Source organism: Podarcis bocagei (genome assembly GCF_964188305.1).
Source record: "Podarcis bocagei genome assembly, chromosome: 1".
In the NCBI taxonomy this organism is placed as follows: Eukaryota; Metazoa; Chordata; class Lepidosauria; order Squamata; family Lacertidae; genus Podarcis; species Podarcis bocagei.
Window position 1 is genome coordinate 22,777,628 of NC_138125.1, and position 288,358 is coordinate 23,065,985.

The following is a 288,358-nucleotide window of genomic DNA, read 5'->3' on the forward strand; positions in this document are numbered from 1 at the left end:
ACTGGAGAAGATGCCTGGACCAGATGGCCCTCATGGTCCCTTCTAACTATTCAATTGTATAAATCTATGGCTAGATGGACCTTTGGCCTCATCCAGAAGCCCTCTCCTTATGTTCTCTGTTCTTAACAGAGCCAGTGTGGTGTAGTGGTTAAGAGCGGTAGTCTCGTAATCTGGGGAACCGGGGTCGCTTCCCCACTCCTCCACATGCAGCTGCTGGATGACCTTGGGCCAGTCACACTTCTTTGAAGTCTCTCAGCCCCACTCACCTCACAAAGTGTATGTTGTGGGGGAGGAAGGGAAAGGAGAATGTTAGCCGCTTTGAGACTCCTTAAAGGGAGTGAAAGGCGGGATATCAAATCCAAACTCTTCTTCTTCTTCTCATCCAAACACACCACCTGATACCTTCCACCCTGGCTCACCACACTCTCTTATCAAGGCAATACCTCTGGCACAGAAGAATCAAGAACTAAACATCTGGACTTTGATATGAAGAGCAGTAGACACACACACACACACACACACACACACACACCGACTCTCCCCAGAAATGAGAAAACAAGTATAAGGTTCTGAAACATTGAATGCAATTATATTATTCCCACCACCACCACCTCATCTCTTTACAAGCTAATGCTGCCCCTACCTTGCGCCTCACAGCAGGTTTTTAAAATTAACACAGCAGGATGATTTCACGGGAGAGAGAGAGAGAAAGTGCATCACAAAACAAAACAGCGAATCCAAGCAAGATCACTCGAGGACAGTACGTCTAGTGCTGCCTGCCTCATGTAAATTCCATTATTTACAAGGCCCGGCGAGTGATTGATTCTAAGGGAAAGCAAGATCCCGTGGATAAAGCGTTGTTATTACATAAGTGCTGATAAACTGACGCCTTCAACCCGTCTGGGGAAGGGCGCTTCTGTTGTTTGTGTAATAAAAAGATTTGGAGGGCAAAGAGTCAGGGTAAGACTCTTAAGCTGAAGACAAAAAGGGCTGCCATTGAAGGACTGTAAGAATGTGGAAATCCCCAACAGGCAGTAAAGAATCCTTTACTGAAAGGAAAATTCCCTGGGGAGATCCAAACCAGGCGCATTCTGCATGTGACGGCCATCACCCAGTCACTGACTCAGCAAAACACAGCTGCTTGCCTCCTTTGAGGGTGGCGGGGAGAGAGACAGCAGAACACAAGTTATTCAGCTTATTCCCCGTCATCTTCACTGGCTTAAGGAAGTGCTAGAATGCTGAAACGAACTTCTTCACCATTTCAGACGCTCTGTGTTTGGTGCAGTCCATCCTGCCACCTAGAATTCAACCTCGTCAGTGGTATTCCCTATGCGTTCCCTTGAAATGGTGCCATCCATTCTATCATTTCAGCATTTTCATTCTAGCAGAAACAAGTTTAGGGGATCCAATAACGTGGTTCTGCTTTTAACGCTTACAATGTTCATCATTGCCAAAAGATCAAACTCTACAGCGTCATCTGGTGTCACAGTGTTATAACACATTTATAACACTTCTTTGTTTTTTGTATTTTTACTAATGTAGCTGAGTCCCAAGTTTCTATCCTTTCATATCACTGAATGGTTAGTGACTGAAACGTCAGCTTATGTTCCGAAGCTTTTGCATGCTTTCCATTAAAACCTTCCTAAATTAATTAATGACTTCCTAAAATTATCCCTTATCCTCTTCAAGTACCTTACCAAGCCAGATAGCATCCTGCATTGTGTTTGTCTCTCGGATTTGGGCAACAAAGTTAAAGATGCTCCAGGGAACTAAAAAATACATATCCGTCCTGGGAGATTTAATTGCTCCATTGACAACCATATTTTAACCTTGAGGGGGGAGGAAGTACTTTCCATTTTACCCACTGCTGCTCCTTCCGATCAGAATCTCTTCCCTCAACATGAGGGCTTTTAACAAAAACCCATTCTTTTCTGCCACAGGACATTCTGCCACTGTCTTTCCCAATGAATCTAATCAACCTGCTGCAGGGAGCTAAATTGTTACAAATGTGAGGCTGATTGAAATTAGCGCATCTTAACTCTTGATCCCAGTGTGAGAAAATGTGGCTTTGCATACTTAAATACCAGGCAATCTCAATAAGTCAAAGGGAAGGGGGGGGGGAATAGCCTGAAGATGAGAGAGGAGTTACGCTGATCGTGTTGGAGGGATTAATAAAATACTTAGTAAATCAAAGTAGTGGGGGAAACTTTGTGTGCAAGCAAGCGGGGAGCGATTCTATTTTTAGCAGCCGTGCTCCTTAGATATGAAATAGTTATAGAGATTGTGTTCATATCTCATTGCAGAGGATGTTCAGAAGTGAGATTCAAAAGGAGATTTCAAACTGTTGAAGATGTTTGGGAGTCTATATGAACTTCATAACCACAGCTAGTGGTATAGCAGAGCAATGATGCCATCTTCTAGAACTATATTGGCCATCATCATCATCATCATCATCATCATCATCATTATTATTAATTGAATTTATATACCATCCTATACCCGCAGCTCACAGAACAAAATAAAAATATAAAACCACAAAATACATAATCAGAATAAAAGCAACAACCCAATAACACCCCCCCAAAAAAACCACATTTTAAAAGGGCATAGACTGTCAATCAAATCAGCCAAAGGCCTGGTTAAAAAGGAATGTCTTTGCCTGGTGCCTAAAGGCGTATAATGAAGGCGCCAGGCAAACTTCCCCGGGGAGAGCATTCCACAGATGGGGAGCCACTGCAGAGAAGGCCCATTCTCATGTTGTTGTTGTTTATTAAATTTATTAACTGTTGCAGGTTTGGGGATGGGAGTTCTGAGGGCAAGTCTGATCTGGTTCCTCATCCTTTTTTTAAGTAGGCTAGACAGTAACTGGTCCAAGGTCAGCAGTGATGATATGGGGTGAAGGTGGATGGTAGGAGAGGGGGGAGCTGCCAAAAATTGGATGTGGATCTTCCAATAAGTTGACTTAAGGAAGTTCATGGAGATAGAGTTCCTCTTCCCTCCTTCACCTTTGTGCAGCCCATCCCACATTATTTAGGAAGACTCCCATATCATCTACAGAGGCTTTTCAGGTTCCCCAGTACTACATACAAACACACACATTTCTCTCTTTTCTTAAATTGATGTCCCACAACTTCCTCCAGAGGAGCCCAGGGCAGAATGCGCATCAATAGTAGAAAAACAAGATAATTAAAATGTCTAAAAACAACCTTCTGGAAACAGTTGAAAGCAACCTTCTAAAAACAGTTATAAACTCCTAAAAATATATTTCTGAATACCATTTGCTGGAAACTGCAAGAGGGGAGAATGTTCTTGTGTTCTGCTTCTGCTTATGGGTTTCCCCACAGACATTTGGTTGGCAACTGTGAGAACAGGATGCTGGGCAAAATTGGCCAATCAGTCAAATATTCTTATGTTCATATACAGGGTTCCTAGGGACAGAACTTTCAGCCAACAAATGGAAGGGATAGGACCAGAGAGGGAGGGATTTAGGCCAGATCCTAAACTCAGTCATGTAACCAGGCAACCTGTCATGGAATTTTATTTTAAAGGCTTGTTTTCCCTCTGCCAGATTTAGGGAGAGCAGCAGCAGCAGCCCCACTGCTGAAAAGGGTTTGGATCTGGTGCAACTTTAAGCCAGCTCAATTTACACCCGCTTGCAAGCAAGCAAGCAATAGACTATACAAAAGCCTTGAAAAAGGGTCATCTTGCATTCTCAGAGGACGCATTTGCAGCAATACTTTAATCGTCAACGTGTGTCCCAAAATCCAGGGTCCTTCTTCCAAGCATGTTGGAATCAGAGCAGTAATCCTTCTGACGTCCCAATAATAATCTAACTGACCTATAGCCAGAAAAGCTTTTAAAAAGAAAATAGTTGTAAGAAGGCTTGCATGCCTTCTCTCAGGCTACTTCTATGTATGCTGGAAGGTTATTCCATTCCCAGCACAAAGTATATGAGCTTGATGTACTGTTCATATTTATATAAACTTGCAAATCAAGTTTAAATCATGAATCCTAATCGATGAAAGAGACAACAAGAAAACATTCTTGGGTTAGGGGAAAATACCTCCGGGAAGGTGAACAGAGTTTCCGTCAGTAATTTGCCAGGCAGTGGTCATGCTTCAAAAACTTAAGTCTTCCTAATTTTAATTAGAATGGGGAGACGAGAAAAACAATATAGGATTTTGCTTCTGTTTTCACAGGCGCATCCATCTCAAACCTGCCGTTAAAGGCAGAAACTACTATACCCTCCTTCCAAAATATTTAATGGTGCAAAACAGAAAAGCATTGCAAGAGAGGGAACTGACTCAGCAGTTCTGTCCTATATTTTGTCTTCCGAGAAGCAGATGACTTGAAGCTGTTGTGTGTGTTGTTGTTGGGGTTTTTTGGTACTTCAGGCTTGATTACGCTCTGATTCTTACCTATAACAAGCAGTCCTGCAGTAGCTGAAATTGCCATTGTTCCTTTAAAAAGCCAAGGGAGTCCACTTCATGGTGGGCAGGAAAGGGGAGGTGGGTAATGTTGCCTCTGTGCAATCAGAGCTGAAGTTATTTGCTGCTGCCTCTGAATGTCAGAGAAGGAAAGGGAAAAGACTAGAGAAACAGAAGTACAAAGGGGGTTTGAAGCTCTACAGGTCGCTTAGAGGGGCAGGGACTCTGAGCAGCTACAACATAAGTACAGATAGCTTAATATATTTAGAGTTATTTATCTGCTACGGATGCGGGTGGCGCTGTGGGTTAAACCACAGAGCCTAGGACTTGCCGATCAGAAGGTCGGTGGTTCGAATCCCCGCAACGGGGTGAGCTCTGTTGCTCAGTCCCTGCTCCTGACAACCTAGCAGTTCGAAAGCACGTCAAAATGCAAGTAGATAAATAGGTACCGCTCTGGCAGGAAGGTAAACGGCGTTTCCGTGCACTGTTCTGGTTCGCCAGAAGTGGCTTAGTCATGCTGGCCACATGACCTGGAAGCTGTACGCCAGCTCCCTCAGCCAATAAAGCGAGATGAGCGCCGCAACCCCAGAGTCGGCCATGACTGGACCTAATGGTCAGGGGTCCCTTTATCTTTACCTTAGGAGCTGTGTCTCCACTTGCCAACCTCACGCACCACCCCACCACTCCTTATCAAATGCCATACCTAGACTTTGTGAAACCCCATAGACCCCATGGGTGGGGAAACTTTTTTGGCTCCAACCAAGCAGGCCAACTTTGACAGATGGGTGGGACAACGCACCTGTCAACCACAAGGTGACATTATGACAGTGCATGAACTACAAGTAGGTGGTCCTGGGAACCAAGCCTGATGAGGAATGGTTGGAGGAGCTGGGTATGTTTAGCCTGAGGAAGAGGAGACTGAGAGAAGATATGATAGCCATCTTCAAATATCTCAAGGGCTGTCACATGGAAGATGGAGCAAGCTGGTTTTCTCCTGCTCTGGGAGAGTAGGACTTCAATCAATGGCTTCAAGTTACAAGAAAGGAGATTCCAGCTAAACATCAGGAAGAGCTTTCCCACAGTAAGAGCTGTTGGGCACTGGAACAGACTTCATTGGGAGGTGGTGGAAGGATCCTTGGAGGTGTTTAAGCTGAGGTTGGATGCCCATCGGTTTGGATGCTTAAGTTGAGATTCCTGCATTGCAGGGGTTGGACCAGATGATGCTTAGGGTCCTGTCAAAATCATTTGTGGGGTTAACATGCAGGGTTCCTGTTTGCTTCCCACAGTAGTGGTGGCAATAGAGGCATCCCCCTGCTTTCAACCTCTTTCAACCTGCATGCAAGGGGCATGCAGAAAAGGACTTTGCAATACAGTGGTACCTCGGGTTACAGACGCTTCAGGTTACAGACGCTTCAGGTTACAGACTCCGCTAACCCGGAAATAGTACCTTGGGTTAAGAACTTTGTTTCAGGTTGAGAACAGCAATCGTGTGGCGGTGGCACGGCGGCAGCGGGAGGCCCCATTAGCTAAAGTGGTACCTCAAGTTAAAAACAGTTTCAGGTTAAGAACAGAACTCCAGAACGAATTAAATTCTTAACCCAAGGTACCACTGTACTCACAAGCACTACTTGTTTAAACTTTCAATGTTGAGATGAAAAGGAGAAGGAGGTACACTCACAATGGGCTCCTTGGCACCTCCAAGGTTGGAGAAGAAGAATGGGGAGGCTTTGAAAGCTTTTTGTGATTCCCTCCACAGCCTGACATCTGGGGTGCAAAGAAGAAAGGCGGAGGATGACAAAGGGCTTTCAAAGTCTCTCTGTGCAGCTAAGTTCCCTCATGCATGTCAGAGGTGGAAAGGAGCTCTGCAGAATGGTTTCGAAGAGCAGTCGGGGAGGAAGAAACGGAAAGTGTTCATCCCTCTTTGAGCAAAGGGCACTCCTAAGACCTTCCCTTTCCCACTTCAGCCAAATGGGGTGAAAAATCAGCCCAACAGGCGGAGGAACACAGGATCGAGGGCAGAAGAAGATCTTCTGCTGAAAATCACGGTCTTAATTAACCACAATAGCAGAAGCACCAGGATCCCAAGCTTGTCAGGGAGGAGCAAAGTGGTAAGCAGCACTAAGTATTAGTGCTGTCAAGCCCAGGCCCTGGCTACTTGGAGCTGGGGCCCCAGGGCTGACCGATAGAGAAGCTAGTTCAGCTGCAGGGCTGCTGCATTCTGCTCTGGCTGTCCCTCTGTGGCTCACCTGGGCTGCCTATTCACCACCTTTTGTTGTGCTGCAGTTTGCAGCTCCACCTATCTGTAGACAAGCAAACTGCAGTCTAACGACACCCTTATATTTTTATTATATAGAATCATAGAATCATAGAATCATAGAGTTGGAAGAGACCACAAGGGCCATCGAGTCCAACCCCCTGCCAAGCAGGAAACACCATCAGAGCACTCCTGACATATGGTTGTCAAGCCTCTGCTTAAAGACCTCCAAAGTAGGAGACTCCACCACACTCCTTGGCAGCAAATTCCACTGTCGAACAGCTCTTACTGTCAGGAAGTTCTATGCGCAATATATTTTGGGAAGTTAAGGACAAGAAGGGCCTGCTGGATTAGGTCAGCGGCCCATCTAGTCCAGCATCCTGTTCCCACAGTGGCCAACCAGATGCCTATGAGAAGAAAGACCTGAGTGCAAGAACTTCTCCTCACCTACAGCTTCCAGCAACTGGAATTCAGAAGCATACTGTCTCCAACCGTTGCGTGAGAGCATAGCCATTGTGGCTAGTAGCCATTGATAGCCTTATCATTCATGAATTTGTCCAATTCTCTTTTAAAGCCACCCAATATGACATTTTCATTGATGCCCACCCCCTGCCTATGTTTGGAATGTTCTTTCCTAGGAAAATCCTTACCCACAGTTGTTGCCTTTTTGGCAACAGGTTCATACGCTTCTGCTCTCCTTGGTTTTTTTAAAGAGCTGTTTTGAAAGTCTCTGTAGTATGGCTAGTGGTTTTAATATATGCCTCTGACGGCTCACTTTCGTCACAGTTGTATTTTACTGTGCTGGTTTGGCATTTGGGATTTTTACGGCCGGCTGTCTCTCAAGTTTATTGTGCTTTTATTGTGGCATAGTTTTCTTGTTTAGGGGTTTGTTTTCTTTTTATTTGCACAACACCGAGATAATTTGTATTGTCAGGCGTCTCATAAATCTCATGAAATAACAAATAAATAATAAATAACTGGGACAGAGGGATCCTGGTTACAAGTCTGCTCTCCCACATGCCAGTGTCTCTGCGCTTGATCAGATCCAAATAAAAGCCAACAGAATGAGCAGAGTCATTGCCAGTTGGGGCTATTTGGATGAGCTGGATGAAGAACAGGGAAATGCAACCTTAGCTAAGTATATCTCCGTTAATGCAATTAATTTGCAGATGGGTATTATTAGGCAAACCCAATTTTGTTTCAGTGAGCAAGGTATTAAGATCCCACTCATAAAGCCAATAAGCATCATCCCCGAGAAGATTGGGAGAAAATGAATTAGCATATGTACGCTTCCAGGATACTTAATGGTAACATCCTGATCCAGAAAATGCTTCATTTTATAAGTGAAAGTTGGAAAGGCTTGCACACCGTCCAGCAAATATACTGCTCGCTCTCTCCGTTTTAATCTCATTAAGCCGAACGAAGGGACATTATCTTAACGTCTCTGAGTGTCATTAGAAAATTCAGTTGGCCCAGCAAGGAGATTGCCTCCTCTCTGGGGTTGGCAAGAAAGGCTTTAGAAAGGTATCTCAAGTGCTTGGATTAAGTGATTTGCAGCCCAAGGCCTGCTGTGCCAGCACAGCAGAGCTTAGAGCAGCCCACTCCAAAAACACAACACCACAAATGGGGCCACCACTGTTTTGCTGGACAGAGCTCAGGTGGAGTTTTTCCTGTTGCTCCAGCTCCCCATTGGGGAAAGCTACACATCTTTGATTTCTGTCTCATGAAGCTGCTGAAGGCACAGTAACATAAATATATGCAGGGAAGTTGTGCTTATGCAAACATTTATATAAAGGTAAAGGTAAAGGACCCCTGACAGTTAAGTCCAGTCACAAAAGACTCTGGGGTTGCAGCACTCATCTCACTTTACTGGCCGAGGGAGCCAACGTTTGTCCACAGACAGTTTTTCTGGGTATTGTAGCCAGCATGACTAAGCCGCTTCTGGCGAAACCAGAGCAGTGCACGGAAATGGCGTTTACCTTCCCGCCGGAGCGGTACCTATTTATCTACTTGTACTTTGACGTGCTTTCAAACTGCTAGGTTGGCAGGAGCTGGGACAGAGCAAGGGGAGCTCACTCCATCGCGGGGATTCGAACCACCGACCTTCTGATCGGCAAGTCCTAGGCACTGTGGTTTAACCCACAGCGCCACCCATGTCCCCATTAAACATTTATATACCCTCCAATGTTTCTCCAGTGAAAATAGGGATGTCCCATTCCATAACGATAATTCAACTATACCCCACACATCTTACTGTTGGGTGATAACGCCAAGGCCAGTGCCTCCCCCCCAACGCAGCGTCGCCTGGGATTCATCCCTCCAGTCTCCCATCACGCTGATGTGACCCATATCCAAGGATATGAACACAAGACTAGCAGAGTCCAAACAGAAGCCCAGCCTTGAGGAGTAACATCTAAGTCTAATTTACTGCAAATTAAATCAAACGTAACAGAACAAAGAAAACATGGTTTCTCCCTCTGTCTTTCTTCCTCAGAAAGAGAACTGCATAAGCAATAGCTATACAGAGCGGAAACAGCGTATCTATCCACTCACAAGACTCCAATAATCATTGCTGGAATGTAAACAGACATGTGACATGTAACAATCCCACACATCTGCAGCACAGGAGGAATGGAATTCTCAACACTTACTGGGTTGCCCCAGCCACTCTGGGCAGCTTCCAAAATATGTAAGAATACAATAAAATATTAAATATTTTTTTAAAAAAACCTTCCCTATACAGGATTGCCTTCAGCCGGCTCAGGGGTGGGATAACCCCATTTGTTGTTGTTTAGTCGTTTAGTCGTGTCCGACTCTTTGTGATCCCATGGACCAGAGCACGCCAGGCACTCCTGTCTTTCACTGCCTTCTGCAGTTTGGTCAAACTCATGTTGGTAGCTTTGCGAACACTATCCAACCATCTCGTCCTCTGTCGTCCCCTTCTCCTTGTGCCCTCCATCTTTCCCAACATCAGAGTCTTTTCCAGGGAGTCTTCTCTTCTCATGAGGTGGCCAAAGGATTGGAGCCTCAGCTTCAGGATCTGTCCTTCCAGTGAGCACTCAGGGCTGATTTCCTTAAGAATGGATAGGTTTGATCTTTTTGCAGTCCATGGGACTCTCAAGAGTCTCCTCCAGCACCAGAATTCAAAAGGGATAACCTCATACCTCCCAACATTTCTCCAATGAAAATAGGGACATCCTAAGGAAAAGTGGGACATTCCAAGATCAAATCAGAAACTGGGATGGCTTCTAATCAGGGACAAAATAGAGACACTTGGAGGGCCTGTATTTAGGGTGCAAATGTTTAGGGCATACTTCCCCAACCTAGTGCTTTTCATATGTTTTGAGCTACCACTCCTGCCCAGGACAGAGTTAGAGTTCTTTCTTTACATGGTGTAATATTTTGCAAGGCCTGGGGGGAATGCACAACTTTGGAATGACGTGATAGACAATGATAGTAAGTAGTCAAGCCTGTGAACCCTGATTGGCTGAGATTCCCAGTACTTGCTGAGCATTGAAACCGGGGGGGGGGGGACGGTCTCTGTGTGTTGTTGTACAGCCACAAAGAGGTAGCATTAATAGGGCTTTCATACACCCCAGGAATCACTTCTCTCAAGTTCCAAAAATTAACCTGCAGAACATTCAGCTAAGCCACCCTTTGGAGAGAGAACATTTTATGTTCTCCTGGGCATTTTAAAGTTCTTGCTTAGATAGTTGTTTATATTTTTTATTGTTTTAGCTGCTGTGTGAGTTGTAAGTCACCTTGGGTTCCTTTCAGGTGGAAAGGCAATTCATTTTTATAAGAGAAAATGAACAAACAAATCAACAAATAAATAGGGACTGGAGCACCAAGATCCCTAGGCGTACCCTTACACCGGCAATGTTGGGCAACACAGCAGTCTGAAATTGTATTTAACCAGCTCCCCATCAAAGCTGGCAAACCAACCATGACTGCCAGTTTGATAGACGTAATGGAAGGCTAGGTCAACTCTTTCCATGTATAATGCAGTAGCTGGGCAAACAAAACGCTTATGGCTTTTTAATATTTTACTAACTTTCAAAGAGGTAAAACAGTGCTTCTTGATTAAAAAAAAAAAATCATAGGTGATCTTGTGGTTTTGGCAGGTTTGTGCCAAAGAGATTCTGCATGTAGTATTGGCGGCTTTGGTCCAGCAAATCTCTTGCACATGTCATTAGACAAGATTAGCTGGTTGGCTGCATGTAGTGACTTTATGTTATTTCCCACAGTCAGATGACTCAAAGGGTTGCCTCCACTCTGGTATCGCTAAGGTTTCCATCAGCAGAATGGGGAGGGAAATAATATTTGGTGATTCTTACTCTCCCCTGCAGCTCTTGCACCCCAAAGCTGCTCCTGGGGGTTAGTGGGGGGTAGAACAGATTTAGGGGGACATGGGAGGCTGCAGGAGGGAGGGGAATTTGCTGCAAATAGCTATCCCCATTCTGCCTACTGTCAGTCGAGTGACAATTCACAGTCTATACAGATGAATATTAATCTTATTAAGACATATCAAATGAGAGCCCTTCTGTACGTTTGGATGAACAAAGTTTCTGCGACAGGGAAACTTTCCAAGGCAGATCACTTCCAATTTTTGCTAAATGGTTGGTTTTGGCTTCGACTTAGATGCTTTAGCTGAGATTCCTGCATTGCAGGGGTTAGACTAGATGACCCTTGGGTCCCTTCCAACTCCAAGATTCTATTATTTTTAATGAGGTTTCCCTAAGGCCAACTTTTATTGCCACAGGCACTACCTGAGCTAGAAAGGACTTCAGGACTTGCAGTCCAGAATTTCCTCCAATATCCCTGCAATCAACTCTTTTTTCATAGACAAATGTTCCAGGTCTTTGTATGCAGCACATGCTCATAACCCTCCAGTCACTGTAAAGAAAGCCTTGATAGGTTTGGGATAAAGAAGGCACTCAGATCTGGCAACTGCTCTGGTTGCTGGCTGGTGGCTTCATGCTGATTTACAAAATACTGTACTTAGCAATGTAGGAACTTGACACATTGTGTGTTGTTGGGTACCGATAAAGATGTCTCTAGTATTTATCCAATTAAATAACACCCTTCAGATTATCTCCCCAACCAAGCCATGCACACAACGATTTCTTATTCTTCATTCATGATTTCATGCTGATCCAACAGTAATTACAGTAATACTCCTGTAATACCCCAGTAATACCCCAACAGCATACCCCTGTGGTAAGGGGCTTAAATGTATATCAAAAGGTTGAAAGTACACATTGAGCCCTGTTGATTTCCTTCCCGGATGCCTTGTAGAAGAGCATTCTTGGATTAGGGCCAATGTGTATAAATTTGGAGAAGATGGAGGCATTTTAGTGGACAGTGTCTAAGGATGGCTCTTCCAAGTGTGAGCACAGCAAATAATTGTCATATAACTGGCAAATGGTCTCAAAACATGGAGAGTCCTCTGTTGCTCTTTGGGCACCGAAGCCTTGTAATAGGAAATGTTAAGGAATGGGATATCTGGGTGTGAGCGCTGTACCCCTATCAGCACTTCCTCTCTAGATGATTGTCTGTCTGTCTGTCTGTCTATCTGTCTGTCTGTCTGTCACATTATCTTGCCCTAGACAACCCAAAGTGGCTTACAACCAAACAACCAATTACTCAGGATCCTTCCCCCTATAATATTTTATTAAAGCTTTTTCATAATACAGTAAAAGAAACCAATCTTGATAGAAACAAAGAAAGAGAGGAGAAAATGCAGAGTCCTCTCTTGAAGGTAGATCTTCAGCTTTGTCTCACACAGAAGTGGGCGGACTCTCCCAGCTCTCGCCTGGGAGCTTCCCTTTCTTCTCCCAGCCTCCCACCCTGGGAGATCTTCCCTTCCCAGGGTCCACCAGCCAGGCATCGCCAGTGTGGTGTAGTGGTTAAGAGCGGTAGTCTTGTAATCTGGTGAACCGGGTTTGCGTCCCCGCTCCTCCACATGCAGCTGCTGGGTGACCTTGGGCTAGTCACTCTTCTCTGAAGTCTCTCAGCCCCACTCACCTCACAGAGTGTTTGTTGTGGGGAAGGAAGGGAAAGGAGATTGTGAGCCGCTTTGAGACTCCTTAGGGTAGTGTTAAAGAGGTTTATCAAATCCAAAACTCCTCTTCATGTGCATAGAATGCCCCCCCCCCTCAGCATTGACCCAGAGTAGAGGACACAGAAAAATTACTTGAGATCCTGAGCTTGGGCAACTTATATAAGCCGGAGAGGAAGGAATGCAAAGGCTTATAATGCTCTGATGAGTTGCTTGTATCCCTGGGGTGGCATGATGGAAAGGTAGAAACAGGTCCTATGGGGACCACTCCCCCTGCAGGCTCTGGGTGCCCACGCTAGGAAAGAGCACCCACACACCTAATTACTCCACCCTGAAATCCTGGGAAACTCTTGCTAGTCAGTGCCAGCAACAGTGAGCTAGATGGACCGATGAACTGACTTAGTATAAGACAGAGTCCTATGCTTCAAATGTTTCTAAATGTGTAGTTTCATGTTTTTCTGGCTGAGCAACTGGCACATGCCCCAACTGCATTTAATCTGCTGTGTAATCTCCTGCAAGCGAGCAAGGGCACAAAACCCACACAACCTTCACAATGGAGAGTAGTTTCTGCCACTGCTGTGCAGCAGGTACGTACAGAGATAAATGACGACGAATCCAGTGTAACACGCTAGTGAGTTTATTTGAAGGAAAATAATAACAAATATTATTAAGAGTAGTATTAAAGAGTTGTTCACTTTATAGCATTTTAATATAAAGCTTAAAATTGTGTTCTTTTGTTCAGCAGATTACAGCAATAAATACAGTATATCTCGGCTATCTATACACAGAAAAGGTTAAATTTTAATTACAAGGTCTTCTGTTGTTAGGCTCTGATTCAAACCCAGTGCAAAGCAACAATGGGCTTTTCTATACATCTCAGCAGATCAGTCTGTCTCAAGGCTATTAAAATTCGCTTTTTAAAAATATTTAACATCGCTTTCTATGCAGTGACTCTATAATTTCTATGTACTATATGCAAATCTACAATCCCAAACCTTTTTCCCAGGGGAAGCTAGGAAGTTTGCGTTCTCCCTAGTGACCGCGGGATTGGGACTAGTTTTAAATCTTACAGTATACAAGTATTTTAAGAAGGAATAAGATACAGGATTACTATACAGGTAGTATACAGAGGGATGTTTAGTAGCTTGAGGACTGCAGGGAAGTACCAATGGTGAAACGATGTTAAAGCACTTAAATTTACTTAAAATGAAAAGGACAAGTGTTTAGCCACCTAATTTCTAAGTGCACTTTTGTAAGAATGCTCTCTACAAGCAGGACTGGTTTCAGGTTTCTCCGATCCCCCAAAGCAAAATGCCAGAACTGACTCTAGAACCCTTAATGTTTTCAACTGCCTTCTCACCTACCCTCCCTTGGCAAGCGGTTAATGTGGCAGTTTTCTCTCTCCTGGGATGCCAAGGGGGCAACCTGAAGCTTCTAGAGAAGGGTGGCTAAGGGGTCATTTGAAGATGCAGCCTTCACCAGCGGAGAGGGAGGTCTGTGGCCACGGGAGGAAGTCTGCTTCCAGAGGCCTCCTCATTGCAAACATCCACCTCCATTGCTCCTTTGGTGCTGGAAAAGCCCAGGAAGGCTGTGTTGCAGGGGCAGGTTGGGGGAGGCCTTGGATCTGCATGGTTCCAAGTCCTCCCATTTCCCCGATGAAGGGGGAGACCTACACGGAGCCTAGAGCAGATGTCCCACAGGAGGAGGAGGAATAAAGCTCCTCCACCCATCCACCCCTTGCCTTGCTTGGTGCAATCCCGGCAACTCGATTTTCTCAACAACCCATTCTCCAACTTCTCTGTATAGTGGCAGCTCTCGACACACTTACCGGGGACTAAGTCCCATGGAATTCAACAGGCCTAACATCTGAGCAGACATGCATAGGGTTACTCTATAAGGGGCACTTCTGGACCTGCAGATCATGGGCCAAGGCCCTGCCTCTCTGGCAACCAGTCATGCTTTGAAGTGGCCGCTGCCATTTGGAAAAGAGAAAAGAAAGAACGCCTGCAAAAATCCTCATTATATAGGGTCACTGTCTTAAAGTGACAAGGTTTATTGCATTACTGAGTTTTGAGTTTCAAGACGACGACAGCAGCAAGAAAGCACTGAGGAGGTTTCTAAAAAAAAACCCTGCTTGTTTTAAAGTAGCAGCACAGAGCACTCCTTGGTATCGGTGAGCACAAACAACGGTGGGATTGAAAGATATTAAAAGTAAGAAGCAGGGGGAAGAGTAATTTCTTAGGGTCGGGTGGGGGTAGGGAAGGAGGAAAGGTTTTGAAGCACACACAGTTTAACGTCTTGCTACAGCAGGCCTCAGAAGAACATAAGAAGAGCCTGCAGGATCAGGCCGATGGCTCATCTGTTCCAACATCCTGTTCTCACAGCAGGGAACCGGATGTTTATGGGAAGCTGGGAAGCAGGACCCAATGCCACAGCACTCTCACCCGCTGTGGCTCCCAGCAACTGACATTCAGAGGCAAACTGCCTCCCTCATTTGGTGTACCCTCAATGTGAAGAGGACACTGGACTGTTACCCACACGAGCAAATACATATTTGTGGTTAGGAGTGGATGCGGCCAGACCGCTAACATCCGCTATTTGTATACACCTACCAGACGAAGGGGGGAAAAGTGTAGCTACAGTACTGTTTTTAAGGATGGCCTTTAGTCTTATAGCTTTTAGCCCTATTATTGCTAGTCTAAGCAGAAGGTTCTGGAAGGTTCTGCCCGGTTCATAATGGATAAAACTGAGAGGCTGCTTCAGACGACTGGATCTCCACTTGGGCCATCTTAAACTGGGTGCACTGCAGCCACTTGCGGAGGACGGTGAAGTTGGTGTTCATCTGGCCCGATCCCTGCAGCATCCTAAGGCTATGATGGTTCACGTTGCTCTGGATCGCTTGCAGGCGGAGCTGCAGCCCAGCAGATAAATGCTGTTAAAATATACAAAAGGTGGGGTTGTTGTTTTTTTAATTTGTTTGATTAAATGAACATATCAGAGAGCTCTGTAAATTAATAGTTAAAGTCTTTTATGTATCAACCTTTTATGCTCTTCCACACCCACCCAATGCTCCTATCCCTTCTTTTAGCTTCTTTTAAATTCTTATAGACTTTCATATTCACCTTCTGTTTTAATACCTTTTAGCTTTCCAAAACGCTTTTCAGATTTCAAATGCCTATATCCCACCCTTTTATGCTGGTCTATGACCGTAATAAAGATTTGAATTGAATTGAATTGTTTGTTTTGATATATCAGTCATTTTCTTTCTTTTAAAAGGATTTCAACCATGGGCTATAAAAATCAACTTTCAAACAATTGTTTAAGACAATGTCATTCTGAAATAAAACAATCAATATTCACACACAGCATAAGACAGGGGGGGGAATCCCACATTTTCCTCTACTCTCCTTATTAACGTGAGCTGCTTTGAAACCTGCCAAACTGCAAAGAGGTGCAGGGGCCTTTGTGTTAAGCACTTTAGAAGTTTAATTTGGAGTGGGAAGAACTGAAACAAATTACCATCCAGGGTAAAATCATTCCCCTCTCCTTCCCTTCCTGGCATCTTCCTTAAACTTAGAGATGCAAGTTGCACCCTAGCAAAGCTACTTGCCCCCCCCCCCCCAGCACTGGAATTGGACAGCACTGGCGAAATCGTTCCCTCTGGTTGCATGCTAGACCTGTCAGTCACAGTCTGCTCATGTTTTCCCTGTCTTCCCCGTATCCTCTCACCCTGGCACTGTTGGTAAATGCAGGAGACAGGACTTTCATGCAAACACTAATGTCTGTAGCATTTCTTATGTCTGGATTGCAGAGGTGCCACAAAGTCCTTTCTTTGCCTCATGCCTCCTCGTAGAGATCCCGCTTCGCCTCTGATGAGCCCCGTATAATTCTGAAGCATCCTGCTACACTCCTACATTCCTCTGAATCCAATGCGCTCCCCTATTTATTACAGGCCTGCAAAAATAACAACTTTTCTAGCTGCCACAACCCAAGACAATGAGGTTGTGATAAGTGTGGCTCTTCTAAAGGAGGGGGTCCTCTCCATTTCAGATGATTCATCCAGGTCTACATGAGTTTTCAGTAGCCACGTGTCAACAACAGACCCAGTGCTTTCACTTCTCTCTCCCAGAGCTTCCTGCTCTGCTGCGCAAACCGCGTGGCTCCTCAAGGGGCTGCCTTTGTATTGCCTTGTGCACCTAACTGAGGCTTCACAGAGAATCGCCTGAGTCAGCTTGATTATCTGTGGTGCTCTCTAAAGTTCCCTTGCTTGGCCTTCTGGTTTCCTTCCCTTGCAAGGCCCTGAGAGGCCGAGTCATGTGGAAGTTCAGTGATTCCTTCTCAGATTCCGAAGGAGCTGCTTCTGTTTTATCTCCTGGAAGTAGCATCCTGGAAAGGGTTTTGTTTGGGGGAGCTTTTGCAAGCTGTTTTAGCCCCAGACTCCCTTGTCCTGGGTTGCATGGGGCAAAGGTAAAAAGTAAAGGTAAGTCCAGCCAAAGGTGACTATGGGGTGTGGCGCTCATCTCACTTTCAGGCCGAGGGAGCCGGCGTTTGTCCACAGACAGCATTCCAGGTCATGTGGCCAGCATGACTAAACCGCTTCTGGTGCAATGGAACACAGTGATGGAAACCAGAGTGCATGGAAACACCATTTACTTTTCTGCTGCAGTAGTACCTATTTATCTACTTGCACTGGCATGTTTTCGAACTGCTAGGTTGGCAGGAGCTGGGACAGAGCAAAGGGAGCTCACCTCATCGTGCGGATTTGAACCACCGACCTTCTGATCGTAAAGCCCAAGAGGCTCAGTGGTTTAGACCACAGCGCCACTCGTGTCCCTAATGGGCAAAGGTACAATGACATGGCTGAGGATGAACTTATTAGAATCTCAGTTCATGTAGAAACATCTGAAACCCCAGAGGGAGGCATCTCTGCTTCTCCAGCACCTCCCACTAGGGCCAGGGCTGTGAGAGACACGAGCAGTCTTGTCCTGCATGGGACTCACATCTAGCTGCTTCAATAGTCAGCCCTAGGCTAGAAGATGAAGCTGTAGTGACTACTGCACCATTGCCTAATTTATTGTATTTTAATGTATCGTAAACTACCTTGAGAACTTTGGTTAGTAGGTGAGGTGTAAATATTCCTGAATAAAGAAATAAAAACTAATAATTTACCCCCTTCTTTGTGCTCCCCCTCTGAGGGAGATGCTGAGGGTGGCATTATGACAGTGGGCCTTTTTAGTGGTGGCTCCCCAAATAGTGGAATGCTCTTCCTAGGAAGGAATGCTTGACGTGATCATTGCCAGCTTTTAGCCAAGAGGCAAATACATTCATGCCCACATAGGTATTTGGCATTCAGTATGGGTCATAGAGTATGACGATACCCAAGCCTGTCTTGGTGTCCATCTTTTAATAGAGTGGGATAGGATTTGTCCTTTCAGTGTAATTGCACGACACTTTTAGTCTATGAATTACCCTTCTATCTTTTTGACGTATTTTGCATTTTGTATCATGTATGCATTTGTAATTGCAAGTTGCTTTGATATGTTTTTGTAGTAAGCAATGGATAACTGCAATAAACAAATAATCCAGAATTCTTATGATGAATTTGGGCACAAAATTCAATGTTTTCTTACATAAAAATACATGGGGAAAAGGTCGAAGTTGGGCAGCTGGAAGTGGAGAGCCTACCTTTAGATTGGACTGAATCATTGGCAGCCACATCGGGATCAGCTGATGGAAGACAGAAATTGCATTATTTTCCTCGGCGTAGTGAGAATTAATTCATTACAGTCACCATGTTGTTATAGTTACACACAGTCAGAAGAGGATGTGACTAATTTTCTTAGTCTGAAGAACAAACCATAAACCTTGCTGATAACATTCATTCACAGGTAGTGCAACAAACATTTGCAGGGAACATTGGCTAAGCCGTGCTCTGTGCCATGTCTTTTATTTTAAAAAGTAAAATCTTTTAATAAACTGATGCTTAAATATTCCAGAAAAACAAGAGCATTTTTCTTTTTAAGAAAAGAGATATTTATAAATGACTTGAAACTTTATTTAAAAACACATTTTTGCTGAGATTTTTGTAATCAATTTTCCCCTCATTTCTGCTTTGTAAAGACACTGCAGCTAGTTCCAGTGAAATTGCCATGGTGTGGAATCTGCTTCAAATTGCTCCCCATGGTGCCTGCGACTGCCTATGTACTGCAGGGTGCCATCGGGGTTATGCAATTGTCTTCAGAGCTCCAGAACTGACAGGCAGGGGAGGGAATTGCAGAGGTGTTTAAAGAGCTACTCAGTCCATGTGACGTGCCACTGGCCGTGCAACCAACTCCACTGAGCAGTGGCAGCTGTCACATGCTCAATTTAAATTGACCTGTACATGGTGGCTCCCAGTGGCGTAGCGTGGGGGGTGCCAGGGGTGCCGGCCGCACCGGGCGCAACATTTGGGGGGGCGCGTTTGGCCGGCCCTCCTCGAGGAAGCAGGAACCCCACTGTCCTCGGACCTCCTCCGAAGCCTGGCGGTGGGGCGGAGAGACCTCCTCCCGCCGCCAGGCTTCGGAAGGATGCTCCGAAGCCTGGCGGTGGGGCGGAGAGACCTTCTCCCCACACCAGCCTTCGGATGGCTGCTCCGAAGCCTGGCGGTGGGGCGGAGAGACCTTCTCCCCGCGCCAGCCTTCGGAAGGCTGCTCCGAAGCCTGGCGGTGGGGCAGAGAGACCTTCTCCCCGCGCCAGCCTTCGGATGGCTGTCCTGAAGACTTGTGGTGGGAGCAGTAGCGTAGCGTGGGGGGTGCAGGGGGCACCTGCCGCACCTGGCGCAACATCTGGGGGGGCGCGGAAGAGACTTGAGTGCTAAAATCCACGGGTTAGGGGGCGCAAATTACTTGCCTTGCCCCGGGTGCTGAGAACCCACACTACGCCACTGGTGGCTCCCCCCCCTTTTTTAGGAAGGTGGAGAAGGGTTGCAGTATCCCAGTGCCAGAACATCTGCTCTACATGCAAAATGGTGGTGTAGAGGTTAGAATATTGGACCAGGACCTGGGAGACCAGGGGTAGGTAAAGCAGGAAAACCAATTGTGAATATATCCATTTGAGGATGCTGGGTGCTAAAAGTGAAGGGTTGCATGGAGAGAGGGTCCCTGGGGCTGGCTGGGAATGTGCTGGGGAGGGTGGCAGGTGGCCAGGGAACTGGAAAGCGGGGAGGGAGGAGGAAGCGGGGGTCTTGGTGTGGGGTGAGAACGATGCACATGGAGTTGCCAGCAGCTGGGGGAAATGACTTCTGCTAAGGGATAGGAAGGCTTTGGTCTTCGGGAATGTGAGAGGACCGGGGAATCTGCAGCAGCCTCTCCAGGTGAGAAGGCTGAGAGGAGCGTCTGCACCTTTAGCAGGAGGTGTGTGCATGGAAAGGGGAATTTCAGCAGGTGTGGTGGAAGTCGGCAAATTTTTCCTCTTTTTTGCTCTTCAAAATATGGCAACCCTAACCTAATACCGCTCTCAACTTTCATGCAGCCCTTGGTCCTACACACACACACACACACACACACACTGCAACCTTCATATCAATAATCTCTACAGCCCTGTTTGTTAGATTGCTGTTATCAACATGTAGTGGGGAAAAGATTAAGAATCTTGAGCAGGGTTTGGGGACTGGGTTCCAAACATCAATGGACTTCACTTCCCATCAGCCAACATTTCCAATGTTATCTGCTTTTATAGTTCTCCTATCTGCATTCATATTTCTAGAAGTGTAACAATGATGGAAACTGTGTGTGTGTGTGTGTGTGTGTGTGTGTGTGTGTGTGTGTGTGTGTATGCATGTTATTCTCGCCTTATACTGCATTTTATGCTGTTTTTTGATGCATCAATTAAGTGTTTTAAATTTGTTGTTAGCTGCCCTGAGCCCGGTTTTCTGAACTGGGAAGGGCAGGGTATAAATAAAAATAAATAAAATATAAAACCTCCTGTGAGTGATCAGTTCAGATCTCTGGCAAGAGTGATCTGTCCCTCCCCACCTGCCCACTGGGTGGGGAAGAAGAGGGAGAGAGCAAGAGTGTGAGGGGGGTGGAAAGGGGATAGTCACCTCTTTGGGCTTTGGGAACATTACTGGCTTCATTCCACCCACAGTCAGCATGTGTCCTGCAAAAGTTTGCCCTCGGTGGTCGTGCCCACCGTTGGCCTACTTTTCTGTACATGCTCCTGTGACACACAGGAGGCGTCACCTGTAACCTGCAATACCTTGAGGATGGTGTTCAACCAAACCTCCACATTTTTCTCAGCACATGGACATGCCTGTATCACATCTGCTAACTGCCTGCTTCTGGCATTTGCTAAGCTCAGATTTCTGTGGAAGAAACGAAGAGGGCTGCAACGGTTGATTTGTTTGGGGTTGTTGTTCTTATTTTATTTTTAAGTGTGTGCCAGGTTCGCTTCAAGTCCAAAGGCCCTTTTGACATGTTATCCGCGCTCTCCCATATTATTTAAGGAGTTGGACATATTGTTCTAAAGCGCTCCTCCAAATGGCATCAAGATTTGCAATTTTCCAATTAAGCTCCCTATAGCTCCGTGTACAACCTAATCAGTATTGACAGCATGAGATAAACCACCCTCCAGAGGATGCGCTTTCATTGACCAAACCAGATGGCGTAATACTTGGCTGTGTTCTGTTAGTGGGTCGTTGTCCCTAATTACCAACAGCATTGGTTAGGGAATCCCAGTGAAGAGCAGAACACAACTGCATTACAGCATGGAGGCGAGATCTTGAAACGTTAGGAAGATGGCTTTGCCCTTGCAGTGACTGTCAATTACACACAGAAGCAGAGATGGACAAGCCTGGATCTCTAACAAGCAGGCAGCAAGCCAAACAGCTAGGATGCTGTATGCCCCATGGGGCGAAAGAGGTGTGTTTAACCCTATAGAAAACTGGGGTGCAGAAGCTGTCTCCATTAGCCCCAGCTAGCGACTGGGGATGAAGGCAGTTGAAAGAGCAACCAATACAATCAAGATTCTGGAAATCAAGCCTTATGAGGAACGGTTGAAAGAGCTGAGTATGTTCCGCCTGAAAAAGAGGAGACTGAGAGGAGATATGATAGCCATCTTCCAGTATCTCAAGGGTTGTCACCTGGAAGATGGAACAAGCTTGTTTTCTCCCGCTCTGAAGGCTAGGATTCGAACCAATGGCTTCAAATTACAAGGAGATTCCAACTAAACATCAGGAAAAACTTTCTGATGGTAAAAGCTGTTAGGACAGTGGAATGGGGTCTCCCTCGGCAAAAACATTTTATCTTAAATAAACAAAATAAAAAATAAATTTTCTGCATGTGTTCTGATGGCTCTTCCCACCTAATACTCCAAGAGAAAGCTCATCAGTTGGCAACAGATGTTACCTTTTGAAGAACAAAGGCAGCTTTTTGGTAAAAAGGCTGGAAGAAAGCAGAGAAGAACGATCGCTTATATTTTCCCCTTGTCTCTGACCCAAGTTTCCTAAGAACCACATCGTTTTGGGGAAAGGATACAGCTGAGTTACATGAAAGCTGTACCGAAAGCTGTTTGACCAGCTGAACCCAGTCACCAGAGTTATTATGAATGAAGGAATCTCTGTCCTGCATGCTACTTGGAGCACAGGAAAAATTCCAGTTCTGTTGACTGCAATTTCTCCTTTTGGATGCACAGGATTTTGGATTCTAACCATCTTAAAAAAAGAAGAAGGAAAAAGTATTCTCAATGGAGAATTGACCTACCTTGACGAAAATAGTGGAATTGCATTCCTGCAAAGCCTCCATCAAGCTGATCACATGGAGACATACCATCTCTACCATCTGTGGAGGGGGGAAAGATGTTGAAATAAAGTAAATACTCAGTGCCGTATTGTCGTGAAAGCAAAACACACCAAAAAAACTGAGACTGATGGGATTAACCTAGATTCATTAGTATGGTACTTAAATGAAAGCAATACAGAATCGTAGAATTGTAGAGCTGGAAAGGACCACAAAGGTCATTCAGTCCAGCCCCCTGCAATGGAGGGATACAGGTGAAACTCGGAAAATTAGAATATCGTGGAAAAGTTCATTTTTTTCACTAATTCAACTTAAAAGGTGAAACTAATATATGAGATAGACTCATGACATGCAAAGCGAGATATGTCAAGCCTTTATTTGTTATAATTGTGATGATCATGGCGTACAGCTGATGAAAACCCCAAATTAACGATCTCAGAAAATTAGAATATTAAATGAAATCAGCAAAACAAGGACTGCAAATAGAGCAATATTGGACCTCTGAGAAGCAGAAGCATGCATATGTACTCAGAACTTGGTTTGGGCCCCTTTTGCATCAATTACTGCCTCAATGCGGTGTGGCATGGATGCTATCAGCCTGTGGCACTGCTGAGGTGTTATGGAAGACCAGGAAGCTTCAATAGCAGCCTTCAGCTCTTCTGCATTGCTCGGTCTCATGTCTCTCATCTTTCTCTTGGCAATGCCCCATATATTCTCTATGGGGTTCAGGTCAGGCAAATTTGCTGGCCAATCAAGCACAGTAATCCCATGGGCATTGAACCAGGTTTTTGTACTTTTGGCAGTGTGGGCAGGTATCAAAGTCCTGCTGGAAAATGAAGTCAGCATCCCCATAAAGCTTGTCTGCGGAAGGAAGCATGAAGTGCTCCAAAATCTCCTGGTAGACGGCTGTGTTGACCCTGGACTTAATGAAGCACAGTGGACCAACACCAGCTGATGACATGGCTCCCCAAATCTCTTTTCTGATGAGAGCAGCTTTTGCATCTCATTTGGAAACCCAGAGTCTGGAGGAAGAATGGGGAGGCACACAATGACAGATGCTTGAAGTCCAGTGTGAAGTTTCCACAGTCTGTGTTGATTTGGGGAGCCATGTCATATATTAGTTTCACCTTTTAAGTTGAATTACTGAAATAAATGAACTTTTCCAATTTCTAATTTTCCAAGTTTCACCTGTATTTTGCCCAATGTGGGGCTCAAACTCACGACCGTGAGATCAAGAGTCTCATGCTCTACCTACTGAGCTATCACCTTGAACCATCAACACATCAGACTGAATATCCAGTAAAGAAGTGGAGACCCAACATTACCTTTCACATAGCCATGACAATCTGTAAGAGATTTTTTTCAGTTTTAGCTTCCACCAGTGCAACCCAATGATGCTCTGTATATTTCAATTAACCTTGACAAGGCTTTTCAAGCATCCCATCCATGACAACCGCCATGCATAGCAGAGCCGGATTTCTTTAAAAAGAACTGGATTCTCTCTGAAGTTAACTTGCTATCTGGGTCCTATTTATTCCCTGCCCATTCAAAGTGATTTATCATTCTGAATCAGCAGCGAGCTCTGAATATGTAATCTTCAAAGCATAAAACATGGCATACAGGGCAGGGGGATGTCTCCCAGCCTTGGGTTGTAAATATCATTTTAACTTTTATGTGATGTAAATATAAAGGTAAACCAAGGCAAATGTAACTCGATAACGAAAAGGCCATGGAATTTTGAATACTGCTGATAAAGTTAAACCCTTTTTGTAGCCTCCTTCATCGTTATTTGGATATTTTAATTAAACGTCAGAACAACCCAATTAAATTCCATCTGGTCCAACCCCCTGCAATGCAAGAATCTCAACTAAAGTATCCATGACAGGTGGCCATACAACCTCTGCTTAAAAACCTCCAAGGAAGAAGAGTCCACCACCTCCCGAGGGAGTCCATGTTGGGAAGGGTTGCCATATGCCCTCTTTTTCTAGGACACGTCCTCTTTTTCACAGGTAGAGTCGCCATAGCGATCCACAGTTAACAGTAGAAGTCGGCAAATGTGTCCTCTTTTTTGCTCTTCAAAATATGGGGACCCTAATAATGTTGGGCTCCTTTGGTATATATATTTAATAAATAAATGTATCCTATCACGGTAATAATAATAATAAGCTTTTAGCAGGAATCTAAAGCAATATTTATGCATTTATTCCATTTATTTATGAAATGTTGCGAGGGCGCCTGCCTAACAGGCAGGGAGTCTCAAAGCATGCGTGCTGCCACCTTGCAAGATTATCTCCTGGAAATGCAATTTATTCTACTACTGAGCTATATAGCCCTATAGTCTTCTGGCTGCCAGATGTGTGCATATGTGCATGCCCTACGATTTCCATTTTCAAATGGTCTATCTAAAGGCATAGGCAAACTCCGGCCCTCCAGATGTTTGGGACCACAATTCCCATCATCCATGACCGCTGGTCCTGTTAGCTAGGGATGATGGGAACTGTAGTCCCAAACATCTGGAGGGTCAGAGTTTGCCTATGCCTGGTCTATCTATTGCTTGGGGCTTTGTGGGATCTCGCCTAGCTCTGCTCACTGCCTCTGACTCACCACCTTGTTATGTGCCATCAGCTGGAGGATGCTCGGGGTGACTCGGCTCCAGAACTCCAGGGCGGTCAGGATGGCGGTGAAGCTGAATTCGTTCTGGTTCTGCACCGTGGGCGCAACCGCCGCTTGTTCGCAATACACCGTCCACAGCTGAGCAAATATAAAGGCGTGGAAGAGGGAGCACATGTGCAGGACGGACGTCTGCAGAAAAGAGAACCGGGGGGTGGGGAGCATTAGCTTTTTCCTTCCAGCAGTGCATTATGGGATGCACACACCCTGCCCCGGAGTACCAGAGCATGACAATTCCCTCGTCCGATAATAACACGCCCGCCCGTCAAAGCAATCCTAATCAAATATGGCTCTGTCAAGAATTCCCTCAGATTTTCCTTCCCTGTCAGTGAGCGATATGACAACTCATTCATATTGAAATAGCAGGCTTATAATTCACAGGCTAGAGTTAGGCAAAAGGATAGACAAGCTGAAGGCCATTAAAAGTGAAAAAGAAACACTCACAGAACCACAGAGCTTGTTAGAACAGGGAGAGAAAGGAAATGGAAGAATATTGGAGTGTTTAGAACAGCCTCTCCACCCTGGTGCCCTTCAGATTTAGTTGGATGACAATTCCCATCATTCCTGACCAATGGCTATGCTTGCTGAGGCTGATGTGAGCTGGGAACACAGACATGTGGTCTTGTCAGGCTCAGTCCTGTCCACACTAGCAAGAGCTCTTCAGGGTTTTAGAATAGAAACATTACCAGCTCTCGTTGGAGATGACAGGGATCCCCACCCCCAATTTTTAAAATTGAGTTTCAAGGATTTTTAACAATTTAACCACAAATGTAAAAAAAATTTTTGCAAGTTGAGTTCCCACCCTTTCTCCCAGGTGCTTCCATAACCACTCTTTCCTGCTGTGTTATATAACATACTTTATCAATTACATTTCCCCTTCATTACAGTAATTATTCATTTATTTCCCCCCTTAATTCAATTCATTATCCATTTCCCATCCACTGCTATTTCGGATCCAGATCCAGCTTCTGTTGAACTTTAATGTTTTCCAGAGAAAAAGGCTCCAATCTTCCATAAAACGTTCAATATTTTAATCTCTTATACTGCCTCCTTTGTCATGTCCACGTGAGATGACCAGGAATGAACCTGGGAACTTCTGCATGCAGATGACATCTTGATTCAGTTCATGTTTAATGATGAGCCTACCCAATTCACACTTTCTGAAACAGTATGCAAAGTGAAACACAGCCATCCTTTGAAATTCACGCTCCTTCGAATTTTGTAACGCAATTCTCCAGCCAAGCCATGTGCACACATATGCATATATTAGGACAAAGTTTGCAATAAAGCACTAAAAATAACACCCCCAAGTACATTCTGCTAAGGACCTCTGTTTTGCAAAAAATAAAAATAAAAATGTGTATATTAGGGTGAATTACACACAAACCTACTGGGGAAAATTTGTACTAAGACGCTGATAATTTTCACGAGGGCTAAAAGTGGAGAACTGAACTTAAGGCTGGAGGGAATGAGAAACGGAAATTGACAGATTCAACCAACTTTATTGACTATCAGCCTCTGATCAAAATACTGTGCAACAGCTGCAGAGTCTTCTCAGCATCCACTGCCAAGGGGCAGCAGCTCTGACAAGGATCTTAATTACCCAGGCAAATTGGCAGCAGAGTAGGCAGCCATTCGGGTTAATTAGGCTGAAATCTATATAGTCAAATGTTGTTTAGGCACAACCAGCAGAATACTTGTACCTTGGACTGCTCTGGAAACCCAATCAGGATCACAATGAGGTGGTCAGCAACATGAGAGCCAGCATCCAGTGGAATGGGCATACATGTCGAAGGGGAATTTGGACAGATGACATTATGCGTCAGCGACCCCAGCAGGAGCCACGAGAGCAAACGAATATGAGATACGCATTCAATGAATTCTTTGGGCCTGTTGGAAAAGAAAATGCATTTCAGTGTCTTGTTATCCCAAAGGCTTTATTCCTTATGCCTTGAAATATTATTATGCTAACAAATGCATGAACATTACTGTATTATGGATGCAAAACACGGGCAAAGTACATATTAACATGCCTTTTCAGGTGATCCATTTGTTTCAAACAGTGAATTGGGTGGGGAACCTCAGGGGGAGGGCCAAACACGGCCCTCAGACCTCTATACCTGGCCCCTGGAACTGTGGTGCAGATTCAGATGTCTTTTCTCAAAGTGTTATTTTTGTTGAAGGGAAGTAACACAAACTGCAATGTTTTGTTTCTAGGAAACTTCAGTTTCTTTCCTGCTCCCCAGCTAGTGTGTACATAGTGATGATGTTGCTGGCATCCATCTGTCTCAAGAGACAATGGAGTGCAGCTCTGGGGTGAACTGAAGTGACCTCTTTGGGGTGCAAGGCTAGGCAGTCCTGAATTGCCCAGATGACAAGCTTTGCTGATGTGGTCCAAAGGAAAGCAGAGCAATACGTTTGGCACTGGCTTGGCTATAGGAGCTGCCAGAAGAAGGCACCATCAAACCGTCTTAGGGACTCCACTCTGGTTTGGTGCAGAGCCATTTCTTCTCCCGAAAAGAACCCACAAGGCAGATGAGGTTTAGGATCAGCGTTTTCCTTCTCCCAGATGGCCTACCTTCCCAGGTTGAGAAGCCTCATCTGCCCCTCACTTCCCTCTACAGCATGTGCAGAAACCACCTTCTTGACAGTTGGACCCATTGCTGGGTCCAGGGAAGCCTGTCTTCTCATGCAGGGGAAGTCCCTAACTCATTGAGGGGTTGAGACCCATTGGCTACCCTCACCTCCTGGAGACCACATTTGCCATTACAAGTGATGGACGCAACTCCCCACTTTCACCCCTCTTCATGGCACACCCATCTGGTAATGCGTTTTAACGCTCTTAATGTTACACTGTTTGCAGCCGATACTTCCTTACCCCTGTTGCATTGCAGATGGAGGATGGTATAGCCAAGGGAGGTAACGAACTACGGCCTTGTTGTCCCTGTGATTGCCACGCGAGATCTCCATCGCAGCAATCTGGGCTAAACCGACCTTCAGATGCCCACCAAAAGTGTCCTCATGCAATGGCTGGGAACATGTCTTCATGTGACTCTGTGGTGGAAGGACATTCAGCATATTGAGGGTATTAAAAGTAAGACATTGGGTGATTAAAGGCATTTTGAAGGCCAAGGAAGCTGTTCCATTTATATGAAAACACTGTGTTCACTAGAGAAGCTTTCACCAACTCCAGATGTTTTGAACTACAAATGATGGGAGTTAAAGGCTGCACTAAAGACCGAATATCCAGGTTATATGATACTTCTATCCGTTTATCAAATACCTTTATTATACCTGCAAAAGGTGAAGACTCGTTTGTTTGCCCAAGTGTTTGGTTGAGCTGGTTGATTGAGAGTGAGCTTTGGTTATGATTGGAGTTTTTAAAAAACTGCTACTCTTATTGTTTATTGATAGTTATGAGTGTTTGGAGTTGACTATTCATTTACTTATAGAGACAACTTTTCACCAAGGGCCCCAAAGCAACTTCCAAAAGTGCAACAAACATACACCAAAACCCAATAAATTAAAACCAAATACAATTTGGAAATCAGATCATGCAGTTTACACAGGGCAGAACAGGGCAATCTGACAGCCCAGAACAGGCTAAACAACTCCTCCAAAAGTTTGCTCTGTTGGGACTAGATAATCCAAGTCCAACAATGAAGTTGCCATCTGTACCTCTAGGGGGGGAGAGTTTCAAAGGGTGCAGTTACCAACAAGGCCCTGCTTCCTGCTTTAGCACAGCAAGCAATTCTCAGCAGTTCCACTGGCCTAGCACAAGTTATTTGAATGAGTCCTGACACCCCTGTGGACCCTGGTCACTTTTTTCTACTTTTTGCTGCTCGTACAGTCACCCTTTCTATAATCGTTATTGTAGGAAGCTACTTTTTCAACTCTCCCATAAAACATGGCAAGGGCTTTCAGAAAGCATCTAAAGGTTCTCCCAACTATATGGATGGCCAAAATGTAGAACTCCCCAAACGAGGCAATAACATCATTTGAACTGATGTGTCTGAATGCTGTACTCACCTTTAATTTAGTTAACGTATGCATATCGGCAATAAAATCCAAAACTTCACCAATGTACTGTCTCATGCATTCCATGGCTGCTGTTCCACACTAAAACATGGAAGAACAATGGTCAACTATCAGGGCTCCTCAAAGCACAATAATGGAAGACCATTTTCCTTCCCTCACCCAGCCCAAAACTATCTGAATCCTGAACCCTATATATGTCTACTCAGAAGTAAGTCCCACTGGGTTCAGTTGGACTCAGAAGTAAGTCCCACCTGGTTCAGTTGGACCCAGTAAGTGGGTACAGCATTGCAGCCTTATAGCTGATTAATCTCAAGACAAATATTGTTCCTAATCAGTTACACAAGTGTAGCCTCACTGATTGCAAAAGGACTAATAGTACTGTAAGTGAATGTGATTTTTTTAAGGCTTACTATCCTAACACTGGCTGCTGCCAATCGTAGTAAGGTTGTAGTTGAATTTTTTTCTGGCCTGGAGTGGAGGGGCAAAGAATTCAGAATGTAACTGGTCAGTCCTGCAACGAAATATTCAACCTTAACTCCCTTTCCGACCCAAAGTAATCAGCTGATATGGATAACATATTGCCCCTCTTTGACGAGCGATGATTTGGGCCCACAAATTCAGAGAGTCTCAGTTGAGGTTCACTTGGTGGAATTCGGAGGGCGAGAGAAGAGACAATCTGCTCAAATTCTGCATTTTTGCAGCTGACCCAAGTGCTTCTCATTTCTCTATGCTAATATAAAATCTATGTAGGGCTGAACTACACCACCTTCTGTCTCCTCCACAGTTACGCCTGTCAGTCAGCTTGACAGGACAACAAACAGCAAAAATAAGGTCACAGAGAGCCCTGTCAAAGTCTCCTTCATCTTCCAGTGGGCTTGGAAGAAGGATTCCACATGTTGCTTCTTTCAAACTGAATGACAGAACGATAAAGGGTATTGTGCACCAGCCCCTTGAATACCAATGACTGAATCTGAAGGATTTTCTCTTTCTTTTTATTCAGTTTCTCCCTGTTGCACTAAATATGTTGAGTACAAACAGAATAATCTGCTCTTCCACGTTTCCACCCCTGCCCTCAAGCTACCAGTCTCCATTGTATCATCCTAACTCAAAAAACATTATAGTTCAACTGGGGAATGGTGTTGTGACTGTTAGTATCATTTAAGCTTAGAAGGTTTGGAGCAGGGGTAGGCAACCTAAGGCCCGGGGGCCAGATGCGGCCCAATCGCCTTCTCAATCCAGCCCGTGGACGGCCTGGGACTCAGTGTGTTTTTACATGAATAGAATGTGGCCTTTTATTTAAAATGCATCTCTGGGTTATTTGTGGGGCATAGGAATTAGTTCATTATTATTTTTTTCAAAATATAGTCCGGCCCACCACATGGTCTGAGGGACGGTGGACCGGCCCACAGCTGAAAAAGGTTGATGACCCCTGGTTTGGAGTTTCTTCTCCTGAAAGACAGAAAGCATGCACTATATTGAAACTAAGTCACTAAGTTTCAAAGTGGATGGAATGCCATATGATTCAGCAGTGATTAGCACAAACCTTTGACTCCGTTCTGTCCAGGGGTCATATTCCTATCTATTTACCTAAGAAGAGTCCCATGATATAAATAGTAATAGATTTATGGTGGCACAAGCTTCCTACTAGGCAGAGAGCCTTCTTGGTAGTGGCGCCCGCCCTGTGGAACGCCCTCCCATCAGATGTCAAAGAGATAAACAACTACCTGACATTTAGAAGACATCTGAAGGCAGCCCTGTTCAAGGAAGTTTTTAATGTGTGACATTTTAATGTATTTTTAATCTTCGTTGGAAGCCGCCCAGAGTGGCTGGGGAAACCCAGCCAGGTGGGCGGGGTACAAATAATAAATTACTATTACTATTACCATTACATCAGATGAAGGCCAATGTTACATGAACAATGATGTTATTTTCTGCACAGTTTTTGCCTTTTCCTTCAACTGAAATTAATTAAATAATTAATTATGTTTGTTTCTGCCAAAGCAAAGTGGATAATGCAGGTTTTAGTGGAAGCCAAACTGTGGCAGAAAAGAAACAGTGCTGATTGTGTTCAACATAGCACAGGGTGGGAATCGCTGCCTTTTTATATCCCAAGCCCCAGCTGGCATGGCCAATAGTCAAGGATATGGAGATAAATATATATACTCGTCTTCTGTTTCAAGTCCCTTCCAACTGGAAAATTTGGGCTACATACATACAAAGCTAAGGAATGGTAAAGAAATTCATAGCTTATGAAGAGGCGACTTATGTTTTGTTACTTACTCCAGGGATGGAAGCGATCATTTGCTTGTGTAAGATCAATGATTCAGCTAGTTTTGTTCCAGCATCTGCACAAACAAACTAATGAGAAATAACATATTAACCAATTTTGTGGACTGCTGGTGGTAAGGATGCAATAATCTCTAATTTATTAGTTTATTAAACAAAGTTTCATCTTGCTGATATTTGCGGTAATTTTGCTGCTCATAAAAGGGAGAGCTTATATTGGAAACAAGAACCGTTATCAAGAAGTCAATCCAATTCTTTTTCACTATATACATACATACATACATATATTTAAAGCACTGTATAAAAATTAAGACGTGTATTCTCATTTCTTCAGCAGCAAGTTTAAAGTGAAAGAGGATTTTCAATCAAAGCTCATTACACAGCCTGCAGTCCTGGTACCATTATGTCAATTATAGTTCCAATTGACTTAATGAAGGCTTTCATTCCAGAGCAAAACATTTCCCCTCCTTGTGAATTTTCTCTTCTTTTTCTTACTGAGTGTGAGCAACTATTCTATACATCAGATAGAATTTTTAGAAATAACATGTGATTAAAAAACAACAACGGACCATGTATTAAAAACCAGGGTTGTCAACTTTTTGGGTCCCATGAGTATATTTGCAAACTGGAGAAACTGTAAGCAACACCATTCATATACCATAAACAAGCACATGTTACAACCTATTTTATTGCCTACAACAGAATATTCCTTCCAACCTGAGGAAGGCCTCTGTGGGTGAATGGGCACCCATGGGTGCCATGTCAGCAAACATCTGCTCAACTAATGCGTTCCAGGACAGAAAGAGATTCCAAGATGTGAATCTTTCTTAAACTGAACCTACAGAATGCAGTGGATGGGAGCACATTGCATTCAAGCTTCAACATGAGGTTATGAGCATGAGCAGGCAAACTAAGGCCCAGGGGCCGGATCCGGCCCAATCGCCTTCTAAACCTGGCCCACGGGTGGTCCGGGAATCCGCATGTTTTTACATGAGTAGAATGTGTCCTTTTATTTAAAATGCATCTCTGGGTTATTTGTGGGGCATAGGAATTTGTTCATTTTTTTTTTCTTTTCAAAATACAGTGGTGCCTCGCAAGACGAAATTAATCCGTTTCGCGAGTCTCTTCGTCTAGCGGTTTTTTCGTCTTGCGAAGCAACCGGTTTAGCGGCTATTAAAGGCTTAGCGGCTATTAAAGGCTTAGCGGATTAGCGGCTAAAAGGCTATTAGCGGCTTAGCAGCTTAGAAAAAGCGGGGGAGTGGAAAAAAATCGGAACACTTGCAAGACGTTTTCGTCTTGCAAAGCAAGCCCATAGGGAAAATCGTCTTGCGAAGCAGCTCAAAAACAGAAAACCCTTTCGTCTAGCGGGTTTTCTGTCTTGCGAGGCATTCGTCTTGTGGGGCACCACTGTATAGTCCGGCCCCCACAAGGTCTGAGGGACAGTGGACCAGCCCCCTGCTGAAAAAGTTTGCTGGCCCCTGGTTATGTGACACAAGCGACCATAACAGAAAATGGAAGAGACTTGGATGCATTCCTGCCACTGGAAAGTTTGATGCAGTAAATCATTGTATTTCAGAGTGACGTATGATGCTGGGGAGTATCACTGTTTTGTGAGTCGGGAGGAAATTAAAATATTGCAATCAAACAAATGGTCAGCACTTTGTTCCACCTGGTAGAAACCAAAATGTATTACAGGGACAGACTAGAACAGCCTTCCCCAACATGGCGCCTTTCCGATGTTTTGGACCACAACTCCCATCATGGCCATGGCAGTTAGGGTTGATGGGAGTTGTAGTCCAAACCATCTGGAGCACACCAGGCTGGGGGAAGACTGGAATAAAAACAAGGCAGTAAATTGAGAAACTGGGGACAAAGAGTTATGGTCCTTAAGTATATTCAGCATCTTTACTATACAGGGGTCCCTTCCAACTCTACAATTCAATGATTCTGTGATTCCTTTTGTTGGCCCTGAATCTCCCAACATTCGTAGCAAGTCTCATTTAGGTGGACAGATCTGCACGATTGCTCGTTCTCATGACATGATAACTGGCTTAGTGTTATGTGCAAACCAGGCAAATGTGAGTCAGGGAGGAGTCTTTGGCTATACAAACTACAGTGGTACCTCGGGTTAAGTACTTAATTCGTTCTGCAGGTCCGTTCTTAACCTGAAACTGTTCTTAACCTGAAGCACCACTTTAGCTAATGGGGCCTCCTGCTGCTGCTGCGCCACCAGAGCACAATTTCTGTTTTCATCTTGAAGCAAAGCTCTTAACCCGAGGTACTATTTCTGTGTTAGCAGAGTCTGTAACCTGAAGCATATGTAAACCGAGGTATCACTGTATGTATGTGCACATATGGTAAAGCAGAGGTGCACAAATGCTCCCTTTTTTTTTGCAACCGGCTAATCTGGCACATGCAAGTAATTAAGCTGAATGTGTTTTGAGATCATTTAAATGTGAACAGGTGTCAACAGCCATGCATCTGCAAAGAGCAATGGCCTCCTGTTCATCTTTACTGTTTCCGAGGCTCTCGTTTTGGACGTTATCTGCATCCCTCCAGGAAGTGGGGTGTGTTTCAACCTGACATCGCAAGCGGAAGACTGGGCAAACTAGACAAAGGCCCCACCACTTATTTCCAAAGCATCTCACTATCGCCCATATCAACTCCTTGCAAGATGCCAAAACGTCACTGGCAACAGATTTAATGCCAGTATTGAAAAGCCACAAAACAACAGAACATAAACAGGATAAATGTCTGCTGTGCCTCTCCCTAGAAATCTGCTGTCTGTGATAAAGTGTCAGCAAAGGCTTCAGGGGTAGTTGGTTGGGCAGAGATCCAGGAAGACAAGTAGTCTAGGTTTGGGGATGGAGAGAATGACCTCAGCAACAGGCTGAGGCCTATGCAAGGGCCTAGATTTAGAAAATAAGAAAGCGGCCTTAAATTGAATCAGCTTTGTCCACACAGCTCAGCTTTGTCCACACTGATTAATCTTTAACATCATCAGTCTTTAACCTCAGCAGTAACATCTAGACCAAAGGAGCGTTTCAGCCGTTCTTAAGTTTGTTTAAAATCTAAAACAGCTTATCTTGTATTCCTTTCTTTGAATTTGTGCTATGTAGGTTTTTTAAACCTTTTTGTAAAGGCAATACTAGAGTTTTCACAGCCGAGTCCTCAACTCCTTATCGCTACTGCTTGGCTTTCTTTAAATAGGGCTATGTCTAAAACTTGAAAACTTTAGGTTTTCAAACCTTTTTTTGTAAACTCAGGGGAGCACTTCAGCCCTGTTCTTGAGTTTGTTTAAAATCATTTAAGGTTTATGATTTCTCTATTTCCTTCTGAGGAAACTGAATAGTGCAGTGAAACGAGGTTTGTAGCCGGCATCCCATTAAGACTTTGTTCAATTCTAGGTTTTTCTAATTTTTCCCTTAAACTTTTTGATTTTTCTTATTTAGTTTAATTCTATAAGATAATATTTCTAGTCGATTACTTCTCGTTTCAGGGATTTTCACGGTATTTTATTTGTTTTGTGTAAATTGTCCACACTGATTGGCAGCTGCTCTCTGGGGTTTTAGGCAGGGTCCTCACCCAGCCCCACCTGGAGATGAGGGGGATTGAGTCTAGGCCCTTCCGTACGGCCCACCACTGAGCTATGGCCACATGACATTCTGCCCTATGCTTGCTCCTTGTTGCTGTCAGCAGAAATCAGCATGGAGACAGTATTAAGGCCTTGGTGGAAAGAAAAACCCTGTAGCATTCAAGATGCATGAGATCTCTCCCTCCCACCCTGAAGGAATTACAAATTGATGTCCCTGACCAGAGTCAGGGCTGGTGATGGGGGCATGATTCAGTGGCAGTTTGCATGCAGAATGTGCCTGGTTCAGTCCCTGTCATCTCCAAGTAAAAGGATCTCAGGTAGCAGAAACCTTGGACCAGCCTTCCACACCCCCAATGGGCTCCAGATGTTCTGGACAACGAGTCCCATTATCCTTGACCATTGGTCATGATGGCTGGAGCTGATGAGAGCTCTGGTCTGGAGGGCAGCAGTTTGGGGACAGATGTGTTGTGCCTAGCTATAGGATTGGGCAAAGAGAAGAGCCCTGTTCCATCTGCTGTGGTCACTGTTAGTATTTGCACTGTATTTGTTAGAAAATGCATTTTGCAAAGAATAAATTTCACTGCGGTAAAGAAAACACATGTAATGTAACAGCTGCAAAGCAGGTGGTTCCCATTAAGGTGACAGAAACGCTGAACTATGGTGTTGTTAACTTAACTTCCTTTAAAAGTGAGTGTGTTTGTGCCTTCGACAGTGAGGGTGGGAGTTAAGGTTCGGCTGGCTGTACTGTCGTTTTTTCGCTGACTGAGTTTTGCTGACTGAGAATATGGGAGTGTGAAGACTTCAAGCAGATGCTGTCCAGAGGGGTTTGTGAGGACAGACAAGCTATGGACCAATGGCTTATGCACTGCTACAAAGGAGTTTTGAAAGCAAAAGGACTAAACCCTCTCTTGGGCTCAAGGGAGAGAAAGGGATTGCATTGGACTTAATACATATGAATAATACAAATTGCTCTGTTGCTGCCATCCTGACAAGTCAAGATTCATCTTCAGTTCTTGTGTCTGGAGTCCACTCCATCACTGAAGTCTGAGGGTAAAACCACTGCATCGTTATGAATAACTAAAAAAAAAAATAGCTAACAGTCATTACCCCCACAGTCCCACACAGCTGCTGATTCCAGGAACAGTTCTGCTCTAGGGAATCCCCTCCATACCCATGTTAAGAACATGAGGACAGGTTTCAAACCCCACACCCTATGGGCTTTACTCCTAGACACACCCTAAGCCTTTGGCAGCGTCACTCTTGCTTCCAAGGGAGGCCAGCTAGTGGGACTACACCTTTCCTGCCCCACAACTGCTCTTCTCGCAGGGAAGCTCATATGAACTCCTCATGCAGATTACACACCTACCCAAACTTTTCCATCCTCCAGCATAAAGAAAGCTTTCCTCTTGTTTTGTGTCACTACCAATTCTGACAGCGATGAGTAACGTGGAAATAATTGGGGTATCAAATGTAAATGTCAGGAATATATCTTTTGTTATTCAGCCCACCTTGCTTCTTATTTAACGTTCTTAGCCCCCGTACTGCTATCTTTGTCAAATCAAGAAGCAGCTTGAGTCCCTACATGTCTCACGCAGTTATACACAGGAGTATCAAGTGATTGCTCAAGTGGTATTTCAGTGTCCCACCTTGTTCTACCACCTTCCCATTGTGGTAGGTCACTTCCTGTTCTTTATATAGCAGGGGTGTGGAACTGGATCCATCTGGCAACCCAGTAGGGTCCGAGGATGGAGGCAGACCCACAAACTCATGAGCAGAAGATGGAGGCTTCATTGTCTCCCAGGGACCCTCCTTTTAGGGACATCTTTAGCAGGGTGTTGAGGAAGCCTTCCTCAGACCTCCTCTTCTTAGGGGGCGTGGAAGACCCATGATTATGTAAGTAAGCCTTCCACAATCTTTCACTCTCCAGACTGTTTGGACCACAGCTCCCACCAACCCCTGTGAAGTTGACCAATGGTCAGGGAGGATGGTATTTATAGGTCAAAACATCTGGAGGGCACCGGGTTGGGAGAGGTTGATGCTAGGGCTTGGGCCACCCAAGTTCCATAGAGCCATTCAGCTCCCACCAAAGTGGGCATGGGGTTCAGAGGCTTTTGCAGGGATGCTGCTGAATTCTAGAATATATTTTTTTGTGGGATGCGAGGGGCAGGAGAGACTTACCCTTGACACAAGGCAGCCAAGGGGAAACGAAAACCATCCTTCCCTGCCTCACAGAAAAAGCTTCAAGAATGTAAGGAGAGGTCTGCTAGATCAGGCCAATGGCCGCTCTAGTCCAGCATCCTGTCCTCACAAGAGCCAACCATATGGCCGTGGGAAACCCACAAGCAGAACCTGAACAGCACAACAGCACTCTCCCCTCCTGTGGTTGTCAGCAGCTGGTATTCAAGAAGCATGGCGGCCTCAGACTGTTCCCCAACGCTTCGAACAACGACAGAGCTGCCATGAGTAGCTCGTCCCAAGCTTCAGTCCTAAAAAATGCCCCGCTGGCGATCACAGTATGCCATGACAAACAGAGTGCAATTCCCAGACCCTTTGTGCATACATGTGTATGTGTTTCTTGTAGGCTGGGGAGATTTGTCTGTGGGGGGGGCAAGTACTCTGTCATTCTGTGTAACATTGCCTGTTTCTCACAGTGTCCAAGAAGCAGAAAGGACTGTCCTCTCCTCTTTTTAAATACATAAATAAAGGTACTTGTAACATCAACTTCCCCCCCCCCTGAACCCATTACCTGGTGTGTCACCCCCCCACACATACACACACACACACACAGCTTCTCATCTTAACACTGATATTATAATAGTTGTTTTTAGGGAAATTCTAAGCCCTCTGTAATTTAGAACGTCAATGTTACTTTCCAACTCTCCTGGCAACTGCTAATTTTCTCTGACTAATGTGCCCGTTGCTTACGAGAAGCTGCGGCTCGTAGAAACATATGCCCGAGCGCAGCGCCAGGCACTTCGGAGGGCGGAAAGAAAAGAGGCTGTCAATCATGTGGAACTGTGCGTGACCCGGGGAGCAAGTCTGCAGAGCTGTGCATTGTGCCGTGGGCCACCCAGGTCACTTCCATTTCAGCTCCTTGTCATTTCGATGCGATTAAGTGCCAGCAACTGCCAGCCCAGTCATTCTGCAGTGGAGGATGGCTACTGTCAGGCTGCTGTGTTTTTTAAAAAAGAAGTTGTGTGTCTCTCTAGTGAGCAACATCTGCTGTGTGCTTTCCTTCCAATCTGGTAGCGCAGGAGTCCTTCAGGCCCAATACAGAGGAAGGGTGATTTAATTGGGAGGGAGCTCTCTCAGTGGCCTAGCTCACACTTAACACTAAACCATGGTTTGGTTAACAGGAGTTAACCATGTGTTGCCCCATGACAATGATCAAGGAAACCATAGCTTGTTTTTGTAAAGTTTTGGTTTTTCCCCAGCTGCTCTTGCTTCATGACTTTGAGTTCTGTATTCTTTTCAATGTCTGCTTAAAACATTTTTGTTTAGGCAAACATTTCCAGATATGCAGACATTCAACCCTTTTTAGCTACTGGCTGTCCAGTGCTTGGAAACCCCACGCAAAACATTCACTGTTAAACCATTTCTTTAAAAGTGTTTGTTCCGTACCTGGACCAAAAGCAGAAGGTTCGTATCTGGCAAGGGAGATTTTAACTTCAGAGCTTGCAGCAACTCTAATATGACACTGCGGGATAAGTAGAACTTATCCCTTTCCTAAAAGAAAAGTGAACAAATCGGGGTTAAATTAATGCTTCCAACATTCTTCAACACCAAATCCTTGACTGCTATTTGTTTAGATGATTTATATGCCTCCCTTTGCGCAAGTACAGAGCGGTTTAGAAGAAAGCCAAATACATTAAAAGAATAACATAAAATCCATAAAATAACACCATGCTCAAAATCGCACAGCAACCTATAACTAACCACTAAATCACTTTTATATACAAATCACATACAGAGGCTTAGATCCTGAACTGCCCTTCCATGAAGGAAGATTCTGTTCCAGGAGAGGCTCATGTTCACAGAATCAAAGAATTGGAGAGTCGGAAGGGAACCCGAGAGTCATCTAGTCCATCCCTCTGCAATACAGGAATCTCAACTAAAGCATCCATGACAGCTTAGACCATCCAACCTCTGCTTGAACCTCTGGATCTCTTCAGAAGTGTACATATCCTTTACTTATAATGCTACTCCTTCTCTCTTCCTGTTTGGTCTATGCCCTCTGAAAAGGTTACAGCCCTCAATTTCTACATTCCAGCCATAAATCTCATCCCACCAGGTTTCAGTAAAGCCTATTGGGTCATATCTGCCATTCTGTATCAACAGCTCAGACTCATCTTTCTTGTTTCTCATTCTCTGTGCATTAGTATAGACACAACTGAAACCATGTGCCATTCCCTCCAGCAACTTCCTTCTTGTAGCTTTCTGCCCTGTAGCAGGTTTCTGTAGCACTGCCTCAGTTCCCTGTGCATCAATGAAGCTATTATCCCTAATACCAGGTATTCTCCTGCCATCTGTAAAATTGCTTCCAGAAAGAAAATCCCTCCATCTCGTCCGTACTCTGCAGTCCCCACTGAAACAGATTTTCAGAAGGAACAGAGGAATATAGGGGCAACTTCTAAAACTCCCCTAGCACCACCCCTTTCAATCAGCAGCCTCATCCTGCAAAGGGAGTTCCGGGCTGCATCCACACCATATATTTAAAGAACATGACATTCCTCAAACAATCCCAGGAACTGTAGCTTACCCTCACAGAGCTACAGTTCTCAGCACTGTTAACGAACTACAGCTCCCAGGATTCTTTGGGGGAGGTAATGTGCTTTAAATGTAGTATGCATACACAAGTCCTTTCATGGGAATTTAGGGTCCATAGAATTTGAGTAAGAAAACAGAGTTAAAAGAAGAAGAAAACCAGTGAGGTGTGTGCTTGCTCATAGAGCACACACATTGGCGTTCCCACAGGGGCTCAGTGCCCTACAACGGCCTGTGTGTGTTTATGCATCTGTCTAAACTCCACAGCTCCTATCCCCTGTGATGCAAAGGATTTCTCTTCCAGGAGGGAAGGGCATGTAGCATCTGAGAGGATTATGTCAATGACATCTGCTGTTCCATTGAGCATTTTGTCCTGGCGCATAGACAAATGGAAAGATAGGGGGAGGGCAACTTTCTAACCCCCACTCCCAAGCTAATTTGTTCCCCTGTGAGATGAACTCCAGATGTCCCTACAGTTTATTCATCTGGATTTATGTCAGATGGGGAGGAAACTTCTCTTATTTTTGAGAGACAGGATGGCCTAATGCATGTTCAGTAGAATTACTGATAATGCAAACACCACAGCAGTGAGGTAGAAAGTAGTGGACATCATGAAAAATATAACTCTCAAACCATGGCAGATGCAAACATCTCCCCCCGCTCACACACACATTCATGTGGATGGAGGACAGATAGGGATGTGTAAGCTTGTGTAGAAAGAAGGCTGCCTCAATTGCTCTGCCTACTTTTGGCTCTAACATGTGACTTCTGAAGGGCTGCCCAGAAGAGAATGAGGGCCTTGGGCTGAAAAAGTTTCCCACACCGATGTATTAGTGTGAAAGTACCCCTAGTAGAGTCCAGAATTTCTATTAATGAGCTATCCCCAGATCCATTAAGGAAAAGGTAAAGTATAATATTTGCACAACCTCTCAAGCAGGTTTTGGCCAGAGTTTCAGCTCCTTTCTGTAACGTTCAACTTTACCTCTAATTTTAAATAGCAGACAGAACAGAGGTTGCTTCAATGTCAATTTCGCTTGAGAACAAAAATAAGGGGTAGGTGGGTTCTCCGTTTGCCCCTTTCTCTGGTGCAATTAAAAGGAAACAAGCCAGTTAATTACCTTTGTGAAAGCTCTGTGACACAAACCACACAGCTCTACCAAATACGCTAGGGTGAAGACGGCGTTCTGAATGACGAAACTCAGCAATTTGGAAAATGGCTCTAGCAGGCTCTGCAATGAAAGGAAGATGGAGGGCATGTCAGGAAATATATGCTTCTTTCAGCAAAATGAAGGGTGTGTGGGTTGTGAAATCATTCATTATAACAAAGCCTACCCCCCTTTTTTAAAAAAACATGAAGGATATGAAGTTGCAGCTCCCCAAACTGATTCGTTCCAATGACTGTAGTCACACTTTGGGATTCCCAGCCACCACCTTGAGAGAACTCCTGGAAAGAGTCCTGCTTGCAAGATTCGCAGTGGCTGCCAATCTGCAACCGGGCCAAGTTCAAAGTGTTGGCATGAACATACAAGTCCCTACGCTGCTCAAGACCAGGTTGCTTGAGAGACCCTTATACACCCAGCAGATTGCAGGAGAGTTTCTGGGGGAGAGTTTCTCCTGCAACTTCCAAACATCTCAGAAGCCCACTCCACAATAATACTGAGTAGGGCTTTCTGTGGAATAGCTTTCCTGCCAAGATATGAATTTCTATGGAGCAGCTATCCTGTCAACATATGACAGGCACTATATGTACTTTCCAGAAACAACTGAAGACATTTTTGTTCATACAGACTTTCCCTGCTGAATAAATGGCCTTTTGAAGGGACACGGGTGGCACTGTGGTCTAAACCACTGAGCCTCTTGCGTTTGCCGATCAGAAGGTCAGTGGTTCGAATCTGCACGACGGGGTGAGCTCCTGTTGCTCTGTCCCAGCTCCTGCCAACCTAGCAGTTTGAAAGCACAGCAGTGCGAGCAGACTGCAGACAAATAGGTACCGTTGCAGCGGGAAGGTAAACGGCATTTCCATGCGCTCTGGTTTCTGTCATGGTGTTCCGCTGCACCAGAAGCGGTTTAGTCATGCTGACCACATGACCCAGAAAGCTGTCTGTGGACAAATACCAGCTCCCTCGGCCTGAAAGCGAGATGAGAGCCACAACCCCATAGTCACCTTTGACTGGACTTAACTGTCCAGGGGTCCTTTACCTTTACCTTAAATGGCCCTTTACTTTGAGTGTCCATTTGCCAGGGTTTTTGCCTTGTTTTACATCATAGAACTGGAAGGACCACGAGGGTCATCTAGTCCAAACCCCTGCAATGAAGGAATATTTTGCCCAACGTGGGGCTTGAACCCACAACCCTATATTACTAGTTATTTTTGTCCTTTTAACTGCTTTTAATTATATCATGTGTAAATCCCATTGAGACAGTGGTTTACTAGGCAATTAATAAATCAACAACAAAGTTTTCCAGGAAAGATCAGAACCCTATTACCCTGGGGTATTCTTAAGTTGAGCAAGGAAACTGTTTAGCTCCCATAGGCTCCCTGTGAACCATACTCTGCCAAGCAGAAAACACCATCAGAGCACTCCTGACATATGGTTGTCAAGCCTCTGCTTAAAGACCTCCAAAGTAGGAGACTCCACCACACTCCTTGGCAGCAAATTCCACTGTCGAACAGCTCTTACTGTCAGGAAGTTCTTCCTAATGTTTAGGTGGAATCTTCTTTCTTGTAGTTTGGATCCATTGCTCCGTGTCCGCTTCTCTGGAGCAGCAGAAAACAACCTTTCTCCCTCCTCTATGTGACATCCTTTTATATATTTGAACATGGCTATCATATCACCCCTTAACCTCCTCTTCTCCAGGCTAAACATGCCCAGCTCCCTTAGCCGTTCCTCATAAGGCATCGTTTCCAGGCCTTTGACCATTTTGGTTGCCCTCCTCTGGACACGTTCCAGTTTGTCAGTGTCCTTCTTGAATTGTGGTGCCCAGAACTGGACACAGTACTCCAGGTGAGGTCTGACCAGAGCAGAATACAGTGGCACTATTACTTCCCTTATGATGAAGGGCAGGGTATAAATCTAATAAATAAAATGAATAATAAATAACCATGTGGGTGAGCACAAATGCACATGGATAAAAGCATCTCACTCTTTTTGAGATCAAAGCTATTGAAACAGTCATAGGAATCAGGCTATTTGTTTATCTAACCAAGTATTTTCTACTCTGCCAGGCAGTGGCTTCCCAGGGTCTCCTGCAGAGAGTTTTTCTTATTACCTGCTACCTGGCTCTTTAAACTGGAAAATCCCAGGGAATGGCTGTGAGGCCTTCTGCATGCTCTGCTCTGCTTTGAGTTGCCTTGTTGACCTCACTTCTGGAAAACCAGTCCACACAAACAGGATGATCTTTTGCTGCCCAACACACCAGGCAACAGCTTTCAGGTGCAGCTAAAAGTCACAAGCCGACAGCTGCAGACAAAAAGTTGGCCATCGCATTGCCTCAAACGCAACATTTTTCAATGACGTTGGCTCACACCGTCAGCCATGTGCCATTAAGGCATGTGCTTGCCTCCCTTAATTAAACCAGACATGAAAGTCCCAAGAAATGCAGCCTCTGCTATTCAATATTTTTCATTAAGCAAATCCTGTACTCGCTCTCATCTCGGTTCGGTTTGTCCCAAACTGCAAAGCTCTAGGTAAATCTACTGGTGCCGCTTTAAAAAAAGAAGAGAAAGAAATCCAACTCCTTAAGAAGACATAAACTCCCACCCACATAGTGAATGTAATCCCTCCCACACATTAATGCAACCTAGATTCGGAGAACTCCTATCCTGCTTGACACGGCACAATTGCACTTGGCTATAATATTCTTCCTGCTAAGAGATAAAGAAGAAACCTGAAATGATGAGGAAAACGGGAGGTTTTATATAAATATATAAAACCTTGAGCACTTACTCTGGCAGCACTGCTGGTGGGTATCTTCAGCAAGCAGATCATTATTCTGAGACTAGAATCTAAAGAACACTGGGGAGAAAACGAGGGAGGACACAGAAGAAAGAGTTAGTGCCTTTCCTTAAAATGTAATTTAGCCCTGCCAGGTATACAGGATGCTAAAGAAAAGGCAGCCGTACAAGAGTGCAGAAGCATACAACGTGAGACTATCTGAGAGGCAGTTGTCTGAGTTAAGAGTGGGCTTTTGGGCTGGAGGTACCACTCTGTTGCGCTTCCACTCCTGCAGGGATAGCCAGCTCTAGCAGGTGGTGCATGGCAGTGCCTGCTACTTACTAGATCAGGGTTTCCCAAACTTGGGTTTTCAGCTGTTTTGGGACTCCAGTTCCCATCATCCCTGAGCACTGTTCCTGCTAGCTAGGGATGATGGTAGTCAAAAAACAGCTGGAAACCCAAGTTTGGGAAACACTGTACTAGATGATGGGTAAGTAGAGCAGAACGTCTGGCTAACACAGATTTGCCAGCGTGCAAGTCCTCCTTGACCAAACCCTGTATGAATTAAGAGAGAGAGAGAGAGAGAGAGAGAAATCTCCACTCAGATTGGATAGGTGCTTGCCAAGACAGACCACTGGCCCATCTAGCTTCACATTATCTACAATGACTGGCAACAGCTGTCTGAGGTTTTAGGTGGCTGATTTTCTCAGCAGCACCTGGGGATGCCAAGGACTGAATGTGGGATTGCAAGCACTGTACCTTAAGTGGCAAAACGCAGGGCAGTTTCGTAAAGAACGTCTGGAACTGGTTGCTGATCGTGGTCCAGAGGTTGCTGGGGGAATCCATCGGCAAAGCTTCCATGAACGTAGCAATGTTCTCCAAGCAGCGTAGCATCCCGCCCCCTGCTGGTAAATTCTTCTTGGTGTTTAAGCCCTAAGAAAAGAAGTACATGGACAATTCAAACCCTGCTCGCAAAAAAACTAAGACGGCGAGGAGCATTTTTGAAAAGTGCAGACAATAGGGACTGATTTCCTATTCCCTCCAACAAATAAATTACAAACTACCTTGTATCTCAACCTTTCCTAACCTACAGCACTTCAACTTGCATCCATTCCAACCAGTACACCTGTGCCAGCTATAGCTGGTGAGAGTTGGCGTTCAAAACATCTGGAGGGCATCGGGTTGAGAAAGGCTGGTGTATGTTCTACATCACAGGAATGAGGAAAAGCAAATATGTAGGTAGTGCCTAACCTACCTCACAGGGTTGTTGTAAAGGTGAAAGAGTGAACTACATATACCACCTTGAGCTCCTTGGAGGGAAAGGTGGGGTATAAATGTAATGATAATGAAATTGATCTGGAGATACACGTGTGTGTGTGTGTGTGTGTGTGTGTGTGTGTGTAGTAAGCATGAGTTAGAAGAACAGCTATAATGAAAGGTCTTTCTAATCCAGCATCCTAGTTTCAACAGCAACCAGGAACATCCCTCTGGAAATGCCACAACCAAGGAATAAAGACATCCCTCCCCTGATTTTTGACCCCCAGCGACAGGTATTCAGTGCCACGTTGCATTTGGACACAGATATTATTTTTTACCTATAGTAGCAATGGGGCAACACGTAATCATGTCTGCCTGGTTTGATCAAGGGAAATCCATTTGTGCAAGGAGACTTTGGGTTTCTCTCCTCCCTTTTCCAGCCTCTGTGTACCCCCGTCCCACAAATCTGCTGCTGAGGGTCCCCAACCAAAGTGTTGGGGATGCAGTGGAGAGGAAAGGAAGCTGTTGGGCAGAGGAACGGTGTCCCTCAGGAGGTTGTGGACTCTCCTTCCATGGGGGTTTTTAAGCAGAGGTTGGATGGCCATCTGTCATGGATGCTTTAGTTGAGATTCCTGCGTTGCAGGAGACTGGACTAGATGACTCTTGGGGTCCCTTCCAACTCTACAATTCTCTAATTCTATGAAAAGCCCCCTTGTGTAAATGAATTATTTTATTTATTACCTGTTCTTCACCCTAAGGCCCCAGGGTGGGTTGCAACAACTTAAAACACAACTTTAAAACAGTTTAAAACAAATTACAATCACAAGAATAGGGTGAGAACAAAAAAAAAAACACCTTAAGTGTCTAAGGCCAGCTAGTAGCCAAAGGCTACTAGTCTTGATGGCTATGTTCTGCTTGAACTGTCAGAAGCATCATGTCTCTGAACACTAGTTACTGGCAATCACAGGTGGGCAGAGAGCTGTTGCGCTCATGTCTAGCTTCTTGGCTTCCCACAGGTACCTGATCAGCCACTGTGAGAATAGGATGTTGGACTAGATGGGCCATTGGCCTGATCCAGTAGGACTCTTCTTTAGATCTCAGTGCTGTGAGAGAAGACACACATTGAAAAATAAACGCGGTGTTTGCCCTACACAAAATGGAAGTATCTGAGCAGTTTCAGCTCTGCCCCAGTAAAAGTAAAACTCGAGAGTAGAAAAGTTTAGGGTGTGAGATGAGAAGATGTAAAATACATCCAGTGGAAAGAAAACAGTGATTGTGAAAGATACACAGATGGTAGACTAACCTCTAGGAGCTGGCTCAAAGCAGCTATGGAACTCAGTTCACTGAAATCCATGAGAGATGTAGCCAAGGTCCGTAGAAAACTTCCATCTGCAAATGACAACATTTGGGGTTGTTGTTGTTTTCCAAAGAAGTTTCAGCACGGAGGTTGTGGAGAGGAAGGGAAACAAATCTCAGACATTTGCATATTACCTTTGATGTTACTCTGGAACAGCTGGGGAAGTATGCCATTGGGAGCCAGTTGATGGAAAATACAGCGGAGAAATTGCTTAGCCACGCCTGCAGCATTCCCTGGGATCATCATGCTGAGGAACAAAATGAAGGAATAAAGAGGGAGGGAGATGCCATGATTCTTCAAGCATATCTCAACATGGAAAAACGAAACATCATCCACTTTGATATGTTCAGTAGGAATTTCTTTTCAAATACATTGTGGTAAGAAAAGAGTAAGAGTTAACTGGGGGGGGGCACTGAATGAACACTCATTCACTGCATGTGATTCGAATGTCTTTGCTCAAATTAGTGCTTTCCCCCCAGCTTGCATATCTTCCTGTTACATAAAAATGTAAGGCTGTCGTCACACAGCAGTTCATGCGGCTGCCAACGGATGGTGCTGCAAACTGCAGCATGATGACAAGCAAGGGAGAGGAAACCAAATATGTTTGCTGTGGGTTTTTTGTTCTGTTTTTTTCCCCTTCCTTAATTCAAAATTACCTCCACCAAACAGGGGATATTTATACACTTGTTTGTGGTCTGTATAGAGGGGAAAAACTTGTTTTGATTGTACTGTACCTTTCTGCTTGATTAGAAAAATTGGTGCTTGAAGCCAACCTGGCGGAGAAGGAGGCAAACAAAAACAATTTATTTTTATTAAAGTAAAATAGTCGAAATGGCTGGTGCAATCAAATCAAATCCCAGATAAAATGACTTCACAATCATGAAGACTATCTTTGGTCAATACCTGGCTGGCAAAATCTGACATACTTTTGCTAAACCATTATCATAGAATCGTAGAGTTGGGAGGGACCACAAGGGTCATCTAGTCCAACCCCCTGCAATGCAGGAATCTTCCACTCTATGTGGGGCTCGAAGCCATGAGCCTGAGATTAAGAGTCTCATGCTCTCCCAACTGAGCTATGCAGAACAGCTTGGCCACTGTTGCAAAACTGTCGGAACTTCTATTCACTTTCCCTTCTCGTGACAAAGAGGAAGTGATGAAAGCATGTGCACTTAGCATACAAATGGGCTCAGGTCCAATCCCTTCCAACTTCACAGGCAAGTGAAAGTATAAATTATGGAGAAAGCGAAAGGTGAGGATATGACATGGGGGCAGGACATTTTCAGCTGGGAGCCCACTGTCCTCTGCAAGAAGCAGTTTTCCCCAGATACCGGTAGTTCTCACTGTGAGGTTAAGCATCAAAACTTCATCAGTTATCTGATGTTTACAGCAGTTCCCGGGCAGAATCCCTCAGCAGCAATCTCTAACCAATTTTCAGGTTCCTCCATGCCACTTATCATGAAGGTCAGAAGTGTGCCCCCCCCCCCAGGGACAGGGAACTATTGGCCATGCTGCTTGGGGATTTTGGAGTCCAACATCTACAGGACATGAACCTCTCCATCCTGGATATTAGCAACAATCTTTAACTACCTTTCAAATTCCTCCATGCCACTTCTTATATCGCGTGGTGTCCAGATATTGTCAGACTCCATCTCCCACCAGCCCCAGTCAGTGTGGATGACAGTCAGGGGTTATGGGAGTTGTAGCCCAACAACACTTGAGTTCCCCATCCCTAATATAAGCGTTCCCATACATTCAGGATTACCAAGTGACAGCGACAATAGTCAGCTCCCTCATGGTTACAAACCATTTCTGCACAGAAGGGAGGGAAGCAAGAGGCATAGCTCAGTGACAGAGCATCTGCTTTGCATGCAGAAGTTCCCAGATTCAATCTCTGACATTTCTAGATAGGGCTGGGGGAGAGTCCTGCCTGAAACCCTGGGGAGCTTCTATTTAAAAAGCTAATGCTATTCTAGGCTGCATCAACAGATGTATAGCGTCTAAACCAAGGGAAGTAAAATAGTAAAATAGAGCAGTAAAATAGTACTGCTCTATTCTGCCTTGGTCAGACCAGAATACTGTGTCTAATTCTGGGCACCACAGTTTAAGAAGGATGTTGACAAGCTGGAAAGTGTGCAGAGGAGGGTGACCAAGATGATCAAGGATCTAGAAACCAAGCCTTATGAGGAATGGTTGAAGGAGCTGGGTATGTTTAGCCGGGAGAAGAGGAAATGGAGAGGAGAGATGATTGTTGTTGTTTAGTCATTTAGTCGTGTCCAACTCTTCATGACCCCATGGACCAGAGCACGCCAGGCACTCCTGTCTTCCACTGCCTCCCGCAGTTTGGTCAAACTCATGTTCGTAGCTTCGAGAACACTGTCCAACCATCTCGTCCTCTGTCGTCCCCTTCTCCTTGTGCCCTCAATCTTTCCCAACATCAGGGTCTTTTCCAGGGAGTCTTCTTTTCTTATGAGGTGGCCAAAGTACTGGAGCCTCAGCTTCAGGATCTGTCCTTCCAGTGAGCACTCTGGGCTGATTTCCTTCAGAATGGATAGGTTTGATCTTCTTGCAGTCCATGGAACTCTCAAGAGTCTCCTCCAGCACCATAATTCAAAAGCATCAATTCTTCGGCGATCAGCCTTCTTTATGGTTCCGCTCTCACTTCCATACATCACTACTGGGAAAACCATAGCTTTTACTATATGGACCTTTGTTGGCAAGGTGATGTCTCTGCTTTTTAAGATGCTGTCTAGGTTTGTCATTGCTTTTCTCCCAAGAAGCAGGCGTTTTTTAATTTCGTGGCTGCTGTTAACATCTGCAGTGATCATGGAGCCCAAGAAAGTAACCACCTTTAAACATCTCAAGGGCTGTCACACAGAAGATGGAGCAAGCTTGTTTTCTCCTGCTCTGGAGCGTAGGACTCCAAACCAATGGCTTCAAGTTACAAGAAAGAAGATTCTGACTAAACATCAGGAAGAACTTTCTAAGAGCTGTTCGACAGTGGAATGGTCTCCCTCAGGAGGTTGTGGACTCTGCTTCCTTGGAGGTTTTTAAGCAGAGGTTGGATGGCCATCTGTCATGGATTTCTTTAGCTGAGATTCCTACATTGCAGGGGGTTGGACTAGATGACCCTTGGGATCCCTTCCATCTCTACCTTTCTATGATTCTATGTCAATGAAGGTGATACTAAGCAAGGTGGACCATTAGTCTGAGTCAGTATAAAGCAGCAAGGCAAGGCAAGGCAAGGCAAGTTTCTTACCTTCCTACAGACTGCATGATATCCAGCAACAAAGGAGCAGCCAGATCTGGGCTGAGGTGAATAAACGTGGAGAGAACCACAATGGCCAGACCTAATGTTTCTTCATCATACTCTTCCAAGATGGCTCCACAATCATGGCACCTATAAGAAAATTATGAAGAGGAAGTCTGGGGATTAAAAGAGGACATTACATCCCTACAGTGATTAAAGCCATGACTGATGGATCTGTGGGTTGGCTTGCAGGAAAGGAAGGAAGGCATTTATTCAGCATTAGCTGCTGTGGGCACTGACTGGCAGGCTGCTCCTGCAATGCCAAGAGACATCTTTGAAAACTTTGCCAAGGCTGTGTGTGTGTGTGTGTGTGTGTAATGTGTGATCTTAAGGGACATGTCAGATGCAGGAGAGATGAGGCAGAATATCACAGGGCACAGAAAGAGACAAACAACATTGGGAAACCAGTACATCTCGGCCCAATGGGCATGCTTGGGTAATTTGATCAACCACTCACTAATGTCTCCAACAGATTGTGATATTTGAACTTAATGGGATTGTATAGGCAATTTTCCTCTTCCCTCTCAGCAGCAGCAGGAGAAAATGCCAGCAAGGTCATGAAAGTCAATCTCATTTAGCCCAGTTTACTACCTGCTGCCAAAGCTTTCTGGAAGCAGGCTGACTGACCGGCTGATACAAAATTAACCTCACAAGAGATTTGGTCATTTGCAAAAATAAAATGAAAATCTTAATTCTACTTCCTTTTATTCCCTTTGTAATGCTACAGTCAGGGTTTTTCCAGCCACTGGTACCTGATTAATGCATTCAGAGGAGTAATGAAGAATGGTCAGAGCACAAGGTGAGATACCATTCCCAACACATTTTTGTCTGAGTACTTTGCCTCCGGGCACCTCCAGGGGTGGCCACATGTCCTGTTTTACACAAGACAGTCCTCTATTTGAAGGCGTACTTTGTTTCGAGGGTTTTTCAATCCCAGCCCAGTTTAAAGATAAAGAAGGAGAAAGAACAGCTGTATTGAAGATGCCCATCAAGGCTTAGCGCTGGGATAGCACACTGAACAGGTCCATCTTTCTCACTATTGCGAGATGTACTACAGTTCTATTTACACTACAGTAATTATGTCTAAATGTGCATGTATTTAAGCATTGTGAATTTTATGCCAACCTGTTCCCCAGTCCTCTTTTTTGGCTGTGTGCAATTCATCATCCTAGCATCTGCCCAGTTGCCACTGCTTCCATGACAGGGCCTTTTCAGTGGCAGCTCCCCATTGTGGAATGCTTTCCCTGGTCAGGTGCATCTGTCCCCCTCATTATTGACTTATTATTATTAATAAATTAATAAATTTGTATGCCGCTCTTCATCCGTAGATCTCAGGGGGGTTCACAACATAAAAAATACAGCATAAAAACAAACAGAAAAGCATACTTACAGTATGAATTTCAAAACATTCCTGTTTACCCAGGCATTTTATATTGTCAACTACCCTGTGATCCTCAGATGAAGGGTGGAATAATAATAATAATAATAATAATAATAATAATAATAATAATATGACTGAATGGCGCTGTTCCTGGCAATTCTGAGATCTCTGGCTGAAACAATGATTTTCATGGTTTTAAGAATATTTTTAACTTAATTTAATTGTGATTTTGATTGATGTGTTTGGCACCCAGGGCTCCTTTTTGGGCGAGGGGGGGGGAAGGAAAGATACACACTGAATAAATATTCAAATAACTCAATAAATAAACCTGTTATTTCCCCATAATGTCCCTTTAAAAATAGGACTCCTGTCAAAAATTGCATTGCAGTCTTTTCTTGTTATTTCCCCCTCCCTTTGCCCCACCCCACCCAAATCATCAAAATGAGAATCATACTCCTATCGGGGGAAAGGGAGGTTTTTCTTGCCTTGAGGGAGCTTTTTTTCAAAATAATAATAATCCCCAGTTCTCATCTAGTCTAAATCTTGTTACCAGTGCCTTCTATTTTGGCCTTCCAACTTTCTTTACTTGAAAAGTTTAAGAAAGTCTTCTAAAGATACTTCCAGTTTTGTTTGAGTTACAAAGTTTGCTGCTGCTGCTGCTGCTGCTGCTGCTGTTGTTTATAAATCAGCTCTATGTCTATGGTTGGTCTTAAATGACAAACCACTAAATACGTAAGTGGCTACCTGTTAACCTCTGGGCTAAGTTCTAAGCTGGTTTCAGTGTATAAAGCCCGATACGGGGTGGGACTGGGATACCTGAAAAATCATCTCTCCCCTTATATAGCCAGTCAGACCACTGCACTTTGCAGCTGAAGGTCTTCTGTAGATATCAGGAGGTCTGTTTCACCCAATGTAGGAATCAGGCACAAAACTACTCTTAGGAATTTCCTCCCCTTGAGTATCAGAGGGGCATCATCTCTGTTGCCTCTTCAGCGCTTACTGAAGACTTTCTTCTTTTAACAAGCCTTTTTAAAACAGACCTTTCCCAGTCTGAACCTGCACTGGAATAGCTTTGTAGATGTTTTGACTGTTTCATCATTTGTGTGTTTGTCATCATTTGTGTGTGCAATTAGAATGAAGAAATGAAGATGCTTACTTGTCAGTCATCATGGTCGGTTGGTCATCAATAAAATCTTCGGGTGCTGGTACAAACATACTGACTATACTGGGTGCTGACAGCAAGCTAGATTTTGTGGCACCTAGAGAGAGAAGGGGGAGAGAAAGAGGAAGGAAGGAAGGAAGGAAGGAAGGAAGGAAGGAAGGAAGGAAGGATCCTTGAATATTAATGGGATTAAAAAACAAAAGTAACTGTTTTGTTCGTGAAAGTAGATTTCTCTTTTGACCAATGGATCCTATTGACAATACCTTCTGCTGATGTAAATTTTATCAAAAGTGATGAGATGTCTCTAAAGTAATCAAAGATCTGCTAGAGGATACTTCTCCAGAGAAATCTGAAGGATCGTCCCCAATAAAGAGCCGCGCTAGAAGCACAAATAGCAGTGAGTTTGGAGAACCCCTTCGATCATACTTGGTTTCTTGTTCTTCTATGATATTCTCTATCAAAGTCAAAGACACCAAAAGAAGGAACCAAGAGGATGTCCCAGTTTTGCATTCACAATCCTGTTCCGGTCCCTTCTTTAGAGGAAAGAGGCGCACTGCAGAACAGAGCTGGCCAGCCAGAGATTCTTTCAATCAATGGGTTGGTTCTTTATGTGATGTTAGATGAAATACTTCTCACCTTTAAGAAAGGTTAGGGACTGAAAGTGTCCATTCATCAAGACCTGGCAAACAGTTTCACTTAGACAGAGGAGGCGAAATGAAATCTTAGCTTTGGGTGGCTAGCATCTGTCAGAGGCAAAACAGGCCGATATGAGAGTAAACTCATCATCTATATATGCTGGGTGATTTGGGGCTTAGAAAGAGTACAATTGAAAGAGGGTCACTACAGCGCCTTTTTCAAATAGAAACATGGGGAAGCCGTGTAAACCTGGGGGGGCGGAGTCAGAGGTTAAGGAGAGTGGGTCACAGAGCTAAGACTATCTGGAAAACACAGACAGGTAGTGAACTACTGGGCAATTAATAATGTTTTTTTTGGGGGGGGGTTAACATGTCCAAAGAAGCCTGGCAATTCATGGTAGTTATACAGATGTGATTTCTGCAGCTGCCATTACATAAACACTTTCCTATGGTAAATAAGGTTACTGCAACATCATTTGGAATCAGAGTTAGATCCTGCCGTGCTAAAATGGACTAGGAAGCCAACCTCAAACAATCATTGTGTTAAGCTTGGTACAAATATTTCTTCTCTGCAAAGACTTCCTCCATCAAGTCTGAGAATGGATATCTTCAATGGTCCTTTTGAGCTTAACTTGATGGACTCTTGGTCTTCAGAACTCTTCAACAATGATAACACAGATTGAAAGCTGTACTGATTACATGTGCCTGGCCTAACTCTTTCTTTGTGACTTAAGGGATTGAATGGCTTCCCTAGCACAAAATTCTGAGGCAGCTGGAAGCTGGTGTGTGCAGTTAGAAGCCAGGAGATAACATGAAGCTGCAGGTCTGTATATCAGCAGGTGGCGAGGGGAGGTCACCTACTTTAACCAGAACATCGCAATAAGAATGTACAATTTCCCTATCCCCTATCGTATTGTGCTATAACATGAAATAAGGATAGCTCAGAATTCATTACAGGGGTTAGATTAGCGAGACACCTGAGAGACAAAGCAATTTCAGAGTCAGCTTGCTGCTCTTTTGCAAAGAAACAGTTGCCAAACTTTGCTAGAGATCATAAACAAGAAAAAAACCGATTGCGCTGAAAGAAGAACATTGTGAGAGCTCCAAGTTGCCCACTTCAAACCTGGGCTGGGGAGATATCTAGTCTTGTAATCCAAGGCTCTGTGCAAAATGGTCGATGAGGTCAGCTCAGAGACTGCCAGAACCACCATCACATTCAGATCTAACTAAGCACCTTGGTTGTGAAGCTGCGGAGGTGAAACCAAGGCTGAATGGACACTGAACTAACCTCTTATTCTTAGTGGTGGTCCCTCCAGGTCAGGGTTTAGGCAAACTGAGACATTGCACGGCCTCTTCCCATGCTGTATCTGTTCTGTGGATAAACAGAGAACTTCAGTCCCCTCTAGTCTCCGTTGAGAGTCTGCCACCAGCACCACAAAGACACCACACACGAGCACAACAGCTAGCGACAAACAGCTAATGCAAGGCAACTAGAAAAAAGACAACTATTGGAAAGAGAAGAAGGAAGACCAGGTCAGACCATTTGTCCATTTAGCTCAGTGTTGTGAACTGGCAGTCTTCCCCAGCCCTGCCTTGAGATTTAACCTGAGATTGCATTCGCTGAATGTCTTTCACATCTTTTAAGTGGAGGTACCAGGAATTGAGCCTGGTACCTTCTGCATGTGAAGTATGTCTCCCCCACTGAGCAGTATCCCATCCCTAGATGCTGAGCCCACTTCCTAACTTAAATATATATTTTAAAGAAGGCAGAGAATGTGCTGAAATAGCAACAGCTGGGGTCAAGCACAAAGACCTACTGCTTTTTTTGAGGGGCGGTCTAACGTTCCTCAGATCTTTAGATTTGGGTACCACATCATTCCTACCAAACTGTAGAAGAGCTGAAGTGGTCAGAGGATTTGGATTATATATGAAATTGGGAACTATATACAGAAAGGAATGGAATATGTTAAGGGCTGTAGAAGAAGGCAATGTCAAGCACACAGCAAAACAAGATCAAAGATGCTCACCACAATGGCACAGGACGCTTTAGGTTTACATGGCGAATTTGCATTGCAGAAAAAGAATCCGAGGATGGACAGTTTGAAATGAAGTGTGAGAAAGGCGAACCCAAAAGTCACCTCCACAAAATTGAAGCTTTCCCCCCTAACTAAAGACATTTGTGGAGCGGAAAGAAAATGGAAAAGAATGGCCAACTGTGGCAAACTGCACCAATTCTGAAACAAGTTTAGCAACTATCTATGTTAAAATCAGAGGTAAAGCAGAGCAGAAGACATGTGGTAGCCAAGAAGTAAATAAAACTAGCGTTCTTCTTTTCTAGGTGAAATGAGCAGGGTTGTCACCAGCAGATTTGGGAGTCTGGCAGGATCAAACCCACCGCAGAATTGGGGGGAGGGGATTTACCACATTTTCCAGAAGGTCCATCTGGGTTTGGAATACTGCAATCTCACCACTGCCAATCTTGTGAGGCTGTGTTAGGGCTCCTGAAGCCTGAATGGCACAGCTTGGTCCATGCTGCTGTCCCCATGCACTCCTCAAGTACAGACCCCATATTGCCAGAAATGCTAACTCTTCAGAGATGGCAGGAAAAATGGGGGAAGGATGGGCAGTGCAGTGAAGGTTCAGTGACATCATTGGCACACTACGGGGCCTAACAGCAGAAATGGGACTGTATGATATAGCAAACAAGACAGCAGAAAAATTAATCTGGTAAATCTGGGACTGTTCATGAACAGGAATCTTTAGTCCAATCCCAGGGTGAGTTATCCAAAACAATGCTGATCTCAGAACCACAGGTGCCCAAGAAGGAACAGAACACTAAACTGATTCTGAATTAAACAGCCGTTTCTGATCCATGTGCATCAACTAATCTTGTGACAGAAACATTTCCCTTGTTTTCCATCTTGGGAATTCTCCTGGCATTTCCCGCTTCATTGCAGAAGTTCCCCAAATGCATAATTTTGGAAGATAACTGCAGTGAAGCATCTGGTCCCTGTAATTTGCCAGGATCTATCATTCTGTAAAAATCATCAGCCGAGTGGGACATCCTGGAGGATTCTACAGAATTATGGAGGGATGGGAAAGAGAGCCAAAGGCTTAATAAATGTTTAGTGTGGTTAGCAAAGATATGTTGATAGACACACACACACTGAAAACCAAATGTCTTCATTTTGTTTTTAAACAACGATAAGGGAAGTAGGAGGACAGAAGTCTTGATTATAAAAACGACCACAATTTGTATGAACTAGCGGTCCAGCCTGACCCGATCCAGGGTGAGGAACTTGCTGCTCTTCAGATGCTGTTGGACTCCAACTCCCATCAGCCCCAGCTAGCATGGTCAGTGGCTGAGGATGATGGGCGTTGTAGTCCAGCAATGGCTGGAGGGCCACAGGTTCCACCATCCCTCCTTCAGGGTATCATGTTCTACTTTGACCACCCGCTGGTTGTAAGTGGCATAGCTGCCTCCTGTGTGGGAATAAATTGAGCTACTATGAAACCAATGATGAAGCTCAACCAGGGGAAGAAGAGGCGAGTGTTTCTTTCCCCAAGGAAATAACTTTTGCTAGTGCACACAAGTAAAATCCTTATACTTCTCTGAGGAATACTTGCCTTTTCGTTTCCAAGGACCCAACTAGACATGGGGGGGAAGAGCTGCATAAAAACGACCCCACACACTTCTAAAAGCAAACAAACAACCCAGCAAAATGGGAGAGGGACAAAGTGGTGTTTTCCTGGTCAAGAAAATACAGTGGTACCTTTGGTTAAGTACTTAATTTGTTCTGGAAGTCCGTTCTTAACCTGAAACTGTTCTTAACCTGAAGCACCACTTTAGCTAATGGGGCCTCCTGCTGCCACTGTGCCACCGGAGCACGATTTCTGTTCTCATCCTGAAGCAAAGTTCTTAACCCGAGGTACTATTTCTGGGTTAGCAGAGTCTGTAACCTGAAGCGTATGTAACCTGAGGTACCACTGTAGAAGTTTTGGGGGATGATTTTCATCAGGAAAGTTATGCAGCAGAGAAAGGGTTAACTCGCCTCCCCCAGCATTGTGGGCTGATCCAAATCTCTCTCTCTTTCACATCCACACAGAAGACACACCCACACCATATACTTAGCACACGCTTATCCTGCTTTAGCAGTCACAGAGAATCCCTGAGAACTGCAGCTTGTTAAGGATGCATTCTTAACAAATAACGGTTCCCAGGATTCTCCACGAGTGTTAAAGTGGTATAAGAGTGACCACACACACACACACACACACACACTCACGGTCCTATTTGTTCTAATTAGCAGGATCTCATACACCATGCCTAGGTGCACCTGTGGTCATCAAGAGAGAGGTCTGAAATCAGGACTGGCTCAAGGAATTTGGCTGTTGGACTACAACATATAAGGTAAAGGACCGCTGGACGGTTAAGTCCAGTCAAAGAAGACTATGGGGTTGTGACGCTCATCTCATTTTCAGGCCGAGGGAGCCGGCGTTTGTCCACAGACAGCTTTCCGGGTCATGTGGCCAGCATGACTAAACCGCTTCTGGCGCAACAGAACACCGTGACAGAAACCAGAGTACACGGAAATGCCGCTTACCTTCCCGCTGCAGCGGTACCTATTTATCTACTTGCACTGGTGTGCTTTCGAACTGCTAGGTTGGCAGGAGCTGGGACAGAGCAATGATAGCTCACATTGTCTTACGGATTCGAACTGCCAACCTTCTGATCGGCAAGCCCAAGAGGCTCAGCGGTTTAAAGAATAGGATCGCATCTCCTCCCCACTCCACATATAGAAACTCACTGAACTGTCAGATTAATCTTAATTCAACACTGGTGTCAAGATAGCATTCTTGACCACACCTGCAGCAACAGGCCAGGTTAGGGGGCCAAGGACAGGCCATTTGAAAACAGAGAGGAATAGCTAGGAAGCTGAGGTGGAAGACTTGCAGGCTACTGTGCCCCAGCATCTGTGGTTGCCTCATTCTGCCTAATGGTAGGGCTGCCCCTGCCTAATATAGAAGCAGAGATATATGAAAGCAAATGCAGGTTCTTCAGTATCCATTGATCCAGCCATGCACATCCTCAGTTTAGATCAAACTGGTGTTCGATCTGTGGTGTTTGAAGATTTCACAGAAGAAAAACAGTGGCTTCCCTATCAACAAGATCGTAGTCTTTCCGTTGACTTGGTTTTAAGCCAGGCTTCTTTCCAAAGAATCATAGAATTGTAGAGTTGCAAGAGGATCACCTGGTCCAATGCCCTGCAATGTAGGAATATTCAGCTGTCCTATATGGGGATCGAACCTGCAGCCTTGGAGTTATCAGCACCGTGCTCTAGCCAACTGAGCTATGCAGTGGAAGATTCTACAACACCAGCAATTCAACACAGCAAGCAGACGCAGCCATTGATTAGCCTATGGGACCGGAAAGATGGAAGAGAAAGGAAAGGGAAAAGAGAGGCACAGAGGGACACAGGGATGGAGGGTGGAAATACTTACCAGTGTCCCATGTGCTGATATTATGAGGGGCACTAGATTGGTGTTCCAGCTGCCTCTTCATTAGCTGGTTCATAGTGAGAGCTCCCAGAGAACCCCTCTTCATTTGTCGGAACTGGGCTGCAAGTCAGAAATGGAAGAGTTTCAGGATGGAGATTTTCACTAGGCACATATTATAAAGTGAACCGATCTAACCCACACCTCCCCTACTAACACATAGTTCAGAATGTAATCATCCTTCGACTTTTTGCACTCCTCTGTTTTCTACAATACAGTCCTTGGCTAAAAAATAAAATAAAAGAATACCTATTTTAGGATAAAATACATTCTGAAATGAGTTCAATGAGATGAAATACATGTTTAAATATGATTTTGGAACTCGTTATGCAGTAAGATTGAGACACAGAATAAGGAACCACGGAGAAGAGGGGAGGGAAGTCGAAGAAAATGTTGATGTTTGCTTAGATTTAATTTTTGTTGTAGAAACATTGTAAAATGAAAAATTGGGTTTTATTTTATTTTTAAAGAAAACAAGTCTACTCCATCTTTTGCAAGACAGTCCTTCGGGAATATTTGAAGAAACTGATCGCCGGATCCAGTGAGATGTGTGTGTGTGTGTGTGTGTGTGTGTGTGTGTGTGTGTGTTTTCTCACCATTCAGTGTTCCATGTGGAAAGGGAGGAGTTTGGCTTATAGACAAATTCAGCAAAGAGAAGGCTATAAATGGCCACCAATGGCTACCAGCCATGATGGCTATGTTTTCCCTCCAATACTGGAATCAGTATGTCTCTGAATAACAGTTTCTGAGGATCTTGGGTAGAAGAGTGCTACCACACTCATGGTCTCCTTCTGATCTCCCCATAGGAATCAGGTTGGCTGCTGTGATGTGAAAACAGAAAGCTAGATAGGTTTTTGGTCTGATCCAGTAGAACATATTAAAAAAACATTTTTTAAAAAAGAGAAGAACGTAAGAAACTGTGAACATGTTCCGAAATCTGGCCCATGGCTGCCTCAACTCACTCTGAGGACTCAGCTACATTAGTGAAAATAAAATGTTATAAATGTGTTATAACGCTGTATGGCGCTGTAGAGCTGAATTAGGAACTCTATGAAATTTCTCATTGTGAGCTTTAAAATGTGTTTTTTTCCCCAGAGCATTTTTTATAGTTGTGTAGCTTCAGCCTTGATGAATCCCAGGTCAAACCAAATCAGCCTGATTGGGTTTGGAATCTAGGATTTACCAGGAGCCAATGCAAAGCCCTAAGGAAAATAAAATTTGAAGAGACTGTGTGGTTTTGTTTGGAAGGATTTGGTTTTTGGATCCAAAGCAAGCATTAGTACCGGTCCATGTCACCTGCTGGTGAATGTCCGACTGAACCCATTTCAAAAGTATTTCAGTGCAGAGTGTTGCCCTCGGATGCACTTGTGCACATTTCGCTTCTTTCAATACCCCAAACAACATCCTGTCTAACCTGCTGGAATTGATGCAAATTCTGGTTCCATTTGATATAACAGGATTTGATATAATAGGATTCTGTGCTTTTAAAAGAGAAGCATCCTGCAGAAAGAAGTCTTTCACATCCAGCTGGGAACAACATAACTTCCATCATCTCCAGTGCAATGGATTGAAATGAAAGCCTTATCAGTTTATCAAACACTGAATTTCCCAATGAAAGAACAGCAATTAAAATTTCAGAGCAGACATTATTGCTTGGGGCGCAGATGAGAGTTGAAAACATAGGAAATTGGCTGTTTTGAAATTGCTCCTTTGCTTTTATAATGGAAATTAAAGCTTCTCTTAGGCATATTATTCATTATCAGAACACTGATTTCGGTTTCTGGGAGTTACTTATCTGATGTCTCAAGGACAGCTTTGACTATTAATACTGGAGTGGTTATTTTTATAATGGGGGCGGGAATGAAAGGATTCTCTAATATTTGAGGTGCAGCTGGGCCAATACAGCACAATATCCATGTTTCTGACTATATGAGTTTTCTCACATAATATTTTATGCATGTCCACGCTATCAATGGCTTTATAAAATCAATCTGGCAGCCATTTTAAAGTAGCCATACATGGCCCAGAAAACTTGGAACAGTTATTTATTTATTTCATAAAATTTATTAGCTGTAGAGAACCTCAAAGTGGTTTACAAAAGATAAAGCAGCAAAATCAAGAAAAATTTACAAGGCTACTTTAAAACATAAAAAAGTAAACCAATAAACCAGATCAAAATTGCCTCATTTATGACAAGAGAGGGAAACTGGATCCCACCAGATCCTTATCTCTCCCCCCCCCACCCCTGAGGGCTGCATTTGACAGGTGTGCCCAGCTGTCAATCTTTTTATTGTCACAATGATGTTAGGTGACCAATCTTCCCCTGCACAGCTAATCGTCAGCGCTTGCGAAGAAAGATGCATGGGGCATTTGTGATGCCCGAGAATCAGTTGAGTATTCGGGTCATTCCATATCAAGTGATCCAACTTGTTTACCGCATGTGATCCAATTTTCTTAATATTTTGTACACTTGTTGAATGATCAAAACTAAGTTTAAATCTAAAATTTTGATTTTTTTTATCCCATCCTGTTTGTGAGTTATGAGGGTTTGAAATTTTTTTTTAAAAAATTTGGCCTTACCAGACTACACTAAAACCTTAAAAAGCTCAGCCCACAATTGAGATATGTCAAAACTAAAAACAGCAATCTCTTCAGAACTTCATGGGCTTTAGTATGATATGCCACACGATGGACTTCCTTTAAATGCCTTATTGGGTTCTATTTAGGATAAATGGGTCTTCTTGGAGTAAAATGTAACAGAATAAACAAGACTTCAAACTATAATATCAGTTACTTCAAGCATTTCTTTAAAAAGTTGTATCTGAAAAGCTAGTCAGGCTCTTTTAAAAAGGTGTTTGAAGTGATAGCTTGCTATTGCATGATAGAATAAATATTTTGAAAGAATTCTTGTTAGTACTTCATTTCATGAACATTACAATAAAACGAATAACAAACAAAATTATGGAGAAAAAACCTTGCACATGAAATGGGTATGAAAACATTTATTTTTCCATTATTTATACTTTACACCAAACACTGAGCTTTTAATGTTTTTGTGTAAGGCCAAAATTGTCATTTTTTTAAAAAAAAATCAAACCCTCATAACTCACAAACGGGATGAGATAAAAAAATCAAAATTTTAGAATTAAACATAGTTTTGATCATTCAACAAGTGTACAAAATATTAAGAAAATTGGATGACAAAAAAGTAAAAAAAGTTGAATTACTTGATATGGAATGGCCCATCCATGCTTGCCAGATAGCTTGTATAGGAGTTTGGCAATTCCTGAAGATCTGCTAATTGCCACACACCATGCCATAAACAGCATACACAATGCATTAGGTGGAAATGCTTGCAAAAAAATATGTGTATGTCGATGAATTTTCATGAGGACTTCATAAAAGAAAAAGCTAACCAATGTGGAAATATGGGGAACTTATGACTGGAAAAACAGGGAGCTGAAAGAAACTGATTTATCCATTTCCTCCTAGTATGCCTTGCTCTTAAGACTGCCAACGCCACTCCCATTCTCACGGAGTCAATTAATCGGCCTGCGCACAAGGCACATAAAGGACCAGTCAAATGTAAATTAGTGGAGGAAGGTGATGCGCCAGATGGCAAAACCGTCCTAAGAAGCCCTCAAGTGCCGTAACAGAGTTCCTCTCCTCAAAGCCAGGGGAAAACTTACTTGACATGGAAGAATGGCTACTCATCTCTGGTACACCTGCTTCAAGTGTCGGCGCAGATGATGATTCCCTTGGCATTTCGAGGGTTGAAAGGACTTTAGCTGAAGCATCTGCAAAGAGAAACAGCGCTTGAAGCTCAGATTCTCTTTTTGGCCTTCAAAAAAAACCCCAAACCCCAGGGAACGCTTGTTCATTAAACACCCTTTCTCAGTCTAATTCCCACCCCCCACTTCGCCCCAATACACCACTTGGCTCTACAAGCGATGGTTTGGAATAAACGAGACACTTTGACAGAAGAAAGGCTCCCGCTTATTACAAATGACTTTGAAATGAGATTTGTGCATAAGGAAAACATCCTGAAGTGTTCGGCTTTTACTTTATGTGAGCACTTGGCATTCACTTCTAGGAGGACGATAAATGCACCTGACTCACGGAAGCTTCTGCACAAGGTCCTACCCTCCCACCCCTTCATTGGCAGAGATCCTAAAAGGGGCGTAATAGAAGGATGCAAATTGCGCCTCTTTGGGGAACTCAGAAATATACAAAACCCTGTTTCAAGATGCCTCTCCCAATATTACAGTATGCCCATGAGCTGAAATATGGCGGGGAGGCCATTGCGGTTGTAGCACCTTTAACAGAGATCCAACTGGTCAGAAACCAGAACAGGGTCTTCTCTAAAGTGGCACCCCAGCTCCGGAATTCTCACCCTCATTTCTGCTCGCCAGACAGAACTATCGCCTCTCCTTGCACATGCCGTCCTGGAAATTCTCCCAACTCCACAGAGTTGTTTTAGAGTGCATGAAGGGACATGGGGGGGCGAGAAAGGGGAAAGCCCATTATGGTTGAGCAGAGGTTCCCAAACTTATTTGGCCTACCGCCTGGTGGTAAGTGTCATTGCACAACAGATGGAACATGTACAAATATTTTTCTTCATTTTTTCCTTCTCTTCTCTGATTCCTTTATGCTTCTACCACCCCCTTATTTTTATTCAATGCCGCCACCCCAATTGCACCCAAGGCTACTACCACCCCCCACCATGGATTGTCCCAGCGTCCCCCGGGGGCGGTATCGCCCACCTTGGGGAATGCTGTGCTATGTTAGTTTCTGTTTGTGCCACTGTGCTGCTGCTTAGAGTCACAAGACTCTGTTTACATTCCAGAGACAGTCCAGGCTGTTGGAAGTCTCACGGGAGACGGATGTGACGTTACTGGTTTCCTGTTCCTTTGTTTGTTTCAGTTGCTCTCTGCCTTTCACAGAGAGAGGATGTATTTTCTGTCTGCGTAGCTTAGCGACAGAACTCTTTGCAATGTAGCCATAAATCTCATCACTTCTGCATGCTGCTTTGATTCTCTGCTGGGTGGGAATGTGCCTGAGGCCTCATCAAAGGCTCAGGTCGGTAATCACGTTGGAGGCAATTCCAAAGGACTCGGCCGGAGGAAGATGAGCCTTATCAGCTTGGTCGAACGCAGATTCCGACATGCTAGAGGGACCCTCCTGCTAGTGTAACTGAGGTTTTGACTCTGCAGAGGAACAGGCAATGCTACTCAGAGTGGTGCTGGCTTGATTCTCAATGGTGACAGAACCTAGGAAAACTAGGACAGGGTCTGAAAATTTTATTTCTGTGTGTGCATGTGCACATGTGCGTGTGTGTCATGTGCCCCCACCTTCCCTGCCAGTTTTCACCTTTTCCTTCTCAAATTAAGGGGGAATCCTTAGGAAAGAAGTGAGGGAAATGGACAAAGCCCATTGTGAGCTATACTCAGATTTGAGGGGGTCTGAGCCTGGCTCAAACCGAGATGAGGCCTTTCACAGTGGGGGAGCTCTTACTTCAAATTCCCCCAATTGCGAATTTACCCCATTACCGCTGGGAAGAGCAATGTAAGAAATTCTCTCTTTCCTCTAGCACAGTAGCAAGAAGAGAACATTTGTTTTTCAGGTGGGTTGACCCACAGATTGTGCTTACCTGACTCTTTCTGCTCCCCCAGCTTGTCTAAGATGTTGAAGGAAATATCAAGGTACTCTCTCTGAATGGCGCTCACTGCAATCTTCCTCTGCTTCCTCTGCCTTGGAACAATCTGGATCTTAAATTCCGACTCTTCGGCTTCCTCCTCCTGCTTCTGTTCTGTGCTTTGCTCTGTATCAGATTCTGCAGCGGCGTCCGGCTTATCGCTTTCCGTTTGGACCTCAGAGTCCTCAGGAGCCTTGATGAAGACGCTTTTCCCACTTGAACTGGGAAAGGGCCCGATCGGCTTAATCTCCTCTATGCATAAATCAAAGTTATCATCGATGGACATCTCTGGAAGAGCAAAGGACTTCTGCAGCATATCTCGTTTCTGCTTCAGTGTGAGGGGGCTGCCGGGGGGTGCCTCGTGGACTTCTTCTGGCTTAGCTAGCTGATCAACATCTTTCTGACCTTCCAGAGGAATGGAGGTGGCTTCCTCTTCTGCGAATGAAACGATATGGCTTGATGCAGAAGGGAGCACATCTTTGGAGCAATCTTCAATGCTGAACTGCACAAGAGGGGTCGTGCTGAGGCTGAGCACAGAGAGGCCGGTGGGACTTGATGGAGATGAGGGAGCCATCTTGCCGGAGATGCTGTCATTCCGCTGGCTTGGGAGGTCAGCATCTTCCTCGTCGCTTTCCACTATCCTGAGAGGAGGGAGCGGTTCAAAGACCAATGAGTCGCTGTCTGAATTGGAGACCACCGACTGCTTTTCAGGTCCTGAAGTTGAATCAGAGGAGAGGTCTATAAGGTCCAAGTCCTCCTTTGGAGGAGAGCATTTGGCTGGGGAATCCACTTTCACTTCGTATGGCTCCATGCAGTTTAACCTGACTTCTGGTATGATAGGCCTCCGCCTTGCTAGGGTTCTTTCTGGGATGGCAGGTGGGTTCTCCTTCTCCCCTCCATCTCCATCTTCCGTCTTGGTGGAGGAATTTTGCCGCGGCCGCCCGTACTCGTTCTGCCTTAGTGCTGTGGAAGTGGCAGGAGGCTTCTCTAAGTCGCAGTGGTCTATGCACGACTTCCGGCGGTGTTCATCCAATGTAAACAAGAGGGAGTCTGCATTTCCTATGTCAAGCGATTTTTGTTTTAGTGAGCGCAGTTTCTTCTTCTGAAAGCTTTCTTCTCTCACACAGCGCAGAATGTTGTCTTGCAATACTCCTGTTTCTCTATATTCAGCAAGTTCTATTTCACCTGGTTGAAACAGGGGGAAAGAGCTATTACCATGCAAGTCACTGGCATTTCCACCATCCCCCCCTTGCATTCCATCATTAGGCACTATCGCATTTTTTATGCAAATCCTAGCGTTGATTTCAAAATTAATTTAGAGGCATGCAGAATTAGTTCCACACAAGACACAACAAAAACTTTCTGGCACTAAGAGCTGTTTGACAGTGGAACAGTCTCCCTTGAGAGGTTGTGGACTCTCCTTCCTTGGAGGTTTTTAAGCAGAGGTTGGATGCCCATCTGTCATGGAAGCTTTAGCAGTGGGTTGGACTAGATGCAGTGGGTTGGACTAGATGACCCATGGGGTCCCTCCCAACTCTACAATTCTATGACTCTGTGATAACACACTGCTGGCTCAAGACTGGCCCAACATGAGGTTTTCTATAATCTTAAACATGGGAAGATATTTTTAAAGTCAGTTAACAAACAGAACATTGAGAAAAACTCGGTACTGAAAGAAATAAAATCAATAGTGAGCTTTTGACTGAATCTGGCTCCAATCCAGCTGTTAGAACAAGAGGGAACTTCTACGGTGCAATATATTTATGATTTATTCAGCCAACAGGTTTCAATTGCAGTCTTCACCAGGAGCACTGTAAAACCACATGTTCTGTTGCAAAATGACCAGGCAGGCTAAGTAGCTTCTTGAGCACTTTGTTTGATGAAGCACTGAAACTGAAATGCATAGGGCTGAATAAAATAGAATTGCCCTTCAGATGTTGTTGGACTCCAACTCTCATCAGCCCCAGCCAGCATGGCCAATGATCAGGGATGATGGGAGATGTGGTCCACCTACATCTGGAGAGTCAGTGGCGCCTTGCCTTCCTTTCTCCTCAATCCAGTAGTTGCACACCCCTAACAGCTAATGCTGTCAGGTGTAAATGCAAGGTCAATAGCACCCCAATGAGCATTGTATGGAGCATCCAGACGGGAAAAAACTGACGAGGACAGGACAGCACTCTCAAACACTACACTGCAACTACAGCATCCGTAACAGATGAACACCCAGCTCTGAGGGCCTTCTGGCGGTTCCCTCACTGTGAGAAGTGAGGTTACAGCGAACCAGGAAGAGGGCCTTCTTGGTAGTGGCATCCACCTGTGGAACACCCTCCCACCAGATGTCAAGTAGATAAGTAATTATGCAACCTTTAGAAGACATCTGAAGGCAGCCCTATATAGGGACGTTCTTAATGTTTAATGTTTTATTATGTTTTTGTATATGCTAGAAGCCACCCAGAGTGGCTGGGGAACCCAGTCCGATGAGCAGGGTACAATTATAAGCCACAGCAGCAGCTTAAATGCCACCAGCAAAGGACAGCCCAACACCTTGTTAGGCAATGTGTTCCACTAGCCATGATGGCTATGTTCTACCTCCACTGTTGCAGGCAGTATGTCTCTGAATTGCTGGAATCACAAGGGGAGAGAATGCTGATGCACTGAGGTCCTGCTTTCAAGCTCCCCATAAGCACTGGTTTCACTGGTTGGCCACTGTGAAAACGGGATGCTGGACTAGATGGGACTTTGACCTGTTCCAGCAGCCAGCTTCTTCTAATGCTCCCTTCTCCTAGTTAAAAAAAATACCCACCACTTCCTGCCATTCCTCAACTGTGTTTCCAGAGCCAATACTATCCTGATTTCTCACCTCTGGCCAAAGACTGGATCTTTGTTGCCCAGAAGGGCTGGACAAGATCTAATGAGTTGCAAAAGTTTAACAGTGGAGGCGCAGTTTAACAATAGAGCCAATTCCCCAGACTAGCTCATCATCATCGGAGATCTTCTTTTTTTTTTTTATAAAATTTTTTATTGCGTTTCTTTCCATAGGTTAACAAATTAATTTACATAGCAACATACAAGAAACATTTTTTTATATATATATATATGAAGAAAGATAGAAAAAAGAAGACAAAAGTTAAATATCATCAAATTCACTTTCTTTTGGACCTCCTCACATCCTCTCAACATTGCTTTCATTATTCTAACCAGTTCAGCAATTTATTATCTTGTTTCACATCTTATTGTACCTTTGAGTTTATTATGTTACCAATTTCAAAAGTTTGTAGTTTGTTTTCAAGACTTTTAATAAACATAATATTTTGTTTCTAATTTATCTCGTTTTTTTTCATCATTACTTACTTTATCATTTACTTAGATAATTTGCAGAAGCGTGACGTTTCTTAATCGTGCAAATCTTAACATTCAAACAACTTATAGTATTTTTGCAAATAGTCCTTAAATTTTTTCCAGTCTTCCTCCATTGTTTCTTCGCTCAGATCTCGGATTCTGCCAGTCATCTCTGCCAACTCCATGTAGTCCATCAGCTGCGTCTGCCAATCCTCCAGTGTGGGTAAATCTGGTGTCTTCCAGAACTTTGCAATAAGGATCCTTGCTGCTGTGGTTGCATACATAAACAAAGTTCTATCCTTCTTTGGCACCTTCCGGTCCACCATGCCCAGAAGAAAGGCCTCTGGTTTCTTAGACAAGGTATATCTAAATACCTTTTTCAGCTCATTATGTATCATTTCCCAGAAGGCCTTTACTTTCGGGCAGGTCCACCAGAGGTGAAAGAATGTCCCTTCTGCCTCCTTGCATTTCCAACACTTATTATCAGAAAGATGATATATTTTAGCCAACTTGACTGGGGTCATGTACCACCGGTATACCATTTTCATAATGTTCTCTTTCAAGGCACTACATGCCGTGAATTTCATACCGGTGTTCCATAACCTTTCCCAGTCCTCAGACATAATGTTGTGTCCTACATCCTGTGCCCATTTTATCATAGCAGATTTAACTGTCTCATCCTGTGTGTTCCATTTAAGCAGCAAGTCATACATCCTCGAAAGTACCTTAGTCTTTGGTTCTAGTAACTCCGTCTCCAGTTTCGATTTCTCCAACTGAAAACCCACTTTTTTATCCATTTTAAATACCTCTTGAATTTGAGCATAATGTAACCAATCTCGCACCTTATTTTTTAGTTTGTCCTGGCTTTGGAGCTTCCAATTATCTCCAACTCTTTCAATCAATTCCCAATATTTTGGCCAGTAGGCCTCCATATTGGGCCTTTTTTTAGAAATCTTGGCTTCCACTGGTGATAACCACCTCGGGGTCTTACTTTCTAATAAGTCCTTGTACTTCATCCAGACGGCAAAAATTGATTTTCTGACAATATGGTTTTTAAACAGTTTGTGAACCTTCGCCTTGTCATACCACAAGTATGCATGCCAACCATACACATTATCAAACCCTTCCAGATCTAGGACATCGGTATTTTCCAACAGAAACCAATCCTTCAACCAGCAGAAGGCTGCAGCTTCGTAGTACAACCTTAAATCCGGCAGGGCAAACCCCCCTCTTTCTTTTGAGTCAGTTAGTATTTTAAATTTTATTCGGGGCTTTTTGCCCTGCCAGACAAACTTAGAGATATCCTTCTGCCATTTTCCAAAACATTCCATTCTGTCCACGACCTGCAGGGTTTGAAATAAGAATAACATTTTTGGCAAAACACACATCTTTATAGCTGCAATTCGGCCTGACAAGGTAAGTTTCAATCTTGACCAAATATCCAAGTCTTTTTCAATTTCCAACCAACATTTTTCATAATTATCTTTAAAAAGGTTTAAATTTTTAGTGGACAAGGATACCCCCAGGTATTTCACTTTTTTAACCACACTTAGCTCTGTCTCTTTCTGGTACCCTTCTATCTCTGTAGGTGTCAGATTTTTGACCAAAACCTTAGTTTTTTGTTTGTTTAGCTTAAATCCCGCCACCCGACCAAACTCCAAGATAAGTTCCAGAACTCTTTTTGTACTAGATTCTGGCTCCTGTACTGTCAAGACTAAGTCATCTGCAAAAGCTTTCAGTTTGTATTGTTTCGCTCCGACCACTATACCCTGCACCAACTGGTCCTCCCTGATCATATTCAGCAATACCTCCAGAACAGAAATAAATAGCAGAGGGGATAGAGGGCACCCCTGTCGTGTCCCTTTTTCAATTTGGAGTTCCTCCGATACCACATTGTTCACTATCAGCTTAGCTTTTTGCTCTGAATAAATTGCTTCTAGTCCGTTTTCAAACCCCCGTCCCACTCCCATCCCTTTCAAGTTTTTCTTCATGAACATCCAAGAAATGTTGTCAAATGCTTTCTCCGCATCAATGAAGATTAAGGCTGCCCTTGTGTTTCTAATTCGCAACAGCTCCAATATATCAATAATGTTCCTAATGTTGTCAGACATGTGTCTACCAGGGAGAAAGCCTGCTTGGTCCTTGTGAATTACTTCATTTAATACATTTTTAAGTCTATTCGCTAAAATGTCTGCAAATATTTTGTAATCCACATTCAGGAGTGAGATGGGACGGTAATTCTTAAGCTGGGTCTTCTCCCTTTCTGATTTGGGTATCAATGTGATGAATGCTTCTTTCCACGTTTCCGGTGCCCTCCTCCCCTCCATAATCTGGTTACAAACCTCCAACAACGGTTGTATCAAGAAGTCCTTCAAAGTCTTATAATATTTAGAGGTGAGTCCATCCGGGCCTGGAGATTTGCCAAGTTGCATATTTTGAATGGCACCTTCAATTTCCTGTTGAGTTATTTTGCTGTTGAGAATTGATCTTTTATCTTGACTTATTTTGGATAGTCCATTTGTCCTCAAAAATTGGTCTATTTCCAATTCTTTCTGAGGCCCCTGTGCATAAAGCTCTTTGAAGTATCTGTGGAAGCACTTTCTTATTTCTTCTGGTTTCTGAACTATTTTTCCTTGAATCTCCAAGTTTGTAACCGTGTTTAACTTTTGTCTTTTTTTCAACTGCCAAGCTAACAACTTTCCACATTTGTTTGCTGATTCAAACGATCTCTGCTTCATTTGTTTAATTTTCCATTCAATCTCTTGATTGATCAATTTCGAATATTGTGCTTGATGGAATTTGATCTCTCTTAGCACCTCTTTTGACTTTGGTTTGGTTCTCAGCTTTTTCTCTCCTTCACTTATTTTCTCTAGAATTTTTTCCTTTTTTCCATTCCAAAATTTTCTCTTTATTGTATTCTGTTGTATCAGAAACCCTCTCATTACAGCTTTACTTGCGTCCCAGATTGTTCTTTTCTCCACCGTAGTGTTCAAATTTATTTCAAAATAGTCCTTTAGGGTTTTTTGGGCCTTCTTAACAATCTCTTGATCTCTCAACAAGGTGTCATTCATTCTCCATCTGAAGGATCCAGTTGGGATAAGTCTCAATTCCATTTTCAAGGCGTTATGGTCGGAGCAGGTTTTTGGGCAGATTTCCACTTTTCTTGTTTTCGGTGCCATCCCTCTAGATATCCAGATTTGGTCGATTCGTGTCCATGACAGATGGGCCTCAGAAAAGAAGGTTCCTTCTTTACCCAAGGGGTTCTTTGTCCTCCAAATGTCAATCAAGTCCATATTGTCTGTCATTTCAAAAAAAGTTTTAGGAAGTCTGCCGTCTGTTGTTAAGTTTTGATTTTGGGATTTGTCCATATTTGTTGACACCACCCCATTCATATCTCCCATCACAATAATATTAGAATAGTCCAGATAGTCCATCATTGTCTCATGCAGCTTCTTATAGAATTCTGATTTTCCATCATTTGGCGCATAAATTCCTAATATCAAAATCTTCTCTCCTTGTGTTTGAATTTCAATTGCGAGAGTTCTTCCATGATCATCTTTAAATAGAAATTTTGGTGACAGGTTCTCCTTTGCATAAATTACAACTCCTCTTTTTTTAACTTTGTCAGATGAAATAAATTCTTGGCCAAGTCTTTTATTGATTAATACTTTCCTATGGAGCCTAGTCACATGTGTTTCTTGGAGACATATTACGTCCAATTGTTCTTTTTTTTAGGATATGAAATATCCTCCTTCTTTTTTCCGGAGAATTCCCGCCATTTATATTCCAACTAAGTAGCTGCAGAGACATCCTGTTCTAATTAAGATGTTCTTAGGGTGAGGTGCCTTCCTTTTGCTCAGGTCCCGAGGGTGCAGGCGTTAGCCCGCCTCCAGGCAGTATTGGTGTTGGTAAGGTTGGAAGCCAATCTGTTCCTTTTTGGAGATCTTCTCCGTGGTCGTGAAGGAACTTTTGGTTATCTTCAGGTGTTCTAATTTTAACCTTCCTTTCTTTGTAGGTGAAGGATAATCCTTGTGGAAACTCCCACCTATAGGGAATTGCGTTGTGTCTCAGCAATTTTGCTAGCTCTGTATAGGTGGCTCTAAGGTCCAACAACTGTCTCGGAATATCTCTGTAAATTTCCACCCTTTTATCTTGAATTTCGATTGCTTTTTTGAAGTGAAGACCTAGGATCTTATCTCTCTCTTCCTTTGATCTTAAAATTATCAAGCAGTCCCTGGATCTGTCTTTCCTTACCAATCTTCCCAGTCTATATGCCGAGACAATCCTGAAATCTGTGTCCTCCTTTAAACCCCAGAACTTCGTGAATTCCTGCGTCAAGTATCCAATCAGGTCTCCTTGCTCGAGTTCCGGGATGCCTCTCAATTTGATGTTGCTCTCGCGATTTTTCAGTTCCACCATTGACAGATAGATTTGTTGTTCACCCACCTGTTTGTGCAGGGGCTTGACTTCTCCTTTAATTTCTTCAACTTCTTTTTGTAAAGCTCCCACTTTCTGAATTGCTTCTCCAGCTAATTCCCGATTTTCCGCTGTTGCTCCTTGCAAATTCTCTATAGCCTGCGTGTGCTGGGAAACTTGTTCAGTCAATTTTTGAATCGAAGAGGTCGCTTTATCTATTTTCACATCATCATCGGAGATCTTCAAGCAGAGATTGGAGAGCTGCCTGTTGGGGATTTCCTGTATCAATCTCTGGCTTTCCTGCATCAAACTACAAGACCACTCTATGATTTGATGGCACACATTTCCCCATGCTTCCTTGGAGTCCTCGTGATCTATTTCCAGAGCTCCACAATCCTTCTTTGTGCTCATCATGTTGCATACGATGCGGTGTCTGGTACACATGTCAGTTTGGTTAACACCATTTTTAAAAGGTATATAAAAGAAAAACATATAGCATAAAAGATGTTCGGTTACATTTAAAATTAGTCACTCTCCCAAAATGATGTATAGATGATACTTAACCCCTGTAAAACTAGCAAAGATCTACAACAAGAGTGATAACCTTTGTTAGAAATGTAAAGAAAAAGAAGGTACTTTTTACCATATGTGGTGGACATGTCCCAAGGTGAAAGACTTCTGGGAAATGATTTATAATGAATTGGAAAAAAATGTTGAAATATACATTTATTAAGAAACCAGAAGCCTTTCTACTTGGAATAATAGGTTTGGAATTGCCCAAGAAAGATGTCAGATTGTTTTTGTATGCCACAACTGCAGCTAGAATTTCGCTGGCCAAAAATTGGAAATCACAAGAAGTACCAACAGTGGAGGAATGGCAGATGAAGATGATGGATTTTTTGGAGCTAGCCAACATGACCAGAAGAGTCCGCGACCAGAAAGAGGAGGAGTATCAAGAGGAATGGAAGAAATTCAAAGATTATTTAGTTAACTATGTTAAGATAAATTAAATAGAATTACTTGCGAGTATCAGATTGGCCTAGGATTTAAATATGTGATGTTGTAGAATACTATGGATAAAAGTTAAAATGATAAGAAAGAAAGAGGTTAATGGATCAAGTAAATTTTATGTGAAACTGGTTTTGGAAAACTGCTACAATGATTTATATGGAAACTCAGCCAGGGGGATTCGAGGAAGTCACCCAACAATGATAAGAAAAGTGGAATTTTTACAGTTAGGCTATATGTTTGTTTGTTTGTTTGGTTGGTTGGTTTTTTATGTTTTTTGTTTATGTTTGTTATAAATTTGGAAAATGTAATTAAATTTTTTGAAAAAAATAAAATAAAATTAGTGAGTCTCTTTTTATATGACATACTTCTCTGAGCATTCATCTCAACTGGCTGGTATTTCACCATTTTGCTGCCCCCAATTCTTTTCAGCCTCGCAAAGAAAGTTTGAGACTCTTTATTGCCGTTTCCAGTGGGTGTATCATGAATATCAGACTCATCAAAGACGCTGTCTTCCTCCGCTGGAGAGAGAAATACAAGCATTGATTCTGCAGCAAAAGGCAACATATCGCACGTGAAACAGTTTGGCAATCAAAACTTCATGCACTGATCTTCTATTTCAGTTTAATTGTTTTAAAAATAAAGGTCAAATAATGGCAGACAGCGTAAGTTCTATCACAACAGTATTTCACTGAGCACACAGCAAGTATGCCAACACTACGGTGAGTTGAGAATTAATATGTGATGGGAGGGCCATCTGCTTCCTAGAGCAGTTGGGGAAGGAGAGATCCCTAGTGATCATTAAGAAAGCTGTTGGAGTTAGCATAGTCAGAAGTGCCGACTCTCTGTTGTATAACATCCCGAAACAACAAGTTTTGGTTTCCTTTATAGGAACTGGCCTATCCTTTGGTGGAAGTTTGAGAAAAACTCTGAAATTCCATTTCAAGGTCATAGTCCTGGTACTAAGAGGACTACCACTTCCCTTTGATATAAAGGCCTTCTTGGATACCAATACCTGAAACTAACAAATGTATCTATATTTCAGTTTTTGTACCACTGTCCAAGTAAGCTGGGTAGCCACTTGCATTCTGGACAGTGTCACAGTTTCTAGCCATGGTACAGTGCAGAGTGACCCAAGCAGCTGCCAGGCAAAGTAGACAGCACTGGACTAAATGGATGGATGTTCTAACACAATAAAAAGGAGCTTCATCTAACCCCTGTTCCAGCAAACTCAGGTAGGAAAGATGTAACCAATGCACCACTGCCCTCTGAAGCTAGAACAGAAGAACTGGTGGGTGTTTCACTCAGTTCAGATGCCACTATCTGTTGCAGCCAGCTTCCCCCACCCCCCTCCAAACTACTAAAGGTCTACAGCAGAAAAGAATAACTTATGGCCCTCCAGATGTTGGTGATCTTACTCCCATCTTCCCTGACCATTGTCCATGCTGACTGGAGATGATGAGAACTAACAAGATCTGGAGAGCAACACATTCCTCACTCCAAAATCATGTTGTTGTTGTTTATTAAAAAAACCTGTTGACCAAGGTTCCATTAAATTCAGATAGCATAACACCTAGCCTAGAAAGGGTCCATGGTGTGTCCTGAATGTGTGAATTCAGTTAGTGACAGATGTTCTTTTATTTTTCCTTCCTTAAAGACAAGAATTGTGAGGCAAGCAGGCAGACCATGTAAGAAAAGGTACTGCTGCAGGCCAGCATCTATTTTTACTCTTTTTCCACTTTGTCCTCCTAGGAGAGCCTCTGAGGCAAGTCTCCTGTAGATTTTATTAAAAGTGACACCAGATCTGCTTGAGGTATCAAGCTTACCGTATTTTTCGCCCCATAGGACGCACTTTTTCCCCTCCAAAAATGAAGGGGAAATGTGTGTGCGTCCTATGGGGCGAATGCAGGCTTTCGCTGAAGCCTGGAGAGTGAGAGGCATCGGTGCGCACCGACCCCTCTCGCTCTCCAGGCTTCAGGAAGCTATCCACAAGCCTTGCACGCCCGGCAGGAGGTCCCGCCGAGCGCGCGAGGCTTGGGGCGGCAGCCTGTCGCCCGAAGCACGGGGAGCCCTCCGGAGGGTGCCCCGTGCTTCGGGCAGGTGTGCACAAGGCTTGGGGCAGCAGCCGCGGCGGGGGGGGGGATTTTTTTTATTCATCCCCCCCCCCCAAAAAACGAGGTGCGTCCTATGGGCCGGTGAGCCCTATAGGGCGAAAAATATGGTAATTCCGGTTCTCCCCCCCTTTTTAAAAAAAGTTTCGACTTTCCAAATCTCTTCAGGAAATAATGTAAATTAATTGCTGCATTAAATGTCACATTGCAGCTTGTAAAATAAAGAGTGGCATTCGGCCAAGTTTTACTCGGAGTAAATCCACTAAAATTAATGAACATGCCTAAAGGCTGCATTCACACGGCAGTTTATTCCATTTTCACGATATATCCCAAACTGTTAATTTCCGCATTATATTTGAACTTTCACACAATGTAAAAGCCATTTCCAGAACTATAGCAGAATATGGTAGAGCTATAGTGGAATACAGCACAGGTTAGCACTCAGTTCCATATTGCTTGCAAACAGATTTATTTTTTTTCTGGAAGCAAAAAACACAGAAATGAGCACTCAGTTTGCACTGTGTTTCACTATAGTTCCAGAAGTGGCTTTTACATTGTGTGAAAGCTCAGTGTGGAACTTAACAATTAGAGAAATCAAAATAGAATAAATTGCCTCAGGAATGCAGCCTAAGTTAGGTTTCTTGATTTCAATGGGTCTACTCATAGGAAAACTTAGTTGGAACCCACCTAAGTCGTAAACCGTAGCTTAATTCAGTTTCATACTTTGGAATGTTACATATGTCATTTATCTTGCTTGAAATTCTAATCCTTCTTAAGCACTCCTCCTGTAAATTAGATTGAAAACCCCACAAATATTCTTTATATATGCAGGAGTTCCTTACGGACTTTATAACGAACATCTCATTTCCCTTTATGCATATCCATAAGCGCTTCTGAAAGAGGGTAAAGAATCATTGAAATATCATTGGTTCTCTATCTCATGTTGTTCAGAAATGTTATGCATTAGGGCTTTCTCTTTAAATGCTGTTTTTATACTTTTGGTTAAAAGTTGCTAGCAAGAAAGAGAAATGGAGCTTGTGAACCAAGGAAGCAACATTAAGCTTAGGCAACCCGTGTCTTTTATTTTTTTAAAAAAAACAATGATCTAATTCCTTTCCTATGTGGACTTGAAAGCCTTGTGTACAAGAAATTAGAAAAACACAGTTACAGAAGGCTCTCTTCACATGATTGTGAGCCCTTTACTTTAAGAGTAAGATTTTCACATAAGGGAGCTCTCCATAGACATTATAATGGACACAGGTAGTTACTCCTCTACCCTGTTCAGCTGAATGTGAGAAAGCTTTCTTTTGCTTTTATTGTGTGACACCTGAAGTACAGCAGGGAATTTGTATTAAATAAGAGCAGTGCTATTTTTCTAGGGAAAGGTGCTGGAACGCACCAGGAACACCTCTCTTGTTCTCTTACAAATGGCAATGGTGCCTACCTGAGAGGTGCTGGAACTGAGTTCCAGCTGGAAAAAAAGTGTGTTTCCTTACAATTGAAACCATGAGCCACATGGTTAAAATTTGGTAGGGCATTTGAGGGCCAGGAAATCCTCCTTCAGCTGACCCAACTCAGTCCATGGACAGCTGGCCTCTCAATCTAGGCTAAGCATGCCAGAAAACATTCTTCCTTAATCCATGCCACCCACAGCTTCCTCAGCTTCACATTCACATTTTAATATTATATAATACCTTTTTCCTTCTCACTGTAGCGGCTTATGTTGCTGTTGTCGCTGTACATAGGGCCTGCTGAGGCGTGAGGCTTGCAGCTGTGGTACTGTGCATTTAGAGTGTTGACGGTTATATGAATGAGATGCAACATGATTTTGCTGATGTCACAATCTCTGTAAGGATACTGTCCAACAAGAAAAATGGAAAAGGTTGTTTTTTTGTATTGAAAACACCACTGACCTAAACAAGTGCAAAGGAGAAGGTTTTGAAACAGAAGAAAACCAAGGACGAAAATGATAGACAAAGTCAACGGGAACCTATAAACATTAAAGGAGATGTGTGATATAGTTAACAGAAGGGCCAGTGCAATATATTACAACAACAGCACACAAAATAATGTGTGGAATACTCTCATATTGTAGCCAAAAACCAGGCACTGAACAGACTAGAAATACAAATTTCCTTGTGAAGCTGAATGTAAGAATGCATTTCAGAGCTGTTGAGATCTGCAGAATTTATCTCACTTCGTAGCTTTATCAAAGCCAACTGAAAGAGGGGGAATCTATCATGGCTAGCAGCTGAAAATGATCCTCTTCCCAAAACATTAGTTATCTTGTAAAAATATATAAATACAGTGGTACCTTGGGTTAAGTACTTAATTTGTTCTGGAGGTCTGTTCTTAACCTGAAACTGTTCTTAACCTGAAGCACCACTTTAGCTAATGGGGCCTCCCGCTGCTGCCGCACCGCTGGAGCACGATTTCTGTTCTTATCCTGAAGCAAAGTTCTTAACCTGAAGCACTGTTTCTGGGTTAATAGAGTCTGTAACCTGAAGCGTATGTAACCTGAGGTACCACTGTACAAGCAACTAAATTAGCTTTATTTGGCAATATAAAATTGCCCTTATTAAATGACATGACTCACCCAAAGTCTAGTTCGCTTTAGTTATTTTATCAAGTATATGGCTCACCTCCAGTCTGGTTTACAGTTCCCCTTGACTGCCAGAGGTTTTTGTAACACCACCAAGCTAGTCATGTATTGCTATTATTTTGTGCACCGTTTTCATCCACAGGCTTCTACACTCTCACTCCACAGCCTGCTGAGCAGCAATATTTCCATGAGTAAAGCCTTATGGTTCTTGTGACGTTTAATTGATAAGATCCAACACAGCAGAAGCAAGTGTCCATTCATGCAATGGGGCTTCTCCTTCCTCTCCTCCCCCTGCAGCTTCCAAGGGGTGTTGGCAATTTGGGGGGGCAAGTAGGGGGCTGGAGAGCAGGGGGGAAGAGACACCAGAAGTCCTGTTGCACAAGCAGATTTCAGTTGTGCAAGTGGATAAAAATCAGTGAACGTTGCTCAATTTTCATCAATGGAGTTGAATATTAAGGGAATATAGTATTAGACGCTGGTGAACTACAGGGATAGGAAACAAATAAGAATGCTTTAAATGTAGTGGGGGGGTTTTCTATGCATATAACCCTGTCTGTCATCTCACAAAAGCAATGATATTTACTTCCTTCTTATTTTAAATATTTCTACACTGCCTCAAAACATGTAGGAGGCTGTTCACTAGTGATGCTTCTTTCGTCATTTGAGAGCCCCACGGAAAACAGTTCCGAGTTAAATAAACCACAGGGGACAGGGCTGGAGGCATCAGCCATGCTCTCAATTGCGCCTTTGTCGTTTACCACTATACTTACCCAGGATCCATGCCGGTTGCTGTAGGAAAGACGCAGGCAAGCAACACAGAAGCATTTACCTTATACAGGATGACAAGCAGCGCCTTCAGCCACATCTGCCGAATGTGGGGCTTCAGGGACCAGAGGGAGCAGCGGGGCGGCTGCTGGAAGTAATGCCTGAGCTGAGGGCATGAGCAGTACTTCAGGACCTGAGCCACTAAAGGGAGGAGGTGTTTCCCCAGGTTAATATTATAGTCCATCACCTAGAAATGAACACACAATTTAGAATTTAGAGCATTTACTAAAATTACATTTTTTAAAAAATAATAGCAACAAAGGCATCAGGAAGAAGAAGAAAAACACTGGCAATGATTCAAGAAAATGACTGCAAGCTTTAAATTGGTAGATCAGCAGGCCTCAGAACCAGGGTCCAAATGCAACCCTACCCAGGCCTCTCTTCCTCACTCTTTGGCCTCTTCCCAGGCCACGCCTCTTCTCTCCACGCCAGTGGCAGAGCGTGTATTTATGGTGCCCGGGGCACACATGCTAGCAGGGAGTGGGGCACGGAAGGCGAATGAAGCCCACCATGTGCCAGCACAGCCTGCACAGCCAACGCAACACCAGCTCCAAGCTGCTTTGAGAGGCTGGAACAAGCCCAGCCTCGCAAAATTGGCATAGGGCACTGTCTGATCAGATACCAGCTTTGCGAAGTGGCTTGGGGAGGGTGGCATGAGAAGGACGCCTTGCACTCTTTGATCTCAGCCCCTCGAGAGCAAACCTGGGATCCAAGGCGCCTTTCTCACACCACCCTCCCCAAGCTGCTTTGCGAGGCTGGGAACTGATCAGATCCCAGCCTTCCAAAGTGCTGCAGGACTGGCACCCAGGACAATCGCCCCGGCAACCCCCTAACCCATGCTATGCCCCTGCCCCAGGCCACACCCCTCACCAGCCTTGCTTCACACCCTCCTTGAGTGTTTTTACTTAGCTGGAATGGGTCCTTGAGCTCTGCTCATGACTCTTGCTTGTGAGTGTGTGTAGAAAGCAGCCTCCTGCATAAAGGAAGATTTGCAGTCACCACTCTGCCCACTTTTGCCTCTGGCTCCATCTGCCACAGGCTGAAGAAAGGTTCCCTGCCCACCCCATAGTAGAGCAGCCAACCAAAGCTTTAGGCTAGGTATGGGAATCCTGTGGCCCACCAGATGCCGTTAGACTCCAGCTCCCATGAGCTCCAGGTAACATAGTCAATGGCAATGGATGGTGGGAATTATAGTCCAACAATATGGACTATAATATGGCTGCAGTCATAGGATTGTTGCCTATCACATGATGGTATATGTTTTGACTCCACAGAGTGGGAAGTGACGGAAACAGGATGTTTGTGTTACTGTGTTCCGTGAAGTGGGACTATTGTCCTTTGTTCTTTTTCTCTTTGCTGTCTGATGCTAGAGAGAGAGCCATGTTGCAGTGCTCTGTGTATGTTTATATGCGAATAAAGTAGATTAGCCAAAATGCTGAGTTGCTGGGTCTGTCATGCGAACTGCGCAAACTCTGTGGATCCCTAAGTGTGCCAGTGTCGGTTGGCATCGGTTGCTGTGATGTTTGGGATGAAGAAAGCTTTTGAAGCTTCCAAACAATCGACCAGGAGGGAGGGAACATGCCAATCAGGCATATGTCTCTGCCAGAGGCCTACTCGAGTGTAAGCCAAACTCCTGACAATGGGTTGCGTGTTTATTGATCAGGAGGAGCCAATTTTAATTGGCAGGGCTGAATGTTAATGGAAATTCAAAGCTGTGTTCTCATGATCACCTGGAAAATGTCCAGAGAGACAAGCTGCCGTTTTACTTAGCCTCTTGCATGGTGTCAGAATGGGGAGTCATCTTCCGTGACACTGTCACTTTGATACTTGTCACTTCATAGTTTGCTGCAGGCAATTTCCCCCCTCAAAGCTCGTTGCTTAGCTCACCCGGACAAAATATGAATCAGCGCTCGCTATGATTGGCAAGTGTCCTTTCACGGACTGAATCTATGTGCCTGCAAATGTGTAGTGATGGGTCCCCAAACGCACACATGGTGCATGTGCCTGGCAGGAAAGCTATTCCAAGTGCAGCTGTTAACTGTAAAAGACCATCAATACACACGTGGCACTTTTACAGAATTAAAGTACAGGGAAAGTTCTTGCTCCATATACACTCTGGAGTCACATGGGAGAGAAAAGAAGCAAGTGGAAGGAAGAATGAAACAAGAGCTCTAAGGAGGAACATGGTGAAAGGGGAATACACCAAAAAAATATTTTCTCCTTTCTTTCACAACACCAGAACTCATGGACATGTAATGAAGCCGAATGCTGGAAGAATCAGGACAGATAAAAGAAATGATTTATTCATGCAATGCATCGTTAAACTATGGAACTCGCTCCCATAGGAGGCAGTGATGACCACCAGCTTGGATGGCTTTAAAAGAGGTTTAGGCAAGTTTGTGGAGGAGCGGGCTATCAATGACTGTTGAGAATTCCATTCCACCTTAAGGAACAGGCATGAGATTGTTGCAAGTCACATGTCTGTTTACATTCCAGCACAGCTTGCTGGGAACTTCCGTTTGCGTATAGCTTTTGCTGTTCTCTCCTAGACGACATGAGAGATGACATGTTCCTTTGTTCTGGTTTATGAAATCTGTAGCTGTAGCATGACTTACACCTCATGCCTACTTCTGGGTGTGCAGTACACTCTGCTCATTGCGTGCCCTGGCTTTTGAAGTTCGGGTCGCTGATTTACGTCGGAGCACGGGCAGATGGAAGGACACGTCCGAGCTGGGCTTACCAGCTGGCCTTCTGGCCCCTCTGCATGTCGACAATGACTACCAGCCAAGCTAGCTATGTTCTTCCTCTGCTTGCCTTTGAATATCAGTTTCTGGGTATCGCAGGTAAGCAGAGTGTTGTTGCACCCATGCTTGAAGATTTCCCACAGGCATCAGGGTACCCATGGTGAGAACAGGATGCTGAACTAGGTGGTGGTCCATTGGCCTGGTCCAGCAGGCTCTTCTTATGATGGCTTTCAGCTACCTCTGGGATTAACAGCAGCTTGCCTCTGAATACTCGGTTCTGGGGGACAGCAGTGGGAGAGGGATGTTGCCTTCACGTCCTGCTTGTGGATTCACCACAGGCACCTGAGTGGCCATTGTGTGTGACATGGGGTGCTGACATCAGGACTCTTCTTAGGCCCTCTTACTAACAGCAATTGCCATCTCAACCATAAGGCATTTTATAGAAAACCAACGCAGGGAGCAGCATGGGTGTGTTATCTATATTGGGACACTTTTGCCCATATTATGGTCTAGTCCAGAGGTCAGCAACCTTATCGAAGGATGGGCAGGTCACCGCTCCGTCTGCTGGAGGATGGGCCAGAGTGTGTGCGCATGCACGCTCTTACGGGTCAGAGGAGCACCCATGAGCATGTGCACACGCTATTACCGGTGCTCCTCTGATCTGGAAGTGCGCTGGAAATAGCATATGTGCATGCACATGGGTGCTTCTCCATCCTGCACGAATGCACACACACTATTTCCGGTGCACATCAGGGTCAGAGGAGCACCCATGTGCAAAGGTGCCATCAACCTGGAAGTCGGTCCCCACGCCACGCCGGTAAGAGTGGGGGCAGCGGCAGGAGTTGCCATGGGCCAGTTAGGCAAGTCTCGTGGGCTGCTACTGGCCCATGGGCCTTAGGTTGCTGACCCTTGCTCTAGCCCACTTGCTTGGTGATGTTCCTTTGCTTAATGACAGGTAGGTAGCCGTGTTGGTCTGCCATAGTCAAAATAAAAAAAATCCTTCCAGTAGCACATTAAAGACCAACTAAGTTAGCTCTTGGTATGAGCTTTCGTGTGCATGCAAGAACTAACTTAGTTGGTCTTTAAGGTGCTACTGGAAGGAATTTTTTTATTTTGACTTTGCTTAATGGTTAACGTTCCATCCCTGCTAGGACTTAATGCTGCCCAGCCTTGACAAGAGATATCCAGCCAGGTCACAGCTACAGTCTCTTTCACAAAAACCTGTCCAACACCACCCTCTGGTGGAACAGCATCCAAATGATATTCAGGTTTATAAGGCATCCCTGTCCCCTTTGAAAACAGCAGCAATATCCAAATGAATGAAATAACATCTTTCAGCAACCAGGTTTCTCTGAAGAAGCAATTGAAAAGTTGAACTGACGATTCAAGAGGCAGATAGAAGGCAGGATTCATTCTGCTAGTGGAAACCAGTGCAAGAACACTCAAGTGCAATGGGACTTTCCCCCCCCCCCCCATCTCCCTGCTCCCCCAGATCTGCTCCAGAACTTTGTGCAAGAGGAGGAGAAGGGAGGTTGTTCCATCTGGCAGGCAGAAACTCCTGCGCTGATGGAACCATCTTCTGAGCATTACATTGAACTCCACCCTGTCTCCAACCACATTTTTGTCTCTCTCTTGCAAATTCTGCTTTGTGAAATGAACACCGTCATCCTTTATAAGACCTATGGTGCTTCCAGACAGGGGGTTTACTTGCAAACTGGTTGTTGCATTATCGCAAACAGTTTACTGGCAACAGGGCATAGGAAAATCAGTGCCAAAATTTCCATGGTTTTCTGTGGAAGAGTCTTCCAGGCTTAACATATTTTCCAGGAAAGGTTCAGAGCATTGCCTTGGTAGCTTGGGAGCTGAGATAGGAAGTAGGCTTCATTTGATGTGGTTATAATATCCCTCCAAAACACCAGGAACATCTTTTTTCAACAGCCTTTATTACTTGCCTGATCAGAGGAGGAAGGGGCTGACTGATTCTGTGTTGCCCAGGGGCCACAGAAACCTGGATCTGGCCTTGAAGTCATGAACAGGTAATCCAGTGGCTTGCACCAAAATAATAATAATAAAAAATGCAGGGAATTGGACACGGAATATAAAGCTGACTTACTTGAGCGATCCCCGCAATAAAAGCATTGAAGCATGTTGAAATGCGCATTTTTTGAGGAGCGATCATGAAGCATCCTTCCTGCTGATCATAGCCCATTAAGACATACAGGTGGCGCTTGACCGTATTGAAGGCTTTAGCGCTGCTGATGTCCGACTCTGCACTGCTCTCATCTTTGGCCATGAACTTCATCAACACTGTGATGAGCTGGTGGACAGTCTGATGGTCAATGCCAGCGTCCTCTGGGAGGAGGTCCTTTATGGTGTTGTCATTCTCTGGAGAAGGCTGCCCTATTAGCACAGAAAAAAGAACACATTGCAATGCATAGATGGCTGATGGGACAAGGGAGATGTAAACTAAACATCCCTCCTGAAGGAGTCTTGGCATGTTCCTGGGATGTTTATAGGCATGGAGGCTTGGGAATAAAGCAGCGATGCTTGCAATAAGTTACCGTAACCAATGGGGAGTGATAGAGAGGCAGAAATAAATAAATAAATAATTTATACCCCACTCATCTGGCTGGGTTTCCCCAGCCACTGTGGGTGGATTACAGCACATAAAAATTGTAAAACGTTCGACATTAAAAATTTCCCAATACAGGGTTGCCTTCAGATGTTTTCTAAAAGTCAGATACAGTCATACCTTGGTTCTCGAACGGAATGTTGGACTTTCAGAACTGTTTGAAAACCAAAACGCGGCTTCCGATTGGCTGCAGGAGCAGCCAATTGGAAGCCACGGAAGCAGCGCCGGATGTTCGGCTTCGGAAAAACGTTTGAAAACCAGAACACTCGCTTCCAGTTTTCAATTGTTCGAGAGCCAAAACGTACAAGTTCTGGGGCATTTGAGAACCAAGGTACTGTAGTTATTTACTTCCTTGACATCTGATGGGGAGGCGTCCCACAGGGCGGGCGCCACTACCGAGAAGGCCCTCTGCTTGGTTCCTGTAACCTCACTTCTTGCAGTGAGGGAACCACCAGTAGGCCCTCGGAGCTGGACCTCAGTGGACTGAACAATGGGGGTGGAGACACTCCTTCAGGTATACTGGGCAAATTGAGGCTCATGTTTCCTTCCTGCTTTTTTTCCAAGTTTGTTAGTCCACGTATGAGCTAGTGTGCTCTCATGCCTCCATATTGCAAAGGCTATATTCAGAATGGCTTTGTCTGCCAGGAGTAACAAACCTTAAGTCTCTTTCTTCTTCCAACCACCTGCCTTACTGTACTATTTAATTACTGCACTCCTCCGCCCTAGATTTACCCAACTGTAACAAGGAGAACAAAGTAGGCACTGGGGTGGGTGGAATTTGATTTCTTATTTCTAACACCACATTTTTTAAAAGGACACAATCCATTCCATATATTTACCAGTGAACAATACTTCATTGCTGAGGGTTGGACTAGAAGACCCATGGGGTCCCTTCCAACTCTACAATCCTATGGGTCTATTCTTCTAAATCACTGTCTAGATGCTAAACATGATCATTGTGTGGACTGGACTGAACCGCACCTCCTTCTCACACTAAAAATATCTGAATATTTGCATAAATGTTCCTCTCTTGTCTTGGAACCAATCATGTACTGTACACAAACGCAGCATGTACCTTGAGTTTGTTCTGGTGTCCCACCAAGTGCTGGAGCAGATTGCTCATGCCTCATCAGCCTATTAGCTAAATAAAAATAAAAATATAGGCCTGTTAATATTAGATGAAAGACAGTCTCTCTGCAGCCACACCCATAACTCAGTGACAGGGCACATGTTGTAACTATTACTGAAAAAACAAAGAGTTTCACCTCAGTCAGTAGAGCATGAGACTCTCGTGGGTTCGAATCCCATGCTGGGGAAAGGATTCCTGCACTGCAGGGAGCTGGAATAGATTGCCCTCGTGGTCCCTTCAGTTCTAGGTACATAGGATGTATGCCCTTAATAAAGGTAAAGGGTAAAGGGACCCCTGACCATTAGGTCCAATCGTGACTGACTCTGGGGTTGCGGCACTCATCTCTCTTTATTGGCCGAGGGAGCCAGCGTTTGTCCGCAGACAGCTTCCGGGTCATGTGGCCAGCATGACTAAGCTGCTTCTGGCGAACCAGAGCAGCACACGGAAATGCTGTTTACCTTCCCGCCAGAGCGGTACCTATTTATCTACTTGCACTTTGACCTGCTTTCGAACTGCTAAGGAGCTAAGGAGCAGGGACCAAGCAACGGGAGCTCACTCCGTAGTGGGATTCGAACCGCCGACCTTCCGATCGGCAAGTCCTAGGCTCTGTGGCTTAACCCACAGCGCCACCCGTGTCAGAAACATCTAGGACATCATCAGTTGCCAAAATGTGGTTCAAGCTTCCTTCAGGTGGTCCACAAAGTGTCTATGGATTTGTGGTTGAAGACAAGACATGATGCATCAATCATATTAAATATTCATATTGATCTTTAACTGTTTTTTTACTACTTCTTTAATTTTTACATTGCATTACAATTTGATATCTATCGAGTTCAAACTGCAATACAGTAAAACATACTATATAAGAAATGAAACGGAACAAGAAAAACACAAGAAAAAATCATAGCACCTTACAATAGCTACAAATAGGCAGGAACATCAGTAAGTGGTCTGCTAAATACCTCAGCAACTTTCAAGTGGTCTGTGCAGGAAGGGGAGTTTGGGAACCAATGTAGCAGATTATATTTCATATGATGTCCCATATATTATTAACAATACTTTGTGGAACACGCTGTGGAGTGTTCTAATAACAAGAGTTAAAAGAATTAATTAGTCAGTATTCCTTTTTGTCAAAATTTCTGTCTTATACCTATTGGAGTAATGTTTACATCCATCTGAAAGAGAAACCTATTCAGACATGAATGAAAACCAGTCTCCACCTAGAAGCAATTTGGTAACAGATTTGAATTAAGAAAGGAGAATGAAGGAGAGACAATACTCAACGGATTTTGCTTGTAAGGGTTTCTGGGAGAGAAAGTGCCCTCTTGGATTCCACCGGGCCCTTCACACTGTCTCTCAAAGAGCGCACGCTCTTCTGTCGATTCCGGGCAAACCGAGCTCTCTTGATTTTCCACATTGCTGTATCACTTAAGTTGGCAACATTCGTCCGGACAGCCGTAATCGCTTTTTGAATAGAATGAAACAAGTCAAGTTTAATTTCTTGGCACGTTCCAGACCAAATTGTTCCAAGGGAACCCCACACCTTCAAAGCGCCATGTGCATCTCATCGCAAAAGAAGGATTTCGGATTGTCAGCCCCACTCCTTCGGCAGATGAGTACAGACAGATAGTAAATGTGGAGTTCAGATGTACCGCACCCAACATCTGCACAAACAACTTTATCTGATACAGGAAACCAGTTCAGATATTATGATCCCACAAAAAATCAGTCATTTTCAGCAAAGCTATCATGGTTTGTAACCAGAATTTTCTATGATGATTATTATTATTACTACTACTACTACTACTACTATTAGTATTTTATACTCCACCCATCTGACTGGGTTGCCCCAGCCACCACTTGAGTGGCTTCCAACAAAATATAAAAAAACACAACAGAACATCACATATTAAAACATCATACCAGAGGCAGTCTGCAGAAAATCTAAACAATTATTTTCCGGTTGTGATGTAAATATAATAGTCAACTGAATCACTGAACATTTCAGGTATCTCATGGAACACCTTTTGATGCCCACAGGCCATCAGCTTTTCAAATTTTTTATTATCCAGTCATTTTGACGATTCTCTGTATTTTTTAAAGTGGAGTTTTATGTTTCAGTGTTGTACTCCACCTCAATCTTTTATGATACGGCCGTATAAAAATACTTTTATAACTAACTTTATAAATATATAAAAGGGTTATATGCGCAAGATCCTGGTTTCATACATTAATTTAGAGGGAGTTCTTAAACCAGAGTTTGCTAGTCCAGATTTCATGACTGATAAACCATGGTTTATGAACCAGGCCACTCCCTCTGTTTGTCTGGTTTTTAAGAACTTTTGGGGCAGAGAATTTCACTCCCATAAGGCAGTTCCCATAAAGGCAGAGCTGTACTTCTGGAGTCATCAACAAATTTAACAGGTGTTCTTGGGAGCTGTTCCCTCACCAATGAAGCAGAACATATAGCAGGGGCCTTCTACCCCCATGTTTGTAACAAGAAGGCCTTATAAAGGTCAGGAACATTTAACTGTGACAATATTATCCCCTCCACATAAACACCCACCCACACCAAAATGTCACATCGGGAAGTGACACTTACTCGTTGGGAATGGGAATTCCTTGTTGCAATCCAGGTGGAGCTGTGCCTCGAGAGAGAGGGTTTCAAACCTATTCACAAAGAATTCCCAGCTCAACGCCGGAATGTCTTGCTTGAGGAAATGAAGAAGCAAAAGCTTGCTGAGGATGGTGGGCCTGTCCTTGACGACAGTATCAAACTGGAAATCAAGGCAAAGGCAAAGGCCCTAGAGAGGAGAAATGAAAAAGCAAAGGTAAAACACACACACATTAACTGTGGTGTCACTAGGGCTTACACACACCTTCCCCAGCCACTACAATTAGGCTTCAAAAAAGCCTTAGATCATAGGATTGTAGAGTTGGAAGGGACCATGAGGATCATCTAATCCAGCCTTTCTCAACCTGTGGATCCCCAGATGTTGTTGAACTACAACTCCCATCACCCCTAGCTAGCAAGGCCAGAGCTCAGGGATGATGGGAGTTGTAGTCCAACAACATCTGGAGACCCACAGGTTGAGAACCGCCAACCCACTGTGGTGCAGAAATATTTTGCCCAACATGGGGTTCAAACCCACAACCCTGAGATTAAGAGTCTCCTGCTCTACCAACTGAGCTATCCCAGCTCCTTCTAAATTGAAGGTTACTTTTGAACCTAATTTCAAGGGGAGAGGGAGGCAGAGGCACACAACCTTGTGGGCCTGTGCAGGTGCAGGTGCAGGCATTGTGTGGGCAACCCGTGGCCTAGACCTACTCCTGGTCTCTGCCGTGGGACCTAACAGCCCCAACACATCATAGGAAATCAGCTGGGGCAGCTTCTCCCCCACCACTTCCTACAAACCATTTATCCAACCTTACAATCTTTCTGCATCATTCCTAGCCACCCCTTTTACTCCCATACAATTGTCCTCTCACTGGCCCTTCCTCCCCTTCCTGCCTCCCTTTCCTCAACTTTCTCTGCTGCTTATAATGCTTCCACACACCCTTTTGGTATATGGGGGCTTAATTCCAGGCAGGTGGCATGGGCAGGGAGCCAAGCTGCTTTGACACAGCTCACCACAGGTGACAAAAATGCTATTCCTCCCCATAGGATGGAATAATATCTCGCAATTTCATCAAGAACGTTGAGAGATTGCGCTAACGGGTTGAACTGCATCTTTGACATGTTTGCCCCTAGCAAGAAAGCAAACTCAGAAAAAAGAAGGAGGAGGAGGAGGAGGAGGAGGAGGAGGAGGAGGAGGAGGAGGAGGAGGAGGATTTATACCCCGCCCATCTGGCTGGGCTTCCCCAGCCACTCTGGGCGGCTTCCAACAAAATATTAAAATACAGCAATGCATCAAACATTGAAAGCTTCCCCAAACAGGGCTGCCTTCAGATGTCTTCTAAAAGTCTGGTAGTTATTGTTCTCTTTGACATTTGGTGGGAGGGCGTTCCACAGGGCGGGTGCCACTACCGAGAAGGCCCTTAGCCTGGTTCCCTGTAACTTGGCTTCTCGCAGTGAGGGAACCGCCAGAAGGTGCTGGACCTCAGTGTCCGGGTAGAACAATGGGGGTGGAGACGCTCCTTCAGATATACTGGACCGAGGCCGCTTAGGGCTTTAAAGGTCAGCACCAACACTTTGAATTGTGCTCGGAAAACGCCAACACTTCCGTTGGGTATATTGCTGGGTTTGACCATGTTTCCTTTGCCACTGTTAACCTACCTGCAGTGCTGGCCTCTTTATGGTATCTAGCAACAGGCCTGCTCTGGTAGCCACAGCTGGGTTGACATCCTCAACAGCAGTCAGGAAGCAGCAAAAGGCATGTGCTAAGGAATACTTCAGCAAGTGGTTTTTGGTCACGGAGTGAATATCCAGGAACCGACACAACACAGCTACTTTCTCCACTGCAGCAGACAGCAAAGTCCCAAGATAAAGAAAAGAACACATTAATCAGACATTAAGAACATAAGTATCTTGCTGGCTCAGGTCAGCGGCCCATCTAGTCCACTATCCTGTTCTCACAGTGGCCAACCAGGTGCCCATGGGAAGTTTTGTGAGAAAACACCCATGAAAGAAGACCCACATTTTCCGTTCACTTCCAGGTCCCTTTTCAGCTTTGGGTAGAAAAGTTTGACAGAAACATTTTGGATGTTGTAACTAACATATAGTCATTGTGCCAGTCAGTTCTGGGTCAAAGTGGGTCTTTGGCTAGCTAAATGTTCCATCGTTTCATCGTAGCAGAAAGTGCGAGAGGTTCAGCAAGCAATAGGGCACTGGAAAGGTGTAATCCTGGGTTTCTGGCACCAATTTACAACCAGAAAAATAGGTGGGCTTTAGAGTAAGGAGACGCGGGTGGCGCTGTGGGTAAAACCTCAGCGCCTAGGACTTGCCGATCGCATGGTCGGCGGTTCGAATCCCCGCGGCGGGGTGAGCTCCCGTCGTTCGGTCCCAGCTCCTGCCCACCTAGCAGTTCGAAAGCACCCTTAAGTGCAAGTAGATAAATAGGTACCGCTTTATAGTGGGAAGGTAAACGGCGTTTCCGTGTGCTGCTCTGGTGCCGGTTCGCTAGAGCAGCTTCGTCACGCTGGCCACGTGACCCGGAAGTGTCTGCGGACAGCGCTGGCTCCCGGCCTCTAGAGTGAGATGAGCGCACAACCCTAGAGTCTGTCAAGACTGGCCCGTACGGGCAGGGGTACCTTTACCTTTTTAGAGTAAGGAGAGACACTATAGCCAGATGCTTTTTGTATTTTCTAATGCAATAAATATCTGGAAATATGTAGGTTTGTTTCATTTCCTTTGCTTAAAACTCACATTTCCACCCATTCAGTTCATGACAAAAGACTTGGCAATAAATGGCTGGCATTTGTTATTCACATTGGGGGGGATTAACCATTTTTGGCCCAGGTGCCACATTGACCACTGCACAACCCAATTATTTTTAGTTGTATTGCTTTCTTGCTCTGTTGTTTGCTGGCCAACAAGGAAGCGCAAAAATAGAAATGGTATAAACAGAAACAACAACAGCTCCCATCATCCCTGGCCATTGGCCATGCTAACCGGGGCTTATGGGAGTTGTAGTCCAAAGGTTCTAGAGGGCCACAGATTCCACACTTACATCTTTTTTTAATGTTAAAAGCTTACCTGCTTCAAACCTTATCTTCCAGTCTTTGCTGTTGAAGTTGCTATTGATGATGGTCCAGAAAATATCAGCTCCATGTGGGAGAGACAGAGCATGAAGAAGGAGGGGCACCGCCAGCGAAGAAAGCTGGGAGAATTCCGATTTGACAACTCTCCATAAGCTGGGGAAGAGAGAGAGAGGTGACGCAAGCAAATCAGCTTGCAATCTGTTTATCTTCCTAACTTCACAAAATGGTTGCATTACTTTGCTGAGAGCAGAATGGAAACAGCTGCTCCAGGAACTTCTTACTCCTCCCTGGAGAGCCAGAGAACCCAGTTCCAGCACTGTTTTCCCTCAAGGAGATGCAGGGAGAAATTATCTTCCCACCACACCCAGATGTACCACTATCCTGCCACTCAAATGGCAGGTTTAAAATAGGAGTGATAAGCAAATGATGTGTGCTAACATTGTCTCCTATATACAGGGTAGCTCAGTCGGACCTCCTATGGTCTTCAACAACCCAACTGATATTCAGAATTATACAGCATGTGAATTTAATGAACTCAGTGGTTTCCCTCCACAAACCACTAGTTTGAATCTAACAATGGACTTGAAACAGGGATGGGGTGAAGGCCTTCCTGATGTTCTAGGATTACAACTCCTACCACCCCTGAGCATTAGCCATGCTGGCAGGGGATGATGGGAGTTGGAGTCCACCAACAGCGGAACCTCAGGAGGTTGTGGGCTCTCCTTCCTTGGAGGTTTTTAAGCAGAGGTTGGATGGTCATCTGTCATTGATGCTTTAGCTTAGATTCCTGCATTGCAGGGGGTTGGACTAGATGACTCTTGGGTCCCTTCCAACCCTACGATTCTATGATCCTGTGAACATCAAGAGGTCTACAGGTTCCCCAATGCAGATTTAAAAGAAACACTTAGTAGTTTGTTACCTGTCACCCATAACTGATTGGCTTTAGACCAGTCTTCCCTGACATTGGTCCTCCATATGTTTTGAACTACAGCACCCATCATGCCTGACCACTGGCCATGTTGCCTGGGGCTGATGGGAGTTGCAGTCCAAAACACCTGGTTGCTGCTTTAGCCTACAAGCTTGCACTAGAAGAAGAAGAAGAAGAGTTTGGATTTGATATCCCGCCTTTCACTCCCCTTCAGGAGTCTCAAAGCGGCTAACAATCTCCTTTCCCTTCCTCCCCCACAACAAACACTCTGTGAGGTGAGTGGGGCTGAGAGACTTCAAAGAAGTGTGACTGGCCCAAGGTCACCCAGCAGCTGCATGTGGAGGAGCGGAGACGCGAACCCGGTTACCCAGACTACGTGACTACCGCTCTTAACCACTACACCACACTGGCTCTCATATAAAGCTTCATATAAAGTATCAACACTTCTCTTGGGCGAAAATAGTATACCTGGCAATCAGCATATGATCCTGAACGTAGGCTAGGAACTGTGGGTAGTCCTTCCTTGCAATATATAAACACTCTCCATGAAGGCAGAGAATCTTCAAGCAGTTGAGCATGTTAAATAGAATATCTGGCTCTTCAAACCGTGCCATTTCCTTTGCCAAATTTAGAAACAAGCAGACAAAATACCATGCAATTAATCAGAAACACCAAGCAGAAGTAATAAGACCAGAGCACTTGGTACTATAATTCTGAGCTAAAGCAGAACTGCATCAATTGAACCATGAACTAATATTAACATAAATAGCAATAGAGACTCAGGGCAATTTAAGCTGCATGTATGTTAATACTTTCTGGGAGATTGTCTGTGCTTGTGACTACTGAAAACCAGTAAACATTATTAAAAGAAAAGCACACACACTTTCAGGGAGAAATACAATATCAGCATACAAGTGGAACAAACTTCTACTTACATAATGAGGTTTCATTTTTGTCATTCCCGCCCCTCCTTCTGCACCCGAAATCTTCTCCAGTGGGTTGGGGGACCTCTTTATCTTACCCCCCCTCCATGAGTTTATCAAAATGATCAAACAAATGGTGCCCCACAGTTTACCAGTCGCAAAATCATTATTCAGTGGGAGTGTCTTATCAAGAGACCACTTTATGACATAATCAAATCCACAAATACTTTTTTTTAAGTTAAACTTTACCTGCAATATTGTATAGATAAGTTTCAGTGTCACTGGAAGCTGCTGGTAACAAAATTTCCTCTCAGTGTCATTTTTGATGGCTGCTATAAAAAAGGCATATGCAAAGGTTCACAGACAATTTTGTAAAAAGAACGAAAGAAAGAAACCCACAGTTCCCATATATCAGCAGCAGTTATGATCTCTTGTAAAATAAACCGGCAAAAATTAAAAGCAAGGTGAAACATGCAAATTTCTAAGGCTTGTTTAGAAAACAGTCAGTGAGGGAGACGGGCATAGTTCCAGCAGGAAAGCATTTTGTAAAGCTAGAACCAGCACAAAATAGGCCCTGTCACTCATGTTCATCAACCTGACAGATCATATCCATCTGTCAAGACTTTCGTGCCTGATCTTAGGGTCTACAATAAACACACAAGATGTAACCGGCTGTGTTCTTAGATAAATAAGGTATACTATTCAATGTGCTTTAACTACTGATGAAGCCCAGGACGGCAAAACTGGCCAATAGCCTTGTCTAGACTCTGTGAAAGGATTTTGTGGAACTGTAACAACCTTTCATGTGGATTGTTTGGACTTTATGAACAGACAGGTGGAATAGACACCATTACACGGATGGACCTCATGCATGAAATGACTAGAGAATGATCTGATCCACTGGGTCTTCTGCTTTGTTCGTTTGTTGAACTTTATGAGTTACTTCTGCTGAAATTTGATACAATGAATAGTATACCTTATTTATCTAAGAACACAGTCTCGTGTGTTTATTGAGGACGCTTTACGTGACCAAAGGTTTGTTTGTTGTTGTGATCTTAGGGCCTAGGCAGATTCGTACAGGGGGTCTTTCAAATAACCTGGTGCAAAGCCATTTAGGGCTCTAAATGTAATCACCGGCACATTAAACTGAACCCAGAAACACACTGGCAACCAGTGTAGCAGATATAAAATTGGTGTTATATGTTCAGATTGCCTAGGCCCCACAAGCAACTGTGCTGTTTGTATTTGTGGAGGCCAAATGTTTTTTCTTTGACACAGGAGTGAGGGGCAACTTGTGATGCAGGCCCGTCACACAGTTATGATACCCGGCACCCGTGATCAAACAAAATTCCCAGGATTCTTGTGCGGGTGGTGGGGGAGCCGTGCCTGTTGAAGTGGTATAAGAGTGCTTTAAATGTATGGCATGGGTGTATTGAAAGAGTTTGAATTCATGCCATCAAACAAGCACTAGATTTGGTCGCCATCGTAAAATCCAGGTGGTTATAAAGTTTTGAAACACGGTTGCTCATCTCCAGTTTACCTGTGTTTTCCGTTGTCTCTGTGTGATTTCCTGGGTTTTCTCCATGCTTCGATGCTGGTTTGTTCTCTCCCTCCCCTTCAATTCCTATAATGAACTCGGGTCTAGAATCTAGAAGACTGTCCTCCAGATTATCTGTAGGTTCCTTCAAAAACCAAATATGGAATGACGTTGATTTTCAGATGCCTACATTCACATGTTTTTAGATCAAGCATTCCTTAGAAGGACATCTTAAGATGGATCAACAGACAGCAGATTTAACTTTACTTTTGTGTTGTATTTACTAAATACAGTCGTACAGTGGTGCCCCACAAGATGAATGCCTCGCAAGATGGAAAACCCGCTAGACGAAAGGGTTTTCCGTTTTTGAGCTGCTTCGCAAGACGAATTTCCCTATGGGCTTGCTTTGCAAGACGAAAACATCTTGCGAGTGTTCCAATTTTTTTCCGCTCCCCCCCCCTTTTCTAAGCCGCTAAGCCGCTAATAGCCTTTTAGCCGCTAAGCTGCTAAGCCTTTAATAGCTGCTAATCCACTAAACCGCTAATAGCGCTAAGCCGCTAGGCCACTAATAGGGTTGCTTCGCAAGACGAAAAAACCGCTAGACGAAGAGACTCACGGAACGGATTATTTTTGTCTTGCGAGGCACCACTGTACCTTGGTTCTCGAACAGAATGCGTTCTGGGAGTCCGTTTGACTCCCAGAAATGATCAAAAACCAAGACACAGCTTCTGATTGGCTGCAGGAGCATCCTTCAGCCAATCAGAAGCTGTGGAAGCCACACTGGATGTTCGGCTTCCGAAAATCATTTGAAAACTGGAACACTCACTTCCCTTTTTCTATCATTCAGGAGCTGAAACATACAAGTTCCAAGGCGTTCGGCAACCAAGGTACAACTGTACTAAACCAGGCAAGCAAGCCAGGATTCAGTATCAGGGTTAAGGTTTTTCCATGTGTGCTGCCCTGTCAAAAAGTCAGCAATCGTTTCAGGGAGGAGCAGGAAGTGGGAAGAATTGAACTGATTCCCTGCCACGCTCTCCTTTCCCAGAGTCTGATTGGTGCAACTGCTAATTTCTGATGGTGCTGTGAATAGGCAGTCCTGGTGTCTGCATCAAGGGAAGAACCCCACACTCATGTTTGTGCGCATGGCTCCTCAGCCAGCCAGAGCAGGGTGGTTATGCAGGGAACCTTTTATAGCCCAAGGGCCACATTCGCTGGTTGGCAACCTTCCAGGAGCCACGTTCCAGGGGTGGACAGGGCAGAGGCAAAAGCAAGGAGAGCATTGGCTGCAACTCTTAACTTCGTACAATAGGCTCCGTTCTAGCCAGGCAAAAGTAAGTGGTTTCTACACACTTAAACACATGCATCTTTCCATCCAGGCAATATGCAAAGCATCCCTGAGTCTACAACAGGTACAAGCAAGAGGTGTTGCTTGAACACTACATCAAGGGCAGTTTGTGCTGAGTGTTGCACATTTGTTTATCACTTACCACTAGCCGGATTTCTTCTTTGGGGGCTAGTCTCTCCAGCAACTCACAGGCTAGCTGATAGCACAAGATACTGGACTGACACAGGTTGCATTCAATGGCCTTCTCGTCTTTTTGACAGGTATGAGAGCCACCCCAGGGGGCTTGGAACACATTGTTGATGATAGAAATTATGTCTTTGGATATGCTGTTCTCTAAACCCAGGGTAATGCCGTCATCTTGCAATTCCATCTGAAAAGCAAGTTTTAAGGAGTATAATTAACGAAGCAACTGAAACACACGCTATTGACATAAAACAAAATCTATAAGCAAGCACCTCCTAGGCTACTTATTTTTTAAAAAAATAGAAAGACAGATGTTCAATCCGTTCAAAACAGCTGCATAAGAAGCAGACGTCAACAGTGAAAATCACTACTCCTCCATGGCAGGAAAAACTGCAACTGTTGAAATTCTTCTTGCCAAGCTGCTGTTGAAAGTAAACAATCTCTATCATGGGAATAAAGCAGAGGTGGCTTGATCTGGGGCCTCCAGATGTTGCCCCCAACATCCCTAACTGTTAGCCATACTGGCAGGGGCTAAGGGGAGTTTGAGTTCAGAGGTGGCTGGTGTGCCACAGGTTCTCTAACCAGTCTACAAAATGTGAGGCTGGAGGAGATCGCCCGAATAATGGCAAATAATATGAGTAGAGAAAAGGAAGCTTAGGTCCTGGGGTTGGTAGCATGTGGTATGATTTGCTTTGTCCCAAAGCCGCACCAACTTCAAGTAGGAAGAAATGCATCCACAACCTTGTGAAGTCCAATTTTACCAGGTTCTTACTTTCTTTGGGCTACATTGTTTGCTACTAACATCAACATGGATTAGGTAACAAGGAATGATGCAACTTCCTGGGCCACCCATTATACTAATATATGTTCCTCTCTTTGCAAACCGGATCTTGGAAAACAAGCTGAGACTATTCTATGCATCCAAAATCTCATTGTGCAAATGCAGAACCAAGCATCACAAGTGACTCGCACTCTTGGATATTGCATGGTTCCCATGTACAACATTTATAAACAACAACAGCGTTATTAGATAACCCTCCAGAAACTCATGCATCACTCTGGACCTTTATTTCCGTCCTCGTTTAAAATGCCAGAATTCTCTTTTGCATTGTCACCTGCTTTAAGATGAGATCAAACATCAGGATGAAACAATTCAGATTCATTTCTTCATCGTCGCAGTCGAAGTCAATAGCCCTCCCTCCTCCTCCTCCTCCTCCTCCTCCTCCTCCTCCTGGGTGCCCAAAGTTCTTGAAAGGACTACGGAAGGGGCTTCGCATGGGGCTGCGAAAAGGACTCTGAAATGGACTTGGGAACGGGCTCAGTGTATTATGCTGAACTCTGTGCCCTGGATCAGAGGCAATGCTCACCTAGAGAAGTATGAAGAACCCAACATGCACAAAATCAATGCTAAGCTCTTGTGGACTGACTAGCATGAAGCAAATACATCAACATTTTGCAACAGAAACAAGGAGACAGTTTATTTAAAGTAGGGTCGTCAAATGATTTGGGAGACATGCCCTGCCTTGCTTCTGTGCATTTAACAGCAGGCTTCTATGGAGCAAAACCTTTTTAAAAACAAAAAACAGCATGGAGATCATCATTATTACCTGCTATTGATCAAGCGGCACATTAGTTAAACATCATTTTAAAATAAAGAAAGAAAAAGGTGACAACAATATCTCAAAGGTATCTTCCCAGAAATCACACCTAAGCACATCTACAAAGTGGTTTAAAAATGTCTTACTGGGATTGATGAAGTATTTCTTAAAACGAAACTGTTCAGAGGCATAATACAGAGAAATATAGGTGCTCTGACTTAAATCATGTTAGAGTGATGTGACCGAGGGGCATGTAAGACGTGGGACACCATTTACACAATGTTTTTAAGTAAACAGCAAGCTCAAAGAACCTGGTCCCAATGGGGAACCTGGTAGAGGGAGAATTTAACCCTTTACTACCCACTGTGGTCCCAGCGGATTGGGCCCTAGGCACATGCTTTTTGTATTGGGAAGAAAGCTCCCATTCACACAAACAGATTTCCTTCCCTATGCAAATAGCAGGGATTGGGGAATAGGGCACTCCAGAATGGAACCCCAGCAAGTGGCAAAAGGTTGAAACCACTCAATGCACCTACCATTTACATTTAATTTTTTTAATTAAAAAAAAACACATTTGCACAAAAGTCTTTAAAAACCTATTACATTTATATACCGCCTTTCGTCTGAAGATCACAAGGTGGTTTACAACATAAAATTCCAAGGATGAAATTACATCCAACTTTGGTTGTGATCATAAACACATCTACATGCAATTAAGCCTCACCATGGTTTACTTCTCAGTAAGTGTGTTCAGTTTCAAACGCTACATGCTCTTGTGCCACTGAATTCAGTGGAGTTTAGAAAACAACACGCTACGTTTTCGCTGGATTTCACCAGCTGCCTTTGCCAAAAGAGGTGAGACATGCTTTTCCCTCTTATCATAAAGATAAACTGATAATGAATTACCCTTCGAGCTGCAAGGTTCCCAGTTAGTTCCGTTACTCTTGATTTCCTCTGATTTGCCAGCTCTTTTACAGAATTAACCCCATCAGAAAACATACTGATCAGTAGCTGAAGAGGGACCACAATGTCTAATTCAGACAACACCTAAAAGAGATAGAGAGAGAGTTCTCAGACCAAAAATGCAGTGAATGCTAATATTAGCACTAGGCCAAAATGAACAGTGAACTTAAGCAGGTATTTAACGTAGGGGTGCCAGAACTCACCATGAAAGCCTCCCTTGTTCTCTTATAATGGCATTGGTGCCCTCCTGAGAGATGCCAGAACTGAGTTACAATGAGTTCTGGCTGAAAAAATCCCTGGTTAGGAACCTCTGTAAGTTTTGACCCACTGTCAGAAGCTGTTGGGAGTTAAAAATGGAGCATTTGGGGTCATCTGAACCTGCCTAGTGTGATAATATCATGCATACATGGCTTTCAACACCAGGGGCTGGAGTGCACTGGGTCCAGACGAAGCTGTATTGTGCACACAGCCTAAGGCTGCTGCCTCAGGTGCCTGAAGCTGTATTATCCCCATATTGTGGAAGAGGAGGTAACAAGACTGAAGGGTAGTGACTTAGAATCATAGAGTTGGAAGGGACCCTGAGAGTCATCTAGTCCATCTCCCTGCAATGCAAGAATCTCAACATGCTTGTCAGGTTTCAGTGAATTCTGATCCTCCCCTCCTCCCCTCACGGCAGACAGCCAAGGAAGTAGACAAGGAAGCTCTTACCGAGTCTTTATTTAATATTCACAGTGAGAGGCCTCTGTACGCTGCCTCTTGGGTTAATGGCATTGCTCCAACTGAGTTCCTCCCTCACTTCCCCTTAAGATGGCCGCCAGGGACTAATTGTCTCTGAGTCCTTTGCTCTTCCACTTTCAATGCATGCCATGTTCTGGGAGAAGGGGTCAGAAATGCTCTCCAGTGATAACGTGTCAGCTGGCAGCTCTATCTCCTTCTCTTCTCCCAACACCTCCCAACTCTTCTGTTCACCTGTCTATGAGATGTGACCTTCCTCACACCACTGCTGTAATTTGATACTGCTTTCCTCTTCTTTGGAAGCTTCAGGAGGAGGGGGGACGGTCTCCACCATTCCTCCTCAGTCTCGCCCCCCCCCCTCAGACCAGTCCCTGACAATGCTGCTTATAGCTCTTGAGATATGAAGTGGAATTTTCTTCCTGGCTCGCAGGCACGTGCTTCGCTTACAGCAAGCTCTTACCACCCAGAGGCGGCATGTCCTGTTTGTCAGGAGCTCAGCCTACACTCGAGTAGGACCCTGGCAGAGACACATGCCCGACTGGCATGTTCTCTCCCTCCTGGTCGATCGTTCGGGAGCTTCAAAAGCTTTCTTCAACCTGAACATCACAGCGACCGATGCCAACCGACCCCGGCACACTTAGGGATCCGCAGAGTTTGCGCATCAAGCGTAACAGACCTCGGCAACGCAGCATTTTGGCTAATCTACTTTATTTACATATAAACATACATGAAGCACTGCAACATGGCTTCCTCTCTCTCTAGCATCAGACAGCAAAGAGAAAAAGAACAAAGGACAATAGTTCCACTTCATAGAACACAGTAACACAAACATCCTGTCTCCGTCACTTCCCACTCTGTGGAGTAGAGTCAAAACATATACTGTCATGTGAAAGACAACAATCCCATGACTGCAATCATGGAGCAGGAATTCTAACACTGTTTCGGTGACAGGGGAGAAGCGGGATGTGCCGCCCCACTAGCTCACCCCTGTCGAAGCCTCGCTTACCCAGGTCACATGGTGGCACCTGCAAGATATAACCAGAAGCTGCTGCCACTTCTCTGCTAGCAGCAAGGCAGGGCACCTGTGGGGGGGGGGACTGTCTCTGGGGGTTCTTCCACCCAAGGAAGCTGCCTCAGCATGCCTCGTGAGCAGGCAGGCCCTGCTACCCCCCCCCAATACAGCAATGGGTTTACAAAGCAGACGAAATCTCTGCTTGGGAAGGCAGGCTGAAAATCCAATAAATACTGATACGTAAAAGCCATGCTGCTGCTAAGAGAGTGTTAATAAAATAATAATGATAATTATTTTATTATTTATACCCCACCCATCTGGCTGGGTTTCCCCAGCCGCTCTGGACGGCTTCCAGCAAAACAATAAAAACATAATAAAACATCAAACTTTTAAAACCTCCCAATACAGGGCTGCCTTCAGATGCCTTCTACAGCTCTTTATCTCCTTGAGATTTGATGGTAGGGCGTTCCACAAGGAGGGCGCCACTAACTATGGTAACTATGTTTAACTATGAGGGTTAGTGAATTATTATAATCCTGTTGGTACAGAGACAATGTTGACCTGATCATAGGAATGAAGGGGGAGCACTTACATGAAGCCAGAGTAAAGCCTGCTCTTGTACAGAAGAAGGATATCCCGTAAACCGACAGCTTATGAAGCCAAACATCTCCTCCATGGAAAAAGGGAGCGGGCACAGCTCAATATCAAACATTTTGCTACAAAGCACAAAAGACAAAAAGGGCTTATCAGTAAGTTCTTCTCGCAAGCTCTTTTCACAAAAGACCAAAAGTTGTACATAACATGAGAAGAACGAAACCTCTGTATTTGTTTAAACAAAATAAAAAAATTCCTTCCAGTAGCACGTCAGAGACCAACTAAGTTTTTTAGTGGTATGAGCTTTCATGTGCATGCACACTTCTTCAGATATGTATTTGTTTGTTTGTCAAACCTATAAATGGCCTTCAGGCAAAGGTGCCTCTCAATATAGTTTACTGCTATATGAAATAAAATACCTGCAGGTTCCGCTTTACAAACACAATGTGTTCTCTGGAATTCGTTCCTTAGGTAAGTGTTCGCATAACGAGTCAACAATTTCCATTGGTTCCTATGGGGAAATTTCTAATACATTCGCAACCACAGAATTTTGACACACACACACCCTGCCAAAGCAGGGGGAACCCAGACAAAAATGATCTCTGATTTGTCCAGTCTCTCCCCCCTCCCTGAGCCTACCAGCAAGAGGCAATCGAGAAGGGAAAGCATGCTTTCTGTCCAGGTATCTGAATCTGTGGTGCTCACAGTGAAGTTTGGGTACTAATACCTTATGTTCAGATAAGTGAATTTTCACAGAGTGGATTTTCATAAAGCGGGACCTGTGTGTCTAATGTTCCCTTCAACCAATAGTAAAAACCAGCATTAAATATTATTTTATAATATTTCTTGCCTGCCCTCCACAGTAAAATCCAGGGCAGATTGCCAAAACAGCATAATGCAAATTGAAAACCAAATAGAACTACTCATCCATATACAACAATCCTCAGATTAATCAGGTTAATCTGATGCATGAACCACCAACCCTGTCTCCATTCAATTTTAGAACCATGGACCATCTGTAGACATTTATGACTACAGAAAAACCATCAAAAGTGGTGAACAGGGCAAAGGACCCTCTGATCCCCTATAATTTGAGCACTGGCCCCAAATCAATTCTCCTGCTTATTGAAAAGAAACCACCTGTGCTTCACTCAATGGCTGAGAAGTAATGAGCATCCCAAATTTCACAACTGATGGATTTGAAGCTTAAAGCATTCCCTCTTCCACATTACAAGCCACTTCAGGGTGCCTCCAGATATGTGAAGCAATATATATAAATACAATGGACTAAAGAGTAACTATGGGACACAGGTGGCGCTGTGGGTTAAACCACAGAGCCTAGGGCTGGCTGATCAGAAGGTCGGCGGTTCGAATCCCTGCAACGGGGTGAGCTCCCATTGCTCGGTCCCTGCTCCTGCCCACCTAGCAGTTCAAAAGCACATCAAGTGCAAGTAGATAAATAGGTACTGCTCCGGTGGGAAGGCAAACGGCGTTTCCGTGTGCTGCTCTGGTTCGCCAGAAGAGACTTAGTCATGCTGGCCACATGACCTGGAAGCTGTCTGTGGACAAATGCTGGCTCCCTCAGCCTACAGAGCCAGATGAGCGCCACAACCCCAGAGTCGTCTGCAACTGGACCTAATGGTCAAGGGTACCTTTACCTTTACCTTTAAAGAGTAACTAACTTTGGCACTCTATTTTCGAAAGCCCAGGTGCCATTTTTCCCCCTCTGCAATTTGATTGACACATGCACAGAAGCCTCCACCAAGAGTTGGAAAGCTTCCACATCCTCCTACTTACCTTAATACTTCCCTGAACTCCTTCAGCTGATTGTCTGGCACCTCAGTCCTGATGGCTTCCAGCCATTCTGGCATAATGCAATCCCACACAGGTTGGTTGATTACATTGTATGGAATTAAGCACAGGATCCGGTTCAGACCTTCCTTCAACTGCGTCACCGTGCTGCAGGACTTGTCCCAGTATCCACCCACCTAAGGGAATTTATAGGGGGGAAAGACTTCATTAAGGACTCTTCCCCCCCCCCCCCTTCAAAATAGCCCAACACATACATGGCACCATGCAGTCATGAAACACTACTGAATAATCCACAACAGTACATTTTCTTCTCTCCTATAGCAAGAACAATGAAAGTGAAGCTAAACTCTGCAATTTGGGGTGGCCCAAAGAGCTTGTGGTGGCTTGTGCCCACTGGGACTTGGAGGACGGAAGGTAGAGAGGCCATGAGTAGGTGGAGCTCGTTCTTGATTTGCCCCCTCCCCCTCCCCCTCCCTGTTGAGTTCCAGAAAGGCAACACCGAGATTAAGGAGGTGCTGAATGGCAGCTCATAGTGCCACCCTCCAGAAAAAAAGAAGGAAGGGCAGGGGATTGGCTGGAAGCAGAGCGAGGTTGACAGGGCAACGCTCCATTCTCCCCAGTGGGTCAACCTCCACTCAGAACACAGTTCATAACAAGCTACTGACAGAAGAAAACATGGACAGACTCCTCACCCGTGCAAATTCCATCGGTTTAGGAAGGAGGCACATCACCATGACATCAAACCGGACATCGCACACTGTCTTCAGCCATTTGGTGACAAACTGGGGCTTGAGTTTCTCCACCAGGCTGCCAACTTCGTCATCCATCATGTAGGCTGTGGAATGGAACCACTGGAAGACCATGCTCACAAGCCGAGCCAAGCTCTCTGTGGGGGTGTTCTCGCTCGGGGTGCAAAGGCTTACCTGGAAAACATGTTTGGTTCAGAAGTCAGAGTAAGTTCCGGCTTTCTCTTGCAATCACTCTCATTGCAGTGGGAGGAAAGAGATGCGTTAGGATGTGTGCAACTGGAAAGTCTTTGGAAAAGACCACGAGGAGGGACAAGGCTGATATCAAGCTTGTGCAACACTACTTGGAAAAGCAGTGTGTGAATGTTAAACAAAGAAGCAACAGGCCCACTTAAACCCTCCTGGCCCTGCTAAGGTCTCAGATCAAGTAAGTTCTGCAGGTTTTGTAGCCTTCTCGGGAGTGGCACCCACACTGTGGAATGCCCTCCCACCAGATGTCAAAGAAAAAAACAACTACCAGACTTTTAGAAGACATCTGAAGGCAGCCCTGTTTAGGGAAGCTTTTAATGTTTGACGGACTATTGTATTTTAATCTTTTGTTAGAAGGAAACCCAGCCAGAAGGGTGGTGTATAAATAATAATAATAATTACTATTATTACTACTACTACTACTACTACTACAGTGGTGCCTCGCAAGACGAAATTAATTCGTTCCGCAAGTTTTGCCGTCTAGCGAATTTTTCGTCTTGCGAAGCACGGTTTTAACGGTTTAACAAAGTCGCGAGACGTTTTCGTCTTGCGAAGCAAACCCATAGGGAAATTCGTCTTGCGAGGCAAATCGAAAACGGAAAAACCTTTCGTCTAGCGAGTTTTTTGTCTTGCGAGGCGTCCGTCTTGCGGGGCACCACTGTACTACTACTATTATTATTATTATTATTTCCATAACCTACAAAACCTGTTTGAGAAGTGACTCTGGAAAATTATACAAAGTCTGTTTCATATCTGCTTTTCTAGACTATGTAGCTCTGCAATAAATTATAATATTATAGTAAGCTCTTTAGAATCCAAAGAAGAAGAGGAACGGGAAAAGCAAAAGAAACTCACCAAAAACCAAATTCCAAACTGGCTCAGAAGGCGCTGGTCGTTCTTGTCATCATCTTTGTTATCAAAGTCTGTGTTGTCCAAAGAATGATGTGAAGAGGATAAGCCCAGCTGTCTCCTGCGATTCAGCTCATACTCCCGTTGCTCTGCGTGGAGTTCAGCCTCCTTCAGCAAGCTAAACAACAACATCAGGTGTCTCTAAACAGATGCCAAAAATACAGCTGTGCACAAGGCCCCACATTTATTACTTTATGTTTTTCTGTGTTGCCTTTGATTTTATGGCAAACCCCTCCTCACAAGGCACATTCTACAAAAAAATAAAATTCAAGTGTATACAGTATCATGTTTCAAGAAAAGCAGCAATTTAAAGGAGCAGTCTCTAAGATAATTCATGGGCTGCCAACCCACCCTTACTGAAAAATTTACTAGAAACAAATCAAGACACTTTCGAATTATCACCAATATAAATCTTCAGAGACAGGGTTGGGGAGTCAGTAGCCATCCAGATGTTGTTGGACTACAACTTCCATCAGCCCCAACCAGCACAGCCAATGGTCAGAGGTGATGGGAGTTGTAGTCCAACACCATCTGGAAGGCCACAAGTCTCCCACCCCTGCTGCAAGAGAAAGCGCAGCTTGAAAAGTGGGTTTATTCTGAGTCTGCTTAAAAACATGCACTGATGGGGTCATATGCATAACATCTGGGAGGAAATTATATATCCATGGGGCTTTATCTCTGATTGATCTTATAGGCAGGTTGACAAGCAGGACCTCTGAAGCTGATCTCAGGATGCGGGCAATCTCATTATTAGTAAAAGCAGTCCATTAAGTAACCTGTTCTCATGCCATATATATTCCTTGATTATGCTACATTGCAAACTGTAGGAGCTCATCTGGTGTATTATTGTCCATGAATTGTTTTATGGAGACATCTACTTTACAAAGTGGGAAGCGGGTGGCGCTGTGGGTTAAACCACAGAGCCTAGGGCTTGCTGATCAGAAGGTTGGCACTTCGAATCCCCATGACAGAGTGAGCTCCCGTTGCTCAGTCCCTGCTCCTGCCAGCCTAGCAGTTCGAAAGCGTGTCAAAGTGCAAGTAGATAAATAGGTACCACTCCGGCGGGAAGGTAAATGGTGTTTCCGTGCGCTGCTCTGGTTCGCCAGAAGTGGCTTAGTCATGCTGGCCACATGACCCGGAAGCTGTACCCCGGCTCCCTTGGCCAATAAAGCGAGATGAGCGCCGCAACCCCAGAGTTGGCCATGACTGGACCTAATGGTCAGGGGTCCCTTTACCTTTACCTTTACTTTACAAAGTACCAGAGGCAGAAGGTTAAGCAGTGGAGAACAAGTAGCTCCAGACCCTTGGTGCTGCTAATATAGATTATGCTCATCTCTATGTGTTCATTATTCTCCACATAGCATAATTATTTGGACAGCCACTTTTAGGTCCTGAGTGGCCCGACTTCAGATTACTGCTCAGCTGTGAAGCTCACGGTGTGATCAAAAGCCAACCCCTCTGGGTTGCATCCAACTAAGTCAGAACTCAGAGCAGGCCCATTGGAATCAACAAGCGTTTGTTGGCAGGACCAGCTTAGGCCTATTGCTTCTACTAAGTCAGAGAACTCTCTGTCTGATCTGAACCTAACTCAAAGGGTTGTTGTAAGGCAAAAATAGGTTTCCCTGAGCTCGCTAAAGGAAGGGGTTGAATTATTAAGTTAAATTAAATTATTCAACGTGTAATAAACTGAGAAACTCCTCTTATATGTTACTTTAAATAAAATTTTAAAATAGCAATGCAACAAATGGAAACACATCAAATGTAAGTAAACCAGTTTGTTAGACAGGAAGCTCCTAGTGCTGGTCAGTAATTGATCTTCTGCTGTAAACTACAAGTTGAATGACACTTGATGTCTCGCATTTCAGGGGGGCAATTTTCCTGGTTTGCTCATCTCGTCTCGCTATGTTTCATCCCTGCAGAGGGAGCGACATAATCACGTGGGCAGGGCTGTTCTCCCCTTTCTCCTCCCCCTCATGTTCACTTTCAGTCCAAAAGCCATCGCTCTAATTTTATTGCTTCCTGCAAGTTGTTTCTTCAAAGGAATGAGGGAAAGCAGCAGTTGAAACTGACAAACTGCAATAGTCAAAGGCTTTATTAATTCCTTCTCCTCACCTCCCCTTCTCCAGGCATCTGAAACAGCTGCTTAAATTCATTGTTTCCTGAAGCAGTTACCTCCTATCTACTTTCAGTACCATACTTTCTCTCCCCCCCCCCTCTTTTTTACACTTTTTAATTAGTGAGAACGCACCTACATTTCCTTCTCTTTTCTTAAGTGTTATTTTGCACCCGCTGAAGTGAAATAGCAGGAATTAAAAATAAAATGAAACAAATTAGCGCCTGCAGCCCAAGGGAAGAAGTTTGTGGGGTTTATCCAGTCTCCTCCCTCCTGCTGAGCTTTGAAAGGATAATTGGGTTAAGCAGAGAATAGCATTGCACAATCAAAATATGGATACTGGGGATAAATTATAGGGTGGCGTTTAGGCTGCTGAAAAGCTTTGCCGCATCAGGAGATGCTGCCCATTTGTTCTGAAGGGATAGCAGCCAACATGACGCTCTCAGGATGTTGTCAGACTACAACTCCCATCTCCCCTGCTCATTAGCCATGCTGCTTTGGGCTGCTGGGAGATGAAGTCCAGCAACATTTTGGGACAGCTTAAGGTAAAGGACCCCTGGACAGTTAAGTCCAGTCAAAGGCGACTATGGGGTGCAGCGCTCATCTCGCTTTCAGGTCGAGGGAGCCAGCGTTTCTCCACAGACAGCTTTCTGGGTCATGTGGCCAGCATGATTAAACCACTTCTGGCACATCGGAACACCATGATGGAAACCAAAGCACACAGAAATGCTGTTTGCCCTCCTGCCTGTTAATAATAATAATAATAATAATAATAATAATAATAATAATAATAATAATAATAATAATAATAATAATAATTTACTATTTATAGCCCACCCATCTGGCTGAGTTTCCCCAGCCATTCTAGGCGGCTTCCAATCATGTGTTAAAAACAATACAGCATTAAATATTAAAAATGTCCCTAAACAGGGCTACCTTCAGATGTCTTTTAAAGAGAAGATAGCTGCTTATTTCCTTCACATCTGAAGGGAGGGTGTTCCACAGGGCTGGCGCCACTACCAAGAAGGCCCTGTGTCTGGTTCCCTGTAACCTCACTTCTCACAATGAGGGAACCGCCAGAAGGCCCTCGGCGCTGGATCTCAGTGTCCGGGCTGAACGATGGGGGTGGAGACGCTCCTTCAGGTATACAGGACCAAGGCCATTTAGGGCTTTAAAGGTCATCACCAACACTTTGAATTGTGCTCGGAAACGTACTGGGAACCAATGCAGATCTCTCAGGACCGGTGTTATGTGGTCCCGGCGGCCACTCCCAGTTACCAGTTTAGCTGCGGCATTCTGGATTAATTACAGTTTCCGGGTCACCTTCAAAGGCAGCCCCATGTAGGGCACCTTGCAGTAGTCCAAGCGGGAGATAACTAGAGCATGCACCACTCTGGCAAGACAGTCCGCAGGCAGGTAGGGTCTCAGCCTGTGTACCAGGTGGAGCTGATAGACAGCCGCCCTGGAAACAGAATTAAGCACTGGTGTGCTTTTGAACTGCTAGGTTGGCAGAAGCTGGGACAAAGCAATGGGAGTTCACCCCATTGCAGGGATTTGAACCACCAACCTTTTGTTTGGCAAGCCCAAGAGACTCAGTGGTTTGGACCACAGCGCCACCCGCTACCATGTTGAACTCTAAGAGCTTAGAATGATTTCCATGCATGGATGGAAGAGGGAACGGGACAGACAAGAGCAGGATTTGGGTTCCGCGTGTGTTCATCTGCCTGCTGTGGGTTACCTGATAACAGCTTCCACAGTACAAACAAGCTCCTCAGCCCCACACTCCCGAGTGTTGATAGGAGGCGGCGATGTCTGGTAGAGATGTGTCTCGGCCGTTGCCCCAACTTCACTACTGTGGTGGTTGGAGTGGCATCGTTTGCAGTAGCGCACCGGCCTGTTCCCATGGCGACCGCAGCAGCCGGCAGAGAAACACGTGACAACAGCCCTCCTAACATGCGAGCTACAGTTCTGGAAAGAAGCAATGTAAGTGCCATTAAGCCCATCATGGTGACTGAGAGGAAGAATCAAAGAGCTATCTATTCAAAGAATTAGCAGCTTATCCAGCAGGAGGGAGAGAAACGCATAGGTGTGTAGTTTGAATTTTAGGTAAAGGTAAAGGGACCCCTGACCATTAAGTCCAGTCGCGGATGACTCTGGGGTTGCGGCGCTCATCTCGCTTTATTGGCCAAGGAAGCCGGTGTTTGTCCACAGACAGCTTCCGGGTCATGTGGCCAGCATAACTAAGCCGCTTCTGGAGAACCAGAGCAGCGCATGGAAACGCCGTTTACCTTCCTGCCAGAGCGGTACCTATTTATCTACTTGCACTCTGATGTGCTTTCAAACTGCTAGGTTGGGAGGAGAATTTTACTTGGATGTGATTTGGTGAAATCGGCTGGCTTGACTTCTGTGAAATGGGCGTTCTGCAGGAGCAGAACATGGGTTTCAAATGATTGGCTTTTTTAGCAGCCATTTTGTGACTGGCTATGCCCTCCCACGTGGCACCCATTTTGTGGCAACACACAGCACTTTTGCAAAATTCCAAGTGTGCCCTCCAAAACACTAAATCATACCCCTGGTCAATGTGTGCATTATAAAAGATGGTTGGTGAATACTTACTATAAATAACGTCACTTAAGTTCATCTTATCAAAATCAGTAGGGCTTATTTCAGAGAAAATAAGCTTAGGATGGCACATGGTATTAATGCAAGTGAATTCCAATTCTTTTGGAGGGTGTATATATTTCAGTTTTAGGGACATGGAATCTTACACTGCTTCTGTTGTCAAATGCATATGTTTTATGAGATTATTACATTGGCATTTTCTCCTTTTTATAGCACATGGTAAAATGAGGACCCTTCAGCATTCTGCTCCCAGGCTTCTCAGTCAAGATCTGCACTAAACATTTAAAACATATTCAACACACATTTAAGGCATCTGAGTTCCCCCCAAATAATTCTGGGAGCTGCAAGTTGTTAAAGGCGCAGGAAATGGTAACTTTGTGAGGGGAAAAACTACAATTCCTAGGATTATCTGGGCAAAGTAATGTGGTTTATGTGTGTGCTGAATATGCTTTGAATGTATAGTGTGGAACTACTGTGATGACTTAAGAAAGCCCAGAGCGCAGGAGGTAACTGGCTCTACTCCCTGGGCCACCATTTTGCAACTGGCTGCTCCCACAATTTCATACATGGCTCAGCTTGGTTGGTGTTGAGGTACTATTTTTAAAATATATATATATATAAAGAAGACCCCACAAGTCTGCCATACACAATGAAACAAGGAACTGTGAACAAGATATCTCATTTCCTCTTGCCATCTTCAGTCTCCTGCTCTAGGGTGGATTCTAGACACATATAAAAAAAAACACTGTGAAAATGCTTTTTAAAAACCCTTTTGAAAAATATATTGAATTTGCCATAAGCTCCACCTTTAGCGCCCCCCCAACCCGCAAAGGAACCCACTAACGGGCTCCGAAGCGAAGAGGGGGAAGTGGCGCGGTGCTGTGAGTTAACTGCTATTTCCGTGGAGCGCAGCCGCATAGCCGTTGCCGGAGAGCGCTGCCTTTTTCCTGGGAAAATTTGGCATCTAAAGTAACCATCCGTGAGTACTTAAACATTGAACAATTGGACTTCAAATAAGAACTGGCGATTAGAAAGGAATTGGACTTAAAAATTTACCTTAATTTGATACTGAAACGGAAAGGTCTAAACAGGAAGTCAGCCTTCCGTTTCCTTGTAGTCAGAAGAAAGCAAAGACAACGTAAACCAGAGCTTAGAAAATTACTTTTGAAGGATTGGTTTTCACCATTTAAAAGAGTTGAACCCCCTTTCGGTAGCAGGAGAAGAAGGGGGGTCTTTTTTGGACTGTTTAAACCTGCAGAAGTGAGTTTAAAGTAAAGTAACTTTCCACCGTCCTGACCCTGGAGCGGGGTGTCAGAATTGATGTTTTGAAGCTCATTGACCAGAGACAAATGTTTTTGACAGATAGTTAAAAGAAGAGTAACATTGTGATTCCAGTGTTTCCTTTCGCATTTTAAAGGAACAAATATTGACAAAATATCTTTAAAAAAGAGACTTTGTTGCTATTGTCCTTAAAAGAAAGAACAATCAGAAGTTTCCCCCTAGAGGGGGACTGTGAAACTGTAACCAATTTTAGGGAGCTTGCAGCTGCCAGATTACAACTGTGGGAAAGGACTTGTGACCTTGCAGGACAATGTTTTCAGAAGCACTGTTGGGTGCTTTCTGTAAAATAAATGCCCTATTGGATCAGTTAAGTCAGAAGACGGATTTGATGACTAACGCGGCCAGAACATTTGAACAGGTAGTGGGAAATTATATGGAGCCCACCCAGGGACTTCAACAGGAGTGTGTCCTGACAGAGCAGAGGATAGAAGAGGATGTTGCAGAATCTTGGGCGTCAGAGATGGAGGGACTTTTGGCCAAGCAGGAAAATGAGCTTTTGGATTTGACAAATGAACTTGGAAAAAACCAGATTTGGAAAGACAAAGTTTGAATTGATTTGGAAATGGGGGGTTGGACTGACCCCCCTTATGCAGGGATGTTTGGACTTTCCGAGTCTGGCAATGGGCCATCAGAGGTTTGGAGCTGTTGGGACTTCCAATTTTGGAGGGAATTTGAAATATGTCTTAAAATACCACATGGAGTCTAGTCTGGACTATGGGAAAGGGGCTGATTTGTTGAAAAGGGTCAAAAACACTACTAAGCTGGAGTTCCCACGAGTGAAAGGAAAATATGAAGAAGAGCTGTGGAAGGGACATGGAAGGTATTTGAAGGCCTCGGATATAAGATCACCAGGTTAATGTGCCAGACTAATGGGATAAAAAGGACTGGCAATCCCGGGACCGGGGGGAGGGGACGCTGGAAGAAGATTGGATTGTTTTTATTCTCTTTTTATCATTAGAAATGTTTTATGAACGATGGAAAAATGTTGAAATGAAATTACTTGGCTCTTGTAAAAATGTTTAAAGAATTAGGTAAAAAGGTAATGGTTATGAGAAGCTGGTAAAAATAAGATTTAAGTTTTAAGTTTTAAGGTTTTTTATAAGATAAGATGAAAATAGAGTAAGGTAATGTAATGACAGAATATTATGAATTATGGAAAGGATTTGCTGTGACAATTATTAATCAAGATACAAGAGATGGGAGGAGGAGGAGGTTATGGAAAGAAGGTAATGAAAGTGGAGAATTTGAAAATGATGGTTTTATTTTTTATTTTTATTTTTCTGTTTTTGTCTTTTTTCTTTGTAATTTAAAAAAAAAATCTTTTTTCAATAAATATCATTTTTTAAAAAAATGAATTTGCCATAAGCTCACCATCGCCATCTAGTGTCAATTTCGTATAATGCCCTTAAAACACACTTAAAATGTTGTATTTGCAGCTGTACAGCTGTGTCCTAGGTCTAATTGTGCCACAATTCCTTTATGTCATGGCATACGGTAGGGAAAGGTAAGCAGTGCCTTGATCTTGTGTTGTTGTTTTTAAAATAAGAAGGCCATATTTTGATAGAATAGTAGTGACAACTCCAAGGTGCAAAGCCTGGCTGAAGCAATTCCAGTCTGAGCAAACGAGAACAAATTGTTCATTTGGGGAGCTAAAAGGAATCACTAGATGAGAGTAAATTTGTAAGCATGCTTCATTTTGTTCTGCTGAAGCCTTTAAATTATCCTTGTAATCTCCATTCATTCCTACAGGCCTCGTGCCACAGCAATTATTTGTGGATTGCACTCACACTGAACTGCGCAAGGTGAAATGAATGGCAACAAGGCAGCACTTGAAAATAGCCACTGAATATCAACGCCCAGTAATCAGAAGCACAATGTCAACACGTTCCAGCAACATTCCACAGACTCCATCTCTTAACCAAAAACGACGACAATGGGAGAATATTTGCACTGTGTGTGACGACGAGATGAAATCACAGACAAAAATAAAAAGCTGAGAGTGATGCCCCATCACATAGATGGAAGAGTCTTACCTTCTTTTGACATATAGCAGAAATTTCGGCTGTAATGGGAAGGTAAACGGAATATCAAAACAGTTATGATCACTCCTTTAACAGGCTGATCTGGGGCCTTACAAGATATTCTAGAGAAAATGGAATTATGAGGTGGTGATAGTGTGACCATCAAAAATCTTGTTTGCCTGTTCAGCACATTTATGTCTCCTAATAGCAGTTTCTGGGGATCGTGAACAGGAGAGTTGTATTGCACTAATGCCTCCATTTACATAGATGTCTGGCTGGAGACTTTGAGAACAGAATGCTGGACTAGATGGGCCTCTGGTTTGATCCAGGAAACAGACCACTAGCCATACAGAACACTTCCAGAATGAGGCACCTCCTGTAGTTCTGTTTGCAAAGCTAAGCAGGTTTAGACGTCTAGAATGAGACGTCTTTTGTAATTCAGAGCTTTTTCCTCTTACAGTTCTAAAACATGGCAGGTGTTCCCTGCTTCCCACCTGCGTGGAAATGGTAAATGATTCTGGCCAGTCCAACACAAGGAGTAGTAACATGACCCTGTTCATGCAGAGGTACATACAGAGGTTCATACAGAGGTAGAAGCCAGAGAATTCATCGGAGCAATATGCACAAGAAGAGATGCACAGATGGTAAAAGTAGTCTGAGCCAAGAGAAAAGCTGGAATAGAGAGTGCCACTAAATTCTGGGTTTGTAATAAATTGTTAGGCCTCCGTGGGGTAGAACTCCTGGCACCAGACTCAGGGCTTACTAGAATCTGGATTTCACCACAAGAAGCACTGGCCGAACTCGCAACAAATTACCCCCAAAATGTTCAGGGTTAGTGAAATACACAAGAACAAGATCAGCACCAGAGGGTGTCAAGGCCTAGCATTTGCCAGGTTCCAGAAAAGTGCTACCATTTCTGCTTTGCACAAAACACCCAATTCTGGAACCAGCACTGCATGAATATAATATAATATAATATAATATAATATAATATAATATAATATAATATAATATAATAGTATAGTATAGTATAATATAAATGCAGTGCTATTTTTCTAGAAAAAGAGGTGCCAGAACTCAACATGAACACCTCCCTCATTCTCTTAGAATGTCAATGGCACCCACCTGAGAGGTGCCGGAACCGAGTTCCAGTGAGTTCCGACTGAAAAAAGAGATGTGTGGCTCAGGCGCGCGGCAAGCCAGGCCCAGCATTCACCCCCCTCAGGGATGACACCCTGGGCGCCCTGCACCTGCCGCTCCCCCCTTCCTACGCCACCGTTCCAGCCTGTATTTGTTGCAATCAGAGCTGCTTCCTTTCTGCTGCTGTTCAGATTCCCGTGAGGAATACACGATTCATCTCACTGTGCACTATTTAATGTAAGTTATGTAACTTACATCACATTCATTTCAATGGAAAGCAAATGTTAAAACAATGTCAAAAACGTAACTACCGTATTTTTTGCTCTATAAGACTCACTTTTTTCTTCCTAAAAAGTAAGGGGAAATGTGTGTGCGTCTTATGGAGCGGATGCAGGCTGCACAGCTATCCCAGAAGCCAGAACAGTAAGAGGGATTGCTGTGCAGCGATCCCTCTTGCTGTTCTGGCTTCTGAGATTCAGAATATTTTTTTTCTTGTTTTCCTCCTCCAAAAACTAGGTGCGTCTTATGGTCTGGTGCGTCTTATGGTCTGGTGCGTCTTATAGAGCGAAAAATTCAGTAATTGTGTCCCTAACATCAATCTACAAATGGCTGACATTGAAGCTGCTCCCACGAGGAATAGTCCCACTGATTCTCTGCGACCAATTCCAGTCAGGCTGGCAGACAGCAGTCCTGAACACCCTTCAGAAACTGGGTTTTGCCCCTCAAACCCTTCTAAGTCTGGGCTTGGGCCAGGCAAAAGCTACAGTCAGGCAAAGAATCATAGACACCGAGAGACAATGGGACTGTTCAAGGTGCCCTGACTATAAAATTGGAGAAATCAAGAGATATATAGCCGTATCGGCAGCATATCTCATCTAAAAATGCAAGAAGGGCCTTTACACTTTCCAGAAGCTCGGCCCTACCCTCACCGGTCCTGGAAGGAGCCTTTTAAAAAGTCCCATATGCTCAGAGACTTTGCACCTGCCCATTGGGGGAGGTAGGAAGCCCAGAGCACTTGTTCTTTAGATGTCCCTTTTATGAAGAGGCACGTAGTAAGACCATTGATCCACTGCTGGTGAGGCTCACTGACCTCCCGGAAAAGCAAAAATTTGACCTTTTTCTGTTAGGCAAAGATCAGAAGATGGCCCGGATGGTCGCCAGATTCTGTGTACAGACCTGTAGGCGCAGACCACCTCCCAACTCAAACTAGTTCGTTAAGAAAATCCCCAAACTCGGTTCTATGGGTGACTCTGGATCGGTTCCTTGCGGTAGTTTATTGTTGTACTTTTTTAAAAAAAATTATTGCTGTACATTGTTTTAATTGTTTGTTTTTCTTCTGTGACTGTACCCCCAAGTGTGTTTTATAAGCTGGTCTCCAACCATAATAAATTATCTGTCTATCTAATTATGTATAGATGGTGGACTTAAAAGCAACAATGTGAATGAGTCATATTTGTTTGACTGATTTCCATTTTGGAAACTGAACTGCTGTTATTTCCGCTTCCTTTCCCACTTTTGTCTGTGTTATGTACTGAAGTTCTCACCCTGGGCCAGCAGGGGGATACTGTAGATAGTTATGCAAATAAGGTATCGAAAGTGACGTTCAGTGATTGGATAGTTACAGAAAGTGGTTACTGTTGCGTTGTAGTGGAGCTCTATATAAGCAGGCTGGCTGAACCCTTCAGTTCAGTTCAGTTCTGGCCTGTGAATAAACAAGAGCTGTTTGAAGAATCGCTGTGTCGTCTGATATGTTCACCCACAACTTAACAGTCTGAATTCTCTGGCATCTTTAATTTCAACTCTGATCATTCCTGAACTTATGTCAGCTCAAACCATTTGCCCATCTAGTCCAGTATCGCCTGTTCTGACTGGCAGCAGCTCTCCAGGGTCTCAAACAGAGGGTCTTCCCCATCACCTGCTGCCTGATTTTTTAAACTGGAGGTGCCGGGGATTTGAACTCGGGGCCTCCTGCATGCATGCCATGTTCTCTACCCCCAAGCTATGATACAGGGGCTTGGTTTGAATGACCTTTGAGCACCCTTAGAATCCCACAATTCTATGATTCTATAAAAACACCCATATCACGGTATTGCCATTAGTACTTGCTATCCAACTTTAAATGGTCTTACCTTGTGGTAAAAGAACATCAATCAACCATTCACTGTGATCCCTTAAAAGGAAAGGAAAGAATCAGAGTAGTTTATGATGTGTTTTCCCTACCACCACCACCAAAATAAAATAAAATAAAATATGAAAAAGCCATTTTTAAACTGCGCAGGCTGGGCTCCTCCTGATTATGGATCTCTGTAATTTTTACTTCTGAACTGGACTGCTTTGTCACATTGCATTTATCGCACATTACCGCTGTACTGATGTCAGGTCTGCTATGTTCTACCCATTTTTTGCAGCTTATATTGAAAATTCCCAATTAGATGAAGAAATACAGAGCACCTTTGACTATCCTCAGATGGCTACGGGTGTGATCCCAACATAAAAAGAGAACAAACAGCTCCACCATCTAATTCGCTTGTTCCTGCTTAAAAGCCAGACCTCCTAGCAAATTTAATTATTTTCACTTCAGGTTTAAATCAAAGATGACTTCAACACCAAGGTGACTTCTATAAAATTAAATTACCTTCCCCCCCTTCTGCAAATAGCCTCGCTGTGATGCCAAGGCCGCTATAAAGCAGCAGGCAAAAATAAGAAGTGCACATTCTGGTCTAATTTTTAGTAAATGTAAATTTCTTTGCCCTAAATTTTTATTATTATTGGACTCTGAAACTAAGGCAAAACGCTATCAAAGCGGTGAAGCCACGGTGTATTTTAAAATGTGCTTCTCTAAACTGCAACCCGCCAAACTGAACGGCAACCACTGTTACACTATTTTATTACACTATAAATATGCTCCCTTCTAAATGTCTCGCGGAAGGCAATAACAACGCCTTGTTGAGATGGAAAGTCGTGTTATCCCTTCCCTGTAATAACTGGTGCATGGAGAAGAAATACATGATTTTGTGCCAAAGTTTATAACCTAATCCTGTACAGCCAAGGTTGGATGGTAGATAGATTACTGCGATGCACTCTGTGTGGGGCTGCCCTTGATGTTGGTCCAGAGGTGCAGTTAGTATGAAAGGCAGTACCTTGAATGCTCACTGGGGCCAGCATGTTGTGCCGCTGCTCAAAGAATTGCACTGGTTGCCAACTGACTACCACATTTCAAGGTGCTAGTTCTGGTGTGTAATGTCTTATACAGCTTGGGACTAGGATACCTGAAATATTTTCTCAACCCTTATCTCAGTCACTGCACTCTGAAGATGAGGCCTCACACAGGTACAGGGGAACCTCAGTTTTTGAGCGTCTCGGAAGCCAAACATTTCGGAACCCAAATGCCGAAAACCTGGAAGTGATTGCTTCCGTTTTTGAACACACCTCAGAAGTCGAACGGATTCCAAGGCACGTTTCTCAATTTTCACCACTGAAATTGCGGACAGCCCTTTGCACCTCGGATGTCGAAGGTTTCAGAAACCAAACGGTCTTCCGGAATGGATTATGTTCGACAACCGAGGTTCCACTGTATCATCTTATCAGGAGGTCTCCTCTGTACAATATCAGAATTGGGGGCACCTACACTTTGGAATTTCGCCACACACAGACCCCGTTATATATTTAATAAATAAATGAAATGCCAGGTTTAGATGTGAGGAGGCCATATCAGACCCCCTCAGAGCCAAACTAGATGTGTTGCCCTGCACACAACTTTTTAGGGCTTGATTTAGATTGGGACCGTGATATGCAGGTAAGTTGTTGTTGTTATTGTTGTTTTTAAAAAAACCCTCTCTGCCCCTGCTGCAGTCCCATTTTCAGACCTCACGCCTCTGGGGATGTGTTTCAAAAGGCAGAGGGAATATTGTCCCCCCCAAGCTACAAAATCAGAAGTGACCTGAGCAATTTCTTGTGGATATAGGTTTCCATCAGAACAATTTGCTTTTCCCAGTTTGCCGTTGCTCATCTTGAACCAAAAATCCTTCCTTGCAACATCCGGCGAATCCCTTTTCTCCCTCTCCAAAGTAAACCGGGCTGTTTTGCAATCAGGAGACAGCAACTTCTGACAGCAAGAGTGGAACTGCCTCCAAACAAATCATTTCCTGTGATGCCACATGGACTTGGGTGTCTAATAAATCAGACTGGATTGGTTTACCATGCTCAATCATCAAATAGCATTTGCACTTACTTGCAAACGTGCCTTGATTTATTCTGATTTCTAGAAGTTTCAGTACTTAACCATTCAGCTTAAGAGAAAACTGTGTGGCTTTTGCTTTTGACTTAATTCAGGTTCCAAAGTTTTTGCATAGCTTTTTAGGATAGAGGTTTCTTAAGTTCACCATGATTCTTTTGGTTTGGTCGGCCTCTCTTAAGTCTACCCACCCTGCAATCCTCTGGCTGCATTCTTCACAAAGGTAGAGAGGGGGTGGTTTATCACCCAAAGCCACAGACAAGGAAGGGTCTATGCACATCTGAAACACACAGGAAGGACAGAATCAGTTTCTCTCCAGAAATGTGCTCTAGTCAGTGAACACAAATCCCCTGCATGTGACCAAAAAAACCACCACCTCATTGCTTCCACTGACGAAAGGGAATCTGTGTTCATGAGCCTCAAGCCTCTCTCAGGCATTCTTACCAGCTTTCTTTGTGCTTAGGTATGGGAAAGGCTCATCAATTAAGATGGCACAGGTGAGCTGAATGTTTTGTTTGGGATGTTGGAATTGCAGAGAAAGAAGACAGAATACTGTCATTGCTAATGGTTCAGAATAACGTATTAATGTTTGCAGAGCTCTCTGCGGAGAAAAATCAGTCACAAACTAAGCAGAGCTTCTGCACAAACAAGATTTGGGGTGGACAAGAATAGAAAAGGCTGTTAAACTACAAGACCGGATCCGCTTGTTTCTGAACTGAAATGTGGAAGCAACCTACTGGATGGAAGGGATGCGAGTAGGCTCTTTTAGAGCACGAGAGTCATTCAGGGTCATTGTTAACCCCTGATATGTAACTGCTCAGGAATCACAGGTTATGCCCTGATATCAACATAGGAAATGGGTGGTACTACTCATGGTTGGGGGAGCTCAACACAGGGACATCAGTTTGGGTGGTATCCCCGAGTCTTCTGTAATGTTCAGTATGTTCTGCTCTAATTACCATGAGATCATACATTCAGCTCTGCTCAAATGCTATCATATCGACTCAGAGCTATCTGACAATTAAAGGTAAAGGTAAAGGTACCCCCTGACCGTTAGGTCCAGTCGTGGACGACTCTGGGGTTGTGCGCTCATCTCGCTTTACAGGCCGAGGAAGCCGGTGTTTGTTCACAGACAGCTTCCAGGTCATGTGGCCAGCCTGACTAAGCCTCTTCTGGCGAACCAGAGCAGCACACAGAAACGCCATTTACCTTCCCGCTGGAACGGTACCTATTTATCTACTTGCATTTTGACGTGCTTTCAAACTGCTAGGTGAGCAGGAGCTGGGACTGAACAACGGGAGCTCACCCCGTCGCAGGTATTCAAACTGCTGACCTTCTGATCAGCAAGCCCTAGGCTCTGTGGTTTAGACCACAGCACCACCCATGTCCCCATATCAGATCCACTCAATTAGGACCAAACAAATTTATACTCCTAACGTGTAGCGAGTGACCATGTACTAGGCACAGGGGGAAATGTTTATTGGAACCACAGCGCATGGAGAGAGGTGTGTTGACTCTTTCCTTTTCAGGTGTGATGATCCTGACAAAAATCCCCCTCCCAGTGCAGCAAATAACATGGTTGGGGGGAACCCCACTGCAGCATGGAGGGCACTTTTTGTTGGCATCACAGATGCCAAAGGGAGGATTAAACTTCTCCTCCCCATGCACTGCAGTTCTGATGAAAATCCCCCCCCCCATGATGGTTTGTATTAATTTTCTTATTTAAAAAAATCCAATTACATGCATGATGACAATGTCCTCAGCATAATATGTAGTTTAACCCTTCATCCTGAGCTATTTGAGGAATGAAGATGCTACCCAGGAACACCAAACCCAAACTGGGGAGTGGTTTTTACCAGTATTCTGCTGTCAAAAGTACAGTACAGAATGCAATGTACTTTTTAGGTTTACAGTTGCCCAGCACTCCAGTCCTGTAGCTGAAGGATGGGAACAGTGGCTCAAAGACAGATAGCATCTGCTCCTACAGGTAGGACTATCCTATATAGGAGGAGGGGCCAATTTAGGGCCACCTTTTCTTGGTCACACTTTGCTCCTGGCACGGTAAGGCCTCTGGTCCTCTATAAAGTGTATACATTCCAAGTAGTCCAATGCACAAGGGGCATGGGAAGCAATGTGTCTCTTCAAGGAGAGGCAAACTTGTCTCTGGGTGCAGAATTATAGCAGAATTAAGAAGAAATCCCCGTTCCAGGGGCAAACTAGAGAAAAGTTTCTAACCAATTCAAAGGTAGGGATACAGGGGTTGCTGTAATGTTTGGTTGTGCCTGGCAATGCCATGGTTTGAATAGAAGGTATTTTGGAGATGTGGCCGTCCCTTCATTTGTTCACTCTTAATGACAGATAACCCCACTATTCCAGCAACTGCTGGGACATCATTAGCCCCTCAGTGGGCACAGTCTAAGGGGTGCATAAGTGTCCATTACCTTCACTGCTGGCTTGTTAATGGCATTATGGCATTCAATGTGCTGACAGTGTATGGGATTCCATGCTGAAAAACAAAACCATCACTGATGAACACACATAAGTTTATTGATGAGCTAAATATGGGTCAGATGCAATGCCGAGAGACCATTTCTACCAGCTGTACTCATTTCAGGTGATGAGATTTTGTTTCAGGTTCAGGTTGAGATACTGAACACCAGTTTAGAATTATTTTTACTCTCCAGTTCTGATGTCAGCTCTGGCAACTACGGAGTTGAGGGGCACTGAGAGTGCATGCCTGCATTATGGATCCAGGTTCAGTGATCAGCACGTCCATTTAAATGCTAACAGGCTGCCTGCAGAAAAGAATTCTGCCTGGGAACCTAGAGAGGCATTAAATACACTGAACTCGATGAGAATCTCCCTCTATTCTAATGCTGGGAAGTCTTGTTTATTATTCTGCATATACAGTAAAACATATTTCTCCAGCTAGTTCACACAGTCATATTCATCACTTGACTTCTGCAGCATGTGCTTGCTTGCTTCCTTGCATGGAGGGAGGAATGGGCCATTGCAGAGTTAAGACAGAACTGGCTGTGTTCACACGTCACAATAATGAGCAGTAACGAATTTCAATGAACTTTGTGCTCACCTGCTTCTGCCTCCTCTCTCTTCCTCTTGCATAGTCACTAGAAGGACCCTGGAAGCTTTTGCTTCCACTTCTGCTTAACCATGGTTTGTTGCATTCCTAGAGCAACAAACTGGTTTATAGTTAGTTTAAAGCAAGTTAGCTCCAAGCCATGGTTTCTGAGGCTGGCTTGTTTAAACTATCCATAGTTTCAGCTCAGGAGCATTGTGGCTGAACAAAAGCAGAAGAAGCTTCTAAACTGCTCCTCCCGTCAAAATGTGATGGGGAGGATCACACAAGCCAGAAGCTCACCTGCAGCTCATTCTAGATCATACGTGACTTGTGAACGGGCCATAGTATCAAAATGAGAACCCACAATAAGTCTGTCTGCTGTAGCACAAGCCTTCCCAGCTTCATAATTTGAGTGGCTGGCATGTATACTAGCACACTGAAAGCTGGTTCTCTTATCAGACTTTCCCCTCCCAATCTCCATGCTTCAGGTGAGCTGTTCCCCCTTTTAAAGAAATGTTTAAAAGAATAGCACATGTGAACTGCCCCTACATGAAAACAAAGAGAGAATGCAGAAGCGGAGCAGAAAAGCCAAGAAAGACATTTCCCTTACCCTCCTGGAATCCAAACAAGTTACAGAAAAGATATCAAGAGGGGAATTCACACAGCGGCAGATTGACAGGTGTCATGCCTGACCAACTGCGCAACTCAGCAATTTCATTATAGAATCATAGAATTCGAAGGTGCCCAATGGATCACCTCATCCAGCCCTCTGCCCTGAAAGAGAACCTCCTAAGTCTAAAGCATATCTGAGAGCTATCTGAAAATTCACGGAGGGAGTACCTTGGGAGCGCATTCCAACACTGAACTTTTTTTCTAGTCAAGAAACTGTCGCCTACTTTACTTTTTAAATTACCAGGAACACGTTAACCCAGAAACACCTTGCTGCATTTAAGCATTTACTACACAGTTCTGCGAACACACTGTCAGTTAGAAGTGAATGTGTCGATTCGGGGGTGGGAACCATCCATCTCTTTAGCATCCATGACAATATTGAGTTAGGCTTCAGCATCCAGCTCTAAGATACAGGTGCGCTGCGCATCACTTACCTGTATACTGCAGTCCTCGGTATTCACTTATTGCCCCGGGTGGTTTTAAGTTGGGCCAGTAGTGGAAAAGCATTTGTACGGCCGGTGGTTTTACTTGAGAAGGACCATACGCTATTACGTAGAGCAAGTCCTAAAAGAGAAACAGGGCTGTAGGTTGAATTTCAGAAGGCGTCACAGGGGCAGAATGCAGAAAACCGTGTGCATTTTGTTGCACCTTTGAAGGCCTGCACTTTGGCTGCAATCCTATACCCACTCACTTGAACTCAGTGGCTCTTACTACTGAGTAGACCATGCCTAGGATTGTGATGTTTGGCAGCAGTCTTGGGCACTACACACTTACCAGGGAGCAAGCCCAATTGAACTCAACTGGGGCTCACTTCCAAGTAGATGCAACCAGGATTGCAACGACTGCCTCAAAATGCCTGCCTCTGTTCTGTTTAGTATTGTATTTTATTTTATTAGCTGCCCTGTGTTCTGGGATATGTATATGGAGTGAATGCTCAGCGGTGGTGCCAAAACTTAAGAATCCCCCTCCTGTTGACATCCACAGAATTTCCTACTCTACTTGCTCTGAGGCAGGTTCAAAAGATTCATTTCGACCATCTTTAAACGCGTAATTATATGCTGCACAGTTCTAACTGCAGGAGCTATTAGCTATTTTATCCTTTTTAGTTTAGTTTTGTAGTTTGTCTTGGTGGTGGCTGCACTGTGAACAAGAATGGGCAAAGCTTTCAGTTTCTCATATTTCTAATCTTAAATTAAGTTCACATTGGTTTGTGAGCTTTTTTTTTTTTGCTTTTTTTTTAGCCATCGTGAAAATTCATGCACATTTTTGTGTTCGCTTTCCCTACTAAATGCATTTTTGCAAGCCATTTCCTGATATGTAATGGATTTTTGCACATTTATGTGCACCCTTTTTGCTGATATATGTATTTTGCACACATTTGGGGTGGAGGACTGCATCACAAAATTCAGAGAAGTCAAAACTTTCAAAAGGATAGTTGCGATTTGGTCTGCTTTTTATTTCCCCCTGTGTGAATTAGGTAGGTCCACATTAAAACGAGAGCTGGACAAATGTCTTGCCCATCACTAATTGCAAACCACTTATTAACCACAGGGCTGCTGAAGATTGAACAAACTAGGTGTAGTAGAGCAATCCAAGTTAAAGGAAACATCCAGGCAGGGCTGGTTCAAGGCATTTTGCTACCTGAGGCAGAAGAGCACATACTCCCCTCTGCGCAGACAATAGAGGTGCATCCTATATTGTATTTATTCCATTTAATTATTACTCAATTTTCAGAGCCAAGCTCCCATGAAGCAATTCAGGCTTCATATGCACCATACACTTAAGGCACATTACTCCCCGTACCAATTAATCCTGGGAACTGTAGTTTACTCTCTCACAAGGCTACAATTTCCAGCACCCTTAAAAAAACTACAGTTCCCATGATTCTTTGGTCATGTGCTTTAAATGTATGCAGCCAGAAAGAGAAATAAAACAATAGAACTTCAAAAGGCGTATGAAGCACCAAACAGACATGCATAAGGTAATGATCACCAGCATCATTCTCTTTAAGGAAAGGCAAGTTATCCATGACTGGTTAAGTTATTTAGGCACTGCAAACAGAAAATTCTGCAAGTTCCTCTCCCCTTCTCTGGCAGTAGAAATGCAAAATTAAATAGCAATCAATTTACTGCCCCTCACGTGAGACCAAAAATCATCTTCCTGAGTAAGCTTCCTCACTCTGCCTAATGGTAGGGCCAGTCCTGAATCCAGGCCTCCAGCAACCACAAAAATTGGACCCAGCAATGACCAACTATGTTGCTGCAAAGGCCAGAAAGCCAAGCTTCCTACCCCATACTCTGGGTTCTAAAGCAGGGTTTCCCAAAGTTGGATCTTCAGCTGTTTGGGGACTAGAGTTCCCATCATCCCTGACCACTGGTCCTGCTAGCTAGGGATGGAGGGTAGTCCAAAAACAGCTGGAGAACCAAGTTTGGGAAACCTTGTTCTAGACAATGGTGCTGGCTCCTCAATTTTGAAAACCACAAAACAAAGCAACATTCTAGCCCTCTAGGAATATGTGTTGTTTTGAACGGATTTGGTTTAAAGAAACAAAAAGACTGCATCAATGCTATTTATTGTTGTTAGCCGCCCTTGAGCCTGGCTTCGGCTGGGGAGGGCGGGATATAAATAAAAAATTATTATTTATTTTTATTATTATTATCCCCCCCCCCCGTGCTATTTCCCCTGATGGCCTAAGTCACTTCTAAAAACATACCATGTGGAAGGATTCCACCTAGGATGCAGGAGGGAATGGCATGCACAAATTCATATTGCAATATGGTCCTTTAGGAAATGAATCAGACGTGTACATTTTCCCAACTGATTTGATCATTTACTAGGATTTCAATGTTAAAATAGGGCATTGTTCATTCTATTCTTTTTGTAAAGCATATTTGGTCCGGCACTTACTTTCCAAACTTCTTGTTTGTACTTCATAAGGCATTCCAGTAACTGACAATGGTACACTGGAAGAGAAAAAGCAAACTCCTTGAAACACAAAATGAAGGAACGAAATTGCTTTGTAGCATGCTGATTGGCTTAATTCATAGCTGCCAGTTCAAAGCCTGCATAGGAAATGGGTAGCAATAGCAGTTTCTAAGTCTGGTTAGGGTGATCATGGAATTGTCCAATTCCCTGCAATGCAGGAATCACAGCTGAAGAATCCCTGGCAAATGGCCATCCAACGTCTGTTTAAAAACCTCCATTGAAAAAAAGCCCCCACCACATTCCAATGAGTATCCCTTACATGGATTCAGGAAGTCAATTCAAATGTTCATCAAGCTCACATGATACAGTCCTCATGAGCCTGTATCAGAACCCACGTGGGAGAACGCATGTGTGAATGTGCTCCCCGTGTCTCAGCATGCCTGTATGCAGAAAACTTACTGGGTTAGATCCAGACTTGGTCATGCTTAGCGCTGACCCAATGAAATAGGCTTTAGCTATTTCCTTGACTGCTTTGTGTGTACACTGCTTTGAAAACAACTGAGGAAATGTGATTTTAAAGAAAGTTTGCAGTACAAATATTCTATAACTCGTAAGCTTAGTAAAAGATGTATTCTTTCTTATAATTCATTACATTTTTTATACATCACCATCATATAAGATATATTGTTTGTCTATTTATTTTGATGCCACTATTGACCGCCCAGAAGGAGCCTGGGGTGGCAAACTCTGAAGTGGTAAAACAATGAAACAATGAAAATAAAGCGAAAAAGTATTTTAAAATACCTAAAAGCGTCTATGCTCTGTACAGACTGCTAAATTTAAAATTGATACACATAATACAGCCAAAATTATAACAAATAGGTAACAAAAAGCAGTATGTTCACCTAGGTTCACAGAAATACAATATGGGTAACCTTCAAGAGAAGATTTGTTGAAACAACTGGGTTTTCAGATGGTGCAGCCAGCCTAACCTCAGTGGTCAAAGAAAAGTCCCATAATCTCAAGAGCGCCACACTGAATGCTCCATTCCTGATTGATGAAGACACGATGTAACGACAAACCCATCACTCATGCCTCAGTTGCAGATTATAAAAATCAGATGGAGGTACAAAAGATGAGGCAGTCCTTTAAATGCACTGGTCCCAAGTGGTTTCGGGCTTTAAACACTGGTAATAACATTTTGAACTTGGCTCGGTAACAAATTGGCAGCCACAGCTTGGACACCCACACCTGACTCAGACGTTGTGGAGAATCAGAGCAGGGTGTCATCAGCATACTGATGGCACTTCCCCCCCCCAAAAAAAAAAAAACCCACCTCCTAATATCTGCTCCCAATTCCTTCATGTAGATGTTAAATAAATTAGGGTTGCCATAAATCCGGGATGACGGACGTAGTGTCCAGGGGAAATTTGGGAAATTGGCCAAATGTCTGGAATTTTGAAGTTTTCTCAACAACTTTGTGTGTCCGGATTTTGGGGGCAAAGAGAATTCTGGCGGTGTTCCTCTTTGGATGCAAACATGTAGGTAGGACTGGAACCATTGTAAAACAGTGCCCTAAATTCAGCTAAGTCTGAATCCAACCCATCTTAAAAGGAAAATAAAAACCTTAAGAACAGGAAGCTTGGCCAACTCATTTCCTAAATATTTTGAAACTTCTTTTGAAGGATCTGGTGCTGGTATCTTTTTAACAACAGCAGTGCCATAATAGGTGTGCCACAAGGAAAAAGTCAACAGCTGAAGCCCATGGATGAGTGCACAGTGTATCTATGCCACAAGAGAGATAGGTTCACCTGCTGTTTATTGCTTGGTACAGTCTGTTGTTGTTTTTTAAAGGTGGCAGATATACCTCACACAGAATAACTGAATATGTTTATCAGATCCAGCATGACTGCTCCTATCTTTCTAATTGCAATCAACTTATGAGACTGTAGGAGGCATAATTTGCCCTTCTATAAGGAGGCTTCATTGGGAAACTTACCAAAGTGCAGGATATGAAGCAATCAACACATTCGTCTCTAAATTTAATGTGAAACTTCAGTGTTCCTTAATTATCACTAAGGCAGTTGTGGGGTTTTGTTTAGTTTAAAAAAATATATCTGATGCTGTTTAATTTTCTGGTGTTAAAATAGAACTTATAGAACTGGTTCAAAGTCTCCAACACTGGGATCCAAATGTACTTTTGAAACACTGTGAAATTAATTATCACCAAAATAGCTGCTTCCGGCACTAGACTCAGACATTCTCATGGGGCTGTTTTCAGTTCTTTTGCAAAATAAGAACACAGCAAAAGGGATTAAGACTTGGTTGAGAAGCAATTCATGTAGTGTTAGCTTTCCAGTAGCAAAGGGACCCCTGACCATTAGGTCCAGTCGTGACCGACTCTGGGGCTGCGGCACTCATCTCGCTTTATTGGCCAAGGGAGCCGGCATACAGCTTCCGGGTCATGTGGCCAGCATGACTAAGCCGCTTCTGGCGAACCAGAGCAGCGCACGGAAATGCCGTTTACCTTCCCGCTGGAGTGGTACCTATTTGTCTACTTGCACTTTGACGTGCTTTCGAACTGCTAGGTTGGCAGGAGCAGGGACCGAGCAACGGGAGCTCACCCCATCGCGGGGATTCGAACCGCCAACCTTCTGACTGGCAAGTCCTGGGCTCTATTGTTTAACCCACAGTGCCACCCGCGTCCCAGTAGCTTTCCAGTAGCTCTGCTCAAAAAACGTTTTTCACCGTTTCCATGTTTTAAACGTTATGTGATTTATGTCCAGGAAGAATGACAGGTGAACAAACAGTTAGAAAAACCAGTACATACCAGGGTTGGATGTATACTGCATTGCGATCATTAGCATTGAAGATGCAGAAAGATTAACATGAGCAGGTACTCCTTCTCTTCTTGAGGAGCCCACTTCAAAGAAAACAAACAAGGTATTAGTAGCGAGCAATGCAAATTTCCCTATTATTCTAAGCAATTCATCCAAATATCGAATTTCTAACTATTCAGTTAAACTGACACTACAAGCATGATATCATCTGGAAGGTTATCCCAATACATCTTACTGCAGTATTCTAGAGCTCTTGTTTTCTGCATACAGTGGTACCTCGGGTTACAGTCAGTTCAGGTTACAGACGCTTCAGGTTACAGACTCCGCCAACCCAGAAATAGTACCTCGGGTTAAGAACTTTGCTTCAGGATGAGAACAGAAATTGTGCAGCGGCAGCAGGAGGCCCCATTAGCTAAAGTGCTGCTTCAGGTTAAGAGCAGTTTCAGGTTAAGAACGGAATTAAGTTCTTAACCGGAGGTACCACTGTAGTTTGTATAGCCAAAGACTCCTCCTTGACTCACATTTGCCTGGTTTGTACATAACACTAAGCCAATTATCACGTCATGAGAACGAACAATCGTGCAGATCCATCCACCTAAATGAGACTTGCTACGAACGTTGGGAGATTCAGGGCCAACAAAAGGAATCACAGAATCATAGAATTGTAGAGTTGGAAGGGACCCCAAGGGTCATATCGTCCAATTCCCTGCAATGCAGGAATCTCAGCTAAAGCATCCATGACAGATGGCCATCCAACCTCTGCTTAAAAACCTCCAAGGAAGGAGAGTCCACAAGCTCCTGAGGGAGACCATTTCACTGTAGAACAACTCTTACTGTCAGAAAGTTCTTCTCTATCTTTAGTCGGAATCTCCTTCCTTGTAACTTGAAGCCACTGGTTCGGGTCCTACCCTCCAGAACAGGAGAAAACAAGCTTGCTTCACCTTCCATATGACAGCCCTTGAGATATTTGAAGATGACTATCATATAGGATTGCAGCTGTCATGATCTATATCACTTCCTGCATCATCACTACAGTTGCTGAACACTTGGCAACAACGTTCATTGAAATTCATTTGGAATTACAAAAAAAGCAAGATTAAAAGCAAAAAAGAAAAGAAAAAAGGACGATGAGAAGGAAAGAGGCTTCAGGTTCCAAACTTAACTTTGTTGTATATTACAAATTGTATTAACTGGTTAGCAGATCGGACAATAGAATAATGTTCAGATATTTCAAAACTGGAGCAAAATATTATGGACATCCCACTATATAAATTACTTTGGAGTAATAGAAAGCTTTGCTAAAGATCTGGGATCGATATAAAAGATTGCTACATCTAAGCCCATCCCTACCTGAATCATTAACGACAGGATAAAAGGAAGCAAGAGGATGGATTTTCAAATGTGGAATAACAATAACTTATTTAGGTTTAAAGATATTGTGACTCAGGAATCAATGATTTCAGAAAGCAGCTGCAGTGCAGAAATTTCCAGCTGGTTTGAATATTTTCAGATAAGATCTTCAGTGCAGGGATGTCTTGGAGAGCAAGCGCAGTCAAAGAGCTTCTGGAATGTGAAACACTAATTGTAAAAAACCAATAGCGTTTGGATATTAATTGAGCAGCCACCAGTCTTTCACTTCTGGGGATCATCTCCATAAAATGCAAAATAAACTGGAACTTGCCTTTTCCAAGTGCTGTGAGCTGGAGAGGCTTTGGCTATGTGGCCATAGAAAGCAGTTCTGCATATCAAAGGAGGCAGGGACTCAGCAAATGAGCTAATCTAATCATGAGCAGCTCATGATTTTATATACGCTAAAACGGCATTGTATCTCAGATAGCATTCTTCTCCTGAAGAAATCAGACTCCACACATACTCTAAAACTGACCCAGGAAATGGTTGTGATGTATTCTGCTTGTAAAAATTAAGACTGTGACCCTGTACGTTGCTTTCCTGGAAGTTCTGATTGTTTTTGCTTCTGAGTAGACTTGAATATGATCGCACTGTGAAATTCTGAAATAGGCATGCTCCAATGGTATATTATTGAAAAAACAAAACACATAAAGGCATCAAAAGCAGAACTAAGAGGAAAGAAATAAAACAGATATTGTATTCAAAGATAAATATCAATCAAGATGCATTATTATTATTATTATTATTATTAAAATTACAGTCCTGGAAATAGGGTGGGTCCTGAAAACACAAGTCCCAGATTCAAAAGCCAGAGTAAATAGGTATGTTTTAACCCACCAAGCATAATACAAAGGTAGATGCATAGTGGGCAGAGAAGAAAAATGAAATACCTCTTCCCATCATCTTACATGCATGAGTTAATGTTGACTATTGTTTTTTTTGAGAACTATTCCATAAGTAAGGGGAAAATATAGACATGGAGCCAAGAGAGGGCAGAAAATGTAGTATTCCACTATTATTAGCGTACTGATTCGGTGACAGATTAAAAAGCATTTATAAACTACTTAATATTCTATTCTCAACCTTGTATACAATATTTCAAAAGTTATTGAAACAAAAATACATCCAAAAACCAATAAAACAGCAGTATGAAAACACGCAATTGCATATAAAAGCAAATGAAACAAAAATTCAGGGGATTTAAGCAGATAAAACAGGGTCCAGTCTCATGGGTCAGGGAGAGCCCATCTGAACCAGACATCTGAAGCAACTGCTCGTTGCTGCTTCGTGTATGGTACAGGGAAGAGCATTCTGAAAAATGTCTGTTTTCAGGTCACACACACACCCTATGATTTTCTTTAGGGTGCAGTACCACAAACAGAATTTCCTCAGAATACTGATGTAGTAAACAGAAAGCGAATTCTGATGCCTTTCCAGAGTTACCTTTTCTACACATTAACAGCAAATCAGCACCGCTCTGAGTCTTAAAAATACTGGGTTGTATGTGAAATTTCAATGGGTTTACACTGAGTATGACTAACTTCAGACACAAACCATTGTATTTTATGAACTGCCATGTATCCTGGGTATGACAACCAGGGGTAGGGCCTTCTCTGTGGTAGCCCCCTCAGAACTCTGACAAGTTCCAAGATGATATTTTGGCACTTGTTATGAAAAACATACCTGTGCCCTACACCCTTTCTGGATGAATTAATGGTGCCCTTGGGGTTACCATTCATATTTTATTTATATTACTCTGATTTTACTCTGTCTGCTTTTATCGTTTTAATTTGCACATTGTCATCTAATAGGTAGTGTACAGATACTTTTACAGATAAATAAATAAAGGAGACCTTGGCATGAGAGGTGTTTTGCGCCGATGAAGCTCCTGAACCAGTGGCATATCCATAGTAAGGCCCAGAACATTCAAGTCAGTAAGGAGCTCTTGACAGGCTTTGGTACAATAGTATTTTCAATTTCCCAGAGCCATCCTTCCACAGGCTTTGGCGCAGAATGCCGCTTTATTTGCAAAATTGCAAATTCCACCACTCACCTAACAAAGCCTGTCAGTGAAAGCCCTGCATAAGGGCTTCTGTTCCCTCAAACACACCATAAACCACCTGAAATTGGCTCAGGGGGAATCAGGAGAACCCCCAGAAGAGGATGCAAGAGAAAGGGAAGGGGGATTGTTCCATCTGCCAGGCTGATACAAAACATTTGTAATAGCACAACATTGAATTCCACTGGGAGCATTGTAACTATAAAATCTATATTTTTATGTTGGACAAGGAGATGCCTTGAGGTTGTTTCTACAGGCTGGTTAATCCTATACAGTACACTCACGTTGCTATGGGAAACACAAGTGTTTTTCCACCACCCTTTTCTTTCGGAATTCACTTACATATAGCCATGGGCAAGAACGAGGTGCTGAGATACTCGACGATGTCTTTGTGCAGAAAGGGCGGGAATGTTGCTAATGTGGAGATCATGGTATACGGTAAAGTGCTCAAGATGTCGTCGTTGAGAAACGGGAGCAAGCACGTGGTTGTGTAAAAAATGGACTGTCCAAGATCTGCCAAGAGGAAGAGAAAACAGACAACAGTAAATGCACAGCTACCATCAAAGTGGGAGAAGGCGCCCTACGTATTATATCAACCTTCCCACACCACCTGGTGCCCCTCCAAAACATCTGCAGGTGGGGTATCAGGTGGGGGTAAGCTGCTTTATAGCTTTCTGTGATGGATCCAATCAAGGTCACTGATGACCAAAGGAGTCCTTCTGGGGCACAGGGAGAACTGGGAGGCAAGAGAGGGGGGGCTTACAACAGAAATTGGAGGAAACTGTCTAGTCCTTTCAAAATAATGCTTGACCCAACGGCTGCTCTGCCCAGGGCTGAGCCACCCTGAGTGCCCATAAGCCCATTTTGGGTAGTGCCATTTGTCCAGGCCTTGGATAGTCCCTAGCGGTTGCTGATGGGATCCGGTAGAGTGAGGAGGGACTATAAGGAGCAGGAGGTGGATGGAGGTCTGCCTCTGCTGCTAGACCATCATCTTGAGGCCACCAGAAGCCAAACTGCACTGAAAATGCAGTATGGATGAGGGAGAAAGGAGAACAAAGGAAGGATGGAAGTGAGTGAGAGGAGGAAGGCACGGCCTGGTCCAACACATTTAGAAAAAGCGAAGAACCAGCTTCCTAGCCTCTTCAGCAACAAGCCAAGTACCAAGCCCAGTTCATTAGACACCAGTGGTGACTGTTTGTCTGGATTTTAGGAAAACAGGAAGCTCCCTGTGAGTCAGGCCTCCCTGCCCAGCCTTACCTGGAGGTGCATGAGATTGAACTTGGGGTCTTTTGCATGCAAGGCAGATGATCTGCCACTGACCTATAGCACTCCAGGGTGCATAAAATTTCCAAAGTTAAAAGCACTTCCAAGTTACATTGATTTCAATGGGACACTTAATGCAATTGAAACCAAACTAGGACTTGAAATGATCTCCTGTTAGCTGGATCGCTCCCGAACTTTAAGGCAAAATCAAATTACCGCTCCTTCTGCCAGAATTTCTGAATGAGAGGATCCCAAAGGGACTGTGAATGCAATTGAACATAACAGTTTTGCTGATTTACTCCTAAATAGAGAAGCACAGACCTGCAACCTCAGTATACATAATCAAGGAATACAAAATCTACAGCAGAAATACTTTTGACCAATGCTATCCATCACAGAGTGATCTGTCGCAAAGCAAAAAGCTATTAAAAGATACGTCACTATATTTAACACACTGAATGTATTACTATAATTACAGCATTCTCTTGGCTACAATATCATTCTCCGCCCCACATGGTTGCTTGTCAAAGGTAGTATCTCTAAACATGGTGGTTCAACTCCTTTCCAGACTTCATGCAATAACAGTCAAAAGTGGGGTGCCCCAGGGTCCATTGTTGTTCAACCTCACTATAAACAACTTGGGATGTTTATCAAATTTGCAGATTACACCAACATGGGAGGAGTAGCAAAGGTGGCTGAGAACAGAATCCGGATTCAAGATTACCTTAAAAGATTGGAGAACTGGGCCGAAACCAACAAAATGAATTTCAGTAGGGACAAATGTAAAGTTCTCCGCTTAGGCAGGAAAAACCAGATGCACAAATATAGGTTGGGGGAACTCTGGCTTGACAGTAGTACATGTGAAAACGATATAGGGCTCTTAGTAGACCACAAGCATAATATGAGTCAACAATGTGATGCAGCAGCAAAATAGAAATTTAGTGTCCAGATCAAGAGAAGTAATAGTAGTGCTCTATTCTGCCTTGGTCAGACCACACCTGGAATACAGTGTCCAATTCTGGGCACCACAATTTAAAAAGGATATCAACAAACTGGAATGTGTGCAGAGGAAGGTGACCAAAATGATCAAGGGTCTGGAAACCAAGCCTTATGAGGCATGGTTGAGGGACCTAGGTATGTTTAGCCTGATAAAGAGGAGACTGAGAGGAGACAGCCATCTTCCAATATCTAAAGGAAAATGGAACCCAAACCAATGGCTTCAAGTTATGAGAAATGAGCTTCCGACTAAACTTCCAGAGGAACTTTCTGACAGATACCTATTTCCTCAAGTAAATGCCTTTCTTAAGGCTCCTGTCTCTATAGCAGATGGCTTCTCCCAAGGACAGTGCTGAAACTAGTCAAGCAAATGGGAACACATCCGCACCATTAAAGCACTTTTACATCCCCTTAAACAGCCATGGCTTCTCCCAAAGAATCCTGGGTAAATTCTGCCAAGGCTGCTGAGAGTTACTTTCTCCTCACAGAGCTACAATTCCCTAAAAGAGAGCTTGATTGTTAAACCACGATGAGGACTGTAGCTCCGTGAGGGGAACAGAAGCCTTTTGGTCACTCAGCACCCTTAAGCAACTACAGTTCCCAGAATTCTTTGGGAGAAGCGACAACTGGTTAAAGTGGTATAACGATGCTTTAAATGTATGCTGTGGGTGCAGCCTGTCTCTGAACACATGGAGCTGCGCCAAACTGAGCCATGGGTTCACATAAGCCAGTATTGTCCACCCTGCCAGGTGGTTTTTCTCCAGTGCCTCAGGCACTGAACAGCAGCTGCTACCTGGAGATCCTGAGGGTTCAACCTGGGACCTTGAGCTTGCAAAGCATGTTCTCTGCCACTAAGGGTGAGGGAGTGCAGCTAAGGCATTTTAGGGGGAGCTGAGTGCTTACGCTCGGAACACAAGTTTCCAGTACCCAGACTGGTCCCTCCAAACTTTGGACCTTCTCCTGTCCCACAGCTACCCTAGATCAGAAGACGTTAAAGCTGTGGGAGGCTTGACACAGTGGATATATACAGGAAATAAGGGCCAACTGCACCTTCTGGTTGAAAGTGAAGCATGGCAAAATTTGCAATGAAAGAAGGGCAAGAACGTCTATAAAAAAAGGGGCTGCTTCGCATGTTGATTCCCTGATAGCTGCAATGTCAAGCCATGGCTTAGATGGCTGAGGAAGCCTTTGTAAATGCAACACCACAAGGAAAACACTTGTGCCAGTGCAGACACAATGCTGCACAGCTGGGCCAATTTGTTCGTTCACAGCAGCGAGCCATCAAGCAGAGAGAAGCCACTGGGGTGTTGTGTATATTTGTGTGAGAGAGAACGAACGAAATCAGCCAGCCTAAAATGGCTGGCAGAATGGATGAGGAAAGCTTGGGGAAGGGCATTGCTCATTGGGAAAAAATCTGCTTTGGATGCAGAAAATCCCAGGTTTGATCTCTGGTGCCTCCAGTTAGGACTCCTGTCTGAAATCCAGTGAAAGAAATACTGAGCTAGATGGATCAATGATTTGAACTCAGGATAAGGCAATGTCCTATGTGAGATTTGGGGTGAGTGGGAGTAGGTTAAGGCAAGACTGACCCCCATAACACGTCTGGATCCCACAACACTTGTGGATTGCCCTGAAATCTTGAAGGGTGGTATAGTCGTACCTCGGAAGTCAAACGGATTCCTTTCCAGAAGTCTGTTCAACTTCCAAAACATTCAGAAACCAGGGCGCAGCTTCCAATTGGCTGCAGAAAGCTCCTGCAGCCAATCGGAAGCCGCAGAAGCCATGTCGGACGTTCGGGTTCCAAAGAACGCTTGCAAACCGGAACACTCACTTCCGGGTTTGCGGCGTTTGGGAGCCAAAACGTTCGAATCGCAAGGCGTTTGTCAACCAAGGTACGACTGTATATGAATTTAATAAATAATATTAATAAATAAACACAGCAAGACTCCATTCCTAAAGCACTTGCAGAGAAGAGTAGAGTGCCTCTAGAATCTAAGACAACATTTTTAGATACATATCTCTACACCAATACATTATAACTGTCCTTGGATCCGTCAAATTTGCAAAACATAAAACATCTAGATATCTGCCGATTTAAGGTTTTCTTATTGACATAAGCCCAGTGTAGATAATGGTGTATCTACAGTACAGAAACAAGATACAAAATTTGGATCCGTGCCAATTCAAGCCTATTTTTGAAATCTGTTTTTTTTCTCATTCATACAAGCCTAGTGTTAATGCCATGCCCCCAAGCTGTCTGTAAGGATTCAAAAGTTCCACTTACCATGCTGGCCATGTTGTAGCAAAGGAACTAGATCCAGCAGAGTCACCAATGTCACGTATAGTCCTTGATAGTCCAATGAAGGGTAGTCTGATAACTGAGCATCACGACTTTGCTGGCCGCGTTCAGTGGGAGCATCTCGCAGGACGCTGTAAAGGAGGGAGCGAGTAACAGTAGGGTTGATGGAACTGACCTGTGGTCTTAGAGATGGGGTGAGTGGGAATGGCACAGGAAAAAGACACATGGTCATGGGCACTGTCAAATTGGAGGCATCTTGGTTCTCCTTCTTCCCTGTGCGGGACAAAATGCTGTTGGGGGGACAAAGAAAAAAAAGAGACAACAAAGACACAAAGAACAGCACATTACATTGAAATGACACTATAAAACAAATAATAAAACTCCAGATACATCCCACATGAGATGCAATCTCTACCAATAACTAGTGCATCTTGCAAAATCTAGCAACAGTTCACTTCCATGCTTGGGGAAAAAATACAATTCAGAAACTGCTACTTGTGGGGAAATTTTCCATTGCATCTCATGTGTTATCTGGTTCATAAGGAGCAAAAATATAAAAATGCATGTTTCAGTGGCACACCCATGTTTCACAGTTCTGCAAAATTAGATGCAATTTGCTATGGAAGGAGAAAAACAATGCAACGGCGGCAGCATCAGATTGTCTGAAATATATGTGTGTATTATTATTATTATTATTATTATTATTATTATTATTATTATATAAGAAAAGGATAATATTGAAAAAAACATTTTGAACATCGTTGTTGGAAACCGAGGAAATACTTGCAAAAAATAGGTGTGGCACTTCTAGAAACATGTTTTAGCAAAGAATAAACATGTGTGTTTGTTAAGAGAGCCTTAAAAATCACATGTTTATTGCATCAAAATAATGTCTGTATGTATTACATGATACTGTTTCATGACATTCCGTCAGTATCATCTGAGATAATGAGATTTCAACAGGCACATGGATTTAGAAATAATATAATATTTCTAAAATGTTAGCTAAACTACGTTTGGAAAAGCTTTAAAATAATATATTGTCGATGGGCTGCAGCATGTTTGTGAGCTTATGAGAATGGTAGTTTGTGTGTGTTTTTAATTTAGGGGAAGGAAACATCTTATTTTCTGAATACAAACACTCTCTTGTTAACATGGTTACTTTTGAAATCTAAGGGCTAAGCAAGCATCACCCATTGTATAGCTGCATATCAGACAGGGTCTTATCATACATTGCTAAGGCTACTTACGTTATTTATTGAACAAACTCACTACAGACTAAAGGAGAAATAATTTAGAATAATTAAAAGGCTTAGTGGGAATCAAAACGAAGGCTAAAAATTAGATTGCTACGCCTTCTCAATATCATTGCAACCATATTATTCCACTTTTCTGAAATGGCTATTTTAAAAAGGCTGCTACTGCAACAAGATTAAAGGGCACTAATCCAGGCAAAGTTAAGCACCTTTACAACTCACTGAAATCAACAGAAGAGGTGCAAGACAACCCTATGCAAATTTACTCAGAAGCAAGTGTAGTCAATGGGGCTTATTCCCAGGTAAGCTGCACATAGGACTGCAGCCTTTAAAATGTGCTTGGGTCTCTCCCACTGAAATCAGAGGAGCTTAAAGGTGCTTAATTTTGTCTCTTCACATCTTTTTACTAATTTATCACACCACGACTATATATTAGCTAGCTTACAAAAAATATATTTTGTTTACAATGCATCAGACCAGATACCCATTTCCCCCCTGTGTGTTTGGCATGGAAGAAACACTGTTTGAAATGCCTACTCGGAGGCTGGCAACTTGTGGCCCTCAGATATTGCTGGACTCCAGCTCCCATCATCCCTGACCACTGGCCATGCTAGCTGGGGCTGATGTGAGTTGCTGTCCAACAACATCTAGAGAGTCACCCTGGTATATCCTTGACCTTACTCTTCCTACAGATTTCTACGGTTGACCGTCTACAAAAGACAGAAGTTAGCATCCCATTGACTGTTCATCATTTATAGGATGGATGTTGAGCCAGACTTAAGATATTTCTGAAATCACCGGCCTCATTATATGCTGTTGACCTTATGAATTGTCTTGCACACGAATAAGCAAATGCACAACTCGCAGGAAGGTGCCCCAAAGTCATCCAGTGAGAATACTGACACTGGGGAAGTGATTTAAACATGTGCAGGACAAAAGCTTATTGTAGTGACAGAGGAACTGTCGACCTGTTTGGAGATTGTACAAACATTCTGGGTTGGTCAAGTATGCCAGCTGCCGTCTTCCAACAAGTAATCTGTACCATCTGCTCAACTCTACAAGTCTCAGTGATACAAACAGAGGCCACACAACAGCAGGTTGTACCCATTATATTCGGCTTTTTAAAATGCCTTGTTTATTGTGCCTTATATACTTTCCTCATCCCTTTTGGTATCCCAACGTCCAGTTACCGTGAGGGTATTAATGCAAACCAATAAAATCGCCTAAAGACCACTATCATAATCATGTCCACACTAATAAATAGAAGCAAAGGAAGCTGGCTTATGTCATTGGACCATTGTCATTACTGTCTACACTGACTGATGGTGTTTTTCTTAGGGGGGGTTAATTTATTCTCCTGTGCTGCGCTGTTCCATTGCCTTAGCTACTCCATTTCATTCTGTTCCAGTGCAGTCCAATTGCTCATTTTTCTTTATTTGGCTGCAAAGCATAAATCTCGATCAGCTCTGGCTCTCTGAAGGTATAAGGCATTCAAGGTTGTCCTCTTTCAAAATGGAGCTGAAGCATTGAGAAACTACACATCCCAGCATGCAATTCTCCATTACTATCGAATGTGCTTTCTGGCCAGAGCAAGGGAACTTTTAAATGTTTAAAGGCCAAGGGTTTGCATGGCAATGTGCTTTCTTAGCAAGTCAGATTATCTTTTTGGTGTGCATGCAGAGGATTGAGGCAAATTGTAGAATCTGCAGGGCAGGGGAAGATAACTAATAGCCACTTGTGGCTGGTGTGGTGGGGCAGAGCTGTCCTGCTAAGACCAGCAACACTACAGCTTACCTGGACAGTGTTGGGGTGGCAGCAAGGTCAAGGTTGTGTGGACACAGTTGGATGTACCAGCAGAAGCACTGAATTGGTTCTTCAGGTGCATCTGTGCAGGGTCTTTAATAGCTGCATAGCATGCAAAAATCCCTAGCTCCCTAGCATCCCCATGTTAGGAACTGTTGCCTTCTACTCACCATGGAACTGTCCAAACCAATGGGCAGCCCATAAACCATGGTGCACCTTGGGAGCTTTTCCTAACCCAAATAGTGTGACATTGCATGCTGGGACTTGTAGTGTGTTAGGTGACACACCTCCATACAGACTAGTTATGCTACAGGGGTGCCATCTATAGTTGTGGGTGCTGAGCACCCATGCCACAGGGCCCCTGATGCAATGTCTGGTGCATCGCAAAGCACCGGAAGTCACGTCCGAGTGCTTGGAGATGCTTTCTGAGGTCTTTCTGAGATCTCAGAACCTGACTTCCGGTACCACCGGAAGTCAGGTTCCAAGGACGGTGGGTGCACATGATGTCATGATGCCATGTCACAGCGTGATGTCATGACATCACGCGCACTGGGTACCCATAACCTGGGGCCCAAGTTGGCTCCCCTGTTACACAAGTACACTGTCAATGATGATCTAACTCCCATAAAGAGGAACTTAAAAGCGAGTACAGCCTCAAGGGAAGACAGGGTAGAGTCCAGCTTTCAATCTGTACCCACCACCATCTCCCAGAGGTGATTTGACTTGAAATGGCTCAGGAGCACTTGCAACCTTCACTAAAACTGCCAAATATAAAAGAGGACAGGGCTTCTTTTACAGTTGTGCAAAAACCCGGATATTCAGTAGGAATATTCACTCACTCTTGTTTACGTGACAATTTGCACTTGCCGTTCTATCCCAGGAATGGAGAAACTGTGGTGTTGTTGGACCCCAATTGCCACCAGCCCCAGCCTGCATGGTCAGGGATGATGGAAGCTGTTCAACAACATTAGGAGGGGCAAGGACTCCCCAGCCCTGCTTCATCCTATCCTGCCCCACCTTTGTACCCAGTCACCCTAAAGATCACTCAACATGAGGACCTCTGCATCAGCACCTTACACCCTGTTTCTTTTATCACAGCCCCACAGCCCGTGCAAGTCTATTTCTGAAGTTGAAGTAATCTTCAGCAATAGCCTCTGACGTAGGACATGGGAATGCATTTTTTAAAAAATCTGGAACAGCTTTTGCACCTGCAGAAACTCTGAGAAGGGATCCTGTCCTGTATCTTGAGCAGCTGCTATTTTATAGATAAAGAAACACGGTTTTCTCTTGATAAGAAAATAATAATTATCTTTTCCTTCTGGGGCATTTGTTATATTTGCAGTCAAGTTAGGGGGGAAACAAGCTGGAAATGAGCAATGCATGAAAATTAAATTCATGCTTAATGCAGAGAAATGCTTTGGCCTGAAGGTCAACTTAAGGAGGAGCTCAATGAATCAATGTGTTATGCGCTGTGCATGGTGATTTATTTTTAATGTGATGTTTTATTTGTAAAAAAATAATATGCATTTTCTTTACATTTTCCCACCCACCCATCTAAAACCAGCACTGCCCAATTTCCCTCCCCAAATTTGGTGCACCCTAAAGATGTCTGCAAGTCCAAGGGTCATGTTCATCCCCCATGTGACTAAAAGAAAGCCAACTAAATCCAAATGCAAAGGAAGTCAACCTCATCATGAAACCAATATCTGTTGTTCCCCCAAAGATGTTAGCATGTTGCAAATTTCCGTTAAATCCATCTTTGTGACCTAGCTGGGAAGACTCCTTCTGAACAGCCTCATCCTTCAATGTGCCAGTTTATATATGTAATAATTGTTATTAGCTAGAAAGAGAACCTAGGTTTTTCTTTTTTCTTTCTTTTAGTAATCGAAATAACTCTTACTTGGAAATAAGTTACATGGAACTTGGTGGGACTCACTTCTGAGTAAAGAACAGAAGTGTTCTGCACACTTCCAATGATTCCATGCTAGAGGTGTGCAGGAACTAGCAGCTGAATCAGGTGAGAATATGACTATCGAGAATAAAACCAGCAAACCATTCAGGAATATCTATCGACAAGCCATGTTCCTCCAGTTGCTACTAGATTATGCAATTTCCAGCTCACAAAGAGCATTTAGTTTTCTGGACTGAGAGCTCTCTTAGTGTGGCCTGCCCTGTGATGGTGTCAGGGTGGGTCTAGGTCACAGATGGGAAAGAGGTGGCTCTTCCAGATATCGCTGAGGTCCAATTCCCATCATCCCTGACTCCTGGCCATACTGGCTGGCACTGGTGGGCGCTGGAGTCCAAAGCATCTGGACGGCCACAAGTTCCCCATCCCTGGACTAAGGCAAGCCTGCAATCCTAAACACACTTACCCAGGAGTCAGCCCCATTGCATTCAGTAGGACTTACTTCTGAGCAGGCATGCTTACAATTGCACCCTAAGAGTTCAAATTGTCAAGAATTCAAAAAAGGGGAAAAGTTCATTATATTTAAGGTGCAAATGCAACCCATGGGGCATTTCTCCCATGCAAGACTTATTGCTATTGAATCTGATAGGTAACTCCATTTAAATGAATGTCCATCTTAAGGATTCTGGCACAATATTCATTCATAATCAATAATCAATGCATTGGTGTAGAACCTATGACAACCCAGAAGTTGTTGGACAACAACGCCCATCACCCTTGGCCATCTGGCTGGGAACAGGATGGTGGACTAGATGGGCCACTGGCCTGATCCAATAGGATCTTCTTGCTTTCTTCTTGGTTGTGCTGGCTGGGGCTGATGGAAGTTGCAATGCAACAATGTCTAGAGAGTCACAGTTTCCTTGCCCCCGACTTAACAGGTTGCTTTCACATTCTAGGCCTGGAGAATTGCCCTTTCACTTCTAATGCCTCCTAGCTTCTGGAAGGTTCAGAACTAGGATTTGGGTTGCTGATTTGTTTTGGACAAAGTAGGACACATTTCCACCCAAAACTGAGTGCAGGTTTCAAGTCACCAGCTCAACCTCTAAATGTTTTAAGCCCGTTTCTAGCTCATGGGGGAGGTAGTGGGACTTGAGGGCAATAGATCAAAGTGCACGCCAACAAATACCCTGCTTGGCAGGGGGCTGGACTCGATGGCCCTTGTGGTCTCTTCCAACTCTATGATTCTATGATTCTATGAAATACCCTCTGGGGCATTAAGCTATTGGCCTGGGAGCCATTACAGCCCTGCTCCTTCCCACATGGCCAGAAGCATCGCTTGAGAAAGGGGTTGCTTTTGTGTATTGATCAGCATTTGTTCTTTAGCAAAACTTCATATCTGTTAAGGGAAACTAATTAGCCAAACGATCTAAGGAGGCCAGGAAAAGACATGCAATGGGTTTTAATTATAGGTTCCAACTGCACATCCAACTCCAATTAGGGGAAATTGCAAGCATTTTATATTATCACCATTGGAAATTTTACAAAAATTTGGCAGACGAATCAGAGGGAACTACTTTGGGGTTAGGATATCCTGCCTTAGGGTGACGAGTTAGGAGATATTACTGACCAAGTTGCCTTCCACTCCTGTTATGCTGTGGTACGGAACAGGTTATATAGCCACTGGTTGTTAAGCAGTTTGGTTGGGCAAACTGAGGACTGGTCTTCATAAATGCAGCAGAATGGGTGGAGAAAGTTAAGGCAGGTAGAATGGACTGGATCACTGCTGACTGACTGCAGGCAATCACAGTTCTGAATGCTCTGGTATATTATTAGCAACCTCCTGCAAATAGAAAATCAGCATAACAGATAAAGGGGGGTTGATCACCTTTCCCCCTGATTTGCTAGTGTTCCAATTGCAGGGAATCTTCTTGGTGGGGAAACAGATGAAATACTTGCCAATAGTGGTACAGTCCATCACCTCATTCTCCCCACGTTCTGCTGCACATATTGAAGTTACTTATTGCTTCCAGATTTTATACTTCATTGAGCTCTGACACATCTAGCAGAACACCCTTCTATTTTTCATAAAGCTATTCATACACTTCATTTAACCAGTATATATTTTCTATGAAAGCATAATTTAAAGCTTACCTTAGCAATGTCTGAGAAAAGTATTTCAGAGTGTTTGCAATGTCAGTTCCAGAGGGGACGGGGTAAATGTTGTGAAGAACACGGTTATGGTATTCTTGCAAGTACCGGATCTTGGAAGCAACTGGTTTTTGTTGTGTTTGAAGAAAATGGAAAGGGGAAGAAAAAGAACATGTATCTTAGTTCTGTTCTTGTGGATAGAAAAATCATATAGTTTTTCTGCATTCAGGCCACAATCCAGCACAGTTACAGCTAAGCTAACTAACTGTGATCTATGATCATGGATCTCCCAGTTTTTTAAAAAGTTAACAGCAGTTGTTGGGAGGGAAGGAAGATTCAATCGGATTGGGGCCATAGTGCTGGTGGAAGGAAGACTACTAACTGTACCCTCAGATACTCCGAAACCCATTTAATTTAATGGACTTCCGCATGACTAACTCTGTGTTGAACTGTGGTCATCATTCAGGCTGAAGGCAGTTGCCAGTTCGATTTTATTCCAAATGTCCACCAAACTTAAACAATTTCATTGGTGTCTGTTCCCACCCCCACCCCCCATATAATATTTGTACAAAGTCAAGCAAAATGACAGGAAATCAATGCAATGATTATGTCTTCATAAAATTAATCATACAACACCTTTCAACCCTCAAAAGTGTCTCCAATATGGGCTTACATCCCAAAAATATGCTTAGAAGTACATGGCCAACAATGGAAAATTGGTTTGGCTTGCCATATTTTGCCCAAACGTGCACCCCTTCTCTCCTCAGCATGCCATGATTACATCAGGAAGTCTACAGCTAACCATAGTTTCCCATTCTGCCCCAAAATGGGGAAACTGTGGTTACCAGGCTTGGAGAAAGCCAAGATCTTACACCATCTTCAGAGTTTCCTCTCTCTCGAAGGCTTGCCCAAATCACCGGAAGTACAGGAAACAGAACTAAGGAGATCAGAATAAGCCGTGATGTATTATCTATTTCACCTGCACTGCTACCTGGGAAACTGGCCATCGGCTAGGCGGCTGTAATCATGAAACCAAAACAGGCAAGTAACACAAGGTATGGGTACACCTGATTTGCTGTACACTATGTGCTTTACACTGTAAAAAGGGGTTTGCCAGGAAATGTACTTGTGCTTTACATTGCAAGAAGGAGCTGGCTTGAGATGGCATAGGGAGGCCTCAAGAAGCAGTGTAAAGACAACTGTATCATCTCAGTACTCAGTGGGCTGATCAACCAAGGGGACAAGAAACCAGAGGTGTTTTTGGAGGCCCCAGAAGATATGGCTCTTGCTTCTGACACTGCCATATTGAGGCATCACCTAGGAATAAGTTACAGCCCGATCTATTGACTGAATTGCTAAATATAACTGCAGGCAACCAAAGAGTAAGGTTTACTACCACGGTTTTGCCCAGTTATTTGTATTAATGAAAACGTGGTATGTGTGTTTTCTTGTGGAGAAGGTGGCAAGGCTTTGTCACGCTTACTACTTGGTAAGTTGGTCGTACGTATTAGCAATCACAGTAGTTAATTCACTGCTTTTATTACTTTTGTTGCTTTTTGTTATCATTTAATCATCATTGCTGTTATTACTGCATTTCATTTATAAATTGCTTCTTATAAATAATAATAACTATTATTATTATTATTATTAAAATTTGCATACTTCCCTATACCCATAGTTCTCAGGGCGGTGTACAACTTAGTTCCATGGCTGGCTGTATAAGCAACCCCTCACAGGAATCTGCCAATGGTAGGTTTTCATTTTGAAAATACTGTCAAATTACTTGGAGCAATTTCACAATACAGTAAAAACGTATACAAAACAATGGCATGTATAAAAAGTACATATATATTATACACACACCCAATTTCAAATCCAACAACCAACTGGGATAAAAATCTACCCTTGTTTTTACTGAAGTTGTAAGATACCTTGAGAGTGTTGTATATTCAGTGGGAAGGTAGAAATGTTTTAAATGAATAAACTTTCACCCTACAGTTAAGCAATTGATAGGTTTATTATGCAGCCAACGGCAATGAAGGCAATAAATTAAGCAGGAACCTATTAATCATTGTAAGAAAGGGAAAATATAAAGGAATGTTACCATAAAAACTTAGAAATGAAACAAATGTATGAAAAAAAATTCTCTTTCCCCAGATTTCCCATTCATCATGTGATTGCATGTAGCAAAGAAAACAGTGACTCATAGAGTTCATCTGCCTCTGTTTTCTTCTGTAAGAGTCACTGAGATGTTTACTGCTGAGAAATCTCAGCATGCCTAAGCAGATATTTGAGTGACCATTGTAATGAACTACTTGCACTTGAACTACTACTCTCACTATCCCTGGCCATGCTGGCTGTGGCTTATGGGACTTGGAGTCCAACCATCTCTGAAGGGCCACATGTTCCCCAACCCTGCAGTAGATGGATCAGACTTCTTCTCCATTGCTCCACAAGGCTGCACTAAAATCCATGGGTGGAAATTCCAGGGAAGAAGACGTCAGCTACCGTAACTGTTAAGAGACCTTTCCTAACACCAGGAGCTACTCAACAGTGAAATAGGCTGCCTCAAGTGAGCTCTCTCCTTTATTAGAGGTATTTGAGCAGAGGCTGGATAACCATCAGCCAGGGATGATGTAGTTATGCCCTGTTCCTGCACTGAGAAGGGGGGGTTCAACTAGACGACCTCCAAGATCCCTCCTGGCTCTATAATGCTGGTTCTTTTGGTACAAAAGATTAGAGCTGCTTAGCTTCAGAAACATGGTAGCCTTGTGTGCCTTCAGGCCATAGCTGGGGACCTGGTATTTTTTAAAAAAATTATAAAAATATTTATAGCACACCAGCTCATATAAAATATCAAGGTGGAGAGCAATCATATATTACACACACACACACACACACACACACACACACACACACACATATATATTCCAAATTGCTCTTTAACATGGAACATCACCACAAGAGAATAATCATGGAAGCCATCGAGATAGAGAAACACCCTCACAACATGAACAAGCGTGACGACACGTCCCGCCTGCCAGACATCTGGAAATTAACCCTCCCCACAAAAACCGACACCAGAACCAGAGGCACACAGAACGCCATCTCCAATCAACCACACCAGACCCAAACCCAGACCCTCTCCACAGATAAATTACAGACACCATCCAGTAGCCAAACCATAGTGGCACCTCCGGATGCTGCACCCCCCTGCAATCCCTACACAGATCTGGCTGGCACAGGGCACAAAACCACAGCTCGCCCCTATACACGAAGCCAAGCCAGAGCACAACTAAGTGCAGTACAGCCATCTTCTCAGAAAAACTCTTCACAAGCTCAAGAGGTCAAGACACGAAAGCTTTAACAACTAATCCACACCTAATGACCCTCCTAAGTGGTACTCAGAATATCACTCAAGAAATCACTCAAGATATCCCTCAAGTAATTAATGAACAAAAGAAGAAAAGGCACAATAACCTGGGAACTTCCTCTCTGCCCAGAACGTTGGAGGCTATACACCACACCCCCTCAACAGTATTTATAGGAACTCAAACACTGAGATCCTGCTCTGTTCTAGTAACAAGAAGCCGAAAGCACCAGCCTGAAGATGACGAGTGAGACCTCGTCGAAACGTCGCCTAGACACCCCAACTCTTACACGGGAAGATACCCGAAGACACCAAAACCTGCATTCCTGTACCCGTGAAAATCTACGAAAGCAAATATATATATATATATATATATATGCAGGTTTTGGTGTCTTCGGGTGTCTTCCCGTGTAAGAGTTGGGGTGTCTAGGCGACGTTTCGACGAGGTCTCACACCCGAAGACACCAAAACCTGCATTCCTGTACCCGTGAAAATCTACGAAAGCAAATATATATATATATATATATATATATATATATATATATATATATATATATATATATATAATATTGCCCTGTATCCATTGATCTCAGGGTGATTCACAACACAGAATTACAATATAAAAAACACAAAATACATAATAAAAACAAAGACAACCCAATAATCCTCACCCCCTTCCACAACACATAAAAGGGCATTAAGATGTCAATCTGCCAAAGGTCTGGTTAAAGAGGAACATTTTTGCCTGCTGCCTAAAGGTGTATAATGAAGGCACCAGCTGATCCTTGGGGAGAGCAACCCACAAACAGGAAGCCCATTCTCGTGTTGCCGCCCTCTGGACCTCTTGTGAAGGGTCCAAGTAGGCTCATATGGAGAGAGGTGATGCTTGAGGTATTGCGGTCCTAAGCCATTTAAGGCTTTATAGGTCAAAAACAGTACTTTTAATTGAACCTGAAATCTAATTGGCAGTCAGTGCAGTTGAGCCAGGATTGGTGTTTTATGCTCAGACCGTCTTGCCCCATGAATAACCTGGTCACCAAATTCTGCACTAGCAGAACCGTTTTCAGAGGCAGCCCTACATATAACAGATTGCAGTAATCTAGCCTAGAGGTCACCAGAGCATGGACAACAGAAGTTAGGCTGTCCCTGTAAAGATTAGGGGTGCAGCTGGACAGGCTGGTGGAAGGCACTCTGCTCCACTGAGGGTGCCTGAACCTCAGGTAACAACAAAGGATTCAGAAATATCCCAAGCTGTGTAGTTGCTTCTCCCATCAAGAGCAGGTAACCTCACAGGCTTCTGGTCTAGAAATGCTTCAGTCTAACTGAACTGAGCTTCAGTTTGTAGGCTCTCATCCAGTCCATTATTGAAGTAAGACAATTGTCTAGTATATCCACTGCCTCCCCTGCAAATGTAAAGGTGAAGTAGAGCTGTGTGTCTTCAGCATATTGCTGACAACATACTCCAAACCTCCAGATAACCCCACTCAGCTGTTTCATGTAGATGTTAGAGTGTAGGGGATAGAATCGATCCCTGTGGAACCCCACAATGAAGGCTCTATGGGGCTGAGAAACACTCCCCAAGAAACACCCTCTGCAGATGACCATCCAAGTAGGATTGGAACCACCACAAAGCACTGCCACCCATCCCTAACTCCAGAAGAATACCATGGCTGATGGTATCGAAAGTCACTGAGAGGTCAAGAAGAATTAACAGGGGCACATTTCCCCTGTCTCTCTCCCAACAGAAGTAATCATTTGGGGCAATCAAATCAGTTTCTGTGCCAAAACTCAACCTAAACCCTGATTAAAATGGCTCTAGAAAATCATTTTCCTTCCAAGAGTGCCTAGATCTGGTCCACGACTACATAAAACACCATGAAAACAATACAAAATTATCAGTAAAATGACTAATCAACAAAGTTTAAACAGCTGCATGGGCCTGACAGCATAAAAATGTGTTCAATGGACATACTGACATTCAGTAACACAGATTTTATTATTGCTTCTCAGTCTTTTGGCTAAGATCAAGTGTAGCCACTATGCTTTCACCTTTTTGGGGGTCAAGCTGCAAATGTATTCAGGTAGAAGATTGTATTGACAGAGAAGTTGGATTAATATGCAACTGTGGTCAGAATGAAACAGTCACAAATCAAATTTCAGGCCCCAGAGTAGCATTTTTTGATTTACAGGGGTTTTCCTATCCTGGGAAACTTGGAAGGAAGGGTGAGATACAAATTCAATAAACAGATAAATAACATACAGGTATTTTGCAGTGACAACCAGATGTTTGTCTATGAGTGATTTAGAGCTATATTGGTAAATGACAGATCTGAAGAGAATGAAGTCATATTTTTAAAAGCCAACACTTTCCGTAGCCCAATCATCTAGAATATATCTGGACTATAAATTTGTATCAGTTTAACTATCACAATTTTCCCCCTACCCTGCTGTATAATCTTACTGTTTGGAGACAGTAATATCTGATCAAGACCTCTCACACCTCACTCACAGAACTACAGTTCCCAGGCTTTTATGCTGAATACAAGTGGCTCCTAAACCTGTTTGACACAGCATTCCCACACGTGTCTGCTCAGAAGTAAGCCCCATTGAGTTCTGTGGCGCTTGACTCACAGGTAAAATGGTTGTGGAAAAACAGTCTCAGTCTGTAGCGTAGAAACGTTTTAAATTGGTTTTATTGCCTCTCCTGGATCTATAATTTTGTTTCCCCTCAGTTTTATTGTATTACAAAAGCATATGCGGTGCAATTATTTTATTACATTGTGCTTTTTTCTTCAACACCGCAATCCATCAGGATGAATGGCAGTTGAGAATTTAAAAATATAAAATACATCCTTAGAATATAATAAAGCTGTTGGGATTGCTTCTTCCAGCAGAAGAAGAAACTAATTTTTTAATTCAGAACCTTTTGATGAGTGTATTTTCACCTTCCCCTTTTAATGGATGCTACCAGGATAAAATTCCCTTCTTCTTTTGCCAATATAGATGTGATAGCAGCACACACTTCTCTTTAAATGTGAGCCTGCCATCATCCAGCATAAAGCGGTCATGGCCACAGGGAGGCCCATTGCGACTTCTGGAAGACCCAACAGGGCCCATTGCAGCCACAGGAAGGCCTGACGAGGCCCGCACCAGATGCAGGAAAGGCCAACAAGGTACCCGACAGTTGCGGGAAGGCCCGACAAGGCCCACCACAACCACAGAAGGCCCGATGGGCCTTCCACAGGCTGCAATGGGCCTTTCCGTGGCTGCAACGGGCCCTGTTGAGCCCCATTAGGCCTTCCAGAGGCCACAATGGGCCTCCATCTGCCAGGTGATGTCATATGTGCGCCACGCGCGTGACGTCACAGGCCCACGCCAGGCACCCACAAAGTGGGTCAGGACATGGCACCCGTGTCTCCCAGCCAAGTTCACTTCCAGGATCAGGTGCAGGGGGAGAGGGATCATCTCAGGAGAGAGACTGCAAAGAAGCAAACCATGAGCAAAAGGAGAGTTCAGGACCCAACTTTGCCTTGCATACCTTGTTGCGAATGAATACAGGAAGACCTGTATTTAAAAGGATGGGTGCTCCCACCTACCCCCCCTGCCTCACATGGCCCCAACCATTGCATGAAAAGTGTGCAGGGAAGCAAAAGAGCCATTTCAGTTTTCCCTGGCAGATTCCAAAATGCAGGTCTTGGAGTCTCCCTACGCAGTATTTTCACTGGGGTGGTCAACCTTCAAAGCCAAGGCACACGGACATCTCCCAGGAAGGATATAAGGGACTTATAAGTGTATGTTTATTTGGCTTGCATGTCAAATTAATATAATTGTGTGTTTCTGTCAAATACTGTATTACAGACTTTTTCTAATTATGGGGAAAAAATTGTGCTGAAAAACAAGGAAACAGAAGGTAGACTTCAAGTATGGTGGTTGGCCCAGATTTTGTTCCTGGTGTTCAGACATCAATGCAGTGCATCACACAAATGGCACCTTCAACCTGTTGCTATGACCCCAGGGACACTGCCAAGTCAAACGCAGAACACAGCTACAGCCACAATATAGAGAGCAAATCACCTAAAATATCCCATGACCTGGTTTTCAGAAGCGTTAACACCTAGATCATCAGGAAGCATCACCAGGTGCTTGGGAAAACAGCTTATTTTCATTTAAATTATTTTCCTCAAAAGGAGCTTAGGTATCTGTATTCAAGATTATTTCATAACACATTACTGGGTTTCTCTCAGCTCGCTTTTCTGAGCTAAATGAAGCAGTATTTCTTTGGTCTGTCGATGGAAGGGTCTGCACACAGTTAACAGGCTCATGAACACTCAGTTCTGACCTAATCCTCTTCCTCAGCTACTTCCTACACTTTATGCTAGTTCAGATCTTTTTTATGTCAATAGACTCAGTAGAAAGAGTCCTCTGTGGGATCTTCTCTGCTGTCTCTGTACCAAACCCACCTGCAGTAGATATAATATGCATTAATAGCTCTGCATTTTTTAAAAGGAAATAGCAGTGCATGGGGGTTGTTCTGGATCATGACCACAGGGAGCAGGGTTCAACTCTTTGTCCCCTGCTGTAGTACTCATCAGGATCAGGGGACATTTGCCCTATATTTGCATTGGAAGGAAGTCTCTCAATCGCACGAGTGGAAACTTTCTTTCCAGTGCAAATAGCAGGCATGGAGGAGGGCTATCTGGACTGGCGCCACAGTTGGGTAGAAAAATGGGTAAAAAAACCCCCTCCACACCAGCATACTTTTTCTGGATTGGATGCTCTATGCCTGCTACTTGACTTTCAAATGCTCACTTAACTGTTATTGCTCCATGTCTACTTTGGCCCTGAAAACAATGGGAATTGGACTTTGACTGCACAATTCTATGTATGTCTATGCAGAAGTAACTCTCATTGAGTTCCATTGTGGTAAGCGAATATAACAACGAGCCTTTAGTCCACCATTTGCTTGATTACCCCTGGCCTGGAGCTGGGGGGAGTTTCTGGAAACTGATAGTGGGTAAGAGAAGGAAGTGAACGCCTTTGTTTCCTTTAACAATATGTGGAGAAAATAAATTACATCAGCATCATTTCCCTGATCTGTGGAAGGAAAGCAGAAAGAACAACCCATTATTCTAGTTAGTTAGTTAGTTAGTTAGTTAGTTGCTCTGATCCACAAACTGATTCAGTTATCCAAGCTCTAGTGCACACTGTCCAGAGCTCCTTCCTTGATAGTATTCAGGAAAAGACTAGATAGATACTTCAGATATGGGCCGTTCTGTCTTTGGCTTGTGGACTGGAATGATCTGTCCATATTTATGGCTCTGCAGTTCTATGATCAGTGACATCATTTTATCCTGCATTGTTCAACCACAGATAATCAGCACATATCTTCCTTCATTAAACACACTAAGGAGGAAGTATTTGCCTGCTACCTACCAAGGGCATTTAACTGAAGCAAGATTGAACATTAAGGAGGTTATTCTAAAGGATCAGTGGTGGACTCAGTGCAAGACTTTGGGAGCAGAAGTCCAGCGTCCCGCTCAGCAGAATGAGCAGGAAATTCCCCAATGCAGCAGAGCTTGCTTGGCACATTTTTTTAAAGTAAGTGAAGAACTACACATTGCCATCTAATGGGGGGAAGGGCCTAAAAATTAAGTCCAGAATCTAAAATTTCCTAAGTGCAACACTATAAATGAAGAAACAATTCTGTACACTTCCAAGAGAAGTTCTGGAATCTTCTTCCTTGAGAGGTAGCCAAAGGAAGATAGGCAAGAACCGGTCATGGATACTTTGCCTGCAAGACATGGAGCACCTGCAGTATCCAAGGGTCCCCTGCGAGTATACGGTGCCATGATTCTATTATACCTTTTCATTCAGTGTTGGTCAATGAAGCTACACAGTCAGCTGATCCTGCCTCACAGTGACCTGATAGGGTGTCTTGGAAGCAGCGGCCTTGTATATATATGGATCTGACCAATCCCTCTTTTCCTCCGCTAATTACATCTCTGTTTATCTGAGTGTGTAAATATTATTTCACTGGCAACTTGAAGAAGCCATAAAGGAAGACAATCTCCACCCAGTCCAAAATATCAACAAAAGCAAGAGTGGGTGTGGGAGAGAGGCAAGAGATAACCTATTACTTGAAGGCCCCTGAGATTTTGTTTTTATTTTCAAGTCATCCAGTACAGTGCAATCAGGAAATGAAAATAAACTGGTAGGAAGATTTCCAAAACCTAGCAACGAAATCAAATCAAGTGCGTTAAGCTAGGTCCTCTTTTTAAAAAAGGTGGGGGGAGGAGAATCGTATCAAAGGCCTACATTTCCTCTATATGTGTGGAGACAGAAAACCATCTCCCCTCTTTTGGTAAATATAGGGATTCAAACACTCCATGATGATTTTAAAGGGATTGTGCTTTGTAGATGAACATCCTTAAGGGTGGCCAACATGATGGGCGCAGAAGGCCCAGGGGAGACCAGAAGGTCCCCCGAATCAAGCTCTTTAAACCGCAGTGCTCTTCGATCTTCCTAGATTAGGGCTTCCCCTCTGCCTGCAAGGGCGGAGAAATCGCCTGCCGCATTCAGCACCACGGTCAGCGCCGTCCCTTCCCGTCTCTTCCCCTCACCCCACAACCACCTGACGCCCCCAGTTTGCCCCCTTCCGTCCCTGCCGATGCTCTCCTTTGTCCCCCCCTCCCCTCCCCACCCCAGTCCCTTTGCCTCCGCGGGGTGGGCTACTTACACTGCTCCGCTTTGGTGGACATGGTGGGGCCCGGGTGGAAGTGGTTGCTCCCAATATTGGCGGCGCGGGGTCCTCTCCGTCGGCTAGCGGGGAGCGGCGCTCTCCTGCCGCGGCGGTGAAGTCACCGTGTCTCCCGAGCTGCATCCCTCCCCCTCGGCTGCCTCTACCATCGCTACGGAGCCGCAGAGCTGCAGGGAAGGGAAGGGAAGCAGGCCAAGGAGGGAGGGGAGAAGCCACGAGGGGGCGGCGGCTTCGAGGAGCCCCCGCGCGCTCCAAGCGCGGACCCCCGTTCCGTGCCCTAGGCTACGCGGTGTCCGGGGGAGAGCGCGCCTAAACGGCCACGCGCGGAGAAGGGCCCATTTTACAACCGTGGCAAAAATTAATAATCAAGAGGGCCTTCCCCCCGCGTTTGCATGAAATGAGCTCGACCGGAGAGGAACGTGGAGGCGGGGGAGGGGGGAGTGTTCCATTCATGAAGACGGGCGGCTGAGCGCGGCCAGCCTTTTAAAGGGACTGCCGTTCGCAGCCCCCGCGGCAGGGAGAGGCTTCCGCGTTTTCTGAATGGGAAGCGCGCCGACTTCTTTTGCAGGACCTGCTCCAGGGCTGGAATTAGGGTTGCCATGTTTTGGAGAGCAAAAAAGAGAGAGGACGCTGTGACGGCCATTCAAAGCAATAAAGGCAATTTGTAAAAAAACAACAAAAACCCTGAATAAGAGGACACATGGCAACCCTAGCGCCCACCAAAATAAGCACGTGTTTATGGCATCAGGGGAAGTGGAGGATTCCCATAATAAGCTGCTGGTTGGCCATCCAGCCAGCTGCTCTTATGTCCTTGCACTAAAGCACTAGAATTGACATTGCATTTTTGCATGTTTTTATTGTAATTTTTCTTCCAAGGTGTTTTCTTTGTTTATTTGTTGCATTCCTACCTTTTTATTCAATGCATTTTTCTCTAAGGAGCTCAAGGTGGTTACATGGTTCTCCCTCCCCTTCCTCATTTTATCCCCAGAACAACCCTGTGAGGTAGGTTAGGATGAGACACAGTGACCAGCCCAAGGTCACCCAATGAGCTTCCTGGCAGAGTGGGGATTCAAACCCTGGGTGCAGCGTCCAGTTTAGATTCATCTGCCTGCCCCCCCATGCCCCTAGACATTTTCTGGGCTCTGCTCCTGCCTAGTGATTCACAGCAGGCCCCTTTCTTCCATGAGGCCTTTGGTTCCCAGATCAAGATGAAAAGGTAAAAAGGTAAAGGACCCAGACAGTTAAGTCCAGTCAAAGGCAATTTATGGGGTTGCGGTGCTCATCTCGCTTTCAGGCCAAGAAAGCTGGCATTGGAACAGCTTTCTAGGTCATGTGGCCTGCATGACTCAACTGCTTCTGACACAACAGAACACCGTAGGGAAGCAAGGGCACACAGAAATGCTGTTTACCTTCCCACCCCAGTGGTACCTATTTATCTACTTGCACTGGCGTGCTTTCGAACTGCTAGGTTGGCAGGAACTGGCAAGCCCAAGAGGCTCAGTGGTTTAGACCACAGCGCCACCTGTGTCCCTTCCCAGTTCAACCATCATTTAAGGTTGATTTTTTTTCTGCCCCGTACCCCTTGTTCCTGATATAGATCTTCACTCACCCCTCTTGTTCCCTGTGTAAATTCCCACCCCTCCATTGTTCCCAGTGTGGATCTTCACTCCCTGCTTTGTCCCTGGCTGCAGGAGGCATTTTGTGGTTTGCCCCAGGTGCCAAAACGTCTAGAGCTTCAGCGAGCTGAAAATAACAAGGTGGTATTATAACAGTAAAAGGGACACAGTCGGTACTGTGGGTTAAACCACAGAGCCTAGCGCTTGCCGATCAGAAGGTCGGCGGTTCGAATCCCCGTGACGGGGTGAGCTCCTGTTGCTTGGTCCCTGCTCCTGCCAACCTAGCAGTTCAAAAGCACGTCAAAGTGCAAGTAGATAAATAGGTACCACTCCGGCGGGAAGGTAAACAGCATTTCCTTGCGCTGCTCTGGTTCGCCATGCTGGCCACAAGATCCGGTTAGTCATGCTGGCCACATGACCCGGAAGCTGTACGCCAGCTCCCTTGGCCAATAAAGTGAGATGAGCGCTGCATCCCCATAGTCGGTCACGACTGGACCTAATGGTCAGGGGTCCCTTTACCTTTTATTATAACAGTGGTCATTTTCATGCTCTCTTCTTACAATATAACAAAGCAGCAGGGTGAATTTTTTTTCTTTCCCTGAATTCAAGGGGAAAGCTTGAGGTTTTTGGGTTGTTGTTTTTTTAATACACACAGAAGAATTAGAAGTCTGAGACAGGTCACATTTCTGTGGAAATTTTTTGAAGATGTCAGTGACATAAAACAGGTTGCTCCGGCCTCCTAGGTTGTCCAAACATCTAAATGTAGCAGATTCAAGAACACCAAGTCCTGGGAATTAAATTACTCAAGTGTCTTCAATGCTAAGGTCATTGTTTTCCCGTAACTTCCACAGAGTCACTTTGTTAGTTAATTCTCCAGTGAACTGCTACAGAACCTTGGCAATCCAGCTGCAGATTGTTGTCTCTTCCCTTTGCTCCAAGTAAATCAAGTAGGAAACAAAACTCTAATTATGTGGAATATTCTGCATCATCTTCCTGGTTGTACTGCCAACCAGATGGGGGGGGGGGAACACTCATGTCTTTCCCTCCCTCCCTCCCTCCCTCCCTCCCTCCCTCCAACTGGCTGCATTTACAACATAATCCTGTGAATGTTGGCGCAGAAATGGCCCACTGAGTTCAGTGGGGCTTACTCCCAGGTAAGTGGGCACAGCACTTCAGCCTCACAGAGCAATTCTGCAAACTTCTGCTCAGAAGTCAGTCCCCTTGTGTTCAATGGGGCCAAATCCCAGATTAATGGGTATAGGTTTACAGTCTTAATTGCCTTTCCTTCCCCTCTCAGCTAGCAGAAAGTAATTAATACCTATAAGCCATCAAAGCCATTATTAAGCAAACATCTTTATCTAGCAAACAATTCAAGAGCTTTGCATATTCAAAGTCCATGTTTGCAGCAACTTAAAATGCAAGTTACTGAGATCTGTAAGCTTCCAAATGCAGCAAATATTTAAATAAATTCTTTATTCTGAATAAACATTATGGCATGTACTTTGCAGCTTATATTTTGTTGCCGTGCAATGTCCCAATGTGTTTTTTATTGTTCATAAATGCTTGGGAGTGCTCATTAAAAATGGTGGGGGAATAAATTGTGATTCATGTTTGCTTTAAATAATGAGGAAAACTTTCTGGATGTTAACTTGGCAAGGTCTATCTAGCAGATCTGCAAAAACAGTCTGCTTCTGGCAAGAAAATTTGCTACTGAGTTAATGCCGCTCCCTTTTCTCAGGGGACAGAAGACTTCTGGATTATTCCACATACTCAGTTGGATATAGATGGGGGTTGAAGAAGCTTAAGAATAAGCTGTACCATGACAACTTTTGATTTTGCTATTTGAAAGAGAGAGGTTCTCAAGCCTAAATCCTTTAATGCCCTGATTTGGTTGGATTTCTGATGCAGGCATTCCCAGAGAACATGCAAAAGGGAGCTTCCTATATCCCCTGTATGATGTCTGAATGCACAACTCACATGAAAATCAATACATCTGCAAAGAAAACACAGTGGAGATCAAATGAAGCCTTAATTACGTATGTGAGAGCCAGTGCTGTCTCATTTATTTGATCGTTTATTCCATTCATCAGTCATCCAATAGCAATAGTTCTCTGGGACTAAATAGATTGTGAAAATGGATTAAAAATCGCAATTCCAATAAAACAAGAATCAATAAAAAGACCTAGAGCAGATGTGGGGAAGCTGCTGGGATCTCTGCCTTAGGACTTGGAACATAGAAAGCTACCTTATACCAAGTCAGACCATTGATCTATCTAGCTCATTATTGTTGGCAGCTTGCCAGAATTTCCAATGGTCCTCAGTCCGTTCAACTTCCCAAACATTCGGAAACCAAAGCGCCGCTTCTGATTGGCTGCAGGAAACTCCTGCAGCCAATCAGAAGCCCCACTGGACGTTCGGCCTCCAAAAATAGTTCACAAACCAGAACAGTCACTTCCAGGTTTGCAGCGTTCTGGAGCCAAAACCTACGAGAACTAAGCTGTTCAAAAAGCAAAGTACAACTGTACTTTGCTCAGAATGAAATTATATTCAGAATGGAAGCATGCAAGAACTGATATTAATTCCTTCATTAGCATGAATGGGGATATGCGACAGGGCAAAATGAGGATGGCTTGAATAAATATTTGATTCTGTATCTCTTGCTAGCAGCCAGAATAGCTATTGCAAGAAAATGGAAATATCTAGAGGGATTAAATAAGGATTTATGGTGTGGTGAAAACTGGTCCATAGCTATAAAAATGAACTAAAACATTAAGGTATACTAGAGAACAAACCAAAAAAGATTCATTTTCAACTATGTAGCAAAAAATAATAATTGTATATTCATGATGATAACAGCGTTCAAATGCCTCCTGTAAAATATGCCATTTGAAATTCTTGGCAACTACAATGGTACCTCAGGTTACAGACGCTTCAGGTTACAGACTCTGCTAACCCAAAAATAGTACCTCAGGTTAAGAACTTTGCTTCAGGATGAGAACAGAAATCATGCTCCGGCGGCACGGCAGCAGCAGGAGGCCCCATTAGCTAAAGTGGTGCTTCAGGTTAAGAACAGTTTCAGGTTAAGTACAGACCTCCGGAACGAATTAAGTACTTAACCTGAGGTACCACTGTATTCGGTTTGAAGGCGCTGATGGACCAGTGCACCTCTCCCAATGGTGGCCTGTGTGGGGTTGTGGCACCCGATCCACAACAGTGGCAACTTTCCAGCCCAGAAGAGAAGAAGAGTTTGGATTTGATATCCCGCCTTTCACTCCCCTTAAGGAGTCTCAAAGCGGCTAACATTCTCCTTTCCCTTCCTCCCCCACAACAAACACCCTGTGAGGTGAGTGGGGCTGAGAGACTTTAAAGAAGTGTGACCTGCCCAAGGTCACCCAGCAGCTGCATGTGGAGGAGCGGAGACGCGAAGCCGGTTCACCAGATTACGAGTTTACCGCTCTTAACCACTAAACCACACTGGCTCCCAGGGCCCAGGGTCAGCCCCACTGGGTTCCTGTAGGCAGGCCTTAGCCAAACCTAGTCTTACCTGTAATCAATAAAGTTGTGGGCTAATTCAGCCCAATACCAATCTCCTGTGTTCATTTTCCTCAGACTTCCCGCACTGGCCGCAGACATCATGCACCTGTGGCGGCAATTGAAACATGCAGAAATGGGCACTCTGTGTAGCCTAAGAACGACAACACTTTAAGGGAAGAATGTTGAGATTTCATAGAATCATAGAGTTGGAAGGGACCACGAGTGTCATCTAGTCCAACCCCCCAACCTTGTGGGAATCTTTCGCCCAATGTGGGGCTCGAACCCGTGCCCCATAGATTAAGAGTCTCATGCTCTATCAGCTGAGCTACAAGGCTGAAGGAGAGTCGTCCCCCCCAAAAAAATAGCAAAAAGTTTTTTATTTGTAAACTTTATTAATAATATTAAATTCTACAAATGTCATCAATGGAAAACACAAATTCATGACCCATCAATTGATTTTACAAATACAGTATCCATAATAACTAAACTGTCACTCATTCAAAGAGCTCTTCCGTAACTATATAATTCAGTTGTCTTTTAGACTGTCTTAAAGATAGCTGCTGGTTCTCCATCAATTTTATCCAATTCATGACTCCTAAAGAGGATTTAAAAAAAAAAAAAATAAATCTCTAAACAAATCATTATAGCAACTCCTTTGGAGAATTCACTGAGGAAGGGCGGCAGCTCTGAGAGATGCCCATGAAGATGTGTGTTCTTTGCTGTATATTGTGTTGTTGAAAACCGCCTTGTGTATAGCAATATAGAAAGGTGGTATACAAATTGAAAGTGAAATGGGGGGGGGGGATGAAATTAAGCTACTGCTCTCACAAAGGAGAGTTCCGCACCTCCTGAGGCAGTCCGTTCCACAGTCAAACAGTACAGTCCGGGAGAACTTCTTCCTAATGTTGAATCTAAACCCCTTTTCTTGTGATGTTGGTTTGGATCCTGCCCTCTGGGGCAGCAGAAATCTAATTCTCGCCTTCATCTATGTGACAGCCATTCAAATATTTAAAGATTGCTTATTACATTGCCTCCTCTTCCCCTTTACATTGAAGCTCCTAGATGGCCCACAGTGCTTTTGTTTCACATATAAAAACAGATTTGTAATTCCCAACCAACTAAGCATGTGTGTTCATTAGCTGTGTTCTAATTATCAGTGTGGGAGATCACATAATTCTATCTATTCCTATGGTAACAAATTAAGATGTGTGTTCCAGCAGCATCTAATGAGATTTGTGCAGACTACTAATTTGGGGGAAGTTGTGTTTCTTCGCTGATCATGGACGAAAGCAAGATCCCCCTGCAGGCTAGTTGAGTGTTCTCTGCCAATTAGCTCTTTAAAGTATATATTCAGTACAGCAGATTCTATCAATTATATTCTAACACTATTAAATATAAATCAGATGCAAAGTAGAAGAAGAATATAAAGAACCCCTGTTTCAAAACAACTTTATAAGGCCTGTTTAACCGTTTGTGATGCAGGTGACAGCTAGTTAGGATTTCCATTATGCTTGTGGGCATTTTACATAATTGTCAGTGATGGGCTGGATACTGAAGGGTAGTGGCTGGATTCTGATGAGCGGGCACCAGGGGAAGGGAGGTTGGAGACTGGCTTGGAAGAAGGGATAGGTGATCTGGGAGACCCTGTAGCAGCCAGGAGTTGAGAGTCAGAGGCAAGAGAAGCTGCAGGATTCTAGAGTGAACAACAGTTGCAGGAGGAGGGAGGGACAGGCCAGGCTGGTGGAGAGTCCAGGGCTTTCATAGTGGGGTAGGAGAGCTGAGGGAGGGGGTGGAATTCACATCAGGCATTGGTTTCTGCCCCTTTAGTTTCAGATAGTACATGGGTAATAAAGATAAAGGGACCCCTGACCATTCGGTCCAGTCGTGGCCGACTCTGGGGTTGCTGCGCTGATCTCGCTTTACTGGCCGAGGGAGCCGGCGTATAACTTCCGGGTCATGTGGCCAGCATGACTAAGCCACTTCTGGTGAACCAGAGCAGCGCACGGAAACACCGTTTACCTTCCTGCCGGAGCAGTACCTATTTATCTACTTGCACTTTGACATGCTTTCGAACTGCTAGGTTGGCAGGAGCAGGGACCGAGCAACGGGAGCTCACCCCATCGCGGGGATTCAAACCGCCAACCTTCTGATCGGCAAGTCCTAGGCTCTGTGGTTTAAACTCATACTAATCCGGCTGAGACCTTGCTGAAACTGACCAATAGCTCTGCCCTCCCTTCTAACCTTTTAATATGGATTCCTCCCAAGCAGATGAGCACTGTGTCAGCAGGACTGGGGCTGTCTGCACTCAGATTGTGACTCTCAGACTTTAACTCTGTCCTGAAGGGCCTCCTTCTTCTGACGCCCACCCCCCTTGATTGCTCAAACCCCTTGCTTGTAGCACCTCCCAGCTTGTCCCTTCTCCAGACTGCTCCCCAGTGTCCCACCACCAGGATCTGGGATCAAAGTCGTCTTCTTCTGAGCCCTCCAGGGGGGGCCTCTTGTGTGGGGGCCTCCCACCACTCTTCCTCATCCAGCCAGTCCCTGAAATGTCACCTAGTGGGCAGTGCCCGCATGGACAGCACTAAGCAATACGGGGCAACTGCTGGAGACCCCAGATGATCACGCTGCACAAAGAATCTTTCCCCAGATCCAGTACAAAGGCAGCCTCCTATCTCCTCTTCTGATAACTGTGAGACCAGTGGAGAAGGGTGAACTAAGAGCTACTGCTAAGCTACAGAAGAGCAAGTTTCTTGCCTCTGGATTCAGGCATCTTCCTTGAGGCCCAACGGGACAAACAGCTGAATTGCCTATCTCTCCCTGGGGCAAGGAACTACAAAAATTGGGAGCCGGGCCAGCAAATCACAAGCAATTAAGGACAACAGCTCCCCTTCTCCTATCATGTAATAGACATGCTTTATAATACTAGAGGAAAACTGGCAAAAAAAATAATGCACCAGGGCCTTTTATTCCAATCCACACTTCAAGCAACTGCTCAAGACCTCAGAGCAATATATAAACATTGATGTACTTTCCCAAATATGTTATTTATCTCTTTTTTTAAAAAAACAACACACCACAGTTTCATCTCCTGCCATTCCCACTCCTCTGGTCCATGTCCTTTGTTTACTTGTCTATCAGCAGACAGCCTTGTTGCTTATCAGCAACACTTTAATGAAAGATAAATACCAGGCAAACTTTCATCAAGTTATTTCCTGTATGATATATATAGGAAAAGACATGGGCTGTGTGTGTGAAATGCAACTAAATCCCAAATCTTCTAAGCAATTAGGAACGCTCATTAACTCAAAGTGCACGAATGATCCCCTTGACCTCGATGGATTACTACTCGTGTGTCCTCAATTCAAGCGTGATCATGCTGGTAAAATCAGAGTTTTGTGTTTGCGCCTTGTCAAAATCTCTTTGGTGTTATCTAATGAACACTGGGTTGTTTTGCAGCCTGCACTAAGGAGCACACACTTGAAACTATGGAAATCTTCCCATGGACCTAATAAGTCTGTAATCAGGCCGGCTGTAGTGAGAGAGCTATCCTACACCTAGGAGCTGAGCAGCTCAATATGAGATCAGTTGAGATACCCCCAGAGACTTTAACTCTAATCCTCGTGGAAGGCTGGCATTGAGTAATGATGACTTAAATGATTATGCGGGAGAATCCAACATGAGTGCAGCATCAACAAATACAGACTTCACCCTTTACTGCCAATTCTCACAACTTTTTTAAACTCCTTCATTCTTTTTGGGAGATTCAGGACAAATAAAAAAAAGTACTTCTTCATGTAAGGTAAAGGTAAAGGGACCCCTGACTGTTAGGTCCAGTCGCGAACGACTCGGGGTTGCGGCACTCATCTCGCTTTACTGGCTGAGGGAGCCGGTGCAGCTTCCGGGTATGTGGCCAGCATGACTAAGCCGCTTCTGGCGAACCAGAGCAGCGCAGCCATTTACCTTCCCGCTGGAGCGGTACCTATGTATCTACTTGCACTTTGATGTGCTTTCAAACTGCTAGGTTTGCAGGAGCAGGGACTGAGCAATGGGAACTCACCCTGTCGTGGGGATTCGAACCGCCGACCTTCTGATCGGCAAGCCCTAGGCTCTGTGGTTTAACCCACAGAGCCACCCGTGTCCCTACTTCTTCATGTGGCACGTAGTTAAACTCTGGGACTCACCCCCACAGAGGTAGTGCTGGCCACCAAATTAGGTGGCTTTAAAAGATGATTAGACAAATTCAAGGCTATCAATGGCTACTAGCCACAATGTCTAGACTGCATCTCCAACTGCAATGCTTCTGAATACCAGTTGCCGGAAACCACAGGAGGAGGGAGGGTCCTTGTACACAGGCCCTGTGTTATGAAAGGCTTGGGCAAGGAGGAATGATGGGAGGAACCAGTTAGGGAACCACCAAGGGATTAAGGTCCAGAGCCCATGGATTTGTGGTGGGACAACAATGAATGGTCAGACAGTGATAAGAGAGAAGACTGGGAAGAGGGGTGTTGGAAGCTGAAGAGTTAACAGGATTTAGTGAGCTGGGAGAGTCTGTGACAGAATCAGAGACAGAAACTGAAGCAGAGGGTGGAAGGAGAAAGGCCAAGAGGCAGAGATTATTTAGGCTGGTGAAGAGTCCTGAGTGCCTCCCCCTCCTGTTGCGACAAACTCCCCTCCCTCCTTGTCTCCCAGAACCAGAAGAGGCATGGAAAGGGCGGAGGAGAGATTGGTGACATGCAGACACAGTCTCTGATTGCTTGGGGGGAGACCCTGGGGAGGAGGGGATATAGGCAGCTGTGGGAAGGCAGGAAACTTCAGTCTCAGCAACTGCTTCATGGGACAAGAACTACCGGAGAGGTACTGCTGTGCTCATTAGGCCTGGCACTCCTGTTATTGTTTTTGCTAATAAAGAGTTAACTCCAGTTTGCACATTGTGATTTACTGCTGGCTCCTGCTTGTAGGCTTCCTGCAGGCATCTGGGGGGCCACTGCAGGAACAGGATGGGTCATTGGCCTGAACCAGCAGGCTCTTCTTTTGTCTCCTTGATGCATGACTGTTATTAACCCATTCAGTTAGGCTAGAATTCCCATTTCTAAGGAGAAACACTGAAGCTACCCAATAGTTCCATAGCTGCAATGGAAACCTGCACCAATCCACCTGGGCAAAGACGGGCCAGGGCTCAGTCTAAAAGTGATACAGGAATGCTACTCATGATTCAAGATGAATGGTGATTTTTGCTGCAGATTGATATATGAGAAAATGCAGTTACATTTCTTTAAAATTCCAAAATAAATGCTAAACACAATTTTAAGCAGTTATTGTCCGTAAGCATTTGCGTTTTCACAAAGCAACAGTAAGGTAAGAACAACAGGCGCAGAACCTGGAATTGGTGCTTCTATTTTTAGCTGGTAGGACTTCAAGGTGACTTTTTTTCCAGGGCCGTTGATAGCAGATCTGAATCTGATGCATCTCGGACGCAGAAGAATGTCTTCTACCTCATTCTATAGCTTGAAATATGGCTCAGGAACCATCCACTTGGTCCGAGAATAGCCAATGAAAACACTGTTAAACCGATGACGGTTTCCTAAATCAAGGGAAAGAAGGGTCATGCAAGGCAAAACAGAGACGCAAGCGAGGCTGCCTGAGAGGGGGGAGGGGAGCTTTTTGCCTTACAGATACAGCCAACACTATTGAACTTTTAAAGCTGTAATCTCAGTAATGTGATAGATGCAAAGAACCAACCACAGTGAAAGTTGATTATCCTACAAATCCAGTCACCAGCTGAAGTAGTTCATGTCAACTGAAAAGCAAAGTGTGATTTGTCATTTTAGGTCACTATGGGTTAAAAATGGGGGTGGGGGATTACTTTCAAAGCTGCGCTACAGCTTAGTGGCTTCGCTTTCCTTTTTAGCTTTTGGCACATCTTGAGGGTGCGCTGCCACAGCTAAGCAGAAACACAACCTTTTTGCACGAGATCTTTCATGCTCCAGAGCTCCATACGCACTCCGATGGAGACATGGAAACCAAAGCAGGTTTCCTTGCCATTGTCAAAACAAAAGGAAATGCATTGCTTTTTTAAAAAAAGTGTGTTGATTTCCAAAACAGTTGCACATGCTAAATTAAATTTACATACTCAGTTTGAGAAATAATTACTATCGTTTAAGCAGAGATACAATGCATCTACTCAAGGAAGACTGTGACCACATGTGTGTCTGCTCAGCCTGCTGTTCTGGTGCTAGCTCAGTGTTTTTGTTGGACTAAAACTCCCATCATCCCTGACCACTGGTCCTGCTAGCTAAGGATGATGGGAGTTGTAGTCCAACAACCGCTAGGGAACCAAGTTTGAAAAACACTGTGCTCACTGTTGATGGGAAGCTTCAGGACCCAATAACTCATCTTAGGTTGTTCTGGGTGGGATTCAACTCATGAGTCCTATAGTGGAAGCCCCTGCAAGGATGTATGATATTGCAATGGGGCTTCCCCCCTTCTCTCCCTGCACCCACTTCCCCAAAGTGCTGTGTGTCAGGAGATCCCCCAGAACAGTGCACAGGGGGGAAATCACGACAGGCTGAAAATCACAAGTTGCATCAAAATGTGGAGAACTGAATTTAAGATTGAAAAAATTAGAAACGGAGAGAAATTAAATAGACAGACCCTTCCATCCCTAGTTTGGAGCCCCTCGGTTAATTTAAGGGAGCTCATGGAAGGAATTATTTCCCCCAGGAGCTCTTTGTCCTATTCCAGAGTGGTCAGGCACCTCCCCAGTGTCTTTGGAGAGAGGCTTTCTGGGCATCCGAAAGGGGAGCTAGGAACAAGAAATGCTCCTTCATTAAGTTGTCTCAGGGATCCACACTCATATGGTTGTTCTGATCAAGAGTAGGTTTTCAAGAGAGACAGCTTGCCTTGCCCGATAAATAGATCGGGATAGCTCTCAGGTGACCTGTGTATTCAGCATTCATCCTGATTTGCTTGCACAAAATCAGAAAGCAGGTCAGACAGCATTGACTATTTATCGACTATTTAATATGATTTGTTTTCAGGGCAGTTAGACAATGTTGCCTTGAGCAAGAGTTACGCCACACTTTCCAGAACATTTTCCTGACACTTTTCTTCTTGCAAAAATCCAGTTCTAAGGGGGAAGCAAGCCTGTGGTGCAAGAGCTCCAAATAAAATTTCAGAGCGCTACTTGAATTTGCCAATACGCAACCGAATTTGATCCGGAAACAGTGACAATCTCAAAACGCTTTAGATCAGCTCCCATCATCCTTGACCATTGGCCATACTGGTTGGTGCTGATGGGAGTGGGAGTCCAGCAGCATCTGAAGTGTATCCCATTGGCTAGCTCTGCCCTAGACAAGGAGGCGACAGACAAGAAGACAACTTACCAGGGGTCCTACTTTGCCCTTGGCTGGTTTGCTGTGGATAAGACGAAGGTTGCTGTTTGTGAACCTGATGAAGGATAGCAGCCCAGAAGAACGGAGCCGGGAGCCTTGGAGTGCAGCCAGAGCCATCGTCCAAGCAAGCAGGATGAAGAGTTCGATCAACAGACCTCTGCCTGGTTGGCAGCTCTGGCTCTGTTGAACAGAATGGTCTTCAGCAACAGGTAAGCAGGAAGCCCAGGAACTCAATAGCGAAGATCTTGTACATTCAAGAGAGAACGTGCTTTCTAGCACATCTGCATAGTCTGTTGGTCAAGGAGGCTTCTGCTCTAAGGCTCAGTCTGCTGTTTCCAAAGACAGACCTCTGGATCAGTCACCTCCCACAAGCTTATTTAGCAGTGTCAGCTGTTGTGCCCAAGGGATGAGAGGATCAGCCAGCTGCTGCTGCTGCTGCTGCTGCTGAAGGAGACAGTGGTACAAGTGAGATGGCTGGATAAAGTCTAGAGTTAGGAGCAGTCAGCCAAATATGCTGGGACAAGGCAGGTTCAAGGGTAAGGGAGATAGCCAAAGTCAGGCAGACACGAGGCTGAGTTTTGCTGTGGGAGCTGAGGTCCCCTAGCAGCACCCATTGCTGCCCTTAAAAATGCTGTGTACATTTTCCACTGTTATCTCCCCCCCCCAATTCATTTTCACTTTTAATATTTGTCATCATACGCAAATCATAATAATTTTACAAATAGGATTATCAGAATCCCCGAACTTCCCTCCACTCCTCCACGGTTTCCCAAATATTCTTTTCAAACTGCATCTTATCATGTTCTCCATGTTTTCTTAAATCTCAATTTTTATCGTCATTCCCGCTTCATTGCAAGTGTTTTTAAAATCCTGCCAATGTTTTCAATTGTTTACAGTGTTCTTTCAAGTAACTTTTTTAAAAATCCCCATTCTTTATTAAATTTATTGCCCTCTTGATCTCTGATTTTCCCAGTCATTTTCGCCAATTCAGCATAATCCACCATCTATATCAGCCGTTCTTCTTTTGTAGGCAAGTTGTCCTCCTTCCATCTTTGGGCAAGTGGCATCTGCACAGTTGTTGTAGCACGCTTCCCACTGTTATCACCCCTCCCGCCCCCCTGCCCCTAAATCAAATAACCAATAATTAAAGCTACAATGTCAGCAAAAGGAGTAGAGAAGTGGAGCGGAATAAAAATGCACCTTTCTCAAAATAGTGAAACATAGAACATAGAAACATAGAATACCGTACAAGCAATACAAGGAAGACTAGAATTCATTATGAGTTCCAGATAACAGAATGGATTGATACCATTCTCTTTTATAACAAGAAAAATCGCCTTTACTATAATTGGCTCTATAGTGTGGAATACGCTGCCAAGAAAGATGCTTTAGTTGTGATTCCTGCATTGCAGGGGTTGGGCTAGGAGACACTGGGGTCTTGTCCAACTCTACAATTCAGCAGGCCATCCTGTTCTAACTTTCAAACACCTTCTTTTAAAAATTCTATTCTACCAGGCCTACACAAGCAATTAAAAAGACATCTTTTTTTTTAACATACTTGTTTTAAACTTTTCATATCGTACTGCATGGTTTTGTGTGTTTTTGTTGTGAAGCTCTTTGATATTTTAAAATGAAATATCAGTTTATTTGTATAAATATTTGTATAAATAGATAAATATTTGTATAAATAGATAAACACTCTTACCCTATGTGTGAGTTTCTCCATATTCGCCATACGCTACACATACCTTCGGGTACCAACATGCAAGGTCTTTCCAATGTGAATGTGAGGCTTACAGCATTACAGTAAATGACCCAGTAAATGTTTATTGCTGCCATCATAGGCACCAATAAATGCCAAGGTCCCTTCAGGGCCTCCCTCCCCAAGTTGATGGGCACTGTCATTCAAATTGCGTGAAATTGTGTGCCCCCACCCCATTCCACCCCACTCTGCCCCTGCCCCGCCCTTTTAGTGACCTCTTTTATGATGTTTCCAGGTCACTTCCAGGTTCGGCATTGTGCACATGTACACGATTGCACACATATCAGTCGCGCCTGAAACAGGTGTTGCCTGTATTGTTATTTTCTTTTAATCTCCAGCAAACCTGCCATCCTAAGAGGCTTGGTTTCCCTGGTTCATAAAAACGTTTGCTGTTAATGACTTGCGGACCTTCCAGCTCGTAGAGCAAAGGCACCCCCGATACGCCGTCGGTTCATTTGCACTGTTTGCACAGAAGGAAAAGGGCAAGTTGTTATAAACCCTGGCTGGATTATCAAGCTCCCCCAGGAGCTTTGTTCACCATTTCCTCCCACTGTTTTGGTGAGAATGCTGGGAAGCGGTGACCTCTCAACACAGCGGAGGCCTGAGAAGCAGATTCCCAGGGCTCTGCATTCTTGCATTTGATGATCGTTGACGTGCGGCTTCAGACGTTTTGATGCCTTGGCGGATGGTGCCATTAAGAGGAAGCTGACTTTTATTTGCTCAAATAATTGGCACACATTTAAAACGAATGCTTTAGTATTCTGTTTCTCCATTACTTTTTCTCCATTTAATTTCATACACAGAGCAGTGGCACCAGTTTGGATGGCTTTGAATCAGGCTATCAGTGGCTACTCGTCACAATGGTTATCCTCTGCCTCCACTGTCAAAGGCCATATGCCTCTGAACACCAGTTTCTGAGGGTCAAAAGTGGGGAAAGTGCTATCACACCCTCCAAGTGTCCCTATTTCCCAGGCACAGTGCCGGAACTACAGAAGCCACCCTGGTTTCTGATTTGATCTCGCAAAGTCCCGGTTTTCCTTTTTCCTCCCCTCCACGTCTCAGAGAACTATTAAAAGTGGTGTGTGTGTAGGTGCAAAAAACGGAGTTCTGTTTATACTGAAAATTAAATTCCTGCACCAAATGAAGGAAATGGTGAAACCCGTCTTGCAGTTTTGAAGGAAAATGTCACCAATCGACTTTAATTTATTTAACTGCAAAGCTTCAGCAGCCAACCATTCTTTAGGAAATGCGTGGAGTGCTTATTTCTGTACTGAAATGGAACATTACACTGTCTACCGAGAAGTAAGTCCCACTGTATTCAATGAAGCTGAAATATACTCAGAGTCGCAAAGTGATTTCATGCTCTTTATTCAGCTCATAGTGGTGAGGAGGAATGAATGAAAGTCCCCTCAAAGTATCTGCTTTATATACATTATTTACACAATGGGCTGCACATGATTGGTTAATTCTGGAATTCTACTGTAAGCCAATCAGGTTGTGGATTCACTTGTATCTGGAGTATGATTGGGTGGTTCCTGCCAACCAATCATACTGCTGCATTGTTCTTGGACCAATCAGACTGCTGCATTCTGAATCCTATTGTTCTAGGACCAATCAGACTGCTGCAATTTGGATCCTATTGTTCTAGGACCAATCAGACTGCTGCAGTTTGGATCCTATTCAACTCAGTACATAACACCCCTCCCCTCTAAGTTCCAGTCCTGCCCGGGAGGTCGCATTCATAGTCCTCGAGGTACGCCGGCGGCCTACGTGTGCGTTGCGGCCTGTAGTGTTCCCTGGTCTGGGGTTCAGGTTCTGGCTCGTGTTCCAAGGATGCTGGCTGTGATGGGCCTGTTTGGTCTGGCGCAACCGGCTCGCTCAGTCGTGGTTCTGGTTCCAGTGTCCTTTCGGCCTCGCGGGTCCTCTCTGTATTTACTGATTCTGCCTCTCCTGCTGGCCCCTCCTGGTCTATGGGCCTCACTGCCCCTCTGTTCCCTTGGGACTCCTCTGACCTTTCCTCCTCCTGGTTTTCTCCTGGGAATCGTCGCCGTATCTGGTCGCAGTGGCGGCACCAGCATTGCCCCCCATCCGTTAGCACCTCGTACGACATGGGGCCAGTGACCCTGGTGACTGTGGCGGGTACCCATGCTGGGCCTGCCCCAAAATTCTTTGCGTACACTGGGTCCTGGGCCTCGAAGGTCCGGGGGTTCCTGCCTTCCCCCACCACTACCTCATCCTGAGCTCTATCGGGGTGAAGGCGGTCCAATCTGATTGCAAGGCGCCAACCCATTAGTAGTTCAGCAGGGCTCCGGCCAGTCGTTGAGCTGGGGGTGCTGTGCTGTGCTAGGAGGAATGTGGCGAGGCGGTACTCCCAATCCCCTTGCGTCATGCGGTGAAGGGTGTCCTTGGTGGTCCGCACCATGCGTTCTGCTTGGCCATTGGTGGCAGGGTGGAATGGCGCCGAACAGATGTGGCGGATGGCGTTCTGCGCTGTGAAGGTTTGGAATTCTCCTGACGTAAATGCAGTCCCGTTGTCTGAGACGAGAGTGTCAGGGAGCCCATGGGTTGCAAACAGCCTGCGTAGTACCCGGATGGCTGCGGACGTGGAAGTGGACGGTACCAGTGTGACTTCCAGCCATTTGGTGTAGGAGTCCACCACTATGAAGAATGTTTTCCCCTGAAAGGGGCCAGCGAAGTCCACATGCAGGCGTGACCATGGTGCTCGGGCGGACTCCCAGGACTGGACTGGGGCCCTTGGGGGATCTGGGCGGGATTCTTGGCAGGCCTGGCAGTGTTTGACCCAGGCCTCTATCTCTCCGTCGATCCCTGGCCACCACACATAACTCCTGGCAAGGGCCTTCATTCTTACTACCCCTGGGTGTGTCTCGTGTAGGGCTGTGAGGACCCTTTTGCGGAGGGGCTGGGGAACCACGACCCTGCTTCCCCATAACAGGCACCCCTTGTGGGCCGACAGTTCATGTTTGCGGGTTGTGTAGCCAGCGAATTCCGGCCCAGGGCTGCTGCTGGGCCATCCCCTCCACACCCAGTCCAGGACCCGGGAGATGACCCTATCTTTCTTGGAATGGTGTGCAACTTCTTGTGCCTGAATGGGGCGGTCGGGAAGCAGCTCCAGGCTCATAACCTCTTGTGCAGGTGCTGGGTCGGGGCCTGTTTCCGGTAGTGGTAGCCTGCTGAGGGCGTCCGCATGGCCCATTGCCTTCCCCGGGCGGTGAATCAGTGCATACTGGTAGCTGGCAAGGAAAACTGACCACCTGAGGACACGAGGAGACAGCACTTGGGGAGTCTGCTTTTCGGGGGCAAACAAGCCAAGCAACGGCTTGTGGTCAGTCACCACGGTGAAGGGCCGCCCGTACAAGAAATCATGGAATTTTTTTACTCCCTTCACGATTGCCAGACCCTCCTTGTCTATTTGCGAGTAGTTCCGCTCGGTTGCGTTGAGTGTCTGGGAAAAGTATGCCACTGGTACCTCTCTTCCATCCGGGAGTTGGTGTCCCAGGACAGCGCCAATGCCACAGGGTGAGGCGTCGCATGCTAGCACCACCGGCAGCCTCTCGTCGAAGTGTGCCAAGACCGAGTTTGAGACAAGCAAGTCCTTGACTGCCTGGAATGCAGCCTCCTGGCGCTGGCCCCACACCCAAGGGGCCTGCTTGTCCAGGAGTCTGTGTAGGGGCTCTGCTACCGCCGCCTTGTGGGGAAGGAAGGAATGGTAAAAGTTCAATAGTCCCAAGAAGGCCTGAAGTTCAGTCTTGCTCTTGGGTGCTGGGGCATCACAGATGGCCCGTACCTTGTCCCCAGTCGGGTGGACCCCTTCTGCATCCACCATAAATCCCAGAAAGTCCACCTGAGGCACTCCTAGTAGACATTTTTCCCGCTTCACCTTGAGACCCGCCGTCTGGAAACGGTGCAGAACGGTGCGGAGGCGGTCCTCAAACTCCTCTGGTGTGGGCCCGGAAATCAACACATCATCAAAGAAGGGGGTGATGCCAGGAATCCCTTTAAGGAGTGAGTCCATTAGATTCTGGAATATGCCTGGTGCCACACTGACACCGAATTGCAGCTGCTTTACCCTGAACGCTCCTCTGTGCGTCACAATCGTCTGTGCCTCTGCTGTGGCCTCATCTACTGGCAGCTGTTGATATGCTTGGGCCAAGTCCAGCTTGCCAAAAATTTTCGACCCAGCCAGGGTGGCAAGGACATGGCTGACCACTGGCACTGGGTATGCATGGGCCGTGAGGGCCTTGTTTATGGTACATTTGTAGTCTGCGCAGATGCGGACCGAACCATTAGGCTTGACGGGTGTGACGATTGGGGTTTCCCAGGGGGCATTAGGCACCGGCTCCAGCACTCCTTGCTCCACGAGCCGGTCCAATTCCTCGTCTATACGGGTTTCAGGGCGAACGGGACCCGGCGGGCCTTGAGCCTGACCGGTCGTACTGCGGGGTCAAGCTGTAGAGCAATGGGGGGGCATATACTGTCCCAATTTCCCATCGAAAACCCCTGGAAATTCCTTGCAGATGGCGTCCACGTCCACTTGTAAGGTAGTGTGGTTCACCCCGGTGATGGCTAGCCCCAGTGGTCCAAACCATGCCAATCCCAGTAAGCTAATGTAGGGACCCTTGACCACGAGCAAGTCCAGTTGCCGCGTCCGCCCTCGGTATTGCACCCTGAAGGTCCCCACCCCCATTGTGGGGACCTTACGTTTCTGGAAGTCCCGGAGGGTGAATGGGGCCAGCCTGAGTTTGGGACCCCCAGTAGGACACAGTTTCCTTAAGGTCCTTGCCGAGATTATGTATAGAGTTGAACCCGTGTCAAGCTCCATGCGGCATGGGGCCCCCTCTATCTGTACCTCTACATAAATTTTCTCTACGTTGGGGTGGGGCAACTGGTATACCTGGAAGTCCGTGAGCTCCGTAGAGTTGCCTTGGTGCGTTGGGCCCCGGGACCTGGGGCTCTTGGATTGGTCATCTGATGCCTGCCGTCGGGTGGGCCGAGCTCGACACACCCAGGCGATGTGTCCCAATTTTCTGCACTGCCTGCACTCTGCGTTGCAGAAACGGCAGGTCCTCCTCTCGTGACTTTCCCCGCAGCTTGCGCAGTTCCCTCCTTCTCGTCGAGGCAGCTGTGGTATGTGGGCTGCTTGAGTGCGCTGCTGTACTCGGTGCACCTCCTCCCTGTCAGGTCCTGAGTCGTTGGTGAGGTCTTCATGGTGGACCCTCGGTTGGGGTGGCAGGCTCGGCCGTGCCTCTTGCGTCGACCTCTTGGCAGCTTCCGTTGCCAGGGCCTCCTCCAGAGCGACCTGGAACGTTAGGTCCTTCTTGGCGTAGAGGCGTCGTTGCAGTTTCTCATCCTTCAGGCCACCGACAAGGCGGTCACGAAGCATGTTCTCCAGCTCTGAGAAGTTGCAGAACCGGGCAGCTTGGCGGAGAGAGGTCACAAACCCAGTTATGGTTTCCCCAGGGGCTTGCCGCTTTGCGTAGAAGGCATTTCGACGAGCCACCACTGAGGGCTGCGGCAAAAAGTGCCCCTTCAACTGTTCCATTATTGTTTTGTATGGAACAGAAGCGACGTCTTCAGGCGCAAGGAGAGCCCGGGCGATTTCAAATGTCTCCTCTCCGCAGACGCTGAAGAATATCGCCCTCTTCTTGGCGTCTTCTTCATCGGTGACCCCTTTGGTTTCTAGAAGGAAGGTGAAACGGGAGGCGTACGCTTCCCAGTCTCCAGATGCTGGGTTGAACGGCGAGAAGCTGCTGTCGGTTGCCATTCTGAGTTCCTTGTGTCCCGGAGCTGAAGCCTGGATACACGGTGCGAGGCAGCGGTGCGGCAGGTGGCGGTGCTGCGGTGCTGTGTGTGGCAGTCAGCTCAGCGGGATCCCACCTTCGTCGCCAGTGAAATATACTCAGGGTCGCAAAGTGATTTCATGCTCTTTATTCAGCTCATAGTGGTGGGGAGGAATGAATGAAAGTCCCCTCAAAGTATCTGCTTTATATACATTATTTACACAATGGGCTGCACATGATTGGTTAATTCTGGAATTCTACTGTAAGCCAATCAGGTTGTGGATTCACTTGTATCTGGAGTATGATTGGGTGGTTCCTGCCAACCAATCATACTGCTGCATTGTTCTTGGACCAATCAGACTGCTGCATTCTGAATCCTATTGTTCTAGGACCAATCAGACTGCTGCAGTTTGGATCCTATTCAGTACATAACAGAAGCTTACTCTGAGGTAACTGAGCAAAGACGGTGTAGCCTTCCACTGCAATCCTAAGCATTTTTACTCAGAACTAAGTCCCACTGAGTTCAATAGGATCCCTGCCTCCTCTGATGTGAATGACATCAGGCAAATGCAGCTTGAAAAGCATTGCAAGGGGGGATGACCTTGCTGACTTTAATGTGAACATACCCAGAGATCAAGGACACGTTCCATCCAGGCGAAAACATCAAGATATGAAGAAAGGCCAGTGAGGGGCATGGCCTGGGGTGGGGGAGTCCTGAGGGCCAGAAAGAGAGGCCTAGGACTCAGCTACATTAGTAAAGAAACAGCAATTTGAATGCACTATAAACATGCAACACCAGATGGAGCCAGAGAGCAGGGGCAAAAATTAACACGATTTTCCATAGGAATTTTTTCTTTTGTTATAACAATCTAATTTCTGACTTACTTATAGCATTCCCCTCCCCCGCTCTTGTGTGTAAACCCACCCCTGGTTGTTCACCACCCCTGCCCTAAACAGCATACTGGCTGAGATATCTAAAAGACCACCTCTGGCCAACTGAGGTCATCCCCTGAGGTCCTCCTCTGCGTACTCCTTCCTTCTGAGGTCAGGTTGATACAACAGGAAGGCCCTTTTCAGGTCGTCCATCCAAATTCTGGAACACTGTCCCTCGAGAGATATGCCCACCTGGTGTCATATCTCTTCTTTTTAGGCACCAGGCACAGCCTCTCCTGCTCTCACATGTTTTAAAATGGCATTTAAGGGCCTATTTAGGGTTTTCCCATGCATGCATGCATGGCTGTTTCTGTCTTTGCGGGTTGTTTGGGGTTGTTTGTATGTATTGATTGCATTTACGCTGCAAGAGGTAGATAATAAAAATGATGAACAAAGGCGTACCTGATTGAGCAAGGCGTGAAGGGCAAACAGCGCTGGCTCTGCATACTGATCTCCTCTTCCCTGAGCCAAGAGCCTGAGGCACAGGCAAAAGCCCTCTTCAACCCTATCTTCTACAGTGAGAACAAGTATCTGAAGAAATCTCTAGTTAAATGCCACAGTTCCTCAGTCTCATCCCGTAGGTCAGGAATGAGGAACAAGTGCCCCTTCAGAGGTTGTTAGGCTGCATCCCCAAGACACACTTAAAGCACTATTATACCACTTTAATAGCCATGGCTTCTACCCTCATCACATAATTCTGGGAAATGAAGTTTGTTTAGGTGGCCGGCGAATGAATAATAATAATAATAATAATAATAATAATAATAATAATAATTTATTTATACCCCGCCCATCTGGCTGAGTTTCCCCAGCCACTCTGGGCGGCTCCCAATCAGTGTTAAAAACAGTACAGCGTTACATATTAAAAACTTCCCTGAACAGGGCTGCCTTAAGATGTCTTCTGAATGTCAGGTAATTATTTATCTCTTTGACATCTGATGGGAGGGCGTTCCACAGGGCGGGCGCCACTACCGAGAAGGCCCTCTGTCTGGTTCCCTGTAGCCTCACTTCTCGCAGTGAGGGAACCGCCAGAAGGCCCTCAGCGTTGGATCTCAGTGTCCAGGCTGAACGATGGGGGTGGAGATGCTCCTTCAGATATACAGGACCGAGGCCATTTAGGGCTTTAAAGGTCAGCACCAACACTTTGAATCGTGCTCGGAAACGTACTGGGAGCCAATGCAGATCTCTCAGAACCGGTGTTATGTGGTCCCGGCAGCCACTCCCAGTCACCAGTCTAGCTGCCGCATTCTGGATTAATTGCAGTTTCCGGGTCACCTTCAAAGGTAGCCCCACGTAGAGCACGTTGCAGTAGTCCAAGCGTGAGATAACTAGAGCATGCACCACTCTGGCGAGACAGTTCGCGGGCAGGTAGGGTCTTAGCCTGCGTACCAGGTGGAGCTGGTAGACAGCTGCCCTGGACACAGAGTTAACCTGCGCCTCCATGGACAGCTGTGAGTCCAAAATGACTCCCAGGCTGCGCACCTGGTCCTTTAGGGGCACAGTTACCCCATTCAAGACCAGGGAATCCCCCACACCAACCCGCTCCCTGTCCCCCAAAAACAGTACTTCTGTCTTTTCAGGATTCAACCTCAATCTGTTAGCCGCCATCCATCCTCCAGCCGCCTCCAGGCACTCACACAGGACCTTCACCGCCTTCACTGGTTCTGATTTAAAGGAGAGGTAGAGCTGGGTGTCATCTGCATACTGATGAACACCCAGTCCAAACCCCCTGATGATCTCTCCCAGCGGCTTCATATAGATATTAAAAAGCATGGGGGAGAGGACAGAACCCTGAGGCACCCCACAAGTGAGAGCCCAGGGGTCTGAACACTCATCCCCCACCACCACTTTCTGGACACGGCCCAGGAGGAAGGATCGGAACCACTGTATGACAGTGCCCCCAGCTCCCAGCCCCTCTAGATGGTCCAGAAGGATGTTATGGTCGATGGTGTCAAAGGCCGCTGAGAGATCCAGCAGAACTAGGAAACAGCTCTCACCTTTGTCCCTAGCCCGCCGGAGATCATCAACCAGCGCGACCAAGGCAGCTACAGTCCCATGGTGAGGCCTCAATCCCGATTGGAAGGGATCTGAATGGTCTGTTTCCTCCAGGCGTGCTTGGAGTTGTTCAGCAACCACCCGCTCAATCACCTTGCCCAAGAATGGCAGATTTGAGACTGGGCGATAGTTGGCCACATTGGCCGAGTCTAAAGATTTTTTTTAAGAAGCGGTTTAATGACCGCCTCTTTCAGCGGGTCTGGGAAGGCTCCCTCACAGAGGGAAGCATTCATCACCCCGCAGAGCCCATCGCCCAGCCCTTCCCGGCTCGCTTTTATCAGCCAGGATGGGCAAGGATCAAGGAGACAGGTGGTCGGTTTCACTTGTCCAAGCAGCCTGTCCACATCCTCGGAGGTAACAGATTGGAATTGATCCCATGTAACAGGACCAGACAGAACTCTAGCAGTCTCCCGCCCTGGCCCTGCTCCCACGGTGGAGTCTACCTCCCTCAGAATCTGGGCGATTTTATCTGCAAAAAACTTTGCAAAGGCATTGCAGGAGATCTTGGGGTCCCTACCAGGCCCCGGTGGTACAGGTGGTTCCGATAGATTGCAAACCATCTGAAAAAGTCTCCTGCTGCTGTTTTCTGCAGATGCAATGGAGGCGGCGAAGAAGGCCCTCTTCGCCATTGCCACTTGGTAGGCTCGACGTTGAGCTCTAGCCCGTGTCCGGTCTGATTCAAAATGAGTTTTCCGCCACCGGTGCTCTAGCCGTCTCAACGATTGTTTCATCACCCTCAGCTCCGGGGAAAACCACGGGGCTTTCCGGGCTCCATGCAATCGGAGAGGGCGCTTCGGAGCCAGACAGTCAATAGCCCTGGTTAACTCCGCATTCCAGCGTGCCACCAGGGAATCAGCTGAAAGGCCATCAACTTGGGATAAAGCATCCCCTACCACTCTCTGGAAGCCAATTGGATCCATTAAGTGGCGGGGGCGGACCATCCGAATCGGTGCCACCTTCCTGCAGAGGGGAAGGGTTGCGGAGAAGTCCAGTTGCACCAGGAAGTGACCATGGCACTTCTGTTTCGCTTTTAGTTAGTGTCAGATCACCAACATCCATAGAGGTGAACACCAAGTCTAAGGCATGCCCACGGCTATGAGTTGGGCCAAACTTATTCAGGGGCAGCCACAGAATGAAACTCTGTGATGGGTAAGCTGGAGTTCCCAGGATTCTTTGAGGGAAGCCGCAACTGTTGAAGTACAGGTGGCGACCATTTTGTGTATTTCTGATTGACATGAGACTGCTGATGTGTGGGTTCCTTTTGGACCCGGAAGAGGGCAGAATGAGGAGGTAATGCAGCGAGCGTATGCGTGCTTCACCAATGTGAACGGAACCCCCGTGAAAATGGTTGTCGCCTGTAATAGAATACTGCTTTAAATGTATGGTCTAAATGTAGCCTAACTCCAACGCCCATCAGCTGCCGCCAGCACAGCCTAACTGGAGAATTGTAACTGCATGTCAGTTGCTCTTTGCACTGGGAAATAGAATGGAGAGCATTGTGTGTTATGTGTGCTGTGAGTCTGCTTTTCATATTAATCAAGGCTCTTCTCTCCTCGCATCCACCTACCCCTTCTCAACTCACTTCATCCTCGGATTAACGCTTTGGACCACGTAATCAAATTGCAAGACCGAAGTAAGTAGCTTGCAGACAGTTCCTTAATGTTCATGTTGTGATTTGCACCTACACTAGAATTAACGAATAAATGTCAAGGCAGTTATAATCAGGGTGATAATTACAAGAGGAGCTAAATTTTTCAAAGTATTTGACTTAAATAAGATGGAATTTTAACTACTACATTCTTAACTATAAGTTAAAAATGAAATAAATTGTGTCTGTGGCTGGAGAATGGCAACAGGTGAGATGAAAGTGGTCTGAAAGATGATTTGCTTCCAATAAACACACAGAGAGAGATAGCTCCAGGCTTGAGTGTGTGGGCCTCCTTCTACATGTGGGGTGGGACGCACATGGATTGGTCTGTCATTGTACAAAATTTGGCCATGCACAGACTGAGCTGCCCAGTGCAGACGGGCTTAGGGTAATGAATGAATGTTTGTTTGAATGAATGAATGAATGAATGAATGAATGAATGAATGAATGAAATGGGCCTAGGGTAAGCATTAACACCAATGAGGCCCTGCTGAAGTATTGGTTCCTTGAAAACAAATGCCCAAGAATACTGAATGTCAGTGCCAGGCATTGATACACTTTCATGTACTTTGTCCTACTGTTGCCTATGATCAACATGGTCTGGCCTCAAGGGTCTGCAAAGGCTGTTCACCGGGGGCAAGAGCCAAATAAATATACATGCACTAAGCCTCTTGGGCTTCCCGATCATAAGGTCGGCAGTTCGAATCCACATGACAGGGTGAGCTCCCATTGCTTTGTCCCAGCTCCTGCCAACCTAGCAGTTTGAAGGCATACCAGCGCGAGTAGATAAATAGGTACCACTGCAGTGGGAAGGTAAACGGCGTTTCCATGTGCTCTGGCACTCATTAGAATGTCCCATTGCGCCAGAAGCAGTTGAGTCATGCTGGCCACATGACCCAGAAATCTGTCTGCAGACAAATACTGGTTCCCTCAGCCTGAAAAACGAGATGAGCACCACACCCCATATTCGAATTTGACTGGACTTAACCGTCCAGGGGTCTTTTACCTTTACCTTACATTCCATGAGCAGCAAACCCTTTTGCAAATCTCTTTCAACTCTCTGGAAGAAAAACATATATACACATGTGCATTTACATGCACACACATACACACACACACAGTCTGTAAGGTTGCTACCACTGGCCACATTTTTAAAAAGTTGTCTCTGCCCACTACCAGATTGAATTACAGAAACCAGCAGGTGAAGCTTTTCACAGCTTGAAGATTCAACGTTCAGTTGTGCTACTGTCAAGCAGCTCTTAAGGCACAGGTGCTGTGTCTGGTTAAAAAGTTGACAACCTGTCAACCTCCATCCTAATTCATGCCAAAACCAAAAGGCATATCCAGCTGTTGGAAACAGCACCACTTGGTGATTCCCTGCTTGTACTGCATAGGATTTGTGCCCTACTTTTAAGGCCATGCCATGATGCTAAGCCTCATTTTAACACAGATAAAGGAGGGGAACATTCAAAACCACCAACTTTTAAGACAAAGCTTGGGGATAATTCATTTTAACACAGATAAAGGAGGGGAACATTCAAAACCACCAACTTTTAAGACAAAGCTTGGGGATAATTCAGGTGGAAATTCCCAGGTGTCAAAAAGGGTTATTTATGTATGCCACTACTGCGGCACTCACTGATATTTTAAGGTTGTTTAAATTAATATTCAAAAATGTAAAACAGAAAATTTAATAAAAATTATAGGGGGGAAACTTTTAAGACAAAGCAGATGAGCAAACAAGCACAAAAAGATACCATTTCATTAAGCTGTGCTGTGTTTCAGCCTTTTTATATTATTGTTGGTTTTTACTTGTGCTAACGTTTGTATATTTTTCAGTGCTAGGTTTCCTTGGATTGAAAGGGAGAAGTGTGTGCATTTTTATTTATCAGCAAGCAAAAATATTACAGGACGCTTGCGTGTGTACACACAAAAGATGGTAGAAATGGACAAACACCTAGAATACCAGTTCTCTTGGGTGGCCAGATGAAGAAGAGGACAGAGCTCCTATACCTGCCCAGAGAAACAGACAGGACCAGCGCTACTGTTAGGTAAAGTAAGGAAAAGTCAACTCTGTTGGAGAGCTCAACTATATATGCTATGCAACCTGCCCCATCACCATCCCATCCCCAGTCTTGAAGTTAGATTCAGCCATCGGTCCATGAAGCGGACAGGACGTACCAGCTTGTCCTTTGCTTGAGGGGACAAGATGTTTCAGGCCATTCCTGACAGCAAATAAGTGCCCATCTTCAAACAAGCCACACACAGATTTATTTTGAGACGCTTTACCATACAGAGGCATAAAAATGAATTTGAGTTGGGGCTGAAAAATGCTCCTAAAGCTGTCTTTGGCCATGTATACATTAACAGCTGGAAACATGGCAAGGTCATTTCCCCCTTCTGTACACATCAAAGAGAGGGTGGGGAGGTCACGACCTAATTTTTTTTTGTCCTCTGAACTCCGATTAAGTGAAGCTGTCATCTGCACATGTGCAATGGCTGCCTCAGATGTACACACCTCAGCTTAACTGCGGCTTATATTTTGGATGGAAGCTGGTTTGAGGGCACCAGGCAGCAGTATTTCTCGAGAGATCTGTGGGACTATTTATTTATTTAACTTATTTACTTACGCGGCCTTCATCCTAAGGTCCCACATGGATTGTGGCTATCGTCATGTGTACCTGGCTCCAGACACCAGTGGTGGTAGCGCATTGGAGCTGGAGTGAATTGTAATGTGTACATTAGGGAGGGAGTTACAGATAGGTAGCCGTGTTGGTCTGCCATAGTCAAAATAAAAAAATTCCTTCCAGTAGCACCTTAAAGACCAACTAAGTTAGTTCTTGGTATGAGCTTTCGTGTGCATGCACACTTCTTCAGATACACTGAAACAGAAGTTGCCAGATCCTTCTATATTTACATGCACACACATACACACACACACAGTCTGTAAGGTTGCTACCACTGGCCACATTTTTAAAAAGTTGTCTCTGCCCACTACCAGATTGAATTACAGAAACCAGCAGGTGAAGCTTTTCACAGCTTGAAGATTCTATATAGTGAGAAGGTGGGGAGGGGTATTACTCAGAAGGGTGGTGGGAATGGGAGATTGGCAGATAGCTGAGATGAGCCTGTTGACGACTCTTAACGACTGCAATAGGTCTTACAGGAAAAGGCCTATTGCAGTCGTTAAGAGTCGTCAACAGGCTCATCTCAGCTATCTGCCAATCTCCCATTCCCACCACCCTTCTGAGTAATACCCCTCCCCACCTTCTCACTAACTTAGTTGGTCTTTAAGGTGCTACTGGAAGGAATTTTTTTATTTTGATTAGGGAGGGAGTTCCACTACTTTTGCACCACACTTTCACCCTGAAAGAGTGCTTTTTGGTGCTGCTTTTTTGATCACACAACTCACCATCCTGGAACATCCTGAATCTGCAAAGTTTGGGCGGTATGTTCTTGCTTTGGGGCTTTTGGGAGGTAAGAGTTCAACAACACACCACTACCCTTGGGCTCTGTTTCTTCTTTGACTTTTCATTTCATGGTGGTTTATGGGTCCCTGCTCTGATTTAAAATTCTGCGCAGGGAGAAGCAAGAAGTGAATGTAACGGGTGAAGAATAAACACAGGCTGACTATCAGGGATTAAGCCAAAGGCTTCGCGGAAAGCATGCGTTTTGAATAATTACATGAAGCAAGAGAGTGTATTTTGTTGAATTTCTGGTATTTCTAGGTAGGGCTTGGAGGAACTGACAGCTAGATAGATATATCCTTTGCCGTAGGGTTTGGCCTGCTTGTCTCTATATTGGACAAACAGGCCAAACCCTACGCCAAAGGATAAATGGACACAAATCTGACATCAGGAATCACAAGACAGAGAAGCCAGTAGGAGAACACTTCAATCTCCCAGGACATTCAATACAGGATCTCAAAGCAGCTGTCTTATTACAAAAGAATTTCAGAAATAGACTTGAAAGAGAAGTTGTTGAATTACAACTTATTACTAAACTGAAAACTATGGAGAGATCTGGTCTGAATAGAGATATTGGATTCTTGTCTCATTACATGTGCTAAAGCTATTTTTGGTCATCTGCACACTATCCCTTGCTTTTTCCTGTAGGACTAATTGCGGTCATTAACAGTTGACAACAGGTTTACCATACCCACTGAGTCAATCACCCATCTCCCACTACTCTTCTGAGAAAAACCCCGCCCCACCCTCCCACTATATATAAGAGTCTGGTGACTTCTGTTTCAGTGTATCTGAAGAAGTGTGCATGCACATGAAAGCTTATACAGTGGTACCTCTGAATACGAACGGGATCTGTTCCGGATCCCCGTTCGCATCCTGAAGTGAAAGAAACCCGTGTATTGTGTTCGGGTCGCTGGCGGAGCGCAACCCGAAAGCGCTCAGCCTGAAGCATATTTAACCAGAGGTATGACTATACCCCTGGGATGTGGGTGGCGCTGTGGGTTAAACCACAGAGCCTAGGACTTGCCGATCAGAAGGTTGGCGGTTCAAATCCCTGCGACGGGGTGAGCTCCCGTTGCTCAGTCCCTGCTCCTGCCAACCTAGCAGTTCGAAAGCACGTCAAAGTGCAAGTAGATAAATAGGTACCGCTCTGGCGGGAAGGTAAACGGCGTTTCCGTGCGCTGCTCTGGTTTGCCAGAAGCGGCTTAGTCATGCTGGCCACATGACCCAGAAGCTGTACGCCGGCTCCCTCGGCCAGTAAAGCGAGATGAGCGCCGCAACCCCAGAGTTGGCCACGATTGGACCTAATGGTCAGGGGTCCCTTTACTTTTACCTTATGACTGTACCCAGAACAAACTTAGTTGGTCTCTAAGGTGCTACTGGACAATTCTTTTTAAAAAAAATTTATTTTGACTGCGTCAGACCAACACTGCTACCTACCTGAATCTTGAATGCTGGAAGATTCAGGGCAGATTAAAGAAAGTTTCTCTTCATGCAGTGCATAGGAGAACTATGACACTTGCTCCTACAGGAGGGAGTTATAGTTACCAACATGGAGGATTTAAAAGAGGGTTAGACAGTTACATGGAAGAGAGAGCTATCAATGGCCATTAGCCATGATGACTACGCTCTGCCTCCTCAGCTGGAAGGAGCAATGCTTTCAATACCATTTGCTGGGAACCACAGGGGGAAAGCGTGCTCTTGCACTCAGTTCCATCAGACTCTTATTATGTTCTTAAGGCTGTTCCCTGCACTCCTGTGAATGCAGTAAGACGACAGCAGGGTTTTCCGTTGGCTTAGAATTAAGTCCGTCTGACTTGATCAAGAGTACCTAAACCAAACAGACAAAATGGCACAGAATCCTCTTGAAAGAGGAACGCACTCATCCATATCAAAGTTGGGATTACAAAAGATGAAGCTTATTAAATAACAGGAAACCCTTATGTTACTCATTTAGAAATCTGCTACGCTGCTTTAATTTTCCATCCATCTTTTCAGCTGCCTCTTTAAAATGCTGCTTCCATCTCTGTTTTGGGTTATTGTTTTTAATTAGAAGCTTGGGCATCACACCCACTTCTTAATGTCCTGACTGCAGATGGCGCTGAATTATCACGCACTCAGAATACAATCTGGAGATCACAGCTAACAATTAACATGAGATGGGTGGAAGAGGAGGGAGAACAGAGGAGGCTCAGAAGTAAAGTGTTTTGAACAGTACGCAGATTAAATACGCTGCTTGGGCTTTAGGTACAAATAATTACATTCCAGCAAATGACATAATTTATAAAGGTTAAATTCCATTTACTTTGGCAAATTTGAGTTTAGAGAGCAGCTTATTCCAGGTTGAATGGACAGGCTGCTAACTCTTGCCAATTACTGATGTTCAAGCTGATCTATCTGCCTAAAGACACTTCTTTAGGACAGACATGCGGCTAGATTGTGTCCACATTAACGCCAAAATAGGTCCCAGATAAGAATACATAGTTATGGGCTTATTTTGAAATATGGGTCCTCTTCCTATCTGGGCATTGTAGTTCTGTGAGGGTAGATTTAACAGAGAATGGTCAATGAGCTTGCTATATGACAATTCCCAGCATTCTCTGGAGGAGGTTGAGAAAATTGAATGAAACACATCTGAGTGTAGAACCTAGGCTTGATTTGTATCCAATTCTTTGGACTATTCTTAGAATATGGAAATTAACAAATATAGGGAATATGTCTCTGACGCCATGAAGTGTATGGAGACCACACTAGAAACGCCAGCTAATCACTAGCATTTATTTATTTCTGACATCACAAAAACCTTCAACTGGTTTTGGGAGCCTTGGGGGAAAGGGGACTTGTACCATGTTCTGTGCTAAACAAACTCATCTGACTTTTGGCCACAAGGTGGCAACAAGCACAAAACATTACGAATGTTATGCTCCTCCCTTTTTTTTAGATTACAGTTTAAGTCTCAAACCAACATGATGCATAAAGATAGTGCCATCAGTCATTCAGTGGACTAACACGGCTTCCAGTCCATATGGAGAGATAATTGCGAGACAAAGTAAGCTCTTTTTGGCTGCTGCAATGAATAAGGGTGGATGTCTTCAGACATTTCTTGGCTTCTGCAAACCCTGCTCCCAAATCTTGATCCCACTGGACTTCTTTCTGTAAAATCTGGCTAATGGAGCTAATATTGGTGCCAGATAGGATCAAGATGAATCGTAATAACCCAGCAAGCCTAAAATGAACTTCCAAGTTCAAGCACAGCCTTTAGACCCTTGTATCATCTTTACTGTATCTTAAATCTGCTCCGTCAGTTTTATGTCAATTTTATGCAACAAGGGTTGCTAGCTGCTTTGAGAATGGGCTTGGTTATCCAGGACTGGCTTTGATGTAGTTATTTGTGTTTTCAACAGGACTTGTTATATATTTTACTGTTGTGCTTTTTGTTGTTGTAAGCTACCTTGAGTTTCTTTGAAGATTAAGAGGGGTGTGCATTTCAAAAATAATGTGGAAAATAAATTAAACTAACAACAGCAAATATTGTGACACATAGCATACCAGTGGGACTTAAAATATGTGGTTTGACATTTGGGTCACCCTTTTTACCCTTTTTGGAGGCACTCTCTAGATAGCTCTGCATGTCTTCTCAAGGACTGCTTCTCCCCTGAGCAAATCACCATAGCTGAAGTCTCCTCAGTTGAGGTTTAGCAATCTTAGCCAGTCCCAGCCTTCAAAACAGGGAGGAGCTTTTCCTTGGACCATGAGTAAAGGAGGAGGTAAAGCATAACTTCTGCTCATCATATTACACGCCTACACCATACAGTAGAACTTACCTTCCCAAATATCTACATATTACTGTTTTTAGAGGAGCACCAAACAGTTAATGTGGCCCCACTGGTGATTAACAGAGAAGCCCCAATAACTCATAGGGCCCCTTCAGACTTGATGTGCGGCTGTGTTCTGCAACACACCACTGATGCAATAATAGTTTGTTAGTACAGTGGTACCTCAGGTTACATACACTTCAGGTTACAGACTCCACTAACCCAGAAATAGTGCTTCAGGTTAAGAACTTTGCTTCAGGATGAGAACAGAAATTGTGCTCCGGCGGCACGGCAGCAGCAGGAGGCCCCATTAGCTAAAGTGGTGCTTCAGGTTAAGAATAGTTTCAGGTTAAGAACGGACCTCCGGAATGAATTAAGTACTTAACCCGAGGTACCACTGTAGTGGATTTACTTTATACTGGACTGTTCACACATAATTCCACTTCCCCAATGTTATTACATCATTGCTGTTTGGAAGGGTGCTCTTGCACTACAGCACAACAAAAGGAGAACAAAAAGAATAATTCCAATCCTGGAACATTTGTGGTATCGAAAGTTACAGGGTTTCAGCAGGATGTTATGGGACATGCACTGCTTGAAAATGAGGCCTCTCAAAACTTCAGCTGGTACCGTACAAACAGTACTGCAGGCAGGAACTGTGAATAACTGCCCTGATACTATCATGAGCACAAACCATCATGAATGCACAATAAAATTAACATATTGAGTGGCGCCTATAGTTGTGTATGATCCATTAATGGTAACCTTCACTGGCTTCTCCTCCCCCTGCCCCCCCTTTCTTTTGTGAATGTTCCCCACTCACATTTGTGTGTCTAAGGTTCCCCACACCTGAATCTGAAGTTTGTGATGATGCATTGAAAAGTCCATTAGAAACATTTAAACACACACATCGCAACTTGGCCTTCTGATCTACTGACTGCAAGCCTGGTCTTATGCTCTGCTACACAGCAGTCCAAAAATAGACATGTCGGGCAGGTTGAGGGAGACAAGGCGTTTGCCGTGAGGCACATTCCGATTGCTGCAGGAAGAGTTATTGACCAATCTCCAGTTCCATGATTTCTTTTGTATGGCTGGTGCCAATTAGGACACGGCAGTCAAATTAGCAGTAGCTTTGCCTTGCCTGCAGTCAAGCAGGGATAAAGAACGATTCTTGATTTTATTTAAGGACTTCAGGTTTGGGGCCCAGGCGCCTTCAAGTCAAACTATGACAAATCTAAGCTACATTGGATTTCACTGAGGTGCGGTTCAAGTGGATGATGCACAATTCATATTCCGTACAAAGGGAATGGCAACCACACCTAGCCAGAAGGTGCTGATTCACTCCCCATATTTCGGTGAGCAGCCAACAACCTTCCCTCCTCTGCCTCCTCTGCTGTTCTAAAAACAGATCGGCATTCTAAGTTTTACCAGCTGTTATTTCCCACCCTCCTCCTTCATCCTATAGTTTAGGCGGGGCTTTTTTCAGCCGGAACTCACCGGAACTCAGCTCCGGCAGCTCTCAGGTGGGTGCCATTGCCATTAAAAGAGAACAAGGTGAGAACAAGGAAACCCAGGCAACAGGACTGAATGAGACCCTCCAAGCAATTCTACCTGGCCCACAGGCCACGCCCCTCACTGGTCCAGCCATACACCTTCCTGAAGTAAGAACATCCAAAGTGTCCTTCCGGATCAGGCCAAAGGCTCATCTAGTCCAGTATTGATACAGTACTGTGATTGTTTTTAATTGTTTCTAATATGTTTTTCAAATTGTTATACATTGGTACCTCAGTTGTTGAACGCTTCAGAAGTCGAATGCTTCCATTTTCGAACACGCCTGAGAAGTCAAAGGCACGTTTTCCCATTTTTTCACTGGATTTTGCCGACTGGCAATTGCGCCTTGCTTGTCGAAAGTTTCGGAAGTCGAACGGTCTTCCAGAACGGATTACATTTGACAACCAAGGTTCCACCGTACTTAATGTTTGTTTGAAATGTTGTGAGCCACTTTGGGCAGTTTGCTGGGGAAATGGCACACAAATAAACTGATGATGGCGATTCTGTTCTCACAGGGGCCAACCCACAAGCAAGGCATGAGCATAACAGCACTTTCCTGGCTTGTGTTTCCCATAATTGGTGTCCACCTTTGGAAACAGTACTGTGTGGTATAAGTGGATGATGCCCAGAGTGTCGGGGAAACCCAGCCAGATGGGCGGGGTATAAATAATATATTATGATGATGGTACAGAGATGGAAGGATTTGTCAGTGTTGGTTCTCTCAGTTTCTCACATGTCTAATATTAAATTCAGTTCTCTACATTTCTGCAGCAATTTGCAAAAAATAAATACATAATAATCTCATGAAAATTCTTCAGAATTTCCCCTAATAAACACAGTTTGATGCAGTTTTGACTAACATGCACATTTTCGGAAGCATTTTCACCCAATATAATGCATTTTTGTATGTTGTTTTCACACTGGATAGAAGCTGTGGGGTGAATGTGTGTGAGATTGACAGTGCACCAAATGTTTGAAGTGCACAGAAACACCCAGGAATCCTGGGGACCTTTAACAAACTAGAGTTCCCAGGATTCTTGTAGGAGAGGTGCTTTAAATATATTGTGTGTACGCAGTCTGTCAGTGTAGGGAACAAAATGAACTGAATTTAAACTGTTCTGTTGTAATAATCAAGTATTATTTGCAAGAGGCCTAAAGGAAAAACTTCCCAGCGCTTCAGTCAGTGCGCCCAGATATCACCACTCAAGTCTCCTAGCTAATAATGCACAGTTAGCACAGCAAAGCTCAGTAAATCCAGGTCTGTCTCACTACCTGCATTCAAGCCTAATTACTAGGGCTGTCAAGACATTGCTTTTTTGCTTTGATATACTGTCACAGTGATCTAAAAAACTGAACTGCCAACTCATCCAGGAAGAAGAAAAAAGTGATGAATTACACTAAAATTCTTTGATCCTTCACACCTAGTCACAGCATAGGTGGCAGAGAAAAACCAAATTAGGAAGTCTTGAGCACAGTGAGTAAAATGACAGGTCTGTGAATGATTATGGCACCAAGACTACAGACTCCAAGTGCTGTTTATTTTTCAGAATGGATACCTAACACTCTGTGATTCTCCATTCAGTGGTTGCCTTGTGGTTATTGGCTGAATGAAGACCACAGACAGCATGCTTTTGAGAGAATGAGCTATCTTTTAGTTATATCTCTGCAGCACACAGCACAAAGGAACCTTTACTCCAAACTGCAGGCATTGCTTAGTTATAAAATTTTCCAACCGTATCCTACAGATGCACTTCAAGATGTTGGCAAATAAAACAAAATGATGCCAAATATAAGGTCTTTCCAGGTAATAAATTTCTATTGGTACCAGTGCTGGTTTTGAAGTCTTAAGTTCTGAATGACAAAATGAATGTCAGCAGTTATACAGTTTGATTCTGTGTACATTTACTCAGATTTATCACAACCCTCAACTGAAATTAAGGTTGCAATCCTATGCATACTAATCTAGGAGTAAGTCTTATTTTACAGTGCAATCCTATACATGTCTACTCGGAAATAAATCCTATTAAATTCAATAGGACTTACTTGCAAGAAAGTAATATTGGGACTACATTCTTAGGCTGCAGCCCTGCACCCACTTACCACGGGGAAATCTCCATTGAACACAGTGGGATCTGCTTCTGAGTAGGCAAGCATAACATTGCACTGTAAAATAAGGCTTATTCCTGGACAACTGAGCACAGGATTGCAGCCTTAATTTAAGTTTTATATTTCTTAGTGCTGTTAAGCAATCCTTCTGGACTAAAGACTTAAGCAAAATGTTTTGCTTGATTGGCCTCTGGATTTAGGATGCAACCACATAGCTGCCTAACATATGCAAAGACATGTCTTGAAAAATGGATGTAAAGAACAGCCGGACATGGAATCTATTCATACACCCTGGAAGGTAAAAAGAAAAAGAAAAAAAAGTAAAGGTACAAGGACCCCTGGACAGTTAAGTCCAGTCAAAAGCGACGATGGGGTGTGGCACTCATCTTGCTTCAGGCCAAGGGAGCTGGCATTTGTCCACAGATAGCTTTCCAGGTCATGTGGCCAGAATGACTAAACCGCTTCTGGAGGCAGGGAGTTCATCTGTAGGTGTTCCCAGAACCCTATGATGGGCAGAGCCAACCAATTCTAGTTTTGCCCCCATCATCTTCCCTATGGAGGCAACACTGAGATTGAGGAGGAAGCTGAAAGCCATTGTCATCCCCTGCAATGGATGTTAAGTAAGAAGGCAGGCAGGTGGGGCTGGTTAGAGGCAGATTGCAAGGCAGTGCCCCATTCATCCTAATGGGCCAGCCTATAGCCCCTGTTTTAGAACATGACACCATCAGTGAACCTGGAAGTCCTGCTCTGAAGTTTGGACTAGCAGTGGGAGCTGGCAGCTTGTGGGTGGCTCATAGGTGTCACATGCCTGATTTTTTAAAAAAGGAAACATCAATTAGGAAGGACTTTTAAATTAAGTATCTGCTTCTACCTGACAATTTACTTCCACCAATACCTGGCATCCTTTTTTTTTTTTTTTAAATATTTTTATTGGGTTTTCACATTTTATATAAACACAAACAACACACCAAAACAAACATAAAAAACAACAAACATGAATAGTTCCCGAAAATCTTATTTTCTAACCCTAGTCCTTGACTTCCCCCCACCCCCTCCCCTGCATCCCTATTCCCAAACTTATGTCAGCAAGTTGGCATTTCTTCCATCTTAATATTAGTCCTTTTATAAAAAACAAAAATAAATTTTCCCTAAGTTGGACCCCAATTCTCTTCCCTCGATTTCTCATTTTTTCTTACATAATTTTCTTAATACTAAACCCCCTGGTCTTGAGTGTTGTTTAAATTTAATACTTCCCTCCCTCCCCTCCCCGCTTTGCGTCCTTTCCCAAGACATGTCCAAATTAACAGTTTTTAGCCTGGATTCCGGATATCCGAGGCTCTCAATTCTCTTTTAGTCCCTCTCCGCCGGTTTTGTTGGTAGTCCTTTTTGTCTATCATCGAGTCTCGAAAGATTTCCTTAACAATCAATCCAGTCAGTCCATAGTCTCTTCCCATATTTAAAGGCAACTGCTGAGAAATTTCCACAAGGCCTAAGTCTTGCTGATAGTCAAAATCAAAGTCTATGTGGAGGCCCCAATTGTACTTCTTTATTTCGAGCTCCTGAATTCCATAAAGTCCCAGGGCCTCCACTTTCATCTTCTGTATCTTTCGTAGGCTTAGAGTGGATTTAATCCAATAGTCTCCTTGCTTGTGTTCTCCAGATGCCGGCTTCTGGTTAGTACTTTCCCAGATAACTTGTTCTCTTTCTTGTTTTGTCTTCTCCTCTTCTTTGTTTATTGTTTCAAATTCAGCTGTGGGTTCTTTCTCACTCAGGCCCTCATTACTTTCAGCAGAACTACTTGTTTCCAAATCCAAGGTCGTCAGTTGTTTACTCATAGCTGTAGTCTGCTCCTGTAGGGTTCCCACCAGTGAGAACATTCTTTCGATTTCTCTCAGTATCTTTCCACCCACAGCCATTGTAATTCCACAGAATTCCCCCTAGAGGGAATCTGGTTACTGAGTAACCTTTTCTCCAACAATCCTCTGTCCTATTATTGTTTCTTTGTTTCTCAAGATTTTAGTTCAATTGTAACTCCTTTTAATCCGGAGAGGTCTTAAACAGCAATTTTTTTTTTCACTATTAATAGTCCATTTGACAGCTTTTGACAGCTGTCAAATTCTGCTCCTCTATACAGGCTCCAAATCAGGTCGCTCCCGGGCCCGGGAGGGAGGGTTGTTTACCACAAAACAAAGACTCTTCCAACACTCCACTCTCCTGCTCAAATTTACCTTTCTAAATCTTGGAAGTTACTGTCTTTTTAAAACTCACCCTTTACAGGGTAGGCACTCCAGCTTAGTTCTTATTTCGTTGCTCTGGATCGTCTGCAAGGGGGGGTGTGGGGACTTCCTTTTAGCACACCCCCCGGTCGTCTCAAATTCAAAAGGTAAAAGTTTTAAAGTTCAGTTCCAAATTACTCACGGGTTCTTTTTTCAGTCCGAATTTCAAGGAAGGAAGTCAGCGCTCTCCGGTTATGGCTCGCGGCTTCGCTCAGCGGCGGTAGCGGTCGACTCTCAGTGCCACGCCGTCCCCTGTATCCCCTCCGTAGCCTTTAAAAAGGCTCATTGCGAATCAGGGGGGGCGCTTAAGGCACCCGCCGAGTCTTCAGTCCGCAGGCTTCCGCGCCTGCGGTTTTTAAGGGTCCCCGTGTCGCCGGCACGGCAAAGACCCATCCACCGCTGAGCCGATTCCCTCCGGAGCTCGGAGGGAATCCGCCATTTCCCGATCGCGCCAACCCGGAAGTCCCAATACCTGGCATCCTTGGTCAATGCCAGAGCCTCAATACCCTAGCAGAGTTCTACTGCTGAGTCCAGGGACCTTCTTTAAATGGTTTTTTTCTTTCTTCATGGATAGTGACTGGAGCCTACCCATTTTAACTTCTCAAAATGCCCTGAAGCAGATTACTTTGGTCACACTCACACCATATATTTAAAGCAAATTGCTTCCCCCAAGAGTTTATCCTTACAGAGCTACAATTCCCGCACCTACTCTTAACTATCATTCCCAGAGGTATTTGGGAGAGGGGATGCCATGTGCTTTAAATGTGTGGTGTGTGACCTCTGTCAGCAGCATTGTGGGAAATATAGCTGGAGACACTTGTCTGTTCTTTGGTGTTTGATAAGTTTCCCAACAGACAGCATCTTAAAAAGCAGAGACATCACCTTGCCAACAAAGGTCCGTATAGTTAAAGCTATGGTTTTCCCAGTAGTGATGTATGGAAGTGGGAGCTGGACCATCAAGAAGGCTGATAGCCGAAGAATTGATGCTTTTGAATTATGGTGCTGGAGGTGACTCTTGAGAGTCCCACGGACTGCAAGAAGATCAAACATGTCCATTCTTAAGGAGATCAGCCCTGAGTGCTCACTGGAAGGACAGATCCTGAAGTTGAGGCTCCAGTACTTTGGCAACCTCATGAGAAGAGAAGACTCCCTGGAAAAGACCCTGATGTTGGGAAAGACTGAGGGAACAAGGAGAAGGGGACGACAGAGGATGAGATGGTTGGACAGTGTTCTCGAAGCTACCAGCATGAGTTTGACTAAACTGCAGGAGGCAGTGGAAGACAGGAGTGCCTGGCATGCACTGGTCCATGGGGTCACGAAGAGTCAGACACAGCTAAACGACTAAACAACAACAAGTTTCCCAAAGTCTTCTTATACATGCAATTCTAGGGTGGCCCAGATTAGTTTCAAGCCTCTTTTACTGATGAAACCAATATCACAAGGGCAGCCGTGTTTGATCTGTTTCAGCAAATGCCAAGAAAGGTGCCTTGTCCTATGGCACCACAGAGACCAAGTAATTAACTGATTATCTAGAAAAAGACGAATGTCACTTGTAGATTGTCACTTTTTTGCAGGTGAGATTTAATGGAATAACAGCAGATGTAAAATGGATGTGGCACTCTTGTGCAACAAACCTGCATCCAGAATTAGCTCCTGGACTTTCTGCAGTGACAGGAAGGTGCACTGGAAAGTGTGCATACGATCGCGCTCTGCATGGCAAGCGCACTCCTGCGCGCGCTTTACTGGCGAGTAAGAAGCGCCGCGCAGAGCCAGCCCTTTGCGCGCTGGAAGCCCCTCGTTCAATCCCCAGGAAAGGCTGGGGGGAAAGAGAGAGAGACTCCGCCTCTGCCTCAAACACCGGAGAACCAGCGGCCTGACTCGGCGTAAAGCATTTCCCTGCGTTCCGACGCGCTCGGGAAACCCACCCAGCGCCTCTTCGCGGGCAACTTCTCCTTGCCGCTTCCCTCCCTCCCTCAGTGCACCACGTGTCCAGGGCGACGCTGCGCATGCTCCGTGCTCGCTCCTCCCGCCTCCCCCCCTCTCCCGCTCCTCCTCCTCCCGAACGAGTCTGGCCGGAGTCTGTGGCTCAAAATGGCGGCCGCGGCGGCGGCCGGAGCAGACCGAGGAGGGGGTAGTAGCGAGAGCCGCTGAGGCGGGCCGGCCCCTGCAGCCCAGCCGGGGATCATGGAGGCTCCGGGCTGCAGCTGAAAGACGCGCTCGGTGAGAGCAGGGAGGAGGGGAAGGGGGTCCAGAGGGGCACTTGCGAGGCGTGTGTATGGCGCGGAGGGGGGGTTGTTATGTAGCCCCCCGAATCTCCCCTCCCTTTCCCCGGGCCCTATGGGGGATGCCCCGCTCCACCGCCGCCGTCCTCGTCCTCCTCCCTCCGCTGCCTCTAGGCAAACCCCGGGGTCCTGCCCCTGCGCTCCTGTCCCCGGTGTTTGGGTGGCAGCGAGTTCCGCCCCGGTTCTTCCCTCCCTTAAAACCCAGGCGAGGGTCTGGGGAGACAGGCGACCCCCCCAAATGCCCGAGGCTCCCGGCGAGCGCTCGCCTCTCTTCTTCCGACGGCCACTTTACTTCGCCAGACACACTTCGGAGCCCCGGCGGTGCGCTCCTTGACAGCTTCTTTCTTTTTACACTTGTGGCGAACGCCCGCCCTTTGAATCTTCCCCCTTTTATCCTTTGCCTCTTTATCCCCCGGGGTGACCCACAAACTCATCCCCCCCGCTCCCTTTCACGTCCTCGGGCTTTGCTTTTTTGCCCGGCTCCCTTACTTTTTTTAAAGGGAGATGGGTCCTGAGCATTTGACATCCTAAACTAGGGTTTGGTATGCTAATTCTTTCTTTCTTTCTTTCTTTCTTTCTTTCTTTCTTTCTTTCTTTCTTTCTCTCTCTCTCTCCCTCCTCCCCCCGCCCCTCCACAACTTTCCCCTTTTCGGTATCCTTTGCAATAATTCGGGATTCATAGTGTTCGAATGTGGACCTGGGTCCAGGTTTTCTCTCTCTCTGCTTTGTACTTGCACAGGCTCTTCTTCCTTACTCTTTTAAGTTGGCACCAAAGTGCCAAAGCAGAGAGCTCTTCCCAAAAGGATATGATTTGTAGTGGGCCTTCCATAATAACATCGCAGCACAGGAAGATCTTGCGCCCGCTTGCATTCTTTCGTCTGTCTGAAGAAGTCTGTAGCCTTAACACAGGCACATTGGACTAAGCCCTATTGAACGTAGTGGGATTTATTCCTGAATAAACACAGATGATTGTGCTGTAAGTCTGCAAAGAACTGGCATGGAAGATTCAGAGTGTGATTTGTGTGTTCTGGATGTGTGTATCCAAAATGCACCCCCCCCCTTTTCTATTCATTTGTTCTCTTTCCTGTGGATTTAAGCTCAGAAGCATTAAGCAACTCATTATTTTTCAGTTCAGGTTTGCTTTTTAGAGTTGTGAAAATGAGTGATAAATTGTAAAAAAAAAAGACAGCTCAGTGTTTACTTGGAGCGAGTTTATTCTTTCAACTCCCTGACAGAGGTAATTGTGTTTCTTCTAGATGACACCTTATTAGTTTTGCTTGTGTATGGTACAATAATGGTCTTGCTTAACAGCTTTGTGGTAATAACAACCATTTCACATCACAGCTTGGGTATTCTCTCTCCAGGGAGGCCAACATCTAAACTGAGAAAGTTTAGATGGCAGTGCAAAGACTGGTAGGATAGTTAGAGTTTATCTGAAAATTGCTGGTGGAGTTTGGAATGGATATGGAAGTTGTTGATCTCTTACTTTGTGCAGTATTTGTTAGGTTTTTTTGTTTGTTAGCAGACTTGGCCATCACTAATTAAAAGTTGGGATAGAGATTGAATCAATACACCACACCATGGAGAGGAACTGCTGAGTTCAGTGATTAGAAATCATTTAGTATCTACCATGTAGTAAGCAATTATAGTCCAAAGTGTAGTGTAGAGAGAGAATCTTACTTAAAGCTGTTCTGCCTGTTGTGGACTTCAGAAGCACTGCAAAACTGAAGTCTCCTACCCTATTGATGCTTGAGAGGGCCTTATAGAGACTTATTTATTTATTTATATCTTTTTTACTATTCTATCACTGGTGAGGTGCAATATATATGAAGCTCTAGTTCTACAATTTCAATTGTTTCAGGATCTCTTGGATCAGCTAATTTTTCACAAAGGTCACACTGTAGTACACTTATGCCACTGAATTAATCCTATCTTTGTCTATAGAGCTTCCTTGTTCTGTGATCACATAATAATTTTTTCTTCCTTGAATCAAGGTTCTAGGGTGACTTTCCTCATTTTGCGCAAAGTTTCTCATCCGTATCTGAGGCAGACTCTCTGTAGACTCTTGAGATTCTCAAGCATGAAAGGCAATACAGAAAAGCTGGCTATTATGCTGTTAGCATCCAGAAAAGCCGGGAAGGCTTATAGATGCAGACTGCAGATATAAACACCTTTTGGAATAGAATGATGATGATACAGTTCATTTCTCTTGTACTGGATAAATTTTGCTGCAACATGATTTTTTTGCTGGGTGTGTAGTGGATAACACAATTACCAGTAGCATTTTCCATTGTCATTTATTGGAAGTAGTTAAAATATTTCATTCAGTTGAAGCAGCTGTGCTTTGTGTTGCTGTAATTCTTGCTCCCTTTGTAGTCTGCATTTATTAGTGGCCACTTTGTCTGTGCTCCCTAGATATAGTTTGATTTAAGGTGTTTTTTATATTAGAGGTTTGATATACAATATTTATTGAAGATGTGGTAGCTCTCTGCAAATGTTAATTAATTCTCTCACCTTCTGTGTAACAGTAATTGAGTGCATTTTACATGGTAGATAATTTTTTAAAGATCTAGTAACTCTTTTTCTACTAATCAAGTTCTTGTTTGTTAAACCAAATCACATTTGTTTCCTAGGTAGGAATTTGTTGCCATGAAATTATTTCTGATAGTAGACTATACATTGAGAAAAGTGTGTCCAGAGAGCTTTTTAACAAACTCAGCATATCAACTCCGTTCAGAGATAGTGCTTACGCATGGTTTAGGAAACACTCTTGTAGCTCTTTATGCTCCTTCATCCCTGATTTCATAGAATCGTAGAGTTGGAAGGGACCCCAAGGGTCATCTAGTCGAACCCCCTGCACTGCAGATCCATTACAGATGACCATCCAACCTCTGCTTAAAGACCTCCAATGAAGGAGATTCCACAACTTCCCCAGGGGAGACCGTCCCACTATGGAACAGCTATCAGAAAGTTTTTCCTGATGTTTAGTCAGAATTTCCCTTCTTGTAACTTGTAGCCATTGGTTCGAGTCATACCCCCCAGAGTAGGAGAAAACAAGCTTGCTTCATCTTCCATGTGACAGCCCTTGAGATATTTTAAGATGGCTATCATAGCTCCTCTCAGTCTCTTGTTGTTATGAATTGCCAAACAATGGTTATAGCTTGCCTCCGAAGCACAGTTTCTATTTGAAAGAGGTTTGCAAACAATGGTTTTAGAGGTTAACATTAACAATAGTTTGCCAATTAGGATGTCAGGTCCTATAGAATTAGGATGTCTCTCCTATAGAAGGAGAGACTTCTGTTGCATGCAGGTCCGGTTTGCAGGCTTCCTATAGGAATCTTGTTGGCCACTGTGAGAACTGGACCCCTGGTTTGATTCAGCAGGCTCTCATGTTCTTACAGTTAGAGAAAACTAGTAGTAGGGGAGATGGGAGAGGAGTAAACACGTGCTCACATGGAACTCTCCTTACCAGACCTGTCCTGGCATTACCTCTGGGTAAAGCTTTTAAAAAAACCTAGAAGAGTAGTACAGTGGTGCCTCGCAAGACGAAATTAATTCGTTCCGCAAGTTTTTTCTTCTTGCGAGTTTTTCGTCTTGCGAAGCACGGTTTCCCATAGGAATGCATTGAAAATCAATCAATGCGTTCCTATGGAGACCGTCCGGGGACAGAGGGGAAGCGCCGCGGGCCTTCCCCTCTGTCCCCGGACCTGTTTTAAAGCAAGGGAAGGGGCAGCGGGGAGAATCGCTTCTCCCCGTTGCCGCCCCTTGGTTCAAAAGGGGTCTGGGGACAGAGGGGAAGGCGCGCGTGCGCCTTCCCCTCTGTCCCCGGAGATTGCGGGGCTGGCAACGGGGAGAAGCGATCTTCTACCCGCCGCCCCTTGCTTCAAAAGAGGTCCGGGGTGCGAGGGCAAGCTTCGTTTTGCGAAGCAAGCCCATAGGGAAATTCGTCTTGCGAAGCAACTCGAAAACGAAAAAACCTTTCGTCTTGCGAGTTTTTCGTCTTGCGAGGCGTTCGTCTTGCGGGGCACCATTGTAATAGGCTTCTCTAACCGACTCAAACACCATTTAAACGATTGTGTAAACTGTGATGGGACAACAAAGGAGTACATCCGTATGTCTTCCCAACCACTTCTTGCAAGGCTGCGTGGTACAACAGAGATAGGAAACTAGTTCAGTGTGGCAGATTGCATCAGTAAATTATGCATTGTATATTACTAACTTTTCCTCTGCAATTATGAGGGCTAGACATTTATTTGAAAACACTTATTTTCCCTCAGGATTACATTCCCAGAGGTTATGTGAGGCCTGTAGGCTACAGGTTCCCCACCACTACCCTAGCCAAGTTCAAAACCATTGCTCTTGCAAGTGGGGGGGGAGGGGACACACAAGCTCTGTGCCTGCTGTGAATAGCATTTCTGATAACTTGACTGAAGTGTTGATCTCACTGATTTTCACATGATGTAATTCAGAACATTATAAGTGATTGTTTGCTTGGCTAATGGTTTGGAAGTGCAAAGTTCAGATTCATTTCTGTTCGCTTCTATTATTTAAGTACTGTATTCTTTTCGGTGCACGAAATGCTTAAAAAATTCTTCTCCTTCTCTCAACCTCTCTGGAGTATAGGTTAAGCTGAAATACAGTTTTCCACAGCATAGTATGTGCTAAGGTTTGCTACATAGTGGCTGCAGCACCCTATTGAGGGCACAATATTGTTTCCTTGTTGAGTTGATCTTACAGAATTGTAGAGTTGGAAGGGACCCTGAGGATCATCTAGTCCAACCCCCTGCAATGCAGGGCTATGCAGTCATCCCATACTGGCATCGAACCTGCAACCTTATCAGCACCATGCTCAAACCAACTGAACTATCTACGGTATTTGATGTATTTGTAGTATTCACCCTTTGTTTTTTAAGTGTACACATACAAGTCTGCGACTGTGGAAGATCTGACAAGGAGTCACCTATATATTAATAATTATTCTGGTTTACCTTGATGAGCTCTATATTAAGATTTTTTAATCTGTCTTTGCCTTCTTTTTGATGGTGGTGGATAGGTACAGCACTGGTGATACAACACCTTGCTTACTCCTGGTTGGGTTTCATCAGCATTTTACTCCTGGACTCTTGCAGCTCCACACCAATTGTGGGGAATACTTTGCCTATAGGCCTAATTATCCCTGACAGGCCTTCAATATCATCATCATCATCATCATCATCATCATCATTATCAGACCACTTCATTAAAGCAGTATATATGATGAAAACAGAATAAAACACACATATACAAGCTCTTGGAACAAAAATCAATTCAACAAAAATATCCTCCCACCTGTCAAGGTGGCCCGCAGAGGATTGACTATTTCTGGATCTGACCTTCCAGTCAGATCCAGTTTCCCACCCCTGGTTAACACAAAACAAAATATAGTTTTTCTGTATTACCTGTGTGTTGACACCCAGTTATACCTCTCCAGGTATCCAATTCTTTATCTCCAGCTGTTTTATCTGTTCCTCCCTAGGTGTTCCATCACTATCTCAAACAGCTCACCCAGGCTTCCTAAACTTTCCTTTCTTCTCTATGCATTGGCATCAATCCTATCCGGACCCAAATACATGGCTTTTGCTCCTGATATTCAGTCTGTTACTGAATCATGTCTCTTCCCCCTGTACAGCACAACAGATATCAACAACTTGCTTTTTGTTCCCTTTGTTGAAACTCTGGTCCTGGCTCTGGTTGTTTCTCACCTTGACTGCTGGAAAACCTTTTCTGGTATTCCTTTATCATATTTCTCACCTCTATCTGAGATTCTGCTGTCCAGGTTATTCACCATTCTCACTGTTGAGACCATTTTGAGCTACCTTGTTTACTTAAATATTTTCTTTTCTACCTTCCTACTTGAAAATGTACTCAGGGTGTGCACTACATTGCAAACAACGTGTAATACCCCTGCTCAAATCCCTGTACAGGTCTTATTCTGAATCCAGAACAATTTCTTTTGCCTTACCTTTAAGGCTCTGCACTTACTGCCCCACCCTAGCTCTTTGTTCTTATTTCCTATCCTGTTCCCTTCAGGTTCTACCATTGCAGATTCTTCTGTCCTTTTAAGGGACTCTGTCCTCGTTATTTTCCCTCTTGCCTGGTCCACCTTTCCATGTCACTTTTGTCACCTCTCTTCCTTTAGTACCTGTCTTAAAATTCACCGTTTCTGTTAAATGTTTGGCTACAGCCCTTTTGATCACCATCTGAAACTGTAGTGGTTCTGTAAATTGCCTATAGTGCCATCAGGGAAAAAGGCAGGAAATATTATTATTATTATTATTATTATTATTATTATTATTATTATTATTACTACTACTACTACTACTACTATTATTATTAATAATAATAATAAATAAATAAGATGATGATGATGTCTCATATTCCTATCCTTTTGCTGTCAAAAGTTGTCTTGTCAGCTATTCAGGGTAGAGGCCAGTCCTTTTGTTTTGTAAAGTAGCATGTACTATAAAAATAATAAAAATGAATCTGCTCTTGTACTGTGATATGAGTAATTAAATACCAATTTTTGTATTTACCCATTTTGGAAGAGCTTCATTTGGAAGAGCTTAAGTCGCACAAGGTTGGTGGTTTTCCGTTTGTCCTTTTGGAAAGTAGGGTGTCCAGCTTTTGCCAGTCACCTTACCTTCTGTACTGGAGCCCCCACCCCAATTCCTCAGGAGTGTCTCTTGGAAGGGGATGCCACAGTAGATAGGTGCCAGGCATTGCACAAGTAGAAGTATACAACCCATGATGATGGACATGTTGCATGTCTGGCTAGGTTTGTATTCTTTTTGGTATGACAGTAGAAGTGGCAGATCTTTAGATGTTTCTAAAAACAGCTATTAATTTCAGTTGACTGAAATATAATCAAACTAGTTGAGCTAAAATTAATGTTTTAGGAAGGTTCAATTACTATAAATGTCAGCTGATAATTACATACGCTTGAGAAGTGAAAGTTCACTTTTCGCCAAGCTTGCATATTGGAACCTTGCCTCAAGTCAGGTAGAATTCAGCAATTTTTCCCCCCTTTTAAATATATTTTTCAGCACTTCAAATAATATTGCATGTCTGTTAATTTTACTGAAAGCTATGGCCCAGCATTAATCAGTTGGAATGAATAAAAGACTTGGCACTGCCAAATTCAAATGTTCAAAGGATTGGGTTGTATCCAGTGAAGTTGTCCTGTTGTTGCATGGACTTCTGCTTGCCCAAAGAAACTTCCTCTCCCTCCCCTCCACCAGTTCTGTTCTGAGGGTTCCCCCAATCCTCTATAGCACATTGGGAGAGTAACAAGAAAAGGAGACAGAGGGGATGTCCTGTTCTGCAAATTGAAGGCATTGCACTAATAGGGCAACTTCATTGGATTACAACCCAGTGAATCACATTCTCAGATACATGAGTTGAATTTAAAATCATGACACTATTGCACTTTTATTTAGAATATTTATATGCTATTTTCAGCAAATGGTTATGAAGGCAGTTTCCTTTATAAAATTGGGCAACGGTTAAAACATCCCAACATATATTTACTATAACTTTTCCAACTACTGGGATTTTTGTTTGAATTTCGGAGCTTCACAGATAAGCTTCTCTTTGTTTTGTTCCTTTTTTACTGAGACAATAAGTTAAAGCCAGTTGAAATAGGTGATGGAAAAGTCCTCTCTCCTTTCCTAAGACTCTAGGGAGCTACTGTAAGTGAGCAGACGATGCTGGGCCAGACAGATCAATAGTTTGACCTAGTATAAGGCAGCTTCCTGTGTTTCTAAGAGATATGAGCTTGTGATTACAAATAACAGAAGTGATTCTTGATCTGCATGGGCTGTTATCTAATACATTTTTAATGTGAATTGTACTTTCTAACTGTGTGACTTGTGTCTTAATTAACTAGATAATTTAGAGTAGTTAATTGTGGACATCTTTTAAAAACTTCAACACTTGTCAAACAATTAACTTCCAAACTTAGACTGGTGGAACAGCAGTTTTACCACTATGGGCCATAACACAGAGAACCCATCCTACATACATCTTCAGTGCATGAAAAATATCGTTTGCCAAAGCGCAGGAGAAATTTGTGCCTATCCAGAATAATGGTAAGGTGTGTTGTGTGTTATTAGCTATCTGCCCAGAAGTAGAAAACCCATGTAAAAGGATGCTGCTTTTTCCCTTGGAGGGAACGGCGTTTACAGCCAAAAGTGCTAAAAATTATCTGGAGCTCATGGCTCCAGTATCGTATTAAACACACATGATCAAAAAAAATAATTGTGAACTTGAAAACATATCAGTCCTCTTCATTTGTTCAATATGAACTAGTCTTGTTCTGTAGGCATCAGCCTTGATGCAGGTGACATGCAGTCAGTGTTGGACTATAGGGGGCCCTAGACAACATGGATGTTTGTGGCTAGATTCCCTTCAGACAGGCACCAAGTGTATAATGGCCAAAGGGCATGGCTGGCATGCACATTGCTTAGTTTCAAGGAGCAAGACCAGTTGGGTACCTTGTCAGAAGCATCTTCATGGGTTTGGTAGTCATGGGTACTGAATGCCTTCCGCCTGAAGCTGAATTTTCATTTATAAACCGATGTTAGTTAAACATAACAAACTATTTTGAATTATAATGTGGAAGCAGGTCATTCCGATTCACATTTTTTTTCAGTAATTTGATACTAATATTTATGTATGCTTGACTACACAATCTACAGTCAGAACAGAATTAAAAACTTGATACTCATTTAATGTCATTTTAGCTGTAGGAACAGAACTGTGTCCTGAAAACCTCTATGATTAAATTCTCAGTTGTGCATGGAAGTTAAACATTGGTATCAAATTACTGGGAACCTTTTGTTTCTCTGCCTCTTCTCTCCTACTTTGAAAAATTTCTTAAATATACATTCTTCTGAAGGCAGCTCTGTATCAGGAAATTTTCCTCTTCTCCAAAGCAGGCAAGGGTGACACAGACTGTACATTTGAGTTTTCCAAGCAGCCTAGTAGCTAAAGAGCTCTCAGCATTCCTCCCAACTTTTGAGCTGGGGAAGAGGCAGAGATTATTGCATACCTGCCAGAATGATCCCTGCCTGTCTCTGCAACTCCAAGGCTGGAAGCAAAATGGCAGCAGCACACTTGCCATGGCAAGTGAGTACAGTCAAACCTTGGTTGTTGAACGGCTCCATTTTCGAACGTTTCGGCTCCCAAATGCCAAAAACCTGGATATAAATGGCATTTAAGTAGCAATTTTTTGTAGTATTGGCATATGTGAAAACGTTTCCCGTCAAGAGAAGATGACTGGAAAAAAGAGCTCGATAAGGAACTGTCCCTGCCAAATTAAGCATCCCATGTAAATATTTCTGTTGTCAACAAGTTGATTATATAGAATTATTGCAAGCATATTGTAGGTGCAGCCAAGATGTTCCATAAAGCTTCTTACACAGTATGTAGAACATGAGCACCAGTTCCTGTCTTGTTAAGAAAACCTACTGATGCGTTTCCAACAACACATTACATTCCTCATTTTTAATCATTTGCAGCTAACTGTCCTGCAGCCATCTCGGGCATGGAGCGTTGTTAGTTCCTTTTCTCTGCTTGTGGCTTAAATACTTGGGTATGTTGGTTTTTACTTGATTGGTTGTGTCCAGTTGTGATGGCTGCTGAAAAGCAGCCACATGTGTGCTCAAAGACAGATTTTCCAGCGCAAAATATGTGATGGTAGAATTGGAAGAGTCAAGGCAACAGGATGGGAAATAAGAAAAACTTCAATCATTTGACTACTAAAACTGTCACAATTTTTTAAAAATTGAAAAATTCCTCCCACATTCAAGTATGAATAGTCTTAAACATCATGTATGTTAGAGAAGAGGAATCAGATTCTGACATTTGTGAGAAGTGTCTAGTGCCAAAATGGGCACAGTTATGCCTGCTGACATGAGCTTACTTTAATCAGTAGGCCAGTTTACCCTGACTAATATGGCTGCAATATTGCTGAGTTGGCTTTGGTCTCTTTGGTAGTCATATGGCATGGTCACTTCCCCCTCCTGCTTTCCCACTCCCCGCTGCAGTTGCTACTGACAGCTGCCAAAACATCCCATCTTTGAGAAGAGTTTAGTGACCATTATGGTAATCTACATCTTGTAATGTCTTTTCCTAAATGAATCATGACTGAATATTTAGCAGTATGCATACCTGGGAGTAAACACCATTAAATTCAGTGGGATTTCAGTAGACATGTGTAGAATTGTGCTGCAAATGCTTTAGAATCTGACCCTTGCAAGATATTTTGCGAGTGTCACAGGACTTTGTCACTACAGTCCTCGGAGCTGACAGAACTATAATTTTCAGAACTGGCGGAACTCCTCCAGCCATTCTGTTTTTGACTTTCGGAAAACATCAGTACTTATAAGTGTCGGCTTTAAACCTAATATACTAAAGGTCTGGAGTTGGTTTCCTTGCTTTAAAACCCTTTAAAGAGAATGCAGACAGACAGAATGAGATGTCTTTGTCAAAACAGTCTAGTCTCTCAACTATGTGCTTCTAAAACAATTCTGACAGATTGTTGTAGAACTGTACCGTGTTTGATCGTAATTTGCCATGTTTAGTTAATGGGCTGGGAGTCCTTAATGTGTCTAGGGATCTTATCTGTTGAGTTTGTTCCTTCAAAGTGCCCTTTATTTGTCTATAAAGTTGCATATTTGTACTGAGAATTATTTTTCAAAGTGACAGGGTCTGAGCTAGTACGCTGAGCTCATACCAAGACAAAACAAAATGAGACATTTGGTATGCTAACAGAAAATGTCCTATTTGTTAAGTTTTCCCTCACTATTCCATTAAGAAAATAGCTTCTAGATTGCTCCTTGAACTTGGATAAATGCAATATTAAGACAAGATTACTGAGCACCTTCTTACTGTTTCCTTGTCAGTGATAAGCACCTACAATGTACATGATGCTTTAAGTAACATGAGCAAAAAACAGGTCCTGCCTCAGCAGCTTAATCCAGATTTTGTGAGTGTGGGAAACAGCAGGGGAAGGGAAAATCAAGGCAAAGATAGGAATGCAATTATGTGTAACCCTCTCTACTTTGAGGTACAAAACTATACCCGGTTAGACCCCTTTGCTAGACCAGTGTCTGAAGCAATAATGGGTTGCATGAGGACCAACAAACTGAAGCTGAATCTTGGCAAAATGGAGGCATTGTAAACTGGTAGTCCCATGTCTGAGAATTAGGTACAAGATCTGTTCTCAATTGGGTTGAATTCCCCCTGAAAGATGAGGTCCATAGTCTAATGGTGCTCCTGGATTCCACCTTGTCACTTGAGATCCAGGTGTCTTCAGTGGGGTGGAGAGTTTCTTTCCATTTGTGACTGGTTCACCTGCTACAGCTATTCCTAGACCGGGAAAGCGTGGCCATTGTGATCCACGCTTTAGTAACTTTCCATTCGGATTATTGCAATTTGCTGCCCTTGAAGACTGTTTGGAAGTTGCCCCTACTGCAAAATGCAGCTGTGAGAGACCATAAAACGTTGCCCCTTCAATGTTTTCACTGGCTACCAATTCAAGGTTTTAGTTTTGACTTGCATAGCTCTAAACGAGCTGTGCCCCACTTACCTAAGAAAACACCTCTCTCCATACCAGCAACTTGTTACCTTGGATCTGCTGAGGAGGCCTTGCTGGTAGTGCCATCCTTGTGGGAAGCTCAAAGAGCTATAGGTCATCATTAGACCTTCTCAGCTAGAGCATGCAATCTGAAAATCTGCCCCCCTCTGCTAGCCTTTTAATATATGCCTGGATTACAGAAATTTGATAACTTACCAGTTCTGGTGGATATGGATGAAGGACAAGATATAAAAATAAAATGAAACAGAATAAACTAAAATAGAATTAAATGTGCAGCCAGAAGTTCACTGGCTTTTTCTGCCTATCTGTTTAACCTATAGGTTAAATAGCCTTTGGCCTGGCAACTTTCTGGCGCTTAAATCAATAAATTGTTCCAAATGAGTGATTTTTTTTTATACTTGCAGTTTCAGCTTAGTTTAATAGCACATCTCAGTAAGGCAAGCGAGGAGAAGAAAAGAGAAAACAAAGTCGTGTTCTGAGTTTCTCATCTCTAGCATCAGTGCAGCTAGGATTAACATACCTATGAGGAAGTACCTTTAAAGTCAAGAAGATGAGCTTTCAAACCATCACAGTCCCTGAGGAGCCCATTTGAGTATCTTGGGAACTAGAAGTTGCTGTTATGTGTCACATTGTGCAGCCCACGCTCCATACATAATACGTTTGTAAAAGATGTGTTTTTTAAGGTGAAATACCAATCTCCAGATCTCATGAACCTGACATTTAATAGGCCTTTATGCAATCTCTGTAGCTGTAAAGGACTAATGTGATGGAATCCAGAAAACGACTAGCAAATGGAGTCAAATAAACCATGGAGTCCCAAAGGATCCATATTGGGACCTGAATTATTTAAGTTATTTATAAATGAACTGGAATCAGGGGTGAGCAGTGAGGCAGCCAAGTTTGCAGATGTTACCAATTTTTTCAAGATTAATAATAATAATTTCATTTCTATACTACTTTATATTTTTAAGGGGGGTGGGAATCTCACAGCGGTTTACAACCTACATTACAATATCAAATACAACAATCCAGAATCAAACATTACAGAAGAAAGTCACATATAAAGTACAGGAAATGATGGGGATGCTTTCCTGAACCCCGCGTATGTTGGTGGAGCACATGTAAGCCTGCCCTGCCCCATTACCTTCCCATTTCCACCACTTCCAGGTTGCAGCAATACGCACGTGCACAGGTGCACATGCTCTGAACACGCATGAAATGGTTGTTGCCTGTATACATTTGCTACAATATTTTAGGAAACTAAAATTTTCACTTAAGGTTTCAAAATAAAACATTACAAAGGAGGTCAAGTGCAGAATGCACATTTATAATAATAATTTATTACTTGTACCCCGCCCATCTGGCTGGGTTTCCCCAGCCACACACATTTAAAACAGCGTAATTAGCAAGAGAATACAATATTACCTTAAGCAAGTAGTTTCTTAATAAACATAATGCGTTGCTGTTGCTGCCAGTCCTGCCAATGGTGGTTTCATGGTGGGCAGGGCTGTGGTCGCTCAGGTCCAATGACCTCGGTCTTCACTAAGAGACAGCCAAGGTGGCGTAACACAAAACAGACTGTAAAGGGCTCTAAAAGGATCTCTACACAGTGGATGAATGGGCAACGGAATAACAAATGAGATTAAATGCAAGTGTGAAGTGATATACATTAGGCCAAGAAATCTTAACTTCATATGTCCTGAGGGGGCTTAAACGGATTGTGAGAAAAGGCTAAAAGAGGCTATGGTTTTTGTAGTGAGACTGTGATTCGCACTCCGTTAACCTCTGTGGAGGAAAGAAGTTGTTTCTCCAGCTTGTGACGACAGATCTTGGGGTCAACCAGTAAAATCAGTTTAGGGCAGATGAAAGAACACATAATTAATGTGTTCTTGCAGAACATGTGGTAGCTTTGAAAAAAGGATTAGAAAAAGTACAGTGTAAGATAGGCTTAATGGTAGCTGTTGGCCATGCTAGCTAAATAGAACTACCATGTTCATAATCTTCAAATTGTAGAGTTGAAAGGGACCCTGAGCATCATCTAGTCCAACCTCCCTGCAATGCAGGAATATGCAGCTGTCCCATATGGGGATCAAACCTGCAACCTTGGCATTATCAGCACCACACTCTAACGAACTGAGCTCTCCAGGCTCAAGTTTGTTTTGGTGATAAAGTGTTGCTGGGAGCCACAGGAGAGAGTGATCGCCTTTATCCTTACACTTGTGAACTCACAGAACCTTTGGAAAATGAATGTTGGATGAGATTGATCTTGCTCTTTCTTCCAGCAATGCCAGCCTATAAACCTCATGGAATATAGTTGCCTGCTTCCAACTTGCAAGACAGCACAATTCCTAATCTGCCACACCTTTAAAAATGCCACCTCATGTCTAGTCTTGTGAGTTGTATCCAGCGTTAGTCAAACTCAGAGTAGACCCATTGAAATTAATGTACTTAGGTTAGCCATGCCTATTAATTTTAATGGGTCCACTCTGAATTTGACCAGTGTTGAATGCACCCCTGAGAATATTTGTCTCACAACATTTGCAGAATCACAATTACTGTGTTGTTGTGACCCACATTTTTGGAAATGCTGAACCTTGACTGTTTATAGTCTTTTTTTCAAGTATGACTTGTAAATCAATTTCCACCTTGCTGTTTCTGAAGGGGTCTCCTTGACAGCTTGAGAAATATTGCTTTGCAGTGATAGAATGCACAAAGTGGTCAGTTTCTAGGTGTTTATTCTGAAGAGTTTAGCAGCTCCCAAGCCTAAATTCATTGGCTATGCAAGCAAGACAGTTGAGATGACTTTGTATTTGAGCTGTACAAGTATACAGCTGTGCTTCTTACATGGACTAGGAATTGTTTTCATTTCACAGGATGGAAGAAAACTAGAGTAGGAAAGTGACTTGAACACTCTGAGAAGATAAGGAGAACTGGGAAGCTTAGCTGGTGATCAAGTGTCCACACTGTTCAATTGAAACAAAGTTTATCTATTTAAAGATCACAGTAGCACTGCAAAAGACAAGCCAGATAATCCTCTGCAAATGGTAGAAATGTCTCTTATTTCCCACTGGTGACCAGTGGTCTGTAAAGAGCCATATGCACAAACTTCAGTGGATTAGCCACAAATCAGTCAAAATCAGCTATGCTTGCGGTTTCTAACCTTACCATCAAAATAAGTGGGATATAAAGGGCTGTAATTTTGGTTGCATCAGTTCTGGAATTTTGAGATTTGGAAGGAAATATTTTGTGAACTATGCCATCACAATATTAGTGTGAAGCATATAGTTATACTTAAATGGAAAGTAGTTCAGTAAGAGCGTAATTACCATTTCTATGCTAATTCATAAATAATTTTCATTTGAGGTTTATTTTCCCAAGTATATTTTTTCCTTCAAGCTAAGGTTCATTTCAGAATTACAGGGAGGTCCACCTGATGCAAATTGAAATATATAATTTCCTCTTGGTGGACCAAGAAATTAAACAAATATCCGAGTTGAATTCTCAACAGGTAAAATTACTCTTTGGCTGCAATTCTATGCATCTTATTTATATGTAAGCCCCATGCAACTCAGTGGAGCTTAAGTAGACATGTAGAAGATGGAACTGCTAAGTAATTCATTTTTCTTGATCAGTGAATTCCTTTAGTTTCTTATAACATTGATTGTAAACATAGTTTCCTTTTTAAAGTGGTGTGTTGGACATTCGTTCCGCAGTCATGGGTACTTGAGTATTGAATCACTTACTAGTATATAACAATGATGTCATTTGTTGTCATACAGGCTTTTAAAACTAGGCCAAGATTATTTTTGATAGCTGATGAGCAATTCAAATGCAACAAAACACTGTGGTGCATGTGTAGGGAACCTCTGGACCTCCAGACATTGCTGAGCCACATCTTCTCTGGACATTGACCATGCTTAAACAACAGATATAAATGTCCAACCTATAGAAAATGAGTATGGGGAAATCATATAACGTATACCATTACAGGGTCAATGTGCTGCGTAATGTGTAAACTGTGGCATTTTAAACTCTTAAAAACATGATTTCTCATCTCGGCACACTTGCAGCCTCGTGGTATTGAAAGACAGAATTAGCCTTTGGTTAAAACCTTGCAACCCCTTTTTGGTGCAAGTGATAAACTTTGAAAGGAGCTCTCCCCCCCCCCCCCAATGCTTCCCATGCTTCTATATTGTACGTGGTTTTTCAATTTCTGTGTGTATATTTGTTTTTGAAAGCCACTTTGTGACCCTCTTGGTAGTAGTCTTATAAGCTTAAAATGCTAAGTGAGTAACCAATTCTAGACTTGCACATTACATGAATCCTGCATTCTGGTTGCAGGAGTTTGTTATGTGGTTAGAGAATAAATAAAGGCAAACTATGATCTGATTGCCAGTTTTGCAGTGTGTTCACACATGTTTTGAGCCATGCAGTTTCTGTAAAAGTTAAAATTTGTGAAGGAACCTTTAGTTTAAGCAATCTTCAAACATAGTTAAAATTAACTATGAGAGGCCAGTGTCTATGGATATCCAGGAAACACTGCATGAACACTATCACTCTGCCAAGGATTACATGTGTTTAGTTCCAATCCTACCAGAAATGCAACTTGAAGAAATGTAGTATCTGAATAGAACTCTGCTCCATATTGTCTGGTAAAGAAAATGGGGGGGGGGATAGAGAACTGGGTTGTAAATAGGTTCCTCTGTCTTTATGTATTAATGGGTAATAAAAAATGATATCCCTGTTCAGCGAAGTTTTTAATGTATGATATTTTAGTGTTTTTTTTTTGGTTTCTATGGAAGCCGCCCAGAGTGGTTGGGCAAACCCAGCCAGATGGGCGGGGTACAAATAATAAATTATTATTATTATTATTATTATTATTATTATTATTATTATTATTATTATTATATTATTTGGAGGGCTGAAAAGTGAAAGATCACTTAATGGAGATAAATGCAAGAATGCATTGGCACCCACATACAGGATTTGCATAGGACAAATTTCAGGAACATTTAGCTTTTTAAGCAGAGAATTGGCACCCTCTACTTAAGGAAACTTGGGTTGTATACTGTAGGCATTGCGTGACATGAAATAGTAGAAAAGGTACTAAGAGTCATTTCATTGACTTTTTAGTAGGGTGTACAGAGGGTGTGTGTGTGTGTGTGTGTGTGTGTGTGTTGCCTCACTCTAGCATTAATGAAGTGTTAAAATTGTTTGCTTGTGGGGAATGGGTTCATTTAAGAAATATTTACCCATTGTACTGCTGTTTGTCAACCCAGTTATAAATTGGTGTGTTTATGCTAAAGATGTTTCTGCTAAAGAAGCATAGATGGAGTGCCATAGAAATATAGATGGGGTGCTATAGAAAAATATTGGCTCAGTGAAACTAAAATTCCTTTGCATAGATCTTATATACCATATACAGACTTAATGACATTTAATCTTTGAGACAGATAATTTTCTCTGACATGGAAAGTTGGCAGAGCACATGTAGTCATGCATGTAATTGGAACAAAGTTCTAAAAGGTAAAGATGCCTTTTGGCTGGTCTTGCAAGGAAGAAGAGGTTGGTGCTGTTTTATCTTATAGAAAAAATAAGAAATCACTGTCTCTTCAATCACACTAATAATTCACTTAGTTCATGCATTTTCTAACTTTAAAGATTAAAGTGGATTCCAGAAAATAAAAATTCGCATAGTTGAGTAGACTTGAGGTACATTAGCCCCTAGTATTCTTATTCACTCCAGTGTGTGTCATGCCCTAGCTTCTACTTTGCTTCCAGAAGTGTGAATCTTGTAAATGTCAGCTGAGCTTTAGTTGAATGGAGGGACAGGAAATTTTCTGAGACTACAGAGATGGTTTGAGTTCCAAGGGGGAATGAATGTACCTGATTATTCCCCAAGCTTCTTATCCACTTCTTATCCAGCTTTTTCTAGTTTAGTCAAACTAGAAAAATACAATCTTTCACTTAGTTTACACTGATCTTGGTTTTACTCATCTTATTGAATGTACTATACAGGCAGTATTCAACAAAAGTTGAACAAAAAAGCTTAACTGGCAACCATAAATTGCATCCATATCCTCACTAGACAGCACCAATTCAGGGCTTTAAAATCAGTTAGTTTTTTACATGGAAAAATTTGGGCCAGGAAAGATGTGAGGCACTTGGCTCTCCAGAAGGTGCTTGCGACATTGGAGAATATTAAAAGATAATTTTAGATTGTTACCCTGCTGCATTTGGCCATACATTCAGATATACCATCTCTGGGCAATCTTGAAATATCTAGGCAGCTGGAAAAACAGATCTCAATTTATTATAAGCAGTTAAGGGACAAATTATTACCTCCACTAGATGAACTGAACAGAATTTGGAGTGTGGAGGCACAAATCAATTCCCAACTTAAGTGAGGACAAAGACTAGTGGCATCAGTTCAAAACAACCACTATAAGCTAAAGTTATACCACAGTAGTCATCAACCTTTTGGGAACATGTGTCTCAGGTCTATTGTATGAGAATGTAAACAGTAAGAACATAAGAAAAGCCCTGCTGGATCAGTCCAGTGACCCATCTAGTCCAGCATCCTGTTCTCACAGTGGCCAACCAGATGCCTCTGGGAATCCCCCAAGCACAACAGCATTCTGCCCACCGGTGATTCCCAGCAACTAGTATTTAGAGGCACACTGCCTCTGATATTGGAGGCAAAGCATAACCATTGGGATGACGAGGAGGTCTTGATTTCCCTGTCCTTGAGTTTTGGCTAATCCTCTCTTAAAGGCATCCAAGTTGGTGGCCATCTGCAATACACTTGCAGCTTTTTTCTCCAAGCTCTGAACCATGCAAGAATGGTAGATCTGACCCTTGTCCTAGGGTCTTGTCCTATTGGGCTTTACCCTACTGTTACACCGCTGTATCGGCCAATTTGTGTTGTGTTATATGTACACAACAGCAAGCAAAGCCGTGTATGTGTATGGGAAAATGTAAGGTTTGCAGATCTATTATAATGGATATAGTCTGCTAGAAGAACACAGTGCTTGTTTTTTTGTTTTGTAATTTCTCAAAACAAGTTAATAACAGGAAAGGGTTTTGCAATTTACGATCTAGTGTAGTGTATCTGGATTACTTTTCCCTCTCTCCCTTTTTGACTCTCACATTATTATAACATTAAAAGCCAATCTGTCTAAATAACGTTAGTTCACACATTAACAGGCTTTGCATACTCTGAAGATTTGGCTGTTTCATTATTCTTCTGAGAATACCCATTTTTGGAAGAAACAGAAGTTTGAAGTATTTGGCTGCACAACATTCATTTTTTGTTTTGCACCTTGTCATTTAATCACTTTGAAGTCCTAGTGGAAAATAGTATGAAAATGCTGGTGTTGAGAGGAAACTTGTATACAAAAGCATGGCTGTTACCCAAAGCCCAGTTGTACACAGAGCTTTTGTTAGGCTGGGGACTCCTGGCTATAAGCCCAGATGCCTCAGATTATTGCCAGTTTCCTTAGACATTCTAAAGTTGTGGAATGGTGGGAACCTGAGATGTTTGCTGTATTGCAGACCTAGGTGCTGACATATTACAGTTTGTCTTTCTTATTTAAATTCATCTTCCCTAAATATAGATTTCTACTGGTTTTTTTAAGTACAACACTGAAAAGCTGTTAACAATTTGTGGGAGAGTAATTTGCATATTTATTGTGGCACGAATCATGTACATTTGTTATGTGCTGAGTATTGTATTTGGGAGGAATTGGCACCTCCTCGTGTTTCAGTTAGCAGTAAACGTGAGCTAAAATGTTGGGTATATAACCATCATCTTCGAAATCAATTGAAAGGTACTAGCTGTGGTTTTATGTTCTTCCCAAAACTGAAGAACGGAAGGAAGATAACTTTTAAACATGGATGCTAGGGCTCGAGAAATATTTCAGATTCCTTGGCTTCAGTACTCCTTGGAATTTTTTTTCTACTGCCAGCATTACACTGCACATAGAATTGAGTAAATGGTCAAAATTCCTGGGTGCTGCTGTTGCATTTCTAGGTGATCAAGCACATTTCATTTTTCCAGTATTGATGTGTGATAAATGATAACTTTGGAGCAGGGATTTTGGAACTGGGGCTGAAGGCAACTTTACAGTTAGGCAGATGCAATTTTTGGTGCTTATCTCCATTTATAGTACTGTATGTCAAAAGCTGGGTTACACAAATTCTGGCTGGCCTTAATAGCCGAGCCAAGATGCTCATCTTGAACCTAAGCCTCACTGTGTTCAGTGGGGCTTACTCCCAAATAAATGTCCATGAGCTTGCTGCCTTAGCTGAGCCCATGAACTGAGGGAGGGCAGCATGAGCTTGTGTTCCTGCTGGCCAGCCAAGGGTAACGCAGAGGGAAAGGCAGGATCTTGTTTGAGGGGTGGTAAGCTACTGGCTGCCAAAATGGCCAGCGCAATCCACATCTCTAACTTGAAGCTGGGGAGGGACGCAGACCGTCTTTGTTGTATTGAGCCCCTGCCAAAAAACCTCAGTGTAACAGTATGGGTGATTCCTGCTTGGTCTGCAGCTTCTATATAGAAAGGGCGGCTATATCCTCTTGTCATAGCTGTCAAGTGTCCCTTATTTGAAGGGACAGTCCCTTATTCCAGCACCATGTCCCGCTGCTGTCCCTTAAATGATGTCCCTTAAATTTCAAAGGAAGCAGCTCCTCTCCCTCCCTCCCTGCCGGCCAGGGAGGAGGGAGGCTCCAACTGTGTTGCTTCGCTGTGTTGCTCACCTAATAAGAACGACTGGGGGTGGAGCTTGCATGCCTTGTGTGTGGCTAGTTAATGCAAGCTGAGGGTTTTTTTTTAATGCTGGACACCATTTTGTTGCATGTGCTGCTGCAAACTTTGCAGTTCAAAGCCAGGCTGGGGAGCCATCTTAAGTTGAGACTGCATAGGCCTTGTGGTGCATGTGATTCAGATTCTATTCAGTTGAACCTCTGGTTACAAAGTTGGTTGGACAGTGTTCTCGAAGCTACCCAGCCTGAGTTTGACCAGACTGCAGGAGGACAGGAAGACTGGAGTGCCTGGAACAGGTGAGGCTGCAGGTCCCTTATTTTGGCTGCTGGTCCCTTATGTTCAAGGCTGCTGGTCCCTTATTTTCAAATCTGTAAGTTGACAGCTATGCCTCTTGTCACCCTTATCATGTCATGGGGTGACAGAGGGGAAAGTGAATCCCTAGTCAAGAGAGAGCCTAAGCTGTGTGTCTGGCGAGTTTCTCTGAAGAATTGCTCACCACATTAGTGAGTAGCCACTTTAAGGGAAGCTTTCTGTATATTGTTATAGCGCTGCTATGTAACATCAGGGACTGGTTAGTGAATAACTTTGGCCATGGACATATTTTCCTAATTGCCACAGGAATCGTAGCTATTGCTATTGTGACAGTGACGAATTCACTCTGGTATATTAACATTGTTTAGTGACTGGGCTAGATGGACCTTGATCTCGCAAGGCAGTTATCAGTGTGTTTTTTCACTGGTCTTTTATCACCATTGAAATAACTGTGCAAGGGGGGAGGGTATCAGCTCATCTGGCACACATAAGAGGTCCTTGTAAGAAGAACATTGAGTTGAGTAGCCTTTCACCTTTGCTCCTTTTTAAAGTATTCAGACTGTAGCGGTGATAATGCTAACAGACTGTGTTGATTTCTTCCATCCAGAGAAGGGACAAGAGCATAGTTGAGTCATTAGCTTGGGAGTTTTTCTCAAACTAACCACGTTTAATCGGGGAACTCCTATTCTTTATTTAGCAAGAGAGAAAAAACCCTATCTTTTCAAAATGGCAAAAGGAATTTCCACCTGTATGAAATAGAGGTTACAACAGTGACTTTAGTTGTAAGTTAAAACTAAACGCTAGTTAAAACTAAAACTAAACATCTTTTGTACGTCTCCATGCCAACTGATGCTATAGCCTCCCATGTCTGGCAAGGGTGGTTCAATACATATTTCTGCCTACAATGGAGCAGTAAATGATGTCCTCCCCCAGTCAAGGTGCATAGTACCCAACCAAGGCTGGTCAAGCTACTTTGGCATTTCAGGTAAAAAAAATCCCAGAAGCACCTCTCTCTCTGGCAGTAAAAATAGAACATCAGTAGATTAAATAATGCCCTTTCATGACACCCAAAATCAGCAGCCTGAGGCAAGAATCTCATTCTACCTAATGGGAGGTCTGGCTGTGAGCCAGGCTAGGGTAGAGGGCTGCCTTACCAGGACTTGAGCCCTGGGATCAGTTGCTGGAGGTAGGATGAAGGATTGAGGGTGAGTCTAAAGTCCAACAGGCATAAAGTACTGATCTTATCGACTAGGAAATGGGCAGAAGCCAATGCCCCTAGTATTTATACTCACACTAGCCATGTCAGAGCTTTTGTACTGCATGCTAGCCTCCATTGTACCTCCATTGCCTTCTGAGCCTGAAGAGAGTTCTTAGGCCCGAATGTGTACACAGCTCTAAATAACTGGTCTGGCTACATCGGAGCTCCTGGTCATGAGGTTTCCTGCAGATGCAGTAGCCATAGAAATAACTATGGTAGTTGGCATAAGCAGTACAGGAACAGGGGCAAGATGAGACATCCTGTAAACAGATGTGACCTGCCGCTGGATTTTAGGGTTTTTAAATGACAAGTGAAAGAAAAAAAATAAGGTACTTTATGGCTCATGCTGAAAAGAGGGTATTAGTTAAGTGTGTGAAATAGCTCAGTGGTGCAGCACGCGCTGTGCCTGCACAAGGTCTCAACTTCAGACCTTGGCATCTGCAGTTAAAAGTATCAGCTGATCGGAAAGACCTCCTCTTGAGACCTTGGAGAGTTGCTGTCAGTCAGAGTAGAGAATACTCGGCTAGGTGGACAAATAGACTGTCCTGATATAAGGCAGCTTCCAATATTATTACTTCCTGTCTGTTTGTGGTGTTTCATCAGAAGTAAACCCTCATGGTGGAGCCATAAAAATGAAAATTGCACAATGCCAGGACTCAGTTCTAAATCTGCCCTAGCAAAGAAGTATGTTTTTATTTGTTATTCAAAAAGATCAAAGAAAAAGTATATTCATAAAATAGTATTATATAAATTATCTGTACATGAGACAATACTGTACTTAATGTTAAATAATTTAATGTATTAGATACTGAACTGACCCTATTTATAACTGATAAGTATCAGTTGTGAAAATTGAGGTATATATGTTAATATATTTTGTATTGCACTCTTGTCAGACATTTAGAGTGAAAGAGTAAATGAAAATCTGCTATAAAAGCAAAGTTTCATGTTTCAAAATGTCTCCTAACAATTTACTGTATATGCATTTGTTTGTTCTTGCCCTTCGTTATTCCAATAAAATACAAAGAAGTTGTCTTCTATCTGCCTTCCTTCTCTTACTTTTAAGTTTACAAGCTTAGACATATAACCCATTTCCTAAACTCTGGAGAGCCAGGAATTTATTGACAGCGTAGGGAATTTTTCCACTTTCCATCTTTGCTGATGTTACTGTTTCTTGGTTGTCTTTGGAAATTAGTCTTTTGCAGTATCCGGATACTGTTGCAAAAGGGTCTCTGTGGAGCTCTGACAAAGGATGTTCTTTATTTCTGTTAGTGCAGGCTCCCAAAATATTTTAATTATTGCGCATTCCCAATCATGTGAAAGTTTTACATTTCCAACACTGGTTGCTTATTGCTAGGTGTTTTTTTGCTCGTGCAAGTTGGGTCAAGTTCCAGCGAATCATGATCTTATAGAAATTTCCCTTGAGATTCATGCAGAACTGTTAATTTGTAAAAGGAATTGTTTCATTTCAGCCAAATGTACCCCACAGATAAGAAAAAAGATTGGCCCCTGTGGTTGTGGAGGCATAATGCACAGCTTATGATGCAGTATGGTATGTTGCAATTTGAGAAAGGTAAAACATGTTTTTCTGGAACAAGTCCATTTGATCGTGTCCCCTTCACAGCATTGCTGACCATGGTCCATTTTAATTGAACCTGAGTATATGTATGTAACTGTCTTTCTTTGCAGACAGGACCCAACAAAAAGTGGTGACCCTTTGTCAAAGAGAGTTCCTACTTGCCCATGTGCATGGCTTGGTTACTGGGGTCATGTGGCCAGAGCAGCACAGTATCTCAAGATCTGTCTGCTATTTTACTCACTCTCACACACCCAGTTTTTTGTTAGACTCAAAAGCGCTACAGGGAAGGGAGTGCCTCCATTGCTTCACATACAAGATCCTACATGCAGCACATCTCATTTTGTAGGTTTACATATCACAACTCAGTTACATTTACTTACAACCACATGCATCTCTACTCTTTATTTTATTTCTGAAAATACTTCTGTACTGCTTTTCATGTGGTTTACCGAAGCAGCATACAGGTTGATCAACAATGTTAGGTTAAAACAAAACAGAATATACCAAATAAGTTGCACAAGCGCAATAAATAGAGCCAGCAATTCCCAATCCACAAATTCCTAGGTGAACAAAAGTGTTTTTAATTGCCATCAGAAATATGTTACCGAGGTGCCTGTCTGGTCCCTCTGGGGAGACTGTTCTATAATGCAGGCACTGCTGCAGAGAGAGCCCTTTTCCTGCTTGATGCCTGGTCAAGTAGAGCAGGCTGAGGCACTTCCAGGAGGAGTTCCTCTGAAGATATGAGTGGCTTGGCAGGTTCGGGTGGGATGATGCATTGCCTTAGATAATGGGGTCTTAAGTTAATTTGAGCTTTATAAGTCAATACCAGAACCGTAAACTTGGTTCACAAGCAAATTGGCAACCAGTGCAAACTGCCAATCAGAAAAGGGTAAAGGTAAAAAAGGTAAAGGACCCCTGGACTATGGGGTGCAGCGCTCATCTCACTTTAGGCCGAGGGAGCCAGTGTTTGTCCACAGACAGCTTTCTGGGTTATGTGACCAGCATGACTAAACCGCTTCCGGCGCAATGGGGCACCGTGATGAGTGCCTAAGCGCACGGAAACACGGTTTATCTTCCCACTGCAGCGGTACCTATTTATCTACTTGCAGCGGTGTGCTTTTGAACTGCTATGTTGGCAGAAGCTAGCAGAGCAATGGGACAGAGCAATAGGAGCTCACCTCGTCTTGCAGATTCGAACCAAGGGTATACTGTACTAGCAGCCTTCTTGGCCCCAGTATTTGGCCCCAGTTGCAGCTTTTGATCAAAGCCTAGGAGCTGCTGCCCCCTATAGAGCAGATTACAGTAGTCCAATACAGTGGTACCTCGGGTTAAGTACTTAATTCGTTCCGGAGGTCCGTTCTTAACCTGAAACTGTTCTTAACCAGACGTGCCACTTTAACTAATGCTGCTGCTGCTGCTGCCACACCACCGGAGCACGATTTCTGTTCTCATCCTGAAGCAAAGTTCTTAACCCGAGGTACTATTTCTGGGTTAGCGGAGTCTGTAACCTGAAGCGTATGGAACCTAAAGCGTATGTAACCTGAGGTACCATTGTATCTGTCCCAAAGGTGTATATTTTTAGGACCCATCTTATTTATATGGGTGCAAGTTGTTTTTAATGGCTTTTAATGTTGAGACCTGCCCTGGACCTTGGGGTGAAGGGCGGGTGATAGACAGACAGACAGACAGACAGATTTTCAACAGCACTTTTTGTGTGCTCATGAGTTGCATAAAACCACTATACCTGCACATCTGAAACATTTATAGGAAGTGATTTTTTCTCAGATATCATTAAGAATATAAAAATGTACATCTAAACAACAATTAAAGCTGGGATAGCATCATCAAAGGCGCAGGAGGACCTGAGTTGAACAGATAACTTGGTATTAGATGATGGCATATTTTCAGCACAAGGAAAGTGTGCAGTAAGAACTGGTCCCTCATACACAGCACTTTATTGCCTTTATAACCCAACCAGTTAGAAACTCGGGTGTATATAAACTAGGCGCCAAACAGCACCTTGAATCTAGGTTGTGGTTGCCCCAACAGAATATCTGTTCACCAGATGGTTGGATTAAATGACCCTCGTGATCCCTTCCAATGCTACAATTCCATCATTCTATGGTCTCTACTGCTTGACTGTAGCTTGCTCTTACAACAATGTACTTGTCCCAGTATGCAAGAAGGAGAAACACACACAGTGGAAATGGAAATGGAAATGGTATTAACTATGGAGTAAGGCAGAGGTTTTTAAACTGTGGTCGCTAACCTGGCACCCAGAAATCGCCATGTATTTGCAATTGGACCCACACCGGTAGCAAAAAGGACCTGGCTAATTTTGAACACAGAACCCAACTTTTCTCCAAGGTACTTAAGGTCCTGCATGGCAATCCCGTGTTGGGTTAAGCTGACGGAAATAAGGCCATCCATTGAGCTGGGAAATAGGATTGTCTTGAAAATGTCCATATTGGCTACCACAGATTTTGCATTTATTTAAACTGCTGTGGTTTAAATGTAATGTGTGAAAACATTTTAAACATTTTAAAGCTGCACTATTCCCCACTGAATACAGTGGGATTTACTTCCGAGCAAACATGCATAACATTGGGCTACCAATCTCTTAAACTGTAGCAGCACTGCTGATTTTGCTTTTGCATTCTAAATGTGTTTTTCTCACTCAGGCATTTGTCATAATGAATGTTCTCTTACTGAATTAAGTACAGTATTAAGTACAGCTGTGTACTTGGGAAGACAGCAGTGATTATGATTATTCTTTTTTTTTGTTCAGAAATGGAGGCAAAGAACCTACCTGAGCCATGTCTTGAAGTTTTATAATGGATTATGGAACTGTGTGCTGATGAGCCAGCAAGTGGAATGCCTGAGTGACTGAAGAAAATGGGTGCTAATGCTTCGAACTACCCTCATTCGTGTTCCCCAAGGGTAGGGGGAAATTCTCAGGCACAACAGACATTCATAGGTAAGTTTCTCCTGTCTTTAAGTTTTAATTTCCAGGGCATAGGTTTTCTTGTGATATCTGTAAGAAAGAAAGAAAGAAAGAAAGAAAGAAAGAAAGAAAGAAAGAAAGGAGAAAGACTAGCAAGTTATATAGATCTAAGATACTAGGATACTGTGAACTTTGTGGGTTCACACAATTTCCATTTATTACGTTTATGAGTCATTCTGTAACAATGTTCTCTGAGCAATGAGCAAATAAAAGGACTTAACAAAATCATAAATAGACTCAAGTAAACACTAAAAGCCAACAACCAGGGCAGCACAATGTAACTCTAAGCATATCCACTGACATAAAAGCAAAATAACAGTCTTATAAGGTTAAAACATGCATCCAACCAGCAGAGATTAAAATTCTTTTCGGCACTAAGTAAAAGTTATTTAACCATCAAACATCAAAACCTCATCAAGGCTGTGCAAAGTATTAGGCACTGATTTTTTTAAAAATGTAGGGTTAGGGAGAGCATCCTGTAATGGGGGGGGGGGCACAGTAGTGAAGATTCTCTGCTTGTGCAGCCAATCTCTAAATAGGATTAAGAGGCATTTGACGAAGGGCATTCACTGATGATGTTAGATATATGTAGGAAAATACCAAGCCATGCAGGTTTAATGAGTAAAAAACAGCACTTTGATTTGGCCCCAGAACTCAATCTGGAGGCAAGCAAGGTGAAAAAGAACTGGTCTAATATGTTCATAATTGGTAACTACCATGGCAAAATTGTTTTTATCTGTTTTGGATGTACTTTGTAATTACAACATTTGGAATACTTACCTTGAATTAAATGCATTGTAGTATTTATTCAAACTCCCTGGATGGCAAAATCAAAAAGTGTCCATACAAGGTGACAATGGTCTCAATGTCAAGAGAGCATGCCTAGTCTCTCCTAGACTCCCTCACTAGCTCCTCCCCTCAGGTGCAGCAGGAAGGAGTGTGGAATTTTTCACATCTCTTTTAAACTAGCCACACTTGTGATGTCTGAAGCCTGACAAACCCATTGGCCTTCTTAAGTATGGTTAGCTGAAACACGCCAGCTTCAAGACATGGGTTATGCAGCTATCTTGTTCCAACTAACCATAGCTAAGACCAAGCACAGTTTAGAATGTGGCCGAAATGCTAAACTGTGGCTAATTGAAATCAGAAGTAAAAATTCTCAGTCTCCTTAAGGCTATGCCAAAGGAGAAGATGGGATGCATGAGACAAAGGCTTATGCATGTAACAATAATCCAGTGTTTATTGTTATTTGGGTCCGCGTTGTTGTTTTTTACCTCGTTCCTTGTTTCTTCTGTGACTCTAGTTTTCATCTTGCCCTTCTACCAGTTTCAACAGTGTGTTAATGGTGCTGCCTTGACCTGATTTTCAGTTTCTCCCACAAGCAACCTTCTGCCCCACATCCAAATATTTTGCTGTGAGTCTCCTGTCTAGGGGCAGTAAATTCCCCTTGCACATGTGTCATCACTTGGATGGCATTGGATACAACCACAGATTTTTGGTCCTAGAGATATATCATTCTATTGTTGTAAGTTCCACATGCATGTTACATCTAGGCTCATAAGCAAGCAGCAGGGTGGGCTGGCGCAATCCCAAGTCCCACTGTAAGTAAAGTATATGTGCATTAGTAATAGGAGTGAACAAGGGTCACTTTAGCTTTATTGGGCAATCAGCTACCCCTTAAAATACAATTTGCTCAGCTGTGTGTGTAAGCTGTGGCATGTGGAAGTTGTTCTAAAGTTCAAAGTGTTTTGCAAGTCAGTTTCTCATGGATAATTTTTTTCTCTTGGCTGCCACAAAAGGCCAGATCAGATAAGAAGAACGCACTTAACAAAAATGAGTTCCACCCCCCAACATTGTGGGGCTGGAAACTGGTAGGAGACTGCAGATTTCAGAATTAAAAACTAGGCTTCCTGCAAGTTTGGTGTTTGAACTCCATGATTTTGTCAGGTTTTGCCTCTGGCACAAACTTGGAATAAGCACACTATTAAAATAATGTCTCATTGTTAGCCCATCAGACTTAATAGCAAGATTGTTCTTGCTCAAGGTAAATCTTGGGTATTAATTAACCCTAAGTCCTTTGGAAGCTTCCCTTGAAGCCTCAATTACTACTTGAATATTTCCAACTTGCAGCAAGCCTGGTTTTTGTTCACTTTTCTCTGGAGCATTTTTTGAAAGTCATGTTAGATCTTTTTTGTTTGAACTGCCTTTTAGGATCCATGGTAAAATGGCCCCAGGTGTGTGTAGCAGGGACAAAGCAGGGTTGGGCTTCTTTTTCAAGCTTTCCTTTAGAAAGCTACAACCAACTTTTGGAATTGAACAGGGAAGAGTCTGAATGCAAATCCATATTAAGAGGGTACTGAAAGTAATTACAATGAACTTGCAGAGTATCTTTAAAATGGATTTCAGGACAGTCCCAAAAGTATTGTTCTATGGAAATGTAAGAATTGTTGTTGAGTTGCTTTCTTGGCCCTTAATTAAAATGGAACAAGCATATCTATGTAGGATTTTATACGTAAGCAAAGCAGATTTGTTTCATGCCTTCTGTGAAACAATGAAACTGTTGCAACATAACGTAATGTTGCCGAGATTCAGCACACCCTCCATCATAAAGCTTGCAGATTAGTGTAACCTAACAATCTAATCCTCTTTGTCACACAGCTGACCTATCCTCCTGGACCTCCCAGGTGGAAATGTTGATTTGTTATATGTTAATTTGTTACCTGGCAGGGCATCCTCTAAACATGTTCTGTCCTGGACTCAGCCATTTAAATGGTAATAGCTGCTGCAGGACAAACTTCAGGAGACTTGATTGCATATGATGTCATCCCTGACTTCCCTAGTCTTGATTGGCGTTTCACATAACCTCCCCCTAGCAATAATTATTGGTTCATTTTGTAGGGGTGGAGCAACAATTTTGTCACGTCAGCTACAGTTTGTTTCAGACAGAGTGTATCATGGGGGAGGGTGCTTTCTTTTTTGATCCCATGAGCCAGGCACCTTTTGGTTTGCTCCATATTTGAAATAGTTTAGAAAAATTAACGTTTTAGAACTTACAAGCTTATATCTCCTGCTCAGTAGTATTATCCAATCCACCAGAGGAAGGATTTTGCCTAAGTGAGGGGTTTTTTTATGTTGTTCCTATGTACTTCAATCTAATATAATCTATTTATTTTAAAGAGTTCTTACTGACTAGTTATCAGTATTACATTTCACCTATGTTGTTAACACAGTCATCTTAAGACTGCTTGATTATGCACTTGGCTTCATGCCCAGATCACCAAGAGAGCTCAGAAACTTGGTTAGATGAGACAGGGCCAGAGACCTTGCTTCTCATGCCTTCTGTTTTTGTTTTGTGGCCTATCCAAGACACCGTAAGGTGGTGGCAGCTAAGAAAAGTAGTGTTTGCTAGTGGATTAAAACTCTGTGTTACACTTGGGCCAAGTATATGATACTTACGCAAAAGCACAAGAGAGAGAAAAGCATTATAAAAGTTGAATGAAACCTTTGCATGAGGAACCTTTGCATGGCATCAATTTAATCAGATATAGATATCGTTACGTAAACACGCATCAGCGCTGTGGGTTAAACCACAGAGCCTAGGACTTGCCGATCAGAAGGTCAGCGGTTCGAATACCCGTGACGGGGTGAGCTCCCGTTGCTCGGTCCCTGCTCCTGCCAACCTAGCAGTTCGAAAGCATGTCAAAGTGCAAGTAGATAAATAAGTACCGCTCCGGCAGGAAGGTAAACGGCGTTTCTGTACGCTGCTCTGGTTCGCCAGAAGTGGCTTAGTCATGCTGGCCACATGACCCGGAAGCTGTACGTCGGCTCCCTCAGCCGATAAAGCGAGATGATTGCCGCAATCCCAGAGTCAGTCACAACTGGGCCTAATGGTCAGGGTCCCTTTACTTTTACAAACAGTTTAAGAAAGAAGTGCTTTCTATGTCTGTCATGGGACTACAAACATTTCACATTGTTAGGTGCTACCTCCCTCGGCCAGTAAAGCAAGATGAGCACCGCAACTCCTGAGTTGTCCGCAACTGGACTTAACGGTCAGGAGTCCCTTTACCTTTACCATAACATTCTTACCCAGAAGATTATGTGCATAGAAGAAGGTTCTGAATTGGTCTGCAAGCTGATATTTTGACCTGACGCAGAGTCCAGTTTGTCCCACAAAGTCATTTTCCTCAAACCACCTGCCCATCAGCTTACATCACCCGTGTCCTCATTTAAGCAAGAGGGCAGGCGAGAAGACAAAGGCGAGAAGACAAATGTCTTCTTTCTCTTCTCCCCACCCATGCTCTCTTAAAGGAGAAGCATGGAACTTCTACAAAGACCACTTCTGCCAAGTGTCTTAAGGCTCCTGTGTGAGTCTTCGCAGGCTCATGTGGAAGTGTGGGGATTGTCTTAAAGGCCTTTGCAAACTTGCCTTTTGAAGCAGTCTCCCTCCTTTTAAGCATTGCTTGAGTGATGTTAAAAGGGGGGGGGCACTGCTTCAAAGAGTGGTTTTGCAAAGGGCTTTCCAACAGCCCCACCCACACTTCTTTTTCAGGCTCCAGAGGCTCACATGGGACTGCAGGAGCTGTCTTCAATCCCTTTGCGGTCAACAGAACAGCTTTGCAGCAGTTGTAGGTTCCCATGAGCCAGACAACCAGGGTGCATGGAAATCCCATGCAAGGGATATTGAGAGGTGGGCAGTGGTGCCCACTGTGATTGCCCACTTGCCTGTCAAATTTGCCCTGCGAGGCCAATCCCAGTAATGATATGTCCTGTGGAGCCACTTATCTCTGTGATAAATGATGCAAGCAGGATGCAGTTATCTTTAAAAAAAAAAAGTATCCTTTGTAAGATATCTCACTGTACTGGCTTTCCAGAAGACCGTATATGACTAGCAAACATGGATAGTCCTCAGAAACAGGGTAATGAACAGACATAAAATAGATAAAAATAGTGAAACCACAGGAAAGCAAGTGAGATTTTTCCACTTAGTCACATATTCCAGATAAATGATTATAGTTTCAGGCCAGTTCTCCTTTTCGTAGCTGATGCCTTGTTGTCAAAGGCATTGGTCTTTAACCGATAGGTTGATACCCCTCTGACAGGACAACATTGAAAGAGGGGAGGGGGATCTGATGAGAGTGAAATGGGAACATTCAGTGTTTTAAAAAGTGTCTCTGTACTGCAGGTTAGGGCTAAGTGTTGGTCATAGGTCTGACAAGTTGATGACTGCCAATGTAAAAATTTTCCTGTGCGTGTTACTGCTTTTGAGTCCATGGTTGTAGACTTGGTTGGTCCACTTTTTTTGCTCTACTTTGTGCTTTTATAGAAGGTTTTTGTTTTTACTACTGTGTTTTGGCAATTTTTTATTGTAAGTCACTTAATACTATAGATCACTTAGTATAAGTGTATAACTGCTAGCATTATTATTATTATTATTATTATTATTACTACTACTACTATTTGCAGTTGTTGTTTATTTCATTTCTGTACCACTTTATATAACATAAATTCATAGCAACATAATTAACAGGAAACTAAAATATTGTCTTAAAGATTTCAGGCTAAAGCATTACAAAGGTGGTCAGCTACAGAATGCACATTTAATGCAGCAAAGTTAACAAAAAATTAACATTTCAAAAGAAAACATTACTTAAGGAAGTTAAATGTAAAATGCACCTTTTAAAAGAGCACAATTAGCAGGAGAATAAAATATTATCTTAAGCATAGAACATGCTTGCTGCACACATTTAACTACCATGTGTTCCAGGGTTTTCCGTATTAGATCCACACACAGTTCTCCTTTCTGTTTCAGGAACATCCTCCTATTCTCATCAAGGCTATGGCTGTGAATCCAAACTGTATAGCCTTGACCATGGCCATGAGAAACCTCAAGACAAGAAAAAGAAAAGCTCTGGGCTTGCCACCCTCAAAAAGAAGTTTATTAAGCGCCGAAAGTCTAGCCGGTCTGCCGATCATGCCAAGCAGATGCGTGAGCTACTCTCAGGCTGGGATGTTAGAGATGTCAATGCGTTAGTGGAAGAGTATGAAGGAACGTTAGCCTTAAAAGAGCTTTCTCTACAAGCTAGTTTGGCAAGACCAGAAGCCAGAACGTTGCAGAAAGACATGGCTGAACTGTATGAGTTCAAATACTGTACGGATGTAGATCTAATATTTCAAGAGACTTGCTTCCCTGTGCATCGTGCAATTTTGGCTGCAAGGTGCCCGTTTTTTAAGACCCTACTTTCTTCTTCACCGGAGTACGGTGCAGAGATTATAATGGATATCAACACAGCTGGTATAGACCTGCCCATGTTTTCTGCATTGTTACACTACTTGTACACAGGAGAATTTGGAATGGAGGACTCGAGATTTCAAAACGTTGACATCCTTATGCAGCTCAGTGAAGAATTTGGAACACCAAATTCTTTAGATGTTGATATGCGAGGGCTGTTGGACTACATGTGTTACTATGATGTGGTTCTCAGCTTTTCATCCGACTCTGAACTGGTTGAAGCTTATGGTGGAAGTCAGAGCTGCTTAGATGAGGAGCTCAGAGCGCACAAAGCTATAATTTCATCACGGTCCCCGTTTTTTCGACATCTACTACAGCGGAGAATACGGACCGGTGAAGAAATCACAGATCGAACGCTAAGGACTCCAACAAGGATTATACTGGATGAATCTATCATACCAAAAAAATACGTGAGAGTGATTTTAAACTGTATGTACACAGATTTGGTGGACCTCTCTATTTTGCACAGCAGTCCCTCAGTGGGGAGTTTAAGCGAAGTTCAGGCTCTTGTAGCAGGAAAGCCAAACATGACAAGGGCTGAAGAAGCTATGGAACTTTACCACATTGCTCTCTTCCTGGAGTTCAATATGCTTGCGCAAGGTATGTAGTAATTTTATACCTTTCAGAACCTGTTGCCCTACTTGAATCTGAATGCAAATTTTAAGTTCGTCTCTTGTTGAGAGAGTTTTCTTGCCTATAGTTTCTGCATATTGAAGACTGTGCTTATAGCCATCTCACGCTAGCTAGGCAAAAATGTCTTAAGGTTAGACTTCTGTGAGTGAAGCTGTCAAAATTGGAATTATCAACTGATTAAAAGAATCTTAATTAAAGCTTGTATAATTAATTAACTAAGTTCATTCTTACTTGGAAGCAATTTGCTCTGTCTTTAATGGGATTTGCTCCCAGATAAATGTACATAGGAGAGCAGCCTTAATATGTATAAAGTTGAAGATAAACAATACTTCTATCAAAAAAGGATAATTTATTTGCATTTAGATCATGCATGCATGTGTCACAGCAGGCACCAACTTAAGAGCAATTTGTATATGTGTTTAAGAGAGAGGGGTACTGTCTCTTACAAGATGGCACCAGGTTTTTAAAGTAATTTCACAAATATGTTTTAATGGTGCCTGCTTCCTGACTGAAGCTCTTCAACTGATAAAAAGGCTAATCAACTAAACAATTCCTAATGTGTACATGACAGCCTCCAATGGAAGATGGGAAGCTACCTTGTACCAAATCAGCCTATTGGTCCATTTAACTCTATATTTTCTGCACTAACTGGCATCAGCTCTGCAGGGTTTCAGGGAAGAGTTTTCCCAGCTCTATCTAGAGCAGGGGTCAGCAACCAAAGGCCCATGGGCCACAAGCAGCCCCAAGGGGTCATTTAACTGGCCCACGAGCCACCCCTGAACCAAGCCACCCACTCGGGGAGTCTCCGCGCGCTGCGCTATACCAGCGCACCGTGGGGACTCGCTTCCGCTGCGCTGGAAATCGCATTTGCGCAAGTGCAAACGCTGGAGGTTGCGAGCGTGCGCGCTCACATGCATACTCAATCCAGCCCATGGAGGGATCTCTGCTGTTGTGAACCGGCCCAGGCGAGGAAAACCTTGCCAACCCCTGATCTAGAGACACCAGGGATTAAACATGGGAAGTTCTGCATGCTTAGCATGTGATTTAGCAGCTCTTTGGAGGCACGCTACCTCCAAAACAAACCCTAAATATGTGTGCTTGGGAGTAAGCTGCACTGAACACAGTGGATTTGCTTCCAAGTAAATGTGCATTGGATTGCACTCTAAGAAAAACCTTACTTGTGCAAGGGCTTGCACATACCATGCTCTGTCAGTGTGGAAACAGCACTTCCTTTGACGGTTTTTGACATGTTCTTTCTAAATTACTTTATTTCGAACAAGAAATAGGAGTCTGGAAACTCTTCTCCCCCCTCTTTTTACATGGGCCCAAGAAGTAGTGTTGGGTAAGATCAGGACTGACTTGTTTTTATTTTAAAAACATGAGCCCTTCACAGAAATCCTTGCATGTTTTTGAATATTATCTACCAACTTGTCTGGAGATTCTCAGGAATGTAGGTTCAGTGTCAGTTATGATTCCCTTTCAAATTATCCAAATTATTAGAACATCAGAAACTTATTAGAACATCAGAAAACTTTTTAAGCTTGTGAGGGATTTCCCTGTTGAAAGTATACTGTTTAAAGAAATTTTATAGGCCAGTGGGAAAAAAATGAAGGTAATATTTGCTTTACAGCACTTGTGAATTGCAGTGTTAATTGCTGTTCCAGGGTTCTTGGGCTTAATCATGCTACAACACGTTCCCCATCAGGTTGGACAATGTTTTCAGAAGTGGATCTGCTGCTATAGCACAAGAGTGACGTAGGAGGGGAACCTGTATTTTAGTTGGAGAGATTACAATGTTCATGCATGACTGTAGGGTTCTCTGTATAGAATGTTTGGATATTACTCTTGTCATGTAATGATTTAGATACACAACTCAGATTAGGAATTATGCCATACTCCAAGTATGTGCTTGTTATAGTTGACCAGTGCTCGGGAATTCAACCCAAAATACAGTGGTGCCCCGCAAGACGAATGCCTCGCAAGACAGAAAACCCGCTAGACGAAAGGGTTTTCCGTTTTTGAGCTGCTTCGCAAGACGATTTTCCCTATGGGCTTGCTTTGCAAGACAAAAACGTCTTGCGAGTGTTCCGATTTTCCCCCGCTTCCCCCCCCTTTTTCTAAGCCGCTAATAGCCTTTTAGCCGCTAAGCCTTTAATAGCCGCTAAACTGCTAATAGCGCTAAGCCGCTAAGCCGCTAATAGGGTTGCTTCGCAAGACGAAAAAACCGCTAGACGAAGAGACTCACGGAACGGATTAATTTCGTCTTGCGAGGCACCACTGTATGTGAGCAACAACTCAAATCCTACTTGAAAGAGGGTGTTCTGTGGTGATGGTGGTGAAAAGCACTTTGTACAGTGGTACCTTGGGTTACAAACACTTTAGGTTACAAACGCTTCAGGTTACAGACTCCTCTAACCCGGAAATAGTACCTTGGGTTAAGAACTTTGCTTCAGGATGAGAACAGAAATCATGCGGCGGCAGTGGAAGGCCCCATTAGCTAAAGTGGTACCTCAGCTTAAGAACAGTTTCAAGTTAAGAACGGACCTCCAGAACGAATTAAGTTCTTAACCAGAGGTACCACTGTAATGATCTATAAATGCTTAGTATATATATTAATGCAAAATATTAAATGCCTTGGGCAACTCGCTTGAACATCATCATCATAATTCTTGTTTTTTAGTGGAAGGCAGGTCCACAAAGGCTTATGCAATGATAATTGTTGGTCTTTAAGGTGAAAGTGGACGCAGGTGGCGCTGTGAGTCCTCAGGGCCTAGGACTTGCCGATCGTATGGTCGGCGGTTCGAATTCCCGCAGCGGGGTGAGCTCCCGTCTTTCGGTCCCAGCTCCTGCCCACCTAGCAGTTTGAAAGCACCCTTAAGTGCAAGTAGATAAATAGGTACCGCTTTATAGCGAGAAGGTAAATGGCGTTTCCGTGTGCTGTGCTGGTGCTGGCTCACCAGAGCAGCTTCGTCACGCTGGCCATGTGACCCGGAAGTGTCTCCGGACAGCGCTGGCCCTCGGCCTCTTAAGTGAGAAGGGCGCACAACCCTAGAGTCGGACATGACTGGCCCGTACGGGCAGGGGTACCTTTACCTTTACCTTTAAGGTGAAAGTATTGTTTGATTCAAATACAACAGACCAACCCTTTGGAAATTTTACAGTAGGGAAGCATTTAGGCAAATATGGAACTTGTTCCAGTGCTTTGGGAAAGGCTAATGGGAATAAAAATTATGTCTGAAATATGCAAGGGAGTTCTGTTTTTAATTTAAACATCTGCCACCCCCACCCCAATTTCATCATTTTGAGCACGTTCGTGGCTATCTACAGGGGGTGGAGTTTGTTTTGTTTTTAGCCTCCAGTGGATGAGAAAAAGAATTTATGCAATAGAACAGGGCTATAGTACTTTTTTATTTAAAAAAGTGCTTTTTTGTGAAATGCAGCTTTCTATACAAATCACATTAAGACAAAGCCCCTTGGCAAACAGGTGTATGTGGCTGTACTGGGAAAACATGTGATCAGCCACAGTCCTGTTTTGGGGGTTAGTACAAGGAATCTCCAGAGCCATACACTGTAATGTAGGTGGCATTCTGCCAATTGACTATTTCTTTTCTGAAGGATTGATGTCTATTAGCGGAAACACCAAAGACAGAGGGAAATTTTAGTTGCTATGGGAATAATACCTGAAATGCCCCTATGTTCAAGTCGTTAATTTGTCTTCTATAACATCTGCATACTTTTCACCTCTCAATTTTATTTCAAATATCATTCCGCAATGTAATTCATGGAGACTCTGAAATGATTTCTTTCTTTTCTTTTCTTTTCTTTTCTTTTCTTTTTCTGCCCTTAAAATCAACCTTAGCTTTAAAAATAAAAATCACAGCATAACCCCCTCCAAAGAAACGCTGAATGATGTGGTACTTTATTATAGACGAAATCAACATAAGATATTAAAATGCTGTTTTTTTTTCACTTCTGTGCCACAGATTCTTTGATCTGGTTATACCAGTACAGGACTGAACCCCATCCACCATTTTGGGGAACTCTTCCTCCACTACCACTCACTGTGTTTCTGCCTCTTTTCTGAGAAATTTTCAGGGGGTTGGCATGGCGTACACTACTCAGTGGCCAAAAGTGTGTATGTGTTCTTCCTTTAACTGCAAAACATCACCATGTGATCCTTGTACAGATCTTTCCCCACCCCCCAACTAAACTCTTTGTGCTCCAGAGGCATTCTTTGGAGCACAGCAGAGATCTTACTGAATATGCAGAAAATTTGGACACATTACTTCAGGACTTTGGGGAATGTTTTGCAGGAAGGATGAACAACCAGTGAGTCTACAAAGAGCCACACACAGATTGGGATTTTTGCAGAACACACATTTATCTTGACCGCCTATTAATATTTTGTTTAGCCATGTCCTCCTTTTCCACAGCAAACTGTGCCCAAAATGACTCTCAGTAAAACATTTAACACTATCAAAATGCCTACCATAGTGGACTCGAGGAACAATAAGCCAACTGTCGATAAATGTAGGGGGGAAATCAATATTACATTGAAATAATCTAGACTTGTCACATAACAAATACTAAATCAAAATTATTACACAAGTGAATAATGTTAACCTAATCCTGATGCACACCAAGGGGCCACAGTCAGCTGTCTTACATACCGTTCAGAGTAGGCAGGGTCTCCAAACCAAGTGACTGCCCAGCAAGGTTTCCTTGAAAGCTTTTATGATTTGGATTGTTCTGTACAGTACTAGAAGAAGAAGCCTTCTAGGTATCCTGCTACCAAGCTGTTTAGTGCTTCAAATGTCAGTAACCACAATTTTGAAACTGGCTTAGTAGCTCATGGGCAGTAGATCTTTCAGCCCTGTGTACAAATGTGTACAAATCTGGCTGCTCCATTGAGCATCTTGTACTAGCTACAGATTCCAAATTATGGCTTATAAAGGCATACTCCCTCTCTTTTCTCCTTTGCTTCCCTGGGATGAATTATTTCATCTCTTCCCTAGTTTACCTTAGATTTGATAACAACAATGATTAACTAATGTTTCCATGTTAACCAGATTTTGAAATCAAGGTTTGCCAAATGATGCTTAAGGGTGAACCCTGATAACATGGAAAGAATGATTGTTCTGGTTCAGGTATTTGCCCTGCATCTTCCACAGTGAAGACAAAAATTATTCAACTTCTCTGATTCTCTAACCTCTTTTAAAGCACACCTTTGACTTCATTGTGCCTAATTTTATGTTTCTTTTTGCTCTCCTTATTTGGGCAGGACTTCATTTTTTTAAAAGGATGTCTTCTTGTCTCTAATAACTTCCTTGACTCTACTCATTAACCATGCTGGCATCCTCGTGTGCTTGGTAGTATCTTTCCTGATCGTTGGTAAGCATCTGAGTCAAGCTGTTGTGGTGGTGGTTGGTAGCTCTGGACTAGTGTTCTGCTAAACCATAATTAGTGCAACCAAGGGAAGAGTTGAGGTGGCACTGTGGTCTAAACCAGTGTTTTTCAACCTTTTTTGGGCAAAGGCACACTTGTTTCATGAAAAAAATCACGAGGCACACCACCACTGTGTGCGGAGAGGGAGATGTCAGAGCCCCGCTGCTCTCTATGGGGAATCGGATGAGAGCGGACCGCCTGTCCGCTCTCATCCGATCCCATCCAATCTGATCCCCACCCAGGATGGATGGAAAATAGGGTGGACACAGTCCAGCGCCCGCCTAGTGGGCGAAAATTTGACTTTTTTTAAAAAAAAAAAATCTTTCGAATTTTTCAATTTTTCCCACGGCACACCAGGCAACATCTTGCGGCACACTAGTGTGCCGCGGAACAGTGGTTGAAAAACACTGGTCTAAACCACTGAGCCTCTTGGGCTTGCCAATCAGAAGGTCGGTGGTTCGAATCCCCGCGATGGGGTGAGCTCCCATTGCTCGGTCCCAGCTCCTGCCAACCTAGCTGTTCAAAAGCACACAATGCAAGTAGATAAATAGGTACCACTCCAGCGGGAAGGTAAATAGCGTTTCCATGAGCCGCTCTGGTTTCGGTGTTCCATTGTGCCAGAAGCGGCTTAGTCATGCTAGCCACATGACCCAGAAAAAACTTGTCTGTGGACAAACGCCAGCTTCCTCAGCCTGTAAAGCAAGATGAGTGCCGCAACCCCAGAGTCATCCGCAACTGGACTTAACTGTCAGGGGTCCTTTACCTTTACCTTTAAGGAAAGAGTGGAGATTTCTGCTGGGGAAGTTCATTCCCTGTCTCAGTTATGCTGAAAAGTGCTAAACTTGCATCAAGCCTCTGTGAAAAATAAGAAGGTGCTGAACATGCTTTTGAAATCAGTAAATGAACTCTTTGTGTCATTTCCCCCAGCCACAGAAGAGCTGGGTGCTTTAAAACAGCCTCATTCACTAAATTTCCATATGGAGGCATTGTGTTTCCTTGAAGAAGATTGGATTCTTAAAAAAAAAAAGAACGATTGGCTATGCAGATTATGCAAAAGAGCTGACATAATTTCCTTGACGTATTGAGGACATTTTGGGAAACTTGAGAGCAGTAAGAGGCTTTTAAATCAACAGACACTGGTTGTTGCTACTTAAAATGCGGTGCAAGAAGAACAGTGCAGTGGCAACCTCAAAACTCCAGATGTCAATATCAAATTAGACTAGGGTGGGAAATCAATAAATAATTAGATTTGGGTGAGGAAGCCCTGGCGTTGCTGGCTATAGCTCCTGAACACTTCATGGATACGTGCAGATTGGTGCTGCTGATAATTCATCAAGGTGGACACATTAATTCATGAGATAGCTTCTGTTTTATGTTCCACTCCGGGGATGGGCTTTGCAAAACATAGTGCCTCATTAGAAGTTGTAGCAGTTGGCTGGAGAGAAGTGTTGGGCTCTCCTCCTTTGTGACTGTCGTCTTGCCTCTCGTTAATGGAGCTGTAATACAGGGGTGGGGAATCTTTAGACTGTGGGCCTAATTAGACCCAGGCAGACCTTGAAGATTGGTTCAACCGTCTGTTTAGGGCAGGGGTCTGCAACCCGCGGCTCCGGAGCCGCATGTGGCTCTTTTACATCTTTGCTGCGGCTCCAGGGCGGATACTAGTGAGGGGAGGAGGCGCATTGTGCGCCCTGACACTCCTCACTGTGGCGGGCACTGTACTGGCTGTGACGTCGCATGGGGGCGGTGCGTGCATTAGTCACGCACCGTCCCGACACCACCTTCCCGCCCGCTGTCAGATCGTGGCTCCGGAGATATATTTGTTTTAAATGTCGCAATGGTTTTGCGGCTCCCAGTTGTTGTTTTTTCTTCGGAAACGGGTCCAAGTGGCTCTTTTTGTCTTAAAGGTTGCAGACCCCTGGTTTAGGGGAAACCATGGTTGCCTTTCCCACGCCTAATGTCAAGCTGTGACTTGAAACTTAAAACCACAGCTAAAGTGGATCGAGTACCTTCTAAGTACACTCCCTTTGAATCCAAAAGTTCTTTCTGAACTTGGCAACAGAAAATGGTGCCAATTTTTTAAAAAATGCCAACTTCTTGATGCAAAGGAAGCATTGGCAGCACCCCCAAGTTTTCCTTCAAATCATTGGCTTGAATTTGATGGCAGGAAGGGCTCTCTGGGAGAAGTGGCAGGAGGAGGTGTTGACATGGCGAGAACAGCAGCAGCATTGATTTTTTTGGAGGGGAGGTGAAACTAAGAAGGGGCTGCTGGGAGGCATAAAGCAGCAACAGTTGTGGCTTTTTGCCACCTAGAGATTTTTGCCCACAACTCTAGGACTTTTGGGGTCTTGGACCACCATCTTGATTGAAGCAAAATGTACTGAAAACCAAAACTATGTTTGTTAAGAACAGCAGGTATAAATGATGACTTGCTGTGTGTTTGAAGGATCAGAAAACACAACTAGAGGTTTAACATCTTGCACCATGCTGAGGGCAAGATAAGGTCTATTACTCTTTAAAGGGGTGGGGGCATGACTCAAGCTAAGAGCCCTGGGTTCATTCCCCGTCAACTCCTGTTGAAGTTCTTCACAGTTTTTAACATGTTATGGGCTGGAAGGGAAGTTTTCATTGTTGGCAGTTCAGGATTTTGATTGAATTATAGAATAATATAAGACCACTACAACAAATCTATTAACTCAGGTTGCATTAGAGCATTAAATTAGAATTGTGATACCTGTATCTTACATATATTCAGTTATAAGCTGCCCTGTGCTTTGATGTCTTCTGAAAAAAATATCAAGTTGATTTCTCTCTTGAGTGGGGAGGAAAAATTTAAGTGACAGGTTTGAAAGAGGTTTCAGCCTGAGACCCTGAAAAGCTTCCATCAATGGCCCCTAGAATTTTTATTTGTATGTCTTATGTGTTTTAATAAATGAATCTTGTAATCAGAATAACTATGCTATTTGATCCCTTTGTAAACTATCCTGTATTCTAATTTGAAAATCAGCAATTTGAATAAAAGTGTCAAATGGTATGTATCTTGATTATACTAATCAACTGATTAAGCGAGCATCCATCATTCTCTTAATTGTGTGGAAACTTACCCCTTTTCTATGCTAGAGGCCATTTCGGCAGCAGCTGAATGCAGAGCCAACCATTATGAAGCTTTTAGTGATGTTATTTCTTCCAATAGAAATGTCGCCTTTATAATGCCATTTGAGGAAGTGGGAATCCAAACACTGAATTTTGAGACTTTATTAAACTGGTTTATTTGATCATGTTGAGGTCATCTTTGGAGCTGCAAATGTAACATCTGTACGACGGCAAAGTTTACATTTGATATTCAGCCCACTTTTGCCTCTTGCCCTGCTCATCACTGGCATGTGGGCCCCAGAAGGCTGCTCAGGAGGGAACGTGGCCCTTGGGCTGAAAAAGATTTCCTCGTCCCTACCTTATACAGAGTCATATCATAGGTCAATAGTGTGGAGCCTGTAGCCTTTAGATGATAGTTAGACTCCAACTCGCGTTGGTCCCAGTCAGCATGCCCCATAGTAAGGGATGCTGGGTGTTGTAGCCTAGCAACTTCTGGAGGGCCACAGTTTCGCCACCCCTGCCATAGGTCTGTGTAGTCCAGCATTGTCTATGCTGACTTGCAGCAGCTTTGCTATGTCACTGGTACTGGTCTTTCCCATCATCTTTTACCAACAATTTAACTGAAAGGGCTGGGCATTAAGTGTGAGACCTTCCGCATGTAAAATATTGAAGGAATGGGTTTCCCAAGCCCAAAACTGACTGTACAGGCATTTTTAAACTGCACCAAAATCCCCATTTCTCCTTAGCTAAAGTGCATAAACTTTAGCCGTTGAGCAAATGCAAAACAAGAACACAGCTCTCTCCCTTATCAGTTTGACGGCAAGACTGGCCTTGACTTTACCAGTAGAACAGATACAGACATATCTTATGTTCTGACCACAAATGACGGGGAGACCCAAGTCTGGGACTAACGCCAGAGCATGTTCTCGGAAGTAGTGACCTTTTGCTCCAAGATAGGAGTAGGAACAGGAATATCCTTTTATGGTCAGGAGTGCAGGAAGGAAATCCCTTTTATGGTTGAGAGTACCAGAGCAGGAACATATGTGATGTCAACCTGCATACATAGGCTGACGTGGTTGGAAGGAGGGAGAGGGTGCCTGGAGGATATAAATACTGCATGAAACTTGTCATTTCTTTGGACTTGCTGTGGACTAATCACGCAAGTGCCTTCTGCTATCTGGAGAGCAGAATAAACTCTTTCTTTGAACCAACTCGGTGTCATTTTGACTTCTTTCCTCCTGTCCCGGAGCAACGCAGACCCAATCAGTGAACTCCAGTAAGGCTACATTTCATGTTCTGCATCTGACATGTGGCCTTCCCTTTTCTTGCTTGATCATCCATAAAGCAATCAATGTTGTGTTTTCACAGTCTTTTCCCCCGGCTTTCCTCCGTTAGAGCAGTTAGCTAAAACAAGTGTTCTAAACAAGTTTATGCAGAAGTAAATCCTTCAGCGTTCAATGGCATGTACTCCCAAATAACTGAACAAGCTGGAACAAGGTCCTCAAGCTGACTCATTGTAACCCTACCAGGAAATTCCCAAATGCTGCCTACTCTTGTGGCCAATGAAACATTATGGGGGAGACCAGGAGTTTGTTATCACACAGTGTCTTGAAAGATAGCCATGTTGAAATAAGGTGTTCTTTCCTGCACAGTTTCTCGTGTACCCTGAGAGAAAAGATCACATGGATATCTGTTTCTGAAATCCTGAGGGGAAAGGAGTCACTTCCAACATAATTCAAAGAAACTAGCAATGTTTGTAGCCAGCAGTTATGCAGCAGAAAACAAATGACCTAACCTACAGCCTGTCCGATAAGAAAAAGGAAACTGCTGTTTGGCTTCTTAGGAAGGCATTTTATTCCTTCACTTTGCTTTTATATTTTTTTCTGCTGCAGTAAATATTAGATTAATTCTCTGCTCCGTGCCTAAATCTATGGTAGGAAATGCTGCTTTGAAACAAAGGCTATGAGGCCAAAAGAAAAGGTAGAGCATGAACAATTTGCAAATACAAGCTTGTGTCTTAAAGTTGCCATAAAGAGGGGACTGGAAATGAGGTGAAAGAAAATGTGACAGTAAAAAAGCAAAGATTCTTGGTTTAAATATTGTCCTGCATTCTTCCTTAGAGAGCTGAAATTGGAACTGTTATGGAAACTGTGGTAGCAAACAAACTTGAAAGACTTGAAACATGACCTCAGTCTTGGAAGATCAGATAAACACTGCTGAAATATTATGGTGCGTTTCTCTAGAAGCTCTGCTGCTGAACCTCTTTCCTGTTCCCACTCCTAGACACACTGTCACACTCCTGCCTTCCTCTCCCTCCCCAGCCATTCCATCATCCAGTTGTCAAAACAGTTGTTGGATGGCTACCGTTGAAGGACAGATACTGTATTTTTAAAAATCTACATTAAACATGTTTGAGGTGTGCATATATTATACACCCTTGTGCAAATTAATTGAAACAAACAATGTAGATTATTGTACAAAACTCACATATACATGTACAAAACTCACATATACGTACATTAGTAACAGATATGACCTCTGCTATTTTTAAGCAGCATTTGAACACGGTTTGGCATGGAGTCTACAGTCGAACCTTGTGTTACGTACCGTCCTCCTTGCACACGCTGTAGGTTACGAGCTCGGCTAACCCAGAAGTAGATGCTCCCTGTTGTGAACTTTGTCCCGGGATGCGAGCGGAAGTCGCGCAGCAGGAGGTGCCATTAGCAGAAGTGCGCCTCGAGTTATGAACGGTTTCAGCTTAAGAACAGACCTCCAGAACGAATTAAGTTTGTAACCGAAGGTACCACTGTACTAGTTTCGAACAGTCACTGTTGATTTTCACATCCCTGTACCACACTTGAATCAGGTCCTGAATGAGTTTCCCCATAGTTGTACAGTCTACAGCATGGAGGCGACTTTTGCATATAGCCACAAATTCTCAATGGGATTTACGTCTGGGGAATTCCCTGGCCAATCAAGTACCTGCATTTTCTGCTCTGTTATGAATTTCTTCACCACTTTCGATACGTGACAGGGGGCTAGGTCCTGCTGCAATATCCCAGTACCATCAGGATACCTATTTTCTAGCTCTGGAATAACTCTCTTTCGTAGAACCTCAGTATATTGTGGCGAGTGCATCATTCCTTCTATTGGCTGCAGGCGTCCAACACCATAATGATCAACTGACTTTTTGTGTTTGTTTTGAGTACAGGATTATGAGTAAAATAGAAAACATCCTTTTGCAATTAATTTGCACGAGGGTGTATATTATCGCAGATTGCTAGCTATACATCCTATTTTGCTGTCTGGGTCCCTACAATAAGAAAATATGCATTAAGCCATGTTAGGTTCCATTTTGCATAGTTAGACTGTTGCTTTCAGCACAGTAATGTATACTTGTTGCTGACTTACTGTAGAAACCCAGTTTTCTCAAGGCAGGGTTTCTGTTTGGGGTATTTCCCCAGCACTCAAACTAGTACTTTGGAGTGCCAAGAAAACATGATTCCATCCTGCTGCTACAGCTATTTCATATGGGGGGGAAATGGGCTTTAATAACATGTTAATCATAGTGAACAATCTCTTTCATTCCAGAGCAAGGCTGTCCCCTCTTCTCCCTCCACTGGCCCAGTTTTATGGACCTGAAAGAGTATACTCCTCCCCAGTGCTTTTTTCTTTTTTTAAAAAAAAAGTTTCGGGGTACAGTGGTACCTCGGGTTACATACTCTTCAGGTTACATACGCTTCAGGTTACAGACTTTGCTAACCCAGAAATAATACCTCGGGTTAAGAACTTTGCTTCAGGATGAGAATAGAAATCTCGCAGCAGCAGCGCGGCAGCAGTGGGAGGCCCCATTAGCTAAAGTGGTGCTTCAGGTTAAGAACAGTTTCAGGTTAAGAACAGACCTCCAGAATGAATTAAGTACGTAACCAGAGATACCACTGTACTCTCATTTTCCTATGCATATTGAAATACTGCCCCTCTATGAGGCCAAACTTAGATTCACAAAATGTTTAGAGCCATGCATCCCCCCCAGAAAAAAGAACTGCTCCTCCTTTAAAAGAGAGTTGCAGGAATATTGTACTGAATCCAAAGAGATCTGATTCCAGCTTCAGTTTCAGTGAAGTCTTTCTGCAGCTACAGATTCTGATGGGGAAGCTGTACTACATCCAGGAATTCCCAGACATGTCCTCTTTTGGGTGTCCTACATCCTCATCCAGGGAGAATTTTGCATTTTAAAGCAAATAGTCTGGATTTTTGGTTTGGTTTTGGTTTTTTAAAAAAATTGTGTGTGCAGCTTGGTTCATTCTCGGGATCTGGTGCGGGCAACCTGGGCTCTGGCTCAAACAGCGGTGGAGGGATTATCGGGCGATTGCCCTAAAAAAACTCAACAACTTTATGTGTCCGGATTTTCACCTCTTGAAATATGGCAACCCTAACTTCAGGTCTATAAAAGAATGTAAGTGGACCCGTTCTGGATTAGACCAAAGGCCCATCTAGTTCAGCATATTGGTCTCACAATGGTCACTCAGGTGCTTATGTGACTCTCACATAGAGCACTCTTCCCCGCTTGCAATTCCTAGTAACTGGTATTCAGAGGCATATAGCACCATATAAATGCCTTAAAGTCCATTTTGATTAACACTCTACTCATAAGACTATTTACACAGAGTATATTAATTTCCAGTGGTTTCCCAATGAATATGTTTAGGATTTCAGCCTAAAAATGATTGTATCCATTTGAGAAGCTTAAGTGTGTTTTGTGTGTGTACAGAGCACACAGAATTTAGTGGTCATGGCTGTAGCTTTGCCCAAGCTGGAATATATTTTGCATTGTGCCACGTTAATGGAATTTCTTTTGACTGTCCGTGAGGTTTTGTCTGCGCTTGCTTTTGGCAGAGGCCTGTATGTGCTGCATTGCTGAACACAGAGGAACACAGCAAGAAACTCTGCCCGTGATTCAAACTTGTCATGTAAAATGGGCTATGTGTCAAAAACACGTACAGCAGTGATTGTCACCATGGTTTGGCCCCCTTCTTTCTTAGCAGAAATCCTAAATAACTCTCCTGAGATCATTATATTCCAGAGTGGGCTTCTGCTTCAGGTGCCAAATCCCAGCCTCCCACTGCATGCAAAGTGTTTCTTTGACAGTCCCTGCTTCTGTAAGTAGCTTATGCCTCATCTTGGATGACACAGAGAGGAAATATTTGTAACATGGTCTGTATAAATTTTTGAAGTATTTGCATTGCACCACTTCTAAGCAGTAAGTTTCTTTTTAGTATTCCAAACATTAAAATGAATTCTAAATTGGTATTCCGATGTTGTTTGCATTAATCATTCTTCATGATTTTCCTGCTGTATCTGTTCCCTCTGAGGCATTAACAATTTCAAATGTTCATTTGCATGCATGTATTATCCTGTGCCCAAAAACTCACTGGATTTCACCGTGATTGAAACATCCAAACGTTAGATATCCCAGAGCAGAAAAGCTTATAGACTGAATCATGGTGCTGGCTTCAGAACAATGGATATATGCCAAAGTTGTAGATCACTGGAGCATGAATACTGAAATAGTCAAAGGACACATATCACAAGGCAGTTGTTTTTCTGTTTATTCCTTTATTCACTTAGTCTCAAGCCAGTTGCTGACTTTAATCGTTTGCTTATCTTTTGAGATGCAGAAATAAATATGGTATACAGTAAATACACTAATGCAGTGAGAATGGAAGATTGGCCTGTTACACAGTCAAGTTATAATTGACATTTCAAAGAAATTGAACTCCAGCAGGGAAGCAATTTGAAAGCAATGACCTATTTTTTTCCCCTGCAGCAGCCTGTTTGTGTTCTAGGAATGCAGGGCTTCAAACAAATACTAATGATCATTGACAGACTGTGTCCCTGTTTGCTAACTCTGCCTTCTTTTCTGCCCACTCTTAACATTTCCATAGAATCATAGACTTGTAGAGTTAGAAGGGACCCCGGGGGTCATCTAGTCCAACCCCCTGCAATGCAGGATTCTCAGCTAAAGCATCCATGACAGATGGCCTTCCCACCTCTGCTTTAAAACTTCCAAGGAAGGAGAGTCCACCACTTTCCAAGGGAGTTCATTCCACTGTCCAACAGCTCTAACTATCAGAAGGTTCTTCCTGGTGTTTAGTTACAATCTCCTGTCTTGTAACTGGAAGCCATTGGTTCAGGTCCAGCTTTCCAGAGCAGGAGAAAACAAGCTTCCTCCGTCCATGTGACAGCCCTTGAGATATTTAAAGATTGGTATCATCTCTTCTCTCAGCCTCCTCTTATCAAGGCTAAGCATACACAACCCCCTCAACAGTTCCTCATAAAGCTTGGTTTCCAGACCCTTTATCATCTTGGTCAGCCTCCTCTGCATACGTTCCAACTTGTCAATTTCCTTTCTAAACTGGGGTGCCCAGAACTTGACACGGTACTCCAGGTGTGGTCTGACCAAGGCAGAATAGAGTGGTGCTATTACTTCCCTTGACCAGGACACTGTACTTCTGTAGATGCAGCCTAGAATAGTATTAGGGTTTCTTTTGCTACTGCTGCTGCTGCTGCTGCATCACACTGTTGACTCACGTTAAACTTGTGGTCTACTAAGACCCCTAGATCCTTTTCTCCTATATAATAATAATAATAATAATAATAATAATAATAATAATAATAATAATTTATTTTTTATACCCCGCTCATCTGGCTGGGTTTCCCCAGCCACTCTGGGCGGCTTCCATGCAGAGGGTGGTGATCATTGTGTTGTTGGAAACGTAAGGGCTTGCTCTGTCACACCCTTTCCTCCACAAGGGTGTTGTTGCAGTGATTCCAGAAGAGTGATACACGTGGAAGCTGTGCAGGAACTAAAAATCTGAATGCCTTTCTTAGAAAGGGCTCCTATTCATACAAGGTGCAGCAGTACAGTTCTCAAGCTAAGGCCTAATTTAGACACAATACCTTTGGGCCCATAAACCATTGTTTATCGACTTGAATATGAGAACTTGCAAGTTCTTGGAAAGGAACTCACAGCCACTTTGCTTCTCCCCAGGTCTTTTTGTCCAACCCTGGGCTTGTGGTTAAGTTCTCACCTCGCTAACCATGAGCTGTTAGTGGCTAAAGAGCTTTGGCTTCGTGTGATGTGTAAACTAGCTCAGTGTCTTGTATGTTGCATTCCATTTTGAATTATCGCATTCGCAAAACTCATCTGTGGGAAGGGTGTTCTACTGAATTCTAATAGGATCAAAGCAACTTCTGGATCTTGCAGATGACCAAGATGCTTCAGAGCTACATGTGAAGGGCTAACCTTTTTTAAAAAAACCTACATAAACTTTTCTTCCTCACCACTGTCATTACTGCATGCATAGCTAGAAGGCATAGCATGTTAAAGAAGCCAGTTGCTGAAGTCTGCAGTAACTGGAGTTCTAAACAAGTCTACTCTGTTTTGAATTTGCCGTCATGTAATATATCTTGATATTATACATAAATGAAGGGTGCTGTCCTGCTTGATTATTTAAAACTGGCGCCTTTGCTTTTGTTTTCAGAGGGTTGTAGATTGCACATTTGTTCCCAGCAGAGTTCATTAAGTTCATGATTGGATAAGAGAGGCTTCTGTTAGCAAAACAAAAGCCTCAAAAGCTGAGTTTCTTTTAGCAACAAATGTTTGTCAAGGATGTACAAAGCATATGCTAAAAATATTAAAATTATGTGCCAGTATAAATTACGAAAGTGAAATAAATGGCTTCCCTCCCTGTGCTCATTTTGCATACTCTAGTCAATTTGGTCTCCTGGCTATGGAGAGAGGGAAGGGGCTCTGATGGACACTGATACTTTTAAGGCTGTACCTAGTTCTCCGCACCACCTCCTGATAAGTCATCACATATTGGGTGAGTGCATTCAAGCCTGCCATCACAGCCATAAGATCTAGAAATTTATGCTTAAGAAAAAACAAAGCTGAGGTTCTCAGGATGCTGAATTGGGGTTCATCTATCATGCATCTTCCTTTTTGGAAGTCAACTGTCAACGTGAGCCTTGCCACACATTCTTGGTTACTAAAAACATATCAGACATATTAGCTGGTTAGTAGCTTTTCATTAGTACAGATTTTTCCCTGTTAGCAATTGATTGTGGGCAAAGGCTTTTTCTTGAGGCTTTTTCTTCAGCAGCTTTTTAGCACAGGAGAAATTGCCACCCCATTTTAATCACTTCAAAACAAACATATTTAGAACAGTTGCAAGATTTCTCTTTTTGACCAGCTGTTTGTTCCTTTCCTTGTGACCAAAAATATATGTTTTTCATCTGTCTCTTTCAAGACCTTGAGAGTTATTTGCCTGCAAACACGACAGTTTAACAACCAGCTTGTACACAACTGCAGTGAATTAAGCAGAAAGAGAATCCTTATGCAAGATTAGATGCAGCATCGTGCCTTTGATGAAAATTAATTTGCCTTGTTTTTAGAAACGTTAATCTGTTCCTCAAACATACTAGGACAAATCTCCTTCTGGGCCCTGCTGGTCTTGTACTGCACTTGCCAGTAGAGCTTTTCTGATATTTCCCCCTGAAGCCAAAAGGACTGTTACAGTGGAGGAGCAGGTTGTGTAGTTTGTCATAGTGGTTTCTTGGGCCTTAAACATCATGGTTAGGATTTTTTTTAAAAATGAGTATTTTAGAATAAAGTTGAAGAGCCTCTTTTTCAGAGAAAATGGGAGACGAGCCAGAGATAGCAACTTGAATAAAATATTGAGTGCTGGGCAGGTAAGCCCCACCCTGATCATTTGTCCCTGCAGACAGTCCATTTGCCTCCATTAGTGTCACTTCCCATCCCCAAGCCTGGCAACAGAATGGCGGTGGGGAGGGAGGGAGCTGGGGAGTGTGCAAACGAGTGCTGGCTTTCTCACAGAGGAGGGGCAATGGCAATGCCCATAAACTTGGTGGGGGGCTGGCACCCTCAAATATTTTATTGGGGGGCTGAAAGGATGTGGACCCCTTATGAGTTTGCTCCCTTGAGCTGAGCTTTCTTCTATACCAGGGATGTCCAACCAGATGATTGTGATCTGTGGTCATGATTGACCGTGGAATCCTGATCCACCCCCCCCCCAAAAAAAAAAAAAAGCTTAACAACTTTGGCTCATCCTCCCCAAAAAAGCTCAACAACTTTGATGAAGCCTCCCCCCCACAAAGCTCAACAATTCTGGGCAATCCAATGGGTAGATCACTGCTTGTTTACTTATAGTGGGAGTAGATTGCTGTCTCTTGGAAGTTGGATGTGCCTGTTCTATAGTTAGCAAGAGGGAAGTACTTTAATTAGTTGAGGGTTAATAAATTAGATGCTGCTATTGTCAGATTCTCCCCCGCCAAAAAATAATAATCATGAGAATTTAAAGCTGAAGAAATTTCTTATTTATAGAACTAATGCTGATCTATTGAGCTTCACAACTAGTAGACATGCCCTTGTCAACTGAAATTAGCAAATTCTAATGTCACTCTGCTCTAGTCCATTGTTCTTCCAATGGTGGGTCATAGCCTGATCTAAGGTGTAAGAAACAAATCCCATAAGGCATGTTTGTGTTAAAGATAGGTCCCAGGACTGAAAAGGTTAAAGGCTACTGGTCTAGTGGACCCAGGATATTCTTTTAGGCTCCAGCCCATCTATGAGGATTAGAAATCATTCTCTATTCATCATGAGGTATGCTCATTCTGGCAGTTTGTACACAGAAGTTGGATAGGTTGGATGTAGTCTGGAAAAAGCAAGTAGCAGGTGTAGTGGTGTAGTGTGGGTTGCCAGGGCCGTGCGGAGAGTGTGAGGTGGGAAATGGATGGAGTATGTGTGTACATTGAACTGCCTAATGGCATTTGTGTCAGGAGATTGCAGCTGTAGAGATAAGAAGAGTCATTCCATTGTCTGGAGAGGTCACTTCCTAGTTCGCATGGAGAAACCGTTTTCAGTGGAGTGCGATGATGGAAGTGTGAAGCTGTATTGAGGCAGTGCTGGGTGTTGAAATTTTGCACCTCTAACAATTTTGTGCCTGGGGCAACTGCTCCCTGTGCCCCCCCCCCAAATGCTACGCCACTGAACAGGTAAAACCTTGAGTTGTCAGCAAGCTTAATGCTGAAATGATCCGACTGTGAGATCAACATTTCTACAGTTTGACAAGCTGTCATGTGATTCTTTACCGTTGAAACCCTGCTATTCTCTTATCATATTTCTGTGTTGTGCAGTGGCTTAACTTGTCTAGAATATAATCTCTGTGACGGATGGATGGGACTCGAATTTGACTTTGAAGCCCAGCATGTTTGTAAGCATCCCACTGTCTTCATTGATACCTATAAGAGGTACATTGGTAGAGGCATAGTCATTGAAAGTGTATGCAGTCAAACCTTGGCTCCCGAACACCTCCGTTATCATGCGTTTCGGCTCCTGAATGCTGAAAACCCAGAAGTAACTGCTCCGGTTTTCAAACGATTTTTGGAAGCCAAATGGCTTCCAGGGAGTTCTTTTTCTTTTTTCTCCATTGACTTTGCTGACCGCCCTTTGATCCTCAGTTGTCGAACGTTTTGAAAGTCGAACAGGCTTCCGGAATGGATTATGTTCGACAACCAAGGTTTGACTATGCTATACAGTGGTACCTCGGGTTACATACACTTCAGGTTACATACGCTTCAGGTTACAGACTCTGCTAACCCAGAAATATTACCTCGGGTTAAGAACTTTGCTTCAGGATAAGAACAGAAATCGGGCTCTGGCAGCGCAGCGCAGCAGCAGGAGGCCCCATTAGCTAAAGTGGTGCTTCAGGTTAAGAACAGTTTCAGGTTAAGAATGGACCCCCGGAACGAATTAAGTACCGTATTTTTCGCCCTATAGGACGCACCGTCCCATAAGGCGCACCTAGTTTTTTGGGGGGGAAATAAAGGGGGGAAATTATTTCCCCCCAGGGGCGGGGCTGGGGCGGCCCGAGCTTCCCCCGATCCCAGCCCCCAAACAGGCAGCTCTCTGCAAGCCGTGGGAGCCCAGCGCTGGCTCCCGCTGCTTGCGGAGAGGTCCGCGAAGCCTGGACGCGCTGATCTCAGCGCGCGCAGGCTTTGGCATGCCGGCAACTCTCCCCAAGCAGCGGGAGCGTTCCCGCTGCTTGAGGAGAGGTCCGCGAAGCCTGGACGCGCTGAGATCAGCGCGCGCAGGCTTCGGGATGCCGGCAACTCTCCCCAAGCAGCGGGAGCGTTCCCGCTGCTTGCTGAGAGGTCCGCGAAGCCTGGACGCACTGATCTCAGCGCATGCAGGCTTCGGGATGCCGGCAACTCTCCCCAAGCAGCGGGAGCGTTCCCGCTGCTTGCGGAGAGGTCCGCGAAGCCTGGAGAGCGAGAGGGGTCGGTGCGCACCTACCGCTCTCGCTCTCCAGGCTTCAGCGAAAGCCTGTATTCTCCCCATAGGACGCACACACATTTCCCCCTCATTTTTGGAGGGGAAAAAGTGCGTCCTATAGGGCGAAAAATACGGTACTTAACCTGAGGTACCACTGTATTGGTTCTTGAAAGAAGAAAACTAACAACCTACTGCAGTCCTTGTGTTTACAAGCAGCATTGTGACTTTGGCTACTGTAATATAAATTTGCTGGCTAGACTTCTGATGATCTGTTGGAAAGATTTTGAAAATGAGGTGGCTTGTAGGCATTTGATATGCTATGTGTGATTAACATAGATACTGATATGCAAATAAATAATTTTAGAGGGTAAGCATTTATGTTGACTCTTTTTTTCAAACTAATGTGTGTAAAATATTTGCATTCTATTGGAGCACACCATTCTCTATGCAAAATCTGTGCTGCCTTTCTATTCCTCTTAATTCATTATACGCCAGCCCAAATGGATTAAATAAAACAGTATACTGCCTTGTTCTCATAAATATATTCTGTGTGTCTTTTGAACAATCTCCTGTATGGTATTCATGATCTCCCTGCTTTTCTCACAATTGAGTCCTTTAAAATACTTAAGGGATTTGCAAAATTATTGGCACTTTTCAAGCCTGCAACTGAAGAAAATGATGTGGTCTTCTGAATAGTATTCCATGTTATCTAAAATATATGCATAATGAATGTTTAGTAATCATGTTTCTTTAGCTGTGAATTCCAAATAACAATTGTCTGACAAACAATTTGTGGCTGAAATATGTGTTTAATAAAAGCTTTCAAATGCTTAAAGTTTACCATTAGGATACTGCAGGACTGACAACAAATAATTCGATTAGGCATAATTCTAAGAAGTTTAACTGAAGTTTGGACAAAAATAGCATTTAAAACACTTTGTGACAACATAGGTACTTGAGTTCATTGCAGAAAGTACCAAAGCTTTAAGCTTTTATACAAAATAGTTAAGACAATTCTGAGTTCTTTGCACATGGTATGTGCCACTTTAGCACAAGTACCTGAAGGTAACTTAATTTACACTGAATGCTTAATTCAGTTCAGTGTAAAGTGAACCGCAGACACATTTATTGTTAAAAGATCAGTGGCACTTACAGCATAGAGTTCTGAAATGTACATGAAGAAGCCATAATTCGCTGTGCATTCTCTGGATGTATGTAGCCCAGATTCAGTTTCAGTTCAATAAAAGGATCTCTAGTTATAAAGAGCTCTGGCTAAGAGGCTGGGAAACTGCTGCCCACATAATTTACACTACAGGACGACACATCCTATGAATTGGATTCTTAGGCTGAAATTTTGTACCCCATTCACAACTGTGTTAAACACTAAGTAGATGTTGGTAGTTAAATCCTTTTGTAATCTTGCTTAAAAGGCAGGCCAGTGGCACTTCGTGTTCCTTCCTGAAGAGCTGAACCTCACTGAACAGTATTTGGTGTTCTGCTCTTTGTAGGCTGTGAGGATATTATCGCTGAGAGCATCTCACTAGACACCTTTATTGCCATTCTCAAGTGGAGTTCTCAGCCGTACGGCTCCAAGTGGGTTCATCGCCAAGCACTGCATTTCCTCTGTGAGGAATTTACACAGGTCATGACTTCAGATGTCTTTTATGAACTCGGCAAAGACCACCTGCAAACTGCCATCCAGTCTGACTACTTACAGGTAATCATTTCTCCTTTTCTCTGTGTCAAATTGTACCCAATTATGTCCTGAACCCAGTTTTGTTAATCACTTACCAGTAGTACAGAACAGAAGCATGCTGATCTTCAATCTTATCTGCAGAGGGAGGGAGGGGGGAGAGCCGTGTGTGTGTGTGTGTGTGTGTGTGTGTGTGTGTGTACAGAATGGACTCTTTCTTTATTCTGGCATATGTACACACAAGCCTCTAGCAGAGGTAGTGATTAAGAAAACTATTCTGCTTTCTTGGCACATAACCCAACCCAAACTGGCAGTATAAACTATTTCTTGAAAGCCTAATAATAGTCTAGAAGCAGTTGCAAATTACTTTAACTGAAACTCTTCTTGGTTTAATTTTTGCCTTGCCTGTTCAGAGGTTTATGGAAATTATATAGTAGTTCTCACGCTAAAAACGTATGTCTTGGGGAAGAAAAGGGAAAATCTAGCTCATCATTTAAACACTTTTCTTGCAGGAGCTGTACAAAATCCCTTTGATTTCAACTACTCAGTGCCTGCTCTCCCTCCCCTCCCCCAGCCCCATTCTGCAATTTAATCAATGGAGGAAACACCATTAGTGTGTGTTACCTCATCTCAAATGAGCTTTACTTACTTACTTACTTACTTACTTACTTACTTACTCTTGATGCAATTTCAATACATGCTTATGTGATTTGCGTTCTAGGTGTGTCGTGAGGGATGGGAAACTGTTTTGGTCCATACAACTAGCTTATGCCAGAAGAGAATACCTGAGCATCCTTAATTAGAAAGGCAGACTGCAAGTAATATTTCCAGACACATGTCTTAAAGTAGAGTTAGGGGCCCACAAATCTTTACTGGTCTTAGTAGACAGCCATTATCTGTTGTCAGTTCTTGCCCTTTCCCTCCCTTCTGTCCTTTGGCACATTCAGAATATTAGGGGGGGCGGAATCAGCCTCATGGTGTTAAAAAGGTAAAGGTACCCCTGCCCGTACGGGCCAGTCGTGTCCGACTCTAGGGTTGTGCGCCATTCTCACTTAAGAGGCCGGGGGCCAGCGCTGTCCAGAGACACTTCCGAGTCACGTGGCCAGCATGACAAAGCTGCTCTGGCGAGCTAGCACCAGCGCAGCACATGGAAACGCCGTTTACCTTCCCGCTACAAAGCGGTACCTATTTATCTACTTGCACTTAAGGGTGCTTTCAAACTGCTAGGTGGGCAGGAGCTGGGACTGAAGACGGGAGCTCACCCCGCTGTGGGGATTCGAACAGCCGACCATGCGATCGGCAAGCCCTAGGCGCTGAGGTTTAACCCACAGTGCCACCCGCATCCCTTCCTCTTGGTGTTAGCATGGTGTAATCTAGCTGTAGTGGTCCTGGCTTAGGATCACTAAGGTTAGTGACTAAGGTTAGTGATCATCTTAGGTTTCAGATCTTCCTCATTTACTATGCCTTTCAGATACCCCATGAAGCATGTTTTGATGTTGAAATTTTTCGTAAGAGTATAATCTTATTTATAATCTTCAGTACCTATTGGCAAAAGTTTATAGTCTTAAGGATATCACTAAGGATATGCTTTAAGATATCTGTTGCTTTATTTTTCCAAAAATTGTCATTTTGCAAATTGTAAGTCTAAATTTAAATTGAACAATTTGGTGTTGAATACCACCCATGTATAATTCTTCTGTGTTATAGGAATAATATTTTTGCTGCATTTTTATACAGTTTATCTAGAATTCTGAGAGGTCCCTCTTGTTGTGAGCAAGAGTAATGAATGCTGTTTCCACTGAGCAATTTGGTTGGGTGTAATTCATTGATGCTCCAATGTTCATTTGTTGAATGTCTCTCTGATAGGCGAGTGAGCAAGATGTCCTGAAGTATCTTGTTAAATGGGGTGAACATCAGCTGATGAAAAGAATAGCAGACCGAGGTAAGTACGGTACTTCTTAATGGGCATATCTAAACTAATAATTAAAAGAGAAACTGATATCTGTAAGTTAAAAAGCTGAACAAACCTTGGATCCTTCACTGTAGAGATGTATAATACATATGAAGCTGCCAGATTTGTACTACCAGCTTTGTCCACACTAACTGGCAGCAGTTCTCCAGAATCTGAGAGAGATTTCCTAATTCTTTTACTTGGCATCTTTTTCACTGGAGATGCCAGAGAGTGAACCTGTCCGGACCGTTCTGCATGCAGAACGTGTGCTCTACCACTGAGTTATTTATGGCCATTCCTGTCTCTATTTTAGCATCTCTTCCCCATTTCGGGAGATGTTCCTGATGGATTATGCCTCGGTACCAAAATTCATGACATCTCTCTGGCATCTTGAGCCTTAAACTCATTCGCCCCGATCTCACAGATTCCTTGCAGACATAAGAACTCCAGTGTTCACATAGAGCTTCCCTGCCCATAAAAACTCCTCCATTCACTTTGATGGATGGTGATGGAGCAGCTCAGATAAGAGCACTAGAAGGTGCCTGCTGCACTCAGATGAATGAGGCAATCCACTTGAATAAAACTGTTCTTATCAAAGGCAGTTCCTCAAAGCAAGGCATTGGGAGCGTGGTCGCTCAGAGAGCAGAGTCTGTGTCACTGTTCTCTTGGTGCAGCAGTGGCAAGATATTTAAAATTACCTTTAGAATTATAATCATTTTTAGAGGGTTTTAAATAGTAATTGGAAGCAAAGCAGAGGTTACAGGTGCTCTTTACATAACCGTGTCCACAGTTCCTCACGCTGAGGAAGCATCACAAGTTAGAGAGTGGCAGCATTGGTGGACAGGGTAGCAGGGACACACAGTATGCCACCCCTCCCAGTCTGCCATGTGAGCCAAGTGGCTTATGGTAGGGCTCTCCCTGCACACGACAGATACAGATGCATTGTTGACTTGCACTCCTTTTCTTTTCCTAAGCACATGGTAGGATTTCCTTTGTGGGAAAGACTATTGTTTCTTTAAAAAATCCTGGGATGATGTGCGAATGTAAAGCCCCGAAGAAGCTCTAAAGAATGGACCTGCAGCTTCAGTAACAACCCCAGTCAGATAGAAAAATAGTTTTGCAATAGATGACTTTCTGTGAGATATGTGTCCTTGCTTTTTAAAATCCTGGTAGACAAGTAGCTATATCAAACTGTATGGGAATCTCTCGTTAGCTTTCATCCCTTGCTGTAGAAGAGATACAATTTTTTTTAAAATTCTCAGGTGGAACTGTCTGCTTATTTCCCCTCCTGCAGAGCCCAATTTGCTGAGTGGCACAGCTCACAGTGTGAACAAGCGAGGTGTAAAGAGGCGAGATCTTGACATTGAGGAACTGAAAGAGATCCTTTCTCCTCTCCTACCGTTTGTCCGTATTGAGCATATTTTGCCTATGAACAGTGAAGTCCTGACTGATTCTGTGAGTGTCTCTTTAAGGTCACTGTGGGGCATTATATCACACAGATAAATGTCTTGTTTGTTTTTTGAGGATGTTGCAGATGACTCTTACTGCAGACCTTCAAATTTGGTGTAGAAAAAAGCTCAATTCGGGCTTGGTTGTTATTCACCAGCCTGCCCATATATGTTGCAAATGGTTTATTGTCTACAAAGAACGTAAACATTCCTGAACTCTTTTGTAAGATGCCACCTTTTTCTGTTAAAGATGAAGAGAGGTCTCATCAGCACTCCTCCTTCGGATATGTTGCCGACAGCGGAAGGTGGAAAGTCAAATGCCTGGCTGCGACAAAAGAATGCGGGCATTTATGTGCGGCCAAGGCTGTTTTCACCATATGTGGATGAGGCTAAGGTAATAAGACTTACTACTTAGTAGGTTCTGATAATGTGTGCCTCATAACTCACCACACAGTTAACAACCTTGCTTTGTAATGCGTCTGAAAAAGGTGCTCTGGATGCATAGGTAAAGGGTAAAGGGACCCCTGACCGTTAGGTCCAGTCACGGACGACTCTGGGGTTGCAGCGCTCATCTTGCTTTACTGGCCGAGGGAGCCCGCATACAGCTTCCGGGTCATGTGGCCAGCATGACGAAGCTGCTTCTGGCGAACCAGAGCAGCGCACGGAAACGCCGTTTACCTTCCCGCCGGAGTGGTACCTATTTATCTACTTGCACTTTGACGTGCTTTCGAACTGCTAGGTTGGCAGGAGCAGGGACCAAGCAACGGGAGCTCACCCCATCACGGGGATTTGAACCGCCGACCTGATCGGCAAGCCCTAGGCTCTGTGGTTTAGACCACAGCGCCACCTGCGTCCTTATGCTCTGGATGCATAATGGTGTTCAAAAAGAGCTGAGTGTCTAAAAGCACTCCAGTGCCTTCCAGAGGTTGTGGACTACAGCTCTCATAAAACATGACCATTGGTTCTGGGAGTTGTGGTCCAACATCTGGAAGGCACTGCATTGCCTGCACCTGCAGAGAATATGGGCATCTGGCCAAACAGAAGACAAAGGTCCTTCCATCTCTGTAACTCACCAATACATTAGTGCAGTTATCCCCAGTGGAAGAAGGTTTCAGCTCTCTTTTCCATGCCTGTTATGCTGCCCCCTTGTACATACATTGAAAGGGCTTACATTCTTTTTCATTTCCTCTTTGGGTTTCCCTGACTTTTTTTCTCCCGGGCCAGAAGTTCAGATTTGCCTTCTAAACAAAAAGACATACTTCCTGTGACTCATGTTTATATGTTAGGAAACTCATGGGTGAACAAAAAGGGGCTGGAAGCAACAAGGGGGTATTCCTTGGGCACAGAGAATGAAGTTAGGGTTCCATTTTCCTGCAGTAACTGTATGAACATGCTACTTGTGGTTTTATATGTAGATGATGGTGGTGGTGATTTATATCCTTCCTTTCCTCCCAAAGTAGCCCAGGGTGGCAAACATATCAATGACAATATCAGTAAAAACATTATAAAAACAGCTAAAAGCAATCATATTCTCTCAGTCAGTGGTTTCAGGTTTGCCAGGAACATTACCTTTCAGCCATAAAATGCCTGTATAAACTAGAATATTTTTAAATTCCACCTGAAACTCAATACATGAGGGAGGCAGATGCAGTTCACTAGGGAGGGCATTCCACAAATGGGGGACTATTACTGAGAAAGACCCTTAGATGATTGTGCACCCCTCTTCTTTTCACAGAGAAGTATTCAGATGTGTTAAAGGCAAGCATTGCAGCCTCCAGCAATCTTTGTGCTTGAGAGCTGCTTCAGGTTTTGCTCAAGTGGGAATGAGGTGTGGAGTTTTGCAGCAGTAGAAGTGGATCGTTTTTATTACTATTATTAATTTGTTTTTAGTACTGGTGCTGGGCTGAGGCTTTTGGAGTTTATGTCATTATTCTGATTAAGTTACGAGCACGGATGAGGATCAGTGACTGAAAAGAACACGATGTTTGATGTTTTTAAAGGGAACATGTGCTCCTGAACATGGTCAGGTCATTTTTATGTGTTTCATATCTGGAAAAGAAGATAATGTAATGTCACACTGATGGCATTTATTGTTTTATGTTGACAGGAAATCAGAGAAAATGTTAAGTAAACTCTCTTGTTTCAACCTGTGTTGTTTCAGTCGGTTCTAGATGAGATGATGGTGGAACAGACTGACCTGGTTCGTTTACGGATGGTTAGAATGTCCAATGTGCCAGATACTCTCTACATGGTAAACAATGCCGTTCCGCAGTGCTGTCATATGATAAGTCACCAGCAAATAAACAGTAACCAATCCAGCGCTCCTTCAGTTGTAGCCAATGAAATCCCAGGTGAGTTTGTAAGCTGATCCATAATAAATTGCTTATCGTTATCAATATTTAAAATGTTGTTAAATAGCTCAGAATCCGCATGATCAGAGCTTCACGAGCAAGTGATAAGATGCTGTCCAGGACCTTATGCAGAACCTAGTCCTCATGCTGTCAAAGGAAGAAACTGAGCATTTTGACTCTGGTGTAGGTTTAGAAACCACCAGAGCCCTGTTGATAGTGTTGACATGATGAACATGCTTTTGTTTCTAACATCTAAAACAGGAAAGCAGTTCTGGTGGGTGGGTGTGTTTTGTGATGAGGGGTGTCAATATGCAGATTTGTGAATCTTTGATGTGTGAATCTGTGAATTCTTGTTAGTCTGTCCAAGTGCCCAGTCTTAAAAAAGCAACAACAAACTAATCCCACATATGTTGCACGAATAGATTTTGAAAATGTGATGATAAAATAACTGATCCCCAATAACTGACCTTCAAGGTTTTATCAGTGACAGATTTAAGATTTTTTGCTTTCAAGGGTATCCATTTCTGAATAAGACCTTGTAGAATAAAAGATACATGAATACCAGTTGGATCCTGGCATCTGACACAATAATTGAAATGGACTGCAAATTGCTTTTAATCACAGCCAGCTAAATTACAGGAGGGTGGAAGACACTAGTGGAAATGAAAACAAAAGAACACTTTAGATCAAAAGTGCTGCAGTGATTGTTAACGTGAAGAAGTGAAGCTGTGCTGTCCTGGTCAATTTGCTTCAGCTTTGATGTTGAAATAAAGTGTGTCCTCAAAATCAAGTGTCTTAAAAGTTACAAATCGCTTTAAAGCACTTAAAACGAGAGCTAAGTCAAAAAGAGGGGGGAAAGGAAGACACATTTTCTGGTCAGTAGTTGATACCATTCAAGAGCTCTAATGATGTCAAAAAAATGCACAGAGGGACCTTCTTCCTTTAATTTAGTTCATGCCATTTTCAGCTGCATTTATTTATTGCATTCTGATCAATGTCTCTTTCCCCACAGTGCATAGGACCTAAAAAGAGCTGGTAAATGACCGGTCAGCTAAGCTGTATAGGCTGGTTATTGCTCAGGGCAGGTGCGGGGAATCTTCGGTCCTCCAGAGGTTGCTGAGCTGCAGATTCAATCATCCCTGGCCTTTTTGACCATGCTTATGGGGGCTGTTGGGAGTTGTAGTTCAGCAGCATCTCGGGGGGCAAAGGTTTCCCACACCTGGCCTAGGGCATCTTGGTTGGTCTTTTTCTATTGTTATTTTTGTTGTTGCTGCTGCTGTTGTTTCCTAGAAGCAGTTCATAAATGAAATGCATATTGAAGCAATTTTTACAAAACAATCAAATCTGTGTACAACCATTGTGTGTGTATTTTTTATTTAAAAAACAACCAGTTGAAACAGTTACACATAGAAAAACAATCCCATTAGATACTGACTAGGATTAAAAAATCTCCACCTTGAAGGCTAGTGGAAAGAGGAAAGTTATTTTCCAAAGGAACATTGGAATGTGTTTTTTAAACATTACAGAGATAGCTCAAGTCTCCAGTTTCAGCCGGGAACCTTCTTTTCTGTTCATAAATTAGCAGCACAGTCATTCATGGCCTCTGTAGCCATTTGCTATGTGCCCTATGGGAAACTGCTCTCACTGACTGTCTGGAAGTTTGCTCTTTTCATTGTATTCTCCCAGAGTCAATTTTTAATGGCAAGGGCATGTAAAGAGACATTTAAGTAGCATCTCCCCATCAAGAGATCTCCCTCCCCCTGGACAGTTGACATAGCCTATACTTGAATATTTGATGGCAGTGCAGTAAATCCAGACTCACTTTTCATGGTTGGGAAATAGGCAGCTATATAGTCATTTTAATTTCTTTCTTCTCTGATATATTTTAACTGGATATTTCAATCCGCAATGTCTTGTTGGGTTGGTGAAGGTGGTGTGGGATTAAAACAAATAAAACAATGCATACACAAATACTTTAATTTTGATTTCTAATTCCGCAACCATAACTATTCCCTTTGTCTCTGCTGGGTTCAGAAATGCTGCTCCTCAAAGCATTGATAAGAGCTTGTCAGGAATTTTCCTGGGACATCTTAATAGAGTGTCTAAGTAACTTTTCATGTGATCTCTTCCAAGGAGAGTCAAAACTAGATGAGTTCTCTAAGAAGAGTGGAATTTCCCCGAGCTTCTGTTGGCTTAGAAGTTGCATGTGTTTTTTTAAAAAAAATAATTTTTAAATTTCTGAAGTTAATACTGGCGCTCCAGTGGTCTTGTGATTTCAGCCTTCAACCCAACCTATCAAGTGTGTGCCAAGAAAACCAATCTGGAGATGGCTGGTTCCATCCGGAGGAAGTGTAAATTTGAGATTTTAAGATACTCTGCATCAAAACATTTGATAAGGACATGATAAGTGGGATTCACAAAGATAACTTGCTGACATAGAAGCAAAGAGAATATTGCTTTAAACAGATGTTGGATGGTCATCTGGCTTCTTGAGCTGTGATTCCTGCTTTGCAGGTGGTTGGATTAGATTATCCTTGCGGTCTTTTCCAATTCTACAGTTCTGCAATTCTATGAAATCAGCATTGTAAGCAAATGGCTTTTCTGCCGCTGGTGTGTTTTAAGGAATAGGTTATCAAGGGGTGTTTGTGTGTGTAGAGGGGAAATGTGTCTTAATGAACTCTGCGACCATCAAATATAATTCCCATCCTCTCAGCAAACATTTGAAAGTGGTACATACAGAAGGCAAGTTTGACTGGAGGGGTTAACTGGGAGGTTGCTGAAGGAGAGGAGATAACTCTTGAAAGAAGGGCATGCCAAATTATTATGGAAGGACAAAGCCAGAGGACTAGGAGCAAAGAGGGCTCTTGGGGCATGTTGGCAGGCAAAGGGAAGGTGTCAGGCTTTTGCTGGGCTAACGCAGCAGCTAGATTGGAAGAAAGAAGTGCCCTGTTGAATTAAACTAAAGGCACATCAAGCACGCTGTACTCACAGTGATCAACCAAATGATTGGTTGGCTGGTTGATTTAGCTTACTTATATGCCACCTTTCCACAATTAGATGTGCCCAAAGCGGTTTACAACAGGCACCCACTTACTATGAAAATACAAAACAGGTTGCGAACGGGTAGTTCACAAGACACATCAGTAATTCAGCAAACACGGGATATGCAAGGCAGAGGAAAGTGGGATGCCTTTCCTTCAGTATCAGTTATTCATTGTCACACGCAGGGCTGGAGGAGGAGATAGGGGCCTGCTGCCCTTCCTTACCTACCAGAGTTCAGTATCCCAAGTCCTTGGCTGCACTTGCGCTTCCTAACCCACTTTTCTGCGTGGCTTTATTTAGCGCAAACAAGTCCCGGCTCAGTTCCTTATAAGCCTTATCTTGTTGGCCCGTGGAATCTGTTGCTGCTCATTCGAATAGCAAAGGAAGTCATTTCAGCTTGGATTTTCTGTCTGTTGCTGTTTCTGCAGTTCCTCGTCTCCCTGTTGTGAAAGAGATGGTCAAGCGGCTGCAGGAGCTCCGCCATACCGAGCAGGTGCAAAGAGCTTACGCTCTGAACTGTGGAGAAGGGGCCACTGTCAGCTACGAGATTCAGATCCGTGTACTGCGGGAATTTGGACTTTCTGATTCTGCTGCTGAGCTCTTGCAGGTATGAAGCACGGACAGTAACCTCAGCAGACACTTGAACGTCCTCAAGTTGATCAGCTATCATGATGATGATTTATTTGAAAATGGGACTGTATATGTAAGCCTGTTTTAAGATGGTGTGTGCAGCAGTTTAGGCGTGAGTGGAGGAAGAGATAATGGGAATGTTAGGTAGCATTGCTGCTATATTTTTAGGCAAGGAAAGAGGAGGCTGTGTTAGATGACAGACACCCACCAAATTTCCTCATGTCTAACTAGAAGCCAGGAGATTATTCCTCGTACTTCTTGGTACTGCTCTGCCCTGGATGTTCCAAATGAATTAGCCCCAGAAAAATAAACCCCACACCCAGCATGCAAATTGCTGCTGGTCATAGTAAGTCTACTTTCTAGAGCTTTTAAACCACAGGCCTGCAAAAGGATAACAAGGTTGAGAATCTCAGTCTAAAGCCTGCATTGTCACATCAACATTCTTCCTGACCTTGCCAAACAAAAAAATGTGGTTCTGGAGAGGGGGGAAATAAAAGTTAAAATCTAAAGATTGCTGTTCCAAGCAAGAAAGTGAGGGAGCTTGTATTTTTAAGAAAATATACTTTATAAAAAGAAATCATAGAGGGAGCCACCCAGTGGTGCTCTGCAAAATAGAGATTTGTACAGAAGAGTTTTGTGCTGTTTAAAAACGGAACAGGAGCACCACAGCTGAGTATATTTTTGCACTCTCCAAAACTGTGGCCATATGCTCCAGTATGATTGCAACTGACATGTTGTGTATTTTTGCTTGCAAAATAATTACATAGTGCAAAACCTCTATTTCCATACCTGATTGCTGACGTGGAAGATCTGCAGCTTAGGAATTCAGCTGCATTAGCAAAAGTGGTCATGTATTAGGATGTCTAACTTAACTTTTTTTGCTGCTGCAATATGGGCTGAAGACTAGGACTCCAGAAAAGCACATTTATTTGTTTTTTGACACATGCACGTGGCAGGGTCAGATAATGCAGTGTAAGCAATGCCCAGGCCTTGCAGCAGAAGTTCCTATGGATTTTTCAGCCTCTTTTGTGTTCTCTCTTACTGTTGCAGAATCCTCACAAGTTCTTTCCAGATGAGCACTTTGGGGATGAAAGCCCGCTCTTGACCTTGAGACAGCCGGGGCGGTGTCGCGTGAACAGCACGCCCACAGCGGAAACCATGTTTACAGAATTAGACTCTTTTGTGGCCTTCCATCCACCGCTGCCCCCTCCCCCACCTCCTTACCACCCGCCGGCTACTCCAATCCACAATCAGTTCAAAGTCGGCTGGAAGCAAAGGGCGCAGAGCCAGCACCCCTCGCGTTCCTTTTCTTACCCCTGCAACCATTCCCTGTTCCATGCCAGAACAGCAGCGAAAGGCCCCCCTCCCATCTACCTGTCTGGTGTCAAAGCCACACCTCCCGATTGCACTAACACCACAGGACTGGGAAGACAAACAGTTGCTGCCGCAGCAGCTGTGATGGCTGCTGAAAAGCAAGCAGTAAGTATGCCACAGACATACACAAACTCCAGATGCATGGATGTTAAGGTAGAGTGATGCGTTGCCCTGGTGATGCGAACAGGACTTTGTGTTTACTGAAACTGTTTGGAATTTGCCCGTACAAAAAGCTTTCGGCTTTGACACCGAGCAGCTAGGTAGTTTTCTGGAAGTCTATCCATGGGTTATTCCATAGCATTCACGTGCAACCATGTTGCACCTTCTGTCTTGTTTTGTGGGTTACAAATTCGCCCAACAAAAAATCCAGTTGGGAATATCTTTGTAATAAACACAGGGGCATTCAGACCATTGGCCTGGCTAGCTCAGTGTGGTCTATACTAACCAGCAGCTGCTCTTCAGGGATTCAGACGGAAGGCTCTCCCAACCTTACCTGGATCTGCTGAGGATTGAACCCGGGAGCGTCTGCCTACAGAGCACATGCTCTTCCAGTGAGCTGTGGCCCTCTCCCCTTACAGCGTAGTGCATTTCCTCTGGCATTTGCCATGCATGGTGCCCATATGCGTAAAATAAAGCAAATAATTGCATAGTAAGAATCCACCCTTGATTTAAATGGAAGGGGAAGATAGAGTAGCATAGATGGTAGTGAAAGGAGTTCTTGTTCTCCTTTTATAATTTATTTTTTAAAAGAAACCATCCTCTTAGGGTTTCATTCTTTTCCAACCCCCTTTAGATGTCAAGGGACAAAAAACTCTGGTACAACAGAAAGCGATTTTTCCTACGGAACGTATCAGGTTTTTCAAGCTTTGGAAACCAGCATAGATGGCATCCAAAGCTGAGGATTTTTGTTTCATGATCATACTTTTAAATCAGCTTGTGCTCAGCTGAATAATGCATGGGAAGGTTCTAAAGAGATGGGATAGGCTTAAGAGAAAATGCATAGCTTAATGAGTCAAGGTTAAGGCCTGCTTGTTGTTGTTGTTTGTTTTATACAGACCAAACCTGAGCTGTAAGCAAGGAAAATACAGTGTCCAGTATAAACATTTAAAACGGGCTTGTTTTATAAATATGTCGCAGTGGCTTTTGGTTGCTGTTACATAAAACACACTGAAGACGACAATAATGGCTGGTCTGGAACAAATTAGAAAAGAAAGGCCATTGATACATTAGCCAGCTGAATCTGGTAACATTTGAGCAAAATGTGAATTTCCGACACTGAAAGTAGGATCTGTTCAGTTAACAATTCGTCTTCCATAATGGAAATAGGTCAAATTCACTTCCCGTCCGTTCCTTGAAGAATTGTCTCCTTTGTAATTATTCTTTAGAAAAGCTGTGTTCTAGTCTAGATCATTTCCTCCTGCTAAATCCATATTGTTTGCTTGGTCTGAGTAACAAGATAAATATTTTATTGGACAAGGCTGACTGTGGCTGCATGTTTGTGGTAGCCGGCTTGGAATCCAGCTGTTGTTAAATCATTTGGAGGAGGAAATGATCTGTCGTTACATGTTTAGACCTTCTGAGTGCATTGTGCACCCTGCAGCTGAAAAGTCTGCATTGTCCCCTTCCAGGAGTCTGAAGGTTTAAATATTGCTTAACTCGGATGACTCCATAGCTTTAGTCAAATTAGAAGCATGGAATGGAATGGGAAGTGATTAACCAGGATTGTTTATTTCCATGGATTTATTTTGCACTTAGTTGATAGTGTTTAGAAAAGAAACATGCAGAGGTCTACTCTATTAACAGCCTGGTGAGTGTTTGCTCTGTATCAGAAGGGCTGACATTCTGTTTCTTATGCTGAAGCAAGCACCATTCCGTTCAGTGAGATTGGCTCCCAAGTAATTTTGTATAGGATTGCAGCCTAAATTTCTAACAAATTGCGCTGAAGAATTTTTTTACAGAACTTGATTTTCATATCTGAGTTAGCTAATCCAGTATGAAACTCCTGCCAATAATAATCAGCCCAAAATGCATTGCTATCAGGTGGAAGTAATTCTATACAACAAGCCCACACATGAAAACAGTTTCTCTGATGACATTGACTCCTGCTTCTTCCACTAATGTAAGGTTTGTTTATTAGATGGCCCAGTTGCAAAAGTCCTTCATGGAGTTAAATTCATCTGGCTTTGAGTCTTGTATATGCTTCAGTTACATAGATTTCTTGAACTGATATCAGTGTCTCTAGATTTGTTGTCAATCGTCTCTGATAACTATGTCACTGAAGTTTAAATGTCCAAAATAATTGGTTTTGGAAGCTAATCTGTATAGCAAAATGCTCTAAAGTTGGCCACTGTAAGCCCCAAGAGTGGACTATACAGATTTTGTAGCTCAGGACTACAGCACCTCAAGGACCGCCTCTCTCCATATAAACTGACCTGGACTCTGCGTTCACCTTGCGCCTTCATTATATAGCTTCATTATATAGCCTTCATTAGATAGGCAGCGCTGATTTGTTGTGTGATTGTTTTTTGTTTCCAGTGGCAGGTGGGCTGTAGAGTGTTTGGCGGTGGTGACCCCTCCCCCAAAAAAGCTCAACAACTGGGCAACCCCCCCAAAAAAAATCCCCCCCCAAAATGTTTGGTTCAGTTCCAAAAAATAGGGGTCGTCCTATACATGGGTGTGTGTTATACACGGGGAAATACGGAAAATAAAATAAAACTCCTCTTATAGTTGGAAATGCTCTTAAACCCATCTGTTCATGCTGATAGTACAAAAACCCACGTAAGTGTAAGTGTGTGTGTGTGTGTGTGTGTGTGTGTGTGTGTGTGTTTAAGAGAGCATGTGCTCTTAACATGTAGCTGTGGCCTGTGGCAAGCTTGGACTTTCTTAAGCTGAAATAGTTCTGAGGGAGGCGAAAGTATGTTGCTTCTAGCTGGAACACAGAGGAATAAATAGCACAAGTAGAAATGGGTGTTCTCTTCTCTTTTCCAGGGTACTCAACCTGTGCTGAATGAACTGATGCCAGATATCGCTATGGGTGTGTCGACAATGTCTCTGAAGGACAGGAGGCTGCCAGAGCTCACTGCTGACACAGAACTGAGCCAGCCTGTTCTGGAAGTTGGGCCAGGAGCAGCCCAGCACATTTCATGCCTTCAGACAAGGCACATGCACAGTTCCCGGAAAAAACATTCAGTTGAACAAAAACTGGATTCGAGAGAGAATCCGCAGGAATACCCAGATTTCTACGATTTCTCCAACGCTGCATGCAGACCGTCTACTCCTGCCCCCAGCAGGCACACTCCTTCACCTTCTCAAGGTATCTATTTTGGCCCAGATTTGTACAGCCACAATAAAGCATCACCCAGTGGCTTAAAGGCCGCCCACTTACTTAACCACATCTCTCCAAAAAAGCTTGAAGACTCTCGGAGGGAGTATGCACTTTCTCAAGAAGGGCATCCGCATAGACAAAAGAATGAACCGATACACCTCGATGTCTTAGAACAACCTCCCCAGCGGTTGGACTTGGCATTGGCTGCCCAAGAGAATGCTGGAAATGGCCCGGTTCACGCAAGGGGGCGAACAAAAATAGAAACTGACTTAACCTATGGGTTAACCTCTGGCCGGCCTTCTCTGCCTGCATACAGCTCAGAGATCCATGAAGAGCAGTCCGGCCGGAGGCTGGCAGACCTCGAGCCCTTGGAGCATGAAGCACAGAGAAATGTGGATTTGGAAAGGGAAGAGGCAGTAAGCAGAGGAAGGAGGTCTCCCAGCAAACCAGACTTCCTGTACAAAAAGTCTGCCCTCTGAAAACCACCTCCACTTCTTCTCTGTGCCTAAGAGTCATGAAATATCCAGTCTTTGCCACCTCTGGCCTGACTTTGGTTGGGCAAGTTCATTTATTGCCAGCTGCCACATCACTTTTTTAATTATTATTTTTGTACATACATGGCTTCCTTAGAGATGGCATGCTACCAGTTTGTTTGGAATGCTGCTCCAGAGTTTGTGTCCGGAACAGATTTTGTTAAGCCTCTTAAAAAAAAAAAATAGCCGGCACCTTTAACAAAAAATGAAAGGTAGCCTTTTGCACCTGTACATTAATTTTATTTAGTTTTTGTACTAGTATGTTAAAACTTGCTGTTATATTTAAAGGACAATGTTCATGCTCTCTTGGGTGGCTTTTAAAAAAAGAATTCACCTTCTGGCTTCCTGTGCGCATTGGGTTTGCGCACTGAGATATGTATTTTCTTATCAAATGGTGACAATGTCTGTCTTTATTTTTGAATGACTATAGGAATTCCAAAGAACAGCACATCTAAGTAACTGCTCTGGTTCAGTCTCAAGCCTTCCTGGTCTACCACTAGTGCAAGAATCCAGCCTAATACATTTGTTCTGTTTACCAAGTCCATGGCAGCTGGCCTTCATCTTGATGTAGCAAGCCCTCACTAATGTTTGCGGCCGAGGTTTTCTGTGGAAGTGAGGAGTATAACTCTCTTTGGGTTCCTTGAAATCTTCTCTCTCTCTCTCTCTCTCTCTCTCTCTCTCTCTCTTGCAGGCCTTGGGGGCTGGCATAACACCTCTGAGAAGCACTTAGTTAACTCCTTTTGTTGGAATACACCTGGTACTGCAAATTGTGACAGTACTGTAAACACTCTCATCAATTTTTCCTTTGAGTAAGGATATGCAGGTATGGGAAGGTTTTGTACCAACCCAGGACAGTGAGAAGATGCTGCATAACACCTGACTTTGGTGTTAACGCTCCATCTCCAGTAGAGGCACCCAAAGGAGTGCTTTCTGCCTTCTTTCTTCCACCTGTGATTAAGCAACCAAGGGCTTCAACCTTAGTGATGTCACTGAGGGCTCCTGGACCCCGTGAGTCTCTTGCTTTGTGGACGGGAATCACAAATTGAAGAGGAACGCCTAAGGCTTAAATTAGCTGTAAGCAATTTAGCACTTAATTTCTTCATCCCAACCTCTTCCGTGTGTGCGCGTTTGGTTTTGTCTTTTTAAAAAGACTCTGGGGACTCTGTGCTTTTATGAACACAAAGTAAAGAGACGGGGCCGATTGCTTAGAAACGCCCATTGCTGCTAATGATGGCCATTTGGGCTGTCTGCAGTTGTATGCACCCACCATGTCTTTTCTCATGCAAGTATTGGGGAAAGCCCCAGTGCTGCTGTGTGGCATCTCCCAATACAGGCCTGACAGGGTGGCTAGCTCTAAAATGCAGATCTTCCATCACCAGAAGACCTCAGTCAGAATACTAACTAAAGGCTGTTCTAACCTTAAATCTGACTCTTGATTTTAGATACTTGACACTGTTTTAAATGTACACTTTTTCAATGTTTAATCATACTTTGTTTTCAGCTCTAACAAGAGGACCAGCTCCTGCCTTTCAGTTGCTGTGTCCTATTTCTTTTCGGGGGCAAACACTGTTAAAGCAAACAGAAGTTCTGGATCCTTGATGGATAGTGTGTATGAGAGAGTATCTTGTCCAGAATTTTCACACTACATTAACTTTGCTACAGTGGTGCAAATGGTCTTCACAAAGCATAAAGTCTCCTATCCTCTGCCTTTTTAATTTTGAGGACAAGGGAAGATGAGAATCTACTGTATCATCTTGTCTACTGTTTTTTAGCTGTCTTTCATGGTATAGGAGAAATTTGTGAGATTGGCTTTGCCTTCCAGAGAATTTTGGGACAAGACTTACCTTTGATCCACTTACTCATGCACACCGAATATATCTTTAAACCCACTCTCCCAAACAAGAGCACACAGAAACGTCCATATTCTGTTATTTCAAGTAGGTCATTTTGTCCATTTCTGAAACAGAGCCTGTTTGCTTCAGTATGTTACTAGTGTAATGTGTGCCTAGCTCTGTCTGTGAGTTACCCGAGGGGTAAATTCTTGATCTCAGTAGTGGCTATAGAGTTGGCTGAAATAATCCACCCAGGTTTAGTTTACACATGGTTTTTACTGTGGAATAAGCTTTGCGAGAAGCTATTTAGGTGCATATTGGCTCCCAGCGAACAAAACGTTCTGCTTTTGAAGTCAGGTAGTTACCATTTCAGACCATGGGACGGCATTCTAGATGAAAGCAAATCCTGGTAAGAGACAGAATTTTGTAGCATACCTTAAGATAACGGAGTTATTTATACAATGTAAAACAACTTGTATTAAGTCAGAAAGGGGGGTGCAAATGTTCCCAGAGAAATTTTTGAGATGGCAAGAAACTGGCTTCTTTACCTCTATGGCTTTAAGAACTTGCTGTTTCTAATGTGTCAACAAAACTCTTCTCGGATTCTTTGGCTTATTAAACTAGATCCGTTTCCCAGCAGTGGTCAGATTGGGTTTGATCAGTTTGGTGCAGTTTTAGCAGGACCTCTGGGTAGCTCATTTATTCATCCAGTGTCATTCAACTCCTCTTGCACTTCCTTAGGAAAAGGCGTATTTTGATATCTATATTTTGATATCTATATTTATGAGCAACTGGCCAACTAAAGCCAAACTTTAATATCCATGATTCGATAGAGCAGGAGTCGCCAACCTGGCGACACTGGGCACCATGTTGCCCACAAAGGCTTTCGTTTGTGCCCCTGGGCAGGTTCCCCAGACTCCAAGCTTTCTTTTTTTTAAAGAGGCAAGTCTCTAGTTATGGGGCAAAATGTGCTGGTACCTTCTAAGTGATTTCTGTGAAATGAAAGTGAACGTGACGTGACCACCTTGTATATTTTTCTTGACACTGACAAATGCTCCCTGTTATTAGACAGCAACAGCACCAGTGCACGTGTGATTAGTAGTGTGATCTCCATGATCAGGGCATAGCTGACTGTGGTAGGTTGTCAGGGTGCTTGTCTAATTTTGTGTTCTGCCATGACCCCCACCTTAGGAGGCACTTTGTGACTTGAGCCACCAGCACTCTCCCAAAATTTGAAATGACCCCCCTGTTCCAAAAAGGAACAGTGCAATGCAACGGTTTTGTCTGGGTGTTAACTTGGCCCGGCAACAAATTGATCAAACATGTATTGTGCCATAATTGAAATTAGTTTTACAATCTGCTGGGCAGATGATTTACTCAGAACTTCAACCGCTTGGTCCCTTTGTCCTCCCAAAAATCAGGACTCATGAGCAAATCCCAGCTATTCAGTGTTTCAGTAATTGACAACTATGCTGTGTGTTTGGCATCTTCAATGCACAATACAGTTTTAGCAGCTTAAATAAATAATCTTTTGTTTGCATGAAGCACTTTTGAATACATTTTAGGAAATTCCAAGTATTCAGTAACCATACAGCTGTGGCTTTGAAAGAGAAATAATTACTTACTGAACAATTGGTAAACCAATGAAAGATGCTTCAGTATGGAAATTTAAAACTATAATCTTGGCTATTTCTGCTGCAACAGAAGAGTCGTGTCCAAAACTGGTTTGGTATCCATCCTGCTAGGAAAAACTGTGTGTTCTAATCCATGATTGGGAACTAGAAGTGTGTGTGTGCATGTGCGCACACAAACACATTGTGTTTCCATACATCTACCTTGCATGGGTTCTCTTTTTTTAAACTTCCAGAGGTGCAAAGGGCTGTGTGGGTTGGGAAGTGACAAGGGTTCTCCTGCCAGGAGAAGGAAGTGGAAAAACCACCATGTAGACATGCCACTTTGTATCCCAGCCAATGTGTTTACAATAAGTCTTCTGAAAGTATACTGTTAAGAGTTAATTCTTCAGTTATCCTTGTTATTCTGTAAGACTACCGTACAGTGACCATCTACGTTTCATGTTTTAATTCCTGTCTTTGATCTCTTTTTTCTGCCTTTAAAAAGAGAGAAAATGAAGAGACTGGCTCTTGCTTGTTATTCCAAACCATATTTTCATCTCTTATGTAACTTATTTTGAAATGGGCTATGGATGGAACAATTATTCTAGCTTCTCCCAATGTCTGTGCTTTTAAATGGTGGAGGGGCTGTGTGTGGAATGCTAGAGGAAGCTGGAGGGGGAGGGGATGCTATTTCCGTACATGTTTGTATTTCTGGAAGGTGTTAAGTGTCCATGATGTTGCGTTGTTTTTGTGCTGTTACTGGTATAAAGTCAAGTGCCTTCAATACTAAAGGCTCAGAAATTTTCTTACAACAACTTCATGTCCTATGCAAGTGTTTTTTCTACAACCTGCATAACCAGTACTTTGTAAAACTTGTTTACGCTTCAATTGTACATATTGGTTTTTAAAGAAAATATAGTATTTTTATTTAGGTACCTCTAGAATTGAATTCTAGTCTTGTGTGATGCATTGTAAAACAATACATTTCTCTTTTGAGTACCATTACAGTTGTAAAAAGGTTTTCACTGGTTCTATTTTTCTACTGTTGCTGAGAAGCATGTTAACACTGACTTTATCCTACATATAGTTGGCATTTCAAATAAATGGCTTGTCTAGAAAAATCCTGTGTAAAATTTATTTGATTCAGTCACGATAAAAGACAACTTCTGCATGCAGCATGCTAACGTATAGTAACATTTTTTCCTCCTGCCTGAGACAAAAACACATTACTGTGCACAGCTGCCAAGCCTACTCCTTCCGATTATATTAATTTCCTGTCTTGAAAGAAGTACCAACTTGTCAATAAAATCTCAAGGCTACAAGACAATAACTTTTATTAGGAACTAAAATGTTGCAAAGTAGCTTTGGAACTCTTCTTCAGGTTAGGTATAAAAAAGAAACAAAGGGGTAGGCAGAACAGTTAGAAAAGACTGGATAGGATAGGAATACCGTTTATAAAAGATGGAGTACAGAAGGTGCTTTACAGAATTAGACTGGTAGATACAATACAGATTTTGTTGGTGGCAGGGAAAATATTGGTATATAAAAGGAGAATTCCTGGATGCCAAGGTTCCAGTTTGGGGCAAGCACTCTTTGGTGAGAGAATCCCAGCAAACTAAAGTGTGGAAGTCTATGTTGTTTGCCCTTTAAAATATGCCCTTGTGAGTTCCAAAACTTCCCTCTTCCCTTAGCATAGAAAAAGACCACACATTTGGTAGGTTAAAAATGGTTTACTTACAAACTCTCCGAAGGTCAGGTTTATGTGATTTTTCTATGCATCAGTCATAAAACACAGGCAGTAAAACTTGGCTTAGTTACAGTGGTGAAAGTTCCTAGGTGACCGGTATAGGAACACCAGAAAGTCTTGTTAGAGCCATTGGGTGTGAGCTTGGAGGAATCAGCTCAGACCTCTTTGCACTGAGCTGCTCAGGCAGACTGAGGTACAATAGGCTTGAATACTCCCAAGGTGAGCAGGAGTGACCTAAGCCTGGCAGGACAGCTTACTCTATGGCATTAACCATTTCATTCATTAATGAGACTTAAGTATGTTGGTTATCTGAGGCTGGTTATTCCACAGGTTTCAGGTTATGCCAAAGTTTGCTCCGTAGTCAGATACATTTTACTTTATTCTAATAAGGCTGTTACTCTGCTGTATCTCTTAAATTTCCCTCCACTAATGAACTAGCATGGCCACATCAATTGGTTTAACAATATCCTTAAGCCCAATTACTGTTGGATATGCCATAGCTAACCTACACTGAAAGTGTGTTGGGCTCGGTCTTCAGCCACCTGCAGCTTAATCCAGCCAAGACTAGAAGGATGGGGTTATACCCCCTCTGAAGCAGCAAGTATGTAGCTTGGGGGCAGTTCTGGATTCATTGCTGTTGCTCAAGGCCCAAGTAACCCTGGTAGAGTGGAATGCCTTCTGTTAGTTCCATCTGGTGGACCCAGCCTTACTTCTGTTGTCTAGGCTCTGGTAACCTAGTTGTACATGTGCTATACATGGGGTGGCCTTTTAAGGTTCAATACCTGCAGGTGGTGCAGAATTCAGCAGCCAGATTGTTGACCTGGGTAGGACAGTCAGTCCATATAACACCAATTCTAGCACAACTACACTGGTTGCGTATCAGTTTCCAAAATGCTGGTTTCGACCTGCAAAGCCTGATGTGCTTGAGGACCACCTCTTCCCCACATGAACCAACCCAGACCCTGTGAGTATTGTGTATTAAATACTTAGTATACCAATTTTCTCACTACACCCTATGGCAGTGTTTTCCAACCTTTTTTGGGCAAAGGCACACTTGTTTCATGAAAAAAATCTCGAGGCACACCACCATGCCAGATGGGGAAAGGTCACTTTTTACCTATGTAAAAAAAAAATAAAAAAATAGTAACAGCATAGAAGGTAATGGTAAGCTATAGCTTGTTTAGCTTATACCTAAATCCGACACTAATTGGTCTCCCTTCCAAGGCACTTGAGGTCCCACATGAAAGCGAGCCCCCAGCAAGGCCTCGACGGCCTGCAAGGCGCTTCCCCTTGCGAGTGGGAAACAGACGGGCGGCGGCCCGAGCACGACCTGGCGCCCTCTCAGCTCAGCGAGCACGACCTGAAAGCTCTGGCCGCCTCCCTGCACGCCCTCCCGGACCTGGAGTACGGCGGCAGCAGCGCGCCTCCTTCGACGGGCCCCGACGGCAACCGCGAGCGGCCCCGTCGGCGGGCCTCGGCAGCGGACCTCCTGCAGGACAGCTCCGGCTTCGCGCCGGACTACGAGGGCTTCGAGTACCGGGGCGACCCTTACGAGGAGGTGGAGCCGCTGTGGAACCTGCCCGCCTTCGAAGCGTGCTCGCCGGCCTCGTCCGAGTCCAGCATCGACATCTGCTTCCTGAGGCCCGTCCACTTCACCAACGAGCCCGGCAGGACGGAGCGCACGCTGCAGCCGCTGCCCAAGAGTGCGGCGCCGACGCCGCAAGCCAGCGGCACCTACAAGCGCGAGGTTTTCCGAAGCAAAGGCAAGCAGCTGAGCCGCTCGCTCAAGGAGTTCCCGCGCAGCAGCGGAGGCGGCGGCGGCTCCAAAGGCATCGCCAGCACCAGGCTGTACAGCACCCGCAGCAGCCGCCTGCCGGCCCCGACGGAGAGGGGCTTCCCGACCCACGGCGCCCCCTCCGCCGCCTCCCGGAGCTCCCAGCGGCACCACTTCCCGCCGCCGAGAGGAGCGGGCGACCAGCCCAGCTTTCTGGAAGTAAGGAGAGCAAAAGGCAAGGGCAAAGGCGCTTCCTAGCCAGGGTCTAAGCGTGCCTATGTGGGGCACGTTACAGCCCCGTAACGTCAGCACCATGCAGGCAGCCAGGCAGGCAGACGGCGAGAGCCCCGCGCTGGGCGGCCTCTCCTCGCCGCCGCCGCCCCGCCTCTCGCCGCCCGACTCGCCCGCCTCCCTCCCACGGCACACCAGGCAACGTCTGGCGGCACACTAGTGTGCCGCGGAACACCGGTTGAGAAACACTGCCCTATGGTGCTTTTCAAAATGCAAAACCACAATCTGTGTCAAACTAGACGGATCTGACTCATGTATTGCACTACTTCCCTTGTTTACAGTAATGTGGTTGGGTACAGATGTGCATCTAATGACCCTGTGCTGAACAGAAGTTATTTATTTCATTTAGCACATCATAGGTAGTGTAACAGCTTCAAGATTAAAATCAACCACAGTGCAAGTTACCCATGTAGTCCTGAGTTTTGGCTGAGGGAATATGCAAAACAACACACTGGCACCCTAGTTATTATTAATATTCTGTTGGGAGCCATCCAGAGTGGCTGGGGAAGCCCAACCAGATAGGCGGGGTATATTATTAATTATTATTAATATTATTAATATTATTAGTAAACCAGGATGTGTGCTGTCCATGGGAAACATTATGGTTACATGCCAGTGGAAAGGCAAGGCTGCATCTAAAAATGAGCAAGGCCACAGCCATTCCACTATCACTAGCATGTACCCCATTCTCCTACTTAACATTCCTTTAAATTCTCCCACAATGCAGCCTAGTCACCCCAAGCAAACTGCTCTAGTATGGGCATATTACCCCACCCCACTGGTGCCTCCCTTCTTTGAGCATAGACATATTGCAACAGTGTGCTTGGGCAAGGGAATTTTCACAGGTATCCATGGAAGGTTGTTGCCTACATATTTGGAAGGGGCGGTTAATCCTTTTCTCCGCAGCTGCCATGCTTCCTGCAGCAGCTACTATGAGGGGGTGGCGGGGGGGCAGAGCCAAGTGAGGGAAGCCACAAGCCACATGCAAAGACAAGTGACATTGCCATTAAACTAGCTAACAGATACAGTAATAGCATACTAACATTGATGAGACTAGAAGCGTGGCTATCAAACACCTGCTTGCTCTGCCATAAGCAAATCTTGCATTATGTCTCTAGGAGCCCATAATCTCTAGAGCAAGCCTACCATTATCTTGTTTCAAACCAGACTGAGTAGGAACTATCCTCTTCGGGCTGCTGGAACGAAAATGAAGCAGCTCTGAGTAAACCACATTTGCAAAAGTTTTTGAACAGGCACAATCATTCCAAAATTTAGCAACATCACTAATGACAACTAACTGCTTTATTGAGATTTAAAAAACCGAATGGTGGCAGAAGAAGACATCGCTTTAAGGGTTCTGAATACACACATTTAAGATTTGTTTGAATAATTAGATCATTAAGTTGAGCACTAATAAGAAAACAGCTTCTGAACATTGGTTTTAACATTATTTACAATATTCTTGCCTTGGTTTTATTATCTAAAATTATTACAAAAAGATCACAAGTTCATTATTTTACAGGTGGGTAAATACCTTTGTAGGCTACCCCTCTGAAACATATACAAACTAGAACAATTACATGATATAAGCTTCCAAACCAGAGATTCCTTGCAGTCTAAAAAGTAAAATGATAACCTAGTAGCATCCTGCAGCAACCAATGTATTTACATTCTGTGGGGGCAGGAAATTAACATTTACAGTAATTTCATTGTAAAAAGCTGCTATACAGTAGGAGTTATCAAGGAAATATTATCTAGAATTTGCATGTGTCAGTCTGTTCATTTCAAAGTTTAGCTAGAATTTACACTTCATTCAATGAGAGGTTCATTAATCCACATTCTAATCCTGTATTCACTCTCTTAAACAAGCAAAATGCCTACAGAACATGATTTGTACTAGAAATTAATAAGAGGGTGTACTTAAATTGAACAGGTATGAATTCTTATTTTAAAAACAGATCTGCATGAAAAAGGGGTACCCTGATTAAAAACATTGTTATGTAAACTTCAGTCAAGTGATTTAGGTTTTTCTTTTAACCAATTGAAGAATGATTCATCACCTACAGCTGTTAAGAAGGCTTGTTAATCTTTTTCTAAGTATATACCTTTGGACACTAACCCCATCCCCAATTCCTTCAACACAAATTAATTGGCATTTTTATGAAACCATGATCTTGTTAATTTTCAGCACAGCTGCCATGAAATTAGAGCACATGTTTAAGCTGTAAAGCAGCAAGCATTGCCTTATAGGACAAAAGCCAAGATGAACAGGTAGTCGAATTAAATCAGAAGGGAGGAAAGAATGAAAAGGGGTAGCAAAAAAACTTGTCCTTCGATTTCCAGGCCAGTCTAGCTACAGTAGTACTGCATCCGGTCTGTTCTCCTCCTCTTCCGAGACTGAAATTCTTCAAAAAACTGCTGAATGTCTTCTCTCTTAACAACCTGGTGGCAAGTAAAAGTTGGTGGAAGAAAATAATGGAACAGACACATTTTAAATGTAAGTTCAGGCCTGGATGAAAAGCATGGTGGTCGCTAATAGGGCAGAAGTCAAGGCATTTTATTTGGGATGCTAAACAAGGTTTTGAAAGTCAAACTACTAAAGGTCATTTTGAGACATTACACTTTAAAATGAATTATTGAGTCTGTTCTGAAAAATGGCTTAACTCCTCCTAAGGGCTCATGATAGCTAATACACAAATTCCTCTTACCTCCATTAACATCCTTAAAACAATTCTATGAGGAAGATATGGTCCAAGGTCACCAGTGAGCTTTATGAGTGACCTGAGAAACTGAGGACCTAAGCCTAAAAGCCTTATTGCCTTCCAATCCTGCTTCAACCGAGTATGATTAATCTGTAAATCAACAAAAGAGAATCGCTATGGAGTTATATACTTACTGTTCCGTCATTCGCAAATCTTCTCAAATAGTCTGTCAGTTCTGTTTTCAAGTCATTGTATTCTGTATTTTAAAAAAATACTGTGTTACTGTAGTTGTGAATTTACTTAAAGGATTGTTTTTCTCCCATTTAGCTGACTAATTGCAACCAAATATGGTCCAAGACTCATACTGCTCCTCTACCTCCCCGCTCCTCTGGTCTGCTTTTTTGCTCAACATATCAACTTAGCTTAGCATGGATTTTCCATTCAAGGGAAGTAACAGTACCAATCTATTGAGCATTGGACAGGACTACACAGAGTACTGTGTTCAGTTCTGTGCACCACAATTTAAGGAGGATATTGACAAGATGGAACACATGCAGAGAAGGGCAAGCAAGATGATCAAGGGTCTGGAATACCAAGTCTTATGATGGAGCAAGTTTCCTTTCTCCTGCTCCAGAGGGTAGGAGTTGAACCATGGATTCAAGTTAAAATAAAGAAGATTCCAACTCAACATCAGGAAGAACGTTCTGACGTTAAGAGCTGTTCAGCATTGGAACAGACTACCTCAAAAAGTGGTGGATTCTCCTTTCTGGATGGATGCTTCAGCTGAGATTCCAGTATTGAATGAGGTTGGACTAGATGACCCTGGGGCTCCCTTCAACACTATGATTCTATGACCAGCAGTCTGAAACCAAGGTGCTGCATTCTGCACAACATTCTGCCTAAGCATTCCCCAACCTGGTGCCCTCCCACCAGATGCTCATTGGGTAAAAAGTATGAAAGCTCCATCACTTACCACTGATTAGCTCCACCTGCTGGACTCTATTCATGCTGCTAAGTGTGTCCATTAGAGGATCTCTTCTGTCTGCTTCCTGGTCACTTGTCCCTTTATTCTCATAGGCTAAGACTGTATCACATTCCTCTGTTAGAAATGGGACTTCCAGGTCACAATACATTTTCTAAAAAACAAAAGTTTATTTTAAATACAGAAATGAATTGATCACCTTGGCCTCTTCTCCCTCAACTGGCACCTCAGGGCAGCCATTCTATGAATGGGATACATAGGAAGCAGGGCTCACTCTATCACCTCTGCTATGACAGTCCAGCTCCATTTGTTTTCCTCTTCCCTTCCTGACCCGTTTATGCAAGCCACTCTGGGAGCCTCTGGTGTACAAATGCAATCTATCAATAATATACACTTCCCTTCTTGGGGGGAGAAAGTTACTAAGTTTTACTCAGACTAGACCCACTGAAATTCATGAACCTAAATTAGTTATGCTCAAACTTATTTGACTACCACCTTAAATATTTCCAAATACCTCAAAGGAAGAGGTAACAATGTGCAGCTGGAGCCTGCAAATTTCAACGCAAGCCAACAAAAGGTGGAAATGACAAATGGAGCCAGGCAAGGAAACCTAGGTAATGGGATACAAGGCCAGCAAACATATCCACACAGGATTAAGAATTAAAGGGCAAGAACAACAGTAGAAGAGGAAAAGCAAAAAATGGGACATTTCTCCTCTACTACTTCTTTCCCCATGTATGCATAGAGCTTTGAAATTTGATGACTAGAAAAGAGACTCCAATTGTGAATCAAATGAATAGACAAATTACAAGCAAGCATCACTCTTTTTTGTAACCTGCCCGATACAATTCATTATATGTTTTCAGACAAAAACAGGTTAAGTCTCGCAGGTTTACGCTTTCCCACTCCTTCCATTTTTATTCAGCCACTTGCAAGTTCATAGGTGAACTGCATTCTAGATAGTTCTGAAGCAAACATGAAAATTGGAGATTTTCAAAAATACATACCATACATTCTTTGCAGGTGCACAATTTGCTTCGCCAGTTGTGTGGCCAAAAGGTGGCCCTGTTCTTCTGTACGTACTGCTTGGCTTTAAGTTCTTGGAATCTGCAGGTGGATTCTTCTTTCTTAACTGTCTGCTGCAAAATGAAAGGTCAGTTTCTCTTCCATATCCACAGGTGTTGTTCATTCTAGCCTGTGAACTTCTTAGCTTTCTGCAAAGTTATTACAAAACTGCAATCTGGTAGCAGTAAGACGATAGTAATGCCATAACTAAAAAATGGAATGTGCACATGAGGCTCAGACTTGAATTGAGGTCTAGGGAACCAGGAAAACAAGCAGAGTAGCAAATACCTCACCAAGCCTAACTCCATTTATTCCTCCTGAGGTTCCCAAAATACATTAGCCTTCACGTTCTTCCTAGACATTGTATTGAAAAAAACCTCATTTGGATAAATCCTGCAAAAAGAGGAGCTCACAGTTCTCGTTTTCTCAGCCAAAAAATGCACAAACACTGTAGCACCGGAAATAATCCTTCTAATACTTGCTTTCTGACTCTACAGGCACATTTGACATGAATCTTTCTGTTCATTTCAGACCCACTTGTGAAGGTATCCAACTATGTTCTACTCAGAAAAGACCCATTAAAATTAACAGATCCATGTTAGTTACTTCCATCAATTTCAGTGGGTCTACAAACACTGGATACAACATATAATTATTTTGAGTCTGGGGTTCCTGTTACATTGCCCAGTTGCACATGTAGCTACTGGTGTCAGGCAGTTCCCGGATGGCTTGGACACTAGGGTGCTCATACACACAAAACGGTGTGTTTGTCTGGCAGGTAATTCGCTGAATTACATGAATTTAGATGCTTCACAAAGAGTTACATGCTCACGTAGTTTTGACACAAACGTTTCTCCTCAAAATTGCCTTTGTGAGGGCAAAACAGGCCACTTTTTCAGAGCTGTAGGAGGACCTGTCCCTTAACAGAAAGTCAATGTGTGAAGCATTTTATTCCGTTTTTATTCTATTTTATATATTTTATCTTTTGTAATGACCAGCTAGACAAAATAAATACAATTATTCTCTTGCTCTGAGCACAAACGAAAGAAAGATTTTGACCATAAGCCACAAAAGAATAAATGCAAAACTTACCTCAGAACACTCAGAGGCAGAGCTGGTGGATGGCTCATTATTGTGTGCTGCTTTTTCTTCTTCGGTCTTTATTTGATTATCTATACCATTTTCTTTTTTTATTTCTTCAGTTTCTTCAACATTCAGCACAACTTGATCTTCAGCTGCAGCAGTAACTTTGGTCACAGTGTGAACTGCAAAAGAAAGACACCCACACCTAATATTGGCATGCCTGCGCTACAAAATGTTATTTCATTCTCAAAAACCTGAAACGTTATTTCTGTCTCGGTAGTGGCGCCCTCCCTGTGGAATACTCTCCCTTCAGATGTCAAAGAGATAAAGAACTATACAACTTTCAGAAGATTTCTGAAGGCAGCCCTGTATCGGGAAGTTTTTAATGTTTCATGCTTTATTAGGTTTTATATATTATGTAAGCTGCCCAGATGGGCAGGGTATGAATAATAAAATTATTAATTTTTATTTTTATTAAATATCAACATGGCTACCAACAACAAAAGGTCAGGTGATACACTATGCCTAACATTAAGAAATCTCAAAGCGCAAGAGCACAATTCAATCAGGTAAAATTAAGACTGCTGCAACCTAAACAAGTCAAAGTTGCGGTAATTTTAATGAAACTAAGATAGGTAAAATCAAAAACTTGCATTAGCGAGGCTGAGCTGCTGCTCCAGGTTAAAAATATTAGCACAACAGCTGCCCTTATTCTCCTCACCTGCTATCTGTGAGGCATATGCCCACAGGAAAGGGCAACGGTCCATGCAAGCCTGACACACCATTTCGTGAAAGTCCCCACTATCTGGAGGGACTGCACCAAGATGCTGGAGGTGGAAATGAGAACACACGGGAAACAACATATTAACAAATTATTATTCTTCAACAACAAAAAGGGGAAACCAGCGATCCCCAAGCACTGGAACACATCTTTTTTCTTCTTTACACTCTAAACTAGGTACGAACAGACCCCAGACTTATGGAATCTTTAGAAGTTGGTGTTTTATTAGAAATGAAGTTGGGTACAAAATAGTTCATAGGAGTGAACTGGTGGCATTCATCTGTCTCGGGAAAGAATGGAGGAGTGCGCCTCTGGGGGTGACGTCAAACTGCTGGGAGAGTTGTAGCACTCCAAATTAAGTAACAGGGCGGGGGTATTATTATTATTATTATTATTATTATTATTATTATTATTATTATTATTTTCAGCTCAGGAGTTTGTTTTAATACCAACTGAGTTCACAGTCCTTTCATACAAAAATACACTCCTAATTTTCCCCTGGGAGGGATGGGGGAGAAAGAAGAGCTTAGCTTAGAATCCAGAAATTCAGCAATCTAATTAGAAATTGAGAATCAAATATTCCTTCATATTTAATGCAAAGAGCACCCCTAATCTTACCTCTGCCCATGGCATACAGTGTGACCCAGGCATTTGTGTAAATGAAGGGTTAACTTTATTTTACAATCTTTCATCCGTACTAGAACATGTAATGCCTAAACTTCATCTAAACATTGCCTGTTCCAATAAGGAGGAGATTTAACTATCCAACTGTAAACAGTTTTAAGTGTATAGGTTTGCAACATAAACTCAATTATTCCAGAGTATTGCTTGAGGGATCTATGTAATTATTTTGAATTAAGGAGGCTGAGGAAGCGAGCCCTGTACAAGTTAGAAAATCTGGTCTGACAGGTTAAATTTATCACTTTAACATTTCCAACCCTTTCCATTTAATGAAGTGATTTTATTACATGCGCTTACCCTTCCATGAAACCAGTCTTCACAAACTATGCACTGGATCATTTCATCTGGAATCTAAAAATAGAGCCAAAATATTACAAAATTATCTTCGTCAGGCTACCTTTGAAAATGGTTCAACGAGTGCAAAATGGTGCTGTAATTTGCTTATTGAGAAGCTTGAGATAGCAATCTCCTCAATCACCTATATTAAAACATCTGCCCTGACTGCAGATTCATTTCCATGGTTTTAACTTTTAAAGCCTTAAATTGTTAGGGTCCCAATTACCTTAGGGGACACTACCATCACTACATTTTCTAATACAGTGGTACCTCGGGTTACAGACGCTTCAGGTTACAGGTTCCACTAACCCAGAAATAGTACCTCGGTTTAAGAACTTTGCTTCAGGATGAGAACAGAAATTGCACAGTGGCAGCACAGCGGCAGCAGGAGGCCCCATTAGGTAAAGTGGTACGTCAGGTTAAGAACAGTTTCAGGTTAAGAACGGACCTCCAGAACGAATTAAGTTCTTAACCCGAGGTACCAATGTAGTGAACTCCATTACTTAACTAAACACCGTGTGAGTAATACTTATTTTGTCTGTTTTCAATCTTCCAACATTTAGCTATAATGGATGGCTCCAAGTTCCAATATTATGAAAAGTCAATTTGGCACTGGGTAAGCCTAGAGAACACGATGAAATACCCTGCATAAAAAATATCCTGATGTTGCCAGTTTGTGCAATTTCTTGCGTCATGGAACATGATCAGTAGCACTGTACATATTGTGGAGCTTTGCTTTCCACCAACTACCTCTGTCAAACATCTCTTTTTGCTTATTTTAAAATGGAAAACAAAACATAGTGAAGTTACTAAAACTTACTAGAACTGCACACATATAAAAATATTTGCATGTACAAGACGTTAGCATCTTACCTCATCATCAGGATCTGGGTAAGGTCTTTTACAAACACAATATAATCCAAAGAAGTTATCGTTATATTTATTTGCTGGATTCACCATTGCCTTCTCCTAGAAATAAGTTAGGACATATGTCTTAAACAAAAAACAAGAGGAAAACAAATACTCTAGAAATAAAAAGCTTTAAATCATGGTATGTATCTTACTTTTAGCCATCCCAGAAAGCTAAACTTTGCTATTATTTCCAGTCATATTAAATGTATATCACATGTCCCTTACTGAATCTCACTTCAAGCCTGAAAAATTTATATACTCTATAAACCTTTGAGATTTTGGAAGGGAAAGAAATTGAGGTAATCAGAAGAGAAAGAGGATGAAGTGTTTTTTCCTTGAAGGCAGAGTTAAATAAAAGAAAAAGAATAGAGTTCCCTCAATTTAAGTTAATGGAGACTCAATGTGCCCATCTGACTCAGATGCCATCTCTGGATTGCAAGCTGTGACCCACATTAAAAAACACACTCATATTTCTCCAAGTCCTTGAGTCCAGCAGGTTAATAAAATGCACATTAATATCATGTTTACAGACAACACTGTACACACTAGGGCTGGGCGATATTTGGTTTTCAACATCACAATATATCATCAGCTAAATATCACTGTATCTCGATATATCCCAACATATATTGGTGATGGCGGAGGACCTTGCTGGCAGATGGTCCCGCCATACCTCCCTGCAGCAGCGGAGGGTGCACCAAGCTTCCCCACAGCAGCCAAGGGCCTCGATGAGATTCCCTGCTGCAGTGGAGGGCCTTAAAATGTAAGGAAGTAGTAGTTTTAATAAAAATATTAAATAAACTTCCATATAATTTTCAACTAATTCAAGTGATTTACTACTCAGGTTGCATCTGCTTCCCCACTCAGAGGTCTAAGTGGAATCTATGCATGCATAAGCCCCACAGAATTCAACTGAACTTACTTCTACTTTCCTGGGAGTAAGCCTCATTGAATTCAGTAGGGCTTGCTTGTGAGTAGACATACATGTGCTTGTACTGGTTACTGAAAAACACCCTCCCCATCATTCTCCCATTTCAGCCCAAGGCAGCCAGCTAAATCTTCTCCCCTCCATCCCCCCCCCCCCCGAAGGGCCTCCTCAAAAGCCCTCATCCCACCAATCTCTCTCTTTTTATCAGAGGCAGGGAGGGCAATCAAGCAAAAAGATAGTTTCCTTTAAATAAAAAAACCCTTCCTTTTTGGTATGGAGGAAAGCTATTTAAGGGGGAACCAACAACATAAACACCATCAAAAAATAAAAATGAAAACTCTTCCACCAGTGGGGGGGGGGGAGTGTGAGGAAAGAAGGATGTGTTTTCCAGTTCTTAGTTTACTTTCTTTGTTTACTTTTCAGCTGGATCTTTGATTGCTAGATCTTCATTGTCTAGCCACAGGGGGTCCCTCCTGGATTTTTAGCAGGCTCTGCAAAATTAGCTGAGCCGTAAGCGCTGTGGGTTAAACCACTGTGCCACCTGGGCATGCCTATGGAAATGTCAGAGGTTCGAATCCCCGGGATGGGGTGAGCTCCCATTGTTCAGTCCCAGCTCCTGCCAACCTAGCAGTTTGAAAGCACGCAGTGCAAGGATAAATAGGTACTGCTCCTGCGGGAAGGTAAATGGCGTTTCCATGTGCTGCTCTGGTTTTGCCAGAAGCGGCTTACTCATGCTGGCCACATGACCCGGAAAAACTGTGGAAGCGGACACTGGCCTGTAAAGCGAGATGAGAAACTGGACTTAATTGTCAGTGGTCCCTTTACCCCTTTACCTTTAAGTGGAAAGATACCTGTGAAGATGAAAGAGTTTGCTGGTTTGTGTGAAGGCTTATCATTTAGGAGGGAGGAGGAAAAGAGCAAACAAAGCTGGAGAGATGATGCCAGCAAATTATCTGCAAAGTATCTGTAAAGCTGAGCTACCCCCTTGGCAAGCTGTTATGTCTCCACCTTTTGTTCACAGGTATGCCTTGTTGAAACACATATCACAATGTTATTTCAATACACTGTATTCAAGAATATGGCGATTTATAGCACAGCCCTAGTACACACCATAAGCTAGCAAATGAAATCTGCATTTCCATGCAGTCAATCCAGATGTGAAGGGGCATCTGGATGTCGTTCCATATCTGCAATGAACTGACCCATGAAGGTCACTGGACACTAAATAAAGCTAGCCTGGGCCAATAGCTATGAAGAATTTTGCAAATTTCATTTCAATCTCACTTTTGAAATGCATGTTTATGAGAGAGAGAAGAAAAGAAATTACAAGTAAAAGTTCTCACACTAAAGAAACAAGAGTTTAGCTACAATTACACTCCAAAAAGAAAACAGAATTATACTTACTGGAAGTAGTTTGCATTGCAAATTTTTGAATTTGCTGTTTCCACAATCACAGCGGAAGTTTCTAAGAGGAAAAAAAAGAGTCAGAGTTCTGACAGGGCTTTTTTTAGTTTTAGGAACATCAGTTACCGGTACATCTCAGGAAAGTTAACTGTATTCATAAATGGATGAAAACTCCCTACTTCTGACCAGGATCATTCAACCACACCCAAAAAGGTTTATTTATCAAAGCAGACATTTGATTTACAAATTTAATGATTATGATACTATCATGAACAAGATCAGAGCATGTCATTTTGGTGAGCCCATAGCACTACTTACCGGTATTTTGGTTGTGTCTCATTGGAGGCTCATAAACAAGCAGCTGCAGCCAAAGGTTTTTCTTTTAAACCTAACATATCCAAAAGTTTTCTATGTCTGCTACACCTCAGTACTGTAACATTTTTCTCACAGTTACAATCCTGAGTTTCAAAGCGTTCTTGTATACACTGGCAGAGGAAGAGGAGTGCGGGGGAGCGCACCTTCCCCAGCAGCGCGATCCCAGTGGGGTGCCATCACGGCTGCCCCCCCCGCCCGCTGGGTGCCACGCTCCCAGGACACACGCCACACACCCAGGACGTGCCCCAGCCCCGCCCGCACCTGCTCTCTACCCCCCCGGTGCCGGAGCATGAAGCTCCACCACTGCTTGTATAAAAGAGTTACAGTGGTAACAAAATGGCAGTTCTAGTTTAGGTGCATTTAATGTTGTACAACAGAGGAAATACAGTGGTACCTCGGGTTACATACGCTTCAGGTTACAGACTCCGCTAACCCAGAAATAGTACCTCGGGTTAAGAACTTTGCTTCAGGATGAGAACAGAAATCATGCTCCGACGGCACGGCGGCAGCGGGAGGCCCCATTAGCTAAAGTGGTGTTTCAGGTTAAGAACAGTTTCAGACTAAGAACGGACCTCCAGAACGAATTAAGTACTTAACCCGAGGTACCACTGTACATTGATTTTAGGTATACTACTTTACTATTGCTGGCAACCCTGAGATCACTGGATGGAATAACTGATTTTTAGAAGGTCTTAACTGTAACTGTTTTTTTTTTAAAAAAATAAACTGCTTTATAATGTTTTGGTTTTTAAAACTGTAGATCTGTTTGTCACCCTGGGCTCCTTCAGGAAGTGGGATATAAATTCAATCAATCAATCAATCAATCAATCAATGTTACCTTTTTGTATACAGCTCAAATAACTTGTGGGTGCCATGACATTCATAACTGCATGCTAAACAGATCCCTGCTGGCTCTTCTCCTGGTGGCGTGCACGTACTGCAGGCATACAAGGCTTGCCTCTTTACAGCTCCCTGGAAAAGAGACAGCAGCATAAAAATGGAGATGTTAGGGAATGCCAGTTTGGGAATTTGAAGTTGAGCAAAATTGAATTCTGTGTACAGAAACCAAATCCAGCTTTTTCAAAGGAGATTCCATAATGGCTCCCATGTTCTCAAGCAGCTATATCCTACAACTTAGGACTGATTATTCCAGATTCAGCCAACAATATGTGTCCACATTAGAAATTTCACTTAGGCAGCTAAAATAACTGGCAGCCAGAAAATGCTGTATACTGAATGCCAAGTTTGTTTCTGAAAAGGGAACAAAAGGACCAGAGTGTTACATGGGTGTTGTATAAGTGCACCGCAGTATAAATAAGCTTCCAAATAATCCCATATTTTCATTATCTAGATAACAAGCTACTGATGGGGGGGGGGGGGTCAGACAAAATAAGAGGAAAGGGACAAAATTGCCCTTGCCTAAACAACAGTAGGAGGCAATCATCATTCACTGCTGTTTTACACAATTCCTCCTTGTTTCACAGGCAATGTATAAGCAGTGTATTTTGATATTTCAGCTGTTTTCTTCCCTAATGAACAAGGTATATAAAGAGCATCATGCACAGATGGGGATCACTGTCCAGTGTATTTCTGTACTCCTTAGGTGTATGAACCTTAGTCTAAAGCTATCCCAGTTTATTTTCAAACATACCAAGACACCCACACACCCTCCTCCTTGCTTCAGCTATTGCAAGACGGCTTGATGTTACTGCAAGATACGACCAAGCTATGTGACGTCGAACTTTTTTGCAGGAGCATGCCAATATAAGAAAAAGCATGAGATGCAGCCAGATGATCAACAAGCTTCAGAATGATCATTACCGGCCAGAATACACTCCTGGAGCAGTGAGAATGGAGTTGCATCAAAATCGTAGCAAAAAGAGTAGGCAAAAGGGGGCATTCATAACTACAATATTAAGTACACTGTCTTGTAATCTTTTAGAAGACATTAGTAAGGTTCCAGTGCCCATTCCATGCCCTTCATTTCGTTTAACCACACTAAAGTCTGATCACGATGGGACCACAAGAACAAACCAAAGTATGGAGAAAAGATCCCCGTGACTGGTTGCCCTGCAAAAGAAACTATTGCTCCGCAAGACCTTTTTTCGGGTGTAAAAGCCTAGCTACCTTTTCCATATATATGCTCTTTGACTTTATAATCCACGCACATCTGTTAACAGAGTCCTATCCCATCCACCTTTCCAAACAGAGTTTTAAAAAGAACAAGCAAAACTAACAAAAGCACGAGGTCAGCTGAAGAGAAAAACACCAAGACGTTCGGCCGCTGTTGAATGGAGCTCGGCCTCCGTGTTGCCATCTTGTTGACCACTGCGGATGCGTTTCTACGGATGGTTTTGTTTTTTTTAATTGCATTATAGGGTTTACACAGCACTTGCGAGGCTCTTGTTTATTGTTTGTCAGCCACTTCGGGGTTCATTTGAGCGGAAAGTCCATGAATCTTTAGTAGGCTGAGCAGAGTGGCTGGGGAAACCCAGCCAGATGAGCGGAGTATAAACAATAAAATAAATAAATAATAATAATATGATGATGAAGGAGCGGAGTTACTTCAAATAATGACTAACGAAATAAAGAGGAGCGCCCACCCGAGCCTGGGCATTCCTCTTTCCTTCTGCCCCCGCTTCCCCTCGCCCCCAACCACCTCAGCCGCCCCTCCTTTCCCCCCCCCCAGCCCCTCAGGGGCCGCCAAAGGAAGCCCCACCTGGCGGGGCACCGCCCCCCTCTCCTCGCCCCCGCGGGGCTTACCTGAGAGTAGCTGCAGCGCTCGTGGTCGCTCCCGCCCAGCACGGCGCGCGCCTCCTTCTCGAGCTCCTCGCTCTCGGCCAGCACCTCGGCTAGCGACACCACGGGCTCCTCCGCGCTCCGCTCGCCTTCTTCGCCCTCGTCGCCAGGTAGGCCGGCGCCAGACGCCGCCGCCTCTTTCTCCATCCTCAACTAACGCACGCAGCTCCCTTTCCCTCCGTGAAGGGGAGGAGGAGGGGGAGGAAAAGGCGGGAAAACGCCAAACCGCCACCAGAGAGCGCCCGGCGCACGCCGGAAGCGGAAAGCTAGGGGTCCGCTGTCCTGCGCCGCCGCCGCCCAGACGCTACGAGATAAAAGGCGCTCGGTGGGGAGGAGCAGGAAGGAGAAGTAGGGCGTGGGGGGGAGGGAGGTTCACGCGACGCCAACGAGGCCCACGTGAGCTCCAGAAGCCAATCACAAAAGCGGGAGGAGACGAAGGCGGGCGGAGAAGACAATGAAACGGCTCGTAAGCAGTTGAGTGAGGCGCGTGCGCCTGGTAGGCGGGGCCAGAGTGGCGGTTGGAAAAGCCGCCTCCTCGGTTAGGGATTGGCTGCCTGTTTCCAGGGCGGGGGAAAGGCAGAGGGGAAGCGGAACGATGGAGTTGCGGGCGGAATTGACGGGCCGCGACGGGCTGAAGCGGCCGCTGAGGGTCCGCTGCGAGCCGCCGGGAGAGTTGCGGGGCCTGCTCAGCGGCCTAGCTCAGCTGCGGGAACAGGTCTCCGCGCTGCTTGGCCCCCTGGTGCAGCAGGAGAGCGGCGCCGGCGACCGAGCCGGGCCTGGAGGTGAGGAGGCCCCGGACTCGGTCACGAGTTCCCGCCTCGCCCGAGAGGAGAGGAAAGAGGCCTCGTCCTGCTTCCTAGCAACCAAGTGCCCCTTTGGGTACTTGGAACTCAGCAGCAGGTGGAGCCTCCTCAGATGCCACAACAGAGCCTTTCGGTTCTTATTTTGGCTATTTTGAATTTACTGACATGTCTCCATGTTTGTATTTGTATATTTGTCCTCTGTTTTGAATGTTTGGGCACAGCTCGTTGTGGGAAAGAGGCATATAAATAAATTCAGTGAAAGGGCAATGGGTCACTCGGTTGGTTGGAGCGTGGTGCTGATAACGCCAAGGTTGCAGGTTCAGGCCCAGTAATGGGGCAGCTGCATATTCCTGCGTTGCAGGGCGAGATGACCCTCAGGGTCCCTTCCAACTCTATAATTCTATGATTTTGTGAAATCAAAAAAAATAAAAATGTAGAATAGGCATAATTAACTAATGTACATTGATTTCGCTGGGTTTACCCTGAGCTTTAACTTCAATACCATTTGTGAATAGAGTCTATACCACTTTATTCTCAACATGTAATTCTGCTTGTGCAGACCAGGTTGTATGATCTGCTGAGGACCTAAAGCCCTAAACCCTAAAGCTTTGGACTACAGTTACCATAGTCTCCGAAAACTGTCTTATCAGTGGGGTTGATCAGAGTTGTAGTCCAATGTCTGGTGGACCACACAAGTTTCCCATCCATTGTGTACGAACACTTTGCATATACATTCCTAACTCTTGAACATGCCTCTTGCAAAAGTACACTTAACTGCTAGTATCTCTTGACTTCTTATACCCAGTTCAAGCAACACCAAAAAAAACAAATAAAACTGTAGATCTATGTAGAATCTTACACCCAACGTTGGGCTCAAACCCACAACCATGGGACTAAGTCTCATGCTCTACCAACTGAGCTACGCAGCCTCATAAAATGTTAGTTAAACTCAGCAAATGGAACGAGAAGTTGAGTGTATGCATTCATGGGGAAATGGTTTAGTTATCTTAGCAGATTTCATATAAAATCTTTTTCTTTTAGGTGGTGATGATGATGATGAACAAGATGATGATGATGAAGAAGAAGACAATCATGTCATTGCCAAAGCATGTGCTGATGGACCACCATTAAAACGGATAAAGACACAGTCCTGATGAAAACTACAAACATTTTTCTACTGAATTTGAGTTTAATCACATACACATTTTCCCTCTGGGAAAATTTCTGGAATGTTTTGTTAAAACAGTCCTGATGAAAATTGCAGGTTTTTTCCTATGGAATTTGAGTTTTGTTTTTTAGACACTTTCCTCCTGAGGAAACTTCTGGGCTACTTTTTAAACTAGAAATGCACTGTCCTTTTTATTATTTACTGTTACCACAAATCAAAAGGGAAGCTTATTTGTGGAGTATTATGTGAAATACTGAAGCAACCAAGAAAAAGACCATGTATATAAGAAAGAATTATCTCCCTTCTTTGAGGAGAAAGGGCCAGTAGTGAAATAAATTAGAAAGAGTTGTTTATTTTCATTACTATCTTCATAAATAAACTGGGAGTAGAAAGTAAGGAAGTAATAGAGGGGAAAGATTGTTAAAAGAGAAAGAAGTGAATGTAAAAGGAGCAGGCAGGAAGAATAGAAGCAGGAAGAGGAAATAAGGTATGAACATGAAAGAAGAACGGGATAATAATAATAATAATAATAATTTATTATTTATACCCCGCCCATCTGGCTGGGTTTCCACAGCCACTCTGGGCGGCTTCCAAAAGAACATTAAAATACTATGGTACATCAAACATTAAAAGCTTCCCTAAACAGGGCTGCCTTCAGATGTCTTCTAAAAGTCTGGTAGTTGTTGTTCTCTTTGACATCTGGTGGGAGGGCATTCCACAGGGAGGGCGCCACTACCGAGAAGGCCCTCTGCCTGGTTCCCTGTAACTTGGCTTCTCGCAGTGAGGGAACCGCCAGAAGGCCCTCGGTGCTGGACCTCAGTGTCCGGGTAGAACGATGGAGGTGGAGACGCTCCTTCAGGTATACTGGACCGAGGCCGTTTAGGGCTTTAAAGGTCAGCACCAACACTTTGAATTGTGCTCGGAAACGTACTGGGAGCCAATGTAAGTCTTTCAAGACCGGTGTTATATGGTCTCGGCGGCCGCTCCCAGTCACCAGTCTGGCTGCTGCATTCTGGATTAGTTGTAGTTTCCGGGTCACCTTCAAAGGTAGCCCCACGTAGAGCGCATTGCAGTAGTCCAAGCGGGAGATAACCAGAGCATGCACCACTCTGGCGAGGCAGTCCGCGGGCAGATAGGGTCTCAGCCTACGTACCAGATGGAGCTGATACACAGCTGCCCTGGACACGGATTTAACCTGTGCCTCCATGGACAGCTGTGAGTCCAAAATGACTCCCAGGCTGCGCACCTGGTCCTTCAGGGGCACGGTTACCCCATTCAGGACCAGGGAATCCCCCACACCTGCCCGCCTCCTGTCCCCCAGAAACAGTACTTCTGTCTTGTCAGGATTCAATCTCAATCTGTTTGCCGCCATCCATCCTCCAACCGCCTCCAGACACTGACACAGGACTGTCACCGCCTTCACTGGTTCTGATTTGAAAGAAAGGTAGAGCTGGGTATCATCTGCATACTGATGAACACCCAGCCCAAACCCCCTGATGATCTCTCCCAGCGGCTGCATGTAGATGTTGAAAAGCATGGGGGAGAGGACAGAACCCTGAGGCACCCCACAAGTGAGAGCCCAGGGGTCTGAACACTCATCCCCCACCACCACTTTCTGAACACGGCCCAGGAGGAAGGAGCGGAACCACTGTATGACAGTGCCCCCAGCTCCCAGCCCCTCAAGACGGTCCAAGAAGAAATTATGAGAAGAAATTATGAGTAAAAAATACTTTGTGATATATGGGGTGGGAAGGGGGAAAAATAGAAAAGAGCTTCTTCTATTTTAAGTCACTTAGAGCAAATTCTTCCTGAAATGGGGAAACTGAATCACAGTATTTCCAGTAGCTGCGCTTAGCTTGAGAAAAGTTTTCCAGTAGGAAACTGCTGTAGCAAAGAATCTAGCAATTTCCCAAGATGGATAAGATACCAATAGAAAATGGTGTCCACAATTGCCAGCTGATTGTGCTAAACTGCCTGCATGTGGTTATGTATATCCTAATCCTCTCATTGGAGTGATTAAAAAAATGAAAACTTAACAATTCCAGTGACGGCAAAAGTGATGCCAACTAAGATCGATCTCTGAAGGCTTTCTGAAAGAATAAAGTATTCAGTGGAGGCTGAAAAGACAAGCAAGATGGTACATGTGTAATAGTCAACAGGCTTATATGACTGGTTCTGTTCCTGCACCTCCATTTTGGCATTTTGTTTACGAAAGTTTTTAATGTTTGATGTTTTATCGTGTTTGTTGGGAGCTGCCCAGAGTGGCTGAGGAAGCCTAGCCATATGGGCGGGGAATAAATTATTATTATTAATTATTATTATTATTATTATTATTATTATTATTATTATTATTATTATTATTTGTCACTGATGGGCCTCAGTAATTGTCACCTTTTAATTGAGCCCTGGGAGTAGAGAGTTTTGAGAGCCTCCTGTCTTAAGCACAACTTCTGTGACATTTGTCTATGGCATTACCTAAGAAAAAGACCATGAGAATTTTACATTTCAATAATACTTTAAGTTCTTTCTGTGGTAGATTTAAAAAAAATAAATTTAAGTATCCCTTTAAAAGAGCCTGGGGCAGAACAGTAACTCAAAAGTAATTCAAACAAACATATCAAAGACTACACTTGTAATCTATGACTAAATCAAAGACATTTAAAGATGTTTCCCATGTAAATA

General features: G+C 43.8%; 4 protein-coding genes across 13 annotated transcripts; 2 read left to right on the forward strand and 2 right to left on the reverse strand.

The window, feature by feature from the left end:
• Positions 1–13,363: 13,363 nt before the first annotated feature.
• UNC79 (unc-79 homolog, NALCN channel complex subunit) lies at positions 13,364–152,800 on the reverse strand. Of its 7 annotated transcripts, none has more exons than XM_081171841.1 (52): positions 152,430–152,800; positions 142,327–142,447; positions 135,196–135,341; positions 130,995–131,165; positions 127,174–127,266; positions 124,326–124,381; positions 121,853–121,982; positions 120,109–120,173; positions 117,859–117,947; positions 115,563–115,603; positions 112,306–112,334; positions 108,048–108,277; positions 104,143–104,314; positions 102,985–103,215; positions 102,278–102,468; positions 100,479–100,602; positions 98,083–98,223; positions 96,694–96,945; positions 95,538–95,765; positions 94,054–94,195; positions 92,763–92,845; positions 92,059–92,207; positions 90,658–90,815; positions 89,239–89,420; positions 87,565–87,766; positions 86,247–86,426; positions 84,909–84,974; positions 83,315–83,601; positions 78,462–78,644; positions 76,725–76,887; positions 73,288–73,440; positions 64,112–65,341; positions 62,151–62,258; positions 58,408–58,524; positions 54,194–54,277; positions 52,265–52,367; positions 49,677–49,817; positions 47,152–47,190; positions 46,552–46,664; positions 46,364–46,449; positions 44,563–44,736; positions 43,816–43,884; positions 40,987–41,097; positions 38,726–38,830; positions 31,504–31,581; positions 29,215–29,304; positions 28,064–28,239; positions 26,889–27,075; positions 25,120–25,317; positions 22,480–22,557; positions 18,428–18,469; positions 13,364–15,674 (listed from the first exon to the last, which is right to left on the reverse strand). In XM_081171841.1, exons 1-52 carry the CDS (start codon positions 152,449–152,451, stop codon positions 15,474–15,476), a joined length of 8,010 nt encoding a protein of 2,669 aa, XP_081027967.1. In that variant the 5' UTR covers positions 152,452–152,800; the 3' UTR covers positions 13,364–15,473. The 7 variants fall into 7 exon arrangements, with proteins under 7 accessions (XP_081027967.1, XP_081027965.1, XP_081027964.1 ...); XM_081171839.1 differs by having other exon boundaries at positions 92,763–92,842; positions 135,196–135,500; XM_081171838.1 differs by having other exon boundaries at positions 25,123–25,317; positions 135,196–135,500.
• A 39,656-nt stretch (positions 152,801–192,456) lies between these two features.
• Positions 192,457–266,966, forward strand: BTBD7 (BTB domain containing 7). Of its 2 annotated transcripts, XR_014002524.1 has the most exons (12): positions 192,457–192,622; positions 219,025–219,213; positions 225,050–226,129; positions 247,562–247,770; positions 249,613–249,688; positions 250,992–251,152; positions 251,396–251,539; positions 253,307–253,496; positions 256,967–257,145; positions 258,219–258,647; positions 261,531–264,542; positions 264,765–266,966. XR_014002524.1 is itself a non-coding variant. In XM_081172657.1 (11 exons), the coding sequence occupies exons 2-11, from the start codon at positions 219,132–219,134 to the stop codon at positions 262,344–262,346; spliced, it is 3,366 nt and encodes a 1,121-aa protein (XP_081028783.1). In that variant the 5' UTR covers positions 192,457–192,622; positions 219,025–219,131; the 3' UTR covers positions 262,347–266,966. The 2 variants fall into 2 exon arrangements, 1 of the variants encoding a protein (XP_081028783.1); XM_081172657.1 differs by having other exon boundaries at positions 261,531–266,966.
• A 3,975-nt stretch (positions 266,967–270,941) lies between these two features.
• On the reverse strand, positions 270,942–284,052 carry UBR7 (ubiquitin protein ligase E3 component n-recognin 7). Of its 3 annotated transcripts, none has more exons than XM_081174030.1 (11): positions 283,670–284,052; positions 281,745–281,878; positions 280,532–280,592; positions 278,161–278,256; positions 277,249–277,302; positions 276,211–276,316; positions 275,499–275,641; positions 274,349–274,480; positions 273,333–273,495; positions 272,554–272,615; positions 270,942–272,099 (listed from the first exon to the last, which is right to left on the reverse strand). In XM_081174030.1, the coding sequence occupies exons 1-11, from the start codon at positions 283,850–283,852 to the stop codon at positions 272,007–272,009; spliced, it is 1,227 nt and encodes a 408-aa protein (XP_081030156.1). In that variant the 5' UTR covers positions 283,853–284,052; the 3' UTR covers positions 270,942–272,006. The 3 variants fall into 3 exon arrangements, with proteins under 3 accessions (XP_081030156.1, XP_081030155.1, XP_081030154.1); XM_081174029.1 differs by having other exon boundaries at positions 274,349–274,477; positions 275,499–275,671; XM_081174028.1 differs by having other exon boundaries at positions 275,499–275,671; positions 283,670–284,050.
• Positions 284,053–284,207: 155 nt separating this feature from the next.
• On the forward strand, positions 284,208–286,035 carry GON7 (GON7 subunit of KEOPS complex). The gene is made up of 2 exons (XM_081174801.1): positions 284,208–284,487; positions 285,550–286,035. Exons 1-2 carry the CDS (start codon positions 284,301–284,303, stop codon positions 285,660–285,662), a joined length of 300 nt encoding a protein of 99 aa, XP_081030927.1. The 5' UTR covers positions 284,208–284,300; the 3' UTR covers positions 285,663–286,035.
• The last annotated feature ends 2,323 nt before the right edge of the window (positions 286,036–288,358 follow it).

Coding starts and splice junctions, on each gene's coding strand:
- UNC79 (XM_081171837.1), bottom strand. CDS start 152,451: ATGTCCACCAAAGCGGAGCAGT. Junction 83,602..84,908: donor GACACCAGAACAAACTCAAG/GTACATGCTGCG, acceptor CTGTGCTAATAG/GGCAGCCTTCTCCAGAGAAT. Junction 46,665..47,151: donor TTTTCTAATCAAGCAGAAAG/GTACAGTACAAT, acceptor TTTGTTCCTCAG/CATGATGATCCCAGGGAATG.
- BTBD7 (XM_081172657.1), top strand. CDS start 219,132: ATGGGTGCTAATGCTTCGAACTACCCTCATTCGTGTTCCCCAAGGGTA. Junction 247,771..249,612: donor TCCAGTCTGACTACTTACAG/GTAATCATTTCT, acceptor TCTCTCTGATAG/GCGAGTGAGCAAGATGTCCT. Junction 251,153..251,395: donor GTGAAGTCCTGACTGATTCT/GTGAGTGTCTCT, acceptor TTTCTGTTAAAG/ATGAAGAGAGGTCTCATCAG.
- UBR7 (XM_081174028.1), bottom strand. CDS start 283,852: ATGGAGAAAGAGGCGGCGGCGTCTGGCGCCGGCCTACCTGGCGACGAG. Junction 278,257..280,531: donor TGCAATGCAAACTACTTCCA/GTAAGTATAATT, acceptor ACTTATTTCTAG/GAGAAGGCAATGGTGAATCC. Junction 277,303..278,160: donor ACCCAGATCCTGATGATGAG/GTAAGATGCTAA, acceptor CTCTATTTTTAG/ATTCCAGATGAAATGATCCA.
- GON7 (XM_081174801.1), top strand. CDS start 284,301: ATGGAGTTGCGGGCGGAATTGACGGGCCGCGACGGGCTGAAGCGGCCG. Junction 284,488..285,549: donor CGACCGAGCCGGGCCTGGAG/GTGAGGAGGCCC, acceptor TTTTTCTTTTAG/GTGGTGATGATGATGATGAA.